Here is a 288,358-nt window from a genome sequence, read left to right as displayed (position 1 = left end):
GGGCCTCATATCAGCTAGTTCACGCTGTCTAGTTGGTGGCTCAGTGTCTTAGAGATATCAGGGAGAGGGTGGTTGGTTGAGACTGCTGGTCTTCCTAGGGGGTCACCGTCCTCAACTTCTTCCAGACTTTCCCTAATTCAACCACAGAGGTCCCTGACTTCAGCCTGTTGATTAGGTGCAAGTATTTTTGGGCTTCTTGGGGGACAGCCATGCTAGACTCCTATCTGTAAGTACATTATAGCATCAGAAATAGTGTCAGGACTTGGAGCCCCTCCCTCCCCCCAAGATAGAGTTTAAGTTGGGATGTTCATTGGACCTCCTTTCCCTCAGTCTTTTCTCCATTTTTGTCTCTGCAGGTCTTTTAGACAGGAACAATTTTGGGTCAGAGTTTTTGACTGTGGAATGGCAACCCCATCCCTCCTCTTGATGCCCTGTCTTTCTGCTAGAGGTGAACTCTCCAAGCTCCTTCGGCCCACTGATGTGCATTTCATCTAAGGTTCCTCTCCTTGAGTCCTGAGAGTCTCTCACCTCACAGGTCTCTGGAACATTCTAGAGGGTCCCCCTACCTCCTACCCACCAAAGTTGCATATTTCCATTCATTCTGCTGGTTACTTTTTTATGTTTTCTTTATGTCTATGTATATATGCCTCTCTATATGAATATGTCTCTGAATGAATATGCATTCAGGTGCATATAGATAGAGTCAGATAGTTGTGAGACACCGAATGTATGTGCTGATATTTGAACTTAGATCTTCTGCAAGAGTGGCAAGTGCTCCTAACCACTGAGCCATCTCTACAGCACCTATCTCTCAGGTCTTTAGTGGACAGTATAATAAACTTTCTTGAAGAAAGTTCAGTAGTTTAGTGCTTCCTAAAGTATGATTGCCTTCTTTCAACTCCAGAGAAGATTTTAAGTTAAGAAAGTGCATCATGTATGTACACATCCAGAGACTGATAATAGCTACACCCTCTTTCAGAAGTCAAAACTAAAAGAACCATTCAAAACAAGAGCCAGGCAAAATCATGCAAAGGGGTTTTCTTCAAACCTCATTCTACTGTGCTCTGGGGTGAAGGTGGAGATTAGTGGTCCCTCCAGATTGCTCACCTTTGTGTTAATTATCCCTAGCAGAGTGAAAATCCAGAGGGCGGTGCTTACTCAGTATTCCCCTTCAGAATCCAGCACTGAAGGTTGCTACGTAAAGCATGAGTGGCTGTTGTTGCCCTAGGCTCACTATTCCTAATTGTATTGTTTCCTTTCTCCGCTTGGTTTGGTAAGCTGATGCATTAATTGTGTAGCAGTATAGAAAATAAAATATAAAAAGATGTTGGCTTAAGCACTGGCTTCTTGACTGATTTCTCTGAATATCTCCAAGGCTTTTAGCAGTAAGAGGAAATAAGTAGCAAACAGTGCCGATACCTAGCAAGGAATGAGAAACCTTTCCCGTGGTTTCATTTATTTTGCTTTCATTACTGCAGAGCAAACTCCAGGGTGTTATCATTTGGGGGCTTGTGGACCTTATTGGTTTTACTTTATAACACAAGGTTTATGTGAGAGCAATATTCACATGTTTCAAAGGGATTAAATCATCTATTTACCGAGAAGCCTTAGAACAAATGGAACCCCATTATTTTCAGGGTGAAACAAACTTTAAAAGAAAGCAGCCACATAAAGACTCCTGATAATATGGCCACTGCCTAGATGCCCTGCTTTTAACCATGCTCTTATCCCTACACTCAAAGTAAGCCCCAAAGAAATATATACTCATTATACAACAGGAATCCCTGATTCCCCAGGCCTTCTATATCAGCACATGCTATTTGTATTAGCTATGGTAGGCTAGCTGATGCAACTCCGTCACTTCACAATTTCCTTCTCAATCCTGTCACAGTCTTGTTTAAATCATTAACAGTTCTTTGTTCCTCTCAGGTACTAGGAATCCCAAACTTCTTATACCCAGTAGCTCCGATAGTATCTTAGACAGCTCTTCTCCATCAGGCCTCCACAAGAGACTGAAGCCTTAACTGCCACAGCCATTCAGCATATATAAGGAGTCAACCTTATTTTCCTTTGTATCTAGAACATTGTAATGCTAGCTAACTAGTAGCTTTACAGAAATGATTTTGAGAACAATGGCAAAAATCAGTCTTGTAGGACTTCTTCATTCTATGAATCCCTTGAGAGATGCCACCCCAATCACACCAACCTTAGTATTGACTGCATGCTATGAGTTTTCCTGTTAGGAATGCTTTCATTGTGTCCCATAAGTTTGGGTATGTTGTGGCTTCATCTTCATTAAACTCTAAACAGTCTTTAATCTCTTTATTACTTTCTTGACCAACTTATTGAGTAGAGTGTTGTTCAGCTTCCATGTTAATGTTAGCCTTTATTATTTATGTTGTTATTGAAGATCAACCTTAGTCCATTGTGATATGATGGGGCGCTTGGGAAATTTTCAATATGTTTGTATCTGTAGAGTTCTCTTTTATGACCAATTATATGGGCAATTTTGGAGAAGGTACCATGAGGTGCTTAGAAGAAGGTATATCCTTTTGTTTTAGGAAAAACTGTTCGGTAGATATCTGTTAAAACCATTTGTTTCATAACTTTGGTTAGTTTCAATGTGTTTCTTTAATTTCTGTTTCCAGGATCTGTCCAATGCTGAGAGTAGGGTTTTGACTTCTCCAACTATTATTGTGTGAGGTGCAATGTGTGCTTTGGGCTTTACTAAAGTTTCCTAAATGAGTGTGGATGTCCATGCTTGAATTTGGAGTATAGATATTCAGAATTGAGTGTTCATCTTGGAATATTTTACCTTTGATGAGTATGAAGTGTCCCTCCTTGTCTTTTTTGATAAATTTATGTTGGAAGTCAATTTTATTCGATATTAGAATGGCTTCTCCAGCTTGTTTCTTTGGTCAGTTTGCTTGGAAAATTATTTTCCAGCCTTTTACTCTGAGGTAGTATCTATCTTTTACCCTGAGGTGGGTTTCCTGTGTGCAGAAAAATGTTGAGTCCTGTTTACGTAGCCAGTCTTTTAGTCTATATCTTTTTATTGGGGAATTGAATCCATTGATATTAAGAGATATTGAGGAAAAGTAATTGTTTCTTCCTGTTATTTTTGTTGTTAGAGTTGGGGTTCTGTTCTTGTGGCTGTCTTCTTTTTGATTTGTTGAAGAATTACTGTCTTGCTTTTTCTAGGGTGTAGTTTCGATCATTGTGTTGGAGTTTTCCCTTTATTGTCCTTTGAAGGGCTGGGTTCATGGGACGATATTGTGTGAATTTGGTTTTCTCATGGAATACTTTGGTTCTCCGCCTATGGTAATTGAGAGTTTTACTGGGTGAAGTAACCTGGGCTGGCATTTCTGTTCTCTTAGAGTCTGTATAACATCTGTCCAGGATCTTCTGGCTTTCATATTCTCTAGTGAGAACTCTGGTGTAATTCTAATAGGTCTGCCTTTATATGTTGCTTGACCTTTTTCCCTTACTGCTTTTAATATTCTATCTTTATTTAGTGCATTTGTTGTTCTGATTATTATGTGATGGGAGGAATTTCTTTTCTGGTGCAGTCTATTTGGAGAAGTGCAGAAGAAGTTCTGTAGGCTTCTTGTATGATCATGGGCATCTCTTTCTTTAGGTTTGGGAAGTTTTCCTCTATAATTTTTTGAAGATATTTACTGGCCCTATAATTTGAAAATCTTCAGTCTCATCTATTCCTATTTTCCTTAGGTTTGGTCTTCTCAATGTGTCCTGGATTTCCTGGATATTTTGATTTAGGATCCTATTTCATTTTGCATTTTCTTTGATTGTTGTGTCCATGTTTTCTATGGAATCTTCTGCACCTGAGATTCTCTCTTCCATCTCTTGTATTATCTTGCATCTATGGTTTATGATTTCTTTCCTAGGGTTTCTAACTCCAAAGTTGTCTCCCTTTGAGTTTTCTTCATTGTTTCTACTTCCATTTTTAGATCTTGCAAGGTTTTGTTTAATTCCACACCTGTTTGGTTGTGTTTTCCTGTAATTTTTAAAGGGATTTTTGTGTTTCATCTTTAAAGACTTCTACCTGTTTAGGAGTGTTTTTCTGTAATTCTTTAAGGACTTCTACGTGTTTAGCAGTGTTCTCCTGTATTTCTTTAAGAGAGTTATTAATGCTCTTTTTAAAATCCTCTACCAGTGTCATGAGATATTATTGTAAATCTGAGTCTTTCTTTTCAAGTGTGTTTGGTTATTCAGGACATGCTGTGGTGAACATACTGGGTTCTGATGATGCCGAATGGTCCTGGTTTCTGTTAGTAAGAGCCTAACATTTGCCTTTCACCATTTGGTAATCTCTTGTGTTAGATGTTCTATCTGTCTCTGACTGGAGCTTATTCCTCCTGTGATTCTTTGGCCTCTGTCAGCACTCCTGGGATTCCAACTCTCTCCTGAGTTCAAGTGGTCAGAGTGCTCTCTGCAGGCTAGCTCTCCTCTTGGAGAAAAGATGCCCAGAAATCTCGTGCTCAGATCCACCTCCTAAGTCCCGGGGTCAGAACCCTCCCTGGATACCAACTCTCCTCTGGTGGAGAGACAGGGTTCTGGTTCTCAGCTCTGCCTCCTGGCTGAGGATGAAGGCCCGAAGGGACCCTGTCCAAGAAGCTTTGTTGCTTCTGTGGTCCTAGTGCTCTCCTTTGTAGACTGGTCTCAGTGATCCCAAGATTTTGTGTGTGCTAGGGCCTGCTGAGTTCATGCCCAAGATGGCACGGGTCTGGAGCCACCAGAAGGGATCCCAGGCGCTAGTTGGGTGGGTTTCCTTTGTCTCTGTTCTTGCAGTAATCCCAAGAACCTGGGTATGCGAGGGCCCACCAAGTTCTTGCCCAAGATGGTGCAGGGACTGGAGCCACCTTAAGGAATCCCAGCTGATAGTTGGGTTTCCTTTGCCTCTCTCTGTTCCTGCTGGCACAAGACCCTATGGGTTGTTTTGGAACAGATGTTGCCTTCCATTCACCAGTGTTCTTAAGATCCTGAGCGTGCTAGGTCACCTGTGTTGTGGAGAGTCCTCTGGGGACCTTGGGACCCTCCTCAGATTTTTTGTCCAAGATGGCACAGGGCTAGCGCTGACCAGAACAAACCCCAGCCATTGGTCGGGCTGGTTTCCTTCATGCCTGTTCCTGCTGGCACAAGGCCCTCTGGGATTCTTTTGAACAGATGTTCCATTCAACTCACCAGTGATCCCAAGATCCTGGGTGTGCTAGGGCTCACTGAGTTCATGTCCAGATCAATGGGAGGATTTTTTAAGCCCAGTAATTTGAGACTAGCTTAGACAACAGAGTAAAATCCTATCTCAGAAAAATAATTTTAGAAAAGTATTAGGAGGGAAGAAGTAAGCCAATCTATATTGACAAATGAATCATTGTCCACATACAAAATCCTCAGAAGTCCATCAAGATATATATTACAACTGATAAACATCATAGAATACAAACTACCTTAAACATTACAGAACTAATTATATAATCACAAATCATGTTAATATGCTTGAATAATGTCCATAAATTATGATTAATCAAAAATTAATTGAAAACAATTACACTTATAATAATATCAAAGAAGAACAAAATATTTAGGAATAATTTTAAGAAAGCAGTACAATAATTGTATACTGAAAACTAGAAAAGTTCATTGAGAGAATTTTGATAATTACATTAATGGAGAGAAACCTCAAACTCAACCATTGAATAATTAAATATTAAGAAGGTTACTTGTAAATTGATCAACTGATTCAGTACAATCTCTACTAAACCCCAATTATGCTTTTTGCACTCATTGAAAATCTTATTATAAAATTCAAATAGAACAGTAAGCTTAAAAATCTCACATTTTTCAGTTCCAAAACTCACTACTCAGTTTTTCTAATCAATAGTATTATAGACTAACAACAAATATAAAGAGTTGAGAAATAATACTAATATTTACATTCAATTAACTTTTAATAAAGGTTGTGAAGCCAATTCACTGTAGAAAGGAACTGACTTTTTAAACAACTGGTGTTTGAATACTAGATCTATATGCAGAAGAAAATTTTTGTATTTCCTTTTCCCATAAAATTACACAAAAATTCATGTAATAATTTAATCTTTCAGATCAATATAAACCTTTATGGCTGTTGTAATATTGTTAAAAATTTAGTGCTTTACAAAGTCCCCAATGAATGAGCTAGAGAAATACCCAGGGAGCTGAAGGAGACTGAAGCCCCATAGAAAGAACATCAATATGAACTAACCAGTACTCTCAAAGCTCCTTGGAACTATATCATCAATCAAAGAAAACAAATGGTGGAACTCGTGGCTCTAGCTATATTTGTAGCAGAGGATGGCCTAGTCGGCCATCAATGGGAGGAGAGGCCCTTGGTCTTTCGAAGATTGCATGCCCCAGTATAGGGGAATACCAGGACCAGGAATGAGAGTGGGTGGGTTGGGAAGCATGGGGAGGGGGGAGAGGATATGGGATTTTCGGAGGGGAAACTAGGAAAGGGAATAACATTTGAAATGTAAATAAAGAAAACATCTAATAAAAAAGAAATATATATCAAGTATTGCATATCTGTAGCAATTCACTAGTATTTGTATAAATCACTTAATAAATCAGTGATCAGCACTGAAATGAAGGTTGAGACAAGAAGGAAGTGTGTAGAAGTGTATGGAGTCTTCCCTACTGGAGGAGATCTACATTTATTCCCCTGAAATGCTTTCTTTAATGCTTACATGAACATGCTATGGTAATAATTTTATCAACTTTTTCAAAAAAGTCTTTTTATGCAAGCAAAATATCAATAAATAAATGTCTTGCTAGAACTGAGGTTTTACCAGAACAACTTTACAGTCATTTATATAAAGCAATTTTAACTCAGTATTTTGAGTCAAAAATAGTTTTTTTAAAAGTAGATCATATCTCTGCCAATCTCCAAATCTTAGCATCTTGATTGCATTCAGATGTTTGATTTAGAATTAACTACCCCAGATTATTTTCTTCATTTTCTTGATGCCTTCCTTCTTGCTTCTATGTATCTATATACCAGACTTAACTTTGTTTTTGTTCTTTTGTTTGTTTGATTATTTTATTGTAATTCTTGAAAATAAATATGCAAAAGACAAAAAAAATTAGTGCTTTATACCACCACCAACAAAATTATGCTCACAGGTAAGCCCGATTCTGCAGGACATTAGTCTTTGGTTGAATGCTGATCTATCTATCAAGATTTCTTAATTTTTTCTGCATAGAGTTATTGCCCTGGGAGATTCTGACTTATATTATTGGCTTAACCATGAACATGCACACAAGCCTACAGTTCAATTTCATGTTAACATTGTTTTGCTAACTATATCTTGGGCATGGCTTTGTTTCAGGATAGATTCCTCATAGTTGTGCAGAGTGTAAGAAACCAGGAGGGAAATCACTAGAAATTAGAATGCTTGACCAATGATTGATACCTATTTAGGGCTGAGGAATGTATCTCTTTTCACTAGAGAATAGAAATACCATGAGTTATTGATTAGCGTCTTCAGAGGGCTACTGTCTTAGTTAATGTTATGGTAGTAATTGTTCTTCTGGAATGTCCCTCATAAGTCTCAGAAGCCAACCTCAAACAAATCAAGCCATATCCAGGTACCTTAGCCATTTGCTAGAAAACTTAAGAAGTAAAACAATTAATCCCAGCACTCGGGAGGCAGAGGCAGGCAGATTCCTGAGTTCGAGGCCAGCCTGGTCTACAAAGTGAGTTCCAGGACAGCTAGGGCTATACAGAGAAACACTGTCTCAAAATAAAAAAGAAAGAAAGAAAAAGAAAAAAGAAGTAAAACAAATTATGTTACCCACCCGCCTAAAACATAGAATGAAGAATGTCAGACAGCCAATCAAAATTGTCCAGGTAAAGATAGAAACTGAAAAAAAGGGGGCCACAAATCAGAGGATTATTAATTAAAGACATACATATTATAGAGTTAATAGAATTATCAGAAAAGACTTTACACCATCATATATATATATGTATGTATATATATGTATATATCTATACACACACACACACACATATATATATATGTATATATATATATATATATATATATATATATATATAATTAGATACATACTCTATATGTTCTGAAAGGTATAAAATAATTAATGTGTACAAAAGAGTAGTACAAAGTGTTTTTAAAGACACAGCTGTCTTTTCTAGGTCTGAAAAATTGAGGGTCTGGAAGGAAAACGCAGTGGAATAAATTATCATCTGCAGAATTATGAGTCAATAAGCATGAAACCACAGAGGTGGAAAATGTCCAAAACAAGAAAAACTGAGTGTAAATAAATATGAGAAAAATAGGAAAAATATATATGTCTATATATATTTGAAAAATAGTCAAGCACAAGCAAAACATCAGCAAGTCTGAAATAACAAGAGATGATCAAACACCCAACTGCAGAAGAAGAGAGAATGGGCAAATGGAGACCAGTAAAAATGTCTAAGAATTTTAATGATACCTAACAAACAAACACAAGGGAAACTTTACCAAGTCCAGGAACTATAGAAATTAACATTGAGGTTTCACAAGATGATGATGGTGGATGGATGAATGAATGAATAAAATGGAACTACCAGGTGATCCTGCTATGACATTACTGGGAATACATCCCAAGGACTCTATACCCTATCACAGAGAAATTTATACATTTGTATGTCTTTTGTGCTATGGTGACAGTAAGGGATAGGGTCAGCCTAGATGCCCATCAGAAGATGAGTGGATAGCGATAATGTAGTATATATGTACAATCAAATCCTACTAGGCCACAAAAAGAAGTTACAGTTATACAGTTATGGAATTTTCCGGAAAGTGGATATATCTGGAAATTACTATGTTAAGTAAAGGTAACATCGCATGGGAAGAACAAATAGTGCCTGTTTCATCTCACATGCAGAGCTTAGCATATAAATATAGATAGATAGATAGATAGATAGATAGATAGATAGATAGATAGATAGATAGATAGAGAATGTGAGAATGACTATGAGTGGAAGTCAGGTTACTAGAAAGGGGTCCATGTGAGAGAGGAAAAGTGTCTTTAGGGTGAGTAGTGAATGGACACAGAATATGTGACTTGTAAGTAGAAAGAAGAATGTTGAGGATAGAAGGGTAGAAAGGGGGAGTAGGAGCAGTGAAACAATAGGGAGCGTTGGTGGAAGAAGTGGACCAATAAAAACTAAGTACATCACAAGGAAAAGCTAAGTATGTCATAAGGAACGTACATCATAAGGAAAGTATGTCATAAGGAAAGTGACATTTTGTCTGCTAATAAGAAGTTAATTATGTAAAATTCAAAACCTTACCAAGGAGCTTCATAATGAAAATAATGAACCGAAGTGAAAATCAAAATATTTTAAAGTAGGGTCTTGGACAAATGGCTGAGTTGTTAAAGTGCCTCTCATGAGAGCTTAAGGACTTGAGTTTAGATTCTCAGGATCCATGTAAAATTCACAGCATGGTGCCATACACCTGAACTCTTCCAGCTGGAATGGCTGAGACAGGAGAAACAGATACAGATCCAAAAAACTGGAAGCGAGACTGAAGAAAAGCCTATCCAGAGACCATCCTACCTAGGGATCCATCTCATCTGCAGACACCAAACCATGACACTACTGCTGATGCCAAGAAGTGCTTGCCTGATAACTTTTCCCTGATAGATATTACCAGCACCTGACCAATACAGATGCAGATACAGCCAACCATCAGACTGAGCCTGAGAACCCCAATGGAAAAGCTAGGAGAAGGACTGAAGGAGATGAAGGGGATTGCAACCCCATAGGAAGAACAACATCAACTAACCAGACCACAAAGAGCTCCCAGGAACTAAACCACTAACCAAAGAATGCACATGGAGGGACCCATGGCTCCAGATACATATGTAGCAGAAGATGTCCTTATCTGGCATCAGTGGGAGGGGAGGCCCTTGGTTCTGTGGAGGCTTGATGTCCCAGTGTAGGGGGATGTTAGAGCAATAAGGATAGGTGGGTTGGGGAGCACCCTCATAGAGGCAAAGGTGAAGTGGAGGAGGGAGGATGAGATGGAAGAGTTGTATAGGGGTAACCAGGAAGGGGGATATTATTTGAAATGTAAATGAATAAAATTATTAATTTATAAAAAAAGTAGAAAACCTAAGTTGTAAAGTGAGAAAGGAAGAAACCAGACATTTACCTCTGGCCTCCTCCAATGCACACACATGCACATGTTGGGGGTGGGGAGCACAGAGGGAAGGAGAGGGATACAGGTGTATACCCCCACACATAAAAAAATGTTTTTAGGCAAATTTTTAAAAAGCCATCAACTGAAGTCATTAGTGTGCAGCTATTGCAGAGCCTGAAGGGGAAAATAGCCTTGAAGTACCATTAGAATTTTTTCTCAAATTAATGATTCAAGTTGATTATCAAAATTAATATCCCCAAGAGATTTTTTAAAAGATAAATTTAAATGAAAAAGTAGTTGAGGGAAACAACAATAGTAACATGAAAGGGAAAAAATGGATAGAATTAATGTAATAGAAAATAAGATTACTTGCCCCAAATCTGTTTCACTCAAAACAATCAACAAGCCTTATCAGTTGCCAACTGGATATTTAGTATTTTCTGGAAGAAAGGAGTAAAATCCCAAGCGATGGTTCCACTGAGTGTTCTGAAGGACCTAGAAGAATTTTAAACTCTAGTATTGTGAACCTTGTTTTGCCAAATGAGAAATTCAAATGGAAACAATCTATGAAAATTCAAAAGTTGTGGAGGGTAACTGGGAAGGGGGACAACATTTGAAATGCAAATAAATAAAATAATTATTTCAAAAGTCCCAAAATCTCACTTGAGAACAAATCAATAATGAGAACAGATGTATTTATTACAGAGTAAAAGATTTAGTGAGTAGAGCCTTGACTCTGACCCTATATCACTATTTAGATTTCAAGTTGGCACTAACTCTGATTGTTGATTAAAAAGCTAATAGGAGTTGAACTGGAAGCAAGCATTATTTAAATAATCCAGACTAAGTTATCCACTCAACCAGAGTTTGGAAATCCCTCAAATGGAAAAAAAATTCTCCCAAATCCTCAGACCCTCCAACTTCTTTATCCAGCAGGGTTAGGTTGGTCATAAGCCAAGGCTGTATATATAGAAGCTGTGCTAATGTAAATTTGGGTGTCTGTACACTAGGGTCCTCTACTATCATGTAAAACACTATCATGACAACTAGGCTTAGAGTCAAAAGGCTTGGAAGGACAATGTCTGGTTTACCAGTGCCCAGTAAAACTCTGATGACCATTTCCAAAGGGAGGTTTTGTACAAATGTGAGTGTGAGACTCCAAAGCTAGAAGAGAAAGAAAGAAAGAAAGAAAGAAAGAAAGAAAGAAAGAAAGAAAGAAAGAAAGAAGAAAGAAGGGAGGGAGGGAGGGAGGGAAGGAGGGAAGGAAGGAAGGAAGGAAGGAAGGGAGGGAGGGAGGGAGGGAGGGAGGGAGGGAGGGAGGGAGGGAGAGAGAGAGGGAGAGAGAGGGAGAGAGAGGGAGGGAGAGAGAGAGATTTCCAATGCTTGAAGTGCTATATATACTTAAGTACTTACAAGCTTAAATGAGCCTTTTTCATTCCTGTGTCAAAAACTTGCTCTTTCTATTCCTTTTAAATTTAAATAAAAATGAATATATCCAAACTAAGATGATCATTTTAGTTGTTTTTACTTTTCTGGCTTAAGCAGAGTATGTTTTGAAGAAAACTAAAAGTTTTGTATTCTTATCCCTTGTAGCAATGAAAGAATAAGAGATCTATTTTATAACCACAATACATCTGCCTGTAAGTGTATAGGTATTAAATTCATCTTAATAGCCTACAGAATTAATTTTGACAGTTTATGGGGAGTCAAAGACATATCTGACAGTTTCCAAGTTTATAACAGTGTATACAAAATGCTACCAATCATTAAAACTATTTAATTAAGATGTGATGTAAATCACCCTTATGTAATTTGCCTAGGTCCTTTAGAATAGGCGCCATTATCCTTTTGGAACGCAGAGATTTACAGGTACGCCTTCCATTAACAGTAACAGGGAGCCATGTAAATCACTAGTCGCTGAGGTGACTCCCCCCATCTTTTCCGTAATTACCTATTTCAGTTAAAAATAATTTGGGGAGAAAAAATATAATATGCTTAATGTAATTTTCATAGGTAAAGATGACATTAAGATGACACGCCGAGGACTAATGGGTGACCTGACACTTCATTTGGCTTTTATTTCCACCCTTAATCATAAGCCCAATGATAAGGAAGCAAGCATAAAGGTGGATTTAGAATGGGTGCTTTTAGAAGGACAGGAAAGTGCATTACTTGATATGTAAGCACGTTGACATGGATCATTAAATTAACAGAACAGTCACAGTAAAAACATACTGTCTCCTTCATATGGCAAATGTTTGCTACTCTTGTACCTTAGACTAACACAGGATTTGCTTAACATTTTAATTGCATTATTTTAAGAAGCACAATGTCTTCCAAATGTTCTATTACTCTGTGTATTTTTTTTTAATTCCTGTATGGCTGTTCATACATATGGGCTTCTCAAGGTCCCTGGCATTGTTTTTTATGTACCTCGAAATATCATGTGCAGATGGTTACATTTTAGTTTTTCATTCCACACATAGACAAACTTTTATGTGCTTAATGTAAAGCCAGGCTTAGCATGTCAAGTTGTCTTGTGTGACAAATAGTTGTATATAAATAAATTCACCGGATACACTTTAAAACAAAACATAAGTGTTTAACTTCGCAGAAAGGGAATATCAGAAACCCGGGAGTCTTTCCATATTTGGCAGTTCGTTTTGTAAAATTTGGGTTTACACAAGCAAATACCACAGTATATGCCTGGATAGTACACATTGCAGATCTGCTCTAGGAATGTTCTGCTATGGATCAGATGTCTTGTTATTGAGAAATCAAACAGTTCTTTAAATAGAGGCTGGATATGCAGTAGAAGCTAATTTTTGCAGCACAAAACTAATTGTGTGTTTTATTTTCATTTAACAGATTAAATATAGCTCTCCTCTTTAGCTTGATTCTAGTTTTGTCTCTTACAAATTGACAGTGTCAGAGTATAGACAGAGATTCAATTTAATTTTAAAAAAAGCCTAGTCACAAGAAGAAAAAGAACAATAAAATAAAATAAAACAATTTACAGGCTTTTTCTAATTAGAAAATAAAAGGCATTTCTAGGATACTTTTAAGAAGCTACTTCATGGTTCTCCCAGTAGCTGCTACATAGTCTCTGATTTATTTTTTACACTGTATTTATCATAAAATACATACAGAAAAGAACCCATAAAGAAAAGGGTTGGAGGAGAAGAGAAATGGATGGCTGCCTTTTTGTGACATATTTTCTCCCTCAGCCTTGCATATTTGCATTAAAGTGATTGTGAATAATGTACATTTGACCAGTGCCGTCTGCAGAACTAATGCCTATTAAAGGAATGGGAAGCAGCATATGTTGTGCCTAGGGCAGAGAAAGTCCAATCGCCCCCACTGCGAGAGTCTCCACCTAAAACGCAGGACAGCCTGGGATTTATCCTAAATGAACCCAGCAGGGAGAGAAAGGACACAGTCCTTCAATCCACATTTAAGCTTCTAAACTCAGACTCCTTTTTTCAGACTTTGTTTTAAAAGAGAACCCAGAATCTCTACCTATTTTATTTGCAAAGAGAATTGAAATGTTTTTCCTCCTTTGTTGTATCTGCCAATCTTACAAAATTTCATCTATTACAATTTAAGCAACTCTCCTCTGGGTGAGCTATCCCCTAGTATTACCTGACAAAGTACTATGTTGTCAGTAGTTGCAAAATGTTTGGGGCTTGAGATTTCACATTTATGTCCTTGTGCTGTGGTAGAAATGCCCAGCTACATAAACACCTTGCACCCTTCCCCATCCTGTTCCATAATCTGCCTGTGACCACTAGATTCAAGTTCTGGTTCCAGCTAGAATTCCCCCGACTTGTACTCACTGGAGAGGTGAAAATGGTAATTATAAGAATGGAAAACTTGGCTGAACTAGGGAAGCAAGCATTGCCATACTTCCATGTGAGTGGCCTCATTACATGTAGTATGGAAAGAGGTAAAACAGTAGTGTGTGTGTGTCTGTGAGTGTGTGTGTCTGTGTCTGTGTGTGTCTGTGTGTGTCTGTGTGTGTCTGTGTGTCTGTGTGTCTGTGTGTCTGTGTGTATATATATATATAATCCTCTGAGCATTTGAGTAACCCAAAGGGGAAGGTAGTAAAAATAAAATACAGTAGGAAAGCCTGGAAGCTTCTTCACTGCATGCTACACAATGTTCTGTGTGATACTACAGCTAATAGAGTTTAAAATGACGTGGTGTAGCTTTCTGCTGTTATTTTAGTGTTTAACTCATATTCAAATTGCTCTTGTGGCACGTTTCAGAATGCAAGAAGCTCCAAACCATTGATTTTAGATGATTGACCTACTCCTTGAGGCAGGAGGGTAGTAAACAATGCTGTGTTTTGATTGTTTCTAAACATTTCATTCTTTGAATGGTCAGTTGTTATGGAGAGGTATACAAATTGAGGAAATTATCTTTTATTTCTTTACGTTTGGTAGAACAAAGTCCCCAACTCTAATCCACATTCCACCATCCTAGCCACTATACTATCTTGGTTTGCAGGAAACCATTTTCACTTTCACAATGGTTTCAATCCTTTCATCATTATCCAAAAACAGCTTCTCAAAGGTTGAGTTCTTGAGATTAATAAAATTGTCTTGCAGGTATAGAGATCTGACTCAGCAGATAAGAGCCCTGGCTGTTCATCCAGGGGACCAGAGTTCAGTTCTCAGAACCCATGTCAAGCTGCTCACAGCCACCTCTGACTCTTGCTCCAGGAGATCCGACACCCTCTTCTGGCTTCCATGGGTACTGCATTCACATACACATACATACGAATCAATTTTTGTTCCAGATTCATGCTGTTTTATTGGTTATTTTATTTATTTACATTTCAAATGTTATCCCCCTTCCCAGTTTCCCCCTCACACACCCTCTATCGCCTCCTCACTCCTCTTGCCTCTATGAGGAGGCTCTTCCACCTATCCACCCACTCAGCGGCCTAGCATTACCCTATCCTGGGTCGTCAAGCCTCCACTGGACCAATAGGTTCTCCTCCCAGTGATTCCAGATAATGCAATCATCTGCTATATATCTATCTGGAGCCATGGGTACCTTCTGTGTACTCTGGTTGGTAGTTTAGTCCCTGGGAGCTTCGAGGGGTTCTGGTTGGTTGGTATTGTTGTTCTTCTCATGAGGTTGCAAAACCTTTCAGCTCCTACAGTCCTTGCCCTAACTTCCCCATGGGGACCCCGTGCCCAGTCCAATGTTTGGCTGTATACATCCGCATCTGTATTGGTCAGGATCTGGCAGAGCCTCTCAGGAAACAGCTGTATCAGGCTCCTGTCAGTAAGCACTTCTTGGCATCCACAAGAGTATCTGGGTTTGGTGTCTGCATGTGGGATGGATCTCCAAGTGGGGTAGTCTCTGGATGGCCTTTCCTTCAGTCTGCCATGAATCAATTTTTTTTTAAAAAAACTGCCTTGGAAACAATTTTTGTTCAAGGCCATGATTCATAGTCTTATATTCATAAACCATCAACTCCCTGTTAAAATTGTACAGAAGATAAAAAGACGATAAAATCATAGTACAACTGCTTTTTTCTCTAGCCCTGTAGACAACTAACATATTTCAGAGGAATTAAAGGAGGGAAAACTCCCACTTCTCAGCTGGAAAAATTACTTAGGATTAGTCTATTAAGCAGAGTTTCAAGAACATTGTATGTCTGATTAGGTGGAGTACATCAGTGTTGTACATATTATCATGTCAGAGTTTTCTGTATAAACCTTACCATGGGTGTTACTAATATACCAGGGCCTAGAGCAGAGGAAGGGTTCCCTCATTAATTATTTCAACAAATATTAATCTAGCAGCTGTTATGTGTACACCAGATGTATTTCAAGGCCTCATTTTCTGCTGAAGTTAGAATCTAGTGCCGTGGACAAACAAGCCATTCCTATACAGTGGGATGCAGGAATACCAATAGTGAGAAAGGTAGCATAAATTATTCTCCTTAAAGAGCTTTTTCAACTTGTTACAAATATGCATATTGCCTTCTTACCTCACACATATGCAGGTTGCCCTTAGAACTGCTGTAGTCATGCCAGTCCTGACATATTATGATCTTTCCTTACTTGGCAAGTCTGGATTAACACTGCAATAAATAATAAATAAGTAAATAATAAACAAACAAACAAACAAACGATTGGAAGCTAGATCACTCTTCTCTCCAGGAAACTCCTTAGTGGATATTCCTCATCTGTTTAGTTTCTGGGGTTCATCTTGTGACACATTTTGCTGCTGCGGCTAGTTGAAGTTAGTGTTGTAATGTATTATAGTTGTGGACATGCACCCCCTAAAGTCCCTTCCATTTCCTGCATTGCTTTATTGAAGCATGATATCTAAAACCCATGAATCTTTCTGTCTCCCAATAGCCTCTTCCATAACACTGTGACCTGTGCAGAATTAGAGCTAATAATTCAAACCTAAGAGGATACAAATCATAAAGCAGTTGGCTCGCTTCCAGATTTTTCATGACATTTTTAAAGCTCAGATCAAATATTTTAAGCAGTGCCCTTTGTGAGCTGGAAATAAAGTTGCCTATGGCAATGGCAGGAGCCTGCCCAGGTACTAGTTTTGCTTCTAAAAGCAAAGATCCAAGGCAAATAATGAGTCCCTTCTGATATACTGTTCCCTTATCTCTAAGAGGGAAAAGCATGGCTTCTAAAATCCATAACTTTAATGTCAACTCCAATGTTCCATAAAGAATTTTTTTAACAGGGCTGGCTTTTTGTTCTTCCAGTGCTTAAATCCTGCATATCTTCCAAATGCTTAAGGAGCGCCTTTGGATGCTCTTCGCTACCTCTATATCACTCTGTGTGTGTGTGTGTGTGTGTGTGTATCTGTGTGTGTGTGTGTGTGTGTGTGTGTGTGTGTGTGTGTGTATGTGTGTGTGTGTGTAATTGAAACATGAAAACAATCGGGAAGTGGCATACTTTCCATTTTTCTAAAATAGAAACATTCTGAATTCCAGAGAAATGTGACTTTTTCAAGGATTTATAGTGGCCCTTCATATCATTATCTTCTCAATTTTTCAATAGGAAACCAAAATATCCCATAAAGAAAGGCATTTTAGATTTTTTTTCTCACTACCTCCTCTCCAGTTAATAATATGATCTTCAGTTTATTTGGCAAAACATGAACTGTATTTGGCTTTTAAACAGATAAAGTACTCTATTGGCCAAAATCCCTACTTAAAGAAATTAACACTAATGGATCTCCTAGGAGGCACAGCTTGATGCTCCAGTGTCTCTATATTTGATAGTGACAGTCACCGCTGATGAACAGCAAAGCTGGGACAGAAGGATCTCAATATTAACTCTTTGCTCTTCCCTGCTGAAAGCTAAACATCCAAACAGACTTTTCTGTAAATACTTTCAAGGTTCGCAGAGAAGGCTAACAAGTTACAATTACATGTGTTTCAAAAGGTGAATAGACGTATCCCTAAGTTGGAAGCTTTTGGTAGTACACTGATGATGTACTGATGAAAGATCTGATCATCACAGACTCCAGGTTCATAGGTTCCACAGACGGAGCATTGGCTGTTAGGCAAAATTTTCACGTCCCTTGCTTCCACTCTGTCATTTGCACATTGTTTAAAGTGAGGACAATGGAGTAAACAAATAAACAAAAACAGATTCTGGTTTTTGCTACATGGCCGGGCATCAATCATAGTGATGCTTGACTTCAGGAAGACATTCAAACAAGAAATACATTCAAAATAAAGGTTTCCATTGCAGTGTCCCCCAGCCATGTTAATCGATGGGCCATACAGATAGCCAAATATTTTAAATTTTTTATGTTGAAAGCATATGAGTCCATTGAAGTCTTCATCTATTCTTATACCAATGACAGAAGATATTTTGAAAGTCAGAGGTTAACTTGAACTTCGAAAGATTTGTTGTAGAAAATATTTGATTGTCAAGTGCTGGTAAAATGTTTCAATGGCCATGAGAACTTAGTGCTCTTCCACAACACTGGGGTTCTGTTCCTAACACTCACATAACAGCTCATAACCATCTGTAACTCATTCCCAGGGATCCAAAAATGCCATCTTTTGGCCTTTGCAAGCTCTGCAGGCAAAGACATGGTGCATGTTCACATTTATAAACATCAAATAAAAATAAATCTATTCTTTTTATTTTCAGAGAAAAAACCACATACAATAATTTAATACTTTATAGGATTTGCAACACTCAGATATTTAAGATGCTCCATCCATACATGTCACATGTTTTATTGTCCTAATAATCACATGTGGCTTCATGGTAGATGATAAGAAGACTGAGATACAGCATAAGTGACTTTCAAGTCACTTGCCAATAGTGGACAAGTTAACATTCTTAAATTTCATTAGAGCCCAAATAAAATCATGTGGAAAGTGGGAGTATTTCATTTCCAATGGAAACTGGAAGGTGCCCACAGTTTACTCATCCTTCAAATTCATGCTCCCTCTTGACTTGTTTTCAAATGTCTGAGAGAATATTCTGGAACATGGAGTATTGTTTCTCAGAAGTAGTTATACAGTCTTTCTTTAAATATATGAATAGTACCTTTACAATCATAACTAGATGGATGGCTAGAAACTAGAAAACAATGAGCAAACATAATTTCATAAGTAGAGAAAGAGCTAATATTTCTGTAGTGTTATAGATAAAACTCAGGACCTTAACACGCTAAGTGAGTGTTCTGCCAATGAATTACATATCTTTATGGATGGCTGTTGCGCGCGCTCAACTGGCCAGGAAGAACGACGCTGCTACAGGATCCTTCTGCACACATTTATTCAGTCCTGTTTCTTCTTGTTTATATCTCCCTTGTTTATATCTCCCTTGTTTTTATATCTCCCCTGTTTTTATATCTCCCTTGTTTTTATATCTCCCTTGTTTATATCTCCCCCACTAATAGTAATCCTCTCTCGAATAATAATCCTCCCTCTAACCCGGGCCTCTCACTCTTATATACTCTCAGTTCCCATCCACGCACAGCAGGCCACGCCACTTCACCAGGCACGCAGCTTCAGCTAATCAGGGCAGCAGGGGCAAATCTCCACCAAATTGGATTCACCTGTATCCTGGTACACCTGCGCAGCACTCAAGATGTTTGTGTCTTATATGAGGAAGTCAGGTGCAAGTCATATGACTTAGCTGCAGTCCCTGGCGCCTTTGGGACTGCCGCCACACCCGCTCCCCACAATTCCCCCTTTTTTCTTTTTTGGCAGAGAGAATGTCTGTAGATAGCCCCCTGCAGCCATGCCCCTTACCCGTCCTTGGGTGACAAACAGCATTGGTTTGATCCCTGTCTTAGGTTGGTGACATGCCCAGGGAGTCTTATCACTGACTACCTCTCAGTCATGCCAAGCCACACCTGGGGAGATTGTGTTTTGCTTGCGGCAGGTGCATCAAAAGGCCAGGATGTTGATTAATCTATGGCCAGATCTTAATTGCTGCAAGCAAGCCTCATGGGTGAAGGTAGAGGTCTGATCCCCAGTGTGCAAGCATAGGGGCCCTACACAAAACCATCCCTTAGGCTCATCACCCAGAGAGGTCTTGGCCAGCTCCCGTGTCGTTTTTCCTGGGGGAAGGGAACTAGGACACTGAACCTTCATGCAATCAGACATGCCTTCCACAGGATGCCAACAGCAGCTATCCTCTGTGCAGTGCTTAGCCTCGCACCCCACGGCATAACGCAGCATAATTTCTTTTAGAGCGGCAAACCGAATCTGAGGAGATTGTCCCGCCTCCACTGCAGCAAAAGCCTATGCTACCATGGCGAAAGTGCGGGCCGCACACTCTGCACCTAACACATGTGCCAAACACACAACACACACACACACTATAACAAGCATACATCCCAGGGCTCTCATCCCCGCTCATCTTCCCTGAAGCAAGGGATAGATAGCCAGCGGGGCTATTTCTTTAAGGGAAATTCAGGGATCAAAAAGCATGGAAAAATTTGAATGTCATGTCGAGCTGGTATCGGCTTCTGGAATACCGAAAGGATCTCTCATCTCGGCTCCATCCTTTGTGCTTGTGGGATCATCCACCACATCCACAGGGGCAACTGGATCAGGAGCCTCATTCTTGCAGCGTCTCACCAATCTCTCCAGCACCCAAAGAGGTTCCGTCTGGTCCTGTGGAAACACACAAACAGACCCTCTCGCCCACGTCAACACCTGATCTGGTCGATCCCAGGGGGGATGGACACAATACCTCGTGGTGATGAGACCATAACCTCAATCACCTGTGTGTCCATCTGGGGAGTCAATATGAGAGTCAAGTTTTCACTAGCTTTCCCTCTGTTAGGCAATGATTTCCACGCCCTTATAACAATCTGATTCACCTGTTCAAACACCTGCAGTGGATATCCTGTTTGTTGTTGTGCAAAGCGACCTTGATCAAGCAGCATATCTCTATCCCATGCAAATTCAGCTTGATCAGTGAAAATAGGACATCCCAGCAAGGAGAATCTATCCTCTTTCCAGACCTCCGGACAGAAGGTCTGCCCATAGATGGCTGACGAGGAGGCATAGGGAGGGGGAGCAGAAGCTAATTCGCCTTCCTCCTCCGCCTCAGCTCTTTTATTTTGTCCTTTCTGTCCACCTGATAACACTGTGTCTCCTTTCTTTTTCCTTTTTCTTTTTAAGCCCTTCTCCTCTTCCGACATATTTTCTTGTTGCTCTATAAGGATTTTCTGACCTGTCTTGACTGCCTCTCGATTCAAACAGTAACAGAGTCCATATATCAGAACAAACAAGACCAAAACTATCAGACCTACCCACAAAGGGCCAATGGGAGAAAAAAGCATAACTACACAGCGAGGATCTATTGATCACTACACTGAGGTTATCATAGTTCCTTAACTTGTCCCCAAACCGGGAACCTTAACTTGTCCCAAAGCCTGCTTCCTGGCAACTTTATATTCGCCTCTATTTTATCCGAGGTCCTTCCCAAACTCCTGGGGTCACAAGTTTCACTCACCATGAACTTACCCTGCCGGCAACCACTGACTGCTGAAAGTTCTGAACTCGGTGGGGGAGTCGGTTCCCCGTACGGGCCACCAATTGTCGCGCCCGCTCTCGACCAGCAAGAACGACGCGACCACCAGTCCTTCTAACAGCAGTTTATTCAGTCTTCATCTTTCTTCTTTCTCTTCATCAGTACCGTTCCCCAGCTGAAGAGTTCTGAATCCACGCCGGATCCTTCTCAACAGTCTGTTTTATGAGAACCTTTATTAACCCCTTCTTCCCCGTTATGCAGTTCTGAATCCTCCCTGTAGCAGGGGGTCTTCGCTTGTGCCTGAAGATGTTTCTTTTCCCGGGTTTCGGCACCAATTGTTGCGCGCGCTCAACTGGCCAGGAAGAACGACGCTGCTACAGGATCCTTCTGCACACATTTATTCAGTCCTGTTTCTTCTTGTTTATATCTCCCTTGTTTATATCTCCCTTGTTTTTATATCTCCCCTGTTTTTATATCTCCCTTGTTTTTATATCTCCCTTGTTTATATCTCCCCCACTAATAGTAATCCTCTCTCGAATAATAATCCTCCCTCTAACCCGGGCCTCTCACTCTTATATACTCTCAGTTCCCATCCACGCACAGCAGGCCACGCCACTTCACCAGGCACGCAGCTTCAGCTAATCAGGGCAGCAGGGGCAAATCTCCACCAAATTGGATTCACCTGTATCCTGGTACACCTGCGCAGCACTCAAGATGTTTGTGTCTTATATGAGGAAGTCAGGTGCAAGTCATATGACTTAGCTGCAGTCCCTGGCGCCTTTGGGACTGCCGCCACACCCGCTCCCCACAGATGGCATCATAATCCACAAAGTTACAAGAATAAAATTTACAATATGTGTTCAATTAGCTTTCCTAATATAAAAAGGAAAGGCAAAATAAATAGACTTCATACTACCCAATTATGCTATAGTTTAATTTTTCTTTTATAAAATGTGTCTAGAATGCCTACTTCACTGTGCATAAGTCATATGAACTGACTTAAGTAATATAAAGCACCCACCATGGCTACACAAACACTTTCCAGTTTGTAAATAAGAGCTTTCCAGTTTGTAAATAGTAGAAGAGAACTACTAAACATTTAAAAATTCAATCAGACAGAATTCATTCAATCATTCAAAAATATTTTCCAATACTTGACTATGTCCTAATTGCTATGGGTATTTCAAATAATAAACTAGAGTTTCATAAGAGTACATAATAAGTGCCCCCAGGTACTTATTTCAATACTGCCAACCTCAATGTTCAAACACCTTTCTATCTAAAAGTCATACCGAATTTGATCATGGGCATTAAGATATGTCTTTAAAGCTTTCTCTATTTAACTAGAAATCAAATAACATTTAGCTTCTTTGTTAAAGTTACCAAATCATTTTGCTTGAGTCTCTAACAAAGCTATCAATGATGTTTCAACACTGCGAAGTAGAATGAAGCAAATTATCTTTTGTTTTTTAGCTCACTGGCTTTCTTTTAGGGTCAGAGGCATCTACCACTTGTCTCTGCTACTCAATAAAGAATGCACTTTGCTTCTTATCAGGTGGGTGGACTAAGTGTTCAGTTCATAGCCACTGTGTGCATTTTCAGACACTAACTCTAATAGCTCAACCTTCGTCTTCTCCATATTTCTTCCTCTTATTTCTAACTCCCAAAGTTCAGAATATAGGATTCTCTTGATTGATTCCCAATAGCCTATCACACACCATCACTCCAGTTACAGCTATTAGGAAGCTCCTGTGTGCTCAGTCCAGAACACTATGGAGAGAACCAACCACAGTGCCTCAAGTGAAAATCTTTTTATAGCTGCAAGAGAAGACTTCACCTATTTAAGTGTCTCCTAACAATGCAAAGGTGTTCATGATTAGAGGCTAACACACATCTGAGCTGCCTGATTCCTTGTTCTACACTCACATCTCCAAGGTCGTTCCCAGTAATAACAGAGCATGTTCCTAGGTGACAATGCTAAAAATACTCCTCTCTAGAACACCAGGGACAGTCCTCTGCAAAGGAAGATGCTGCTTCACTATCCTTCATATTCTATCTAATTCCCTTTAATAATATAATCTCTCTGAGTTGCCCCGGGGCTTCCAATGTCTTCATTTAAACTCCAAGGTGAACCCCCTCAAATTTGTTCCTGATTTTAAATCTGTTGGTGTTTTCACAGACTCCTTGGAGGATTATACAACCTCTCTTCAGGGTAAGATTTTAACAGGAAGACAACATACACAGACCTGTCAAAGAGATAATAATGAAAATATGTTTGATTATGTCTCCAATACAGAAAACATACAAAAATCAGAACTCTAAATCATAGAACCAAATTAAGCCCAAAAAATTACCTAGAAAAAAATTTTAACTCTTAGTCATGTTATTTAAAACTTGGTTGTAGTAGGAATTTATTGCCCTAACAAGCCTGTATTTAAAAAAAAAAATCCAGGTGTTTTATTTACAAGCTATGATCCAAGATTGGGCAGGTCTAGAACTATAATAACTTATTCCCTAGCTATAAGTCCCTTGCTACTTGCTGTTTCTTCTGGCCATGCAGTTCTAGTTCATGGTGGCTTTCTCCTTTTCCACCCTCTTCTCCTCCCTCTTCTCTACCTGCAATGCCATCACTCGAACCTCCAGTTCCACTTCCCAGTCAAAGATTCTAGCCTTTATTGACCAGCTAAATTGGGAAGAAAGTTCACATGACATCACTGTGAATGTGTGAGGATCTGCACGTGAGGAGCAACCACATTTTGTGGAACCAGTATTTAGCATTTGAATAATAGCAGCATCAGACCAATCTACTACACTTGATGAAAGCTCTTCTAGATTCAAATGATCTCTAAATTACTGACAATTCAAAAAAAGAGCACATAGGCTATGTAAACAGTCAAATAAAGAGCAATAACACAAAGGCCTCATATATTCAGCACAGGTGCAATTTTCCCCCACAACTTTCCATCCAAGGTTGCCTATCTACAAGGATACAGGATATATATACAAAGGACTTATTGTATAAGGCTCCTACAAATCCTCTGGTTGAATCTTGACTATTACACATAGAACAGGAAAAGAAAAATCTCTTGTTTTCAAAATTCTCACCACGCATGGCATCAAATTCCTATACACACACACACACACAAAACTGGCACCTAGCTAACTTTACTCAATAACCTTAAGACATCAAAATTTTTGAAAAATTATTTTGTGTATAGAAAATATCATAAGTAAAAAAGATGGAGTGGAAGAATGGAAATCCTGGGTGGACAAAAATATAATTGTGAGAATAAATTACTATACATCATAGAAGCCATCTATAAAATCTTGAATCTTTTGTTGAGATTGGTAATGAAAACAGCAGTGGAAAAGAGAGAGAACATGATCAAAGCAATGACTTAAATTTACAGGACACGCTATAGAAGAGGTTTTCTCAACATGTAGATTTCTAAACAATTAAAATGTAAGAAAATAGCGTTCTTAACCATCCACATTGCCATTTTTAGCTTATTCTACCAAGCTGTCATAGTGATCACCATAATTGATGTTTGCCATTTTAATATTAAAGTTTTCTCACTAATGACATTAGATATAAATGACTTTGATTTGTGATTTTCCCCCAACACTGCTTTTAGAATTCATGGCATGATTATGTATGAAATGGGAATTGAAAATTCCCCTAATAACCATGAGCATGTATTTATGCAGTCTTTAAAATTTAGAATTGTGTAGGTTGCCTAAGCACTGGATTCACACATTCAAATATAAATGATTACATATATATGCTAATCTCCCATAGATGAAGACATTGCAAAGACCAAGAACTGGAATTAGAGTATAGAAGTTCAAGGTTTTGGTCTTTTATGTATCCCATGGTTCACATAAAATGATTATTTTTTAGAGACTCTGAAGCCTTTAAAAGCGTCTAGATCACTCTCCAGTGGTTCATACTTAGCATGCATGTCACTAAACCAAAAGATGGGCTTTGGGTAGGAAAATCGGTTTCTTGTGTCAGTTAAAACTCAGAAAGACATTTTCTACTTCATGGCAACCTCCCTCCCCCTTGCAACAAGTGTATGAAAATCTTTTTTAAAAAAAATGGAATTACGTAGATCAAGCCCAACTCTTCACAAAATTATAAGCCTTAGATGTAAGATGTTATGGAATGGAAATACTGGTATTCCACTAGGGCAAGTAGACATGACAGCCTTATCATACATTATATTAGAAGCTAGAGAAAGAACTCTTGCCCCTGAAAACACTAAATTTAGTTCAGATTAAATATAGCAGACATATGCCAAGTGCCTACTACAATTTTTTAGGTGCTGATGACAAATGTAAGTAAAACATGGTTGTTGCCCTCAAGATGATCACCGTAATGGAAACAACAGCTATGAAGCAAAGTGTTGAGTATAACAGAACTGAACAGAGCATTATGGGACTAGAAAGGAAGGCCTCCTATAGACCAGATGAGGCAGGAATGCCCGTGTTTCTTCTTGATGTAGATACCCTTGAACCATGCCTCATAAAATTAGAGGGGAAAAATAGGAGAGAGGCAAGCCTTACAGACAAAAAGGAAGACACATGACGAGAGCAAAGCTCAGGGCCATGGCCAGTGCAGGCTACTGGGCACATAAAAGTACATAAGGGGGTTGGCAGCATAAGGGGTAAATGACATAAGGAATTATAAGCACAAATGCCTTGATGTGAATCCACTTAAGTGGTGAATATGGGGGATGAAGAACTATTTCTCAATAGAAAATACCTACATGGCATCTGGCAGTGTGAGAAGAAAAAAACCAAAGCCAAACAGAAACTAAAGAAAAACATGTGCAATAGTGTCCGGGTTTGGTGGTTGTTTATGGGATGGGTGGGGCAGTCTCTGGATGGTTCCCAATACAGGGGAATGCCAGGGCCAGGAAGCAGGAGTGGATGGGTTGGGAAGCAGAGCAGAGGGAAGGTATAGGGGACTTTCAGGATAGCATTTGAAATGTAAATGAAGAAAATATCTAATAAAAAAAATTAAAATAAGTCTTTATGGACTAATAACATTCTTTGAGAAAAATTTAACACTTATATGACATACCTGAGAGATAAAACAAGTAGGATATGAACATAGAATTTCCCCTTTTAACTTAATTCTTTAAAAGCTACAATTTTGATACTGCTTCATCATTGAATATTTCATTTTAAGTTGTCTTGGAATAATGATTATTCCTACAGCTACGGACATTTTGGATTCTTGTAAAGATGCAATGCTTATATGTGACATAATTTACAAATGAGCCTTCAATAAAAGTTAAGTGCTTTTTCTTTGTAATATACCTGAACTGAATTGGTAAATTTTGTGTTTGAAACTTATTAAATGAATTAATATACAGTAAAAAGAAAAAAAGAAAAAGAGAAAAAGAAAAACATTGCGCCTTTGTAATTTTGGTCAAGCCAACCCTAACCAGTTGTAAAGACAGATAAACAACTTTCCCACTAACATCAAAACACAGCATCCACAGGTAATTAAGCCTGCTTCCAACATAAGCAAAGAAACCACAAACACACTCCTAGAAAATTTCAAAAACTCTTTGATATTATGATTAAGCCAAATAACAGTGGTTAAATGTACGTGTTGGTCTAGCAGAGGACTCAGGTTTAGTTCCCAGTACATACATGGTGGCTCCCAGACATGTATAATTCCAGTTTTGGGGGATCAAACACCCTCTTCCAGCTTCTCTAAGAACACAAGGTACACTTACATATATGCAAGCAAAATAATCACTACGTAAAATAAAGTAAATCCAGTGTGTAATAATAACAGCAATAATAATAATAATAATAATAATAATAATAATAGCAAAAACAATAATAATAATTTAATAGCCCTATTCATTCTCACTATCGAAAAGAATTACACACAGTGTACAGTACCTCATAGAGTCTTAAAATTTTGTAATAGCACTTACATCCTAAGGCATTTGAATCACTAAAATGTTTCCAGGTCAACTGTTTAAACACATCAACTGTGCATACAGTACATAAATCTTTCCTTCATGAAATGTGAGCCTCTGTATTTGATGTCTGCTAGTCTGAGAATTACCTGTAGTGGGCAAGTCATTTGTTGCTTCGAGTTCTGGTAAAACTCTTTTGTTTTGTTTTGTTTTTTTTTCATAGCAGCCTTAATTGTTGATTGATTGATTGATTGAATCATTGATTTTTTTCTTTTTTCAATTTTTTATTAGATATTTTCTTCATTTACATTTCAAATGCTATCCTGAAAGTCCCCTATACATTCCCCCCACCCTGCTCCCCAAACCACCCACAACCGCTTCTTGGCTCTGGGTTTCCCTTGTATTGGGGCATATTAAGTGTGCAACACCAAACAGCCTCTCTTTCCAATGATGACCAACTAGGCCATCTTCTGCTACATATGCAGCTAGAAACATGAGCTCTGGGGGTACTGGTTAGTTCATACTGTTGTTCCTCCTATAGGGTTGCAGACCCCTTCAGCTCTTTGGGTACTTTCTCTAGCTCCTCCATTGGGGGCCCTGTGTTCCATCCAATAGATGACTGTGAGCATCCACTTCTGTATTTTCCAGGCACTGGCATAGCTTCACAAGAGACAACTATATCAGGGTTCTTTCAGCAAAATCTTGCTGGCATATGCAATAGTGTCTACGTTTGGTGACTGAATTGGGTGAGACTTTCTCTGGATGGTCCTACCTTCTATCTCAGCTACAAACTTTATCTCTGTAACACCTTCTATGGGTATTTTGTTCCCAATTCTAAGGAGGAAAAAAGTATCCACACTTTGGTCTTCCTTCATATTGAGTTTCATGCGTTTTGCCAATTGGATCTTGGGTATTCTAAGTTTCCGGGCTAATATCTTCTTATCAGTGAGTGCATATCATGTGAGTTCTTTTGTGATTGGGTTACCTCAATCAGGATGATATCCTACAGATTCATCCATTTGCTTAAGAATTTCATAAATTCATTGGTTTTTTTTAAAATATTTTTTATTATTACGTATTTTCCTCAATTACATTTAGAATGCTATCCCAAAAGTCTCCCCCATACCCCCCCCCACTTCCCTACCCACCCATTCCCATTTGTTGGCCCTGGCATTCCCCTGTACTGGGGCATATAAAGTTTGCAAGTCCAATGGGCCTCTCTTTCCAGTGATGGCCGACTAGGCCATCTTTTGATACATATGCAGCTAGAGACAAGAGTTCCGGGGTACTGGTTAGTTCATAATGTTGTTGCACCTACAGGGTTGCAGATCTCTTTAGCTCCTTGGATACTTTCTCTAGCTCCTCCATTGGGGGTCCTGTGCTCCATCCAATAGCTGACTGTGTTTTTAATAGCTGAGTAGTACTCCATTGTGTAGATGTACCACATTTTCTACATACATTCCTCTGTTTAGGGACATCTGGGTTCTTTCCAGCTTCTAGCTAATAAAAATAAGGCTGCTATAAACATAGTGAAGCATGTGTCCTTATTACAAGTTGGAGCATCTTCTGGGTATATGCCCAGGAGAGATACTGCTGAATCCTGCAGTAATGCTATGTCCAATTTTCTGAGGAACCGCCAGACTGATTTCCAGAGTGGTTGTACAAATCCCACCAACAATGGAGGAGTGTTCCTCTTTCTCCACATCCTTACCAGCATCTACTGTCACCTGAATTTTTGATCTTAGCCATTCTGACTTGTCTGAGGTAGAATCTTGGGGTTGTTTTGATTTGCATTTCCCTGCTGATTAAGGATGTTGAACATTTTTTTTCAGGTTCTTCTCAGCTATTCAGTATTCCACAGTTGAGAATTCTTTGTTTAGCTCTGTACCCAATTTTTTAATGGGGTTATTTGATTTTCTGGAGAACAGCTTCTTGAGTTCTTTGTATATATTGGATATTAGTCCCCTGTCTGAATTAGAATTGGTAAAGATCCTTTCCCAATCTGTTGGTGGCCTTTTTCTCTTATTGACAGTGTCTTTTGCCTCACAGAAGCTTTGCAGTTTTATGAGGACCCACCCATTTGTTGATTCTTGATCTTACAGCACAAGTCATTGCTGCTCTGTTCAGGATTTTTTTCCCCTGTGCCCATATCTTCAAGGCTTTTTTTCCTCTATAAATATCAGTGCAACTGGTTTTATGTGAAGTTCTTTGATCCACTTAGACTTGAGCATTGTACAAAGAGATAAGAATTTGAATTCTTCTACATGATAACTGCCAGTTGATCCAGCACCATTTGTTGAAAATGCTGTTGTTTTTTCCACTGGATGGTTTTAGCTCCCTTGAAAAAGATCAAGTGACCATAGGTGTGTGAGTCCATTTCTGAGTCTTCAGTTCTATTCCATTGTTCTACATGTCTGTCTCTGTACCACTACCATGCCGTTTTTATCACAATTGATCTGTAGTACAGCTTGAGGTCAGGCATGGTAATTCCTCCAGAGGTTCTTTAATTGTTGAGAATAGTTTTTGCTATCCTAGGGTTGGTTTTTGGTTTTTGTTTTGTTTTGTTTTATTCCAGATGAATTTGCAAATTGCCCTTTCTAACTCGGTGAAGAAATGAGTTGAAATTTTTAGGGGGATTGCATTCAATTGGTAGATTGCTTTCGGCATGATACCCATTTTTACTCTATTAATCCTGCCAATCCATGAGCATGGAAGATCTTTCCATCTTCTGAGATCTTCTTCAATTTCTTTCTTCAGAGATTTGATGTTGTAATCATACAGATCTTTCACTTCCTTAGTTAGAGTCACACCAAGTTATTTTATACTATTTGTGACTATTGTGAAGGGTGTTGTTTTCCTAATTTCTTTCTCAGTCCGTTTATCCTTTGTGTAGAGAAAGCCCACTGATTTGCTTGAGTTAATTTTATATGTAGATCCTGCACTGAAGCTCTTTACCAGGATTAGGAGTTCTCTGGTGGAATTTTAGGGTCACTTATATATACTATCATATCATCTGCAAATAGTAATCTTTTGACTTCTTCCTTTCCAGTTTGTATCCCCTGATCTCCTTTTGTTGTCTGATTGCTCTGGCTAGGACTTCAAGTAATATATTGAATAGTTAGGGAGAAAGTGGACAGCCTTGTCTAGTCCCTGATTTAGTGGGATTGCTTCAAGTTTCTCTCCATTTAGTTTGATGTTGGCTACTGGTTTTCTGCATATTGCTTTTATTATGTTTATGTATGGGCCTTGAATTCCTGATCTTCCTGAGACTTTTATCATGAATGGGTGTTGGATTTTGTCAAATGCTTTCTCAGCATCTGACGAAATGATCATGTGGATTTTGTCTTTGAGTTAGTTTATATACTGGATTAAATTGATGGATTTCCATATATTAAATCATCCCTACATCCCTGGAATGAAGCCTACTTTGTCATGATGGATGATCCTTTTGATGTGTTCTTGGATTTGGTTTGCAAGGATTTTATTGAGTATTTTTGCATCGATATGGGTAAGGGAAATTGCTTTGAAGTTCTCTTTCTTTGTTGGATATTTGTGTGGTTTTGGTGTGATAGTAATTGTGGCTTCATTGAATGAATTGGGTATAGTACATTCTGTTTCTCTTTTGTGGAAAAGTTTGAGGAGAATTGGAATTATGTCTTCTTTGAAGGTCTGATAGAACTCTACACTAAACCCCTTTTGGTCCTGGGCTTTTTTTTTTTTTTTTTTTTTTTTTTTTTTTTTTTTTTGGTTGAGAGACTATTAATGATTGCTTCTATTTCTTTAGGGAAAATTGTACTGTTTAGATCGTTAATCTGATCCTGATTTAACTTTGGTACCTGGTATCTGTCTAGATCCATTTCATCCAGGTTTTCCAGTTTTGTTGAGTATAACCTTTTGTAGTAGGATCTGATGAAGTTTTGGATTTCCTCAGATTCTGTTGTTAATGTCTCCTTTTTCATTTCTTATTTTGTTAATTAGAACACTGTCCCTGTGCCCTCTAGTTAGTCTGGCTAAGGGTTTATCTAACTTGTTGATTTTCTCAAAGAACCAGCTCCTTGTTTGATTAATTCTTTGTATAGTCTTTTTTCTTTCCACTTGGATGATTTTAGCCCAAGTTAGATTATTTCCTGCTGTCTACTTCTCTTGGGTAAATTTGCTTCCTTTTATTCTAGAGCTTCTAGGTGTGCTGTCAGGGTGCTAGCATATGCTCTCTCTGGTTTCTTTTTGGAGGCACTAAGAGCTATGAGTTTTCCTCTTAGGACTTCCTTCTTTGAGTCCCATAAGTTTGGGTATGTTGTGGCTTCATTTTCATTAAACTCTAAAAAGTCATCAATTTCTTTCTTTATTTCAGCTTCCACGTGAATGCTGGCTTTCTATTATTTATGTTGTTATTGAAGATCAGCCTCAGTCCATGGTGATCTGATAGGATACATGGGATAGTTTCAATATATTTGAATCTGTTGAGGCCTGTGTTGTGACCAATTATATGGTTAATTTTGGACAAGGTGCGATGAGGTGCTGAGAAGAAGGTATATCGGGTTTTTTTTTTTTGATAAAATGTTTTTTAGATATCTGTTAAATCCATTTGTTTCATAACTTCAGTTAGTTTCCTTGTGTCTCTGTTTAGTTTCTGTTTCCAGGATCTGTCAATTGATGAGAGTGGGGTGTTGAAGTCTCCCACTATTAATGTGAGGTGCAATGTGTGCTTTAAGATTTACTAAGGTTTCCTTAATGAATGTGGATGCCCTTGCCTTTGGAGCATGGATATTCAGAATTGAGAGTTCATCTTGGTAGAGTTTACCTTTGATGAGTATGAAGTGCCCGTCCTTGTCCTTTTTTTTTTTTAATAACTTTGGTTTGGAAGTCAATTTTATTCGATATTAGAATGGCTACTCCAGCTTGTTTCTTCAGACCATTTGCTTAGAAAATTGTTTTCCAGCCTTTCACTCTGAGGTAGTGTCTGTCTTTTTCCCTGAGGTGGGTTTCCTGTAAGAAGCAAAATGTTGGGTTTTGTTTATATAGCCAGTCTGTTAGTCTATGTCTTTTTATTGGGGAATTGAGTCCATTAATATTAAGAGATATTTAAGAAGAGTAATTGTTTCTTCCTGTTACCTTTGTTGTTAGAGGTGTTATTATGTTTGTATGGCTATCTTCTTTTAGGTTTGTTGAAGGATTACTTTCTTCCTTTTTCTAGAATGTAATTTCTATCTTTGTGTTGGTGTTTTCCCTTTATTATCCTTTGAAAGGCTGCATTCTTGGAAAGATATTGTGTGAATTTGGTTTTGTCATGGAATACTTTGGTTTCTCCATCTATGGTAATTGAGAGTTTTGCTGGGTATAGTAGCCTGGCCTGGCATTTTTGTTCTTAGGGTCTGTATAACATTTTTCCAGGATCTTCTTGCTTTCATAGTCTCTGGTGAGAAGTCTGGTGTAATTCTAAAAGGCCTGCCTTTATATGTTACTTGACATTTTTCCCTTACTGCTTTTAATATTCTATCTTTATTTAGTGCATTTGTTGTTCTGATTATTATGTGTTGGGAGGAATTTCTTTTCTGGTCCAGTCTATTTGGAGTTTTGTAGGCTTCTTGTATGTTCATGGGCATCTCTTTCTTTAGGTTGGGGAAGTTTTCTTCTATAATTTTGTTGAAGATATTTGCTGGCCCTTTAAGTTTAAAATCTTCATTCTCATCTACTCCTATTATTCATGTTTGGTCTTCTCATTGTGTCCTGGATTTCGTGGATGTTTTGAGTTAGGTTCTTTTCCCATTTTTCATTTTCTTTGATTGTTGTGTCCTTTTCTCTATGGAATCTTGTGCATGTGAGATTCTCTCCTCCATCTCTTGTATTCTGTTGCTAATGCTCGGATCTATAATTCCTGATTTCTTTCCTAGGGTTTCTATCTCCCGAGTTGTCTCCCTTTCGTCTTTCTTTATTGTTTCTACTTCCTTTTTTTATATCTCAGATGGTTTTGTCCAATTCCATCACCTGTTTGGTTGTGTTTTCCTGTAATTCTTTAAGGGATTTTTGTGTTTTTTCTTTAAGGACTTCTACCTGTTTAGCAGTGTTTTCTAATAATTCTTTAAGGGATTTTTTTTGTTTCCTCTTTAAGGACTTCAACGTATTTAGTCGTGTTCTCCTGTATTTCTTTAAGTGAGTTATTAATTTCCTTCTTAAAATCCTCTACCAGCATTATGAGATATGATCTTAAATCTGAATCTTGCTTTTCGGGTGTGTTGGGGTATCCAGGACTCATTGTGGTGGAAGTGCTGGGTTCTGATTATGGTGAGTGGTCTTGGTTTCTGTTAGTAATATTCTCATGTCTGCCTTTTGCCATCTGGTAATCTTGGTGTTAGTTGTTATAGCTGTCTCTGGCTGGAGCTTGTTCCTCCTGTGATTCTGTTAGCCTCTGTCAGCACTCTTGGGAGTCCAACGCTCCTGAGTCTCAGTGGTCAGAGTACTCTCTGCAGGCAAGCTCTCCTCTTGCAGGGAAGGTGCGCAGAGGTCTGGAGCTCTTGCTCCTGGCTGAAGATGAAGGCTGGAAAGGGGTCCTGTCTCAGAAGCTATGTTGCCTCTGCAGCCCTCGCGCTCCCCTGCACAGACTGGTCTCTGCAGGACCCAGAATACAAGATCGAGTTCTGGTAAAAATCTAATGGTGCACACACACAGGAATGACAGAACAATATGATGTTTTTATGAAAGAGTTCATTGGACAAGTTATGCTTCACATGGAAGAAAGTGTGGTGCCGAACTAGGAAATGCTGCAGTTAGAAAAATACTTGCTGCTAATACTAAATAAATAAATGTAAAAATAACAGGAATTGAAGAAAAAGAAAGTGTCTAATCTTGCTTTTAATTGCTTTCTTGCCTCTTGACGCCTGGCTTTTTCATAGGCATAGGAATACTGTAAAGCTGTTCTTCTTACGCTTCCTAATGATGCAAACTTTTAAGACAGCTCCTCATGTTGTGCTGACCCCCAACCATAAAATAATTTCTTGCTACTTCATTACTGTAATTTTGCTACTGTGAATAGTAATGTAAATATGTGATATGTGACACCTATAAAAGGATCATTAACCCACAAAGCATCAAGGCCCACAGGTTGAGAACCATTGCTGTAAAGACAGCACTAATCACACAGTTGAGTCTTAGAGTTTTAAGAAACAGAAAGTGTTGGAAGTTACACAGACCAGGAGTAAAAATCTGTCTCCTAACAGTATTTTGCTCTGCTACCTAAAGAAATGTATCTAACTTCTTAAAGTACAAAATGAAAGAATGAGAGAAAGAAAGAAAGAAAGAAAGAAAGAAAGAAAGAAAGAAAGAAAGAAAGGAAAGAAGAAAGGAAGAAAGGAAGGAAGAAAGAAAGAAAGGAAGAAAGGAAGGAAGAAGAGAGAGAGAAAAGAAAGAGAGAAAGAAAGAGGGAAAGGGAAGGAAAGGAAAAAGAGTCCCAACATGATCAAACCTCAGCCACCCCAGCGTCAATAAATCAATGATGTATCTCTGCTTTATCCTTTTTTCCCCTCTGTTCTCATTTTGAGTCTCTCTCCTGAACTCAAACTCCCTAAGACAGAAGCATCCACAATAACCTTCATCTAGACTTCTTCACAAGCTCTGCCATTTACTTAGCCTACCTCAGACAGCACAACAGGTTGAAGGAGTTGAGGTCTGGGTACCCTAACCACAGAACAGAATTGAAAAGGTTTAGATTTTCCCTGCATCTCACAGGTCTGAAAAACAAAACAAGACAAAACAAAAAACAGTTACTTCAACTGGCTATTTCAGCGTTCGATACTTCTTGAGCTTTGTGGGGCACATTTTGTTTCATCCAGATGTTCCCCAGCTGTAAGAACCATGATTCCTTCCACTTGCTTCCCACACCTTGCCCTCAAGAAGGGTGCCAAAAAGGCACGTAGCCAGCTCCAGCAGGACATAACAAGGTATAAGAGAATTCCTCAGAATCAACTCTTGACAAATGTGGTCAGAAGCTCAAGGATAGAGCCATCATTTTTTTTGTTCTAGACTACACTGTGCATAAGCTCTGTGATATGTGCACTAAATTTCTTTCCCTTCCGGTTTTTACACTTCCCAGTCTTTCCCTCCTGTACCTTGGCCTCATTTCCCAAGTTTAACATGCTACATGAATCCCTTGAGTCTGTGTTTTCTTTCAGGAGAGCACATACCAAGAAAACATCTGCTGGATGTTTTCATCCAGATCACAGAGTACAACAAACTCACCCCAGGAGCATGTTGTGGATAGCTATCCTCAAGTTTCTGCCTGTTAGTCTGTTGGCTAAAGTCATAATCCTCTTCACAAGAGTCCAAACCTCCTGGGCAGGACTTGGCCAAGCTCACAAAATGTCATCATCCCTTTAAAACTCATCGTCCAAAGCCAAAATGCTTACACTTCCAACACCACATTGATGCCAATTTAAAAATGCTACATTACCACACAATAGACTCAAAGCCCCAGTCTGCATGTATTTTAGGGGCAGTCTTTTTGCTACTGTTTAAAAAATGCTTATATTACATTAGTTAGGAGGCACCTGAATGTCCATGAGGTGGTTTCCTCCCACCTATTACCAAAGCAAATCCCTATCAGGGAGCCTATGTTTAAACAAAGAAAGCAAGGGGCATAACTATAAAGAAAATTGACATCAATGAAATTCTACAGATACTGCATACAGTGTGTATTTTCATGTATTATCGTTGTAACTATTTCCAGTGTGTAAAACACTAATAATATTTCTAATTATGGGGAATTAAATTGCAAAGTATAGGGTAGAAATGATGGAATCAGAAAGGAAATTCTTAGCAGGATTAGGGGTTCCAAGTTGCCCCCCTGAGTGCCTGGTTGATGGACACCTGGAAAGAATAGTCCATGGTTATTTATAAGCAAAAACCAAATGGGATGGAACTGTTTTACCTCTACTCAGGGAGAGGTCCATGGTCCTGAGGCAAGAAAACTAGAAGAACCAGGTGCTGATAAGAAACAAAACGGGTGGTTAGAGGCTGTGCACCCCAAGATGAGAGTAACAGTTTAGGGATCAATTCATCTGATTTGCTAGCGCACTATTTGACTCAACAAATGCTCATGGAAATAACTCATAAAATGTATATCCTTTATTATGAGGACATTACTTACATGGGGAAGGGCCAGTTACAGCATTTCAGGATTGTTAAGATAATGCCGACTTGAGTTCTGTAACTGTTGAGGCTTTGTAAGTGACCTAGACACACTCCCTTGACCATATCCAACAGGTCCATAAAACACACACTATAAACCCATCTTTCAGATGAAAAACTTGAAGCCTCTCTTCTATACTGTATTTTGGGGGACTTTCCTATATGCATTGCCATGTATCTTGATCCACACTTCCTCGTCTAATTTCTCCCAGGACGACCTACTTCCCTCTCTATACTTCATATTCCCAGTTTTAGTAACACAGAGAGACCAGTTAATACTGCTTATGTTTATATTGGAATCCTGAAGCTAGGATTTTAAACAAATTTCAAAGTCCCAATAATGAGAAAATAATAGAAACAGGTGGTTTTCTCTCTAAAGTTGCTGCTCCTCCTCTCCATAGCAAACTATCGTCTTCATGCTTAGGATAGATTATAATTCCATAAACAATTAGTTAATAACACATCTTTGACCTACAGAAAAGTGTTTTCTGTATTAGGGGGCAAAAAGTATGACAGGCATCTAACTAGCATAATAGGACCCATTTGCACACATTTCAATATTGACAACCTGAACGGAGAGGTGTAGATTTTGATACTGAATGAAATTTATTATGTAAAAATCACAGAAGTAATCTTACCAAGTTTTAAAGTAATTAATTGGTACAAATATAAGGAGACTCTAAACAGGGATAAATACTAAGCGTTGATATTGGAGGTGGGGAGAGAACACAGACACTGAGGGGAGAAGAGAATTTAAGTGTAAGGTCTTCAAGGATTCTTTCTGACTTTAAGACCATTCTCCAGAGAGATCTGTAGGGCTTTCTGCTGTGAGCAAGTATCTTTGGAGACAGCTCTGCATCTTCTTTCCGACTCTTTTCTGAAAAAGGTATCAGCTTCTCTTTGAAATATCTGGGACATTAAAATGCAGTTCTCCCTTTTCCTTTTCTTTCTCTCTGAACAACAGTCCATAATTGCTCCCTTCACCATCTCCCATAAACTCTTACAATGTCTGCATGTATAATATATCGTGCATGTGTTCAGCAGACTTTTTTTTCTGCATAGTGATAGTCTTGGAAATCTGACAACGTCTTTGGGTTTCTATAACAGAATTTTAAGCAGAGTGGTTTTTTTTTTTTTCCTCTCTGCCTTTAATATTGACCTCAGGCAACTGCTCTGGCTTTAAAGTCTACAAAATTATTATTCAATTTATATTTTTAGGTAAGATAAATGCTAGCTTCTCAGAGGCATTCTGGTTGGGTTTCTTGAGTTTCCTTATCCCCACTTCTCTAGGACTGTTACTTGAGAGTTGTAAAGTTTATTTGTATTAGGATTTTATTTTTTATTTTGGCAGTCTTGTCTCATGAAGTGACTCATTTGAGAGAGTGGGGTGAGGAGCTGTGTGTTCACTCATGGCCACCTACAGCAGGAACTTCTCTCAGGTGTCACGCCACGCAGAAAAGCTGTGAATAAAGGAGAACTGATCACCCCGATAGTACAGGATGAAGTCATTTGCAAAGAAATATATTACCAGATAGATACCTGGCACGGGTATAAGAAAGGATTAGCCCTGCATGTCATTTACAGAAAGAAAACTCCTTTGTAATAGGAAAATTATTTTTATATCTCTGATCTTACCTGCTGCATTGCCCTTCCATTCTACTGATAATTTCATACACTTTTATGAAGAGCAATTCCAGACTCCATTATTGCTCCAAGCTTTGACATTCTCATAGAAAATGAAAAGCGGCCATAACCTTCCCTCCTGCTCATAAAGACCCAGAGGTAGATCAGACCAGAGACTCTTCCACCTGAAGGTTCATTTTTTAAATTCCTTTATGTAAATCCCCCAGGCAGAAATAAGGAAGAAGTATGTCAAACCCAATTCCAAATATTTCTTGTGGAATTGCTTCCTCAGAAGAATAAAACAGCTTGCCAATTAGCAAGTCTGTAAATTCAGAACAAACCTTATTCACTCTCAAGCTGACTGAGGAAAAGCCACTGGCTTTTTCTACAAACAAGAAAAATTTAATTACTTAATTAATAATAAAGAAGCTGGATTGTTATTCATTAGAAGGCTTTCATACAGCAGAAAGATCCACTAAAAGTCAACCTGGTCTACCCAACTCCTTCATTTCACAGGTGAAGAGACTAACCCTAAAGTCATGTGACTGCTTACTAGAAGAGCTACCAAGACTCTGAACTGCTGATAGAGGATTTTTTTTTTCTATGAATATGCTATTTCATTATTTTCATGGTGTAGAAGGTTAAACATTCTGAGTGGTTTGCTTTTCTTGACAGTTTAGTTGTACTTTGTAATCAGCCACCCTGAAAACAATGTCAGTGAAATTTAAGTATCTAGTGGCCCAATTTCTTGATAAATAAATGATGGCATCACTATCATAATGCCTACTTTATTTTCTCTTTTAAAATTCTCACACTGATCCTGTAGTAGACTATATGCACAAGAGCTCCGGTTTCAATTCTTCAGCATGGGGGGAAAAAAAAAGTCTCACATTAAGGAAGTGAAACTACAAATGAGAATTTAACAATTCTCAATTTTCCTTAGCTGCTCTAGCTCTCTGTGCCATTCTCTAGCGTCTCGAAGCCTCACTGTCTTTTTTATTATTTATTATTTTTAGTTGCTTTATTCATATGTCTCTCTCGTTGCATGTGAGTGTGCGAGCATGCGTGCGTGTGCGTGCTCGTGTGTGTATACATGTGCATGCGAGTGCGCGGGCGCACACCGGCTGCACGCATCTGGAAACCAGATCTATCAAATATCACATGAATAGGTGACTGAAAGACATCAGATAGGGATTCTGGGAACCAAATCTCTCCCCTGCGAGAGTAGCACATGCTCTATAGCCGCTAAGCCATCACACCCTTTCTTTCCTGTGCAATCTTTGAACAGTAACAGGTATTCTTCTTTTATAGAAACTGACTTCTTACTAGGACTTCGCTGGTCGTAAATTAACAGTAAAACCTTAGATTCAAGAAAGTTTGAAATGATGATTCAGCGCTGGTTTCTCTTCCAGATGACATGAGTTCGCTTCTCAGAGCCCACGCAGTGACCCACAGTGATCTTTAACTTCAGTCCAGGGGGATCGGATCCCCTCATCTTGTATCCATGGGCACCAGGCACACGTGGAGCTCACAGAAGTACACACACAGGCAGGATATCCACACACGTGAAATTAAAAGATATGAGAAAAGGAGCAGGAGGCAAGCCCAAGCCTGTGAAAGTCTTTTCAATAGCAGGGAGACCAGACATCAAGCTCGGAGCAGCACCATCTGGGGAGCTCGTGCCAGATGGAGCACGGATGAAACCAAAATGAATGGTGCAGCAAAAGAAAACCTTTGAAATAAGAAAAGCCATGGCATTCAGTACAGCCAGCAGAGGTTGAGAAGGTAAAATTAAAGGGTTGTCAGCTATATCAAGTGTAAGACAAACACAAACTTCAGCACCAAACAAGCCCTTTAATCTAGAGAGCTATATAATGGCTCTCCATCCAGAGCTGTACTGAGAATACTGAGTGCCCACTGCTACCCAGTCCAGGAATTTCTACCAGGGAAGGCAGTCAGCCCACTGGCTCTCCCAGCTCAGCATGGTTCTATTCCTAAATTCTAGTATTCTTAATCCATCAAGAAGTAGCAATGAATTACTCCTGTCTAAAAGAAATACAGGGACAAAGAGTGGATCAGAGACTGAAGGAAAGGCCATCCAGAGACTGCCCCACCGAAGGATCTATCCCAAACGTAGCCACCAAACCCAGACACTATTGCTGATGTCAAGAAGTGCTTGCTTACTGGAGCCTGGTATAGCTGTCTCCTAAGAGGCTTTGCCAGAGCCTGACAAATACAGATGCAGAAGCTTGCAGCCAACCATCGGACTGAGCATGGGGATCCCGATGGAGGAGTCAGGGAAAGGACTGAAGAAGCTACATGGGCTTGTAACCACATAGGCAGAACAACAATATCAACCAACCAGATCCCCCAGACCTCCCAGGGAGTAAACCACCAACCAAAGAATACACATGGAGGGACCCATGGCTTCAGCTGCGTATGTAGCAGAGGATGGCCTTATCTGGCATCAACGAGAGGGGAAGCCCTTGGTCCTGTGAAGGCTTGATGCCCCAGCATAGGGGAATGCTAGGAAGGTGGGTGGAGGAACACCCTCGTGGAGGCAGGGGGATGGGTGGTGGGATGGGCGGTTTTTGGAGGGGAAACTGGGAAAGAGGATAACATTTGAAATGTAAATAAATAAAGTAAAACCAATAAAAATTTTTAAGAAGAAAAGAAGTAGCCTTGAGCTAAAACAGACATAGCTGTTCTGAGTCCGTAAAGGAATGGGGGAGTTAGGGTCACCTGAGATATTACCTCCAAGAACACATCTGCGAATTCTAAAATAGATGTTCTGTGTGGGCTCCAGATTCAAATTGCTACCTGCGGGATCTTTCATTTGATTGTTCCATAACAAGGAAGTAGACAAACAGTTCACAAAAAAATATAGCCGTACAAGTTCCTTGAGGGATTGTTTGCTGAACTTAAACGATCGCCCTTCAGAGAAAGAATGGACTAGTTAACATGTCTTGGAGCATATTAACTTCCTGTGTGTCTTGAGCACTGCGTTTGCACAAACCAGTCCAAACTTCTGGTGCTTCAGACAGGCCACCATGGGCCCCTAGTTGACACACTGTTATTCATACATATCATTATAGACAGAACTCATTATTGGTAGGAAGCCTTTTTTTTTTTTTCTTTTAAATTCACTTATACCTCTAGGATGAGAATGCAAAAGTATTTTATGGCCACCAGAGGGGGGAAAAATTAAATTGAAACATGGTAGAAATTGTATTGCCAAAAAAAACCTAGAGAAAATAATAAATAATGTCCCCAATTTCAACCATTTTGTTCAGTTATATATTTTTAGAAAAAGAAAATCTGTCTGCACATTCAAATGGTTCCTGCATTAATCTTTGATGACAGACTTCAGAGGTGGAACCAGTTGACTTTTAGTAGAGTAGGTATTGAGATGCTGTATTAATAAGAACAATAAAGCAGTCCCCCCTTTTTAACAACATCCTCTTCTTTTAACTTAGTGCCAAATAAATGCAGCTCCAGGGATAATGATTTAACAGGATGGGGGAAAAAGAAAGAAACTTTTCTCAACAAATAGCAGAGACACATAAGGACCTGACAGGCGGTAGATACATCTCTCCCAGTTCAGTAATGAATGAACAGATTTTTTTTTAATGTGTTACAGTAAAATGGGCCACACCGGCCTTCTCTCCTGGACTCTGCAAGTGGTCTGCTTTGAAATCTGCATGTGTCTTTAGCACCTATAATAGCTTTAGGATGCTCAGGGGTGTCTAGAGTACATGGCTCTCAGGATTTTCTTACACACAGTGTTGAAAATAATTTCCAGGCTGCTAGCTACCATGACCCAGAGGACTGCTCCAGGGCCAAGCACCAAGGGTAGTATTCTCCCCTCATCTATTATCTGCATTTGGCTTTTCTTTTTAATGTGTCTCATCAATTACCCCTATATAAATTCATCCTCTAGCTTTAATGATTGATATAAATGTTCCCCATCCATGATAACATAATGTACAGCAATGACTTCATTTCATCTACAATTCTGCATAGGTTTTGACTTGCATTAAGACCCCCACATCACCTTAATTTTTCATATCGAATTCATTTCAAGAGCTGCACCCCAGGATCCCTGTCACTTGGCATCTCATTTTCAGAACAATCTGTAAGCAGTATGAGCAATTTGTAAACTGGCCTGGTAAAAAGCTGTGGTGTGACACGCCTTTAATTCCAGAACTCTGTGGACAGCCACTGGGTGGATAGAAACCCCAAAGAACTTCTTGTGGTGCAGGTAGGAGAATCTCCTTCACTCTGCTCTTGTCCCCATGTTTGTGAAAGCTCGTGTTCCCACTGCTACTAGTTCAGAGCAAACTGCCATGTAGCAGAACTCACTGCTTCAAGGAGGCAAGGACAATTGTACAACCTTTAGCAGTCAGATACAGAGGCGGGACCAGGATTTGCAAGTAGAGGCAGAAAAGCTCCATGTTCCTTTTGAAGTGCAAATCTCCTCCACCACTGTGCTATCCAGCTATGTGGATACTATGATGGAATTTCAAAAGTGGCTTCTGCACCTTCACCATTATTAACCCACAGCCCAATTCTAAACTTTTGAATTTTCACAACAAATTATACCTGTAATGATTGTAAGTTGAATCCATATTTGTCATGGTTACTCCCAAAAAAACCACTATGAGGTTTTTTTTATTATGTATTTTCTTCATTTACATTTCAAATGCTATCCCAAAAGTCCCCCATACGCTCCCCCACTCTCCTACCCACCCACTCCCACTTCTTGGCCCTGGCATTCCCCTTTACTGAGGCATATAAAGTTTGCAATACCAAGGGGCTTCTCTTCCCAAAGATGGTCGACTAGGCCATCTTCTGCTACATATGCAGCTAGAGACACGAGCTCTGGGGGGTACTGGTTAGTTCATATTGTTGTTCCACCTATAGGGCTGCAGAACCCTTTAGCTCCTTGGGTACTTTCTCTAGCTCCTCCATTGGGGGCCCTGTGATCCATCCAATAGATGACTGTGAGCATCCACTTCTGTGTTTGCCAGGCACTGGCATAGCCTCACAGAGACAGCTATATCAGGGTCCTTTCAGCAAAATCTTGCTGGCGTATGCAATGGTGTCAGCGTTTGGAGACTGACTATGGGATGGATCCCTGGGTGTGGCAGTCTCTAGATGGTCCATCCTTTCGTCTCAGCTCCAAACTTTGTCTCTGTAACTCCTTCCATGGGTGAGTTTTTTAAGTGGCCATGAAGAAGGTAAGCATGGAAAAGCTCTCCGACACCCAGTGAAGAGCTTTTAACCAAAGGTTCCTTATGTCATGAGGGTAGTTACTAGCATAGCACAGGGAACAACAATAAAGCAAATTAATTTTGGTAGTGGAAAAGATGTTTTGTAACTAGACTCAGCCTGAAATTGTGTTGTTTCTCATGCCCATCCCTCCACTACTCACACCCCAATGCTTGAACTCTCTCCTTTGCTACAGTAAAATAAATGCATCTATTTCTAGGCAACTATTCAGTAAGCAAGTAGAAAATGGTGTCCAAACTCCACTGCCAGCTTTATGGTAAGAAGTAGAAAAGGCCATGGAGACCAGCAGAGATGGGCTGCTGCAAATGGAGACTCTGATGAGGAGTCTTGAGGTGCAAAGAATCGTGTGACAAGGTCTGTGTGGGACAATGTCAGATGGATGATATCAGCAGGGGCATGGCCTGATGTAGACACCAGAGAGTAACAGAACAAAGTGCCCGACCTGGGTCCTGAGAGAAGCAGCCTCCTAGTCAAATCAGCTGCTTCCACTAGATGTGGTACGACTAAACGACAAAGTAGCCCAGGCCAATAATGTCACTGTGCCCAAATATCTCTTAAAGTTTATTTTATCTACAGCTGTAATTTTGCAAGCACGTTGTTCTTGGTTTTGCACCTTTACTTTATTTTTTTTATTTTTTTTTCAAAGTCATCTTTTTTTTTTGTATTTGTTTCAGCCTTGCTTTTTTTTTTCTTTTTTAATATTTTATTAGGTATTTTTCTCATTTACATTTCAATGCTATCCCTAAAGTCCCCCATACCCCCCCCTCACTCCCCTACCCACCCACTCCCCCTTTTTGGCCCTGGCGTTCCCCTGTACTGGGGCATATAAAGTTTGCATGACCAATGGGCCTCTCTTTCCAGTGATGGCCGACTAGACCATCCTCTTGTCTCTAGCTGCATATGTATTTTATTTGTTTTTATGGTTTTTTGTTTGTTTGTTTGTTTGTTTTGGTCAGGTTTGGTTTGGATGTTTGTTTGTTTGTTTGTTCGTTTGTGAGAAGGTTTCTCTGTGTAGCCTTGGCTGCCCTGGAAATCACACTATAAATAAGGCTGGCTTCCTACCCAGAGATTCTGCCTCTGCCTCTGCCTCTGCCTCTGCCTCTGCCTCTGCCTCTGCCTCTGCCTCTCTGCCTCTCTGCCTCTCTGCCTCTCTGCCTCTCTGCCTCTCTGCCTCTCTGCCTCTCTGCCTCTCTGCCTCTCTGCCTCTCTCTCTGCCTCTCTGCCTCTCTGCCTCTCTGCCTCTCTGCCTCTCTGCCTCTCTGCCTCTCCTCTGCCTCTGCCTCTCTGCCTCTCTGCCTCTGCCTCTGCCTCTGCCTCTGCCTCTGCCTCTGCCTCCTCTCCCTCTTGAGTGCTGGGATTAAAGGCATATACCACTAGCACCCAACTTGCACTTTTATTTTATATAACTTCCATACATTTGCTGCTTTGTATGTAGTGGTATAGAAGACTGAACCCAGAACCTTGAAAACATTAGGTAAGCACTCTTTCCCTGAGCTTCGTTGCCAGCCCAGATGCTGATTTTCAAGCCGATCTGTCTGTTTAACATGTAATAGACAAGTTATTACAGAGCAAATGTTGTATGTTTGGTTCCCTTTAAGTTTCAGTTTTATAGATGCAAATTTCCATCGCAGAAACCAGATCTATTTCCTTTATGTGATCAGATTGAATGGGTTTAGATAGTATATCAGGGACAATTTAATTATAGTACCATATAAAGAACTTTAAATGAGAAAGGGATGTTGAACATTGTTGTTTAATCTTATAAAATGGTGAATTTTAAGCAAATTGACATTCTTCCCTGGTAATAATATTTCCTATATTCTTGAATCATATAGCTTAATTAGTCATATAGGACTTGATAGCATTTTTAATTAAATCCTAATCAAATTTTCATTTGTTAATCAATGCATATGTACCTTTGAAATTATCACGTGTCCTATCTCAGAATTAGTTTTCCTAGAAAAAATAACCACCCCGCCATGGAAAGAAACAGAATTAATACAGAACTTAATTCTTCTGTGAAGATTTAAAATACAAGAAAAACAAAATTCAATAATGAAAGCAATACAAAAATTCCATGTTGTATATTGCTTTGCAAATTATGGAATAATAGTAGTATCAAGAAAAGCTACAAATGCCCCCCTTAGGCCTCCTCTGCTTAACAAAAAATTATAGTAAGAGATAACACAGGTGTGCTCATGAGCAGTTTTCCTGCTTCCTAAAGTATAAGGCACAACTATGGTTCCAAAATGGGGGGGGGGGAGGGGGAATGAATCATTACCACCAATAGAACTCAGAGGATAGAACGGAAGCCCTGATTGTGACTTCTAAGAACATCATGTTGACACTGAACAGCCACATGAACAACCAAGACTACAGCAGTAACCTGCTACCTCACCTCCCATATAAATGCTGAAGTAGGCAATAGTTTAATTCCCATATCCCACTCAATATCTTACATTTTGTTATTGCTGGATGTTGGTTTTACTCTGTGTAGCTACGATACTTGCAGGCCTGCCTTCTGCATGAGTAGATCATGGGTGATCTCAATCTTTGCCGCAGTCCCAAATACATAACTTCACAAATATATACTTCCCACGTGTCTTCAAGGGCCTAAATGAGGATGCCTCAATCCCACTTGGGAGGGAGAAGACAGGAACAGAGGGAGGGAGAGATCTGGGTGGGAGAGAGGACAAGGAGGGGGAAGGGAGAACATGATCAGGTATTGGGGGTGGGGGGGCAATGATAGGACTGAAGCCCTAAGGGCCAGCAGAAAGAATGGAAACAGGCAACCTCGCGAGGTAGGAGGTAGGGGGACTCTCTAGAATGTACCATAGACCGGGGAGGTGAGAGACTTTCGAAATTCAAATAGAGGAACCTTGGATGAAATGCTCTACAGTGAGGGGGGAGAACTTGTAGAATCTACTTCCGGTGGCGGTACAGGACATCATGTAGAGAGATGGGGCTGCCATCCCATGGTCAAAAATTCTTACCTAGAATTGTTCCTGTCTGAAGGAACTACAGGGACAAAAATGGAGAAGAGCATGAGTGAAAGGAGATCCAGTGTCAGGTCCAAATTGGGATCCAGCCCAAGGGGAGGTCAGGGGCCCTGACACTGTTACTGATGCTGTGGTGTGCTTGCTGGGAGGAGCCTAGCATGGCTGCTCTGAGAGGCCCAACAAGCAGCTGAAAGAGTTGGATGCAGATACTAGCATCCAACCAATGGACAGAAGTAGAGGATCCTTTCTGGGGAAAAGCTGGAAGAAGCTGAAGAGGAGGGCAGCCCCATGGGAAGACCAGCAGTCTCAACTGACCTGGACCTCCAGATCTCTCAGACACTGAGCCACCAAGCAGGTAGCGTACACCAGCTGATATGAGGCCCCTAACAAATATACAGCAGAGGACTCTCTGGTCTGGCCCCAGGAAGTGGAGAGGTCTGGTGAGTTGGGGGTCAGAGATGGGGACATCCTCTTGTAGATGGGGTAAGGGTGGTATGGAATGGGGAACGAATGACCAGAGAACAGACCAGAGGGGGTTGAAGACTTGACTGTTAAAAAGGATTTCATTCATAGATAGATAGATAGATAGATAGATAGATAGATAGATAGATAGATAAATAAAATAGCCCTCTTGGACTAAAACTGCTTTAAAATTAGAAGCATTTATCCTTTCCGTTCACAAAATTCTGTTCTTCACAAAAATCACAAAATTCTGTTCTTCTCCAATTTCAACCATCCAACACGTCTATGTGGTGAAGGCAAGAATCCTTGAATAGGGACTTGGCATCAAAATATGCTGCACAGCCATTTTTTCTTCTTAACCATCATAGGAAAGGCCTAAACATGACCATAAGAACGTATAATTACAACTCCCATTTAATAATTTCTAAAGAAAGAATGTTACTCCAAAAATGTTCAAATTATGTTTTTTGTTTGTTTGTTTGTTTTATTGGTTGTTTTGGTTGGTTGGTTGGTTAGTTGGTGGATTAGTTGAGTGGTTAGTGGATTGGTTGGTTGGGTGGGTGGTTGGTTCTCTGTATAGCCCTGGCAGTCCTGGAAATTCACCCTGTAGACAAAACTGGCCTCAGACTTGTAGAAATTTGCTTGCCTCTGCCTCCAGAGTGCTGAGATTCAATTCAGTTGCCATAACACCCAGATATTATTTTCTAATACATTCACCATTGTCCTAAAGAGTTTTTTTAAATAAAATAAAAATAAAAAATAATGAAGGCAACTTTTAAAAAAAAATTGGATATGTCAACTTGACACAAGCTCTTGTCATCTAAGAGGAAGAAACGTCAATTGAGAAAATGACTTTAAGCTGTAGGCAAGCATGGAGAGTATTAGTGACTAATTTGGACATCATGTAGAGAGATGGGGCTGCCATCCCAGATATTATTTTCTAATACATTCACCATTGTCCTAAAGAGTTTTTTTAAATAAAATAAAAATAAAAAATAATGAAGGCAACTTTAAAAAAAAAATTGGATATGTCAACTTGACACAAGCTCTTGTCATCTAAGAGGAAGAAACGTCAATTGAGAAAATGACTTTAAGCTGTAGGCAAGCATGGAGAGTATTAGTGACTAATTTGGGAGGGTCCAGCCCTTTGTGGGTTTCTTGGAGTGGAGGGTCATAACTTGTACTGAGTCCTGTGTCTGGTTGGTCATTAACCTGAAATGGTTCCTTGGCTAATCTTTATTTTTCATGCCATTGATTTTTTTTAAAAAAATGTAAACAAGTTCTCTGTAATGTTTCTAAATTTGAGTTCATACACTATTTCTTTGTGATTACATTTAGCAGGTATTGTGGTTTATGCACTGACAGGATTTTTCTTTTGAAATTCAGCAATCAGTGGAGCCATGCCTTGAGCTGCTACAAATCTTTCATCAACTTGTGCTCAGTAGTTTTGGATTCCATTGATGACTCCTGTTCAAATCAATTATTACAACAATGTTTTATTTTCCAGACTGATTCCTCCTGCATATATTACTTGGCATCCTGAAACTAAAGGAGTTTCATTCTCTTACATTTACTTATTAATTGGTTGATGATTTTTAGTTCAGAAGTATTTATTTTTCTATTTATTACTAGTTATAACCTATTAATGCACTCCTAATTCATTTAGATTAAAAAATTGTGTTAGACTTGGTTGGTGTAGTAAGCCTTAAGTTGTATCTTTTAATCAAGTCTTTTCTAACTGTGTGTGAGGATGCACACATTTGATCTCTGATCCCAGCATTCAGAAGACTGGGGCAAACTGGTCACTGTGAATGAAAAGCCAGCCTGGTCTACATAGCAGTTCCAGGCCAGTCAGAGAGAGAGAGAGAGAGAGAGAGAGAGAGAGAGAGAGAGAGAGAGAGAGAGAGAGAACCTTGATTAAAGAGAAATTGTTAGTCTTTCTTATGGTAGTATTTTCTCAGAGCATATAAGTGATCTTGATTTATGCCTTTTGGTTTTCCAAGAGAACATCTTACTAATGGTTGCAAGTCACAATTTTCTTTCTGACTAAGCCTTTGGTGGAACCAGTTTTTTTTTCCCAAGTAATTTTTTATTAATGGTAAATTCATTGACTCTGAAAGAATATCTGATTTTGAGCCCAAGCCAAGTTCTGAGTTAGAGAACGAAGGAAAAATAAGAAATCTTGACGTAAACCAAACACACATTCTTAGGTAGTTATTTTTAAAATAACTGCAAAACAAAAGCAAAACAAACAAAAACAAAAAAACAAAAGATCTTCTAAACTTCCTCATTACACTTAAATAAAGTTATCTGATTTCCAGTGATAATATCTCTGAAAAGATGTTGTCATAAAACTTTCCTTGCCATTATCTGGAGCTGAGTTGTTATCAATTATGTCTACAGATAAGACTGTTTTAATCAAATAACTAAGCAGATGTTAAGGAGGTACAATGAGTTCTGGTTGATGAATTCCTTTTCCTGTGTATTTGAACAGTGAGTCTGGAACTTCACCTTGAAGTCAACACCCTTGGGCTAAGTCTGACTCATCTATTCTACCTCAAGAGGTTTTAGCCATGTCTGCTTAGAATGGGGCTCAGTGATTGGCAGCAATCTCTGACATATATCTCACTGAAGATGCATCATGTTCAATCCCTGCCTATTTCTGATTTTTAAAATTTGCACTTTATCATTCTTGGCCATTTTTTTCTCTCTTTTTTCCTAATGTGTATGTGTGTTCTGCCTGCATGTGTGTAGTGTGCCATGTGCATGTGTTGTGCCCACAGAGCTCAGAAGAGAGCATTGACTCTGTACAACTAGAGTTATTAATGGTGCTGGGAACCAAATCCAGGCCCTCTGTAAGAGTAAAAAGTGACGGCTAAACACTTAGTCCTTGTTCCAGCCCCTTCCCACCTCTGTCTTATATGCCTTCTCCATATTTTTGTATGGTGTCAAATTTTCTCCTCAGAACCATGCACACTTCTGTGACTTGGGGAGCAGGAGTTTCTGGGGGTTGATCCTGAGTGAATGCTTGATTCACCCCAGACCCATAAGTCCAAGCTCCCACCATTGAAGTCCAGAGCTCACTCTCATTCAGTATGATCTCATCCTACATCAGATGCACCTTCAACAATTTTTATATCAAATTAGAACTTATTTAAGGGTACCAATTAACATACATCTTTTGACCCACTCCCACAATAACAGTAGACCTTCAGAGATTATCTTTTTTATATTTCCCTTCGCACATAAACTTAACCAAATTAATTTATCTACCTCTTCTTTCACAAACATATACAAAACTAAGCTCTTGATTATTTCCTTTTCTTTTCAAACTGGGTCTCACTATGCAGTCCTGGCTAGCATAAAACTCTCTATACAGACCAAGCTGGCCTTGAATTCACAGAGCTACACCAGCCTCTACTACCAAAATGCAGGGATTAAAGATGCGAGCTATCTTATCTGGCTATTTATTTGTTTTAATTTCACTACAAGAAGTGCTATTCTGGACAAATCCAGGTTCCTAGAAAATTAACATTTATAGCAGTAAAACCAAATCTTTTTACATATATTAATTATATTTATCATCAGTGCAACCCTAGAAGGCAAGTACAAAATGATATTACCATTTCATAAATGAATAAATGGGGATATAGTCCCTAGATGTCAAAACTCACTCATAATTAGATTTAAACTCAATTAACTTGTTTCAGATTGCCTGGTGAATGATTCCTTCTTGACGATTTATGACTTTGCTTTCTTCTACTTTGACACATGTGAGAAATGTATGACCCAAGCATGCAATGCCTTTGTTTTCATGGTGTGAATGCAGCAACCAGACTACTGTTTCTGAAACAGCCATTACTGCTGAGCTGGCCTTACCAGACTAGACTGGTCGACTTGTTCTAAAGAAAAGTAAACAAATAAAATAAAAGCCTGTATCTGTGGAAATACATTTGCATCAAAAAAAAAGTAGAAGATGGAAGAAGGAACTGGTATAGGAGAAGATTGAAAAGGAGGAAAGGAGAAGGAATGGAAATGATGTTTTATTTTTAAATGTCTCACTAACCTCTCAACCTAAGGAATAGCATAAAATTCCTTGGACTGACTCTGGAGATAGGAACTGGCTGTCTCTTTACATGCGTGCTCATGTGTGTGTGTGTGTGTGTGTGTGTGTGTGTGTCTGTGTTCCACATATGTGAAAATGACTGTAGAGACCAGAAGTAAGCCATCAGATCACCTAAAATTGAAATTACCAGATGGTTGTGGGATGCCCAGATGGGAATTACAGGTTGTAATCTGCCCAACATGGGTTTGGGGAATTAGACTGAGGTCCTCTGGAGGACTTAAAAGTCCTCTTAACCACTGAGCCATCTCCCTCGCCCCAACAAAGTTTATTTAGTCTGAGTACTTTCCCTGTATTCAAATGAACACTAACTTTACATCACCCTTCTCTGTTTGTTATTTGGCTAGATTTTTTGTTGCTTTGTTTTTGTTTTTGTTTTGTTTTCTTTTGTTTTGTTTTGTTTTCTTTTGTTTTGTTTTCTTTTGTTTTGTTTTGTTTTCTTTTGTTTTGTTTTGTTTTGTTTTGAGTCGGGGCTCCTATTCCTGGACTGGCTGCTAAACTCACTGTCTATGAACAACCTGGAACTGGTGATTCTTCGACCTCAACTTCTGGAGTCCTGAGATTACACACATAGGCCACGTGTGTGGTTTTGTGCAATGCTGGAGATAGAAACTGAAGAAGGTCTCAAGCACAGTAGATGAAACAACTAACTTATATTCCAGACCTTGGCCACTTCTGAAAACCATTCACACTGTACTGTTTTACCTCTGGAGTTATGCTTTGAAGCATTTCATTTGTGGCAGAGAACTGGAAACATTAGCCTCACCCAGAGGCCAAGTTTGGCACTCAAACCCTGATGCCATGAAGTAAAATGAATACTTAGAAAGAACAAAAGAAACTTCTCCTGTCTCAAGATCTTATTAAATACGTTTCATTTAATCTAAACATGATGAATTTTAGTTTCAAATATTAATTATTCTTCCAATCAAAGAGAGGAACAGTTTTGCTTAAATGTTCACGCTTGTGAACATAGATTCACACTTGTGAAGAAGCCATAGATTCTTTCATTTCTTCTTTCTTCTTCCTCTCTCTTCCTTTCATTTCTTCCTTATATTCTCTTCATTCATATTTTCTTTGAAAACTCATCTGGACTATTCTCTGTCTTCCCAGGCTAGATGATCTAATGAAAAGGAGCAGAGTTACATGGCAAAGTGGCACATTCTTTTAACTCCAGGACTTGCCAGGACTTCTGTGAATTCAGTTAGTCTGATCTACGTAGAGATCCTGAGGTCAACCAGAAATAAGAGGGATGTCTGGAGAAGCAGGAGGAGGAGGAGGAAGAGAGAGAGAGAGAGAGAGAGAGAGAGAGAGACAGAGACAGAGACAGAGACAGAGAGACAGAGAGACAGAGAGAGCAAGGAAGGAAGGAAGAAAGAAAGGAAGGAAGGAAGGAAGGAAGGAAGGAAGGAAGGAAGGAAGGAAGGAAAAAAGAGAAAAAAGAGAAAAGAAAAAGTATAAGAGAAGGAAGAAGAAATAGGAGGATGAAAAAGAAGAGAAAGAGGAAAAGAGGAGATGAGAAAGAAAAAGAAGAGAAGGTAGGAGGAGTAAAAAAGAAAAAATCAGAGTTGTTTGTTACAACTAAACTCCTTTGTCCTGTGCCACCTCCTTTGACCTGGATTCCCACACAGGTGCACACCACACCTTTAAAAAAACACTTTAATTCATTTTTGTTGTTCATTTTTGCTTCCAACCTAGGTCATTGTAGTCAAACCTGTGAGTTCGTTCTCTACTACATTTTAAAGGGTTTTGGTCTGGTAAAATGTCCTTTCACAACTAAAATACCTTCATAGAAAGAACCAGTTTAATTGTTTGTCTTTGGATTTTCCTTAATTTTCTTTTGTTCAGTTGATCCTGTGCACTTCATAATATTCCAAAGAATTTCTTAGGAGGCATTGAGTGATGGAAAATATGTGAAGAAGGACCAGCAAGATGGCTCAGCAGGTAATTGCCACCACCAAGCCTGAGGACCTGAGTTCCATCACCAGGATACACATGCTGAATAGAGTCCACTTTGGCAAGGTGTCCTCTGACCACACAAACATGTCCACATCTCACACACACACACACACAATTAGTTAAGTAAAAATAAGAGATAACACATCAAGACACTCTCCTCCTAAGCTGTTGAAAGTTAAGATAAATACAAACACTTTTTCATGTTTTCCCATGAAACATTTTCCACTAAGCACACTTAAGGCCAACCAAATGTGTGTGCTCAAGCACTGGCCATGAAAATTCCAATTAGAAGAAAAGGTTAGGGGCTGGACAAACGGCTCAGCGGTTAAGAGCACTGACTGTTCTTCAAGAGGTCCTGAGTTCAAATCCCAGCAACTACATGTTGGTTCACAACCATCTGTAATGGGATTGGATACCATCTTCTGGTGTGTCTGAAAACAGTGACAGTGTATTCATACATAAAATAAATAAAATCCTTAAAAAGTGTTTATTATAAAAAAGAAGAAGAAAAGGATAGTTTCACCAATAGAGTAACAAAGTTTCAAATTACTGAAGGATTCTGTATTTTATCCCCTGGTGTATGTTCTGGGAGTCTGAAAATTGAAGTCTTGGTTGACTCAGGGACACATTTAAAAACAAAGAAAGGAACATGGATAACGAATAACATGTATGCATGTATATATGGACACACACAGTTTTTATTTCAATTATCAAGAATGTGCCTAAAAGTGTGTAAAACAGAATATTTTGAGGTCTGGTAGTTCTGACTAGATGCTTTGAACATTATTCACACACAGGACTCTTCGAATGCTACTTCTGCAGTGTTCGAAGAGCTCTCTGTCTTCCAAGGACTAGTAAGTGTTAAGTTGCTTGTTTTTCTTCCCTAAACAAAGAGCTCAAACATATTTGCTTTCTCTGGTGCACTATTGTGAGGGGGATCAGATCGGCTGGTCAAGCTGTGGGAAAGGCATGTGAGTGTTGAATACAAAGAGGCAGCGGGTCCATGTGCTCTTAGTAAAAGATTGGCTCTCTCCACACTCTGCATGGGATGGAACGAAACTGTGTTTTGTCCAAAATTAAAAAGCCTGACCTGTGGGTTCTTCAAGGAGAAAAGGATTTCCGTCCTTCAAAGGAGACATCTGGATCCTCTGCTCCTGCTACCACTGTTTTTAGCCACCCTTTTCTATATTCCCATTTCTTTACCGTGACTGGCAAACAATTACGTGTGGAAGAATTTTATCCTGCCTTTTTGTGAGGGATAGTTTAAGGAAGAGGAAAGTTTATGATTTCCCAAGCTGATATTGTTATCTTATTTTCATAGGGTTTAAAGGTCCCTCTATTTCTTCAAATATTTTTAATAGGCATACAGAAATAGCCAGCTGGCTAATCCTGAGAATATCCCTTCTCCCTGTGCATTTCACAGAAAGATCCTGTGGTCAGGAAGTATAAAGCTTTCTGTGCACTGACCAGTTAGGATTATAGCTTCATATGGCAGCGTCCCCCCACCTTCCCACTGACTTTCTCTAGGTTTTGTCAGTATCCACTCATTCCTCTTAGGAATGTGAAAGTCACCTTCACCCTGCTCGCCAGGGAGAACTCCAGGAGTGGCTAAACTAATGAGGGAATCTGGAATTGAGACATTACATGCAAATCCATCAGTGTGATTAAACTGAACACCCATACTATGTGTGCTCAGTAGTTTCATAGAGCCTGGCTGCTAAAATGGCTTCATATCTTTATACCTTTTGACACCCTCATAAAAAAAAAAAAAAAGATGGAAAGAAACAGAATTCTTTGACTACTCCAGATGGACAAAGGCAAATCGATGTTAAGCAGCTATACAGTAATTTAAAGCATCTTAGGTCCTCTGACAGGTCAACAATTCTACAGAATATTTGTAAACATACAAAAATATAGATAAATGAGGTTGTGTACTTATATCAAGGCAAATACATGGAACAAACCCTATTAAGTTGCAAATAAAGTAAAACCTCCTTAATTCAGGCTTATTCAGACTAGAATTTCTGATCTTCCGAAGGTGTGGCAAAGCACAGGTTTGCTTTTACCATATCAATGGAGAAGACTTGCAGAACAAGTGAGTAGGGGTACATGAAAATTATAAGGGAAGAGTTTAAACTTTGAGAAAGCACATCACTTCTCATGTCCTCATACTTGACTAACACCCTACTGTACACAGATATCTAAGGGGATACTTTAAAAGCATTTTCATATGTTGATCAAAGTAGACACTCAAAGAAACTCAAGTAGGGGACTTTTATTATTTAAATGTATTTTATTTTTTATACTTTAAAAAGAGAAGATGCATCTTTTCACAGTGTTCTACGATTTAATTTTCTCACAAATAAATTCATGTCATTGTGTAGATGATACAGATTAATAAACTATTAACATGTTAATATGTTCATCCTGTTTTTTATTTTTAAGTACTCTGAAAAATGTGCATATTTGTGTCCTATATACACATGTATTTACATCCAAAATATAAGTACAGCAGCTTTGGCTGGGTAGGTGGTCGTGGCACATACCTGTTATCCAGGCACTCTGAAGGCCGAGCCAGGCAAATCTCTGAATTGAAGTCCAGCCTTGTCTACAGATTGAGTTCTAGGACAGCCAGGACTACAGAGAGAAATCCTGACTCAAAACAACAACAGCAGCTTAGCTTACAATTAAAAAAAAAAAATCAGCTCTGCCACAATCTCACAAGTTGAAACTTGAGGCTCTTAGATATTCCTGTCTATAAAATCAAGAGAGATACTTTTATACTCATCAGGCATGTCATATTTGTTACAAAAGAAAAAAAAAACAGATTTTTTTCTTCAGATTCCAAATTCAAATTCCATGTCTCTTTGATTGATAACTATACTTGTTAGAAATGTCAATGTAACATATCCAAGTATGCATTTCAAGTTCATTCCTAACTGAAGAATCTACTGTGTCCTAGAAAACTTGGGTAAGTGAAATTGGAGAAACATATAAATACCTTCTTATTCTACTAACCTAGAGAGTTAGAAATTAAAACCATAACATATGCTAGAAATGCATACAAAAATTTTAGATTTCAGTGTTTTTTTGAGAATTTAAGTCACTAAGTAAAGTTTCAATACAATTTCCTTATCAGCTATGGTGACACTTTCCTTTAATCTTAGCACTTTGGAGGCAGAGACAGGCAGATTTCTTCAAATGTGAGTCCATTATGGTCTATACAAAGAGTTCCTGGACAGTCAACATAGTAGTGAGGCCCTATATATCGACAGCAATAAAATTCAAGGGGACAGGAAAAATTGAATGCCCAAACTTCACCTAAAAACCCAGGATGGCATCAAAGCCTAACACAGGGCAGAAAAGTTCTATTTTGATGCCTTACAGTGAACTATCAGATCACCCTGATTATAAGTGCAAACACCAAGCCTGGTGGTGGCAGCACGCCCCTTTAATCACATCACCAGAGACACAGTGGCAGGGGGATCACTAGAGGACACAGAGCTAGTTCCAAGATAGCCAGGACTACACAAAGAAACCTTGTGTCAAAAATATAAAGAAAGATATATGGAAAAGAATAACAGAAGGAAATGAAGGAAGGAAGAGAGAGGGAGGGTATAAGAGTGGGTGCAAGGGTGGAAGAAAAGAGAGAGAGGGAGAGAGGAAGAAAATAACTGCAAAAACCAGAACATGATTCTTCCCCTCATGAGTAAATTACTTGTTTCCTAGTATATGTCTGTATTCCAGACTTTAGTGACTTCAAGTATTTGAGGCAGAGCAACTTTATTAAATAAACAAGCCGTTCATCTATGTAATATTTTATGTGAATTAAGACATAATCTCTGTCATTCAAGTTTAAATGTGAAATGCTCATAGAGATAAAGGTGTATAGAATTACAGAAATCATAGGGAGCCTGAGTGTTATGGAATAACATACTCTCAGAACAGAAAGTGGTCCTGTTGCTATCTTCATTAAGAGGATCACCTGAGAATTTTTGGAAGCAATACTTGGTTCTCAGATCAAATAAATCACAGAACAGGACTTGAACAGTAGTATTTTTTCAAAACTCTCTCACGGAGGTAGAAAATATTCACATACTATGAATAGGAAAGTTAAGTAAATAATTACACCAAAAGGTAAAGAAACTAAAAAAAAGAAAAATTTCTCAAATGAGGTGATACTACTATCATTTTGAAGTCACTGAGATCTAAAAATGTGCTTGCTTTTTGTTTGGTTTGTTTGTTGGTTTGTTTTATGTATTGGTTTGGTTGTTTAGTTGTTGTTTGATTGGTTGTTTGGTTGGTTGTTGGGTGGGTTTTTTTGTTTTTTTTTTTTTTTCATACTGAAAACTTTTCTGAAGAGTGACTCTTCCAGAGACTGAGAACCAACTCTTTCCAATCTTTGAAGTTCTAAATTCCAAGAACGTAAGTGGCATTAGAGAGTCTTAAGAACCTAGATCACACTACACTTGAGGAAAAGATTTGATATCTCCATGTGAATCAAAGCTGAAGTTGAAGGCAGGAAGGTTCTGTGGCTCCCAAGTGGATGGGCTTTATTTATGATGTTCCACTTTGGGAATTCTCACAACCATACCCAGGAGCGTGGAGTTTTGGAATGGCTCATATGACCTGAGAACTCAAGGCCTTATCTTTACTTAAGGCCATCGTATCTTTACTTTTATTTCTTTCTTCTTAAGATTTATTTACTTGTTTTGTGTATATGAGTGTTCTATCTGCATGTATACCTTCCAGAAGAGGGCATCAGACACCATTATAGATGGTTGTGATCTGTGAGTGCTGGGAGTTGATCTCGGGACCTCTGGAAGAGCAATCAGTACTCTTAACCACTAAGTCATGTTTTATTTCTAATAATAACTAAACAACACAACTAAATAGCCTATAACATTAGGGAGGGCAACAACAGTGCTTTCATTTTATTACCCTGCCTCTTCTAATCCCACGATTCTCATCATCTTCTGCATCACACCCCAAACTATGGTACTGCTACACTTGCTTTTTATTCTGATGTCCTGATCTCTGAGATCAGAATTAAAGTTTCATCCCTTTAAAAGACGGAAATGTATGTTTTGTTTTGTTTTTTAAATGGCCCCTATGGCACTGGAGAGATGACTCAGCAGTTAAGAGAACAGGCTACTCTTCCAAAAAGACCTAGATTCATTTACCAGCACCCACATAGCACCCACATAGCACCCACATAGCAGCTCACAACTCTGTAATTCCAGTTATAGAGTATCTGACACCGTCTCATAGACATGCAGAGAGACCATCAATGTAAATAAAAATAAGTCAACCTTTTAAAAAAAATGACACCTCTATCTCAAATATTATCTACTATAGAGGAATACTTAAGAATCAGTGATAGTTAACATGGAATGTCAACTTGACGGGATGTAGAATCAGCTACAAAAGAAGCTTCTGGGTAAATCTCTAGGGGATTAGGTAGGTTAATTGCTGTGGGAAGATCACGTTAGATTTGGACTGAGGTCCTGACTTGATAATAGAAGAAAGCAAAATAAGTATTGGCCTTCACTGCAATGCAATGTGACCAGCTGCCCCAAGTTCCTGCCATCATGGTGTCTGTCCCTATCCTCTCTTAGGTTGTTTTTGCCAGGATTTTGACACATCAGGTATACAAGTAACTAACACAGAGCCAAACTCTAATTGCAGTTCTGCCAGGAGTAATGTGCATGAGATTAGACATGCTTTTCCCCACTTATATGTAAAATTAAGAGGTCAGGCTGGATAGTATTAAATAAATGCTTTCCGTGGGAATGTTCAAGTCAATGCATGAGCATTAGTTCCAGATGCACTCAAGACAAACAAGAGAATGTACTAGGCTAAGAAGGAGATGAGCATCTCTGCAGCACTTCCAGACTTTGTTTACAGATGCCAACATTTATCTTCACTACAAAGGAAGTTGAGAATGGAGCTAGATGCTGAAGCTCATGGGTGGGTCCTGGGTTTGATCATCACCACAAAAGTTAATAATAAACTAAAGTCATTTGAAGTTTGATCTGACCACCCTTCCCCTTTGGATAGGGCCTTTTATGTGTCAATATAACTTATCTTACAGGTGACACCACTCAACCTGGATACTTTATGCAGAACCCTGTCACATTATAGATATTTGACTTTGGATTTACTAGTTCCCAGAAACTTTCCCCTACACTACACTACTGTGGCTAATCTGGAAAAAAAATAGTTGCAGTTCATGTGTATTATTCCTCTTCCTGAATATGCAATATGTATATTAAAGAACATGTTGCTAGGCAGAAGAAGGCACAATAAAAGATATTGTTTACAATGATGTATTAGATTTTGTTCTATATTCAACTTGAAATGGTAGATTTCAAAAGACACCCAGACGAACATCAAGGAAATTTCATTCTTAAAGGTCACATAATTTCAAGCTCCCCAAGAAAGTGCCTAGCAAAGATATTCAACCACACTTTACAGGTTAACCAAAGTCCAAGGGGATCCCCAACCAGACAGACATAAATAAACTCAGAATGTACTGTAAGACTGTACACTGCTTTCTCTTTCATGGGCTAAGATCAGTGAGATGTTAAGCATCATCTATATCTTCATAAATCCTTGCTATATTCTTGGTATGCTCAGGTACCTTTGGACCCAAAGAGTTTTCAGGAAATTGATATGCAACACATAGCATTTGATTGGCATCATGAATTATTTTATTAAACCAACCCAGGATATGGAGAATGGCAGGTCCAAAAGAGACTTAAAAAATCATCCTCATCTCCCCCATAGCTGAAAAGGGCCACAAAGGACCAAACTGATTATAAGCTTAGAAATTCTGTTTTCAAGTTCCCATCTGGAGGCATGTTTGTTTATTGCTGTGTAAGTTTGCTCCTGAGTTCTTCAATGGCCTGTTTTGAAAGGGTGCCATTGAAACAAATGCCTCTGTCTTAAAGACTTAAAAAATAATAATAATTGAAAACAATGGAGGGCTATAAATGTCTGTGCCCACAGCCAAGATAAAAAATGCAAAGTCTGGGCCACCTTGCCTTTAATTTTCTAACTGCTGTTTTGTAAGGCTGTGTCATGCTTCTCAGTTCAAACACGCTTTGGCTCTTTATTATTCATGGACCTTTTTCTCAGTCAGTGGTGTTGAATAATAAAACAGCCTAGGATCAAATGGGCCAATTCTCCACGCCTGACACCAACTGCTACTGTTCACTGGGCTCTGCCAAGCGTTGCCTCTGATAATGAGTGGGATTTGGTTAAACAGTAAATTAATGAATAATGAAATATCCAGGTTGATCAGTTAGAGAGCACGCTTGCTTTGCCCTGGGCTAAATGCTTGGGGCAGAAATTACTCTCAAATGGCACTTGCCTGGCTGCTGGTCTGGATAACTATTTTACAGCCTATTGCTTGACAGAATGTTGGGGGGGGGCAGTCAATGGGGGAGAGGAAAGGAAGGACAGAGTTATTAACAGAGTGGGGGGAGAGAGGAAGAATAACCTAGTTATCACCTTGTAGGTTTCTAATCTCCATGTGTAAGAACAAAGTCACAAATATGATCTGGAGAAGTCAGAAGTCCAAAATTCCCAACACATGTTTAACATCAAGAGGAAATGATGAGTGAAAACAGTTCCCTTAGTGTGCTTATGCGCATATGTGATTAGAAATAGAACCATTCAACTATTCAACTGCAAATGCTTGTTTTTGTGTACACAATAGAACGGCAACATGCAGGGCAACCATCCAGGATCCAGGTGATAGGAAAACTTGGTGCTCATTTCCAGGCTCCAGGCTCTGGTTCTGGAGCACGCCCACTTCTACAAATTAAGGTGACTTTTTCAAATCTCCTTCGTTAAGAAAGACATCTTCCTGCAACTGAGATTCTAGAGATTTATAACTACAGCCACTGATATTTTCTCATGTTTCAGCTGACTTTTTAAACTGTTAAGTAGTGCCATCCTTTCGTAAGAGTAGCTTGGCTCCGTGAAGATCAGGCGTGTGCCCTTTACAAGAAGCAAGCTTTGGATCATCAAAAGAGCACAGCTGAACGCCGTAAGGACAAAATGTACTGAGAAAATGTGGGGCTTTTTCAGTCTCAACATTTGTTTTGGACATAAATTTCTCTAATTGGTTATCTCTGGAATATCTCATTCTTTCAGATCTTTGACCCTATGAAATTGGCTCAAGATTAGTGAACTTTTCAGTTTTATATACTGAAGAGTTAAATCTATTTCAATAAATTGATTAGCATGTGGTAGGTGAATATATATTGTCTAGGTAGTTAACATTGCTTTGGTTTGGGGTTGTGTTGAGAGAGAAGAAAGAGATGTGTACCTCACAAAGTTGTAAAAGTAAGAAGGTCTTTAGGGGCTTGGGAAGTAAACTCAAAACTGGCCAGGAGAAGGCTAGACGCTCTCTTCTCTTATCTCCCTGATATAGAAATAACAAATGAATGTTTCTTAAAACAGATAAATAAGTCCACCAACTAATAAAAACATGGGAAGGAGCAACATAACCTGCTTGTGGTTTTGCACATAACCAACCCCCTTCTTTCTACTCCTGGGGCCCGTAAAGGGGAAGGCTCAGCAGATAGTACTTCTCTAGATTCAGCCTGCAAAGCTGTGTCATCCACAGATATTTAACCTCTGCACTAGCACCCTTACCAAGAAAAAAAAAAAAGAAATGCTCTAAGCTCTAATTGTCTTTATTACTTTCAGGCATTGACCAAGAAACACAGATGTTCAGTATTGAGAATTAAAGGAAGGGTAAAAGGTCACAAGGACTGTGATCAGTTTGATCCTTCTTTGGATGATGTAGCTCTATTGTCTTGACTGGCCCCTATCATTCAAAAAGAAAAGAATATTTAAGTAAAATATAAAGACAAGTGACTCACCAGTGAGCCCATTTTGTTAGCTGGGCTTATGCCTGTGACTCTTTATCCTGTATCCCTAAAAACATAGGAAAAAGGTATGAGCCAGCAAAGTCAGCCTTGAATCTGCTTCATCCTTGAAAGTATCCTATCTTTAGGAATCCATAACTTCAAAAATTCTACAAAGGAAAAGAGTTAAAGTATAAAAAAATGTAAATATGGAGTGGGCAGAGACAGGCAGATCCCTGGGTTCAAGGCCACCTTGGTTCACAGAGAGAGTTCCAGGACAGCCAGGGATACCTTATCCCAAACAAAATATAGATAGATAGATAGATAGATAGATAGATAGATAGATAGATGATAGATAGATAGATAGTTGATAGATAGATAGATAGATAGATAAAAACAAAAAAGAAGAAATGATAAAAGAACAAAACAAAAACAAAAACAAAAACAAAACAAAAGAGGAGCTTTACATGGCTCTGTCAGGACAAAGAAAATTCACTTGGGTAAACAGTGCTTTGTTGTACCTGCTCCATCCATGTTTACTGGAGATCTACCCTTTCAAGACTGAGCTCATGTGAGCATGCAGCTGCAGGGGAAAACAACCTGAACTGCAATCTCCAAGGTATGTCTCTCATCTGGCCACCTGGCAAAACTACCTATCATGATACTAATTATACCCAGTTCATCCTAGTCAAAGCCTGATACTTTAGTGTCCAAGTTAACACAGTCACAAAAATGTTTCTTTTGGATTTGTTTGATGGGAACAGCCCAAGGAGGACTGAAATTTGGTTTGTTTTTATGCTTGCCTTTTCCCCCCATTTGCAATGGCTTGGGTCCCCTCACTCCCACACCAGGTCCTCAGATGTTATAATTCCACCTGCAAGGAAAAAGCAATTTACAAGTGTTATTTTTTTCTTTTTTAAGTATGTCCTGTGTATTTCATTTCTTTAGACATTCGATTACAGGTTACATTCTGCCCTCCTAAATAGCCATCAGCCCTTTTGTGCTCTGAGGTGCTAATTGGAGATTGGGATGTCAGATTCCAGGGCTCTGAATCTCCAGCTTAGCAGGACTTGATCACACAAGCCAGTCTCTGTAGTGGACCAGTTTGGGGGAGTTTCCATACTAAAAGTATGATTCTCTCTACAGTCCCAGAAAACATCCTGTCACCAACCCTCTGTAGCCCACTGCTCACATGCTAGTTTGTTTTCACTCAGATCACTTGGGACATTTGTCTGCTCAAGTGGAAAAATTCTAACATCCCACCGTTGCCACCACCACATATTCTACTTATATGCCATGACTATTTCCTCCTCCTTCTTAATCAAACAGCTGCTGAGCACGACTCGACTAATGACATCTGACAACCACATCCTTGAAGTGTTTGCTAATATCCGAAAGCAGGCACGCCTGGGACGTTAATTGGTGGGTCTGGGCAGGTCACGCTTTGGTAAGGCCATCAGCCATTATGTGGCTTTTCTAAAATTTACAGAGTGTTTTTATGCAGAGGCCTCTCTGGGCAGCAGGTGTGACTGTTCCCTCCCACGACCTCCTCACTCCTCTTCCTTGAGTCAGCTCCAGTATGCCCTTCGGAGAAGAAACAGGAACCGATAGGCTCAGAACAAGTAGGTGGTGATCACTTGGGACCAGAGTCAAATGCGTTAAAGTTCTGTGACAAAACTGCTTCCTCAATACCTGCATAAGAAGCTCTGGGAGGGGGAGTGTAGAAAAAGAAAGGAAAGAAGAAAGGAAAGGAAAGGAAAGGAAAGGAAAGGAAAGGAAAGGAAAGGAAAGGAAAGGAAAGGAAAGGAAAGGAAAGGAAAGGAAAGGAAAGGAAAGGAAAGGAAAGGAAAGGAAAAAGGAAAGGAATCCTGTAGGGGTGCTGCCCACGCCGCAGCAATTTGCAACGCTAGAACCTATTGATTCCCAAGTAGCACAGGAGAAAGCCTGGCAGAGGCACCACTCAGCCAACCAGGCTCTAGCTAATGGGGATCCGCCCTAGAACTCTGCGGCGTCTGTGCGCGTGTGAGTGCAAAGACAGGCGGGCGGGCGCGCCTGCGACTCCGAATCAAACAACCAGGAGAGTGCTCACAGATGTGGGCTGAGGGAGTCCAGTGCGCTGGCTCCTGCAGCCGCTTCTGAGGAGGCCTTACTTCTTTGGTACCCAGTCTCTAAATTTTGCAGTTCTGGTTGGGGTAGCACGTAGGCAGCCGGGGGCGGGGAGGGGGGGGGGGGGTGGCGGGAAAGCTGCACCAACCAGTGGCCTTGGGGACAGCCATGGAGAGACCCAAACTAGAAAAGTGGATGGCGAAAGACATTTGACGGATCTCATCTTGAACAAGCCCTTAAGGTTATTTATGAGGCCCGATTTTAAAGTAGTGGCTGCCAGGGATGTTAAAAAGGCGCTCACCCCAAGCTATGAGACGAAATACAGTTGCAAGAATGCTGTTTATGACGATATAAATCAACATGAGGCTTGTGACGGGGAGTATGGAGAGAGGGTTTCGGATAGAAACTAAGAAACAAAGTCAGAGTAAAAATGAATCTCACCCTCTTGATTCTGCCTTATCCTCTTCCTGGTCTGCATCAAACTCCTTGAAGGCTCAGGGAGAAGGGAGAGGAGAGAGCGCACACGCCATCCTGGGTGGGGTCCGCTAGAGTCTTCCCCGAGTTTACAGGAGGACCATTAAAGGGCCAGGAAATACATGTAAATAAACAACTTGCAAGATTTATGGGAAAGACTTCAATTTTATAGGACCGTATTTATAGAGCTCCACTGGCTCCGTTATAAATAGATTAATGGGAAGTTAAAATTAATGGACTTGTGTGCTGCACGTTTAATATTTGAGTCTTCAAAAAGGCAGACAACCATGGTCTGAACCCAAAAGGAAGCCAGGGTGTCTGGAAGCTGTAACGGGCCTTCTTGCAAAGGAGAAGACCCACAGGGCCATCAACAGCCGTATCCCCAGGGATGAACACGGGACCAGTTGTTTTCAAATAAGGAAAAGAAAAAGCATTTTAAATTTCTAAACCGTTAAACTTCTTCCTTAATGAAGATCTTAAGCCAGTGATCAGTTAGGGGAGGGAAGGTAAGTTTTGTGGATGCCGTAGAGAGCTCCAGGCTCAGAGAGAGGGCAAGGATTCCACCTCCAGTACCACTTAAGATTCCCTTGCAGGCAAGGTTAAAGACCTGTGAGCTCTGCTTGAAGTCTTCCCTAATGTCCTCTATGGCCTTGTACTGTAGTGATGGTTGCAGCTTCCAAACATTCCTCCCATCCCCCACCCTCCATTTCTTTCCCCACAGTTATAGCCTTTCTAGAGCTGGAGTTTTGCTTACACAGGTCATTGACTTCTTACCAAAAGCTGGTGGGAGAGTCATGCTGGTACAGAGTTTGCCTGCAGGATAATAAATTACTTGTCTCTTTATCCAAGGCTTGTGTTCCCTTGCTGGAGGAACCTTGTCATAGAGTATAAAAATTACCCACAACACAACTCTCTATCTGCCCAGTGATAACCAGCCCCACACTCTGTCAAGCAAATGAAAGGGTACGCCAATGTTAACACAACTGAGTAAGAGACTAAAGCACTTCCGTAAGTTTCCTTTTAAGCTATATAGATCACATACCCTCATAAAGGCACTTCCTTTGGGTATCTGTTTTATTTTGCTTTGTTTGGGTCCTTTCTTTTTTCCCAGTCCCTTCTCCTTTTATTTTTTGAGTCCATTGTTTACAGTTCTACCCATAAAAAACTGTGTTCCCTTTAAATTCATAAATAATACTAGAACTAGAAAATCTCTAATAAAACTCATTGCTCTAGCTCTTCTGTTTTTTCTATTGGAAAATCTAAATGGACAAGGTTTCTTTGAAAAATGGAAATTTTATGAGAAACATACTATCAATCACTCTAGTACCAACTGTATGTTACACACTCTGGTGTAATCTGAGCTCAGGATGTACCATTTCTGTATTATGTACTGATTGCTATTTCTGCTTTTTATGATTATGTTAGGCAATGATAGTGTAGGAAAAGACAGATCAAGCCTGTGATGCCCCAAGAGAGGCAGTGGCTCATACAAACTGTAGAATATCTTAAATGACTTTGCTTTCCTAGTCTCCAGGAAGATATTCCCACCTTGGGACAAAATACAGATTAAGACATTCAGTCACTGGAGCGTATGGGGCTAAACCAGAGTCCATTAACCCAAGTGAGAAAAGCTGGCTGCCTCAGAACCCAAGATAAGAAACAGCATCTTTTTTGGGGGGGTGGGGGGTGAGACAGGGTTTCTCTGTATAGCCCTGGCTGTCCTGGAACTCACTCTGTAGACCAGGCTGGCCTCGAACTCCAGAAATCCGCCTGCCTCTGCCTCCCCAGTGCTGGAATTAAAGGCATGTGCCACCATACCAGGCTGAAACAGCATCTTAAGCTATAAACAACTCTATCCTCTTCTTGGCCTAGGGAGTTTTTTCATCATTTATTTTCAGAGACCCTTACTGATGAAGAGAGCAAGAGATTCCATCCTAAAATGGATCACTTAACCCTTCCCACCCCCCAAGAACCAATGTCTCCAGGGGCAAGAGCCAACACCCAGTTTTGCAATATGTACCAACACCACTTGGGAACACCTAGCCCATTGGCCACCCACTTGTAGCATCTTTGACTTGTATTCAGGATCTCTTAGTCACCCAGGAAGTAAATATAACACTCCTTTTTACTTTTAAGGGTAAAACAAACAATAAGTTGCAGTTAACATGAACTTTTATTACAAATATGATTGGGACTAGTATCCATTTGAAGTTTTAAGAGTTTTTTAAAAAGCACCTCCTACTGGAAATAAAAGTGTTCATTTTTCTGATATGCAAAATTTATTATATTTCTGTTGTAACAAAAACACTGTATGTACGTCTGTGGCGGGGGTGCAAAAGGAAGAAATCTTTTTTGCTATATCTTTGTTTCTGTCTGTAGAATGGAACAATCTTTATGTTTAAGGAACTGAAGAGGAGAACACAACAAAAACACAACAATCTTTTTTATTTATGTAAATCAGATTAACACTGGACAATAAACCAATTTCTACCCAATACCATAACAGCTTGTCTATAAAGAACAGAAGAATTCAAATAGGATTCTAGCTAGGGTCAAGCGGTTCTTTTTTTCTTTTAAACCACCCATTCACAGAGGTATAGAGTCACAGATAAATAATCCCAAACTACTTGCTCATCATATTTACACATTCCCATTAAATTAAGCATAAATAAATATATACAAACTTAACACAGATACCCTCCAGAGTGCCCTCGAGAAGAGGCAGTTGTTACCTCTTGACTGGGTGGTCAAAACAAATGGTACTGAATTAAAGGCCAACTCAAAAGGAGAAACGGTTTTGGCATTAAAGAAGAAATGGTGTTCACCCCGTTGTTTTTGTTGTTTTTTTGTGTTTTTTGGGTTTTTGTTTTGTTTTGTTTTAAGAAAACAATCCAATACTTCTGGTTTTTTTTTCTTTTACCAATAATTTAATGTATATCAGCAAAGGAGGGAAGCTCTTGTTTCTCTGAGCACTTGAGGCAGAGTCTGATGGTTTGAGGTCATCAGTTCCTTCCCACAGAATGTATTACAAGTACAGGATATCAGGTATGGCGATGAATTTTCTATCAATACTCTAAATAGGGAGGGGTCTTGTAACCATGAACGAAGTGTGTAGAAAAGTTGGAAGGTTGGGGTTTCCCATTCGACCAGTTTTCAAAGGTTATGAAATAATTGCTTAAGAGAAAGTTCCTGGCCAAGGCCAACAAAGGTCGGATCTTCAAAAGCCCGTTGAGCTCTTTATATGGGGGTGGAGAAAGCTATGGAAGAAGGAGTAGGTTTTGGGCAGGTAAGTGGGGAAGTGAGGAAGTGGGGGGGGGCAAGATAAGTTGGTGAAAAGAAGAAAAGAAAGTTACTTCGTAGTTGGGATGAAAATTAAAGGTCTCTGGAGAGGGAATCCTCACCTAGGAACAAACTCCATGAGACTCAGAATAAAAGTAGGAGGATGCTTGATTCAAAAAGAAGGGGCTCCAAGGACCTTGGGGGAACTCCAGCAGTCACCGGCCTACGCTTCAGTCTTTAGCTATTTGGTTTTGGACCCCCGGCATTTGGTAGGGCTTGGGGGTGGTGGGAGCGGGCCTAGATAAGATAAGCCATCTACAGAGTGCAGGGGAGAGTATAGGACTGTAACTCACCTGTTTGGTTTGAAAACAAAACTCAAAGGGCCTGGCCTTAAACGTTTTTCCTTGACTTAAAAGGCAAACTCTTGCGTTAATCCTACTGTTTATTGATTTATAAATCCAAGGAAACCAAATCTTTTAATAACTCAATTATCAGATAAATGTAGCCGGCTTGGCTAAGGAAAGCATGGGGGCGAAAGGTCCGACGTGAAGAGAGAGAAAAAGAACAGAAACAGAAGACAACCCCGGAGATGGGGGAGGGAAGCCTCAAGCCAGGTCTATCTAGCTGCCCCTTCGCTGATGCTCACAGGAACATCAGGGCATCTAAGGGAGCCTACCTACCCAAGAATGACAGTTCTTATTTCATGTCCACACTTCAGGCAATTAAAAAAAATGTCCACACTTCCTGGCAATAAAGAACACATGGAAGTTTCAAATTCCATGGACTTTTCCAAGCTACAAGGTCTCTGAGAGTAGAGCCCCTAGTGACCGCTTGCGGCAAAATGGCTTTACAGAGCTCTGGCATCCCTCCCCCGCAGCAGCCAGTGGGGCGCCGCCCCTTTACCTACTCGGGAACCGGCCCTTCGCGGCTGCCTTAGCCCTTAGGGTGAGGCCGAGAGCAAGAAGGGCCTGTACGGCTCGCGCCCTCAGCAGCTGCTGATTCTATGTCCTCAACACCACTGGGCTTCAGTGGCCCACATGTTCCCAGGACCTGCACAGTAAGAGCAAGGCGCATCCATCGCGTCTCTCGATGTCACACGCGTGGGGCGCGTTGCCCTGCAAGGAAAGGAGACGATGTTTTTCAATGTGTTTTCTGCTGGCTTCGTGCAATCAGAATTCAACTAATGCAAGCGTCCAGGTTCTTGGACAAATGGGGTGGGCTTCTAAACTGAGGAAAGATGAGAATCTATAGTTCACACATGTATTTTTTCCTGCCCTTTCTACTCCTTTCAGCCTCGTCTAGGGCTGTGTCCTGGAAACCTATGGGGCTCAGAAGCAGCTAGAGATAGGAGCAGAGATGTTGCCTGACCTCAATTTTTGTTTACAACCTTCATCCTTTGAGCGATTCCCTCAGAGGGTCCCTAAAACTTCAACCCCTTCCCTTGCTTCAAAGTGGATTGAAAAAGATAGGAATACTGAGAGTCCAGACTACTGGGGGAAGGGACTGTGTAAATCACAGAAAACATCTGAACATATATCCTAATGGATTTTATAAAGTTCCCGTCTAGGTAGGTGAAAAAAAATAAGTGTACCCAAACTAAATGTGTGCACCAATCAAATACTCTACTCCTTGAACTTGCTAAAGGTGCCGGTTTTACTTCGTGGTAATATTAAGATGGGGTACAGTAAAAAGTTGGACTAAGAGAAGAGAGATACATTAAATTCATGGAACTTCATCCATTAGGAATATTCCCAATAAATCAAGACAGGAATTCAAAGTTGAAATACAATCTCGTTCCCTTTGCCTTGTGTTTCTGGTGTGTGTGTGTGTGTGTGTGTGTGTGTGTGTGTGTGTGTGTGTACCATTTTATGCCAAAATACCTGTGTGTCTGAGAAGGAAAACTGTTTCATTCATAAAGCAGAGTCATGGTAGTTTATAGACTGTCTTCCCCAATCACTCAGCAAAACTACTTCTTTCCCCCATTAAAACATCCAGTCCCCAAAGAGCCCAAGGAAATGGAATCCATTTTTCCAGTAAAGACAATACCATTACAATATAGGTCCCAAAGCCAAGATACCTTACTCGACTCCCTTAAAATGCATTCTGCAGTGTCCCGCCCCTGCTGGAATTCCTGCGTTGAGGTGTGTTAGCAAGAAATCCAAAGCCGCTCCCCCCAACACTGGCCACTTCCTAAATGATTCTCTTTGAGCTTCTTTAAAGAAGTAAAACCTGCCGAATCTGACAGGCAGGCTTTAACTTTAAAAAGGATCAGGTTGTTGCTGTTGTTTCTCAGTACCTTATAGATTGTGTAGGAAGCCCAAATCTTCCTTGAAGAAGCTCATAAACCATGCGGGTAAAGCTTGGGGAAACAGAAGAGAGTCAGTGGTACATACCCCTCCGAAGGAATTACATACTAATCAAAGTTTTCATGTTTTGGTTTTTGTTTTTTCCTTTCTTTTCCTTTCTTTTTAAACTATACCGCTAGATGACACAAGTATAACAAATGTAATATTCTCTGTGAACAGGTGCTGTCACGTCTGGGAGACTAGTAACATTTTCTAAAAGGAACCAAGATGAATCAACTTATCGGTTTCCTCTCTGCCGCGGGAGCCTGGGCTCTCAAGCCTGGATCAAAAGCTAGAGCCTCCGCCTGTCCCCCACCCCCACCCTTGGCCTCCCTAATTAAACACACCGGGGCGGGGTGAGGGTGAGGGTGGGGGTGGAGGGGAGGTAGGGGAGTTGGGCTCAGGGGAGTTAGGAACGCAAGGCGCGGTCTGGACACCAAAGGGGCTAACACCAGAGAGCTAATCACACTCGTGATCACCCAGCAGATTTCCGGGATCGCTGTGAGGAAGGGAGAAAGGGAAGCAGCGGTGAGGAGAATGAGGAGAAATGGAGGGCGCGAAGTGCGAGAGTTTCCTTAAAAAAAAAAAAAATTAAATTAAAGATTTAAAAGTTCGTGCGTCTCAGTCAACCAGCTCTCAAAAGCATTGACACCAACGTTTCTCCAATTTTCTTCCAATAAGTTAGCGTGTTCTCATGTTTAGTCTCACGTTTTATTTTCCAAAAGGGGGATTCATAGTTTTCCTTTTTTATCTGTATTACTAAATTCGAAAGAACCGAAGTGGAAAATCCGGACGGTTGTCTCCACGTGTATCTTGAAATAGACACCGAGAGCCGGTTTGTTGCTCCGTTGTATGCCTCAGTTTATTTTTTTTTAACGTTATTTAGCTTTCTTTTTAAATTTTGATTGTATGTGTATTCTACCTAATATAATTCCTCCAAAGCCAATCCAATATGTTAAAGCTAAATTTATTTTTTTTCTGTTTTCCTTTTGTATTTAAAACATTTTCCTTCTCTTTAATTTTTTTTTTTTCATTTCCTGTGTTTCTCCTCCTTGTCGCCAGTTTTACTACCTGGGCCTTCCCCAGACGTGTGCCTGTTAGTGGTGTTGTTCAAGAACATCTTGTCCATGCCTTTGAGCGCCTCGGTGAGATAGTTCTGCAGGGCCGTGAGCGCAGCGCAAATGGCCGGGGCACCGAAGCCGTGCGTGATGAGACTGAAGTGCGTGAGACAGCTTTGGATGCCCGGCTCCAGGATGGGGCTGGGCCTGCTGTTTCCGATCGGTGTCCGGTCCTGAGCCAGCAGATCCGTAAATTCTTTACAAAGTTGCCTGAGAAGGGGTGAGGGAAGAAGACAAAAGCACCCTCAGAGTTCTGGTCGCTCGCCTAGAAAACCAGACACTCACACAAGCCCTGAGGCTTTGGGTCTGAGGACAGCAAAGCTATCTTTCGGGATTCCTCTCCATTTCTTTCCCCCGGGGCACTCCCTCACCCAAGCAGCTGGGACTAGAAAGAACTCAGGGAGAGGAGGGATGCACCCCTCCCACAACCCTACACCCACCCCTACCCTTTCTTTCTCTTTCTGTTCCGGGACCACCTGTATTCTGCTTTAGGAAATTCGTTAGGCATTTTAGCTTTTGATTTTGAATAGACAATAAATTTTAGCTGTTACCTGGCAATTTTGAAAAATTATTACCCCTTCTTCCCACCTGCCTTTCCAAACTCTCTCTCTCTCTCTCTCTCTCTCTCTCTCTCTCTCACTCCCTCTCTCTCTCTCTCTCTCTCTCACACACACACACACACACACACACACACACAGACACACACACACACACACACACACACACACACACACACACACACACACACACACAAGGGAAAGATTTAAGCCCCTCAGCCACAAGCCTGTCCTTGGCATAGAAGCAGATTGCTGTAGCCTTGCATGGCCCAGGGCAAAAACCTGTTTATCCTAAAAGAGAATGCTGATTCCATTCAAAGCAAAACCCATCTACCTGCAGCATTTTGGAAGAAATATCTCTTCCCTTCTTAAAAAAAAAAATGACCCCCTTTTTTGCATATGTGAGCTAATAAAAATCTTTGTGTAACAGGATGGTTGTCAATAGAAAAGGATTTCCTCATAGTTTAAATAAAACTTAGAGGTAGATGGTTGCCACACTAGAGATGATGGATTTTTATTTGTTGAAGGTTTTAATTTCCTCAAGGCACCTACAATTTAGAGTACTCTTCTAGCCTTAGGAAGCCCTTGTGTATGGATTGGGCTTATTTGAGAAATTTTTAATATAGGGAATGAATGGGAGGGGTATAGCCCTGAAGGTCAAATGGCTTGGCTCTGCTGGCAGGCTGAGGTATGACATCCTCTGAGGCCACAGCCTTTTCTCAGATTGGCAGGCTTCTGACCACCGTCCTTTACCCAGCCTCTGGTTCAATGGGATGTCAAGAAAAGCAAACATATCTAGCCAACTGGACCTATACAGTCAAGGAATGGCTGAAAGGGCACTTAGCAACTAACAGTCAGACCCTTGGGGTACTCTTCCCTGGGGTGGTGCTACATTGCCCAGGGCTAGTAATAAACCAAATAGGGGCTCTTTCTCCACCCACTGACAGCAACCAAGAAAGATTGATATTTCCAAGCCCTGTGGATAAAGATCAAGTCTTTTTACCTTCTCAGGGCTCCATTCCCATACATCCCTAAAAGTGACTGTGATTACCCAATAGAGCCTTTGCCAGTGAGATTTACATACACTCTCCCAGGCTCTGACTCACCTCCCTTCTATCATTCCAATGTGAAGGGTTTGGAGATTGGGTTCAGAAATGAAGGGGTGTAGCAGGGGTCTGGGAATGTGTAGTGGGAAATCTTCCAAGGTGATTCTGATAACCTAGGCTAAAGAATAGTGGCCTTAAAAGTCATAAGGTTTCCAAATGAGTGTGTGTGTGTGTGTGTGTGTGAGAGAGAGAGAGAGAGAGAGAGAGAGAGAGAGAGAGAGAGAGAGAGGTTTTGAGGATCTTGTTATCTAATTTAGACAAGGTTAGTTTGGTTTTTAAATTATTTTATTCGTCCTTAAATTTCCCTGCTTCATTTATAAAGTACAACTAACTGGTCCTTACTACCATATACCAGAGGAGAGGTAAGAGCAAAACCCACCACACCACCAACAAAAAAGATCTATTGTACTGCAAGATGGTAGTAGGTTGGTGGAAAACCTTCTAAAACTAGGGTGGAGCCAGGTTTTGATCATTGGTTGAAGTCTTAACTTTGTACTCGTTTCTAACAGTGCCAAAAAAAAAAAAAAAAAAAAAAGAACAAATGCTTAAGACTCAAGCATTTAAAAATTTGCACAGCCCAAACCAGGCTCTGTAAGCAATTAAAGTTCTGGGACATTAATATTTTTTGACCCTGCGGAAAGGGGCAATCAAATTCCAATCACGTCTCAAAAACATCTGGACAAATTTGAGCAAATGATTTTTCAGCCTTCCATATATTTCTTTAAATTACGCTGTCAACGGAACAAACCGCGTCCTGGAACGCTAAATAAATGAACGCTGCTGTTTAGGTGGTGGCGCCTGTGACAGAGAAACGTGCTAGTGCACGCAGCGCCGCCCACTGCAGGCCTGAGCTGGTCATAAAACACCAACAATATGACACCGAAGCCAAAGACAGGAGTAAATCAAATAAATAGAAAACCCACTGTAAATGTTCAAATGAGCTCTAGACCTAAATTTAGCCGGAGATTTACTGTTTTCCCCTCTGGAGTTGTAGTAAATTTTACAAGTCCGTGGAAGATGACAAACAGCAACCTTGGAAATGTGGGTAGAGATGGGCACGCGTGGGTGACATATAGACACCCTGAGCCAACACATATTGCTGTCCCCCTAATGGCAAGGGAGACCAATGCAAAGCTCAGGCTAAAATATTCACCTAGGGATCTGGGAAGACACGTTGAGAAAATCTGCCTGACACCCCAGAACTGTGTGTTGGGGGAACTGTTAAAACCCTACGTTCTCTTTGTAAACGGAGAAGAGTGAGATAGTCCCGTAGCTCCTCAAGTCTACTAGCCCCCACATACCCCGCCCCTGAGAAGCTGATAGCTTCCTGCCTGCCCTGTTGTTTCTGGCAAGGCTCTTTCGGGGCACTCACAGCAGTTTCTTAAGTGGACCTGGGTCTGTGAGGGAGTTCTGGACCATCGCCCAGAGACTTGGAAACTCACTTGGTGGCCAGCAGCATATTCTTTCTGGAGTGCAGGTCACTGGGGTCCGTGTGCTGTCTGTTCAAATACTCGGACACGGCTTTAGCAGGAAACTCTGTTTCACAAATATACCCGAAATCCCGAGCTAAGTGAACAGCTTCCCCTGTAAGGAGAGCAACAAAGAATCAATGACTAGGCTAATAGCAACCTAGCCTAACACCTGAGGCCAGGTACCGCGCCACAAGGTCAAACCTGAGACAGAGACTCAAAGTAAAGATGAACTTCACAACTTAAATGAACAGGACAAATCTTATTCTACCAGCCTCTGGCTGAGCCAGGTTCTAAACAGACACCGCCCCCTCCCAAGAGACGTGGGGCTTCCTGCAGATAACTCACATTGGCTTAGAGGGACGTGGCCTTAGATTCAAGAACCACATTACAATTTAATTTAGACATGTGGTGGGAATATGCTGCCCAGACTCCTCTCCTCTATTTAAAGCACTAGTTACACTTGCTTGAAATAAAATTTAAAAGGCACCACCGTCTTCCTACAATCTTATTGGCAAACAGTCTTATCTTTACAACTAATATGCATAAAAAATCTACATATGTAAATGTTGCTGAAGAGGAATGTATGTAACATGTGGGTGTGAAAAGAGTATTTATATTCTGCATCAAAATAATTATTTACCCTGCAGTTTCCTTGCTGTTTTCAGGGAATCTGCCTTTCAGAGATTTCTGTCATCTTTCTCCTACTTAAAGACTTTCTACTGTACAAATATGGAACTGCAGACACAGGTCATGCTAACATTCCATAGTTTACCCTTCTGCATATAGTATCATTACCTTTTCAAAAACACAGCCTTGGGGACTTGAGGAAAGATAACAAACAGGATAAAAAAATAGTTGTGTTGAATTATCTCATGAATACATTATTTTGAGAGAAAACAACTTACTTTTAAAGATATAAAAACAAAAGACTTCAAGCACAGTGTTTGCTAGGATTCATTATACCAAAAAACACACAGCAAATACTGTCCTTTCAGTGTGATTTCCGATTTCTTTTTCTTCTCCATCAAAATCTTGTCTCATGCTAAAATTACCTTTCCTGTTTTCAAAATGAGTTATATATATATATATATATATATACATACATACATACATACATACATATATATATATATATATATATATATATATATATATATATATATATATAAATGGTTCCCTAGAAGGCAAAATGAAGGACTGGAGAGACAGCTCAGTGGTTAAGAGCACTGACTACTCTTCCAGAGGTCCTGAGTTCAATTTCCAGCAACCACATGATAGCTTACAACCATCTGTAATGGGATCCAATGCCCTCATCTGGTGTGTCTGAAGACTGCTACAGCATACTCATATACATAAAAATAAATAATTTTTATTTTTAAAAAAAAGGCAAAACGGAACACCCACATGCTAAGAATGCTTAACTGCTATCAAGCAGGGTTTCAAAATGTGATGACCTGAGGCCTCTGTTGGGAGAGTTCAAGCCCAAAACAAATACTTTGCCTTAAAGATGGTAAAAATGTAAGACCAATATATCTTTGATCTCTATGACCATCATTTAAATTATTAAGATGCTGTCCTGCCAAAACCAACTTCCTACAAGAGTCATAATACTATGTCTACTAAAAAACAGGACACACAAGGAAGATTCCAGAGAAAATCCTCCACTCTCTTCCATGTGTACCAACTGGCCATGCTTTCTTGTCTATCTCCTCTACACATTCAACTGCAGACATTCTTCTTCTAGACTACATAGTTATTAATTATCACAGGCCATAGATTTCATCTCAAAACCCAAGCTGACAGGCAAATTAGAAGTTCCTCAGTGACATTATGGCCATTTAATTCACAAGTAATGAATTTGCCTTGAAGTTTCAACTCATCTCTTGTCTCTCTATGCGTTTTCAGAATCCCCTGCACGATTTTCTCTTAAGAGTGATGGCCTTCCTAAGGTGTCCATAGCCCATCAAGTCCAAACAGGTAGGACACTCACGAGTTTTTAAATAACCATTAAAACCCATGAACACTATATGGTTTTTTACACTTTTCAAGTTTTATTCTATTTATTGGGGGTTGAGTGTATAGAGTAGAGAGGAAACCCAGGAAGGCTCTCTCCTTGCACCTTGCAAGACTTGGAGATGGAGTTCTGGTGGTTAGTCAGGCTTCGAAGCAAGTGCCTTTATCCTCACCAGTCCCCTGCTTTTTGCTAGTAACACTTAGTGGTGAATTAAGAGGAGGGCAAAGAGCTTTGATTGTAGCTTGCAGGAGTTCAAGCAGAGAGCTTATTAGCCACTGGTGCAAGGGAAGTGACCCTGCTCTGACTTGGCAACTGTGCCTGAGCCTTGTTCAGAGGATAGAAATATATATTAGTGTTTACTTCCTTGCAACTACTGGTCCCTCTAAGTAAAACGATCGTTGAACTTCTTTCCTGCAGCCCCTTGCCATCTCACTCATAAGGGCACAGCAATCACAGTGATTTCCAGTTAATCATGAAATGTGTAAAAGGTCAGACTCCAGTGGACACTTAAGCTTCACCCCTTGGTGAAATGGCCACAAGTCTTGCTTACCTTCTACCAGTGAGGTGAGTAACGTGACATTTGCTGCTTTGCGCCTGCCCGCGGGTAAATTCAAACCGATTTTTTCTAGCCTTTCTCTCAAGGATCTCCCCCCATTTTTCGATTTGGCTCTGCAGTGGTGAGAATTAACATTCTGATTAACCTTACAGTATTCCTGAAACAAAGTTTAGACTTAGCAATCTAGAGCCCAGTGGAGCCTGAAGAGGCTTTAGCTTGAGGTTTGTGCCTCCCCCCCCCCTTCAGTTATTTGCTGGTAGTTTGCTGAGGTTTGCTTAATTTTTGCAATACAGGACATTGGAAAGTAAGTCTTGTATTTTTATATATTGTGAGGGAGCAAATGATACCAGATGGGAATAATTAGATTGTTAGGGCAGTGGATCCAGAAAAGGTAAATATTGCTCAATTCATGGACATACACAGGTTCACTCCCTGCCATGAAGCCTGTGAGTAAAACAGAATCCAGTCAAACTTTTGAAAGAAGGGAAAAGAGGAAGGCTAGATTCCAAAAACCATCAGGCTTCTAAAGGAGGAACAGAACCAAAAATTTTTAAATTTTAGACTTTTGTAATCAAATGATGTTTGTTGTCATGGTAACAACAATTCCGAGACTTTTGAGCTTGTTAATATGATAAGTGATTTGTAGATGCTATCTCAATACACTTTATACACTCATGTTCAGGAACTAAACTAAAACATGCCCACTCTGGACACCAAGGTGGGGTGATGTGCACCTTTAAATCCCAGTACTTGGGAAGTGAAGACTGGCAGATCTCTGAGTTGCAGACCAGCCTGATCTACAAAGTGAGTTTCAGAACTGCCAGGGCTACACAGAGAAACTTTTGTCTTAAAAAATTAATGACAATCATAATCACAATTAAAAAAAATAGCCTGACTATGAAACTCAAGAGACTCACTTGAAAATCAAACCAAACAAGAACAGTAGAAGAGGATTCAGATAAAGAATATTCCTGGATCACACCAATACTTAGCACTCCGGAAGGCTCTCCATGTCCTCTAAGGGCTGGGCAAAAATAATGGGAAACTGGTTATCCTGTATGAACCCGGTTGCTGTTCTCTTTAACCAGCCACTTTTAGGAAAGAAAGAGATCGTGAACATCTAAAATGGGTTTTAACTTTAGAAAGTTTTGTCTCACGCAAAGTCCCTGACCTAGTAAGGACAACACTAAGGGTCCAGATGTTGGCAAGAACTGTTGGGGGAGAGGGGAGCCATTTCTTCCTCCATTTTCACCAGGAGTCTGCCCATGGGTTGCAATATTGGGGAGCAGTTACATAGCCCCAGGAAATGACTACTAATAGTTATAAAGCACTATTAATGTTGTAAGGTGTGATACTATTAAGGTCATAGATCTAGAAAAAAAAAAGATCTTTTCAAAACGGGGGAGGGAGCACAATATGCTAGTGAATTAATCTTTTAAAATCAGTGAAGTGGAAAGGACATAGACAGCATGCTGCTTTTGTCTGTTTCAAATGAGCGTGCTTGGTGGGGAGACTAGGTTCTGGCTTGAACTCTGGCTAATGCCACCGCAGAGAGTTTATATGGTTGGGAGCCTTGCACTGACAAGAGAGTGAAAGGATTCCAATCCCGAATTTTTTTAGGAGGGTTGCGCATGCGCAGTGTAGCCTGGCACGAGTAGGGCTTTGGTTGCAGACTTAACACAGCACTAGAACCCCAGACTCCCAGCCTCAACCTTCCTGCCACTTGGTACTGGGGATTCACTTAAACTCCGGGTTGCTAAGCAACTGCGTCAAACCTTCTTCCTCAATTTCCACCACCCTCCTCCACTAATAGAATCCTGTGTGTATGTGTGTGTGTGTGTGTGTGTGTGTGTGTGTGTGTGTGTGTGTAGTTTTTGTTGTTTGTTTTATTTTGTTTACCTTCTGAGGACGCCGCCCAGGAGAGATGCATTGAGGCATTCAGGGGGCGAGAGCCTTCTCTGAACTTCGCCCACAGTGACTTTGTACTTTGAAGTTGAACTGAGTAGAGATAAACGGCCCGGGACTGAGCAAAATACCTCGCCGGTGTTGACTGACATTCCTCCCAAGAAGCCATCTTTATTCATCATTAGAGAAGTCACAGATTTGGGAGGGACAGGAACTAGGGAGAGATGGAGAAAGGGAAAAAAAGTTTCCATAAAGGTGACCAGGCTTCATTAACACTACCGAGGGTTGATAGGACAGCACAAGTCATCTGGGAAAACCAACCCCCCCCCACCCCACCCCCACCCCACCCCACCCCCGGCAGCCACCAAGTGGAAAGAGTAGAGCGAGCAGCTAATCCAGTACTTCCCAAACTGTATTGCGTTCATTGCTGTGAACTGACCCAAATGTCAGCATTCCTATGGAAACTTACCCCAGACCAGAGGACATGTGAGAGTCGCTTGCCATAGCCCAGTTAGACCTTGACTATTGGCTCACGCTGTGAACCTAGGCAAAGCCTAATTTGTCACGTGCGTGCTTCTTGTGCTACCATGGACACCTAGCAGAGATCCTGATTGCAGTTTCCTCCAAGGTCCTCCCCAGGATAACACTATCTCATCTGGTACTTGAGGGTGAAGTTTTCTGAGATAAACGTTGAATCCAATGATCTTTATGGAAATTCCTCCTCTCTGACTGGACCCAAACTTGTCTAAAGTAAAGAACATCACTGAAGATGGGGTGCACGTGGGGGTTGGCGGAGGAGGGAGGAATAAGAGCTGCTTCTTGCTATTTAGTGAGCCCCACCCACCCCACCTCCCAATCCCCCCCACACAAAACAAGAGCAGGATCCGTTTAGAGATGTACCCAAATGCTCATCTCCAGTAAGAGCAAAGCAGTGACATGAATTTTGTTTACAAATTAAGGCACCGGCTGCTGATTGTTTAGAACGGTTATGATTTACAACAGGTGCCCCGATCAATCAGCCAATCACTGTAATTCAGATGAGCGGTGGCGGTCTTGCCTTGCCCTAGTTCTTTCGTTTCAGCAAGTAATTGATAACAAACCACACTCAAGGTATGTTTTATGCAGAAGTTAATAAGAGCTGACAGCTAGTTGCCACTGCGCCCCTGGTGCAGTCAGCCTCTGCAGTTTGTGTTTCTGTTTAATTGTGTTTCCGTGTCATCCGTATGTCAGGACTAGGCTGAGCTAGGTGGAAGGCTGCGGGAATGAGAACCGGGAGAACAGCGTCCTGAAAGTCTCCCCCTTTGAACTTCTCCCTATTTCCCATACAAGTTAACTTCTTCCGTGGAGAACACATTGAAGTATATATTTAGAATAGGAGAAAAAAATCAACTTCGACTTGTACTTTTCTCATAATGGCTAATCTCACCCTATCAATATGGCTGGGAAAGACACACTCTCTACCACATGGGCACCAGAATTTTAGGGGAAAAGAGTAAAACTTCTGTTCTACAGGACAAATAACACAGTGCGACATCTCTTTGGGTTGGCTCTTTACAGCACAGATTTCAGCATTCAGACTCCATGGTTGTTGAGAGATTTCCAAAAGTTAGGTGTTTATTAATGTACTTGGGTGTTTTACAAAACCTTTCCAAAACAGCTTTCTTTAAGGGAGTTGATTTAGACACTAAAGCATTCCCTTTGACCACTTCTTGATATAGATGTAGAATTTCAGGACCTATTGTTGATGTCCAGGACCTGTTTGTTCTGGTTGGAGGAATTGTATTAGAAAACTGGGGACATCTTTTGCACTGCCATGAGTAAGGACAAGGTACAAAGGGGATTTTGATTTTTCTGGACACTTATATTTTCATTAGGGACTGCTTCACATTTGAGACCAAAGCAGCAAAATGTCAAAGTATTTTCACCAGACATGAGTGATAACGGTGATTGTAAGTCTCTTTGAAAATGGTTGATTGGGATGGAGACATTTAATACTTGTACACAGTATCCACATGCACTCTTGTCTTCTTCCAGAACATTCTTGATATTTATATTTCCTATTTATATTAAACTCTTTACATATAATTTATACTAATAGCAAGTGTCGTGACATCAGCTTGGGAAAGAGTTCCCCTAAATAAGATAGCTCTTTGCAGTTTCCATAGAAGAGCTAAAGAAATAAATTATGTAAAAGATCTCATCAATGATACTTTGTTTAGCATTGCTTAGAATATTTTAATAACAGAACAAACCCAACAAACTGACAGTTGTATTATGCTTACAGTAGGGTTTTTTTTCTGGCTTTCTGATTCCCAGATGCCAAATTTCTTGAAAACTTAGGCTTTCAGAGAGACTTTATACCCTGTTCTTGAACTGTACTATTGCTGACAGCCTGATTCAGCTGGTAGGAGCCAATTCCTTTAAGGAGAGTATGTTAGTCCCTCCACTGGGCTGTGTCTCTCTGCATGTACATATAAAAATGCATGTGTCTACACTTCCATCTTAGCAAGCTCACCCCCACTATACTCCTCCCCAAACCTCACAAGGTGAACAGAAATGTTTTAAATTATATTTCCATTTTGTATCAAAATCACCTTCTTGCATTCTATCCTGTATCTGCAGGTTCTAACATCAGCTCACGCTCCTTACCCTTGGCCCAGCTTGGAGCCCCAAGACCAGACCCTACATATTTCTCTTTCCAGCTTTCCTTCTGGTCCATAGCTTGCTAATCATCTTACCTTCCTCTCACCCTCACACCTGCTTAGCTCAGCTGATTAACCTAGTATTTTATTCCCTTCTGCTTTTTTCCAGCTTATCAATAAACTCAGAGAGCAACAGGGCCCAGTTGATCTGTTAGTAATTATGAGCACACTGTTCCTGCTCATGGAACCTGAGATGACTGAGATAGGTTTAAAGCGACAGCAGGAAAATGCTGAGGAGACAGAGCATAGCAAGACTCAGCATGAAGCCTTTGGTTCTTTATGTGTTTACAATTTTCTGTGCATACATTAAAAAGTGAGCTCTCAGTTGGATGGGAAAGCTAGCTTCTTGATGTGCGCGTGCACACGTGTGCATACACACACACACACACACACACACACACACACACACACACACACACAGGAAAACTCATTCCTTTCCTTTTCCCATAAATTATTCCAAAAGAGAAAAAAAATACATAAATAGATTAGGATTTTCTGGCAGTGAGTGAAGTTTTAAGAAAAGGAGGGAAAATTAGAGGAAATATTACTCAGTAGTAGGCTATATAGAGATCAATGGGCTAGGGTTTCATTCTCTTTTAAACAATTAACTTCAGGGTGAAACAGCAAATTTGGGGAACCATATTTGACAATCCCTGTGTGGGAAAGAGGGGGAGAGAGTAGACCTGCCTCACATAGTAAAGGGTTAAGTCTCACTGAAAGAAACTGACAAATGTGGGTGCTGCACAGGGAAGCAACCCAGAAAGTTAATGCTTTGAAAAGAGAAATCAGGGACGCTATTCCTCAGATTTGCATCTGTTCATGTCTACCTCTTATATAAACTTTATTCCACATGTTCAGCAGGTGTATATACATTTGGACACTGAAATTCTGGTAAGAACACATACATACACACACCAGAATATGTGTAGCATACCCCCCCCCCATGAAAAGTGTTGGCATTCTTTAATGACAGAATCTGGGAACCTGAAACTTGACTAGGGTCTCATCATGTTTTTAACTTGTCATCTGACCTTGAGAAAGTCATTTATCTTCTCCAGTCTGTGCAGTTGCAGGTTCCCACACTTGGGCCAGTGAAAAGGACTGTCTAACCTTTAGAGTTTTGAATTCTATGGCTTCTGACTATTCCTGGTATAAATTTATATGTCTGTCTCTCTGTCTCTGTCTCTCTGTCTCTCTGTCTCTCTATCTCTCTGTCTCTGTCTCTGTCTCTGTCTCTGTCTCTCTCTCTCTGGAAAGGCAAAGTTATTGAGAGGAAACACACACCTTATAGGTCTGACTGACTCAGACTCCTGGGGCAAAATTCCTTCTAGGCAAGAAGGAAGAATCTCAAAAGAAGCCACTAGAATTGAGATTAGGCATTTTTTTTTTTTTTTACTCCTCCTCCTCTTCTCTAAGAAAACCCACACCAAAGTATTTGTGTGGGGAAGGGGCCAGAACTAACGGGGAAAACATGAAAAACATGGAGGTTGAACTGAAACTAACCAAACAGGATATTCCTAAGACCAATAATAATAATTAATAATAATAATAATAATGATAATAATAATAATACCCCAGAGTCACATCATCTGAACTCCGGCCTCAATAACCTTCCTGACATACTTTCTTCTGTCTAATGTGTCAAGCATAGTGGTTTCTGTTCCAAATCCCTTTTCTTCAGAACAAGGTAAACCTTTTAAGTTAAGCTGTAGGAAAATGGCAGTGATCATTTATGTTTGCTGGGCACTCCCCCACCCCACTCCACCCAGATTCCTAATCTTAATGGAACTGAGAGTTACGAATGATTTTTTAATGTCTCGTTGGATTTTTAGACTGTTAATGTACCGAATCCTTCTCATTATTACTTTATTGATTGCTCATTGACCAGCCCCCTTCAAATCGTATTAACCACCCTCTGCCGGTTTAGATTAGGAGAGTTTAAAAAGCACCTTTCATTACTCCCCCCTCCCCAACTCCTGCCATAGAGTTGAGACGAGGCAGCTTAATGGGAGCTCTAATGGGGCAGCTAAGAAGAGAGGGGCCACGGTCCCTGCCGATTGCATTAATAGCTCAAAGGGGGCCAATACAGAAAATTAGCCGTAAACGAGCTCTGGAGATCTTCAAATGAAAGAGCCATTTATCACGCTGGCTACCTTCACTCCACTCGTTTGCTCTCTCTACTGGGAACAACTCATTTCCTCTTAACTAAATTACTTCAGAAATGTCAGCTAAGCCCACATAGCAAACATAACAAGAGAGGGAGTCTATAATGTATTGGGTGATATCAACAGGGAAGAAAAATGACAGGGGTTAAGTTTTAGGAGTGACTATGATACAACCTGACAGATAAATACATCTTTTTTACCTAGGTAATTAAGTTTCATAAACATAGGAGAGATGTGTAAATGTGGGCTAGTTGCTGGCTTTTTACTAATGAAGTATAATTTTCTAAAAACTGTCTAAATGCCCATTAGAAAACAAATTAGGCAACCAAGTCCCCTGCTAGTTGCTAAAATTTAGAATATTCAGTTCAGGAAACTTTCTCACCTCTCTACAGAATTAATCTCACAGACGCATCCCTCATGGGGATAAGAATATGTAAAGATGGGAGAAGAGAGGCGGGGAAGGAGCTAATGAACCCATAATTTTATTTTAAGTGGTTCCTGGTGAGTTAGAAAAATAAATCAAACATTTTTTTTTTTTTGCCTGTGGCTTCTAAAGGTAAAAATATGATGTTAGGATCTTTTCTTTACATAATAAAGCAAACATTTCAAGTATCAAATAATGGAACCGACCTAACATTCATATTTTACTACTCACCCCAAATCTATTAACATGAGCAGGGGACTACTTTACTGTTTTAAGCCATGCATGCTTTTAAAAAGCTTTGGTGGAAAACATGTGGCAGTTTGAGAAAACAGAGCAGGCAATTCTAGTCAACACTCTTCTTTATCCCTGGAAGTTACCTTCTGCATAGTCATGTTTCTCTGGCAAACATATTCAAAAATGGCAACCAAATGCTTCCCACATCTAAGGAAACCATGAACCTCATTTTTTCTAGGCAAGCTTAAGTTCCAGATATTTTTATTGGCCTGACTATTAATAACATTTCTGATTGGTCATCTGCTGGGCATGTCCCTCTGCCAGCCAATTGATGTTGCTAGGATACGAACCCTGAGCTAAGCTGTTCTAGCTTGCCACAAAGAGGGAGGGGGGAATTAAACAAAAATGACAATGGGAGACAGGAAAGCTCCTCCCTCACCCCACCCCAATCAACCAGCAATTACCCAGAGAAGACTCTAGAGAAGCCAGTGAAAGTAAGTAGTCAACACATTTGCCAGCTTAAGCACACACCAAATAAGCATACCAGCCAAAGATGGTATTACCTAAAGAATACTGGGCAACATTATAAAAAAAAAATCAAAATCAAAAGGCACCATTCAGCTGCTGTTTCTCCTGCCTGTCCTATCTCTCCAAGCATATAATCACGACTTTTGAAATGCAGAAACTTTAGCATGCTTTTAACCCCTTCGTCATTCTTAGTCCACAAACTGCTACCTACTTCCCCAATTTGAGTCTGGATGGATTACTTTCTAAATCATTCTTTTCTTTAATTATTCTTCATGACTGTTAAGCAGCTCGAGTGAATCGTCAAAGGCTGAGGCTGGGGATTGTTGACTACCAACATAAGGACTGTTTTCCTCTAGCTTCAATAAGAAAGGGCTGCAGTCGTTAAAGCTGTGTTTTCCAATACCAGTCTGTAAGATAATTAAAGATTGCAAATGTGTACCCATTCGCTCTCTTAAATCTGTGGCATGTGACTGACATTCAGGCCTTGAAGCAGCTACTCTAAACGTTACACATTCTCTTAGTGACTGTCAGAGAAGAGGAGAAAAAAAAAATTAAGCAGCTGCAATATGCCCAAAATGAGTTATTGTAATTACATTTAATTAGTTTAATTAGTTAATTATTTTGCTTACAGCTGTACAAGAGACTGCAAACATTTGTTAATATCACATGCCCTTTAACAGTATGGGGTGATTCCACAGTCAGAGTAAATCATGAGTGCATATGCAGGGAGACTGAGATGCGTGCGTGCGTAGTCTGCCTCAGCCTCTCACGATGAGCATCTTTAGCAAAGCATTTGGCACAATTAAAAAAATAATAATAATAAAGAAACAACTCATAACACAGAGAACTGGCAACACAATTACCACCACCCCCCCAAAAAAAATCAAACCAAACACTAGGAGTGTGTGTGTGTGTGTGTGTGGGTGGGTGGTGAAGCTATTTCCATGACACAGACTTTAACCCAGCCAAATCCAGGTATGAACAAAGTCATAATAGCACAAATTTTACACCAGTGTTTTGCAGCCATTTACCCTTTCATGATGGCTTGGTCATGTAAGACACATTTAGACACATTGGCTACCTTATATATTATGAGAAAAATGGCAATTGCCAGTGTTGCTCTGATCTCATTCCTGGTTTCTGACTGAGTTTCCATTCTGCTTGGTCTATTTCCTTTTTCCCAGCATGCCCTTTTAGAGTAATCTGAAACCACTGACTGATACAACAAACGTTTTAGGGTTTGTTTGTTTGTTTGTCATATAAAATAAATAACTTCCCCAAAGTGAACGCTTATCATAAAGACATTGAAATCTTTGCTTACTTTTGGAAGAAACAATCCATACCTTTTTTAATGACTGACTGGTCCAATAGGTTCATGCCGCTGTTATTGGCATCTTCAACTGACTGTGAATATAAAAACATTGTCATTCAAATTGACTGGATATTAAAGAATTCCATACATAAATCATGTCATGGGAGTTTCTATTATTTCCATTTATATTAACCCACAAATGGAGGTTTTATTATTATCCTTATTATCTCCAACTCGACATAGAAATGAAATTCACTGAAATGGTAAATTCTCAAAATAGAAGAAAAAGAAAGCAGAGCCTTTGAAAACATCTGGGGCATAGTATTGGCTTTGTTATTATCAGAAACACAGATAAAATACAGACACATAAACTTTTATTCCATTTGTCCAAATGAATTGTGAAAAGTTGGCATTTCTCACCAATATTAGTTAAAGCAATTTCATTCTTTTCTTTTTCCTTTTATCCTAGTACATTCAAACCCAGAGTCATTTTTTACAAATACATAATAGTTTATATTATGGGATTTTAATTAAAGTCTGAGCAATTTGGAATGGAATGCAAACAGCAATACAACAGCCTCCAGGACCTCACACCCACTGTAATCCACACCCGTTGCTGTGAGCTAAGAGCTTCTTGCTGCTCGCTGCTGCGGAATGACAGTCCCCGCAGGAGGAGAGGAGCCTGGAGAGTGTTTCACACATTCCCTCCTCCATGCAGGTGATGCTGCCTAGCAAGAAGCGCACCTGTTAGGAAGGGAGGAACTATCGGTACACATGCGCGAGCACACACACACACACACACACACACACACACACACACCACTAACACACACAAAGGATTCTCCCAGTCAGCACCTTGCTAATCACAAGGAACATCCATCTTCAGTTTCACCCCAGAGAGGGGAAGTTTCAACTCAGATTTGGCTGCACTTCTGAGGGAATAGTTGTTGGAGCTAGTTCCTTGCTGTCAGGATGCTTGGGAACCAGGCCTCCTAGCTGTGCATTGTAGGATGTCAAAAAAGCCGATTCCCTCGCACCCTTCCCACTCCCAAGGAAAATACCCACTGTCTTTTTGTATCTCACAATTGTTTCCCTTGATCCTTTGACACTTAGGTTTGGACCAATTTGTCACTCACTCTATAAAGAAGTTTCAAAAGGGCTTTGAGAGTGAGGTGTCTCCCCAGTACTTCCTATCCATTCAGGATGCTTCCTTAGACAGTGTGTGAGTCCATCACAAGGGAAAAAGGACTATCACAAACAAGCAATTGTGGCTTGAGAAATGAGACATTCTAAGCATCAGGGGGTATGCTCTTGCTTATGTTTCTTCTCATTCTTACTAGTCACTCTTCTGCTCTTAGAAGGCTGAGGGAGGGGTGTTTCTCCATTCGAACTGTTGCCTATGTTGTAGACTGCAATACACATCTTAATAGTGAGGAGGCACATTAAAAATATTTCATGAAACTTGTTCTTAAGTTTCCAGGGGACCCTGTATCATACATAGGCATGCTTACACTCACTTCACCCCTTTCTAAACTCCGTGTGTGTGTGTGTGTGTGTGTGTGTGTGTGTGTGTGTGTACACGTGTGCACGCGCGTCTTGGCAAGGGCCATGGGTCAGAGCTATTTGCTTGTTTCCTGGGAGTGAAACCCATCACATACAGGGCTAGACCCATGAGCCCCCACACCTCACAACCATGTTGGTGCGCAGATATGTATCCACGGCTCATCAGCAACGTTGGGGTAGTTGTGGTAGTTAATGAGAAGGCTCTTGTCTGTTTTCTATCTAATTACGGCCGCCTGCTGGGTTTTTGTACAGGATATTCACGCAGCATGCTGGCGCTTAATCGTCACAGGGAGGATCGTAAAGATTTAATTAGGACTGCATGCGGAAGCGCAGAAAAACAACTCAGACTCATAATTACTAGACTTCTTTAGTTAAAAGTGATACCAGGGGTTGCTTTAAGACACAAGGGTGTGTTTTCAGTGGTGTGTGTGTGTGTGTGTGTGTGTGTGTGTGTGTGTGTGTGTGTGTGTGTATGTCTGTGTGTGTAGGGTTCACGTACTAGCTTTATACATTGATACACTTGAGTTGTGGGTGGAAGAGGTGATGAGAGGTTAGAGAGCCAAGCTGTGAAGAACAAGATGCCTACGCCACAAGTAAACAAACCCACAACTAGGTATCCCCTCGTTTTCTTTTTCTGTAACCATTTCCCTCTGAGTTTTTAACACTGCCCCCTCCCCAATGGGTGAAATGTAGCATGCCCGGAACCCAGACAGCGATCTGCTAGTAGTTTAATAGCCCCTGTGAGTAAATTGAAATAGAAATTGACAGGGTTTTATAGTTTCATTTAAAAAAATATTAGGAGCATTTGGTTAATTAGCTCTTCTTTTCTCTCACAGGGCGGCAACCTCATGAGAGTGCCTCTAGGTCTCATGGAATCCCCCCAGTCCTGGGCGCGGAGGGCCTTGATCAGCACCCTCTGGCTATCTGGTCCCTGGCTTCCAGTGTCCTGAATGCACACGACCAGACCCTTGAGATAGAACAAGTGAAAGTGACTCTGAGGTCCAGGCCAAACCAATCTGTTGTCACTTCTAGAGAATAGAAGGGTGCAGACACTCCTCTTGGGTTTGTTATTGCTTGGTGTTTGGAGAGCTGACAGCTTCCATAACTGCACCTAGATCCAGAACTTGGCAGTGGCCTCTTATGGGGGAGCTGATCAGTGAGACTTCTGGACCCTAGGGACTTCCTATGCCTTATCAGTGCCCCCCCCCCCAGTCCTATCACAGGGCCCATGCTGAGATCAGCCTCACACCTTTGTTTGACTTTTGAGGCTGGCAGGGCTGCATTCCTAGTACTTCTCGAACTTAGGGCCCATTGAAGAAGGTCCCACAGGACTCCCCACATTGCCAGGCTACCAGCTAAGGGAAGTCAGGAGCTTTCTCTAACCCCACAGTCTCTGAGCAAACTCTATCAGCTCAGCTCAGACTAGATGCTGGGTTCACTTAAATACTCTAAACCCATCCAGTTTCTTTATTATTTCTCCCAGCAACAATTGCCTGGCCTTGTTCTGTCTCCCTTCCTTTGCATGTTGCTAAACACTCAAAAACCCCTCAGAGTTCTGACTTAAAGAAAATTGTTCTAAAACCAAAGATATTTGCTCATTTTGGAGAAACATTCCAGGGTTCAATTGCCTGAGTCCCTTGGCCTTCAGGGTGAAGGTAGAGGTAGTGGGTGATGTTAACATCCCCAGTGGTGATGAGGCTGTGTAATGGTAGTGGGTGATGTTATCATCCCCAGGGTAATGGGGATGTGTTGTTGATCCACCTTCATTATTCAGTACTTTGAACCATACTCAGAAAGGTTAATTTAAAAACTTTCCCCCCAGATGCATATTATGCCAATGCATTTAAAAAAAAAGGCTCAGTATTTCTTTTCTTATATGGTATTTTGAAATGAGCAATACCTCTAGACTGACACAACTCAGTAAAATCAACAAAAGCATCACTCTTGGTACTGTGGATGAATCCAGCTACAGATCAGAACATTTCCTCCTTTTTAATAACAAGGTTCCTCTAAAACAATGAAGCATCATAGGCCACATGGAGATGGTGTTTGACAATCACCACGTTTTGCCTGTTCTTGAAAATACACACACACACACACACACACACACACATACACACACACACACACACACACACACACACACGCACACACACACACTTCTTTAAGGGCTTGGCTACCTTCTCTTTTCCATTTCATTTTCCTTTGCTCCAGAAGTAAGTCTACAATGATGCATAACAAACTCAACTATGGCAATGAGATCCAAGTGTCAATTAAATGCTTTATAACAATATTTATCTTTTCTGGAGACTCGGTTAAATTTGGGAGGGTAGGTGAAGCGGAACTGTTCAGAATCACCCTGACAGTATTTAGGAATCGTTTCTTTGATGTTTCTTTGTTTAATTTAACCAACTATCCTCATCCAAGAGAGCCTCCTGTTGTGTAGGTTGCAGATGAGACACTGGGTGGGTAGAGATGGTGTTTTGAACCTTTTGTTTTAAAAAATAAACCCATGATGCCTCTTGAGGAGGCATTGTAACCTCAGGGAGGGGCGACAACTGTCAGAGGAGGGGGATGAGGGGGAAGATGGGGAACATTGCTTTATAATCAATTAATTGGCCCTCAAAGAGACGAAATTTCCAAAATGCTATCGTCCTCATAGACTCCAGAATCCAATGTCAGCTTTCTGTGTCGGTCCCCTGAGCAAAGATCCCCATGGTCAGATGATGGCCCTAGAATTCTGCTTGGGAAAGGGGCTCTGTAGCTTTAGGAAATTCAGAGCAAAGGGACCATAAGCACACTGTTTTGCAGAGTGCAGTTTTATTCCTTGCCTTCTACACCAGAGAAAACACCTGGAGCCTTCGGTGACCCTTGTGTCTTCTTGCTTAGAACTCTGTTCTGCAGATAGCCAGCACTTTGCCCACCAAGCCAGCGGGGCAGGCTCACTCTGGGTTACTCCTGGTGCCAACTTCTCCACAAAAAGCAACCGAGAATGCACAAGTCCAGTAGTTGAGTCAAGATGAAAACATTAGCCTTTGATGGCAATGACTGTAAACTATCACGAACATATTTCCTCCTTCAAGAATTAATTTCCTGTCATTCACACACGGATCTCTAGAAACCGCCACCACCTTGTAGCCACACACTCAAACACACACTTTTGTCCTGTCCGGTTGGTCCGGTTCTAAAGATGACAACTCCCCCCCCCCCCCAACCAGAGAAGACCAGGCCGCCCCTCCTCCTTTCCTTCCCGCGCCCCCAGCATTCTTCTTTTATTATCGGTTATGTTTATTTTTGTTTGTTTGGAATTACCTGCACGTCTTCCATGCCGGGATGCCCAAGGCCGTGCAACGAGAGGCTGTCGCCCATGCCGGCGTCCAGGCCGTGATGTGCGGAATGCAGCAGCACGTCCGGCCGGCGGACAGAGTGGTAGTCCCTTCGGGGATCAAGGCCGGAGAGCTGGGGCAAGGCTGCCCGGGGCTGGGGCAGGAGAGAGCCGGCTTCTGAGCCCACTTCTTGGCGTTGCCGTTGCCCCCACGGGTGCTGCTGGGGCTGATGCAGAGGGTTCAGGGAGTAGGGATCGTTGACGTGGGAGTACGGGTCTTGACTCTGGTGGTAGGGTAGCGGCTGGTAGGGGGGCGGAAAGTAGGGTGGCTGGAAGTCCGATGATGGCGTGTGGGACAGCGGCGGGGCGCTTGAGTAGGGTCCTTGGGACACAGAGCCCAGTTGAGAGAGTCTCGAGCTATGGCTTGGGACGCCATCGTGCCGGTCCTGGGAGGCGAGAGAGGAGCGAAGGAGAAGAGAAGGGGGAGAAGGGAGAAAGAAGGGAAGGGAGGAGGAGAGTACGGAGGAGGGAGAGAGAGAGGGAGAGAGAGAGAGAGAGAGAGAGAGAGAGAGAGAGAGAGAGAGAAGAGAGAGAGAGAAGAGAAGAGAAGAGAAGAGAAGAGAAGAGAAGAGAAGAGAAGAGAAGAGAAGAGAAGAGAAGAGAAGAGGAGGAAAGAGGAGGAAAGAGGAGGAAAGAGGAGGAAAGAGGAGGAAAGAGGAGAAAAGAGGAGAAAAGAGGAGGAAAGAGGAGGAAAGAGGAGGAAAGAGGAGGAAAGAGGAGAAAAGAGGAGAGAGGAGAGAAGTTGGGTTTCTGTACAACTTTTCTAGGATAAGGGAAGCAGCAAGAAGCTACATCTTAGTTAGACCCCAAGCTGACTCAGGGCCACATGGTAAAATGTCAATAGCTCCACACCGGGAAGCTTCAGGAGACTTAACAATAACAGAAATAGGAAGCTCACCCACTACCCAGCCTAGAGGCATCTTTTGATAGTGCAAAGCAGGCAAAAGGGAAAAGAGAAGAAAGTGTTTGTGGACAGAGATAACTTAAAGCCTTGATTTTTAAAAATGGAGGACTTAAGGGTGGTGTTTGCTTTTCTAAGTGTTTCTTGCCCCTACTTATTTTGGAGATCCAAATCACACCAGATGAAACTCGCTAATAGCTGTGATGCTGGACTGGTTGAAAAACTAACTTCTGCCATCCCTGGCAGGTAGCTGGCTCGCCCCGGGGCTCACACAAGCAGGAGATTCCCAGAGCGGGGAGGAATCTGCATGATATGAGCTTCCAGCTACCCTCCCTCCCCAAGAGGAATTAAATAACTTGGTGTTTGATTGAAACAGATCTCCTCTGAAATCACACCCTAAGCCCACGTTAAATTGAGTTGTGGTTTGCAGGAGTTATTTTTAAGCTTGCTTTCCATCTCTCATGCTATTCTACTCGGGGTGTTAAAATAAGGAGCAGAAGTTGTGGGAGGAAGAAATAACTCCCACACCATACTTTCAGCCCTCTCTGGTCTAAGCCAAGTGAGAGAAGTGGGGAAGAGCAGGACCCTCTCTCCCCCAATTCTCCATGAAAATGGCACACAGTAAAGTCCCCCTGGTTCTTTCTGTAGAAACAGCCATCTACATTTCCAAACTTCAGTGACAAAAAAAGTTTTCCCGGTTCAGCCTCACGCCCTCCCAGCTTACTCCAGGAGCTCAGACAGGGAACACACAAAGCAGAGAGAAGCAGCTGCGGCCTCTACCAATTATGGTGCTAAATTACCAAGCCAAAGGCACTCAAAGGAAGACAGGGAAATGGAGGGACACATACACACACACACACACACACACACACACACACACACACACACACACAGAGAGAGAGAGAGAGAGAGAGAGAGAGAGAGAGAGAGAGAGAGAGAGAGAGAGATGCAGGGACAGAGACGGTGAGAGGAGAAGGCATGCACTGCTGGTACAACGGGAATCCGAACTCACCATGGATGAATAGGTGTGGACTAACATCTGGAAAAAAAAGCCTGGTTACTGCTCAAAATAACAATGAATTAAAAAAAAATAATCAAGGAGTCCAGCAGAGAAGCAAGCTGGACACAGGAGCTAGGCTTGAGATGTTTCCAGGACAAGCCATCAAAAAAAAAAAAAAAAAAATCCCCCCCTCCAAGAAGATTGGAGGTGCCTGTCACAGACAGGCAGACCTGCTCATCCGTCTCTTACTGTCTTTTTGGCCTCTTTTCTTCTGCAGGGTTCTTTGGGGCTCCAGAAACAGTCCTCTTCCACCCGAAGCTGGGCTCAGACTGCTCAGGCGCCCCTTCCTCCCTCCGCTTGCCTACACCGCCTCATAATAATTGATATTCATGACTATTAATATTACACGAGTACTTTAAAGGGAGAATGGAGGACAAATGGAGCGTGAAGCAGCAGCGAGCTCAGAGCTCCTCCACTATTGTAAATGACGTTCATTCAGTGGAGAATTACTAGATGTAATCACACAAGGGGGCTGGCAGAGGCAGACTTGGGGGAAAGTTGTGCAGGAAAGAGGCAGAACTTCAATTAACTGAGCGGGGACACTCTCTCTGGCTCTTGTAAGGCAGTCTCTGCTCTTTGGATTCGGCGGTGTGCTGGGGTCTCCCAGAGAATGTAGGTGTTCTTGGATAGAGAGGAAAACTTTCCCAACGGGGAGGAGGTGGTAGTCTTGGGTGCTTGGTGTGTAGATTTAAAAAGCAAACTAGAAAGGCACTGCCTGATTATCTGGTGGGGCGGAGGGGGGGGGGAGAGTAAAATGGGTGGGCCTGTTTGTTTACGTGTGTTTACTGCGGTCTACCCCTACTTTTTCTGAATGTAGAAGACCAAGTTGTGGGGTTTTTTGTTTTTGTTTTTTTGTTTTGTTTTAGTTTTTTTGTTTGTTTGTTTTTGTTTTCGAAGAACGTAGGAGAGATGGGGACTTTTGGAACACAATGCAGCCTTTTTCTCTTTAGTGCTTACAGACTGAAAATTTTAAAACCCAGATTTAAAAATCTATGTGATTGGTCTTCAAGCACACTAAACGTATCCTTTCCAGGCAAAGCCAGGGGCAACAGAAAAATCTTTTGGGATGTATCAGGAACCCGTCCAACTGGCCTGACTGCCATTTCTGTTAAACTTCAACCGTAGTCCAGACTGAAATAGGCTCCTTCTACCACGTTGGGTGCCGGTTCGCGGGGCTTTCCAGATGAAAATTTGGGCAGCCAGGAGCAAGTCACTCTCTCTCCTCTCCACCCCCCACCCCAAGCCTACTCTCCTCTCCTCTTTCTCCTACCCCCCTTCCGGCCCTTCTCTCACCTTCCCTCCTATTTTTTCCCTCTCCCCCTTTCCTTTTTTCCTCTCCCTCCCCATTTCTCTTCTCCCTTCCCACTTTTACTCTTCTCCACTCCCTTCCCCGCCTAGCCCTCCCTCATTTTCCACTTAGCCCTTTATGTTATTCATAACCAAAGAACTAGCACCACACTGATTAGGATAATTCCTCTATGTATATACCCAGAGCTATTTCCACCGCGGCTCTAGCTCCGCCAGTGCTATGTTTACTATGGGCGACGTTCTCTTTAGGATAGTTCAACGCCCTGGAGTTGAACATAATCCCGCCTGTTAGGAATAAAAGGACGCTGAATCCCACCAGGCGGGGAGGCGCGGTTCCTCAGTACACTACCACAAAGAGGAAGGCGAAACCTGAGGTCACCCGAGAAAGAAGAACTCTCTCTCTCTCTCTCTCTCTCTCTCTCTCTCTCTCTCTCTCTCTCTCTCTCTCTCTCCCTCCTCTTTCCTGTCTCTCATTTTCTTCTTGACTTCCTTTTCTTCTACCTTTCTCACTTTCTCATTTACCTCTAAATGAGGTCGTAAGAATGGCAGATCTGGGGGACCCTGGCCACTGGCTCTAGCCGCTCTACCCAGAAAACCTGAGGAGTCGCGGCCACACACCGGACCCAGTTAAGAGCGGTAGGGACAGAGCTAGCGCCTGCCTCCGGACTCTTCTTAGCTGAGCAAGGCTAACACCGCGGTGCTGTCCCAACACCTACAAGGCTCACGGTTCAGATTTCTTTCAGAACCGGTTACTGAGTCTGGGTTGTCCACCTCTGCCCGGTGGCCCAGCCTCGTGCTGCTGTGCTGCTGCGGGTAGCTTTCCAACTTTTCTTCCCCCGCCTCTGCTTCCCTCTTCGCTAAACCCCTTTCGCTTTTTTTTTTTTTTTTTTTTTTTAATCCCGATCCTCAGATATCTTGGAGCTTCGGAGTCTGCCTTCCCTCTCTCGACGTCCCCTTGAGCCTTACTTTCCTTTCCTCTTGAGCTCAGCTCCCCAGCTCCCGGGTTGTGGCGCGGGATCCCTCATCTGTCCCCAGCCGGGCCGCTTCCCCTCGCCCGCCAGCTGGAAGGGCAGCCGGACAGCCTCGCTCGACGCGGACTCCGGAAGCTCTCGGTGGCGTCCGACAAGGCGGAGGGAAAAGCACGGGAGGGATGCGCTTGCCTGGGGACCGGTAGCGGGTAGCACGAAGTGTGGGCAGGCTTCGTTAAAAATGCCCACACGCTGGCGGCTGCCATCTCTGCTTGGAACCACTGACCCGCAAAGAATCAAAATACGACAAAACAAAAATAACAAACCGCGCTCTCTCCCATACGGTACTGGATTTGTTCATACATCCCTCCTTTCCCCTCGCTCTCCCTAGATATCTACCCTCTACCTGCGTACGTTGGTTACCGATTTAAAAAAAAATATTAAAAGTTTAAAAAGCAAAAATTAAAGTCCCAGTCGGCGTGAGGCTTAAAAACCCGATTCTGTCCCGTACTCAAAATGAGGAGAGACTGTTTTTCCCTCACTGTTTGCCTGAATTCCTGGCTCCACGTTACCTACCAGAGTCTACAAGGGGAAGGAGAGAGCCGGAGAGAAAGAAAAACAAAAAGGAAAAGAAAATAGCTCCTAAATTAAACTTCTCACATTCCAACCTTAAAAGTTCCCTTTCTGGAGAGCAAAGTCTCCCAGAGCCAGCCTTAGAAAACTTAAAGAAACCTCAGAAACCCGATCAGAAATCTACGAGTAAATAGCTTAAAATATATCAGCTGGGGTGTCAAAGAAGCTCCAGTTTTCTATCTCCAAAGCTCTAAAATGCATCTGGGGTGTCCGCTCACCTCATAGATGTCTTCGTACTTGACATTCTCCACGAGTTTCCAGAGCATGATCGCAGCCTGGTCTCTAGGAGGTGAGTGCATTCATGTGAGGAGCAGATGTCTGGTTTCTCAGGACTCCGCTGTCTGTAATGATCCATCTATAATTGGAAATGGGGGATACACACCAAATCCGACGCTCCTCTCCCATCGCAACTTATATCTGTTGTCTCAAACAATAGGCTGGAGAAGTAAGCCTCAGCAGACAGAAAAACATTATTGCACACAGGACTTAGATACAACGCGCACGCATACACACACACACACACACACACACACACACACACACACACATGCGCGCGCGCGCGCGCACACACACACACACGCACATGCACACATATATATTATAAAAAATCATAAACATGAATTTACACGCAGATAGTCACATTAGTTACATAAACACCTCTGGGTCACAGAATCCACAGACTAACCGTGCATTTAAAGGGAATATAGTGGTTCAAAACGAGAAATATAAATAGATACATTAAAAATCTGTTTTGAAAATGGCGAATCAATGCAGCCACTAACTAAAGTGTTTTAATAATTGACAATGAGAAACCACGCACATCAGTCCCCAAATTTTCTACATAGTTTTTTTTTTTTTTCTTTTAGGAGAACCATTACTGAGATTTTAAAGACAGTTTTCCTATTCTTGTATATTTAGGGGAGCATTAAAAAAACACCACTAGATTTTTGACTTTGAGTTATATTTCTCTATTGATGCAACCTTATAAAAGTATCATTGTGGAACAAGAATAACACCACTATTTACCACAATGGTTTCTGATATTTTGCTCATTGTGTCTAACACATTTGGAAACTTGAATATCTTGTGGACCCTACAATCTATATTGCTTGTTGCTTTAGGGATTGTTCTATATTTTTAGTGGTTCCTTGGTGTCTTTCTGTTTGCCTGGAGTCTCCATTTTATTAAGTTTTTTCTCTTCCTTTACATGTTGGAAACAACAAAGCACACAATGTTAATCTTGAGACCTTTAACAGGGGTATAGAACATTTTGTATTTGGGTTTATTGCCTGTAATTTGTGATTTTAATCTGATAGACTTGAGACAAGAACACCCAAATCTTTGAGAAGGTTTAAGCTTTGTACTGTTTAAGGAAACAGTGGGAAATGTTTTAAGATGTACAAGAGCAAATATTGTTTGGCCATTTTGCATTGGGGTAGATTTTCTTTTGAATATGTGCTTTTTGAAGTTTAGTTTTTTAAAAAATATTTTCAAAGCATAAATAACAACAAGTACAAAGTTTAACCACTAACCTACCCTCAAGTGGGCACCCTGTAAGGCACAGGATTTTCTTTTTTTTAATTTCATGAGGAATTCTATATTCACTAGCTCCCTCTCCTCCCCATCTTTCCACCCTTTCTGGGTTCTCGGAGGGTTCCCTGGAGTCAGTAGGGAGGCACTGAAGAAGATCTTGGCCCCTGGGGCAGAAAATAAATGACAGGAGGGAATGAGGAGGGTTGGGGTAATTTGGGGTGGAAGTTATTAAACCTGATGAGGGTGAATCTGTAAAGGGAGATTGTCTTTAAACTCCAGTGCATTCTAGAGCTCCGGCAGGGTCGGAGGCTCCGTGAGTAGGAGAAGGCTTCAGATAGACTAGGAGGAAGACAGCGGTTCCTAACAGCCAAGCTGAGGACTCCTACCTCGCAATGAACAGTCCTGTAGATCTATTATTGTTACTGTTATTATTATTAATTTACTGTAAGTCAAATGAAGGAAATGCAGGGTGCTTCAGGCAGAACTTGAGAAACACATCTTTTTCTCTATTCCCTGTTGGATTTCTTTTCTTCCTTTTCTTTTCCTCCTTCTTCTAACCCCTCCTTCCCTTCTCCCTCCCTCCCTCCCTTCTTTCCTTCTTTCTCTTTAGATCTTCTCCTTCTAGTCTTTCCTTCCTTCCCCCTTCCTTCTTCTTTCCTTCCCCTCTTCCCTCTACTAAAAAGAAAATATTCTTAAACTACACAGAACAAGGCTAGTCTTCCAGCGTCAGCAGATATGTCTCCCTTTCGCCACCAGAGATGGTTGGGAGACAGGAAATCGTTCCTCTTAATGTCGTTGTGTGGAAGGACTTAAAGTGGATTCCACACTCTTTCACTAAGTCATCCTCTACTTGATAATTTGAAAGATAGACGTTATAGATTTGGAAATTAAAATTCCCCAGGCACAAACTTATTAACAAGATAATTTACATCCCTCTTTTTTAAATCTTTAACTGCTAGGTTTTAATTGTCTAAAGATAACCTTAACCCAAACCAAACAGCATCTGGAAAAAGCTTTCATTATTCTCTAAGTTCGTGTATTCATGTTTTAAAATCACGTTGGAGCATAGCATTGGTTAATCTGAGATAAACTTTAACATTTACTAAAACCGAATCAAACTGATGATATAATTTTACTCATAAAACTATTTAAATAGGTAATATAGTGTGCCACCATGACTGTTTTGAAGCCTCATTTATGTAGAATTTCAAAATTTCACTTGTGTTTTTAAAAATCTTAATATTATATATACATATATATATAATGTAGAAACGTACTTAGTATTTGTTAAAATTATCTAAGCACTTTACAAAACATTAAAAATAAGTCCGACTTCATTTAAAACAAAACAAACCTAAAATATGTGCATACATACATACATACAAACATACATACATACATACATGGGTAACTATCCGAAGAAATGCATACTGATAATAGAAATCCTTGTTAATTCTTCGATGTGGCATTTTGTGAAAAATCCCAGCTATTTCGCCACAAATCTTTCCCAGGGACCGTTCCCTCCTTCATTGAACAGGCAACACCGCCCTCTGTAGGAATTTTGAAGATTCAAACGACAACTAGCAGCTCAATTTCTTTTTCTTTCTTTTCTTTCTTTCTTTTTTAAACGCATCCCTCCCCTCTCTTGGTTCTTGAAAACCATGTTATGACTAAGAGTATTTTGACCATCTACCTCTTACCACACCCATTAACTTTAGAAATACTCTAAAAAGTTTTAGCACTTCAAAAATGTACAAATTAACGGAACCCCTGAAGAAAAGATTCCTAAATGGAGAACTTTCTCTTGTTCACATTCTATTTAATTTCACATTATCTCCTATTCATATCTATTAAAAAATTCTCTTACAAATTCAGATAAACACAGATGCGAAGGTGAGACAGGGTTTTGAATTTCTAAGGGAAACTGTAAAACCGGCTTTCTCATCTATATCTTTATTTTTCTGGGCACATGCGCTTTGGGTAAGAGCGCTCTGGGGTATAGTCTGGATCGGCACACCCACACGTTTCCCGTTACGCATACTTACTGCAGTTTATTACTACAAAGAGGTGAGTTATTAACCCCACCTCCTTTTCAGACACATATAAAGGTAATGTCCAATAAACGCAAAGAATCGGGGCTTCAAAGCAAACTCACCTAGCATGGCGACCTCTGGTGGCAGGTTTTGGAATAGGTTTGTGACTTTTTAAAATGTCTGTTAAATCTCATCAACGTTTAGTCCTCTTGCTCCTTTCTTCCTTCTAACAATCTAATTCCAACTTACCTACTCTCTTTCATTACAACCATTCCTCACATTGGCTCTCTTGTAGGAAATCCTCTCTACCCTTTAATGCCCCCATTACATTATCTTATCCTTGGCTTTCTCTTTTTTATCTTCTTTAAATACAACAACAATAAAAGATGAAAATGTAACACCTTAAAACTTGTATAATTGTCCTTGAGATTAATCAATCCCTGACATCTCTCATTCCAGAATGAAACATATTTAACAATGTGAAGTCCCATGTACTAAGTTATAATTTGGGGATTGTTGCAGTTCAATTAATGCTTATTGATGAATAAATTACCTGCAAACAACTTTGCACACCATTTAAACTTTGGTCACCGTCTCAAAATACTTATCTGAGTCTCAGGAAAGCACTGTTCCTGCCAGCTCAGTGAAGTGGACATGAATATTTTTAACTTTAGTTTTTCCATCATGTACTTAACACACTCCTCACAGCCTGGTGGTGCTTAGTTCCTTTGGAAGCCAGAAAGAGAACAATTTTGAATTATTTATGTTTTTCAGAATTATTTTTATCCTGTATTTACAAATAGACAAAGGAGAAAGAAGAGAATAAAAAAAGAAAGACGGAAGGGAGGAAAAAGAAAGAAAGAAGACAGACAGACAAGCAAGGAAGACAGACAGGAAGAAAGAAAGAAAGAAAGAAAGAAAGAAAGAAAGAAAGAAAGAAAGAAAGAAAGAAAGAAAGAAAGATGAAAGAAAAAAGGAAGAAAGAAAGAAAAAGAAAGAAAAAAGAGAGGAAGAAAGGAAGGGAGAAAGGAAGGAAGGAAGGAAGGAAGGAAGGAAGGAAGGAAGGAAGGAAGGAAGGAAGGAAGGAAGGAAAAGCCAGGCGTGGTAGCAGACACCTTTAATTCCAGAATTCAGGAGACAGAGTCAGCAGACTATAAATTTGAGTCCAGTCTGGTCTACATAGTGAGTTAAAGGACAATTGGGGTGACAGTGAAAGATTCTTTCTCTCAGGGTGATGGAAAAAGAGAGACTCTATCTGGAGGAGAAAACCTTTGCATGGTGGACATTATCCATTCCCAATGGACCATTTACCCATCACAAGGTTTATTGCTCATGGAACCTTAAATAAGACAGGATGACACCTTTTGTTACTATGAGAGCATGACTCTACTGCTCTACTATAATTTCATCATAAAATCTTTAATGATCATATCTTTTGGACAGTCTTTAGTGAATATTTTTAAAAATCAGTTTTGAAAAATTACTTCTGAGTGAGAGAAAATTTCACCCAAGCCCTTGCTTCTCAGATCTACATTGCTTTGATATCACAGAAGGCAGATCACATGTGCTTTCTGTAATTTGGGTTTGAGGAAGCAAAATGGGAGGAAGGTGTTAGTATGAGATTGTTTCTAAATATTAATTTTGTTCAAAAAGAGATCAACCAGGGTTATACGATGAGACGAGACTCTTTCTCACTAGAATAAAATATAAAATGAAAATCAGGTGGAGTTATCACTAGATTGGTATTTTATGGTTATACAGACAGAGGCAAATATTGTAAAGAAAGTATTTCTTACTTGACCCATAATACTTAATCAATAATTTCTTTATTAGTTTTTTTAAAGAAATGTTCTAGTTATATATAGTCTATTCTTGCCAAGAAGTTGAAATCCTTGGCCTTCTGAGATCCAGCAGGACTAGCAAATTTGTAAATTTTTAAATAAATATTTGCTAAAAAATCATTTGTAACTTTAAAAATAAGTGTAGCTAACTTTCCTTGGATCTTTGAGGAGCAATGGTAACTTTATTAAACACTTTAGATGCTTTGAAATGCTTAGAATTTTCTGGTTAACTGTGCGGGTGGCAAACTAGTCAATGGAATCATTTTCAAGTATCTACTGCTAGAGGTCTGGAGCTTAACTATAAATTGGAAGCTGGGAGAAGTGGTGCAAATAGGCACTGAGCTGTAGTCCACAGTGCCAGTGACATTTCATGTAGAATGTGAGTGGGGGTCCCCTGCTATCACTGATAGAGGGACAGGCACTTCTGCTGTCATGGATATTTCCCATACTATTGCTTTAAAAAGGAAAGGTCTTGAAGGGTAAGATCACCAAATAATTTTGTTTCAAAATGCAACCAGTAGACCAACACATTAAGGGGAAAGCATTTGCAAATTGAGACTGGGAGAGATATAGAGCAGAATATAACCTTTAAAGCATGAATAAACACATACAGGCTGAAGTATCTCATAAGTGCCAGAGACATTTCAGAGAAATTAATGTCATATGGGAAGCATTTCTAATATTCACATTTGTGAATTTTGGTAAAAAATAGAGAAGGATTCTTATGTTAGGACTTTTATTTTGTAATTGAAAATAGTTTTATACAATATATCTTATCTGTGCTCTCTTCCCACCTTGTCCCACCTTGTCACCCTTCCAACTCCACATCTTCTTTCTCTATGTTTAGAAAACAAACAGACACGCAAACAAACAAACTAGAATAAAAAAGAAACAAGCAAGCAGACAAAATCAAATACATGAAGAGACACCAACGAAACCTATAAAAACACAACTGTGAGAGAGATGTAAAAGACCATAAGGGTTAAAAAAAATCCCAAACAAAGCAATATGAAACAAACAAGAAACAACTTTAGCAATATCTTTGAATTTATTTTGTCTTGGTCATCTACTGCTGGGTATGGAGTCTATTTTTTTTTTTTAAGTTTTTCGAGACTGTAAAAGGAGGATTTACTCGGTAGTTTCCAAGCTTCTTCCTTAGAAAATAAACTTTAATGGGTGTTCTATAAACAACACTTAAGAAAGTTTCACATAGCTATCAATAAAAATTATAAATGTGTTTCTTCTTAGGCACCTGGTAGTAAAATCTCAGTTCTTTGAGAACCTGTCATGGAGGAGAAATTTAAAAGATCCAGCCCCAAGATCAGTTAAACAAGTGGCAGCTTATGTTGGCTAAGAGGCAGAGTAAAAGGAAGACTCATTCATTCCTGGTGGGAGAATAAACTTTTATTACCACGGTGGAAATCATCAATCATGTTCATTAATTCTCTACTCATAATAATAGCCAGAAATTGGGGGAAAGAACCTATGTATCACCCAACAGAAGAATGGATAATGCAAATTTGGTACATTTACACAATTGAGTATTATGCTACTGTTAAAACCGACACCATGAAATTTGTGAATAAATGGATGGAACTAGAAAAATCATCCTCAATGAGGTAAGCCAGACTCAGAAAGACAAATAGGGTCTGTATTCACTTATATGAGAATATTAGCTGTTGAGCCTATGATAACCCAACCCATAGAACCACAGAGGTTAGGCATACAGGATTGGGGAGTCACTTAGACCTCCCTACTTATGGGAAATAGTTATGGGTAGTGTGTGTGAGAGGGACTATGATGAGAGGATTCAGTGGGGTTTGGAAGGTAGAAGTGGGATGAGGAAGAGAATATGAAGAGAGATAAGTATGCTAAAATTAATGACCACTTGAGGGAGAGTGTGGAAGCCTAATATAGTAGAAGCTTTGTAAAATATATTCATACATGAAGTTCATAATGAAATTGACAAATAAATTGGGGAGATTGTATCCCATCTGGCCATCTCTTATTACTAAATGATGCTTCCAAACGACACAGAGACACAGAAACCAGGCTAAGGGACAAAAAAATGGACAACTATACACTTAGGGGTGTGAATACTGTCTTCTAAATGCTTCTAATTGTTAATCTTGCAACAGGAAGATAGATGGGAAATATTGGTACTGGTCTTGCTTACTGCTATATTGCCAACATACAGTGACGTGGACTGCATGAATATATTAAAATTATTTTCAGACAAAACAATCATCTTTTTACTTAAAGTCTCAAAGGCTAACATCAAGACAGAGATGTTTCCAGGCAAATTAAACTCATGGTTAAAATTAATGTAAATTTTTAAATATTCATGTAAATAAAATAAATACATCTTTAAAAATCTGGAGAAACTCGGGGAGACTGAAGAAAAAAGAAAAAGAAAAAACTAGTCACAATAATAGAAGAAAAACAACAGACCAACAGAGCGGTGAGAAAAATAGTGTAAAAATCTGAAATACTAGAAAAGCATACTTGGTTATAACAAGCTTTGAGTCCTTACAGGATGCAAGCAGGGCATGCATGGCCTGCCAGTGAGAGAGGGGGAAGTACTGGGCAGGATGCTTGCCTACTGAACACCCAGCTGCAGTCCTTTGTCACAATGGGACCTAGGAAGCTCAGTGTACTTTTGCATATGAATTTATACCATTGAGAGACACACATGTAGGACTCACTCATGACTGTATCTGTAGGTGTATCTGCTTCAGGAATGATATACACTCAGTACATTCATTTTATTATATAATGTTTATGTTATCTGATTTTTATTAGTGACAATATTACAGCAACTACCCAGCAGGTCTGTTGTTCTGTTATTTTCTGATTGTTTTTTCTTCTATAATTCTTAATTTTTTATACTTAATATAATTTCCCTGAGACCTTTTAACTTATAAAAATAAAAACAAAGGAGACATTTATTTGCTTGGACTTCAGATTAGACTTCAAGGTTTTCACATGCAGACATTCTTGTGGGAAATTTGTTTGATCTCTGGGAGAAACCAGGAATCTTTTACAGAAGATGTATTCAATGATTTATTCAGTGACCACATGTAGAATTGGACTTCTTTTGAGAGTTTCAATAATCTTTATGTGACTACAGTAAGGACACACTTAACAGAGAAGCAGTCTGTGGTGGTTTAAATGGAAATGACTCCCATAGGCTTATAGGGAATAGCATTAGGAGGCCCTCTTAGAGTGGATGCAACCTTCTTAGGGGAAATTTGTCACTGGCTTGGGCTTTGAGGATCCAGAATCTTAAACCTGATCTGATAGTTCATACCCACACTCTCTCCTTTAGGTTTAGATATTTTACATATGTGAATACACTGTTGATGTCTTCAGACACACCGGAAGAGGGCATCAGATACCATTACAGATGGCTGTGAGCTATCATGTACTTGCTGGGAATTGAACTCAGGTCCTCTGTAAGAGCAGTCAGTGCTGTTAACCATTGAGCCATCTCTCCAGCTCCTTCCAACTCTCTTTCTGCTGCCTGCCGATTGGAAGGCAGAACTGTGCTCCTCTCCAGTATCATGCCTGCCTTCATGCTGCTATGTTTCACACCACGTTGAAAACAGACTAAATATCTGGACCTCTAACCCAGTCCTGATGGATTGGTTTTTTGTTTGTTTGTTTGTTTTGTTTTTGGTAAGAGTTGGCACGTCCACAGTGTGTCTTCAGAGCAAAAGAAACCTTAACTAAGATATAATCCTTCTGGGTGTTGTTTCACTGTAGAGGAACACAGACATTTCTTACACTTTTTTTTTTTTTTTTTTAGTATTTATAAAAACATATGAAAGATGTTACCTTCCTCCTGTGTTGAAACATTTTGCTAATCTTATCACCATGGCATACAAAAAGTATAGCTACTATAGTACCCAATCAAGAACAGATAGTACCCAGATCATCCCCTGTTCACGCCCTGTTCATGCCCTTTTCAAGCCCTGGTCACCCCCTGTTCACACCCTGTTCACATCCTGTTCACCCCCTGTTCATGCCCTGGTCAAGTCCTGTTCACACCCTGTTCACACACTGTTCATGCCCTGTTCATGCCCTGTTCACACTCTATTCACACCCTGTTCACACCCTGTTCAAGTCCTGTTCATCCCCTGTTCACCCCCTGTTTGCGTCCTGTTCACCCCCTGTTCATACCCTGTTCAAGTCCTGTTCACGCCCTGTTCACGTCCTGTTCACACACTGTTCATGCCCTGTTCACACCTTGTTCACACACTGTTCACGCCCTGTTCATGCCTTTTTCACGTCCTGTTCACCCCCTGTTCACCTCCTTTTCACACCCTGTTCACGCCATTTTCACACCCTGTTCACGTCCTTTTCATGTCCTTTCTGGCATTCTTGAGACCCTTTGAGCCTGTAAATGAAATATGAAGCTTTCAAAAGGTAAGCTATCTGGGAGCCAAATGATGAAATCACAGTGTGAGTTCTGTCAAACTTCCAGCATCAGATGCCCACTCGAGATCCTCTCTTCGAATAGTATTTCTCAAGTGCCCATTTTTCCTTTTTCAACAAATAATCCATCATGTAAACATAAATCAGAGACATACTGCTCAAACTCTCCCCAGGTATATACACAGCATTCGTATATTCATATTCATGATATTCATATCTGTGAGCTTACATTCTACTTTTCTATATAATCTTTCTTGGCATAGCTCTTAGCTGTGTGTGATTGTGTGTGTGTGTGTGTGTGTGTGTGTGTGTTTTGAAGAAGTGATTGTGGTAGTGTGCAGGAGTGTGCTTGCCAGAAAAGACACTATTGCTTTCAGCCATATTCCCTCAAGGCTGGATCTCCCACAGAACCTGCTAGGCTGGTGCCTAGCAAGCTGCATCAGGCTTTCTGTCAGTGGCACGTACAGTGCTGGAGTTACAGAATCAAGCAGCCATTCCAGACTTTTATGTAGATGCTGAAGATCTCAAGGCAGCTCCTGCATGCTCAGCACACACTGTTACACAGTGAGCCGTCACACCAATGCTGAGACTTTCTTTCAGTTGATCATTTCCTTTTAGGATCTTTGCTTTTTTCCCAACATATACTTCAATTAAGGTACTCTGAGGGATTAAAAAAATATTGTGAGTTGTAAGTGAAATGAAGCATCACACACAGTGGAAAGAGTGCTTACTTTAGGTGACATTGTGGTATTTCTGGTAATGAGCTTAGCCTTTAAATTCAAAGTCTTCTCTCTAGCCCTTTGAGTGACATTCTGTATGGGGCTTAGGTGTTCTAATTCTGTAAAAATTAATGTTTTTCTCTTTGCTTATGAGTTGATATTTTTTAAATAAAAATAAAAATTCACATCACTAATTAGTAAGTTACTAATTTACTAGGTATTTATGAGTGCAACAATATTATTAGCTTATTATGTTACTAGCAAATTATCAAGAACTATGCATTTGTCTGTGCAACAGTTTATGTGCATCTTTGTAAGTACTTGTATAACTCTCTTATATATATCTTGCATCAAGTCTTAGCTTGATTGTGTTTAAGTCTTGATTTATGCACATACCACTCATGGTTTGACTATGAAAATCTGTTGTGGCACATGTACTCGAACACTTGGTCACCAACTGATGGCATTGTTTTTAGAGGTTGGGGGACAACATTTAGCCCATGGAGTTTTGCTGGAAGAAATGGTTTCCTGGGTGTTGACTGACACCACAGTTCTAATTTTTACTTATTTCTGCTGCATGACTTGCAGACAGATGACCTTGATCAGCTACCTCATCCTCCTGTCCACATGCTTCTCTTGTTACAAGGTGCTGAATTCCCTTGAACTGTTTGTTTATAAAATTTCTCCTTAAAATTCTCCTTTAAGTTGCATCTTTCAAGGTATTTGGTCTTGGCAACAGTAAAGTAACTTAATGGATTGGTGAATGTACAGCTTCAAGACCACATCCCTTGTCACCTTCTTACCTTTCTCCAGTTTCACCAACTTACATTTGAAAATGCATACATTTGCTCACATGTGAGATGGTTATTTTGTAGCATTTTAGTTCAATCAGGAGTGTGTGGATTTAAATGGCAGAACAATGTGAAGAAATTGTATCATCAGCTCTATATTTTATTCAATATAAATGCTTTCTTTTAAAAACATTGTATTAATGCTTTTGAGAGTTTTGTACACTCTTCTATATTTGCACCATACCCTCCTCCTCCCTTACCTCCTTTATCCCATCTCATGCTCCCCAACTCCTCATCAACTTTATGTCAGCTTTATTCCCTCTCCCTCCCTCTCACACACACACACTCCTCTCTCTCTCTCTCTCTCTCTCTCTCTCTCTCTCTCTCTCTCTCTCTCTCTCTCTCACTCTCACTCACACACACACACACACACACACACACACACACACATGTGAATCCAACCTGACCAGTCCATTTTTCTGTTCATATGAATATACATATTTATCACTGACCACTTGGGAATGGTGAAGACATCTGTCCCTGGAGAAGACTGATTCACAGTTTCCTAGAAGCCATTAATTGTCTACACCTCTTCAAGTAGGGGTGGGGCGTTGTGATATTTCTTCCATTCACATTAGCATGCTAACTGGTGTTGTCATATTTACTTTTTTGACAAGAAATTAGACCACCTGCTTTATGTAGCAGAGGGTGGCTTTGAACCCCTGGTTTGTCTGTCTTTGCCTCAGGTATACTGGGATTCTAGTCACGCTTCACCACTTCCAGCTCATGTAGTGCTAGTGATCAACCTCAACTTAACTATATCCCCAGTTCACCCACCAGTTTATGACTAATGACTATGCTTTCAAGAGAGGGCATTTACTTCTTTGTGAAACAGAAGTCCATAGATCAGCACTGCATGGAGATTCTGTTCCAGGAGGAGGCATCACAATGCTAGGCTTTGCCAGTCATTACTCTGGTCCTAAATTGTCCAAAATTGAAGCTGCATCTCCAGCTATCACAGCCACATACAGGCAGCAAGAAAGGAAGGATGGATGATAGAACAGGAGCAATACAGTGTGTGCCCATTTGCTTTAAGGAAGATTTTATTTTTAAAATATTTAATGCTTCCTTTTTATTTTTTTATGTATATTGGTGTTTTGCCTCCACACACGTCTGGGTGAGGGTGTGGCATTCCCTGGAACTGGAGTTACAGACAGTTGTGAGCTGCCATGAGAATGTTCGGAATTCGACTCAGGTCCTCTGGGAGATCAGCCAGTGTTCTTTTTTTTTTTTTTTTTTTAATGTTTTTTTATTAGGTATTTTCCTCATTTACATTTCCAATGCTATCCCAAAAGTCCCCCATACCCTCCCCCCTACTCCCCTACCCACCCACTCCCACGTTTTGGCCCTGACGTTCCCCTGTACTGGGGCATATAAAGTTTGCAAGTCCAATGGGCCTCTCTTTCCAGTGTTCTTAACCTTTGTGCCATCTTCCCATCCCCTTAAGGAATATTTCTCAAAGTCATGTAATAAACTCTTTTACTTCTAACTTCTGATGTGAAGAAACTGTATCACACACTTTGGACAACATGGCTTTCAGTTTCATTAGTATTTTGGTTTTTAACATGCACTCAACTGTTTTTAAAGTCTCTTTACTGAGATTACAACACAGTGTCTTTATTTCTAGTAACCCAACAGTATCAACTAATTACCTATTGATACTTTATTCTGGAGGTAAGGTTAACTTTAAATATTTTAACTCATTTAATACTGTCTTCATTAATTCTTTCTGCATTTTGGTGTGTGTGTGTGTGTGTGTGTGTGTGGTGTCAGAGTCTGGAATCAAAATTGAAACTTGTTATGTGTGAAGTGTGTAGTCTCTCAACAAGCTACATCTTGCTTCTAATCCTTTTTATTGGCTATTTTGTTTATTTACATTTCAAATGTTATCCTCCTTTCCCTGTTTCCTCTCTGAGAACCCCCATCCCACCCTACCCACCTGCCTCCATGAGGGTGGTCACTTACCCACCCGCCCACTCTTGCCCCACTGCCCTAGCATTCCCCTACGCTGGGGGATCAAGCCTTCACAGGATCAAGGGCCTCCCCTCCCTTTGATGCAAGACAAGGCTATTCTCTGCTTCATATGCAGGTAGAGCCATGGGTCCCTCATGTGTATTCTTTGGTTGGTTTAGTTCCTGGGTGCTCTGGGGGGGGGGTCTGGTTTGTTTATATTGTTGTTCCTCCTGTAGGTTTGCAAACCCCCTCAGCTCTTTCAGTCCCCTAACTCCTCCATTGGGGTCCCTGAGCTCAGTCAGATGGTTGGCTGCAAGCATCTGCCTCTGTACTTTTCAGGCTCTGGCAGAGCTTCTCAGGAGACAGCCATATCATACTCCTGTCAGCAAGCATTTCTTGATATCAACAATAGTGTCTGAGTTTGATGTGCGCATATGGAATAAATCCCCAGGTGGGGCAGTCTCTGGATGGCCTTTCCTTAAGTCTCTGCTCAACTCTTTGTTCCTGTATTTTCTTTAGACAGGAGCAATTCTGGGTTAAAATTTTAAGAAGGGTGGATGACCTCATCCCTCAACCAGGGGTCATGCCTAACCTCTGAATATGGTCTCTACAGGTTCTCTCTCTTCTCTTTGTTGGGTATTTTAGCTAATGTCATCCCTATTGGGTCCTGGGAGTCTCTTGGTTTTATGACATTTGGGACTTTCTGTTGGCCACCCCCAGTTAGCGCCTCTCTCGAAACAAACAAACAGCATCCAACTTAATGACTTCAGATTTTCAGATCAGAAAATGAAGGTTCAAATAAATTAAACAACTTTTCCAAGTTTTTCAAGAACTTATAATGACAGAAATATGATTTTGGCCATTCTATAGCCAAAGGCCCCACATTTGTTTCTCTAATTCCCACAGGTGAGTGGTTTAGACAATGTCAACTAATGTAGAGATACTGCCAATAGTAGAGATAAGAGGAAAACATAGACTAATAAAAAAGGGAATCAAGGGGACTGGAGAGATAGCTCAGTGGTTAAAAGCACTGGCTGTTCTTCTAGAGGACCAATGTTTAATTCCCAGGACCTACATGGCAGCTCTCAACTGTCTGTAACTCAGGTTCCAGAGGATCTCGTACACTCAAGCAGACATACATGAGGAAAAATATCAAATGCACATTAAAAAAAAACAAATCAAAAGATTAAAAAACAGATGGAATAAGAACAAATGGAAATGGAAAGAGAGATGAATAAGAAGAAGATATGTAAAGATAAAAAGATGATTGTAGATTGAACATGCACTAATCTGTTGACCTCAGTGGTCTTCAATATGGGGGAGTCTTTGATTCCAAGGGGGACCTTATGAAATGTCTGAAGCACGTGGCACTGGAAATACAGAATCTCGTTCCTGTGAAGTGAGCATTAATACTGAGCAGCATCCCTAGCCCCTACTGAATATATTTTCAGCAGTCACAATGAGGAAGAGGTTGTGGGGTATAGGCAAGCAGAAGCCTAGAGTGTTGATAAGCTTCAAGAAATTTATAAAAATGCCATCCAGACAAAGACTCATCAACATATGAACAGTGTAGAGTTTGGGAAACTTTTGTCCAGCCTTCCCTAGCCATCACCAATTACTAAGAGGAGGCTTTCAGAGTAATTCCCTAACCATCTAAGTCAGTGGTTCTCACCCTTCCTAGTGCTGCGATCCTTCAGTACAGTTCCTCACATTGTGATGACCTGCACTATAAAATTATTTTCATTGATACTTCATAACTTTTATAAACCATAACATGTTTTCCAATAGTCTTAGGTACCTTCTGTGAAAGGGTCATTTGTTTCTCCAAACAGAGTCTTGACCCACATATTGAGAACCTTTGATACAGGATCTTATTTAATTGTAATCCTCAAATCCTGAGTACACAAGACCAGGTAAGAAGGCTTAGTGGTATTAATGTCATTTTTTTATTCTAAAACTCTATAATACCTGAAAAACTGAAAAGTTATAGTTATTGAAAACAAATCATGACTCAACTAACTTCAGCCAACTCTTATGAAGCAGAAGAGGGACGATAACCAAGCATGTCTAACCTTTCTGTGTGAGGCTTTCGGATACCTAATACCAAAAGGCAGGTCTAGGGCTTCAGAGTTGGCTCAATGGTTCCGACTATTGAGGAGAACCTAGGTTCAATTTCCAGCACCCTTATCGTGGCTCACAGCTGTCTGTAACATCAGTCTCAGGGTATCTGGAGCCCTTCTCTGATTTTCTAGGGCACAAGTAGAATACATATACACATTCACTTATATACATTAAAAATCAGTAAATAAATTACTCTAAACACTGCAGGCACATAAAGAAGCATCATACCAGGACCATGGATTTATAGAGAAGGTAGTTAGGTCATGAATGGAATGACCAAGGTTACTTAGTGGCTGGGATTGAACAAAACCCCAGTTCTTCAGTCTTCTAACTTTTAGATTTGTCTCCATCAAATTTACTGACTCCTGAAAATTTTTATCAACTGTCACCACCAGGAACGATTTGGATATGTTTCTTTTTAACTTCTGATGCCTATCAGTTAGAATCACGAGGACCCAAATACATATCCTGATATACAGCTATTAAATTTATTGGACCAAGATGGCCATAATAACGGCCCCTGTCTTCAGGTCCGGTGCTCAGAGGGCTGAAGTAAGAGGATAGCGTAAGCTCAGCTGTTGGACACCAGCTTGGGAAATGTAGTGTGACTTCCTTTTGAGTTTTTAAAAAGTCTCTTTAAAAGTTTTGTAATTGAGGCTGGAGATGTGGCTCAATGGCAGAGTGCTTATATAGAATGTATTGGATGTATATGGGACTTCAGGGCAAAATAAAATTTTGTGATGATTGACAAGATATCCCCTTTCTTTGAAGAAAAAAAAAAAGCCATGATATCAAATAGTACCAAGGAGTATGTTTTGTCGAACTGTCTTGAAATTTTGCATGATGTTTGTTTGTGAGGTCTTAAAAAAATGATTTAGGCGTGATCTCCGTGGAGGGCCCCAAGGTCCCCAGAGGACTTTCCATGCTGCAGGCACCCTAGCACACCTGGGACCTTGAGATCACTGGTGAGGGGACCACAACATCAGTTCCAAAAAAATCCAGAGGGTCTTGTGCTAGCAGGAACAGGGACAAAGGACAAAGGCAGGCCCTAGTATACCAAGAATCTTGGGTTCACTGAGACCAGTCTACGAAGGAGAGCACGTAAGAGGCAGAAGCAACAGAGCTTCTTGGACAGGGCCCCTTCAGGCCTTCATCCTCAGACAGGAGAGAGAGCTGAGACCCAGACCCCTGGACACCGTCCCTGCCTCTAGGGAGAGCTCTGACCCGGGGAATCAGGAGGTGGATCTGAGCTCCAGACTTCTGTGCACCTTCCCTGTAAGAGGAGAGATTGCTTACAGAGACTGCTCTGACCACTGGGAGGCAGGAGAGAGTTGGTCTCCCAGGAGTGCTGACAGAGGCTAACAGAATCACAGGAGGAACAAGCTCCAGTCAGAGACAGCTAGGATATATAACACCAGAGATTACCAGATGGCAAAAGGCAAATGAAAGAATCTTACTAACAGAAATCAAGACCACTGGGCATCATCAGAACCCAGTATTTCCACCACAGTGAGTCCTAGGTGCTCCAACAATCCAAAAAGCATGATGTGGATCTAAAATCATAACTCATGATGCTGGTAGAGGATTTTAAGAAGGGCATTAATAACCCACTTAAAGAAATACAGGAGAACACTACTAAATAGGTAGAAGCCCTTAAAGAGGAAGCAGAAAAATCCCTCAAGGAGTTACAAGAAAACACTGATAAACAGGTAGAAGACCTTAAAGAGGAAACACAAAAATCCCTAAAGAATTACAGGAAAACACATCCAAACTGGTGATGGACTTGAACAAAACCATCCAAGACCTAAAAAGGAAAGTAGAAACAATAAAGAAAACCCAAAGGGAGACAACTCTGGAGATAGAAACCCTAGGAAAGAAATCAGGAACCATAGATGTGAGCATCAGCAACAGAATACAAGAGATGAAAGAGAGAATCTCAAATGCAGAAAATTCCATAGAAAATAGGCCCACAACAATCACAGAAAATGCAAAAAGATCCTAACTCAAAACATCCAGGAAATCCAGGACACAATGAGAAGACCAAACCTAAGGATAATAAGAACAGATGAGAATGAAGATTTTCAACTTAAAGGGCCAGTAAATATCTTCAACATAATTATAGAAGAAAACTTCCCTAACCTAAAGAAAGAGATGCCCATGAACATACAAGAAACCTAGAGAACTCCAAATAGACTGGACCAGAAAAGAAATTCCTTCTGCCACATAATAATCAGAACAACAAATGCAGTAAATAAAGATAGAATATTAAAAGCAGTAAGGGAAAAAGGTAAAGTAACATATACAGGCAGGCCTATTAGAATTACACCAGACTTCTCACCAGAAAATATGAAAGCCAGAAGATCCTGCACAGAAGTTATACAGACCCTAAGAGAACACAAATGCCAGCCCAGGCTACTATACAGAGCAAAACTCTCAATTACCATAGATGGAGAAACCAAAGTATTGCATGACAAAACCAAATTCACACAATATCTTTCCATGAATCCAGCCCTTCAGAGGATAATAATGGGAAAACACCAACAGAAGGATGAAAACTATGCCCTAGAAAAAGCAGGAAAGTAATCCTTCAACAAACCTAAAAGAATACAGCCTCAAGAACAGAATCCCAACTCTAACAACAAAAATAACAGGAAGTAACAATTATTTTTCCTTATTATCTCTTAATATCAATAGACTCAATTCCCTAAGACATAGACTAACAGACTGGCTACACAAACAGGACCCAACTTTTTGCTGCTTACAGGAAACCCACCTCAAGGAAAAAGACAGACACTACCTCAGAGTAAAAGGCTAGAAAACAATTTTCCAAGCAAATAGTCCAAAGAAACAAGCTGGAGTAGCCATTCTAATATCTAACAAAATCGACTTCGAACCCAAATTTATCAAAAAACACAAGGAGGGGCACTTCATACTCATCAAAGGTAAAATCTTCCAAGATGAAATCCCAATTCTTAATATCTATGATCCAAATGCAAGAGCATCCACATCCATTAAAGAACCTATAGTAAAGCTCAAAGCAAACATTGCACCTCACACAATAATAGTGAGACTTCAACATCCCACTCTCATCAGTGGACAGATACTGGAAACATAAATTAAACAGAGATACATGGAAACTAACAGAAGTTATGAAACAAATGGACTTAACAGATATCTACAGAACATTTTATCCTAAAACAAAAGGATATACCTTCTTCTCAGCACCTCATGGCACCTTCTCCAAAATCGACCATATAATTGGTCACAAAAAAGGCCTCAACAGATACAAAATTACTGAAATTATCCCATGCATCCTATCAGATCACGAAGAATTAAGGCTGATCTTCAATAACAACATAAATAATAGAAAGACAACATTCATGTGGAAGCTGAAGAACAGTCTACTCAATGATACCTCAGTCAAGGAAGAAATAAAGAAAGAAATTAAAGACTTTTTAGAGTTTAATGAAAATGAAGCCACAACATACCCAAACTTATGGGACACAATAAAAGCATTTCTAAGAGGAAAACTCATAGCTCTGAGTGCCTCCAAAGAGAGCACACACTAGCAGCTTGACAGCACACCTAAAAGCTCTAGACCAAAAGGAAGCAAATTCACCCAAGAGGAGTAGACGGCAGGAAATAATCAAACTCAGGGATGAAATCAACCAAGTAGAAATGAAAAGAACTATTCAAAGAATCAACCAAACCTGGAGCTGGTTCTTTGAGGCAATCAACAAGATAGATAAACATGTAGCCATACCATACTCACCAGAGGGCACAGGGATAGTATCCTAATTACCAAAATCAGAAATGAAAAGAGAGGCATAACAAGAGAATATGAGGAAATCCAAAACACCTTCAGATCGTACTACAAAAGGCTATACTCAACAAAATTGGAAAACCTGGATGAAATGGACAAATTACCAGACAGATACGAGGTACCAAAGTTAAATCAGGATCAGGTTAATGATCTAAACAGCCCGATATCCCCCAAAGAAATAGAAGCAGTCATTAATAGTCTCCCAACCAAAAAAAGCCCAGGACCAGATGGGTTTAGTGCAGAGTTCTATCAGACCTTCAAAGAAGATCTAATTCCAGTTCTCCTCAAACTATTCCACAAAATAGAAACAGAAGGTACTCTACCCAATTCATTCTATGAAGCCACAATTACTCTGATACCTAAACCACATAAAGACCCAACAAATACAGAGAACTTCAGACCAATTTCTCTTATGAATACCGATGCAAAAAATACTCAATTAAATTCTAGCAAACTGAATCCAAGAACACATCAAAACGATCAACCATCATGACCAAGTAGGCTTCATTCCAGGGATGCAGAAGTGGTTTACTATATGGAAATCCATCAACATAATACACTACATAAACTAACTCAAAGACAAAAACCACATGATCATCTCTTTAGATGCTGAGAAAGCATTTGAAAAATTCCAACACCCATTTATAATAAAATTCTTGTAAAGATCAGGAATTCAGGGCCCATACCTAAACACAATAAAAGCAATATACAGCAAACCTGTAGCCAACATCAAAGTAAATGGAGAGAAGCTGGAAGCAATCCCACTAAAATCAGGGACAAGACAAGGCTCCCCCACTTTCTCCCTACCTATTCAATATAGTACTGGAAGTCCTAGCCAGAGCAACTAGACAACAAAAGGAGGTCAAGGGGATACAAATTGGAAAGGAAGAAGTCAAAATATCACTATTTGGAGATGATATGATAATATATATATAATTCCACCAGTAGGTGGAACAACAATATGAACTAACCAGTACTCCCTGGAGCTCGTGTCTCTAGCTGCATATGTATCAGAAGATGGCCTAGTTGGCCATCACCGGGAAGAGAGGCCATTGGTTTTGAAAACTTTATATGCCTCAGTACAGGGGAATGCCAGGGCCAAGAAGTGGGAGTGGGTGGGTAGTGGAGTGGGTAGGGGAGGGTATGGGGAACTTTCGGGATAGCATTTGAAATTTAAAATGTATATAAAGAAAATATCTAATAAAAATAATAAAATAAAATAAAATAAATTAACTCAAACAAATCAGTGGCCTTTCTCTACACAAAGGATAAACAGGCTGAGAAAGAAATTAGGGAAACAACACCCTTCTCAATAGTCACAAACAATATAAAATACCTTGGTGTGACTCTAACTCATGATATGAAAGATCTGTATGATAAGATCTTCAAGTCTCTGAAGAAAGAAGTCAAAGAAGATCTCAGAAGATGGAAAGATCTCCCATCAGGATTAAAACAGACAAAATAGCTATCTTGTCAAAAGCAATCTACAGATTCAATGCAATCCCCATCAAAATTCCAACTCAATTCTTCAACGAATTAGAAAGGGCAATTTGCAAATTCATCTGGAATAACAAAAAACCCAGGATAGCAAAAACTCTTCTCAGTCATCAAAGAACCTATGGTGGAATCACCATCCCTGATCCCAAGCTGTAATAGAGAGCAATTGTGATTAAAAAAACAACAACAACAAAAAAAAAAAAAACTGCATGGTATTGGTACAGAGACAGACAGGTAGATCAATGGAATAGATTTGAAGACCCAGAAATGAACCCACACACCTATGGTCACTGGATCTTTGACAAGGGAGATAAAACTATCCAGTGGGGGAAAAAAAAAGACAGCATTTTTAACAATTGATCCATTCTTATCTCCTTGTACTAAGGTCAAGTCTAAGTGGATCAAGGAACTCCACATAAAACCAGAGACACTGAATCTTATAAAGGAGAAAGTGGGGAAAAGCATCGAAGATATGGGCATAGGGGAAAAAAATCTGAACAGAACAGCAGTGATTTGTGCTGTAAGATCAAGAATTGACAAATGGGACCTCATAAAATTGCAAAGCTTCCATAAGGCAAAAGACACTTTCGATAAGAGAAAAAGGCCACCAACAGATTGGGAAAGGATCTTTACCAATCCTAAATCAGATAGGGGACTAATATCCAATATATAATAAGAACTCAAGAAGGTGGACTCCAGAAAATTAAATAACCCCATTAAAAATGGGTACAGAGCTAAACAAAGAATTCTCAACTGAGGAATACCAAATGTCTGAGAAGCACCTGAAAAAAATGTTCAACATCCTTCATCATTAGGGAAATGCAAATTGAAACAACTCTGAAATTCCACCTCACGCCAGTCAGAATGGCTAAGATCAAAATTCCGGTGACAGCAGATGCTGGTGAGGATGTGGAGAAAGAGGAACACTCATCCATTGTTGGTAGGATTACAAGCTGGTACAGCCACTCTGGAAGTCAGTCTGGTAGTTCCTCAGAAAATTGGACATAGTACTACCGGAGGATCCAGCAACTCCTCTCCTGCGCATATACACAGAAGATGTTTCAACTTGTAATAAGGACACATGCTCCACTATGTTCATAGCAGCCTTATTTATAATAGCCAGAATCTGGAAAAAACACAGATGACCCTCAACAGAGAAATGGATACAGAAAATGTGATACATTTACACAACGGAGTACTACTCAGCAATCTAAAACAATGAGTTCATGAAATTCATAAGCAAAATGATGTATCTGGAGGATATCATCCCGAGTGAGGTAGCCCAATCACAAAAGAACACACATGACATGCACTCACTATTAAGCAGATATTAGCCCAGAAACTTAGAATATCCAAGATACTATTTGCAAATCAAAAGGCGAAGAGAGAGGTGATAAGAGAGTATCTTAGACTTACAAAGTAAGTGAAGGACATTCGCAGCTGGATCACCAGGGGTAGCCTACTTGTTTGACCTACATGGTGAGAGTACGCATAAAAAGACAGTAAAGGACTATACACAATTACTCTTGCCTTTCCCAATTTCAGATGGTCATAGAGGTCTACAACCAACAAACTATAGATCTGAGACTTCGGGAAGTATGTTCAATGGGGGTGTACTCAGCTGAATGCATCTCAGCCAAAGGAGGCATGCCTCTTTCCTTATTTTCTGTTCTCTGCATGGTATGTATCATGCAGCCATCTTTGACCCTGTACTAACCCTTAAACCCTGTACTAATCCTCAAATCTCGGAAGTGAAGCTGAAGGGCAGAGTGATCCTACACCACGGATGACTGGTGTATCAACTCTGAAATATCCTTGGAATTCTCTTACTTAATGGAAATATTTTTTTCTCATGTGAAACATTGATATTTTGAGTTTTCAGTTAAATCTCCCCCTAAGTGAGGGTCATTACCTTGAGAGATGTAATAACATAGTTTCTGCAGACACTTAATATGAATAGTCTTTCAACTTTGGCTCTCCTGATGCCAAAAATTACATAATAGACATAGGTTTCCTCAGAGGGGAAAGTTAAATTAAGGGTGTTGCTTCCTTTGTGTGTTCTCAAAGACAGGAACTGACAGAGGGTCCAGAGGGCTAATGGTAAAACATTTATTCAGGTACATAGGGGCATATGGAGTTCTCCTATTTCTTTAAAGACATTATTAATTAAGTAGGCCTGGCAAGGAGAGGCTGCTAAGTTTTTAAAGGGATGAACTATGACAGCACATGTTTGTTCTGAAATATACAGAAAATTGGCATTCCGTGTTGGCTACATTTTAACCCTGTCAACAGCTCTGCTCCCAGCTGGAGACCTCTGCTGACAGGTGTTACATCAAACCTGTCTGGAAGTCTGTTTTTCCATGTCCTTTACTTATCTGATTATTGCTCCCATCCCTAATTAATCTGCTTTCATCACTGTATCACTGCTCTTGAGTCCTATCTCTAGGCTTTTCTTACTTAGTCATGGTTTTTCTCCTGCAGTACTACAGAGCAATCTGAACACATTCCACAACTGAGCTACACTCCAATCTTATTTACTTATATATTTATTTAAAAATTTATTCCATATGTATGCATGCATGCCTGGGTGTCAGTGGGTGCACCGTGTGCATCAGTACCCATGGACAACAGAACAGGGTGTTGGGTATCCTAGAACTGGAGTTGCAAGTAGTTGTGAGTCACCTGATGTAGGTGAGTGGAACAAAACAAAGATCTTTTGCCAAAACAGTATATTCTTCACTACAGAGCCATTTCTTTAGTGTCTGTCTGTCTGTCTGTCTGTCTGTCTGTCTATCTATCTATCTATCTATCTATCTATCTATCTATCTATCTATCTATCCATCCATCCATCCATCCACCCTCCCTCCCACCCAAACTGTGTCTTGATTTTGGGTATATCATCTTCTATGTCCATGATATTTTATTACATTTCAAAACACTTGAATTAGGTAGATAAAGGCACACAGAAATTGTAAATGGGAAGCTGAGCTACAAAGATGACACTGATGGAATAGGTCACAGGGAATAAGTTGGAAATTGAGGACTAGAATCTAAGTCTTGTTTTCTCTTTCTTCCTCCTGTTTAGTAGTATAGGTTGCAGTGGATGCTTGGTGTGTATAGGGACATTCAAAATATTATATAAAAAATATAAAAACTGTGTCCAAGTTGGCACATGACGTATCTGTCTTTGTGAGTTACCTTACTTAGTGTACTGGCTAGCTTTGTGTCAACTTGACACAGCTAGAGTTATCACAGAGAAAGGAGCTTCAGTTGAGGAAATGCCTCCATGAGATCCAGCTGTAAGGCATTTTCTCAATTAGTGATCAAGGGGGAAAGGCCCCTTGTGGGTGGGACCATCTCTGGGCTGGTAGTCTTGGTTATATAAGAGAGCAGGCTGAGCAAGCCAAGGGAAGCAAGCCAGTAAAGAACATCCCTCCATGGCCTCTGCATCAGCTCCTGCTCCCTGACCTGCTTGAGTTCCAGTCCTGACTTCCTTGGTGATGAACAGCAGTATGGAAGTGTAAGCTGAATAAACCCTTTCCTCCCTAACTTGCTTCTTGGTCATGATGTTTGTGCAGGAATAGAAACCCTGACTAAGACAAATTGATACCAGAAGAGTGGGGTATTCCTGTGACAATCAGACCATGTTTTGGGGAGGACTGTGGAAGGACTTTAGAACTTCGGGCTAGAAGATCCATTTGGTGTTAAGAGCTCTGTCAGATGTTGTGTAGAAGCTTGGAAGATAACGTTGAGAACAGGGCAGAAGATGGAGGCTTGGCTTGTGAAATTTCAGAGGGAAAATTAAAGACTCTTTTCAGGGTCATTGCTATTTTGGAGTTTGATTATTCTGTGGTTCTGGTTAGCTGGGGCTGAAGAATCAGCTGTGATTAACAGGATACCAGAACTACTAAAGCAAAACCTTTGCATTACTGGAACTATTGATGCTGGCTAGTTGGAGCTAAGAAATTAGCGGTGATTAAAAAGATACCAGCATCGTTGAGGTGACATCTGGAAAGTGTTTTCTGAAAGCACAAAGAGGACGTGTTCCAGAGATAGCCAAGGTTGTACTGCTGCAGCGGGGCTTGGTAATGTGTAAGGGTCACCCAGGTGGTACTGGTTTTGAAGGCATGAAGGGGTCACGCAGAGCAGCTGAGGCTCGGCTCTGTGAGAGGCCATGGAAGGCCATTGGTGAAGGTGCAGCCGCAGTTGCAATTGACGGCCCAGGACTGAAGGGGTCATGCAGTGTTTTGGAGATGCCAGTACCATGAGATGACCACCAAGAGCAGCAGCAGCAGTGGAGTACAGGCATCTGGAGCCTAGAGGATGACGAATGTGCTACAAAGAACATGGCTGGAGAAGTGACCCAAGCCCTTGGAGGAGCCCAGAAGATCGTGAGTTGGATCCCAGACATTGGAGAGTTGGAGTTTAATTTTGCTTTTGATTGTGACTGTGTCCTGATATTTTTCCCTCTTGAAGGAAGAAAATATTTTAGTGGAGCCCACAGTTAAGAGACTTTTAATTATAAAAAGACTTTGGATTTTAAAAGACATTTTATATTTTTAAAGGATTGAACTTTTAATATGTAAAGACTGTGGGACTTTTAAAATTATTTAAGATCTTAGGGATGAATAAGAATGTAAGGGTTGAGGCTTACTAGTGATGTGTTTGTGTGTCAGGTTGACAAGGGGTCAATTGTACTGGCTAGCTTTGTGTCAACTTGACACAGCTGGAGTTATCACAGAGAAAGGAGCTTCAGTTGAGGAAATGCCTCCATGAGATACAACTGTAAGGCATTTTCTCAATTAGTGATCAAGAGGGAAAGGCCCCTTGTGGGTGGGACCATCTCTGGGCTGGTAGTCTTGGTTCTATAAGAGAGCAGGCTGAGCAAGCCAGGGGAAGCAAGCCAGTAAAGAACATCCCTCCATGGCCTCTGCATCAGCTCCTGCTCCCTGACCTGCTTGAGTTCCAGTCCTGACTTCCTTGGTGATGAACAGCAGTATGGAAGTGTAAGCCAAATAAACCCTTTCCTCCCCAACTTGCTTCTTGGTCATGATGTTTGTGCAGGAATAGAAACCCTGACTAAGACACTTAGTAAAATACTTTGTAGATCCATTCATTTTTCTGCAGATTTATGATTGAATAAGATTGCTGTATGTATGTATGTATGTACGTATCTATCTATCTATCTATCTATCTATCTATCTATCTATCTATACTGTGATGGTTTGTGTATGCTTGGGCCAGCGAGTGGTACTATTAGGAGGTGCATCCCTATTGGAATAGGTGTGTCAATGTGGGCATGGACTTAAGACCCCTATCCTAGCTCCTTGGAAATCAATACTCTGCTAGCAGCCTTTAGATGAAGATGTAGATCTCTCAGCTTCTCCTGCACCATGCCTGCCTAGACACTGTCATGCCTAGACACTTGATGATACTGGACTGAATCTTTGAACTTGTAAGCCAGCCCCAACTAAATGTTGTCTTGGGGCCGGGCAGTGGTGATGCACACCTTTAATCCCAGCACTTGGGAGGCAGAGGCAGGAGGATTTCTGAGTCCGGGGCTGGTCTGGTCTACAGAGTGAGTTCCAGGATAGCCATAGCTACACACAGAGAAACCCTGTCTTGAAAACCAAACAAACAAAAACAGAGTTGCCTTGGTCATGGTGTTTTTTCATAACAGTAAAACCCTAACTAAGACACAGATACACACAGATACACACACAGATATACACACAGATACACATACACACACACACACACACACGCACACACATTTTCATTACCCATTGATATGCTGATGGATAAGTAGGTTTGTTCCATTTCCTTGTTAATTTAAATTCTGCTGTAAAAAAAATGTGGATATGCAGGCATCTCCATACTAGGACACAGATTTTTTTTTGGGGGGGGGGGATATGTCCAGTAGTGGTGTAGCTGGGTCATATGTAGTTCAGTTTTTGGTTTTCCAGAGAAACTCCCATGTTGATTCTGACAGTGGTTATACCAGCGTGCAGTCCCACCATTAATGAAAGGAAGTCTTCTTTTCCAAGTCCTCACCAGCTCTGTGATCATTTGGTTTTGTGATAGTAGCCATTCTGAATGGATGATTTCTTCATGTTCTCAGTTAGTAGGCAGAGTGATCCTTCAAGAAACTAGTTAATAAAGTTGCAATTTTCCTTGCATAGCATAGAATTCATTTTAACACACTAAAACACTTCATTTTAAAAAGGAAGGCTAATAATCTTGAAAAAAAAAAGTTCTATAATGTAACTTTACCCTCACCTGAATTTAGACCTGGTTGATTTAGAGTTTGAGGGTCAGATTCTTTGACCTTTGAACTTTCTGCAATCAATTTCCCCCATATTAATAATTCACCATGATTGACAAGTTGTGAATCTCCTCTCTGGAGATATTTATAGGGATAAAAATTCAATATTCTTTGAAAAACAAATTAAGATATCCAATGTAGGTTTATGAGCATCATGGGATGTGATCCAAACTGGTAATCCCCTCAAAGTTTCCAAGTTAGAGTCACAAAACCCTATTGCATCAGAGTTTACAAATGAAGCATATAATTATATGCCTAACAGCTGATGTACACCATACACATGGTGAAGCACTGGACTTATAAGAACTGACTGGAGGCCAGCCTGATGTATAGAGGGAATTTAGAACAGCCAAAGCAACACAGAGAAACCTTGCCTCAAAATAAAATAAAATGGACAGAAAAAAAGAATAGAAGGAAGGAAGGAAGGAAGGAAGGAAGGAGGAGAAATTGGCAGGAGAATAACATGTTTCTTTGGAAGGGCTGTGTCAAGTGCTTAAGACAGACAGGAGGTGTGAAAGCTCAAAACAGGAGGGCACTGGACAGGCCAGTCCGATGGAGGCAGGTCCAAATTTCTTAACTGAAATCCCCTCTTCCCATTAATGTTTACATTTGAGTCAATCTGACAAAATGTACCCAGCATAGAGAGGGGTGGAGAAGGAGAGAGACAGACTGAGAGGGAAAAGGGGAGGGGGAGAGGGAGGGGAAGAGACAGAGGGAGAGAGAGACAGACACAGAGAGTGACAGACACAGAGACACAGATAAAGATAGATATGTAGATAGATAGATAACTAGGTGAGGAGCAGGAGCAGAAAATAGGAGTTAGAATAGACAACAAAATAATAAAATCAAGGAATCAACACATAAAAGTGCAGATCTGGGGGTACAGGCACCCAAACGTGAAAATATCTCAGTCATGGATATGAGTTTAGTACAAATTCTCGACTTTACCTCTATAAATGCTGATTCAGTTAATATGGTAAGTGGGGAGTCAGGCCAGGTGTTTCGTATTTAACAAAGCTTTCAGCAAGAGGCCGTGAAGCAGTTTAGTGCCCATGCTTGAACTTCTCTTGCCATGAATATGATCCTCCTGGGGTTCAGGGAGTGGGAAACACGATGTATAGAGAAAGAATGAGTATATACACAACGGAGTACTATTCAGCAGAAGGAAGGGTGAATGAACTATTTCTAGGGAAATGAATGTTAAATAGAGATGATTTTCTTAAATATAATAAGCCAACCCAGAAAGGCAGATATTAGATTTTCTTTCATATGTGGAATATAGATTTCACAAAAGAGACACATTAAGTCAAAGGGAGGCTGATGGGAGAGGGACAAATGAGACTAAGAGATGAATATGAGCCAAGCATTTTCTGTGAATATATAAAAATGTCAAAATGAAATCCACTATTTTTGTACAATTAGGATATGCTAATAAAAAGTTCAGCAATGAAAAGGCAACCTGGGATTCCTCACATTTTTAAGGAGGCTATAATGGCCAAACAGCTGGCTGTGTCCATAGACAACACAGTGTGTTGGAATAACAGGCATCTGGTGATAAGTTCTGGGTCTAGCCTTTATGAGTCTTGGGGCAAGCCTCGGGCTCTTTGGCATCACTATTATTACGTCTAAAATAAGGGAAGAGAGGGGAGAGATAGTTTTTAGTTTCTCCTCTGGAGAGGGTTTCTATTGTGAAGAGACAACACGACCGTGGCAACTCTAACAAAGGAAAACATTTCATTCATGTTGCTTTTACAGATTCAGGGGTTTCGTCCATTATCGGGTGGGAAGCATGGTCTGAAGCAGGCAGACAAGGTGCTGGACATGTAGCTGAGAGTTCTACGTCTGGATTGAGAGGCAGCAGGCAGAGGGAGTGAGACTGAGCCTGGCTTGAGCTTCTGAAACCTCAAAGCCCACCCTCAGTTCCTCCAACAAGGCCACACCTACACTAACAAGACCACACTGCCTAATAGTGCTACTCCCTGTGGGCCTATGGGTCCTATTTTCATTGAAACTATCACAGGATCTATGCAGGAAGATTTCCTGGTAGCTCTATGAAGCCAGTTCCTGCTTCTAGAAACTCAATAAATATGAAATGTCTACAAACACCAGTTGTTCATAACACAATACCAGTACCAATGGTATTTTTTGCAGCACCTCTCAGGTCTCATAATTTATCTTCCCACTCTTGATGTGCTAATCCAGACCCAGTCAGATAGGCTTCTTTACTATGACTTCACAATGAGCAAAATTAGATTTAGAGAAGACAGGAGACAGTTCACAGGGTTTAGGGGAAAGAGGTAAAGCTCATAGCTCTAGCCTTGAATCATGACTTCATGTTTATTTACAACCTCTGAAATGTGCCTTACTCTCTGGGTGTTAAGGTCCTCGTTTCTGTGATGAGGTCACCCACAGAGCTTCTCTTGGGCATCTCAGTGCACCATGCATAGTGTGAAAGCACTTGCTCTAACAGCATAGTCCTTGTTAAAGCTGGGGTATGGGTAGGAAACTAATTAAAATAGGAAATGCATCGTAGTTTCTAGCCCACTGTCTGAGAGGACAATGCTGAGTCAGAGTTAGAACACTCTTCGCCTCCCCTCCCATCTCTTCTTTTCTCCTCTTCCTTGCCTCAACTTCCCCATTCTTCACTATTTTATTTATGGTCTATTATACAAGGATCAACAACTACATTTGGAGGATTCAGAGATGGCTCACTGGTTAAGAGCACTTACTGTTCTGGCCGAGGACATAAGTTAAGTTCCCTCCAGATCGAATGGTTTATAGTCACCTATAATTTCAGTTCCAGGAATTTTGGCATCTTTGGACACCTATATGCACAGGACTCACACAAACTCTCTCTGTGTCTCTGTCTCTCTCTGTCTCTTAGTCTCTCTCTCTCTGTCTTTCTGTCTCTGTCTCTCATTTCTCTCTCTCTCATACACACACACACACACACACACACACACACACACACACACACACACACACACGCCAATTTAAAACTGTTTTATTTATTTACTTTTCTGTCTGTCTGTCTGCCACCCAACCTATTTTTCCACATCAGGATAAATCTTAGGTGAGACATGCGTGAAAAGTGAGCATTCACCTCATTCTCCAGCAGAGGGCAGTATAATACACTCTGTAGTGTAAACAGACACGGGGAACTGATAAAGCTGCTGAGAAGCAAATCATTATTTCCATTTCTGTTTGTACACAAAAACTTGAGAGTTTCTTGTGGGGAAAAAAAATTTAAGGAAAAACAGTAAGTTACATTTATTGTTGTTATGAATCAGGGCAGAATTTTTTCATATTTGCTTTTATTTTTAAATGTCCATTGGTGTTTGGCTTGCATGCCTGCCTGTGTGAAGGTGTCAGATGCCCTGAAACAGGAGTTAGAGACAGCTGTGATCTGCTATGTGGGTGACGTAAATTGAGCTCAGATCCTCTGGAAGAGCATCCAGTGCTCTTAACTCCTAAGTCATCTTTGCACCTCAGAAATTATTTTTAATTATCACCTTATTTCCCCTTTCAAAAAAATTGATACTTTTAATTACTTCCTGCATTTAAATGCTATATGAGCTGCAGTCCTTTGTGGAACCTGTTTCAGGCAATATAAATATTCTCCTAAATTTATAAACTTATTTAGTAAAGTAAACTTATACCTTCTCGTTACTAAAAAACTCCCCAAAACCTTCATCTTACTAGTTCATTTTATTTGGGATTGAGGAAGCATTTAAAATGAAAACCAAAAGACTATCTCTATGGTTGGAATTCTTTCTCCAAACTCTAATACCTGGATAATATGTTTCCAATGTGTTTGCTGCTCATGCAAACCTAAAAGCATACAAGACCTACAGAATTCTCTCTTAGCCCCCATCTTTGACCCTATCTCCTGTTTGGTCATGGTTGTTCTCAGTCCATCCCACGTACACCTCTCTACCAATAAAGACTCCAGCTGATTCAGCTTCTCTTTATAAAGTTTTAACAAACTCCGAGAGAGTGCCAGCTCTGGAGCAGGTGGATTATATCAAGTTGTGACTCAGTTGCTTCTCAGCCGAGGTGAGACTAATGCTGGAAGTGGAGGAAGCAGTGAATGGAAGAACAAGGGTCCAGAGGGAATTTAGGAACGGTTTCCCAGGGCAAAGAAGCCCTTTAGGTAACTGCTGAGTGAGCCCTTGAGCTGACATCACTTCTGTTACTTTTGTCTGACTGAGAGGTGAGCTCGTGTGGCATCCAGGACTCTCTCTAACCACAATGACTTTGAAGAACCTGAGTTGCTAGAGTGTCTGGCTGAGTAGCTCACTGTAACAAATGCTGTAATTATGCCACTGAAAATTTGGGCTGTTCCAAGAGTTGTAAAAATGGAAAAGACTGTTCTTAGGACTCTTTACTCTGCTAGGTCTCCAAAGTAATGGGAAAATATTATGAAGAATTACATTTTTAGGGGCTTGGTGGCACACACCTTTAATCTTAACACTCAGAAGGTAGAGGCAAGCAGATCTCTGTGAGTTCCGGGCCAGCCAAGTCTACATAGTGAGACTCTATCTAAAAAAAAAAAATGCCGAAAATTTTATAATATAACATTTATAATCCAACAACTTTATTATTTAGCCAATATGTATTAATATTTTAATCCATGTTCCACCATTACAGAAATAAAGAGTCACTAAAATGTAAAAAGTAATATTTTTAAAGAAAGGTGCAGGGGAAAGTGGCTATTGCAGGGTTGAAGATCAGCAGGAAGGAGGTTCAGGGATTTGAGGAAGGGCCAATAAGGGCAAAGTGTATATGAAAATGCCATAATGAAACCCATTGCATTGGGCACTATCTTTAGAAAGAAAAGAAGACAATTTCAGGGAGTGAGTTTTACTATGGAAAATGTCAACAGAGCAGTAGAATTTACCAGAAGTAGAAGACTGTGTTCAGTTTAAGGCCAATTTTGGTTTAAGTTGTACTTGTGATGTGATAGGAATATCAAGGGACCTCTTATTGAAGGATACTAACTAATAAGATGGGCTGAAACTTTCCAGAAATTTCTACCCTGTGTCATTCATGTGACAGTGTTATGCTTTACTAAGCTCCATTTTCATAGTTAAAAAAATAAAAAAAGCAACAGAGAAGTCTTCCTTCCCTTGTGCCTGGCTGGAATGACTTGCATCGGATGCTGATACCCTTCCCAAGGCAACAGGCACACCTTCCATCCCCTACCCCTGTTTCAGAGACGATTACGACATGTTTCCACACACAGGCTGCTCTGAATAAGAACCTTTATTTCACCACATTTCTGCCGGGACCTGGATTTGGAGCCATTCTCATCCTGAGTCAAGAGCCCTCCTCTCCCATTGCAGGGGGCCTGCATCCCTTATGACATTGTTGTAGGTCAATTAATTCACTCAGCAACTCAACTCGGGTTTGTTTTTATTAACACGTTTGATGCCTTATACAATTCTTCTTTTTCCCACTTTGAAGACACATTATGAAGTTCATATATATGGTAAATTTAACGGTTTAGGTGCATTCAGTACTCTTTTTGTTTTTTTAAAGATTTATTTATTTATTATATGTAAGTTCACTGCAGCTGTCTTCAGACACTCCAGAAGAGGGCATCAGATCTTGTTACAGATGGTTGTGAGCCACCATGTGATTGCTGGGATTTGAACTCCGGACCTTCAGAAGAGCAGTCGGGTGCTCTTACCCACTGAGCCATCTCACCAGCCCCCACATTCAGTACTCTTGACTTATATTTCTTTCAAATATAATCAAAAGAACTATGTTTAATTTCTAAAGAATCCACAGAAGAAACAAGAAGCAGATGCCTGCAAATATATTAGTCTTTATTTTTTAAAAAAATCTATAATAAATAAGTGGCCTTCCAGTGAGTGTAGAAACTGTGGTTTTGTGGCACTATGCTGCTCTTTGGCTGATTATCTTTCTTGAGGCCACAGCAACTCAGCTTTTTAAATAAGAGGATCATCTTTCCCATGGTCCAGTGTCTAGGGTTAGGGTTAGGGTTAGGGTTAGGGTTAGGGTTAGGGTTAGGGTTAGGGTTAGGGTTAGGGTCCACTTACTCTCTCTGTAATAACATCTTTTTAATAACATCTTAAGATGTTTATTTCCTAGCTCCCCAGATAGCTCACCATTTTTTCAAATATAAATGAGGGTAGAAGAAAAAAATGGCACAATTGTTAGAAACCACAAGTGTTAGAATGTTAGGAGACTTCTAGGTATGGTAAACAAGTTGGATTTCATCACTTTTGGATTCTAATGGCTTCCCGAGTCCCTTCTGTGGTTATACACAGGATCCTCAATTAAGGCTTTAGAGCTTCGACCCCTTCTGCATCTCCATACCCCCACTTCCATTCATACTAACTTTCTCCTGGCTCAGTAGCCTCTGAGAGTTCTATACACACAAAGCTATTTCCAGCTTCTGTGAAGATCTCATGATGTTCCTCCAATAGCAATGCTTTTTCACCCAGGGCTGCATGTCCTCTATTCACCCTTCGGTTCTTCATTCAATCCAGTATAAAGGTTTGTGCTTCCCCTCCAACATGGTGTTTCTCATGATTCAGTTGTCATCTCACTGGATGGCCGGACCCACTGAGGTGAGAAGAGTACATCTGATCCTCTGGAACTGGAGTTACAGACTGCTGTGAGCTATTATATGGATGCTGGACATTGATACCATGTGTATTATGTCTTACCACATCGTCTCAGGCAAATCAGGAATTGAACTCAGAACCTCTGGAAGAGCTCTGCAGCCACATGTGATCCTGTTAAAGGCAGAGATATTTTTTTAAAAATTTTTTTATTAGGTATTTTCCTCGTTTACATTTTCAATGCTATCCCAAAGGTCCCCCATATCCACCCCCCAATCCCCTACCCACCCACTCCCCCTTTTTGGCCCTGGCGTTCCCCTGTACTGGGGCATCTAAAGTTGGCAAGTCCAATGGGCCTCTCTTTGCAGTGATGGCCGACTAGGCCATCTTTTGATGCATAAGGCAGAGATATTTTGTGCACTGATTTTGAGTTTGAGGATGAAATTGCTCAAGGATACCAAGACCAGAGTTAGAATGTGGGAGCTTCTGCTGATGTTTCCTGGCAGCACCAAGAACACCTTATTCCTATAGCCACAAAGTTATACATTTTGCCATGAATTGAAAGTACACTTTTCTGGGAGCCTCCAGAAAGCAGCAAGACTGTCCAACAATCATTAGCCTTACAAACAAATAAGCAGAAAGTAGAGAACCCAGTCCATTTTTTTAAACACCATGTATTTCTGGCTAACAAGAAACTCGCCCTGTAGACCAGGCTTGACTCAAACCCACAAAGCTCTGCCTGCTTAAGCCTCCTGAGTGCCAGGATTAAAAGTATGCACTACCATACCTGGTCCTCCAGTCAACATTTGGCTGGATGTGGGACATATGAAAATGTGTAATTCTAACTTGATACTGATTGAGTTTTTTTTTTTTTTTTTTTTTAGCCATCAAGTTTCTAACACAGCATGAAGCAATACAAGATTAAGGTGGGAAGATAGCTGTAGTGGAGTAATGATTTCTAACTTGACTAAGTGTAAATACAAGGCTAGAAGGTGAGGGGGTCTATGACTAAAACAAATTGGTACCAGCATAGTGGGATTATTCCTGTGACAACCTGACCATGTTTTGGGGAGGACTGTGGAAGAACTTTGGAACTTTGGGCTAGAAGATCCATTTGGTGTTAAGATCTCTGTGGGATGTTTTGGATTTTAAAAGAGATGGATATTTTAAAGAGATTGAAATTTTAAGAATATGTAAAGACTGTGGGACGTTTCAAGTTATTTAGACCTTGGGGATGAATAAGAATGTAAGGGTTGACACTTACTAGTGATGTGTTTGTGTGTCAAGTTGACAAGGGGTCAATTGTACTGGCTAGTTTTGTGTCAACTTGACACAGCTGGAGTTATCACAGAGAAAGGAGCTTCAGTTGAGGAAATGCCTCCATGAGATAAAACTGTAAGGCATTTTCTCAATTAGTGATCAAGAGCGAAAAGCTCCTTGTGGGTGGGACCATCTGTGGGCTGGTAGTCTTGGTTCTATAAGAGAGCAGGCTGAGCAAGCCAGGGGAAGCAAGTCAGTAAGGAACATCTCTCCATGGTCTCTGCATCAGCTCCTGCTTTCTGACCTGCTTGAGTTCCAGTCCTGACTTCCTTTGGTGATGAACAGCAGTACGGAAGTGTAAGCTGAATAAACCCCTTCCTCCCCAACTTGTTTCTTGGTCATGATGTTTGTGCAGGAATAGAAACCCTGACTAAGACACCAGGGCACTGTCCTAAATGAAGGAGAGGGACACATTAGTCTAACGAATGCAGGTCTGAGAGTGATGACTTAGGAAATCCTCTTTTTGTGTGTGTGTGTTAAAATTACTTTTATTCAGGGTGAAAAATACAGTATGTAACAGATTAGATGACAGTCTGTGATTAACCACATATTTCAAAAGAGCAGTACACTTATTTCTCATCATGGTTACTGTAATATATTTCCTCACTCGGAAGCAAAAGAGGGCCCTGAAACTATGTTATAGGGCAATGCAGTTCATTCCTCAGCAGAACAGTCCTTTCAGAATCTTTTCTGAGCCAATCAGGCAGCACAGGAGTTGACCTCAGTCCCTCCACCTACACAGTATTAACTCCTGAAATGAGGATGCAGTCTCTTCCTACTGGAATATGTGGTCCGTTGTTGTCAGGGACTGTAGGATTGTTACTGGGAAGAAGCAGTGCCACTATGGCAGGATTGATGACTGCTCTAGAAGTTGTAGATGCAGATTATACTGGGGAAATTAACATTATAACTTCATTACGTACCTGTATTTCTGTCATTCAACCAGGACAGAGAATTGCTCAATTACTCCTTATACCATTGGTTATGACAAACAATAAAGTTAAAACAAATATTTGAGGAGCAAAAGGTTTTGGTTTGTCCAATGCTTACTGGGTACAAGCCATAAAAACTGAAAGTCCTGAGCTTGCTTTCAGAATAAGTGGGGGAAAAATTACAAGTTGCGGAGGTGTTTTCTTCAGCTGTGTGGCCTTGCTGTCAGTTTGTGGAGAGCAACTTATTATCTTGGCAACAGCCTTGTTTGTGTAGGGATTTCCATGGGACCCCTTTGGCCAACAATTTAATTATATATAACCCAAAAGATTTGTCATTTGGTGACAAGAGATAGCCATTTGGGACTCTGACTCCCCTCTTATTTGATGATTTCATTTAGATTACCTTCATATGTGTGTATACTTTAGGAAGTTACTACTGTATTAGGTTTTCATACTACCACTCAAATGGCTCTTAATTTTAGTTGTTTCTCCTTACCATGTTCACTCTCTTGTCCCTCTCTTTTGTCCCATTGCCCAATGGATCTTTGAATTCTATTCCCATACGTATTTATTCTATTTCCCTTTTCTAGGGAGATCTATCTGTAGCACCTAGTCCCTCATTCTATACCTAACCTCTATGGTTCTATGGCTTGTTACCTGGTTATCATTGACTTCCATACATAAGTGAATACATCTCATATTAGTCATTCTGAGACAGTGTTACCTAACTCAGGATGACTTTTTTTCTTTCTTTATTTTAAATTAGATATTCTCTTTATATACATTTCAAATGCTATCACGAAAGTTCCCTATACCCTCCCTCTGCCCTGCTCCCCTACCCACCCACTCCTGCTTCTTGGCCCAGGCATTCCCCTGTACTGGGGCATATAAAGTTTGCAATACCAAGGGGCCCAATGATGGCCGACTAGGCCATCTTCTGCTACATATGCAGCTAGAGACATGAGCTTTAGGGGATACTGTTTAGTTCATGTTGTTGTTCCACCTATAGGGTTGCAGACCCCTTCAGCTCCTTGGGTGTTTTCTCTAGCTCCTCCATTGGGGGCCCTGTGTTCCATCTTATAGATGACTGTGAGCATTCACTTCTGTATTTGCCAGGTGCTGGCATAGCTTCATATGAGACAGCTATAACAGGGACCCTTCAGCAAAATCTTTCTGGCATATGCAATAGTGTCTGGGTTTGGTGACTGATTATGGGATGGATCCGGGTGGGGTATGCTCTGGATAGTTCATCCTTTCGTCTTAGCTCCAAACTCTGTCTCTGTAACTCCTTTCATGGGTATTTTGTTCCCTATTCTAAGAAGGAATGAAGTATCCACCCATTGGTCTTCCTTCTTCTTGATTTTCTTGTGTTTTGCAAATTGTATCTTGGGTGTTCTATGTTTCTGGGCTAATATCCACTTATCAGTGAGTGCATATCTAATGACTTCTTTTGTGATTGGGTTACCTCACTCAGGATGATATCCTCCAGATACATCCATTTGTCCAAGAATTTCATAAATCCATTGTTTTTAATAGCTGAGTAGTACTCAATTGTATAAATGTACCACATTTTCTGTATCCATTCTTCTGTTGAGGGACATCTGGGTTCTTTCCAGCTTCTGGCTATTATAAATAAGGCTGCTATGAACATAGTGGAGTATGTGTTCTTATAACCAGTTGGAACTTCTTCTGGGTATATGCCCAGGAGAGGTATTGCTGGATCTTCCGGTAGTACTATGTCCAATTTTCTGAGGAACCTCCAGACTGACTTCCAGAGTGGTTGTACAAGCTTGCAATCCCACCAGCAGTGGAGGAGTGTTCCTCTGACTTTTTTTTCTAGTTGCATTCATTTACATGTAAATTTCATAATTTCATTTGTTAACAGCTGAGTAATAATCCATTGTGTAAACATACCACATTTTTTCCATCTATTCATCTGTTGACAGACCCTAGATTGTTTATTTATGGCTATTATGAATAGAACAGTGTGATAGTTTGTATATGCTTAGTCCAGGGAGTGGCACTATTAGAAGATGTGACCCAGTTGGAGTAGGTGCAGCCTTGTTGGAGTAGGTGTGTCACTGTGGGTGTGGGCTTTAAGATCCTTATCCTAGATGCCTGGAAGCCAGTATTTTGCTAGCAGTCTTCAGATGAAGATGCAGAACTCTCAGCTCCTGAACCATGCCTACCTGGATGCTGCCATGCTCCTGCCTTAATGGTAATGGACTGAACCTCTGAACCTATAAGTCAGCCCCAATTAAATGTCATCCTTTAAAAAAGTTGACTTGGTCATGGCGTCTGTTCAAAGCAATAGAATACTAACTAATACAGAAATTGGCACTAGGGACTGGGGTATTGCTGTGATCGGCCTGATGGTGTTTTTATATGAAAGAATGTGGATTTGGGGGGCTTTGGATTTGGAAAGCATTGGAATACTTTAAATGGAACTTACTGGGATACCCTAGAAAAAATATGGATCTTTGTTGCTGTGAGAGGTTTGAACTGTGCTGACCTGGCCCAAGCGGTTTCAATGAAGAAGAATTTCAATATGTGGCCTAAAGCCTGTTTTTGTGGTATTTTGGGGAAAAATGTGGCTGCTTTTGCCATTGTATAAAAATTCTGCCTGAAGCTAAGGGAAGGATATTTAGATTGATTGCTTTGAAAAAGGAAGTCTCAAAATAGCCTGGTGTAAATTCTGTTGTGTGGCTACTAAAGTTCACTGTTATAAAGAGCATTTTAATGAAAAGGAGAAAGTTGAGAAAGGAAAAATACAAAATATATGGTTTGAGTATTATAGGGGCACCAGAAAGTGAAATGGAGCTGAATCCTGTGTTCAAAAATATTAAATTGAATTAAAGGAGTAGTGATCTTGGGGCAAGATCCCACCCAGCTAAGTTTAGGTTCAGGCATGGTAGTACAAGACTTTAATCCCAGGAGGCAAAGCCAAGCAGATCTCTGAGATCAAGGCCAGCCTAGAAAAGAGCAAGTTCTAGGTGAAGAAAACCTTAAATCCGGGCTTGGTGGATAACACCTTTAATCCCAGTGCTTAGGAAACACATGTGTAGATCTTTGAGTTCAAAGTCAGTCTACCCAACAAGTTCCAGGACAGCCAAGCTTAGGCAGTGAAAGAGTTGGAAAACAAAAAGCTGGTGATAATGTGATAGATAAAACAAGGGGGCATCGTGTTCCAGCCCCAGCAAGCAGCAAAACTCAACAGCTTTGGCTATGTGGCTCTGGCTTTAGAGACTAGAATAAAAGGGATTACTGAGATAACTGATGCTGGTTATCTGGAGTTAAGAAATTAGTGGTGATGAAGAAGAGACCAGCATCACTGAGGTGAAATCTGGCAAGTGTTCTCAGAGAGCACAAAAGAAGCAGTTCTGATAGTAGTTCTTTGAGTAGATAACTAGTATTATTTTCCTTTCACAGAGGGGAAGAGTCAAAGGCATAGGGAAGTCCAATGATTTGTTTAAGATCACACCATACTAAACAAAGACTCCTCATTTGATCCCAGGTATCTTGGTCTCAGAGTGGTACTATCAGCCATTAGGCCTTGCTGCTTCTCATGCATTGCCTTTGGTAAGAAGAAAACACACTCATTCTTTGATCCAGTTTACAAAATTTCAGTCATCTAACATGCTTAAAACGAAGCACAAAAGGAAGCAAATAGAAAATGGTTTCTTTCTCTAGCTCTTCCATTGGGGGACCTGGGATCCATCCAATAGCTGACTGTGAGCATCCACTTCTGTGTTTGCATAGTCTCACAAGAGACAGCTATATCTGGGTCCTTTCAGCAAAATCTTGCTAGTGTATGCAATGGTGTCTGCAGCCCTATGGGTGGAACAACAATATGAACTAACCAGTACCCCCGGAGCTTGTGTCTCTAGCTGCATATGTATCAGAGGATGGCCTAGTCGGCCATCAGTGGAAAGAGAGACCCATTGGTCGTGCAAACTTTATATGCCTCAGTATAGGAGAAAATCAGGGCTGAGAAGTGGGAGTGGGTGGGGAGGGAGGGTGGGGGGGATTTTTGGGATAGCATTGGAAATGTAAATAAAATAAATACCTAATAAAAAGTATATTAAAAAAAGAAAATTGTTTCTAATTTCAGTCATTATTAGTAAGGATGATTTATTGACATATTTCTCCTCAGAGAACCAGGTGGCAAAAGGTCAAGTGCCACCTTTGGATTATGAGGCTTGCAGCTTCTCCCTGCCAAGCTCAGCCTTACTTGTTACATACCCATCAATAAAGGATAAGCAGAGAACCTGGAAGTCCAAGGAGGGATTATGCCCCATGGTAAGGAATCCACAAAGAAGACAGACGGGAGAAAGATCAGTGTCTTTCCATGGCCCTATCTTTCCAGAGAAGAGAGTAATTCAGAGTTTTTGTTTATCTTTCTAGAGCCACCAAACATGTCTAATTGTAAATCTAATGAAAGCTATGACTACAGCATCTAAACACCTGTAAAGCAAGTATCTTTTGGTATAGACACTTAGCTTCACCAAGTTTAAATATTCTCATTTGCCTTAGTAATGTATTAGCTTGTACAATATTTTTTGTCTGAGTAACTGGTAATCTGATCAGTCTCATATGTTACTTATAACATGGAAAACCATATTCTTGTTAACTGTCTTTCTTCATTATAAACTGATAATATTCTAGCTTTGTTTTTATTAAAATGTTGATATCAAAGAAGATTTCCATATAGTCCCATATTAAATGTATCTATATGCCACTAATGTACTATGATGAAATTTTTTTATCAAAATAAAATTTAACTGTAAATTACCATGGAGGGAAAGAAGCAAGCTCAACTGAAACATTGAGCAGAGAAAGAAAACATAAAATATTTGAAGGTCCTTTGGCCCACTTTGGACAAAGAACAAACACACATTCATTTACTCATTTATTTAAAAAGTGTTGAGTACCTATTATATACAAGGCAAAAGGTGGTATTAACAATGTATATTAGAATATGATAATAAATGATGATTTTAAACTGGACCAGTCCTTCAACTTGATTATGTTCTAATGACTGGTAGAGTGAAATGGTGGGCGCTGTTCATGAAGGCTCTTAAAACACCCACAATCCTGGTAAATAATATGCACTGTAGTTATAGTTACATTTTGTTTCAAGGCTAATAAATAACACCACCTCTGAGGTGTTTTGAATCCAAGCCAGTTACAACTAAGGGTGAAGAAGTTGACTTGTAACATAAGCCAGATCTAGAGTTCCATTTGAATATTTGTGAACATTTGCCATGGTTATAGCATCAAGTACCTAGCAGTATGCATCTTAAAATGCCACATTAAATACAAATGTATTGTTAATAATAAATGCGATAAAGAACAATTAATGTGGAAATTTCATTGCAGATATAGTAGTCCACATTATCTAGATGTAACTTTCCTACCACTTACTAAACTCAAATATTATTTTTGTTTTGTGTGCATATTTTACAATGTGGGAGACTTGTAACATAGTATCACTCATTTTCTGATGAAATTTGGAATTGTGGAAGAATGTTGGTTTTGCTTTATTTTACTTAAGAAATTAAAGCCATCAATAATGATAAAATTGAAAAATGGAACTAAACACATGAAATCATAATTCTTTTATTTTTATTTCAAGCTCTTCTACTGTATTACTATAATATCCTATTGTTATGGAATTCTTCAAACATGTCTCCTGTTGAATAAATTTAATCTAAAAACTTTAGGTTTTCAGTGGTTATGGTTCATTTCTGTACAAGACTCAAGATAATGGTTTTAAGAATTAATGTCAGGTAAAAATAGCTTCTTTGATTCATACATGAAAATTCCAGATACTTCCTCTCATTAGCTATAATGCTAATATTCTTGAAAAAGTTATAATATGGCAGAGCTCTTTAAAATAATTGAAGTATGTTAATGAGAGGGTAATATTTTCATGCTAAACTAAGTGTTGAATATCCACACATGAAAATAATTACTTTATTACATAATGATCTATGTTTTTATTTGCCTATATTGAAGTTTAATTGTTAACAGTAGAAAAGCTAGAACAATGTAGTGGCAACCAACTTTCTTGACATATACAGGTTTATGTGGACCAAACATTCTTTCAATTATCCCTGGCTTTTGCAGTCAGGAACTTCTTGTTTGTAGTGTCTTAAATGAAAGGTAAAAAAGCTATAACAAGCTATGGGAAAAAAGAGAAAACATCTGAAAAGCAAAAGTCTTCTCTAATTATTCTGTTTGCTTTCTTTATTGAACACAGCCAGGGTGCTTTTGTGCCTCTAAAAGTTTAGAACATGTGGAACAGGTAGAAATAGCATAGAAGCGCAAAAACATGGCTCTCACTTCAACCACACAATCATTGCCACCAGCACTTTGAAGGGGGTCCCATGTCTTAAAGGCAGGACTGATCAGAAATACCCTCCTCCTATTCTCATAATTTTTAGGCAAAATAATGTCATTGCATTTGACAGAGAGCCCAATAATGGCAAAGCTCCCCTCCTCTGCATCTGTATACCCCATTGACCAAATTCAGTGTTTCTTTGAACTGTGCAGTTGGCATGGAAGAGTTCATCTCTTATCCCTACAGTGTTGTATAAGTCTTTTGATTATGTTCTTAGAAATGGGAAAGGGGAGCTAAGAGGAAAGGAAGGGAGACAGTTTCTGGAATTTTTAAACACCACCAAGGCACGGATAATTCAGTAATCTGGGGTGATCAAATATTTAGAACTGCTGTCAGCTCAAAAAGTTTGTGACTGTCCTTTTCAGTTCCTCAAACATGTATTAGTGGTTAATTTCAGATTGGCCTATTTAATAGAAAGAGGCACTCTTCAGTGATGGGGAGTTAAGTCAGGGAAGACTGGAGCAGCAGTCATTGGTGACAGACTCCAGTTTGGTCATGCTCTCTGACTGACCCCTAACTATATAGCTGGATAAGAAAGTGCATCAATTATATGTGAAAAAGCATGTGCTGCCTCTCCGAAGTCCAGAAGTGCTTGAAAACTGTGGTGTATATAATTCAGAGCAATCAAGTACGTGCACAGAAGTTTTATCATAACAACAACAAAAAAAAAAGTGACAATTCCATCACATAGTTACACTGCCGTTTTCCTCTTTCTCATTGTTTTGGATCTGTCATTTTTTTGTTTACTTTTTTTTGTTTTCATTTCCACTTTTGATTTCATTTTATGGAGGGCTCAGGGAGGGTAAAGATTTGGTCCGCTGAAGATTAGTCACCCTCAATGATGTATATATTAGAAAAAAAAATATGAGCAGCAAGACTCTCTGGAAATAGATTCTGTTTGATGCAGCTAGTCTGTCTTTTCTGTTTTGCCCTCTTTCACAGCAGCCTCTGAAGCTTTCCGCAGCGGGGCTTTCTCCGAGTTGGCATGTCCTTGGCCAGAGTCTGCCGCACCACCGTTTTTGTGAGTAGTGTGTTTTTCCAAGTAGTTAAGCATCTCACTGAGGACTGTTTGGAAAGTGCTTAGAGCTGCACATATTGCTGGTGTCCCAAAACCATGAGTGATCAAACTGGAAATGAGAAGAAGTTGGAAAAATAGGTGAATACTTAGGAACAGAAAAATTCCTTTATTTAATCTAGAACATTCCACCAAACACTGTGTTCCGTGACATTGTTTATTATGGAAAACAATACAATTCAATTCTCACCCTTGACCATAAGAAGCTTAGGATCTATTGAGACAAAGGGTTGTTGCTGACAGAATGTATGCGTACAAAGTATTAGCAAGTCTGAATAACATGTGGTTTTTCATCTCATTAGGAAGTAGGAAGAAAATGCATCTCTCTTGAAGCAAGGATCATCTTGCTTCCCAGAGAATGTCATGCATGTATGTGTGGGCATAAATTACACTTGAGGAAGTCACTCTTGGAGACAAGCAAGAGGACTGAAAGAAGGTCACATCCAAGGAGTGGTCATGGTGAGCACATGTCCTATGTATCTAGGATATTGTTTCACTAAACTATGTGCCATTTTATATAACTAAAATGACTCATAAGAGAATCAACGTTGGCTGAATGTGCCTGATAACTGGTTTTTCTGACTTCTTAATTTATTCCTCCCTTCCCTTCCCTTTCCTTCCCTTCCCTTCCCTTCCCTTCCCTTCCCTTCCCTTCCCTTCCCTTCCCTTCCCTTCCCTTCCCTTCCCTTCCCTTCCCTCCTCCCTTCCTTCCTCCCTTCCCTCCTCCCTTCCTTCTTCCCTTCCCTCCTCCCTTCCCTCCTCCCTTCCTTCTTCCCTTCCCTCCTCCCTTCCCTCCTCCCTTCCTTCTTTCCTTCCCTCTTCCCTCTTCCCTTCCCTCTTCCCTTCCTTCTTCCCTTCCCCTTCCTTCTTTCCTTCCTTCCTTCCTTCCTTCCTTCCTTCCTTCCTTCCTTCCTTCCTTCCTTCCTCCCTCCCTCCCTCCCTCCCTCCCTCCCTCCCTTCCTTCCTTCTTTCCTTCCTCTCTCTCTCCCTCTTTTCTTTTCTTATTTTCTTCCCTTCCCTTCACTTCTCTTTCTTTCTTTTCTTTTCTTCCTTCCTTTTTTCTTTCTTTAATAGCAACAGTGTTTTCCTAGGCATAAAACCATCCACTTATGGACTGCCTTGCAAGCTTCTTTTTCTTTCCTGTTCTATACAGGACACTAACCTGTCAACAGTAGAATAAATATTAGATATAGGTAATTCTCATTGCTCATATAGAAAATGGTTGGCCTCTCTTTCTTCTCAAGGGATCTGTGCATCACACAAGTGAAGAGACTACCTTAATGACAGAGATGAATGGAGGCAGAAAGAATCTAGACTACTAGATAGACATAAAGTTCTATTGTATGTAAGCTGTTTTCTCTGTCTTGAAGATAAGTAGTTGAAACTAGTAAGTGTATGTGGAAAATGTGTTTTCAAACTCAGCATCAGTAGGACTTCCAATTATGAGACATTTCTCATTGAACAAGTATAACTGTAGAGTAACCCTATTATTAATAAAACCATCCACACTGTTCAGTTTTGTTAAATTGTCTTGAAGTGATAGTCATTTTTCATTACAATATAATACTGTATCTTATAATAAAGAAGAAATATGTGGCAAAGGTTATACATATATTATAACACCGAACAAAACATTCCGTGTATATATATATTCTACATCCAATAAGTAAAGCTACTAACTGCAAAAATAAGGCTTGTTAAGCGTACAATGACAATAGTAGTTTTCCATTAACTGCTACCATCTTAGTATGTTACCTGATGCCAGATACTACTCTTAATATATGAAATCTTCATCATCAAACGTAGTGGGATTTTAAAACAATGCACAGAGATTTACCTGTTTCTTCTTGTATGCTTAGCATGCTCAGTAGAAATTCCTTGCCACCATGCTCAGCAGAAATCTGTATAATACTATATTTATTAGTTTTATTTTTGTTTTATGTGTGTCAGTGTTTACCTACATATCTGCCTGAGCACTACTTCATGTCTGGTGCCCGCAGAGGTCAGAGTAGAGTGTCAGGTCCCCTGGGACTGGAGTTACAGATAGTTGTGAACTGCCATGTGGGAATTTAATCCAAGTCCTCTGGAAGAACAGTCAGAGCTCTTAACCACTAAGCCATCCTCTTTGACCCCATTACTCTAATAATGATTTCTTTAAGTGGATGAGCCTATCTAGTCAGATTTTATATAAAGTATGCTGATAAGGAATTGAATTTCTCATATCTTAATTTTTGTGTATTTTTATGTGTTTTTTTTTTTAAAGATAAAATGGTGATGAAAAAGTGAGTTGAGTAGAATGCAGTGGAAATGTTGCAATCCCACACAATGGAATATTTTTCAATCTTACAAAATAGTCTACTGGGAAATCTAACAACATAGACGAGAGTCTTAGAGAGATTAGACTGGTGACCTCAGGCCAGTCTCGAGGGTCCACAGATGTTATGATTCAGTTTATATGGCCTGCAAAGGAGAAGCAAAACCTGTAGCTACAGGAGTTAGAGCATCAGTTTTCCAGGAGTGGATGGTCGGGATTGAAAAAATTGGTATGAGAAAACTTTGTGAATGATGGAAATAGTTACAAAAGTGTTTGTCAAAACATACCCAGAATGAACATAATTAACCCCACTCTGCTCAGCTTATTAATTAGTAATGTGATTGAAAGCATTCTGGAATGTTTATTTGGCAGTTGGGAACTAAAATAGAGAAGAGAATTCATGTACAGGATAATAAAATTAAAGTTCTGAAATGTCTTAATGTGGTAGAAAGCCTAATTGGTGGGCAACATTTGACCTTAAAATTTATGAGAGATTAAAGAAAACATGTCCACTTAAGTCAGAAAGAAAATTAGTGGTGTAGGTTACCGAGAGAGGTCTCATTCTAGAGTAGGTTATACAAGAAAAGGCTTAAAATATCCAGAACTTTAAATGCCAGATCAAGATTAAAATTAGAGGATTGAACAATTCTGATGTAGCAAACTTGCAGGTATATACCAGGTTCTGAGTTCAACCCCATTAAGACAAGAAAATAGAAAGAATTGTCATCTGATGGGATTGGCAGCTCCATCTACCTGAAACCACAATTTCTTTCATTTTCTCTCCAATCCTTTGGTTTCATTTTCTTAATACTAATTTGACAGTGAGGAGAAGAAAGGGTCTGACAGCAGGCTGTGAATGCTGTAGTCCTCTGCTGAGAAAACACACACAGTGGCAGTTTATGGCACTGGGGGGGGGGGGAAGGGGGGGATGTAATAGATAACAGTCATCTTAATTTTCTTCATGGTTTAAAAAAGTTCTATTTTGCTAGACTTTCCAACTAACATTCTCTAGAGTTCCATTCTGCAGCCAGACACACCTCTCCCTGTCCACTCAACTAAAGAAAGTGGGAATCCATTTGCTGGATTCAAAGGTAAAACTCCATTTCCACTTTCCCTTAAGGATTAAGTTACCCCTCACCCCCAACCCCAGTTTCACACTTCAGAGATTAGAAGGACACTGTAGAATAAAGTGGTATTGTCTAGAAACAGTGTGATATTGTGTGTGAGTATGGAGCAGATGGCCTATGGATATGTCATATTTCTGTCGTTTATGAATTTTCACCTGGAGCTGGTGGTTAGATTACTGGTGGAATTTTTATGCATGGCCCTGGGTTTGATGCCCAGCATAGCATCAATAAATCAATTAGTCAGCCAATCAACCATTCATTCATTCATTACTCAGGCAATTCATTACATGCCGTCATCCTCTTGGTAAATGGGATTGACCTGATTAACTTCTAATAATAGAACCTGTAATTTATTTATTTATTTATAATTTAATTTTGAGACACTTTACTATTTATCCGTGGCTGGCCTAGAACTCACAAAAACTCTTCCTGCTTCTGCCTCCTAAGTATAAGGATTAAAAGCTTGCACTGCCTCTAGTGTCTTTAACATTTTGAAGAAAGGTGTATTGAAAAATTGTAATCGGGGCTGGAGAGATGGTTCAGCGGTTAAGTGTACTGACTGGTCTGCTGAAGGTCCTGAGTTCCAATCCCAGCAACCACATGGTGGCTCATAACCATCCGTAATGAGATCTGCCCCCTCCTCTTCTGAGATGCCTAAAGACAGCTACAGTGTATAAATAAACCTTTAAACAAATAAAATTAATTTTAAAAAAAGAAAAGAAATACTGTAATCATTATCAATGTTTTGTTTAGTTTTTGCTACTGGGGCTCAAATAGCCCAGGGTGGCTTCAGATTCACTCTATTAGCTTTGGTTAAAGCCAGCCTTGAACTCTAGATTTTCCTGTCCTCATCTCCCAAGTACTGGAATTACAGGCATGTGCCATCATGCTTGGCTCAGTAGTTTCTAACAGCAAAACAACAACAAAATCAAAACAATAACAACAACAACAACAACAACAAAACAGTACCAAAGACTCAGAAACAAAAGAAAAAACAGACCTCTGTGTAGAGACAATAAGATATGGTTTTAGTAATAGGATAGTAGTTACAATCAATGTTATGGCAGGCACTGTTTACATTTAAAATGTATTTGAAATTACTTCTGAAAATCTAGCAAGTAACAACTATATATAATAACTTTTTCAGATGTTCTTCCTACTTTGTGTATTGATTAGTTCTTTTTTTGTTGTTGTTGTTTTTTGTTTTTGTCAAATTGACACAAGCTAGGGTTGTTTGGGAAGAAGAAAAACTTCAATTGAGAAAATGCCTCCATCAGATTGCCTGGAGAGAAGCATGTAGGGCATTTTCTTGATTATTTATTGCTGTGGGAGGACCCAACGTACCATGGGTGGTGCTACTCCTGGACAGCTTGTCCTGGATACTATGGGAAAGTAGACTGAACAAGCCATGGAGAGTGAGCTGACAAACAGCATTGCTTTACCATCCTGCCTAATCATGCTTCAGTTCATGTCTTTGGGTCTTTGCTTTGAGTTCTTGCCTTGGCTTCTCTTCATGACGGACTATAACCTATAAGCCAAATAAACCCTTTCAAACACAAGTTGCTTCCGCTCATGGTGTTCTATCATAGCCACAGAAAAGTGACTATAATTCTTGGTTAAGCACTATTTTTTTACTTGTGTTCAAAGCCTTGCCCATGTTTGTTTTTGAATTATCGAAAGTATAATTGCTTAGTCAGAATGTGCTCAAATCCCAGAAACATAGTGGACATCTATCAGAAGAACCAAAACTAATTTATTTTCCTTAATCTAAGTAAGTATGGATCACATTCTGCCTCTCTATGCTAGATCACTGTTACCAAGCTGGCTCCACATTTGCCAAATTGTTTTTCAAAAATGTTGTATCTATGCCTGGATTTGTCTAAGCATCTCTGGGATCTCCTCTGATCCCTTTCTGCCTTGAAAAGCATTAGGTTGAACCTAGAACTTCACATGTACCAAGCAAACACTGATTCAATATGTATTAAAAATAAAGCAAAGTGACCTTACTATTTCCTGCTGGACACTGGGCCACAAAGTTGTGGCTGTCAACCACAGACGGGTTTTCCCATTTCTTTCAGGCTACAAAAATTGCTGAAAACAATCTGTATCATTAGACTACACACCAGAAATCTGAACCAAGAGGAAAAAAAGCAATCATCCTTTAGATAGGTTAAAGCTAATTTCATTCTGTAAAAAATTTAACTTTCTTTTTGGCTACACTGGGCATTGAATCTGAGATACTACGAATGTCAACCAAGCAAGTAGCCAACCAGGAGTTATACCCTCACCTCCAGATTTCTATATGGACAATGTTTGGATGCAGAGATCTCTTTCTGGCCCTTCTTTTGGTGCATGAGAAGGTTGGAGTAACTTGGGAGTTGTTATTATTACTGTACTGTTACATTATCTTACATTGCTCTTGAGTGGTTGCTCTCATGGATCTTTTGATTCCTAGTACTGTACATAGGGGCTTCTTGTGCTCACTTCAGTTCTGCTTTTTTGCTTCTGGGAGACATACAAGCTTCAAGACTCCAAGGGAGGATCACCTTCCCATTTTGTTCCTCCCCACACCACACACTTACTCATTGAAGAAGAAGATTGACCTGTCATTTGAGGCTCTGTGAGTGTCCTTACCATTAGCATTAGGTGATGTCTGCCACAAAACATGGGATGTTCTTGCAAACATGGGAACAACAACAAGGGCAAATGACTTGGGAATAGACCCCGAAGACACCTGCAAAGGGTACTGGGTCTTCCCTGACAAACTTTACTTTTGTTTAGCACCATGTAGATGAGGTATTTTAGTTCCTGGAAGTAGTATAATTTTTAAATACAGGCTAGCTCAAGAGATCCTACGCTAGGGGAAAAATTGGAAGCTTATTTTTGCTATAATTTGAGAGTTATCTATGATTCATAGCCTAAACAAGGAAACAGAATAAAGCAGAAACCAGCTGGTGATGCTTACTCCCTCCATGAACAATGGGCACATTGGGGAAATATATATGGCCCCAAGTGCTTTGTAAATAGAATTTAATTAAGGTACATAATGAAAGTGTTTGGTTCTCTGGTGGTGGGTGATGGGGAGCCACCCAAATCTGCTCATCGGAGTGGCCTTGACAGCACTCAAATATTCCATGATTTCTTAAGCTCTTTTTTCCCCTCAACCACAAACATACATTAAAAATTTACCTCTCCAGCTTATTTCATTTTGTAGATCTTACCCTGGAGATCCTGATATAATGGGTTTGGGATGAGATCCACAGGATCAGCATTTAAAAAACTATTCCCACGCAGCTTAAATGTATCCAGGGAATTGAATTTTCTCCCTATGGCCAAAGAACACTGCTATACTGCTTGAATGTCTCCATCATGATCACAACAGCAACTATAGTGCTTCAGTTCCAGAGGAAGTTGGTAGAATGAGATATAAAGTGTTTCAGTGACTTGGTTTAATAAACATGGAGCTAAGCAACATTTCAGCTCCAGAAAGGTCCAGGGAGCCAACTGTACAATAGTTAAATGTCCTTCATTGAAAACACTCAGTCACAAAAAATGTTCAAGGGCCTTCCTATGAGACTGACACTCTGGAATCTCAGTTTGGAGAGGCAAGGCTATAATGTACCTGGTGGTCTACCATGTTGGGAGATGAAGGACTCTCTATCACTTTGAGTCCACACTTCTTCCATCCACTCAGCCTCATTGAGATCCCAGAGAGACATGGTTTTGTGACCCCAGGTTATTTTAAACTAATTTATTAGCAAAGTTGACTAAGAATGAACAAAATATTGTGAGCATGAAGGGAGACCCAAGCCAGTCACAGCCTCATCACACTTTGACATCTGCACTGAACTTCCTTTATCGGGGAACAGGGTGTCAGAGGCTAAAAACAATTAGCTATTTCCTTAGATTTATCAACCCGAGGACATCACATTTTCATTTTGGAAATGAAAATTTCTTTGGAGAAGAGGTAGGGTAGCTTTAAAGTTAAGATAGGAGCCTTTACTGAACTTCCAATTCTTTTTTTTTTTTTTCCATTTTTTATTAGGTATTTAACTCATTTACATTTCCAATGCTATACCAAAAGTCCCCCATATCCACCCACCCCCACTCCCCTGCCCACCCACTCCCCCTTTTTGGCCCTGGTATTCCCCTGTACTGGGGCATATAAAGTTTGCAAGTCCAATGGGCCTCTCTTTCCAGTGATGGCCGACTAGGCCATCTTTTGATATATATGCAGCTAGAGTCAAGAGCTCCGGGGTACTGGTTAGCTCATAATGTTGTTCCACCTATAGGGTTGCAGATCCCTTTAGCTCCTTGGCTACTTTCTCTAGCTCCTCCATTGGGAGCCCTATGATCCATCCATTAGCTGACTGTGAGCATCCACTTCTGTGTTTGCTGGGCCCCGGCATAGTCTCACAAGAGATAGCTACATCTGCGTCCTTTCAATAAAATCTTGCTAGTGTATGCAATGGTGTCAAAAATTGATTGTAGTGGTGAACTGGAAAGAGAAGAAGTAAGATCTTATGGAAGCAAAGTATGAGGGGTGATTGTAAGTGGGATAATAACTCAGGAGTGGGGCAAAGTATATCATTATCTGGAGGGAGTATAACTAAGACAACACACAGCTTCACTGCATCAACTTCCAAAGGAACACACAGAGAAAGATTAGACAATTGTAGTGTGTTCTAAATACTAGCATCTGGCTAGGGACCCCGACTTACAACCCTAGTAAACTTCCCCTTGCTTTTGGTTATACATTCCATCCCCTTCTATAGAAACCCCAGAAACATAAAAATTCACTATATAAAGCTTATATATTTCCTCAATGTACCCATTGTTCAAGTCTTTTATTTGCACTGGTTGTTATCATATGGCCACATCAACAGATTCTTTTCATTATAAACAGCTATCTCTAATTTCAGCTATTCACATTATTCAATTTCCTATGTGACAAAGGCAAAAATCCATTAAAAAAATGTTAGCAAGAGACTGTAGAATTTTTGTTTTAGGTTTTGGCAAGGGATAGTGTCTGAGTGTGCATGAGTGTGAACATGTGGTGTGTATTGAACCCGCATATACACTATGTGGAGGCCAGAGGAAGGCTTGCAATGTCTTCCTGTATCCCTTGTTGCCTTACTCACAGAACTAGAAGGCCTTCGTTTCAGGTAAGCTGTCTGAGCATTGAGTTCTGAGGATCCATCGGTTCTCATACCCCAAGCCTGTGGTTACAGTCACAGAGATTGTGCCCAGCTTTTAATGCGGCTGCTAAGGATTTGAATACAGATCCTCATGCTTGCACTCCCGTTCATTGAGCCATTTCTCCACTTCCATAATCCTTTAATAAATCTGTCTCCTGGCAAAGATTTTTTTTTCTCCATCAAAATGCAGTCTCTTGAATTTTCTATAGCCATGAGCTTTCTCAAAAAAAACAAAAAAACAAAAAAACAAAAAAAAAAAAACAAAACCAAGTTTTAACAATATTGTGTTACTATGTCACACCAGGAAAGCTCCACACCTGATATCCAACCATTGTTGGTACCTGATTAAACTGTGCCTCATTCACTGTCTTTACTGTGATTTCTGATCACCCTGCCTGCCTTTAACAAGAATCCTGTTAGGTAGGCTTAGCTAGAGTCTCTTTACTCTGATGTTTCCTTCTAGTAACCTTATGCCTACTGATTCTGATGCTGTATTTGCAGTAAGTTACCATTGGTCTGTGCCATGTTTCCATGTGAGCCACCCCCCTCACCTATTGTCTGACCCTACTGCAATAATCTCATTATCCACAACAGGGACATCGTGGCTATTTTGTGCCATCTAATGCTTTACCTGTAAGATCTGGGCAGTGTTTGGTTAGATGCCACACAGCTTATACAGAGCAATAAATACCAACAATAAATGAACTTTTCTTGATTTTGTACTTGATTTTAAGGAAATGTAAATAATTTAACAAGATTAATTAAAGAGAGACATCATGACTCCTCTTATATGCTAAATAAATGGAAGCCTTTGCCTGGTTTATGTTTATAATTTTATTTTTGCTAGTAAATATTTTACAAGAAAGGCTTCTTTTAACTGTAACAATCCTTACAGGCCTCCTTCTCTTTGCATTTGGATGTGGCCCTCGTTTGGCTGTTAATTTAGAAGTTCCAAAAGAATGTGCCAACCCCTCATCTTTATACACTGTCCACTGGCACAGTGGAACAAAGAGAGACCTAAGATTTCAACCCCTCATCTTTATACACTGTCCATTGGCACAGTGGAACAAAGAGAGACCTAAGATTTCAGTCTTCTGAGGTTTGCGCTAAAAAAAGAATTCTGGTTTTACTGGGAGGCCAGCCTCTCTGAATTGATCAGGAACAGTACTCTAACTTCTTATTTATATGGACCCATGTGCTCCTGTGACCCCATACTCAAGGAGATTATGATAACATAAGACACAAGGAATGGACACATTTTTACAATCTCTTCAAATCTCAAAAAGTCTACTTTTAAGAGTTCAGACAAACATGGCTGTGGTTTGAATTGGGTTGTCTGTCCTCTCCTCTCCTCCTGCCTCATGCCATCATGTATTAATGCCTTATACCATCATGTACATCAGGTCCAGAAACAGTGAGTCCATGGGAGCAGCCTACAGATTTCAATTGTATCTGTTCCCCACTCCTGGTAGGTGTTGTGGTGTCTGTTGTGTTTGCCATGACAATTCCTACTGCTGATGGTACTCAGTAAGTGACAAATAATAAATAAACTTGCCCCCTGTCATTTTGATGGAAACAAGTGTCTCCGAAGGCTGTGCGTGACTCCTTAGAGCGGTCACTACTATTGTCACAGCTTTCCAGAGCACAGTGCTATGTCATCTGCAGTAAAAACTAGAGATACTTATCTTTGCGTTACAGGGCCAGATCACCTGCTCATCATTGTCTAAACACAATTAGTCTGCTGAAGGTAAGCCACAACTCTCAAGATACTGAGTCCACAATCCTGTAAGGTATAACGTTGAGCACTCTGCACTCTGAAGACTTTGATTAAACAAAATAGTAACACAGATGGATGTTACTAATTACAGAATCTTCTTTGCCTATCCAATCATGTTCCTTCTGCACTCTTTGCCTAGCCGGTACTTAGCAAAAATTGCAGAACATGACCCTGCAAATTGCCTGTGTTAACTGCAAGGCAGGCTAACATGTTTCTCTGTCCTCTTTCCACTACAATCAGTTACCACTGGCAGCAAAAAGCAACAGCAACAGAAACACAGAAAGAGACACACTCTTGTCTAATGCATTTTTACCCAGATTACTAGAAAAATCATATATGAAGAACCTTCTCAATATTATTATTATATAAGTCGCAAATTCGCTTTTCTAAAAAATGAATTTGTAGTCCAGAAAGATGATTTGGCAGGTCAGTGTTCTTGTTGCCAAGCCTGATTTCCATTCTGAGGAGCTAAATGGTAGAAGGAGAGAACTGACTACAGCAAGCTGTCCTCTGACCTCCATGCATGTGATAGCATGTGCACACACTCATGTTTTAAAAGACGCAAATGAATCATTTCTTTCAAAGGATGAGATAAAATGCTAAAAGCTAGGAAAGTCTTAGGCCTATGGTTCTCAAACTTGGAAACTAACATAAATCCCAGAGCCCCATTTTTGATATATTGGCTTTAATCGTTTAGGTTTGCAAAAGTGCTTCATCAGTAAGTTTGCTCTGAGGCCAAATTTAATGACCACACTTATAAACTATATATAGTCTTTTCAAGGTTGACCAATAAGACATCATTTACTAACCTCTTGTTAAAGGAGTTATTGTTAAAATTGTGAATTTGTTCAATTGTTACATTGGTAAAAATGTTACTGTTGCCTTTAAAAATGCATGCAAAGTGAAATGATGTATCCATTTTAATCCTCTGCGGCTGCTTCAGGAGCTTTCAATCGGGTTGTAGCTGATAATGACAGCCAGCTGTGGTTAAATGATGTAATTTTGACATGGGAAAGAGTGATGCTGAATACTTTAAATTACTTATAGAAATGAATGCAAAATGGATCAAAGACATAAATGTAAGATCTAAAACTGTAAAACTTTTAGAAGACAACATAGGAGAAAGCCTCAACACATTGGATTTAGCAAGTATTCTCTAATGTAAAGCAGAGAGTATAGACAATCACTGTAACAATATACAAATTAGTCTACAGCAAAAATTTAAAAATTTGCTTCAAAGACACACATTCAATGGAATGAAACGGCAAGAAGGTAGAAAAGCATTTGCAAGTTGTGAATCTAATATTTAATATAAAGGTTAATTAAAAAAAAAAAACAAGGATTGCTTCAGCACAGCACAGAAACAGTAACCCAAAAACTTGAGACTATTGAATTTATGTCCATGACAAATGGCTAAGAAACCTACAACATGTTCAAAATCATTGGTTCTTAGGAAGCTGCAAATTAAATGTGCAGAGAAAAGTGAGCTACTATTATCTTTAAAAAAATCAACAGTGGCTCTCACAGCCATTGCAGTACATTGAGCTCCATAGAGACAGCGCCGGGGCAAGCGCGAGCCGGACGGGCACTGGGCGACTCTGTGCCTCGCGGAGGAAAATCAATTAAACATGGGCAAAGGAGATCCTAAGAAGCCGAGAGGCAAAATGTCCTCATATGCATTCTTTGTGCAAACTTGCCGGGAGGAGCACAAGAAGAAGCACCCGGATGCTTCTGTCAACTTCTCAGAGTTCTCCAAGAAGTGCTCAGAGAGGTGGAAGACCATGTCTGCTAAAGAAAAGGGGAAATTTGAAGATATGGCAAAGGCTGACAAGGCTCGTTATGAAAGAGAAATGAAAACCTACATCCCCCCCCCCCCAAAGGGGAGACCAAAAAGAAGTTCAAGGACCCCAATGCACCCAAGAGGCCTCCTTCCGCCTTCTTCTTGTTCTGTTCTGAGTACCGCCCCAAAATCAAAGGCGAGCATCCTGGCTTATCCATTGGTGATGTTGCAAAGAAACTAGGAGAGATGTGGAACAACACTGCAGCAGATGACAAGCAGCCCTATGAGAAGAAAGCTGCCAAGCTGAAGGAGAAGTATGAGAAGGATATTGCTGCCTACAGAGCTAAAGGAAAACCTGATGCAGCGAAAAAGGGGGTGGGTGGTCAAGGCTGAAAAGAGCAAGAAAAAGAAGGAAGAGGAAGATGATGAGGAGGATGAAGAGGATGAGGAAGAGGAGGAAGAAGAGGAAGACGAAGATGAAGAAGAAGATGATGATCATGAATAAGTTGGTTCTAGCGCAGTTTTTTTTTCTTGTCTATAAAGCATTTAACCCCCCTGTACACAACTCACTCCTTTTAAAGAAAAAAATTGAAATGTAAGGCTGTGTAAGATTTGTTTTTAAACTGTACAGTGTCTTTTTTTGTATAGTTAACACACTACCGAATGTGTCTTTAGATAGCCCTGTCCTGGTGGTATTTTCAATAGCCACTAACCTTGCCTGGTACAGTCTGGGGGTTGTAAATTGGCATGGAAATTTAAAGCAGGTTCTTGTTGGTGCACAGCACAAATTAGTTATATATGGGGACAGTAGTTTGGTTTTTTTTTTTCTTTTGGTTTTCTTTTTGGGTTTTATTTTTTTCATCTTCAGTTGTCTCTGATGCAGCTTATACGAAGATAATTGTTGTTCTGTTAACTGAATACCACTCTGTAATTGCAAAAAAAAAAAAAAAATTGCGGCTGTTTTGTTGACATTCTGAATGCTTCTAAGTAAATACAATTTTTTTATTAAAAAAAAATCAACAGTAAGTGTTGGAGAGGATGGTCAAAAATGTAAATATTTGTGTAAGCTAACAAATATAATAGATGTGAGTACATTCATAGTGGAATATTATATGGTCTTAAAGGGAAGAGAATTGTGACATATGTGGCAACAGTTATGCACCTTCAGTAAATTATGCCTGATTAAGTTGTCATAAAAGATATCTATTATATAATTTGCAATCAGAGCCACAGAAATGGAAAGTAGGAGCATATATTCCAGGGCCACAGAGCCAGGGAAATGTGGAGTTGTCATTAGTGGATATAATCTATAAATTTTGTAAAACACAAATTCTAGGAGCTTGTTCTCACAACAATGTAAATATGCTTAACTATAAAGCTGAATTCTACTGAGAAAGGAGGAGTACATTTTATGTTTTTAGTACAATGTACAAAATATAGACTTTTAGAAATTTTCTACAAAATGTATTTTAATCTCAGAATCTTAAGAAACTAGAGGCTTTTATACAAATAAACAGTCTGGAATGTGATAAAAAGTAAATGAAAATTCTGGTAAGTGTTTAAAAGTAAAATAAACAAAAAATCATAATTAAGATATTTAAAGTCCTCAAATATAATTACTAAAATTTAGAGATACTATTATTCTAAAGTCACTATTAACTGCTATACTTATTAATTACTCTTAAAACTGTTATATATTTAGTGTAATTAAATGTAGAGATTAGAGCATTTAAACATATAGTTTTGTGCTTCACATTGTGATTGAGAATCTATAGCCACATATTTTAAGAGCTTTGAATCTCAGCCATAATCTCATTTTTCCTGAGAGTAGAAGCAGCCAGTTACCTATTTAGTTCTTTTGAGACAGGATTTTTCTGTGTAACCCTGACTGTCCTGGAACTCTATAGACCAGGCTGGCCTTGAACTCAGAGATATGCCTACCTCTGGAGAGCTGGGGTTAAAGGTGTGTTCCACCACTATCTGGCTATTTAGTTCTTTAGTTTCGGAGTAAACACCACCTTGTTGCCATATTCTAAGTAGGGAGGTAAATAAGAGAATGAAAGCCTGTAAAAATGTTGCTCACTTTTTATTTTAGACATCAGAGTTTTCTCTAAGAGTTCTGTGGACTGGGGAGATAGATGGCTTACAGGCAGAGTGTTTGCTTGCTCTAGAAGAATGAGAATCAAAGTTTGATGCCCAGAAAATACATAAAAAGATAGATGAGTCTGGGCTAGGTTCAGTGAAAGACCCAATCTTAGGAGGTAGAGTTTGATAAAACAGGAGTCTAGACATCCTCCTCTGCACCCCCCCCATGCACATCTGCACATAGAACACACACACACACACACACACACACACTTTTTGTAGCGTTAAGTTTATAGCTTGCAAAAGTATCAACAATCTAGCAAGCCTTTGCTGAATATACAAGACTTCTACCTTTATTTCTTGTGCTCTGAAATGTCTAGACATTCTTTCCTCCTAGCTATATTGTAGTTGCCCCTAATGCTTCCATTAAGAGGCAGAAAAATCTTCTGAGAAATGTATACTATGTCATGCGTAATTTTGAAAAATATATTCTAAGTAGAGTCTGAAAACATCGTGATTATGGAATCTTCAGTAGAACTGTAGCATACTAAGAAAAGATACAGTGTTTACAATGCTCTGTTAGTGCAAACAAAAGCCCCCAATGGAGGAGCTAGAGAAAGTACCCAAGGAGCTAAAGGGATCTGCAATCCTATAGGTGGAACAACAATATGAACTAACCAATAACCCCCTGGAGCTCGTGTTTCTAGCTGCATATGAATCAGAAAATGGCCTAGTCGGCCATCAGTGGAAAGAGAGGCCCATTATTCATATGAATATAAAATGTCACTGCCCCAAAGTGCACCAGTGACTTATGTTCAAAAGAAAAAAATTACTTAAGCATTTATAAAGTAGATAATTATGCATCATCTTCAACAGCCTTATAATCCTAAGCAGTTTTTTGTTTGTTTTATTCTAGTCTATTTTGTTTTTATTTGTTATTATTATTCATTACTATTATATGCCTATTTGTATTCTAATGAGAAAGAAAAAAGTGAATTTGGATTGTTGGGACATGGGGAGGATCTAGGACGAGTTGGAGGAAGCAAAACAATAATCAGAATATGTTGTAAGAAAAAATGTATTTTCCAACAAAAAAGTAAAAGGAATTTTAAAAAAATTAAAAGATTTATGGATTGATTGTTTTGTGCTTTTCCTTTCAAATGCTAATAAATAGTTCTTAACCTTCAAAAAAAAAAAAAGAACTCAAGCAGGTATTGGAAAATTTTAATTCTAATGTATATTACTTTTTGTTTGCTTTCTTTTTGAGACAGTGGCTGTCTGTGTAGTCTGTGAACTGTCCCTGAACTCTCTCTCTCTCAATGCTTGCTGACTCGGCCTCCCAAGAATTGATATTACATGTGTGCCCACCACCCCAGCTTATGAATTAATCTCTCATTAACATTGTTATATTTTCTAGCAAATGATAACTAAGAGAAAATAAAATGTTTTATTTTTGATATGAATGAGAAATATTGTATAACACTATAGTTTTAGAGTTTCTAAATAGAAAAATATTGAAACAGTGACTATTTTCTTTCTCTTAATAAATCTAGAGAGTAAATTAACCAGAAAGTTATTCTATTTATTTCTAAAGTAACTCAAAAATGGAAACGTAAAGTATTCTTTTAATAGTTCATTTTAGTATCCTATGTTTAATAACAACTTATACAGGGCTAGAGAGATGGCATGGTGGTTAAGAGCACTGGCTGCTCTTCCAGAGGTCCTGAGTTCAATTTTCAGCAAGCACATGGTGGCTTACAACCATATGTAATGGAATCTGCTGCCCTCTTCTGGAGTGTCTGAAGATAGTGACAGTGTACTCATATACATCAAATAAATATGGAGGAGCTAAAGAAAGTAACCAAGGAGCTAAAGGGATCTGCAACCCTATAGGTGGAACAACCATATGAACTAACCAGTACCCCCCGGAGCTCGTGTCTCTAGCTACATATATATCAGAAGATGGCCTAGTTGGCCATCAGTGGAAAGAGAGGCCCATTGGTCATGCAAAGTTTATATGCTTCAGTACAGGGGAACGCCAGGGCCAAGAAGTGGGAATGGGATGGTGGGAGAGTGGGTGGGGGAGCATGTGGGGGACTTTTGGGATAGCATTGGAAATGTAACTGAAATAAATACCTAATAAAAAATAAAAATAAATAAATAAATCTAAGAAAAAAAAACATTTATACTTTCTAAGTTTATAGAAATCATTAGTGTACTACTAAAGATTTAGTCATTGATATTTAATTAACTTCAATCGGATCTGTTCAGTTAACAATTTACCCTAACAACATAAGTAACTGTTTAAAAGATTTCAGAATCCTGGACAAAATTTCTTAGTATTCTTTGATTTCATAATATACATTCTCATGAAGCCATAGTTTCTTGATAAACATAAAAGGATATTCCATTTTCTGATCTTATATTTTCTGATCTAAAATGCTTTAATCACTATGTTTTCTTAAATTGATAGTCTCAAAAAATCAGGCTGTCACTCCTGTAGTCTGAATATTTGTATCTTCCTCTCCTCAAATCCATACACTAAACTAAACCTCAATACAATACAATACAATACAATACAATACAATACAATACAATACAATGCAATACAATGAGCTGCCTCCAGAGATGATTAAGTCTTGGTAGGTTGGATTCATGCTCTTTTCTTTTTCTTTTTTTAATTAGATATTTCTTCATTTACATTTCAAATGCTATCCTGAAAGTCCCCTATACCCTCCCCACACCCTGCTCTCCAACCCACCCACTCCCGATTCCTGGCCCTGGCATTCCCCTATACTGGGGCATATAATCTTCTCAAGACCAAGGGCCTCTCTTCCCAATGATGGCCAACTAGGCCATCTTCTGATACATATGCAGCTAGAGACACGAGCTCCGAGGGGTACTGGTTAGTTCATATCGTTTTTCCTCCTATAGGGTTGCAGACCCCTTCAGCACTTGGGCGCTTTCTCTAGCTCTTAAGAAGAGTCTCTCGAAAGTTGGCTGCTCCCTTTCATCACACAGTACTGAATTAAAGGATCTGAAGACAGAGACAGAGCCCTCAGCAGACACTGATTCTGCCAGCACCTTGATCTCAGGCGTCCCAGTGCCGGAATCTAAACTATACACTTACATCTTCTATACGTTACCCAGTCTAGAGTATCTTGTCATAGCATTTGGAACAAAGTAGACCAGTCATTATTTTATTAACATAAGTATATCTCTAACTGGAACTACAATGGCAGTACAGAATCCTGGAGGGCTGGGTGTGGCTTAGTTGCCGAGACTCTAAGCAGATGGGAAAAGCTGTCTTACCTGAAATGTGTTAAGTGCCTCTGGATGTCAAGGTCTAGAATGGGAGTGGGTCTGGAGGATCCCAGTGGTGATCTATCCTGGCTCAGGAGGTCTTGAAATTCTTTACAAATTTGCCTGCAACAAAGAGTACAAAGCTGAAATTGCACTCTTGATATGAACTTTTCATGTCATGAGATATTATCTGTCAAGAGATATTATCTGTCAAAGTCTGTTTCCCTTTTAAAGGAGACCAGGAGGACTATTCAGTCAGCAGTCTCCAATTCCACTGTATTGACTTTGCAGGACAAGAAGATGATAGTAAAGTGCTCGCCAAGACACTGACCAAAACCATGCTCGTTGTTAAACTGCATCTTTACATGTTAATCACAGGATAAAAGAAAATGCATATGAGAGAACTGTAATTAGCAATTGTGTGTGTGTTTAGAACATCACATCTATAGAAAATTTTAACTGAAGTTATAGGCTTACGTCATTCAAAGTCATAATACAAGCTAACCTTGGAAATTTTTTTCGCCCAATATGCCAATATAATTTACTTTTTAACTATTTTCATGCCTCAGTGTTTGAAGTTGATGATCTCTCTCTCTCTCTCTCTCTCTCTCTCTCTCTCTCTCTCTCTCTCTCCCTCTCTCTCTCTCTCTCGCTTTCTTCTGCTTCCTGACTTTCTTTCTTTCTTTCTTTCTTTCTTTCTTTCTTTCTTTCTTTCTTTCTTTCTTTCTTTCCTTTCCTTTCTTTCTTTCTTTCTTTCTTTCTTTCTTTCTTTCTTTCTTTCTTTCTTTCTTCCTTTCCTTTCCTTTCCTTTCCTTTCTTTCTTTCTTTCTTTCTTTCTTTCTTTCTTTCTTTCTTTCCTTTCCTTTCCTTTCCTTTCCTTTCCTTTCTTTCTTTCTTTCTTTCTTTCTTTCTTTCTTTCTTTCTTTCTTTCTTTCTTTCAATTCTTTTTTTATTAGATATTTTCTTTATGTACATTACAAATGCTATCCTGAAAGTTCCCTATACCCTCCCGGCTCCCTGCTCCCCTACCCACCCACTCCCACTTCTTGGCCCTAGCATTCCCCTGTACTGGGACATAGAAAGTTTGCAAGGCCAAGGATGATCTCTTATTCCCAAGTAATTCCACCAGTCCTAAAAAATATAATTGCTGGGCACTTTTCTATTTCAGCTGCTACTTTGCAGACCTTTCCCACTGTTCTTCTTTTCTTATATGGTTATGAATTCTAGCCTATATGTAGTAATAAAAACATTGCTGTGTTCATGACTATCAGTTAATCCCTTGAAGTGTATAATTGTAACGAAACAGAATTTAAGAAAATACTATTTTAAAGTCTCTCTCTCTCTCTCTCTCTCTCTCTCTCTCTCTCTCTCTCTCTGTGTGTGTGTGTGTGTGTGTGTGTGTGTGTGGTGTGCATGAGAATGTGTGCGTGCACACATGAGGGTGTTTTGTTTGTGAGTGTGAGCATGTAAATGCCATGGTATCCCTGTGGAGGTCAGTGGACAGCCTCAACATCAAATTTCACTTTCTACTTTTCTAAGAAACTGCCTTTGTCATTTTGCCTCTTCACACACCAGGGTAGCTGACTCATGATCTCTTGGGACTATCCTGTCTCTGCCTCCTATCTCACTGAAGGAGCAATGGGTTAACAAAACCAGTACTTAGTTTTATGTAACTTTTGGAAATTCAAATTTAGTTCTTTATGATTGCAGTGCAAGTAATTTTTATCCATTGAATCATCTTCCCAGGCCAGAAAATATGTTTTTAAAATATACATATAATAAAATGAATGAACGTAGCAGCTATAGAATGAAATCAATAAACATGAAAAAAATTTCCTAAATGCATGTTTCATATATAGAAGAGAATAGCTGATATTCAAGGGATAATACAGTTATCGTGTATGTTTATCTGTTGTTGTGTGGAGGTTATTGTAAAATACAGCAGTTTGGTTTTGCTTGTCATTATGAGCAAATGCAGATAGGTCAAATCACTCCAAATGACCATTAGAGTACTAATAGTTCGGCTTCAAATCACCTGACAATTATTTATTTTAAGAGTGCCAAGAGGGCTGCATAGGAGGCTCAGTAAAGCCTCTTGCCAGTGAGGCTGAGACATCAGTTTCATCTCCTAGATCCACATGGAGGAGGATGAGAACCAACTTCCTGAAGGTTGTCTTCTGACCTCTACTTGCATGCCTGGCATATACACACACATGTATGCATGTATGTGCTCATGTGCACATACAAGCAAGCACCTATATGCCAACTCTGCTCATTGTGGCTTTATTCCTAATAGCCAGAAACTGGACATAACCTAGATGTCTCTCAACCAAATACTGGATAACGAACATGTAGTACATTTACACAATGGAGAATTACTCAACTGTTAAATTTGCAGGCAAATGGATAGAACTAGAAAAATAAATCAACTTAAGTTAGGTAACTCAGACCCTGAAAGACAAACGTGGTATGTACTCCCTTATAAGTTGATGCTAGTGGTTAAGTAAATGATAACTAAGCTGCAATCCACTGAGGCTTAATAACACGGAGGGCTTTAGCAGGGAGTATAAAACTCCCTGCGAAGGGGAATTGAACAGATTGCGTGGGTGGTCAGGAGGTGTGTAGGGATGGGTACAGGGTGGTGGTACTGGTGTGCAAAGGTGCAGGGAGAGACAGATCAAAGCAGGGAGTCTGGGAGGTGATGTTTGGGAACCTAATGTAGTGTAAACTTCCTGGAATCTATGAGAGTGACCCTAGTGAGGACTCCGAGTTACGGATGATAAGGAGATTTAACTGGTCATCTTTTGTATCTAGGCAAGATAGTGATGGGCCAGAGTTGCATTAGATTGAGTTGCTGGCCGAGGGATTTTGTGCAGATCCTGAAACAACTCACGTTGATGCTAGGACAGACAACGATAGATAGAAAACTGACAAGAAGGCCCCATTGTTGAGGACAACATCCAAACAGCTCACTAAACATGGAGAAGCAGAGCAGATGCCTTCCTGGAGCCTTCGAGTTTATGTTCTAGTTTCTTTGGCATGGGCAAGAATTCTGCAGACTAGGGAAAGCGAAACCTGGATATCAACCCAGCAACAAAACCTTTCACATACAGTCGGGCCTGTCTGCAAGATATGCTGGGGAAAGGATGATGCAGAACTTGCGGGAGCCTCCAACCAATGTCAGGTTTAATGAGGCTGATACCACAAGGGGGACCTCATGCTTGACACTGCCTGGATTGCCAGGAACTAGAGACTTGGATAGCCCAAAGACCTAGGATAGCTCCATTGTGTAATCCTCATCAGATAGGCTTCCTCTGACAGTAGATTGGAGTGAGTGCAGAGACCCTCAGCCAGACAGTATTTGGAGAGTCTAAACTGCAGATCTCTATTGAGTCCATCCCTTTGGAGCTGGAGCACCCAGTGGAAAAAGGGGAGGAAAGATGGTAGGGATCAGTGGCAATGGAGGACACAAAGGAAAACATGGTCTTCTGAATCAAGTATGCAGGCTCCCATGGGCTCACAAAGACTGAAGCAGCAACCACAGTGTCTGCATGGGTCTGCACCATATCCTCTGTGTGTGCTCTGACTGTTAGCTTGGTGTTTTGTGGGACTCCTGACAGTGGAAGCAGGTGTGTTTCTGACTCTTTTGTCTACTCTTGGGATCTTTTTCTATGGATATTGATAGTGAGACTCAAATATATATATATTGCCAAGAGTGTTGTTAAGAATTTACTTTATGCATTTTTATGGAACTTTTCTCTCTGAAGTGAAACTGGATAGCTTTCAGCATAGTAATTGAGTTATAATAGTTGAGTGCAACTTCATTTATATACTTAGTAGCATTTTGTAGTGCCACCATTCCATGATACATAGGAGCGATTCCTTGTTACATTTGTTTTCTATTTCTAACTAAAAACATAAATATAGCCCTATGCTCCAGACTTTTGGACAAATTATATGAACTCTGATGATGCAATAGTCCATGATTATAAGCTTTTTGTCCCCCCCCCCCCAAAGATTAGACTGGTTTCAAGTCAAGTCTTCATTTTTCTCTCAGATTGGAAAACATTTTAAGCGACTAAACACCAATGATTATTTAGATCATTGAATAAATCAACTTACATTTTTACAGACTGTCCTCATCCTTGTCGAAACAACATAGCAAATTGTAGTCAAATTGGAGAGTGAATAATGAAAAGCCACGTTTGGTAAGCTTGACCTCTTGCTAGGTAACTCAGCATAGGACATTGCTCTCTAGCTATCAATTGGACTTTATAATCTTGTCACTTATTTAGAGGACACAGGACAATGTATGTCTTAAATACAGATGACAATCCTGTAGGATTCAGCAGCAATTACCACCCTCTCCACAGGACAGTTAGGGAATTAGTATTCGGACTACTTTCCTTCTTATTTAAGTTCTTCTTTCTGAAGCTGAGATATGAAAAGACTCTTTTGTCTCAAGACAAAATGTCATATGATGAATTATGTAACAAAGATGATCTTCAGTGACTCACAACCTCCTAACTTCATCACTTACGTCATTGTCCTTAAGGAGGTTAAAAATTTTAGCAGATTTATGGATGTAAAGTTTGGTGTTTCTACTGACGATCGATATTAAAGTAACAAAATTCAATTAAGGTCGCTGGTTGTTCTGACCTACCTTAACATGGATCAACTGTTAAACATATTTATTTCTAATACAGTGAGGAGGCTTTTCTGTGCTTTCTATCAACCAAATAATAACTATCGTGTCTGGTTCAGGATGCATCTAGTTTCTATCTTTCTTTCTAAACAATTATCCTAATTATACCAAAATATTTGGTTAATTACCAAACACTGGAAACAAAGATACTTTTGGAGGGTCACTGCATGTAACCAAATTTATCTGTAACTGTGCATTTTTACAAAATATCCTGGGAATATTGTGAAATATATTATTTATCAAAGATGGAAATCAGTGATTGGTTATGTCGCTGAAAGAATTTTGTATTTCATGTGTATTTGGAAATTTTATTATATTTTACTCTCTCTCTCTCTCTCTCTCTCATGTGTGTGTGTGTGTGTGTGTGTGTGTGTGTGTTTGCAGGTACATGTGATAACACACAAGTGGAAGGTGGATGGTAACTTGCAGGATTTCTTTCCATCACATGAGATCTTGGTATTGAATTCAGGTTTGTGTGCATTTGGGGGTAAGTTCCTTTAGCTGTTGAACCCTCTATTTGGACTAATTTCTACAGATTCTAATAAGAATTGTCTTGGTAGTCCAGTTTCTACTCAAGTAAACCCTGATTCCTTCGTGCAGATGGTAGAATTCTGAGAGAATTCTTCATTGCTAGAATGTAAGCCCCCTTGTTTTTAGAGAACTCTTATTTTCTAGACTGTCATTTAAAAGAGATCAGGAAAACTGGGCATGAAGGTGCATGAAGGCATCTCCACATCACTTACTTGGTGGCTAGGATCATCTTTTTTCTTGCAGTCTGTTCTTTCTGTTCCATATGTTGTCTGGCGAGATGCTCTCCCACTGCCTTGGCTGGAAACTCGGTTTCACACGTGTAGCCAAAATCCCGAGCCAAGTGCAAAGCCTCACCTATTGGTGGAAAACACAAGTCACTGGCTTATCCACATTTGACCTTACAAGGGTAATGCTGTGAGTTTTCTCCAACTCTCATATGAGGGTGTGTTCACATGCAACACGTTGTTTCTATCTAATTTAAACAGTGTTTCTATTTAATTTAAACAAAGCTGCAGGAGAGATGGAGAGATGGCATTTGTGAGGAATGGCATTGAAAAATAAGGAACTGGAACTTTCCAAGTAAAATGGAGATCAAATCCGTGACTCAGGAGTTTTGCTGCTTTTCTTTGATTGTCTCACTTCACCGCAGTTCTAGTCATGATCACCAATGGAAACGCTCCTTGGAAATATATATATATATATATATGCAAATATATAAATCAATGTGTATATATATTTGTTGCTGCTCAGATAGATGTCTATAATCTATAGACAAGCCATTCTGATGACTTTTCCATGAGACTGATCAAAATATACAGCAATGAGCTCAAAAGACTTTGAAAGCTGTTATTGCTTTATAAAATGAAACACTTTCATGAATTTCACACTGCAGTGTTAGAGACGGTTTATTATATGACTATAATACTATCAACATCAGGCCTTCCAGAAGGCTCTGAAGTACTGTACAGCTTTGGAAAATTCAAAACAGAGCAGAATCATAAACAACTTCTACTTGTCCATAAAATATTGAGTGCAAGTAAAATTTTAATAAGTGGGATAAAATATCTTACCAAACAAATAATATTTGCTGAAGAAAATTATTCTATAGTATAATGGTCAATGTTTTAAAAATTCTTATTCAAAAGTCTTACCTGACAGGTAAAATTTATTTAAAAATCCAAATTTCTGAATGAGAATACAGTTTAGTTGTAAGCTGCTTGCCTGGAACGCATGAGGTTTAAACTCTAGAAACACGCATGCCATTGTGAGCAAGTGTTTGTATACACACAAATATATAATTATTCCAATATATATTCAAATATATCAATCAAACCTTGCTACATATGTACTAAGAGATGACTTTATTCAAGGAAATCTTTTTTTAACTTTTTGTTTCATTGTTATATTGCATTGGTGTTTTGCCTGATTATTTGTCTGTGTGAGCTTGCCAGTTGCCCTAGACAGTTGTGAGCTGCCACATGGGTGCTGGGAGTTGAACCTAGGTCCTCTGGAAGAGCAGCTATTACTCTTAACTGTTGAGTCGTTTTCAGGGCATGTTTAATCAGATGTAATAGGAAGACAAAATAGGACTGGTTTCTCTGGCCTGGGGATGTAGTTCAAGAGCTTGCCTAGCTTGTATGGACACAAAATAAGAAAGCTGCAGAGCAAGTTTGAGGCCAGGTGGACCACATGAGACCCTGTCGAAAAATAAAAGGTGGGGCGGCTGGATGACTGCATGGTAAAATTCACATAAACTTGAACACTGAAATCAATCCCTGAACCAATGTCAAGGGAGAAGGAGGAACAGATTTCCATATTTGTCCTCTGACCTCTATCTAGCATGTATTTACACATGTGCATGCACATATACAAAGGCACACACACACATACAAATTGGGATAGCCATAGCATCATTAGCAGCCATAACAATAAGAAGAAATTAAGTACTATAATAGCAATTTGTGGTTTTCATTGTATTTTTATAAGAACTGTACATAATACCTACCCTTGTGTATTGGTGTTGTAGAGATAGGAGATGTGGTATTACAAATATCAAATGATTGTTAACGTGTTTTACAGAAGTAAGAGAAGGTGGGAATCATGGGGTAGGGGTGACTCAACAGTCACATAATTAATCAGACTTTTCCTTTTCCATGTAGAAGTGAAAAAGAATCAGGATTGATGACAATTTCTTGTGGTCTTTGTTTAAAAACTGGCCAAGATAATACTCTAAGAAGTTTCTGGACTTGAACTGGCTGTGTGCTCATAGAACAGAAAACTTGTTGATTGGTAAGCCCCAGGAGTGCATGAAAGTTGATAATAGGAGAGATTAAGTGGAAGAGACAGTCATAGACATGAAGAAGTATATACATACAGATTAAGAGACATCAATAAAATATTCTAAGTAAAATATTGTTTTTCAAAATCAGAATTGCTCCTGTTTTTCTATTAAAAATAAGGCTTTTAGTTTTAAAAAAACTAACAAAGTTAGCAGCTGTAAAGAGCAGGAAGGCCATTTAAGATTTCAGAAAGCTGAGGAACTAGTGTTCAGGACATAGTTCTTCCTCTTCCAAAGTTCTCTCTTTAAAGAAAAAATAGATATTTTATTTAAATTTCCTGGTTTCACATCTGACAACCCCCTATCCCATCTCTCCTCCCTCTGCTTCTATGAGGGTGTTCCCCTACCCACCTGCCCACTCCAGCTTCCCCAGTCTGGCATTCCCCTACACTGGGCATCGAGCCGTCACAGGACCAAGGGCCACTCCTCCCACTGGTGTCTGACAAGGCCATCCTCTTGCTACATATGCTGCTGGAGCCATGGTTCCCTCCATGTGTACTCTTTGGTTGGTGGTTTAGTACTGGGAGCTCTGGGTTTCCTGGTTGGCTGATATTGTTGTTTGTCCTATGGGGATGCAAACCTCTTTAGCAGCTCCTTGGGGATCCATCCCATATACTGTCACCAAACCCACACACTATTGTGGATAACAAGAAGTACCTGCTGACAGGAGCCTGGAATGGCTGTCTCCTGAGAGGCTCTGCCAGAGCCTGACAAATACAGAGGAAGATGCTCATAGCCAACCACTGAAAAGCACTGGGCCCCCAAAGTTCTCTTAAGCGTTCTTTCTTTCTTTCTTTCTTTTTTTAAAATTTGCTTATTATGCATACAGCATTCTGCCTGCATGTTTGCCTGCAGGCCAGAAGAAGGCACCAGATCTCATTATAGAAGGTTGTGAGCCACCATGTGGTTGCTAGGAATTGAACTCAGGACCTCTGGAAGAGCAGACAGTGCTCCTAACCTCTGAGCCATCTCTCCAGTCCATCTCTTAAGCTTACAACTGAAAATTCTAGTCAATTTTTTTCCTCAAGCACATTTTTAAAAAGTGTACAGAAAAGTTGAAAGAATTTTACAATAAAAAAGCCCATATATCTATTTTTCATAATCTCTGTCATGTGTCAGTTTTTTATACTACAACTCTCCATGTTATTTTCAGAGGAAATTCTAAATTTCTTGTGTCTCTGAAAAGTATCCGTATGTATATAACTAACTGGGGTTCTATATTTAGTCTCATGAGCTTTCCCTCCAAAATGTGCTAAATAAGAGATAGAGACTAGAGACGCTTTAATCATGACTTGTTGGTATGATGTGTATATATGTTGGGTGTCCGACAAGGAAAGAGAGAGAGAGAATATCAAGTCAGGTTTGGGCACACGCTAGGAAAGCATTCGTCCCGCTTCACTTTTATTTACATACTTCATATCTACTGGCTAGACATGAACGGGCTGACCTCTCGGGGAGAGGCTGAGGAGTTGCGCATGCGCATTACTCTCACAAAGGCTGGAAGTCTCTTTGCCAGCACCCATTTGGGGTGATTCATAACTGCCTGTAACTCCAGCTCTTGGACATCCCACACCCTGTTCCAGACTCCTCAGACACCAGTGCTCATGTGCATGCCCCTACACACAGACACACACAATTCAGGCTGAAAATACATATTTTATAAAAGTTTGGGGTTTTTTTTTTTTTTGTTTTTGGCGGGAATTGCTTTTGCCTAATTCAGGAAAGAGCATTTGAACAACCAAGTAACCCGCTGTATTTGATTCACAGATGTAGTTGGGAACCTGCACGGAATTTTCAATGTGAATGAGTATCAATCAATGGTAGAAAAAAAAAGTAGACAGTTTCAATGGTGTAAATATGTTTAAAATTTATTTATCAATAAATGCCAATATTACTAGTGATTTTCTTCTCTAATGTTGCATTTTTATATACATTTCTCTCCTTCCAATATAAGACTTTGCAAAAGACCCTAAATCAATACGAAAAAAGCTCAATGAAGTAAGCTTATCATTGAAGTAACAGCATTGTGTGAATTAGCTGACTAAGGCATGCTCCATACTCTACAAATGAGGAATGCTGAGACTTGTATGTATATTTTTATCTGTACTTTAGAAAATATCATTTACTCCATTTAAAACAGAGATGTGATGACTAAATATAAAGGGTTTCTTTATTGTCAATATTTAATATTTTGAGTATTTAATTTATATTTATATTTAATTAACATTTAATCATTTAATTTAATTAATAATAAATTAATTTATTTAATATTTAATTGTTTTGATAGTGCTATAATGAACAAGCAGCATTTAAAAACGTTGATTCCCAACAGTTTATCACTCTAACTGATTCAGGAAGAAGATGTATGCATATTTGCAATAATTGAAATAAAGATTTTTAAAAGGACATAGCCATGCCATGTAGAGTGCTTACTTTTACTAGAAAAATGATAAAATGGATTACTTGTGAAATTGCACACTTGGAGATAGAAATGTTAAAGTTGGAGCCAAGGTTATTGCACCTGACCAGAAGATAAACTTGCAGATCTTCATCTTCTTTTAAAAAACTATTCAATATTTATCTAGTATTCTTTTTTGTTTTATTTCTTAGCCCCCCCCCTTTATTATATATTTTCTTTACTTACATTTCAAGGGGGAAACTTTCAGTTCTTAAGAAAAATGCAAAGGTCATTTCAAAACAGCACAATGACAGTGTGGGCATGCTGCCTTCCAGCTCTATATAGCAAGCAAAGTTGCATATGTCAGATTAGATGCACAGTCCATCATTCACACAGAAGCAGGTACTTAAGGAATGTTTTAATACACTATTACATACTCAATGACCCCCCCAACCTCTCTAACGCTACGACCCTTGTGTTTGTGGTGACCCCCAACCATAAGATTATTTTCGTTGCTACTTCATAACAGCAATTTTGCTACTGTTTTGAATTATAATGTATAATCTGTGTTTTCTGCTGATCTTAAGCAAATCCTGTGGAAAGGGGTTAAAAAGGGTCACGACCTACAGGTTGAGAACCCTTTACATAGCTAACTAGTACAAATAGGAAGACTGCAATATGCCCCTTGAGTTTTGTGCTGAGACCCAATTCTTTGATGATTTCTCCCATTTTATGCAACGCTCTACTCTGTGGTAGTTTTAAAAGCAGTATGAGGTGAACAGCTGCTATTTACATTTACACTGACAGCCAGATCTTCCCTTCCCCTACTTCTGTTTACTGCTTTCCATTGCTCGCAGTGTAACATTGTCACAGGATGTATAGTGATGCTACATCAAAGAAGTGGCAAGTGCAGACATTCTGATATGTAGTTAAAATGTGTATATCACTGCACGAAAGCTTTGTGTGTGACAATCCGAGAATCAACAAATAACGGATCCGTCGATTAAAACACACAGTCTTCAAAAACAAGAAAATCCATAAAGTACAATTCTTTCTAGCAGATGCTTTTGTGTCAACGGGCTCAACAAAAACAAACCTTTGGGTAGGAAAAGTATATGGATAAGCTCTGAGCTTTGATTGATTTCTGCAAATAACAATACATGTGTTTCTCTGACTCTAAGATCATCCTAAGAAGGACCAAAAACATTTCCCGTCCTGCTCACATAAGTGGCTACAGACACCTGCCTTCTCCAAAGGATGGAATAAGGTGCTGGGGTTCTGAGAGGGTTTAAACTTTCTGTTTATTTCAATATATTGTGTTACTCGGACATCAGCCTTTTAAGTGTAAGCAGCAACATGCTAACTTAAAAACTAGATTAATTTTATTTTGTCTCAAGAGCTTCTCAGTTTGGAAGTCTACGCTAATGAGATTGATGCTTGCAAAGCAGGCTTTAGGATGTATGCACCAACCGGTAACCCATGTCCATCTTTTAAATGTGAAATTACAGAGTGCCAATTCAATGTTTTAGGTAGCAAAGTCTGAAATGATCGTGTTAAAAGGCAGGTACAGATGCCTTCCAAAGCATGGCAAGTACATCAGCTCTTGCTCACCATGTCTCTCAGATTCAGTTTTGCATACATGACAGCAAAAGTAAAATTTTGGGAGAAAACATTAGAAAAAAATTAAGTGGGAAGCTAATGGCAAAGTGTTTTCTGATGAAAAGTTAATTGGCTGTTGCACTGAAATTTGGAATTTTAAAAAGAAATGCGTCTAAATTTATTAGTTTCGAAGATTTATTTTTGTTCTCTTATATGCATGTGTGTTTTTGTAAGTATATGCCATGTTTTTTTGGGAGACAGGAGGCCAGAAGAAGGCATGGGATTTCCTGCCCCTGGAGTTATAGGCAGCCTTATGATGTTTGATGTGAGTGAGGGAAACAGCTCTTGTCTTCTAGAAAAGGTGTACATGCTTTTAATTGCATATCCATCTCGCCAGCTCCTGGAGTTACTTTTAAGTTAGAAGTAAATACAACTGATTTTTCAAATGTGTGTAGTTGTGTAGAATTTTTCTCTAAAATAATTGTATCCTCGGGAAAATGTACATTTTAGAACTAAATCTTGAACGATGGTCTGAGTGGAATGGTGCTTTTGTTTGGAATTCTTTAGAAAATCTTTACCACTTGTCTTTGTAATATTATTACCAAATTATTAGATCTAATTTACTACTGCAACATCTAATGGCATTAAATAAGGGTAGAACTCATATATTTTAAATATTGGTCACATATCTATGATTTCAATCTAATTTTTCTGTGTGGTGAAAGAGCAGATTATTTCAAGGAGTATCTTTTTGTAAATTTAACAAGATCCAAATGTTAGCATTATACATTCCTCTTTCTCTTCCGCAGTACTGGGGGTTCAACCTAAGACCGTCTGCATTCTACGGACCTACTCTAGCACTGAGTGCTATCCTCAGCCCTCTTCACCTTTCCTTTTTGAGATGGGCTCTCACTGAATTGTCAAATCTGGCCTTGAATTCTTTCTGTAGCTAAGGCAGGCCCTGAACTTTGTCACTCTTCTGCCTCAGACTCATAAGTGGCCACAATCACAGGCAGATCTGCACTGCAGGGGCTCTTCAAATAAGTTTTCTTATAATTTGAAATTTCAATTGAATCCTCCAGCTGAAGCACCAAGCAGACATTTCTACTCTGTGTTCAAGATTTGAATGAAAGGAATGCAGTCTATAACACGACCTCACTGCCATAGCTACGTGTCTCATAATCTGACAATTTCCCTAGGTAAATGATGAATGTTTTCAAATGTCTACATTGTATTTCCTAAAGTAATAGTTCTGCACCTTCTTCAATGCCCTGTAATTATCAGAATACCTGATCTATGACAACCAGTTGCTCAAATATTTTATCAGTTAATCATAGCAGTCTTGTGAGGCATTCCAACAAATAGAACACAAAAGAAAAACAAGAGAAACTTGCTAGAAACATTGACTACATACTACAAACTAATGTAAATAAGAGTCTATCATTATGTCAGTGGGGCCATTTAATAAAACAAGCACACTTGAAGACATAGATTCTGAACCCTTGCTATACTTCTAACTCACATTTTGGCTTTTTAAAAAAAAGGAAGGAAAAAAATCCAAAAACACTACATTTCACAAATATTAGTTAAACTCTGGTATTATGGCTTGAGTATTTTGCAAAAACTCCTAAAGTAGTTCTTTTCAGCTGTGGTTGAAAATCTCTGTCCTTGGGCTGGAGAGATGACTCAGCCATTAAGAGCACTTCTTCCAGAGGTCCCCCTACAACCACATGGTGGCCCACAACTATTTGTAATGGGATCTGATGTCTTCTTCTGGTTTGTCTGAAGACAGCTACAGTGTACTTAAATACATAAATAAACAAATATAAACAAACAAACAAACAAACAAAAAACCAAAAAAAAAAAAAACCCACAAAAATCTTTCCCCTAAGAGGATGAGAAAGCATTATGCAGATGGACTACACATATTCTCCTGTATAACTGGTCTGTGGGTTGCATCAGAAGAGTTACTAATAAATTATGAGTTCTATCTAGCTATATGTTCACAAAGGACTGGCATATGTGGCTAATATATCAGCTCTGGAAAGAAGCAAGAAAACGCAGTAGTAAGAACAAAAATAGCATAAGGGAAACAAAGACATCGTTCTACTTATAAAATATTAAGAAATGTAATTGGAAGATGTAGCTTGTTTTTCAAATTAGTAGGGAAATAATGAATTATCAATAAAAGGTGTTGGGACAACTGGGTGGCCATCTGGAAAGAATTAAAGTTGGATCTATACCATAGATCCAACAACAAAGCAAATCCCAGATGGATCAAAGGTTTAAGTATAAAAAGTAAAACCACAAAGTAATTTTTAAAAACATAGGATGATGCTTTTGTGATTTTTGAAACTAGAGGGCCCTTTTAAATGTACTAAAGTCAAAACTGAAATTTCAAAAATTACATGAGAAATACGATCATGTCATCGCATGACAAATGCCTGAACATGGTTAGAAAAAAAAGAGGATAATGGGATAGGGATTATAATTAAAGAATGATATATATATTTCAGGCATATATATATGCCTGAAATTAGCAGACAATAATTAATTTTAATGAAGGGTATAAACAAGCGATAAAAGCCCTGTAACAGAGAATAAATGAAATCTGGAGGGAGGGTGATAAGGAAGTTTGCAACAATCAACTGTGCTATATTTTAAAAATATGGAAAGTTACCCTATATACTGACAGTGAAAAGTTGGTGTATAGAAAGCACAGTTCATACGTCTAAGTCTGTATTGAGCCTAAATGTTAAGAGAGAGATTTTTTTTCAATCCATCAGATTAGCAAACACTAAAAAGTTGAGCTCACATCTTTTCTGTAAAAGCACAGGGAGGCACTACCATGCAAATGTTTTACCTGTGTTTATAACAGTGGCTGAGAATAAACTGCTTATAGTTTATCAAAGCTGCAGGTACATTATCCTTTGACTCTGAAACATTGTTCCTAGGAATGTATCATAAATGTTCTTTGGTGTCTGTATAAGCATACAAACAGGAGCCTATTCATTGTAGCACTATTTAATGGTCAAAACTAAAAATGCTTTAGACATATTATGTAGAAGACTCATTAAACTGTAGTGTGTGTGTGTTCCTAAATATGTCAGTACGACAAGCTTAATTCATATAATGTTACTTGTCTGTAAAAAACAATTAGTGAAAAATAATGCCATGGATTTGAAAGGCAGCAAGGAAAAGAATATGGGAGGGTTTGGAAGGCATAAAGGGAAGAGGGGAATAGTGCAAAAATAAAAGAAATAATTAAAAAATAAAAATAAGTTGTAATGTGTTTACTCAATGTAATGTCATCAATGGTTGAAAGAACCAACAACTCATATCTACTAGGAAAAAGAATAACCATTAAGACTAAGTACTAAAACATAAGGCACAACTTCATGTCATAGAATACTGTAATTTTGTTTAAAAATAAAGTATATTCTTGGAATGAAGCAGAAGAACAAATTGTGCTTGTTTTCTTCTGTGAAAGGAAGTGACTGTCTTGAAACAGAGCATATACCCTCTTGTAATATTTGGATTTTATATCATGTGCATGCGTTGTCTATTTTAAAATATAATAATTAAGAAGCAAATCCTGTTCTTAGAAAGATTTCATTCTGAACTCAATGATTTTCCTTATTGTTAAATTTAGACAGTTATAAGATTCTGATATTTCAATAAAATCTATGATTTGATTAAAGACCTATGCCTTTTGATAAATGTAAGAAATAGAAAATAATCAGAAATTAAGTGTTTGAACAGTCCATTATCAGAGATACAGCCTTTGAAAAGCAGAAGTTTTAAAATGAAGAAAGAAAAACAAAACCTAGAAAACATTGTGATGGTTTGTATATGCTCGGCCCAGGGAGGGGCATTATTAGAAGGTGTGGCCCTATTGGAGTAGGTCCCTGTGGGTGTGGGCTATAAGACCCTCACCCTAGCTGCCTAGAAGTCAGTCTTCCACTTGCAGACTTCAGATGAAGATGTAGAACTCTCAGCTCCTCCTGCACCATGCCTGCTCAGACACTGCCATGTTTCTACATTGATGATAATGGACTGAAACTCTGAACCTGTAAGCAAACCCTAATTAACTGTTGTCCTTATAAGAGTTGCCTTGGAAGCCAAGTGTGGTGGCTCATGCCTTTAATCCCAACATTCGGGAGGTAGAGGCAGGCAGATTTCTGAGTTTAAGGCCAGCCTGGTTTACAAAGTGAGTTCCAGGACAGCCAGGGCTATACAGAGAAACTCTGTCTCGGAAAAAAAAAAAAAAAAAAAAAGAGTTGCCTTGGTCATGGTGTCTGTTCACAGCAGTAAAACCCTAACTAAGACAATTGTAAAGATGTGAGTTTTTCATATGCTTCCCTATTGCAAGAGTGAAAATAAGCAATGGATCAAAGACTGAGACCAAGAGCTTCACATATACATTAACATTCTCTGTGAGTAGGAAGTTGCTTGCACAAGTTTCAAGCACAGATGAAATTGTGTAGCATTCTGTTTCTCCTCATCTATACACACATACCTTCCCTCACCACAAAACTGATTAAAATATTGAAATGAAGAGGAGTAAAAAGAGAAAACAAGACCTTGCCAGCAGAGTCTTGCCCAACACCCGCAAGGGTCCACACGGGACTCCCCACGGGACCCTAAGACCTCTGGTGAGTGGATCACAGTGCCTGCCCCAATCCAATCGCGCGGAACTCGAGACTGCGGTACATAGGGAAGCAGGCTACCCGGGCCTGATCTGGGGCACAAGTCCCTTCCGCTCGACTCGTGACTCGAGCCCCGGGCTACCTTGCCAGCAGAGTCTTGCCCAACACCCGCAAGGGTCCACACAGGACTCCCCACGGGACCCTAAGACCTCTGGTGAGTGGATCACAGTGCCTGCCCCAATCCAATCGCGCGGAACTCGAGACTGCGGTACATAGGGAAGCAGGCTACCCGGGCCTGATCTGGGGCACAAGTCCCTTCCGCTCGACTCGAGACTCGAGCCCCGGGCTACCTTGCCAGCAGAGTCTTGCCCAACACCCGCAAGGGCCCACACGGGACTCCCCACGGGACCCTAAGACCTCTGGTGAGTGGAACACAGCGCCTACCCCAATCCAATCGCGTGGAACTTGAGACTGCGGTACATAGGGAAGCAGGCTACCCGGGCTTGATCTGGGGCACAAACCCCTTCCACTCCACTCGAGCCCCGGCTACCTTGCCAGCTGAGTCGCCTGACACCCGCAAGGGCCCACACAGGATTCCACACGTGATCCTAAGACCTCTAGTGAGTGGAACACAACTTCTGCCAGGAGTCTGGTTCGAACACCAGATATCTGGGTACCTGCCTTGCAAGAAGAGAGCTTGCCTGCAGAGAATACTCTGCCCACTGAAACTAAGGAGAGTGCTACCCTCCAGGTCTGCTCATAGAGGCTAACAGAGTCACCTGAAGAACAAGCTCTTAACAGTGACAACTAAAACAGCTAGCTTCAGAGATTACCAGATGGCGAAAGGCAAACGTAAGAATCCTACTAACAGAAATCAAGACCACTCACCATCATCAGAACGCAGCACTCCCACCCCACCTAGTCCTGGGCACCCCAACACAACCGAAAATCTAGACCCAGATTTAAAAACATTTCTCATGATGATGATAGAGGACATCAAGAAGGACTTTCATAAGTCACTTAAAGATTTACAGGAGAGCACTGCTAAAGAGTTACAGGCTCTTAAAGAAAAGCAGGAAAACACAGCCAAACAGGTGATGGAAATGAACAAAACCATACTAGAACTAAAAGGGGAAGTAGACACAATAAAGAAAACCCAAAGCGAGGCAACGCTGGAGATAGAAACCCTAGGAAAGAGATCTGGAACCATAGATGCGAGCATCAGCAACAGAATACAAGAAATGGAAGAGAGAATCTCAGGTGCAGAAGATTCCATAGAGAACATCGACACAACAGTCAAAGAAAATACAAAATGCAAAAGGATCCTAACTCAAAACATCCAGGTAATCCAGGACACAATGAGAAGACCAAACCTACGGATAATAGGAATTGATGAGAATGAAGATTTTCAACTTAAAGGGCCAGCTAATATCTTCAACAAAATAATAGAAGAAAACTTCCCAAACATAAAAAAAGAGATGCCCATGATCATACAAGAAGCATACAGAACTCCAAATAGACTGGACCAGAAAAGAAATTCCTCCCGACACATAATAATCAGAACAACAAATGCACTAAATAAAGATAGAATATTAAAAGCAGTAAGGGAGAAAGGTCAAGTAACATATAAAGGAAGGCCTATCAGAATTACACCAGACTTTTCACCAGAGACTATGAAAGCCAGAAGAGCCTGGACAGATGTTATACAGACACTAAGAGAACACAAATGCCAGCCCAGGCTACTATACCCGGCCAAACTCTCAATTACCATAGATGGAGAAACCAAAGTATTCCACGACAAAACCAAGTTCACACAATACCTTTCCACGAATCCAGCCCTTCAAAGGATAATAACAGAAAAGAAGCAATACAAGGACGGAAATCACGCCCTAGAACAACCAAGAAAGTAATCATTCAACAAACCAAAAAGAAGACAGCCACAAGAACAGAATGCCAACTCTAACAACAAAAATAAAAGGGAGCAACAATTACTTTTCCTTAATATCTCTTAATATCAATGGACTCAATTCCCCAATAAAAAGACATAGACTAACAGACTGGCTACACAAACAGGACCCAACATTCTGCTGCTTACAGGAAACCCATCTCAGGGAAAAAGACAGACACTACCTCAGAGTGAAAGGCTGGAAAACAATTTTCCAAGCAAATGGACTGAAGAAACAAGCTGGAGTAGCCATTTTAATATCGGATAAAATCGACTTCCAACCCAAAGTTATCAAAAAAGACAAGGAGGGACACTTCATACTCATCAAAGGTAAAATCCTCCAAGAGGAACTCTCAATTCTGAATATCTACGCTCCAAATGCAAGGGCAGCCACATTCATTAGAGACACTTTAGTAAAGCTCAAAGCATACATTGCACCTCACACAATAATAGTGGGAGACTTCAACACACCACTTTCTTCAAAGGACAGATCGTGGAAACAGAAACTAAACAGGGACACAGTGAAACTAACAGAAGTTATGAAACAAATGGACCTGACAGATATCTACAGAACATTTTATCCTAAAACAAAAGGATATACCTTCTTCTCAGCACCTCATGGGACCTTCTCCAAAATTGACCATATAATTGGTCACAAAACAGGCCTCAATAGATACAAAAATATTGAAATTGTCCCATGTATCCTATCAGACCACCATGGCCTAAGACTGATCTTCAATAACAACATAAATAATGGAAAGCCAACATTCACGTGGAAACTGAATAACACTCTTCTCAATGATACCTTGGTCAAGGAAGGAATAAAGAAAGAAATTAAAGACTTTTTAGAGTTTAATGAAAATGAAGCCACAACGTACCCAAACCTATGGGACACAATGAAAGCATTTCTAAGAGGGAAAATCATAGCGCTGAGTGACTCCAAGAAGAAACGGGAGACAGCACATACTAGCAGCTTGACAGCACATCTAAAAGCCCTAGAAAAAAAGGAAGCAAATTCACCCAAGAGGAGTAGACGGCAGGAAATAATCAAACTCAGGGGTGAAATCAACCAAGTGGAAACAAGAAGAACTATTCAAAGAATTAACCAAACGAGGAGTTGGTTCTTTGAGAAAATCAACAAGATAGATAAACCCTTAGCTAGACTCACTAAAGGGCACAGGGACAAAATCCTAATTAACAAAATCAGAAATGAAAAGGGAGACATAACAACAGATCCTGAAGAAATCCAAAACACCATCAGATCCTTCTACAAAAGGCTATACTCAACAAAACTGGAAAACCTGGACGAAATGGACAAATTTCTGGACAGATACCAGGTACCAAAGTTGAATCAGGATCAAGTTGACCATCTAAACAGTCCCATATCACCTAAAGAAATAGAAGCAGTTATTAATAGTCTCCCAACCAAAAAAAGCCCAGGACCAGATGGGTTTAGTGCAGAGTTCTATCAGACCTTCAAAGAAGATCTAATTCCAGTTCTGCACAAACTATTTCACAAAATAGAAGTAGAAGGTACTCTACCCAACTCATTTTATGAAGCCACTATTACTCTGATACCTAAACCACAGAAAGATCCAACAAAGATAGAGAACTTCAGACCAATTTCTCTTATGAATATCGATGCAAAAATCCTCAATAAAATTCTCGCTAACCGAATCCAAGAACACATTAAAGCAATCATCCATCCTGACCAAGTAGGTTTTATTCCAGGGATGCAGGGATGGTTTAATATACGAAAATCCATCAATGTAATCCATTATATAAACAAACTCAAAGACAAAAACCACATGATCATCTCGTTAGATGCAGAAAAAGCATTTGACAAGATCCAACACCCATTCATGATAAAAGTTTTGGAAAGATCAGGAATTCAAGGCCCGTACCTAAACATGATAAAAGCAATCTACAGCAAACCAGTAGCCAACATCAAAGTAAATGGAGAGAAGCTGGAAGCAATCCCACTAAAATCAGGGACTAGACAAGGCTGCCCACTTTCTCCCTACCTTTTCAACATAGTACTTGAAGTATTAGCCAGAGCAATTCGACAACAAAAGGAGATCAAGGGGATACAAATTGGAAAAGAGGAAGTCAAAATATCACTTTTTGCAGATGATATGATAGTATATATAAGTGACCCTAAAAATTCTACCAGAGAACTCCTAAACCTGATAAACAGCTTCGGTGAAGTAGCTGGATATAAAATAAACTCAAACAAGTCAATGGCCTTTCTCTATACAAAGAATAAACAGGCTGAGAAAGAAATTAGGGAAACAACACCCTTCTCAATAGTCACAAATAATATAAAATATCTTGGCGTGACTCTAACTAAGGAGGTGAAAGATCTGTATGATAAAAACTTCAAATCTCTGAAGAAAGAAATTAAAGAAGATCTCAGAAGATGGAAAGATCTCCCATGCTCATGGATTGGCAGGATCAACATTGTAAAAATGGCTATCTTGCCAAAAGCAATCTACAGATTCAATGCAATCCCCATCAAAATTCCAACTCAATTCTTCAACGAATTGGAAGGAGCAATTTGCAAATTTGTCTGGAATAACAAAAAACCTAGGATAGCAAAAAGTCATCTCAAGGATAAAAGAACTTCTGGCGGAATCACCATGCCAGACCTAAAGCTTTACTACAGAGCAATTGTGATAAAAACTGCATGGTACTGGTATAGAGACAGACAAGTAGACCAATGGAATAGAATTGAAGACCCAGAAATGAACCCACACACCTATGGTCACTTGATCTTCGACAAGGGAGCTAAAGCCATCCAGTGGAAGAAAGACAGCATTTTCAACAATTGGTGCTGGCACAACTGGTTGTTATCGTGTAGAAGAATGCGAATCGATCCATACTTATCTCCTTGTACTAAGGTCAAATCTAAGTGGATCAAGGAACTTCACATAAAACCAGAGACACTGAAACTTATAGAGGAGAAAGTGGGGAAAAGCCTTGAAGATATGGGCACAGGGGAAAAATTCCTGAACAGAACAGCAATGGCTTGTGCTGTAAGATCGAGAATCGACAAATGGGACCTAATGAAACTCCAAAGTTTCTGCAAGGCAAAAGACACCGTCAATAAGACAAAAAGACCACCAACAGATTGGGAAAGGATCTTTACCTATCCTAAATCAGATAGGGGACTAATATCCAACATATATAAAGAACTCAAGAAGGTGGACTTCAGAAAATCAAATAACCCCATTAAAAAATGGGGCTCAGAACTGAACAAAGAATTCTCACCTGAGGAATACCGAATGGCAGAGAAGCACTTGAAAAAATGTTCAACATCCTTAATCATCAGGGAAATGCAAATCAAAACAACCCTGAGATTCCACCTCACACCAGTCAGAATGGCTAAGATCAAAAATTCAGGTGACAGCAGATGCTGGCGTGGATGTGGAGAAAGAGGAACACTCCTCCATTGTTGGTGGGAGTGCAGGCTTGTACAACCACTCTGGAAATCAGTCTGGCGGTTCCTCAGAAAACTGGACATAGTACTACCGGAGGATCCAGCAATACCTCTCCTGGGCATATATCCAGAAGATGCCCCAACAGGTAAGAAGGACACATGCTCCACTATGTTCATAGCAGCCTTATTTATAATAGCCAGAAGCTGGAAAGAACCTAGATGCCCCTCAACAGAGGAATGGATACAGAAAATGTGGTACATCTACACAATGGAGTACTACTCAGCTATTAAAAAGAATGAATTTATGAAATTCCTAGCCAAATGGATGGACCTGGAGGGCATCATCCTGAGTGAGGTAACACATTCACAAAGAAACTCACACAATATGTATTCACTGATAAGTGGATATTAGCCCCAAACCTAGGATACCCAAGATATAAGATATAATTTGCTAAACACATGAAATTCAAGGAGAATGAAGACTGAAGTGTGGACACTATGCCCCTCCTTAGATTTGGGAACAAAACACCCATGGAAGGAGTTACAGAGACAAAGTTTGGAGCTGAGATGAAAGGATGGACCATGTAGAGACTGCCATAGCCAGGGATCCACCACATAATCAGCATCCAAACGCTGACACCATTGCATACACTAGCAAGATTTTATTGAAAGGACGCAGATGTAGCTGTCTCTTGTGAGACTATGCCGGGGCCCAGCAAACACAGAAGTGGATGCTCACAGTCAGCTAATGGATGGATCATAGGGCTCCCAATTGAGGAGCTAGAGAAAGTAGCCAAGGAGCTAAAGGGATCTGCAACCCTATAGGTGGAACAACATTATGAGCTAACCAGTACCCCGGAGCTCTTGACTCTAGCTGCATATATATCAAAAGATGGCCTAGTCGGCCATCACTGGAAAGAGAGGCCCATTGGACTTGCAAACTTTATATGCCCCAGTACAGGGGAATACCAGGGCCAAAAAGGGGGAGTGGGTGGGCAGGGGAGTGGGGGTGGGTGGATATGGGGGACTTTTGGTATAGCATTGGAAATGTAAATGAGTTAAATACCTAATAAAAAATGGAAAAAAAAAAAAAAAGAGAGAAAACAAGAGAGTAGCAAGTAAGGAGACATTTAAGGATATAATATCCAAGTGATATCGATGTACCTGTCATATCCTACAGATGAATAAGTTACTGAGACCAATTAATGAATCTGGAAAAAAAAGTCCTGAGATATTACATAATGATAGTTAATTATTACCTAATTACCAGTTATTAAAGCAGAGTGTCCTTTTTAGGATTGCTCTTGTGCTAAGAAGAAATTTATCTTTAATTCTCATTGCTCTAAAAAAAAAGTCAAAAGAGGCCTTACAATGAGTGACTAACCTAAGTTGTGTTATAATTAAATATATTGAGGTCAATTCCACTGTTAGCTTTGAAATGCAAAATTATGCCCTCAAAGACATGGCAGTGCCAGATTCTCTATGTGCAAAAGAGAAAACTAGGGTCCCTTACTTACTGCTCTTCCTGGTGTTTTTGTAACTAAAGTGACCATCAACCAGAGCTGTAACAGCCTCACTTTCTACATCACATGCAGCTTTGGAATGAAGGTGACCACAGGTATCACAGGGTGGGACTAATGGGGAAGAGTGAAAGGCCTGTGAAGGAGCTGTCTGGTGGATGTCTACCCTTTTAGATATACACATATGCAGTGGTCATTCAAGGCTAATATTTTAGCCTTGTTTACTAAAATAAGCCCATATTGTCCATGCCTATGTGACCATCGCTCATAAACTCCTTAGGTATATGATCAGTGTTGAACGTAGATTGAAAAAATGTTATCCACTAATACACAGGCACAATGATTCTAGAGGGTTTTTTTTTCTTTAAATCACAAGGATTTCTTTCTAAAGTAAAACATCGTAGACACCTAGAGACTTCCCTGGCCAGCTGTCCTGCCTACAGGAAAGAAATTTCTGTTGTGTAGGTTATGTTATGTTTACTGGAAATGCAGCCACATAGTCTCAGGATCAAAGACAGAGGAGACAAGATATTGATGATGAGTCGCTTCTACTAAGCTGGGGCAATGCCTCAGGTGGTATAGGGACCACGGTGGAAGAGAACAGATAGCACTTTGGATGACTAGAATGGAAATAAAGGCAGATAGTACAGCACATGTCTTCAATCCCAACATTCCCATGGCAGGAAGGGAGGTGGAAACAGGAGAATATCTGGAAGTTCATTGACTAGGTTGCAAACAAGCTAGAGCATAAGTACCATCATGGGGTTATTCTCTGAATTCTGCATATGTGCTCACACACACACACACACACACATGCATACACAGGCACATACAAGCACCATACATACAATCACACACACAACATACACACACAAACATGCATTTTCCCATGTATTTTAAAGATACAGTTTTATAACATTTTCAGTGGAAGAGTTTTGTAAACTTCATCGGTAACTCTAAATAATGCTACTGATTACTTCAAATTAGAAGGACAAATCACCATCAATGCTATTCTTACTTGAGGAAATTAAGTGGCAGAAGATTTATCAAGATTTTTACAAGCTTATAATTAGTGATGGGTAAGAGAGAGGCAGACATGTCTGCTTACAGTTCACAGGAACAATGGGGCACTGTGCAAGGCAATCATGGACTGGAGCCTCTATCTTGTTCTTTCTTTCAAATTAAGAATCAAGTGTATGGCAGTTCACCATAATGGAAGTCAAAATGGAAAACAGACTTTGGGTTTGCAAAGCTGAAGAACTGGACCCATATCCCTGTGGTCTACAACTCTATGATCCTATACAGAACAGTTAATCTCTTAGCTTTCGTTTTCTTGATTGGGCTGCTCATCAAGCTCATGGGTTTGAAGGTATTGTGGTGGATCTTCACCAAGACCTTATGAGTATGATGTTGCCACTGCTGCTGCTTCATACCTAAGAACACTTATGATAACTGATGTGCCTCCCTGTAGTAGGTGATAGGTCGATGTGAGTTTGCACTGGCTTAGTCATCCCTAGAAGCCACACTCTTAACACTTTCTGAGGTGTAGGTGAAGGAAAACTAGAGTATGATATTTAATCTTCCTTAGGTACTCTTGTGCCATTCTGGTTCCAATTGTCTAACTGATGCTAACATCATTAATTATACAAAAGCCATACAATGTGGTGTTGGATAAATATGCTCATTGACTTTCAAAACCTTGTCTTCTGATAAAATATTTTTAGTAAAGACATTTATCACATTTAAAGTTTTTATTTTGTGTGGATGGGCGGGGGCATGTTTGCTGTGGCATACTTATGCAAGCTATGATATCAGGTCATGAGTCTCAATGACAGGCAACTCTACCTGCCATGTTAAAACCCTTGGTTACTAAGCTCTTTTCTTCATATTTTTGTGAGTTATTGTGGAGATGTCTCTTGAGAGAGAGAGAGAGAGAGAGAGAGAGAGAGAGAGAGAGAGAGAGAGAGAAAGAGGGATTTACAACTACAGCCCAAGTTTACCCCTACACTCAGGTATGATCAAGTGATAGATTTTCACAAATTTAGCAGTAATAAATAGAAGAGGGGGTAAGATGGTAGATTCCATTTCTTTCCTCTTTTAAGGATATATTAAAAGACTCTTAGGACCCAGAGAGGTGTGCAATTATAGACAAAAGAACTCTGGGTTCTTAGTCCCTGTTGAGACTCAGATAGACAGGGGGATTACTAATGAGGAATGTGTCAAACTATAGCCAGGACAAAACAAATGCCACTGCGTTAAGTTGCTAACCACCAAGGAGTAATATCAGGTGTAACAACTAGAATTCCCCTAGTTATCTTAGACACTGTGTTTATTAATGACGAAAATGGAGCCCAGCCAGGTAAACTAACCATCCCAACTTTAATACCAGTTTTAATAATAAGATTATTCTTAGAAGGTCAAGGAGATAGTGGGGGGCTTATTTGTTTGTTTTGGTCTTGTTTGTTTTCTTTTCTTTAAACTTCATTTTTTTAATTAAGTATTTTCTTCATTTACATTTCCAGTGCTATCCCAAAAGTCCCCCATACCCTCCCACCCCACTCCCCTACCCACCCACTCCCACTTCTTGGCCCTGGCGTTCTCCTATACTGAGGCATATAAAGTTTGCAAGACCAATGGGCCTCTCTTTCCAGTGATGGCTGACTAAGCCATCCTCTGCTACATATGCAGATAGAGACACGAGCTCCGGGGGGTACTGGTTAGTTCATATTGTTGTTGAACTCCATTTTAAAATTAGCCATTCATTGATAAGAACAGGTACTCTAGTCAGCCAACTGAATGGTCTCAGGATTATCAATGAAATATTTGCCACAGAGTGAAAATTTTTGCTGTTTTACTTCATAATACTTCAAAGAAAAACACCGGGTTTTACAGTTTTAGGTTGGAAACAGGGCAGGTCTGGAAATTTACAGATTTGAAGCTAAAGAAGTCAGCAACAATTACACGGGTTCCATCTAACAGAGACTGAAGGGAAATGATGTACAGTCTTTGGAAATAAAGTATTTCTTTTGCCGAGACTCCACACTGTTGAGAGAAGTGGGCGGGCAGAAAGATGAGGAGCAAGAAAAGAAGAGGGGAAAAGGAGATTTTAACCACTGCTCTTCTAGGCGTTTCTATCAAACAACTTAAATCAGAGGTGTTTCACAACCCCAGAGGTTGCCCGACAATGCTATGTGAGGCTTTGCAGACGCAGCCAGACTGATCCATAAAGCCTTCCACTCCGAACAGAACTTCCCTCCTATGCTAAATGCTGATGAGGGCAGGAGTGTAGGTAAGAAAAAAGCGATGGGCAGCTGTGACTACATCACCACTTCCTTCAATACTCTTAAAAAACTAGCTCTGCAACAGTGGGTACTTAGCTCCTGATCATGATGATGCATGCCTGAATAATGCAGAAAATCCGGAGGATAAAGGGCAGATGTGAATGAACAATAGTGGAGAAATATTGTGATCTTTTCCACCAAATTATAGGTTGAAAAGAAAACTGATAGAGGAGCTGATGAGATGGGTCAACAGTTGAGAGAAATGGCTCCTCTTCCAGAGAGCCAAGGTGTGACTCTTAGCACTCTTGGCAATTATTCATGACCTTCTGGAACTCCCATTCCAGGGGACCCAACGCCCTTTTGTAATCTCACCAGGTACCAAACCACACACACAGTACATACATATATATTCAGGAAAGACACTCATATGCATTAAATTAAAAAAATAAATCTTAAAATTAAAAAGAGAAAATGAATAGACAATTTTAAGATAAGAAAATACCTTCAGAATATCTGGGAAGGGAATGAATTACTCATAGTCTATCATTTATGTGATTCTCAAACCTGTGGTATTACATCTAATTGTTTTCTCCATTAAGAACAACCCCCAAGCCAGGTGGGGGTGATGTATGCCTTTAATCCCAGAACTCTGGAGATAGAGGCAGGCAGATCTCTGAGTTTGAGGCTAGCTTGGCCTACAGAGTGAGTTCTAGGACAGCTAGGACTACACAGAGAAACACTGTCTTGATAAACAAAAACAAAAATGAAACTACCAGGCAAAAACAATAAATAGATAAATAAATAAATAAATAAATAAACAAACAAACAAACAAGTATAAAAGTTTTTCTTAAAATGATCAGGAAGCTGCATCCATTTTAGTTCATAATTAGTCCGTTTCTTTCTGCTTTATTTTTGTTTCATTTATCCTCACTCTATTCTTGCCAGCACATATATGTGGATAATAAGTATGATGTCTCTATCACAGATCAGGTTTCATCAGCAGTAAACACAAAGCAAGAATCAGGTTAAGGCACAGGCCAACTCGCCTTTACCCACAATGCTCAAGCTCACTTGCATGAAATTACTAATTGAACATCGCTAACATGAAAATTAAAATACAAAATAATTCAGAACCCCAAACTTTTAAGTATCATGTTAAAATTCAAAAGGTCTAGATTTTGGACCACTTCATAGCTTAGATTTATGGTCAGCGATGACCACTCTTTAAGAGTAACTTGGATTAAATTGAAATGTTAGCTGCCAAAGTCTTATTGCTGTGGTTGCTGTTGCTATTACTTTTAAGGCGGGATGCAAAGATAACAGCTACGAAGCTGAACTGGCTGATGGATACCTATAATCTAATCATTCAGGAGGTCGAGGCAGGAGGATTGATGTTTCAGGCTAATGTTTCCTATACCATGAGACCTTACCTTAAAAACACTGAACTAAACAAAACCAAAACCAGCTAATGAAAACAGAAGCAAAGACAATTTTGATTACATTATTGATTACAGAATTAATAAAGCTATTTTTGCCAAGACAAATGTTAAGAATACAGTCAATATATTTTCCTTTAAGTTTTGTTTTGTTTGTTTGTTATGTTAAAAATATTTTGCTTAGTAACCAAAGGTATACTGGAAATAACTATGTAGTCCAGGCTGGCCTCCTACCAGTCTCTCCTATATGCTAGATTACTATTGTGCGCTCAGTGTCTGGCTACAATCATAGAAATTCCTAATGTTAAACAAATAGATGTTTCACACTTAGACTGTGGGAAAAGTCAGTGTGATAACTTATGCTTCTCACTCCCCATGCCCCATAGCATCGTAGACAGAAGCTAACTGGTGCACCTAAAGTCTCACAGATGTGTTCTTAGAACACTTGTCAAGAAAAAGATGCCATCCACCACTTGTCTTTAAAACAATAGTATTCTAGATTTTGTTTTGAAGAGTTTTCCTCTGGCATTCAAAACCCCATGAAAATGCTCCTTAGCAGAAGAGTTTATGAAAATGTACAGTTTAGTCCATTCAGAAGAAACAAAGGAGAAAATAGGAGAGAAACAGCAACTCTTGGCAGGATGTTTCCATCTCCTTGTGTGTAGCACTTCCTAATCCCAAGCTCTGCCTGACTCAGTTTACCCTCTCTGAGACACGGATTTAATGTGCTTTAATTATATCTACAAGCTTCAAGGGATGGTGGTTCCCACCTTTAATGGCAGTATTTGGGAGTCAGAAGCAGGCAGTTCTCTACTGAGTGCCAAATCTGCTAGAGCCCCTCAGTAAAGCCCTGTCAAGGTTGTCTATAATGTTTAATGAAGTCTGCTTTCAGGCCCAATAACATTATCAGCCTCCTAAGGTTGTTTATCCAATGGATCTTGTACCGAGTTGCAATGGATTAAACTAGATTCATTCAGACCCTAAGCTAATAATGAGAGAAGACTGTGGCCAGGTTTTTGCTGCTGTTATCCGAGAAACACTTGGAGAAGTATCACACATCTTCCACTGCTTTATTCCGTCTTCCCTATGATTGCCAAGATCAGTATGGTGATTGACTGATCCCACGAATTAGCTATGTTTTCAACTGAGGCAAAGTTAATTATTGTCAAATTTAATCAGGAAACTCTCCTACAATTGTTAACTATTACCCTTAACAAGCCTGCTGTAAAACAGTCAAATTAACCAAGGCTTGCAGCAGTGTAACCAGTGTTTTAGTAGTTCCTCGAGGAACATGAAAGTCATACCTTCAACTAAAGAAGTGAGCAAGGTAACGTTGGCTGCTTTCCGTCTTCCAGCTGGCAAGTTTAGGCCAAGCCTATCCAGTTTTTCTCTCAGGCAACGACCACCATTCTTGGATTTTGCTCTGTCCAAATTCAAATAAAAGTCGTTTGGTTAGACAACAACACTTTGAAGAAATTGTGAGACAGCTTGACCTCGCAGGGAATACTACATTCAATAGAATATAAAAAGATGGAGTGATATCAGCTCGGTTACCAGAGACAGGACAGCAGGGCACAGCTCCAGCTTACCTCCTCAGAATGCCTCCCAGAAGTGAAGCATTGAGGCACTCGGGTGGTGAGAGGCGCCTCTTTACCTCAGCGATAGTCACCTTGTATTTGGAAGTAGAACTGAGAAGAGACAAACGACCGGGAACTGAGCAAAACAAGTCTGTGGGGTTGACTACACAGGTGCCACCTTGGGAGAGAAAAATGTATATGTTAATAATAGTGAAAGAGTACAGCTCTGTGAGAAGCAGGCCGTATCAAGAGATGTGTGGCAACACTTGTTTAACCACCAATATTTCAATCTACTCAGAAGATATCTCTTCACGTACTAATTAGGATTTTGTGTATCACACATAAAATGAATCTATGTGTACCACTGTCATTCCAGACAAAATCAGCACCTTCTAGAACATAGGTCTCCTCTATATTATTAATTTTAACATTCATACATCAAGAAATGCATCCGTACATTAATGCCCCCAAATCAAGACTTAGCCTCAGAAAAGTAGTTATTGGTTTACAGTTACATGTGCTTGTGCACATACCCAGAAGAGACAGAAACCTGTGATGTGTGCTTTTCTTTCCCCAAAATGTTTATAAATTGCTTTCTTCCTTCACCTGTCCATGAGCTAAAGTCTCCAGCCTTTATGTACACTATCAAAATCACGTGCTCATCATCAAAAATGCAGATGACAAACCCAGGCACTATTGCATATGCCAGCAAGTTTTTGATGAAGGGACCCTGGTATAGCTGTCTCGTATGAGGCTACGCCAGTGCCTGGCAAATACAGAAGTGGATGCTTACAGTCATCTATAGGATGGATCACAGGGCCCCCAATGAAGAAGCTAGAGAAATACCCAAGGAGCTAAAGGGGTCTGCAACCCTATAGGAGGAACAACAATATGAACTAACCACTACCCTCAGAGCTCGTGTCTCTAGATGCATATGTAGCAGAGGATGGCCTAGTTGGCCATCATTGGGAAGAGAGGCCCCTTGGTCCTGCGAAGATTATATGCCCCAGTACAGGGGAATGCCAGGGTCAAGAAGCAGGAGTGGGTGGGTAGGGGAGCATGGCGGGGGGGGGGTGTTTAGGGAACTCTCGGGATAGCATTTGAAATTTGAAATGTATATAAAGAAAATATCTAATAAAATGCGCAAAAAAAAGAAAAAGGGAAAATGCAAAGGAGATGTTGAAGTTAAAATTTAAAAAAAAATTAGAAAGTATAAATTAAAAAAAAATGCAGGTGACAATCCCATCAAATCTGGGCAGCGTACTTCAATCTGCACTGTCAGCACAAGTATCGAACACAGTATAAAGTTCCGTGTCAGCCCGTCAACTGTGTTAAATATGACTACTATGCGTATGATAGCTGCTTCATCACTGCCACTAGGCTGCACTGCATCAGTAACCAGTAAGAGCAGCATCACCAGAGGGAGCATTTTGCCATGATAGAATTACTGGAGCAGGAGATCTCTAACTCCAAGTTTGTCAGAGCCTCTTGAGCCTTACATTCCCATAGAAATAGCACACTCCATTCCCTAACCTAAGGCAGCTCCCACTGACTAAAACACACTTGGAGACTCAAAGTGGAACATCACTGGTCACAGTTTCTTAATGTCCAATTCCTAACTTGCTGCAAAAACCCTCCACTAAAGCCTACCTTGCAAAGATGATGGGATCTTGGGATGTAAGGATACTTTCATATGCTCCAAGACCTCTGAGGGCATAGTTTTCAAGGTTCATTGCCAAATTCACATTCAAAACTGTTTTTCCCCGTTTCTTTTTCTTTGTTTGTTTGTTTGTCTTATTGTCTTGATTTGGTGTGGTTTTCTTCTAGAAAGGGTTTCTCTGTGTAACCTTGATTGTCCTGGGATTCTCTCTCTAGACCAGGCTGGCCTTGATCTGCCTGCCTCTGCCTCCCAAGTGCTCGGATTAAAGGTATACACCACCACCTCCTGGGTCTTTTCTTAAGGAAAAAAAAAAAAAAGATTTTCTGAGGAGGCAAAAAGAGGGTGTCAGATGCTGTGGAACTGGAGTCACGGGCAATTGTGAGTTGCTTGCTGTAGTTGTTGGAAAGGAATCCAGGTTCTGTTTGAGAGCTACCTCTTTAGTCCTTCACAACTGTCTTTTTTGAGCATGCATTTTTTTTTAATTCTCTCGAATTAGTTGTAGGTAAGCTTAAGTTATTTGTCCAAAAACAAGACAGTGAGGGAAAGAAAGTGAGAAATACGAAATTAGAAAAGGAGAAATGCAGATGAGTGTTGTCTAAAATCCATTTCCTAAGAGTAAGATCTATATCGGGTTTCTAGGAAGAAACTTGTACCAAGGGTGAGACCTTAGATCCCATCTTGGCTCCTGATCTGCAATATTTCAAAGAAAGTCAGATACTGCTCAGACCCATTAAAGTCTGAGAAGTATTGGGCTAGAATATGCCCCTATTATCTTCAACCAATAAATACAGAGAAGCAGTTACAGCAAGGACACTCTCTCTGATTGTCAGTCTCAGGGGTGTCCCCTGGACACATCACCTAAGAAAACCTGGAAGGACACTAAAATATGTAAAAGGATCTCTTCCCTACCTGGAAGAAATAATATTAAAATATTTACATCCCTGTGGTGTTTAAAATTCTTCTGAGCAGCTTTAAAAGGACCCATGTTTCTTTCTTTCTCTTATATATTTTTCTTTGACAGTTGCATTCACATTCCTAATGAATTGTAGTCATTTTTGCCCCTATTACCTTCCCTGATCAGCATTCTCTCTTTCTCCCTGCTTTTACTCTCTCTGTGTTATCCATTGAATTTAGTATTTAATTATAGTGAACATAGGTAGGGTACTATTTATCAGAGTACGGGCAAGGGAGCCATTCATGAGGCCTCCCTGTCTCCAAGGAACTATTGTCAACTAATGGGTCCTGGGGAATGGATTTTAGTCCTTTCAGTAGCATAGCCACTGAGAAGTTGCCTGTGCTCCATTAAATAACCTCCTACCTAAGTTCCATTTGAAATTTCCAATAGTCAAAGGCCTTCCTCCCTTAATGATTTTGAACTAGTTTATAAGCCCTAGTGTTTCACTGATATAAAAGAGGGAAGGATACAATGCCAAGGCATCCTTGGCTAAATCTTCTGTCCATTGCAACAAATTCCTCATGCCATTTTCTGGAAACAAGTCCTAGGTTTTAATGACTAAGAGGTCAGAAGTTCTGTCAATTGTAAAACTAAAGTCCCCGTCTTAAAGTAAAAACAAGCAAACAAACAAACAAACAAAAAACTGCAAATTACCTTCTTGAACAGGTAGAAAATGCACATTTACTAATCCTTTCCCACTTTGAATTTTTTCAGGTTTTCAAAAGTAATAGTTATAGCAAAAATGCTAGTAAGATTTCACAGATTCTTATCTAGCCACTTAGTCACTTTAATTAATTATTGTACTTTGTACTTATAGATAAAAAAATGTCTTTAAGAAGAAATGAGAGTCACCTCTCAAAAGTTGAATGATCCAAAGGCTCATGAAATTAACTCAAGGTAATTTCAATAAAAGATAAATGTGAATATACAATATCCATCTACTCTTCTCCTAAAAGAAGGCCTCTACCTCCCCCAGTCACTATGAATCAGAAGCAGACATAACATTGAGCATCTCTCCTTGTACAATAGCCAGTATTTTGGAAAGAGGAATCCTAAAGAATTAGTCTTAAGTGTCTGAGCATTTCCCTCCGGCTAGGAAAGAGTGGGACAGTACAATTTAGACGTTTCTTATACTTGGTAATCCATTGGCTAGAAACCCAGTTTAGAGAGAAAAAACATCTTTATAAATTTTGAAAGATGAATTAAACCTAGTTTGCCTGCATTGAGAATCTATCACCCTTTGGCTTGGTTGAGAACAACTATTCATTCCCAGTACATTCTCTGGGTAAACTACCTAGCCATCTGTGAACTCTACAGGCCCTGAGTATTTTTGCTCCTCCATCCATCTTGGGCTTCTGGTTTATGCTAAAATAGTATGTACTAGGTAAGTTACATGGGCTGCATATTAAGAATGTACTTTATGCACACACAAATTGCCTCAAGGATTTATTTTGTATTCAGGATTATCCATCAACTCTACACTCTTTTATTTTTTATGTCACGGAATCTTTAAAGGGAATTTCTGTTGCTTTGATACGTGGCATCGTTGCAGCCTTGGGGAACTCTCTTATTCTAGCTAAAGATTGGGCAACTTGTAGAGTTTACATCAACTTGGGGAACCTGATATCTTTCTTCCCAGTGGGTTACTTTCCAGGAGGGCAGACAAAAAAAAAAATAAAGTCATGTAACCTGGGTGTTGTATTTGTAAGGGAAATAGTGACATGGTAGAACCTAGCCAAGGGAACTGAGACCAACAGTGTTGATGAGAAAACAGAGGACAATCAGAAGTGGATCGCACCAAGCCATCAACAGTAGTTATTCTGTGTTCCCCCTCAAGGTCATCCTGGTACCTCTGATGCCCCCCCCCCCAGCTCTTATAGATATTGGGAAATACTGATTTTCTCTTCAGCAATCCACCTGGGAATGCCTTTGTTGACAGAGCCAGATAGGGCGTACAGAACTTCTCAGGAGTTCTCATCCTCCCGATAGAGAAGCAATATACATAGAGAAGCAGTATTTCTAAGGAGGTCAGTGTTAGAAAGTTTGGAGAGAACTGTTTCTTAGGGATCTGTAGATTCTAGTGAGTAACTACATAGGCAGTCAAGAATCATCTCCAGAATATTTGTCTAGGTCCTTCTTTTAAATGAATGAATGAATGAATGAATGAATGAATGAATAAATAAATAAATAAATAAATAAATAAATAAATAACACAGTTCTGTCTAAGTAACAGAAAGAAGTTAGCCAAATCCTGTAGCTATGAGCACCCCTGGCACAGAAGAACACAGGTTTAAACTGTCCTTCATACTAGGGATGATCTATAGCCTGAAGAAGGCTGGAGTTTCATTTCTCCTGGTGAGTCTGGGGGATCTATCCTTCTGTATTAAGACCATAGGTTGGTGGGAAAAAAAACCCACTGGTGATAAAAAGGAACTTGCTGTATTAGCAAGAACACCCCTTTTTTTCCTCAATTCATCTCTTCAACAATGGAAGGTGTTCACACCTGTTCTACTTCCCTCTCTAGCTGATGAGGTGTCACAGGAAGTGGACAGATGCATACTCAGCAGCCTGAGTAATGGTACCCAACATCAACTCTGTGGTGAACAGTTGCCACATCACAGGATCAGTGCAGTGTAGTTGTATATTCATTTACCCATAGTTTGTACCATATACCTAATGGAAAGCTAAGCGCTATAAACCTATCCTCACCCCAGACTTGTAGAGCAGAGCAAAAACAAACAAACAAGCAAACAAACAAAAACACACAAAAAACAAACAAACAACCACAACAAAAACTAAAAACAAAAACAGTGATTATCGCTAAGGACTTTCCATGTCACAACAACCCCTAAGAACACACCCAGTTGTGCCAAGAGGCTCCCTGGAGCCTCTGCAGGTGTGATCAATACTTTCTACCTTGCTTCAGCTCCCTAGGCCTCAGAGCGCAGCTAAGTCGTAGCACCTCAGCACCGCCCCATTCTGCCAAACATTGGTGTTGACATAATTAGACTAAATTTTAGGAGCTGAAATAAATGTTCCGTTCGCCTTACAGCCAAACAGATGTTTACAATTCAAATGAAAAAAAAAATACAAATGGTAGGGATTTTTTTTCCTCCCCTTTTTCATCTCCAGTGATCGCTCTTTTTATTTTTCCTTGACACATTAAAATGTGTAAGCGGTAGTAAGAGTTTCCTGTCCCTGTTTGTTTTTCGGTTTCATTTCCTTGAGGTACTCTTGTCTAATAGGTGGAGTAGGATCTTTTTGGTCTGTTTTCCCCCTCTAGACTTTTTCCCTCTACCAAGTCTCTACCCTTGCCTGTGTGAAGCCCCTCCCTCTATGGCAGCAGATATTAATTGTATTCAAACAGCAAAGAGGTGGGGACTTAGCTCCCATCACGCAGGCCTTTGAGGTGTGCCAGCAGCATAATATGTGGTTCCGAAGGAAGACTGTGCTTTTACAGGTGTTAGTACATCAAATAGCTGTCGTTTATTTTCAAGGCCAGAGCTACATTCAGCAAACAAAAGAAAGGGAACTGGGTACCAGATAGATTGCTGTTGTCTCATTGTGTGTCCTGGTATGTCTTTAGGGATTCAGGGATTCATTTTGGGTCCTGGTGATTTTCCTGAGCAGGAAAGAATGGGGTGGGGGGAGAAGGAGGGAGAGGAGGAGGGGGAAGTAGCAAAGCACCTTCTTTTCTCAGAAAAAAATAACTATCCAACAAACCAACCATGCTTTGGAGCATGTGTTTTTTTGGAGGTCACAGAAAAGAGATTGAATTCAAGTCTTATGTATGTGCATTTTAGAATTAAGGAGGCCCATAAAGTCTCCAGTGTGTCATCTGCTCTATTTTCATTCGAAAGGGTGGAAGAACCAAAGAGATGGATGAGTTTGAGCCAGCATAACTACAAGAGACTCAGGAAGCCACTCACTGATGGAACGTTGACAAAGGGAAGGAGAGAGTAAGATACCTTCTATTTTGCTCCTTCCGATGGCTGCAAGAAGGAGTGATCCCAAGGTCCAACCAAAGGCCCAGGAGAGTACTAAAAAAACCAAAGCAAGGAGCTTGTCCTTTCGAGGAAGGAGGAAGAGCAAGCCAGTCGCCTTGCCTTGAGGTCCACAAAAAAATACAGGAAGTGTCAGTTCTGTCCTATCCATTATTGGTAGAAAGAGCGACTGCATTTTGTAAAAAGAATTAAATCAGATCGGACAATGTTTGCATCAGTATAAATGCCTAAGTCTTGGCTAGTGACTCACCTCAGCGATCTGATACACTCCTGCTCCCTTAAAGCATGCAGAGTTCAAATTATATTAATTCCTCCCCCCCCCTACAATGTTTTGATTCAAAGTAGTTTGTATTTTGTGTAGCCAAGGGCAATTGGGAAAGTGCTTGTGACTGCAAGTGGCCAGTGGGTTCTCACTCAGCGTGGCCCAGAGGCTATAGTGGTATTTAAGCTTTGGAAATTAGCCTGGGGCTGCAAGAGGAGATGATCACAAAGTGAAACAAGGGCGCTGCCCCTTCTACACTTTTTTCATCCTCCAACCCCCCCCCACACACACCTTTTTTTTTTTTTTTTTTTTTTTTTTTTTCCAGTTTGCCATCCCGACTTCACAAAAGAGATCAGGGCCAAAATGTCACTTTCCACCCACATACAGGAATTCTGAGTGTTTTTATCTTCCTTCCTCAAGTATGTGAAGACTAGAGCCCTTTATTCAAGTGAACCCCATATCGCGATTCCACCATGAACCCATTCATGATTAGCTTAGTCACCGTCTAGGTCCTCATCATTATTTTATTATTAAATACTCTGTGAGAAATAAAAGGGCTTGGGTGTCTGACAAACGGGAGGGGCCCCCCAGGTCGCCTCAGAAGAGTCACCAGGAAAAAAAGAAGTGGGTCTTTCTTTCTTTTTTCCTTTTTTCTCTCTTTCTTTTTTCTTTCTTTTTTTAATGATTAAAAACATAGGCGACTCCTGTAAATAGAAGCCCCGTTTCTTCGAGAGATGCCTTTTGAAACCCACTGTCTGAATATTCAACGAAGGCAAAGCTCCACTCTGTACGAACAACATTAATATGATCTCTGCAGAATTTGTTACTCAGAAATATTAACATATCAAAGCCAACGCCGGAGGCGAAAGAAGCTATCGATACGCGAGTGCAGGGTAAAGTAAAGATTATTGGTTCTGATGGTCTGAGTGGCTGAGCTGCGGGCAAAATCGAGCACACCATTAACCGGGAGTGAGCGCGCGGGGAGCGGGCCTCTGAGGCGGCCGCAAATATTTTATCTAGGTGGTAATTACCTCGCTGCTGCCTCCCTGGTCTGTCTACATTATCTTTCGGTTATCAAGCCTTCGTTTACAGGGGGAAAAATGTAATTGACACCAAAGTGAGTCTGAGAAATAACATTTATTTTTTACTACAAATTTAGGGACCAATGACTCCCCATCTCTCCACCCATCTCCAAGTCAGACCAGCTTCTTTCTACACTCTCTCATGTTGCACACCTAGGTGGTATCTTAACTCAAGTCACACCCTGAGAGGGAGTGTCTTGAGAAGTAAATATGTTTTTCCTAATATTGTAAATGCTGGATACCATCAGGAATATAGACGTATCCAAGAACTTAATAAAAGAAAGAAAATGATGGAACAAAAGGACTACTTTAAGAGAGGATGGCCTGTAACGTGTAGATTGGAAAAGGAACGGGTATTGTCACCATAGGAGGGGATGGGAAGGGAATAGCTTAACACTTACATGTTCTATTTCTGATGAACCTGAGAGAAGCTGAGTTATTGATTTAAGAGTTCGCTGTGTGCAACCATGCCAATAAAGAGAAGGTGTTTTCTGGGTCTTTTGACATGAGGGGACTTGCAGCACTGATATAATATAAAAGTCCTTGTTATCCATTTGGATATTGTGCACGTTGATAGCTACAGAGTCAGGAAACACTCTCCCTGCCCCCTATCTCTCTAGAGTCCAGATTGCTCCCATCCTTCCTGTAAGACATGCGAAAATGGACAAACGTACTCTGATGCTTGGATCTGAGTTACTCAGAGGTGGGGGGCTACAGATCTTGATGGTGCTTAACTCCAAATTTCCAGGTCCTTTCCCTTGGGAATTGCACTTTTCCCCTAAACAATCAACGCTTGGTTTAAAATACCAGGCTAAGAAAAGGATTTTTAAATGTGAAACAAATATGTACTGAATTGCACAAGAACAAGAAAACATCACCCGAGGAACTCCACTTCCGTACTTCTGATGCGTTATGAAAAGCGCACTTGCATCTTTTAGACACCTCGAAGCTTAGCTCCTTTTGGATGGCCAGATGAAAGGCCGTCCCCGGAAACTTTATTGACTCCAGAGCACCTACAGTTCCAGCGTCCAACCTGGAATTCATCCTTTTAGCTGTCTACAATCGTTTGGATGTGGTAGTCAAGCGTTGAGAGAGGCATTTTAGCAAGTACGAAATAGAATATACTAAGTGCGCCGGAAAGCTCTCTCTGCTAGCAGCCGGTTTCGCTCCCTAATTAGTGGCGCTGTCCTTCAGCACCACTGTGCCTGTGCGCCCTGAGCGCTTGGCCACACCTTTACTGTTTTTCCTTCCCAACAAACCCCAATCAGCAAGACTTACCGAGAGCCCCCCTCCCCCCCACCTTTTCACGGTGTATGCTTTATTTGTCCAAAACTTATTAGTGGTTAAATTTAACATTTATAAACTTGTCTCTGTTTTATATAATTTCAATATGGCTGAATTCAGGCCTGACTGGAAAGCTTAATAGTATCTCTTTTAAATATCTATAAGAAGTGATATCTATATGCTAAAAACTAGCTTTGAAGCCTCAAAAGTGTGAAACAACAGATTCGAGTAATTCTTTTAAACTCAAAATACAGTGCAGGCACACACTTTTGGAGCAGCCAAGTTCCAACAGATAAACTTCCTTTCTTTTCTCTCTTAATGTTTATAGTGGATCCTGGGTCATGAAATCTGTGTTTTCACACAAAATATTCCACTGTTTTCAAAGAGTGAATTTCTCAACCCCCCACCCCCAAAAGCAAATCATTCATCTAGCTTTGAAATAATGGAGATGGTCTAAGGGAGCTATTTGGTACCATCAGAAGTTTAGCAGTTTGGTTACTAGAGACAACTGTGGCCCTGAAGCAGGAATTAGTTTTGGTGAATAGGCTGTCTTATTAATTCGTATGAAGTTGGGATAACAGCTGGTCCCTCTTGCCTCATGCGCTCCTCGGGTTACTGGGCATGCTAGAAAAATAAACTTCAGAGGCTCTGGGTACAGTTAAGCAGCAAAGCCAGTAAAAATCTGTACTGCCTTGAGGCCCTGTGAATGTCATAGTTCAAAACCTTTTGTCAAAATGGAACATCTGAGATACAGCTCCCTTCAGTGCCTCAGCTGAATGCAACAGCTCTCTTCTCTCCCCTCACCCCCCTTTCCAATGCTATGGGTAACTCTCTGGATTCAGATGTTTTCCTCAACAGATGGGAACAAGAAAGCTTTATCCAGTACACTTAACATTAACACTACCTCCTCCTCCCACCCTCCCTTGAAGAAAGAAATGTTCTGGACGTTTCAAAAATAATAATAAGGCAGTTACAATATTGGTGACTCATTAGCCTCCTGGAAAGCGTCAATGATACAGCCTTTCACAGAATCCCTTAAGGCCCATAGCTGACACCATCACCCCAAACACTCAGGCTGTGGCTGGCACATTAGGTCTAAAAGAAACCAGAAATCCTGCTCCAGGATGTGGTATGGGTGAAGGAAAAGAAGTGTGAAAACTTTTTTTTTTTAAATCCCAGTAATTTTCTCCCTAACTTTGATGCTGTCCCATGCTCTGAGGAGTATTGGAGAGTCCCCAGCAAAGGTGGGGCTCACCTAGCACTTAAGTGTCAATGGAAGAAAGGAGGCTTTTTAATGTAGATACGCCTGTATGGACCTAGAATAACTGACTAACATAATTCCTTTCTTAATAATCAGACAAAGAATCTGATGCTTCCAAGTCTCCCCAGATCTTCAAAACAAAGAAACAGTCTAGAAACTAATATTTGAGACCAAGATATTCCTACTCACCTCTTCTGATCACCCCCCCTTGGCCGTTGAGAACAATCCCACACTGGGCTTCCACGGAACCCTTTAGAAAAGAAGAAAGAAAGAGAAGCATTCAAATATCATAGGCATGACCATGTGGGTGAAGCATTTTAGACTAGCCTATCCCTGACCCCTTCTCAGGAGACCATTCAAAGCACCATAGAGCTGGAGCACGCTTAACAGCAAACAGAGTTTTAGTATATATATCCCCAAACCCTACAATCTAAAAGTTCTATTCATCTTAAGGTATGCATTTCACATCCCTCCCCAATATTACACTTTAGAAAGCTTAAGAGCTTTTCATTTGGGAGTAAGAGAATGAGAAGCACTTTGAGTCTCAGCGAGTGCATATACACAGGCGCATATTTACCACTTCCTGGGTGAAGAAAATTATAGCTTAAGTGTCAAGTCTGGGATTGGAAGCTAAGAGGAAGAATTTCACATGGAGGGATCAGAATATCTTAGAAGGATTCCATTTACCCCCAAAGCAGGAGCATCACATAATCCTATCCAAAATGGGCCTGGTAGAGGAAACACCTTCAGGTTCACTCCCTACCGATCCCTAGGTTCCCAAGGTTCTGTGTGATCATTTGAGCTGGAAAACTGGGAAGGGTTTACTAATTTTTTATTAAGAAAAATAAAATTTTCTCCCTGTGTCTGTCTCGTCCCCCCATCAGAATCAAAATGTGTTAAAAGCTCATTTTCCTTTACAAACAAACGAGGTATTGGACATGAAAGAGGCCTTGAAGGGTGTTAACCTATCCAACAGCCCGTGAAGAGTTAAGTAAATGCGGAGAGAGTCGGTGCATAATAAAAACCCACTTTACAAAACAACCTTTACAGCCCTGGCTCCCTTTTACCTCCCCATTTTCACCATATTGAGGCAAGCCTGTAAGACCCCCCTTTTCAACCTACTCACCAGTTCTTTCTTATTTTAAATGTTCTGCCTTAAAGTGATTATCAAATCAATATGAAAAAAAAAAAACTTGGAGCCTGAGCATAAATTAGAGCGGTGATGGGAAAAGGTGTGACAGTTTCCTTTGTTGGCCATAGCAAATCTTTTTAGGAGACTCAAAGATGGAACCGAAGCCACAGGACCGTTTGCATCTGTTAGGCAGACTTAGACCGCCCTCCAAACCATTGGACTTTCACTTAAAATTCTGTGCAGGGAAAAGTATATTTACATTTGTTGCATTTGAAATGAGGCATATGCTGATGAATGTTTTAAAAAGGAAGAAATGAAAGGGGAGAGACAGGTTTTCCCCACACACTCCCTCCTCTCTTTGCTTCTTGTTTTAAATATAGCGGTGGTTCTTTCTGTCTCATTCTGCCAAGTACATCCAGAGGACTAGAATAACTTTATCGATTTATAAGCTTGTCCTAGTATTCATACATATTATAATTCATGCACTGACATACACCTACAGAAGTCATTATGACCACACGTGCAGACATCATATGCCACACTGTTTCAGCTAGTATTTTAAAGTGATTTTTTTCCTCAGTATGAGTAATATTACTCTGAAAAGAGTAGTAAAAATAAAAGAAATAATAAATATATAAGAGATGGGCTGAAATAAAGATTTGTAAAAGAGATTTCAAGTGTAAAAGGTAAAGAAAACTGAGCTTTCCAAGGAAGCGGACTAATTCCCCTCTCTCTCTGGCGCACTGTTAGGATGCTGATTTTCTTAGAAGAAACAAACCTTGGTCTCATCACTTAACAAACCTTCCCCCCTCATAAGTAAAACATGTTGTTTGGTCAGATGACATTGCATAAATGACCAGTTGAATGGCACTAAGTCGAAAATTGGATAAACTACGGTGTCCTTTTACACAGGATTCTGCCTTTGTCTGGTGCTTGCAAATGTTCTAATCCTCTCTTTTGAAAAATACCCAGCTTTGTGCCTGGCACAGAAAAAAAAAATTTGTACAGATACAAAAAAATCAGCAACAGACGTGGCTATTAAAAGGAGTAAATAGGTTTTAGTGGAGCTAAGCATTGAATGGCAGATTTTTCCCCCTCCTGAGACATAAGGGGATCCTGTGGAAAATGTTAAAAAAAAAAAGTCCTAAGCGTATAAAATTATTTTGTGAATATAAGTGTATAAGGTCAACGTTTTAGGAGTAAAATATTTTTTCTTGTGCATGAATCTTGTAATTCTGGCTCTTTGTTGTAAGTGTAAGGGCTCCCACTTTAATTTAAAATTAATCTCTTGCTCAGGGGTAGAGGAGGGGGCAAGATATTCTGTGCGCAACAAGGGATCTCTTCTGTCTCCAAGTTGTGCTCCTGGAATATCTTCCCAGTCGTCAGGAGAAAGTGGAGGTGGCAGATTTTGTGCAGACAGAAAAAGGAAGGACTTGCCACGGGCAGAGGTGTACTTTCCACTATAAGAAAGTTCCAGTTTGACTCTTCTGGGTTCTTAGTCTAGATCTCAGGGCTTATTGATCTGAAATGTGTCTAAGACAATGGAACCACTTAATTAAAAACTCTGTTGTTGGCACCGAATGTGGAAGCGGTGTGAAGTAGGAGATTTGATGAAGTGGTGGCCTCTAAGGTGTCTGAATTTGTTTCTGCCCCCTCTCCTTCCTCTTCTTCCTTTCTTCTCAGCCTGCTGTCTTTCCTTTCCTCCTTTCCGCTTTCTCTCTCTTTGTCTTACTTCCTTTGTTTACTCATTTTTGACAGTACAATGAGTTGCATCTTACATAAGACCCGAAGGGAAAGAATAAAGAGTGCTGCCGGGCTCCTGTATGCTCAGGCACAGAGAAGCACGGCCGTACCTTGGCAAGTGCATTGTGCAGATTATGTTATTAGGGCTGTTTTGAGGCTGTCATTTGGGGTTACTTGCTTGGCACAGCAATCTGATATGCTTGTGAAACTTTGGTTCAAGCTTATGATTCCAACAATTTCCTGAAAACAAACAACCTCTCTCCTCCCGGAGAGAGACTTTCATCAGGAGACTCCCCTAAAGGTTCTGTCTAGGCCAACGCTGGAGACCCTGCAAATTATGGAAACTGAAAATACAATTGAGTGGACCTCAGCTTTTAGGAATCTTATTCTGAGACCTCTAGATTCAAAGCCAGCTCCATTGATCTCACACACCTATCCTCTCAGTGTCAGAAACGTAGATTCACAAAAGACTTCTGGTGACTGGCTCCAGAAAGGGACCTCAGCTATTGATCCAATGAGAGGAACCCAGTGGGCAGAGTCCTCCTGTAATCTCATGACTTTTTCTAATTCGTGTGCGAGTGTGAGTGAGTGTGTGTGTGTGTGTGTGTGTGTGTGTGTGTGTGTGTGTGTGTGTGAGAGAGAGAGAGAGAGAGAGAGAGAGAGAGAGAGAGAGAGAGAGAGACTTAAAGCTAGAGTATTAACGGAGAGCGGGAGGGGGAGGGCAGGGGGAGGGCGCAGACAAACCCGCTGCACGCTTATTTACCTGCAAGTCGTCGGCTCCCGCGGCGGCCAGCCCCAGGCTGGGCCCTGGCAGGAGTCTTTGATCTGGGTGCATTCCATACTGAGAGCCATGGCTCATGAGGGACAGGTCGTGGCGGCGGTAGGCATCGAGGCAACCCAGCTCCCGCCTCTGCTCGTCCAGGCAGGAGGACTTGAGAGCCCGCGCATTGTGCAGGTTAATAAAGTCGGTGGGCTCCCCGTGGTGAATCTGCTGGTAGTACTGTTGTGAGTGGTGGAGCGAGTTCAGAGAGTAGGCGTCGGGAGTGACCGCCGGGTGGCTGTGCTGGAACTCGTAATGGAAGGACTGGTGGTGGAGCGGGGTGTACTGGTGGTTAGTGGAGAAGTAGGGGGACGCAAACTCGGTGCCGGTGGTAGAGTAAGTTAAAGGAGAGGAGGAGGAATAGGCAACCGTGGAATTGGCTACGGACTCCAGACAGCCAAGCTGCATCAAACGGTAGCTGTTTGATCCGTCGTGACGTATCTGGAAGGAAGAGGGGGAAAGGGGAGAGCAGAAAAACTTGAGGTTTGTCATTTTGCAACCAAGGCGCCACTCTCCCAGAGTCGGGAGCTTTCCCTGTCTCTCCCTAGGAGGAGAGAGCGCGCTGGGCTTCCGGAGAGCAGCCGGACTCAGTGAGTGCCTTCACCAAGCAGACTTCGCTAACAGTTGAACTGGGGGTGGGCGGCCTCGTCTTCACAGTGGAGAGAGCGGGGTGGGGTGGGGGGAATCCCCCACCCTATATAGGTGCGGGCGACATTACACATGCACACACAGTCAGACAGACAGACGGACAGACACACACACACACTCAAATACACTCACACCCTTCAATTCTCAACTTGTGCCTGGAGCTAGGCGTTGGGAGTCAGGTTTGCAGGTGACTGGGGGCTTAGGGGAGCAAGAGAGTCCACATGCAGAAAACGCTAGGATGCACATCGCTACTCCAGCCAGACCCTAGCACCGAAATGCCTCCTGGCCATGCGGAGGTGTTCAGCCTGAGCTGCTAAAAAAAAAATAAATAAATAAAAGGATCACCGTCCACAAATATAAAGGTATATATACATGTACATTAAAAATCCCAGTCCGTGCAAATTGTTCAACTTGCTCGCCCCCATAGCCACTTGTGTGCCATTTCTTGAATAAACCCCTTCTGAAAGGGATGCGCTGCGTTCTTCCCCCCCACCCCCCAACCCCCACGTCCACCTACTGTCCCTCATCAGTCCCCTTTCTTTGCTTTTCGGAGAATCCTTTCTGTGTCTCTAGCTTTCTCCTCGTCCCCACTTATTGTTAGGATTATGCTTCTCCCTCATTACTGCAAATGGTGCTTAACTTGGAGGAGAGTTGCCCTCCCTGCGACAGATGTCATAACGAACTTTCTCCCGTTCCCTTCCGTAACTTCTCCCGAAAGCCAGATTATAATTAAACGTAACGGTCCAATATAGATTAGAGGCAGGGGAAGCTGCCACCACCACCGCCACCACCACCGCCGCCGCCACACACTCACACACTCACGCGCGCGCGCTCACACACACACACAAAAAAGTAATAATACCTCCGCATCGTGGACTAGTCCGGGAAAGGTAGTTGACATGATGGGTTTCTCCAAAAGCTTACGATGCAATTTCCCCCTCCAAAAAAAGAATCAGGAAAAAAAAATCCAAAACTTCTTGTATTTTCCAATTTTTTTTAAAGGAAGAAAAAAAATGTTCCGTAGATAGAGATCTAAACTGTAATGGTTTTGCCCGGATCAGATAGCTCCTTGCCTCGTACCCACTTAAAAAACCTGTAGGAACAAAATTTTCCCTCTGCACAAAAGCAGCTCCCTGGAACAGATTTTGTACTTGCTGAGAATTTCTTTGGCTGATGTCGTAGGTCCCTTGGTAATATAGAAGTTTTGAAAATTAAGCATCAGCAGTGAGAACGGGGAGGACAATAGGCAGAAGAGATTTATCCCATGAGACAAGGAATAAATATTGTATCTTCGCCTAATAAGGAACTGGGGGTTCTTTCAACATTTTTTATCCATTTTCCACAACCTTTATCATGCTTTTCTATACCGACTGAGGTGAGGACGCATCTCTGCAGAGAGCATTTACACATTTTTATTGCGAAGATAGAAATCTATCCCCAATACATGCAGCTTACAGACAGAAACATATATTAATTAAACCTTTCTTTTACATGACTGGGCATTTGTTCCTATTGGTTCCACTCCCTGGATGTTGAAAGCTGATCTTTTTTTCCAACAGGCATTGCAATCAGTCTTGCCCAGTTGGGATGTCTGCCTTCTTCCAAGTGAAAACAATACCCCTTTTCTCATATTTACATTGAATTTCTGTTCTTCGTCCTTGAAAGGCAACACCAGGTGGTGGCTAACATTTTTTTAAGCAGTTTTTAAGATAGATAATCATGATGGACAGTCCTAAGTTTCTGTTACAAAGAAGTAGGACAACTGGAAAAATGTATGAGAATAAAGATGTGTGAGGATATTGCACACTTAAGTAAATGTCTTTCACTCCCCAACCCAGCCTGTTTTCCCCCCTTTACTATTTTTCTTTTCCCTTTTCTTTTAAACAGTGTGATTTTTGTTTGTTTGTTTGTTTGGTTTTTTTATTTGTTCTCCTCTCTGTGTCCCTCTCTGTATCTGTCTGTCTGTCTGCCTGTCTCTCCTTATTTCTATTTTGGAAGGTGGGAGTGTGGACCATTCAACAACAGGAAGCAGTTATATTACCCCTAAAGGACCCCCAAATACTTGCATTACATTTACAAAGAGGGTGCTGGAAAGGGACAGGGAACAACAGCGCACACTGACACACACACACACACACACACACACACCTATTTCCATTTCTTCTAGGTTTCTCAACTTTCAAACAGTTTTAGAGTTATACTTCATCCAAAATTTAGGCTGATCCACTGAGTTATCTAGTGTCTTGAAGGTCTCTCTCTCTCTCTCTCTCTCTCTCTCTCTCTCTCTCTCTCTCTCTCTCTGTGTGTGTGTGTGTGTGTGTGTGTGTGTGTGATAGCAACAAGCTCAAGATATAGAGGCTATGCTAGGTTTTATCAGCAAACTTGCCTACTCAAGGGGGAAAAAAATAAAACACCCAAAACCTGGAGGGTTAGTTGGCCCCACCAGCTCATCTCAGAGATAGACAGGGTAATTCAGTCTTAATTGCTATTTCATTTGGTTCCCTTTTAAGTGTTTAAGCTGAGAAGGTGTCTTAATAATAAGCCGCAGGCAAACAGACATGTGGCTTTTTTTTTTTTTTTTTTTTTTTTTTGGTTGAGGGTATGGGAGGTTTTATTAGGGCATGCTCACACAAGGTACACAAGGTAGCCGGGCCTGTCACTCAGAGCTATTGGCTCTATACATAAGGACACATGACAAGAATTAAAATGCATTGTCTGCAATAGACATCCAAGATGCCTCACTTCCACACAGGATCAGCAGCCTATATTTGCTCCCCTTGTTAAGATGGACTTATCTCCACTCCCCACCCTGAAATTCCACATCATTAACTGTTGAAATCAGAAGGCTTTTCAAGCAAGTCCAGTGAGGATGAAAATGAAGAATATAGGACTTGGTCTTTAAGTAGGAGGGGAAGAGGAACATTGTTGGTGCTTAGAGCCTGTGCCCCCAAATGCTTACATTAGAGTCTTTGTTTGCTAGGTCTGAGCCCAGTTCTCATAGCTTATCCACAGTGAACATAGATAATAGGATCATACACAGTAGTCCACAGGATCTGGAGCCTGATTCTGTGACCTTCTCTCAGAATGCTTGTCCCTGAGAAAGCTTGGCTTCATGCCCACTAGAAGAATATGGAGAACCTCCTACCTACTTTTGTGAATGATAAGACAGTTTTGCTGGTGCATAATGTTAATTTCATAAGAAGTCTGCACTCAAATAAGAAAGGATATTATCTTCTCAATCAAATGAAACCCATCTGTCCCCAACACTTCCAACTGTCAGGAGCATCTGTCTTCAGTTAAGGTGAAGGGCTTTTTACTTTCAGCTTAGGTCCAAGGAGGGGATGGACGCACAGCCTTGTCTTCTAGGACAACCGGAAGGCTTAGGAAAGCATGACTGCCTCAGCTTGCTCTGGAGCAACATTGATCAATATACTTATTCCTACTTCCAGAGACAGCAATGAGTCTCATGATGCTTTTGATAATTAAGTTCATTATATCCTGTGTATCACAGGGTTCCTTCTAGCTGCTTCTTTTGTCTGAATACTTCATGACATTACTGAATTGCTGGCAGTTGTACTTTTCTGTTGCTTTCCCAATACCTACACCACTTCCCCGAGTGACTTTTAATTACCCAAATTAAGGAAATTCAGGGTTTCTTTATGTTAGTTGCTGAACACTCTTGGGCTTAGGAAGAAACTAAAGGCTACAGAGTGAGAGAAATATTTAAATACATCCAAGGGAGATGGAACAGGAAGGACATCTGTACCTTTTTTGCTAAAGGTTCTACTTTTTCAGGCTCTGTTGGAGCTGGTTCATCTTCCCCCTCTTTATATCATCTTCCCACTCTTTATATCAGCATCTTAGACAAAGGGGGAACTTCAGTTTGTCTATTGCTTCCTCCCAACTATAACAACTTTAAATACAAAAGGCCTTTTCACCCCGAAAGGATAGTTGGGGGAATCATCTCTGCCATATGCACTAACTGGTCAGCATTCCCTCCTGTCTGCTTAGGGGTTGCTTGCTGTGCCCCTTTTATGATTAACTTCATTGAGGCAGGTGTGTTTGATGTGTGTGATGTGAAGCTACTGGGTTTGTTTCTCTCAGTCATCTCCCCCTCCCGTTCTCCTTTCATCCAATTAATAGTCTTGAGAAATTAATACGTGACATCTTGCTTGACTTGGGTCAAGACTGGGCTTTTGAGCAAAGTTAATTCCTCTTTTTTCTGTTTTGCTCCTTTCTTGGAGAGTGATTGGCTACACATTCTCCAGGGGGGTGTTATAATTGAATTAACTGGCCACAGCATGTTGAATTCATGGTGACAGGCTGCCTGGGGGCTCCTTCTAAAGGCAAACTGGTGGTGTACATCCTGGTCTCAGCTAGAGTCCAGGCTAGTGCATACCTACTCTAAGTAGGACACAAGAAGGTGAGACAATCTTGCCAGTTGACACCTCCTGAGAAGGAGAGGTCTATGTTAACAGTCATGATTTTCTTCCCCTCTCTGGTTCTCCTGTCCCATATCACAGAAGGGCTTCCCCTTAAAATGTCTTATATATTATTATATTTATTTATAACCATCATTATTTATATTTATTATTTATAATAATAATTATTATTACCTTGGTTAGGATTCAGAGCTGAAAGAATAGTTTAAGAAATTGATGTTCCCTCTCCTGAGATTGTAGGTGGCTACCATGCAGTTTGTTTCAGTTTGGATCTATTCTAAAGCATTCTCACTAAAGGTATATGTACCTCCTCTAAGTTTGAGATTGGCAAACAATTAGCAGACAGATATCTCAGCTCTTATCCCTAATTTTAATAATTTTTTTTAGCTTTCTTTATCTTCTTCCTCCTCATCCTCCTTTCCTCCCTCTCCTACTTGGGGCTTCCTCTAAGCAATTTGTTTATGTCATATTAAATAAAGTAGAGTAATGATTGCAATTATTTAACATGATTTATGGTGTGTGTGTGTGTTGGATTCAAACTCAGGCTTTGTATATTGTCTACTACTGAGCCAGTACTAGCTTCTATTTGAGCAATTTCTACCACTCCCTCACACTTAGATACATTTAACCAAAGGAATTAACAAATGTATCTTCTTTTCTTTCCCAGTCTGTCCCCTTTTATCCACATTTGCCTGCTCTCCCTCCCTTCCTCTTTCTCCTTTCCTTTCCTTTCTTTTCCTTTTATTTTTTTCTTTTAAAGAGGAAAGTAGAGGGAAGATTGATCCGTTAATGTTAAGCCTTAAACAACTATCTGTGTACATTGTCTAAGAATGGAGTTCAGTGTATTCTATTCCACTGGTGCATATAGCCACACAACCCAGGCATGAATGTGCAAAAGAAGAGACATTTTCCATTGTCACAGAGCCCCTGGCTTCTAAATTGTTCTTGTTGGGGTCAATAGAACATTGCACAACCTAAAGGTAGATGAGATGCTTAGCCTACAGAGCAGCAGAGCACTCAGTAGCTGAAATGCCCATTACACAACTATTAGCAAGAAGTATTCGTTTGAAATCTGTGGATCCCTTTTTGCCCCTCACCTCTGTGATAACTTATTTGAGATGAATATAAAAAAATTGGCAATTTTAGAGCAAAGAGCAGCTGAAAGACCTAAATGCCCTGTCTTGGACTTGCTCTGACTCTATTTCCCCATAGGTATCCCTCTTTGGTGATTCCCAGTCCTTTGAGGAATTCTTCCTGAGTAGGTTTCTAACCAGAGCTTTGAAACTCTAAGAGATTGTCTTTAGTACTCTCCCGCTCAGGGGCTTTAACTTTCAATTACTCAGGATTTTCATGACCTGGAACTTCCCTTGGTCCATGGGCTTACAATGATGCTTTTCTTCTCCACTTCCCTCATTGCAGTTGCAGTGGGCTAGTGAACAGACTATTTTCTTCAAGAGCTGAACAGACAACTACATTGGACTTCCCATCCAGAGTCTGAAACCTCTGCTGGATCCCCCTTTTATCCACTGGAAAGTTGGGAGAAAAGTGCTCCAAACAGTTCAAAGGGTGTTTTAAAATGACTTCTTTCTATGGACCCCATCTCTTCATTTATTTAAATACACCCCCATCTCCTGTCTCATTTACATGACCCCCATCTCTTTGGGTCCCTCCACTCTATACCCCCCCTTCTAGTGAGCTGCATGCTTCTCTTTCTGGTTCTTTCTTTCTTTCTTTCTTTCTTTCTTTCTTTCTTTCTTTCTTTCTTTCTTTCTTCCCTTCCTTCCTTCCTTCCTTCCTTCCTTCCTTCCTTCCTTCCTTCCTTCCTTCCTCCCTCCCTCCCTCCCTCCCTCCCTCCCTCCCTCCCTCCCTCCCTCCCTCCTTTCTTTCTTTCTTTCTTTCTTTCTTTCTTTCTTTCTTTTTCTTTTTCCTTTTTCCTTTTTTAAGTGTCTAGCTACAGTTTCTTCTCCCTGTGCCTCACCACTTCACCTTCAGCAAACCAATGGCCACTTTACATAAAAATGTTTCCCAATTGCAGAGGAGAAAAGGTAGGACCTTTCTTTCTTCCTTCCTTCCTTCCTTCCTCCCTCCCTCCCTCCCTCCCTCCCTCCCTCCCTCCCTCTCTCTCTCTCTCTCTCTCTCTCTCTCTCTCTTTCTTTCTTTCTTTCTTTCTTTCTTTCTTAAGATGACTTTACAAAACGTAGGGAAAATTGACATTTCTGTCAGGCTCTCGAGTCATTTCGGTTTAAGGGCTGTCACTGATTTTTAAAATTTCCCTTTCCTTCTCTTTTCTCCCTCCTCCAGCCTGACCCTCCCCCTACCCCCCTCCCTCTGCGAGCTGTTTGTCAAAAGCCTAACACCGAGATCTGTATTCTGCCTCAGCCTTACAGCCGACAGGCAACACGGATTCCATAATCATACAGAGAAAATGCATTTGCAAGCAATTAAAAAACCTTGCGAACGTATTAGTCGAAAATTAAATAGGGAGACTCTTCGTCTGAAGTCTTCTCTTTGATAACAGTGAAACTAGAAGTCCAGGCTCTTGTCTGAGCGTCTCCTTGCTCTTCTCAAACAGCTGTCTAGCCAAGACTAGAGCTCAGACTCAGCCAAACTCGGTAACCCTCTGAATGTCTCTCCGGAGCTGTCTGGCCTGCTCGTCTTGTCCTGAGTGCGCACCCGCAGGCAGCAGGGCGCGGTCCCCTAGGGCGCGATGCCCCGCAGGCCTCCCGGTTGGCTGCCCTCATTTAGGCAGGAAGCCAGTTCTCTCCGCTCAAAGCCTTTTTTTTTTTTTTTTTTTTTTTCCAGGAAAAAATTTACTCCTTTTGGGCCAAGAAATGCCTGCGATCCAAAAGACCTTGCACTTTATCTACTCCATTCGCTTAGGAGGTTTTGAAAGTCCGTTCGACAGCCTCATGGTTGACTAAATCACCTCTGTTTACCAAGCGCTTTAAAAAGTTTTATGCTAGCCTGAAAAACAAATGTATTGGCTCATTTGATACCAAGGACAAGTTGCCACCTGAGTAGAGAAGTTGCTGTAATTTTTATCACATTTTTGTAGATGAAAGAATAACACAAACTGACAGTATTGCTTATTTTTATTGAGATCTAGCCAGGTGACCAGCCTTTTACAAGCCTTATATTCTTTTATCCTCACAACAAACATAGGTGGGGTCAGAACAACTAGAGATTGATAAAGAAACTGAGACTCCACCTTCCACCCCACCGCAACTTCACAAAAGTGAGGCAAGCTCACAAAAGTGAGAGCCAAGATTTGTAAAATCACCCAGGTCATGCAGGACTTTGAACTTAATGGTTGTGACGTAGTCTCCAGAGACTGACCCCTCCTTGCAATAAACGTTTCCAAAATTAAATTTTTTCTTTCTCTCTTGTTTTTCTTCTGCATTCTTTTCCACACGTTTATGACAAAACGGAGTGCTTGCTCTTTGAGGTTTCTTTACAGCAAAGGACAAGTCACTGTGGAGACTTCCGTTGGAAGTCCTGTGAATTTTGAGGAAAACTCGGGCCCCCTCAGATTTCCAGTTGGTTCTTACCTTTTGCTTTTGAGTGTAGGGGCTTCCAGTGTGGTCCCTCACCCAGGTTAGTTCACTACCATGTTGTCAGAGGCTTCAGCAGGTCTTCCAGGCCTTCCTGGGTTGCTGTTGGAACCCAGGGAGAGCCGGGTCTCAGGTGAGCAGCCTCTGGGAGTGCCCTCTAGTACCTGTTTTTCACCCTAGGGAGGTTGAAGCTTTGGAACCCCACAATGGCCTCTGGAAGCACCTAGAAACTTGGATTTCAAATGGGAAGGCCACAGGAGAACTCCTGGACACACAGAGGCCAGAGACCAGCTGCCAAAATCGATTCTAAGTGAAAGAGCTAATTTTACTTGCAAAATGGAAGAAAAAAAAAAACCTACCAAAAACCTAAAAACCAAAGTAAACTTCCTTCTAGTTGTTGAAAAACTTAAGGTGGCTATTCTTATTGGTAGCAGCAGGATTCAATAGTGAGAAGTTGGAGGCCCTATTTTCAATACCAGTGTGTGGGAGAAAGCATACTTATATGTGTGCATCTGTGTATGTGTGTGTGGGGTCTATGTGTGTGTCAGCATGCTTCTGTGTATGTGTCTGTGTCTGTTTCTGAGCCAGTGTGTGTGCCTGTATGCCTCTGTGTGTGCATACATGTGTGTGTGTGTGTGCCTATCTGTGTTTGTGTGTGTGCCTGTGTGTGCATGTGTGTGTCTGTGTGCACCTCTGTGTGTGTCTGTGTATGTGTCTGTGTGTGTACCTGTGTATGTCTGTGCCTATGTGTGTTTGTGTGTGCCTGCATGTGTGTTCATGAGTGTGTCCTTTTGTGTGTATGTATGACTGTGTTTGTGTCTGTATGTGTGCATCTCTGTGAGTATGCCTGTGTTTACACTTGTGTGTCTGTGTGTGCCTTTGTGTGAATGTGTGACTGTATGTGTGTTCAGGTGATGCATTTGATGAGTATGGATGATGAAGATAACTTAGGGCTTGGATGAAAGTTGGTTGTTATTATAGTAGAAACAGTATAAAGGAAGTTACTGAAGAAGAAACCTAGAAGCAGGAACTTTGCATTGTTAGTCACTCCTGTACAGGCTTTCAGATAAATGGCACTAAAACATCCTATTCTGTTTCCCTAGGTATCCTGGGCACTGTCCCAGAGACAATGGTGTGTGTGTGTGTGTGTCTGTGTGTGCGCGCGCTCGCGCACGCACTTCTCTGACTTCAGTACTTCATGCTGTGGTCATCTATTTCATGCATAGATTCTTTTCTACCTTGCATCAACCCCCCCCACCCCACCCCCCCACAGTCTAGCCACAGATTGTGAGTCCTTGCCTCTTCTCCCTTCTAGTAGCCTTGGGGAGCTTTGAAGCAGCCACAGCCTCCAGTTACTTCTTTTTCCTTGAAGAGCTTTGTCTGCCTCTTCTGTCAATTACTCCAGTAGCCTCTCAGAGGCCCCGTTTATTTTTCCATTGACCTTTCCTTCCTTATGTACTGGAACAATGCCTTATTATTTTATTTATCTTAATCTCTGGTGCAATCTCCCTTTTATACTTCAACTTGACTGTGTTAGTGTTTGCCTTTACACTCTCTTGACTTCATTATGTAATCTTGCCGGATCTCTGCGCTCTGTGCACGCTGTTTAGACCTCGCGTCTGTCTTTTATTTACCCTTCAATAGTTTCTGTTTTGAAACTCCTGGCCCATCCATGTTTACCTTATTTCTTTGTTTCTTGCTATCTTTTTTTCTGACTTTTGTACTCAAGGATACATATGGTCCAGAAATCTGCACAGATTCTCCTTTCCTACATATCTTGTCCAGTAGGACAGTTCATTTAAAAGTATTTTCTTGTTCGGCTGGGCTGTATTTCATAATGTCCCTTTCTCTAAAGTCAGTTCTGGTAGTCTCTGTTATAATTATGCAGTCCGAGGGATTGATTCTTCTCTCTTGATTTCTGTCTGGGTAAGTGAAAGAAGGTGATACTAGTCACCCATGGGCTTTGTGATTTTAGACACATTGTTTAATCATTATGTTTTTGCCTGATAGCCAGGCTGTATTAAGTGGAGATGGGGACGGCATTCTGTAGGAAACACATCCTCCCATTTGTAATGTGCTTTAATTGATTTGGAAGCTGGAGGATTAGGTGTAGCATGGTTACAGAGCTTTTGCTTAGCATGGGCAAGGACCTGTACCAGGTTCCCATCCATACAATTGCTCATATGCTGTGTTTCTGTGACTCATCTTCAGTTTTAGAGATGCAGTCACTCCAGTGGGTTGACTTCATTGGGTTGGGTCACTTTTTGGTCATAATCCACCTTTGACAACACTCAGTTGTGGTCTGTTTGCCTTTAGATATTTCCATGTCAGAGGATTTTGTGCCAAGAGTCTAAATTCAGTTATGTCAGGATGTCTTTATCCTAAGACCTTTCTACATTCTTATACTATATATGGCTTGAAGGGACCAAAGGTGCTCTTCCACATGCCTTGTCTGTTGATGTTCTCGTACAGTGATTGGAATTACAAACCTGGAAGCAGTTGATTGTTACTCTTTCCATTGTGCGATCCTCTCTGAATGTGTTCTCCTTTTCACTCAACCACCCATGCATTTTTCTTTCCTTGTTTTCAGATATCAAGCAATTGCAAGAAATTACTGGGGGAGAAAAAGCAGAGGATGATGCTATACTGTAGAGATTGCTGAAATATTGACACTCAGCACATCCTAGATACCTGGCTCAAATGGACCTCCACGGAAGGTCCACTTTAAGAAGTTTAGCAAATGGACAGTTCAGGCTGGTATTTTCTTGCCTTCACAAGAAAAAAAAATCACTTCTTGAGACCTGAGAAATTAGAAACTAAGTATACCTTTGGAACTTTTTTCTAGTGCAAGATACTGGCAACACATATAGACTGTGATGAATTAAATATGCACAATATATTAGAAACACCTCTAATGAATGCTGACATTCTGATAAATAATACAGTGTAAGATCCTTTATATGACTGGACACTATCTAATTCACATATATTCATATGCAAGGAGTTAGAGGGAACAGGTTCTTTCCCTAGTTAAATAGGTGGAATGAATCTGAATGCTAAGAATTCTATGGTGACAAAGCTAAGCAAATATATGTGTGCTGCCCTGACACTTGCAAATGCAGCTTAGAGGAGAGGTCTTCTATTGCTTACTGGACTTTTGTGGAATCAACAGGAAGCCATTGTGAGATGTTTGAAATACATTGCTGCCATGCACTTTTAGATGACAATGTCAAGTGAAACTCAGATCCAGTTGACAGCAAATTTGAAAACATTGAGATGTAGAAATTATTTATCTTGGGATATATTCTTTGACTTCAAGACTCAAAAAGCAATGGCCTCAAATTACTCAGTCTCTGAAATGAGTATTCAAATATTTTACTCCATTTTCCATGACTTTCAAAAGTCAGGAAAGGAAAGATAACTTTAAAGACTCTTTTTCTGAGTACATTGTATCTACTTACAGCTCTACAGATAAAAAAAAAAAAAGGCTATTGTCTTATTCCCATATCAGCACAGAAAACTGATTTTATTCCTTCAACTATGGAATCATGGTGGTTTGAATAGAATGACTCTCCCCGCCCCTTCCTGCTCCCTGTTTACTCATATGTTTGAATGCTTGGCCTAAAGGGAGTGACACTATCGAGAGGCAAAGCTTTGTTGGAGGAGGTATGGCCTTGTTGGAGGAGGTATGTCCCTGTGGGATGGGCTGAGAGGTCTCATATGCTCCAGTTACTCCCAGTTTAGCTCCCAGTTGCTTCTACTGCCTTCAGATCCAGATGTAGCACTCTCAGCTCCTTCCCCAGCACCTGCAAGCCACCATGCTTCCCACCATGATGACAGTGGATCAAACCCGTGAACTGTAAGTTAGTCCCAGTTAAATGTTTTCCTTTATAGGAGTTGTGGGGGTCATGGTGCCTTTTCATAATAGAAACCCAAACTAAGTGAAGACTATTTAACATAGACGTAGCGGCTGTTATGTTGGGATGATGCAACCTTATGACTTTGAGCAACAGTTAAGTGTCTTAAACCCCCCACCCCCATCTCTTCTTAGATGGGTGTGGTATAATCTCTGTTTTCAGAATGTGGAGGCAGGAAGAGTTTGAGGAGTTTAATGCTAGCCAGGGTTACAAAAAACGTTTCAAGAAAACAACAAGGAAATCTATTATTTTCATTTATTTATTTTACCTTAAAATTACTTATTTTACTATTTTTTGTTTATGGGTGTTTTTGCATGCATGCATGTCTGTGCTTCATGTGCATGCCTGGTGCATGTGGAGGCCAAATAAGGGTATCAGATGCCCTGGGATTCACACACTATTCTATCTCTTTAAAGTTTCTTGAGATCATCAGACATAGTTCTCTTGTTTCGTGTGACCACTCAACACAACGTGAACCATTTCTTTCTAGATTCTTCCCCCAGATCCAATGGAATTCTAAATTATAGAAACACCTTTTTATTGTTTTGTTTTGTTTTTGTTTTTGCTTTGTTTTAAGACAAAGTCTCACTGGCTATCCTGGAACTATCCATGAAGACCAAACTGGCCTCAAACTCACATAAGACTACTTGCCTCTACTTCCTGAGTGCTAGTATTAAAGACTTGTACCACTTTATCCAGAACAGTTCTTACTAATGCTTTCACTGTGCTGGTTCCTGATTTCCAAGAGTGTTTAACATCCCTTAAGAAAACAAAAAAGCAAATCTGAAAATTTCAACTCTAGGCATATGTCTGGTGTTTTTGTGGCTAGAATGTACTGACAATTTGAAATAAAATTACTTGAAAACACCGTGTATTGTAACTGCACAATATCTACTTGATTTCTATATTTTTGTATAAAAGAATATGGAAAACATTTCAAAATTTCTATTGTGATAATGGTGATAATATTTGGAGGTGTTGATAATGAAATATACAGTGAGAAATATCATGGTTTTGTATTCTTCGTTTTTAGGTATGAGCATTAACAAATGTTTAATTTAAATTCTGTTTGTCATTTGCTTTTAATTTCTATTGAATGACATTGGTATATAAATCTCTTCTAACAACCAATTCTACATAGTTCACATTTCATTGATTTTTCTGTTAAGAGTCTTTTTAAGTCATATTAGAGGCCACACCATTGTGGATTACAAATAAGTCTCAAATATCTGTGACTTGAACCATTGAGGGTTTAGACCTTGGCAGGTCGTGATCCTCTACCTGGTAAAGTAGAATACTAGAGAAAACTTTATGGCTTCTAGTTTCAAGATGAAGGAAGGGGGTGGGGCTTCCCTAAGCACATTGGCCCAGAGCTAGTTATGTGGCTCTGTTTCCCTGGAGAGTAGATTATTCCCTTGTTCTTAGGAGAGGGAACTGAAAAGAAAGAACAAGAGTGACACCTGACTTAAGACAGAAATGCACACAGGTGCTAGAGAGGTAGCTTGGCAATGACAATAACTGGATACTTTCCCACAAGACCAGCACCTACTTGGCAGCTAAAAACCACTTGTAACTTCAGCTGTGGGAGCATAATGCTTTTGACCTTCAAGAATTCTTGCATCAACATGCACAAACCTCACCCCCTCCACACCTGTGCATGCAAACATGTATGTAGACACACCCACACATTCAGTCCCCCCCTCACACAATTAACAAATAATGCAATGCTAGATTTGAATAGTTGTCTTAGTGCTTAAGATCACTGGCTGATCTTTCATAGAATCCAGTTTCAATTTCCAATATCTACATGTCAGTTCACAATTATTTACAGTTTGAGCCCAGAAGATCTGATGCTCTCTTTAGTCTCCACAAGCACTAGATACACTAGTGGAAAACAGATATACATGCAGGCAAAATTTAAATGAGAAACTTAAAAGTAATAAATAAGAAATGCCCAGCTAGGTCTATTTAACACAAATGTGGGGACACATTTGATATATGTGTAAGGAATTCCATTGAGAAGGAGTGAATTCAGAGGACAAAAGTAACTTTGCATCATTAAAAAGATTCTCATAACTTCTCATAACCAATCCAGCCTCAAAACTGTTGACCTACAACTTGTCCTGCCTACAAGTTGTGCTCTGTGGTAAGGTGGCAGAAAAACTGGGGAAGAGATGAATCGCTGACTGATCCAACTTGAGACCCAAGCAAAGAGCAGAAGCCCACTCCCCATATTGCCTGGAGGGCCAGGAACCAGAGGCTGGATAGCTCAGAAACCTATGAAACCACCAAATACAACCAGAAAAAGTCAATAAAATGATTCCTAATATTTTGCTAACTTGTAGACAAGAGTCTATCACAGTTGTCAGAAGAGAGGCTTCATCCAGCAATGGATGGAAACAGATGCAAAGACAGATAGCCAAACATTAGGTAGAGCTTGTGGAATCTGCCGGAAGGTGGGTAATGTAGGAGACAAAGAGGCCAAGGACTTCACAAGAAAATCCACAGAATCAACCTGCCTGGGCTGAAAGGAGACCATAGAGACTAAACTGACAATCAGGGAGGTAGAGGTCTGATCTAGGCCCTCTACATAAAATTATGTTTATGTAGCTTGGTGTTCTTGTGGAACTCCTAACAGTGGAGACTGGGCTGTCTTTCACTCTTTTGCCTGCTTTGGGGACCTGTTTCCTTCCACTGTGTTGCTTCTTCCAGCCTGAATATGAGGGGAGGTGCCTTGTCTGATAACAACTTGATATGCTATGTTTGGTTGATATCCTTGGGAGGCTTGCCCTTTTCAGAAGAGATGTGAAGGAGGAGTAGATGGGGAAGGAATTTTGGGGAGAGGAGAAAGGGAGGAGGAACAGCAGTCTAGATGTAATATATGGGAGGAAAATAAATTAAAAATAGATACTTATATATTTTAGTCAGTATTTATGTGATAGAATGTAACAGATCATCCATTGTTTTTAAAATTGTGTGTGTGTGTGTATGTGTGTGTGTGTTTATGTGCTCCCATGAATGTGCTATGTTAGCAAGTGTCAGTTCTGGCTGAAAGAAAGCATTAGGTGCCCTGGAGCTAGAATTACTGATGGTTGGGAGCTACCCAGGTTCTGAAATGGTGGACTCTGGACTAAGACTCTCTTCTATGTGCTTTTAACTGCTGAGCCATCTCTCTAGCCCTCTATGATAACAACTCAGTGTATCCAGCAACTTAAAGGAAATATATAGCTATTCATAACTCATAACTCTTTAAACCTTCTCCAACATTTTAAAAAGCAACTTTGAAACAAAGTTCCCAACATGCATTGAAAACAGTATCATATCAAGAAAGATATTAAGAATGTCTGATATTTTAGAATATTTAATGAGGTCACATACTTTATATGTGATATCATATATAAATATGTGAATATCTGTATCTCTATCTTTCTATATATCCTTTTCAATCTTCGTCTCTCTTTACCCTGCTGCCCCATCCCCACCCCATGGGTGTTGGTATGGTGGCATTTCTGAATTCACCAAGGTTTCATGATGCTAAAAAACAAGTCGTGATCCTGGAGATTTAACTAGTTAAAACCTTCCGATTAGCAGGCAAGCCTAAAATGCAGGCAAACTTGCCTCTCTCATCTTCAAAGGTCTCCTCCTAGCATCAGAAAAGTTGTTTGTAGTAAGCCCAAGGGAGGAAGGAGGGCCTGACAAGCTTTCTCCTCCCTTTCTGTGGCTGAACTGAGAAGCTGCTAGTATGACTAATTCTACCAATATCGATCAGTAGGTTAATTTCTAGAGGAGGAGAGGAAGTAAGCCTATGGCTGTGTGCGGTAGAAGAAAGAGGGGGAGGTGCAACACCTGATCTCACTCTCCCACCCCCCTCCTTCCCTTGTCTCCAGGGTCGGCCAGTGCCCTCAGAGTCTGAGAGCCTTCAGTGTTCAGCCTAAGAGAAAGGAGCTGTCCGTTCAGTACTAGGGCCACGTGTAACCTGCCCGCCAAAACACAAAGAACTGAAATATTAATTAAAAAAAAAAAAAAAAAAAAAGCCAATCTGTTCAATCCTCCGCCCGCAGGCAGGCTCTAACGGAAAACCACATATGCTTTCCTTTTCTCCTCAATAAATCTTCATGTGGGCATTAAAATACCTAAAAGGATTAGTCATTAAATGCTTGTACATTTGGCTTAATGCACAAGAAACTGTATGTCACAGGGTTACATCAGAACTGCAGCTTAATCTAATTTGCAGTATTTGCGTAAATGCTTCATTTCGTCTGCTGATTGTTACAGAGGATAATTTTAATATCCCAAGTATCCAGAGGAAGAAGGTTAACATGCTAGCACGGAAATAAGCCGGATGCCGACTGAAGTATCAAACTATCAAAGCTTCTTTTAAGGTGAAACACACAAAAAAAAGGAGAATAAATGTGAGTGTGGCTTTTTCCTCCTCAAACTGCATTTATTATTATTATTTATTATTTGATCCTAAGGTAATAAGGAAAAAATTTCTTTTTGAAAAGGGAGCTTTGCACTTCAGATAGATATGGCGTCCTACATGTTACATTCAAAAGCTGTCGATACAGCAACAGTGAGACCATCCTTCAAAGGACTTAATTGCAGACTCATTCTTATTTTCTTCTGAAGAGGTTCCTTTGCAGAAGTGAGGCTCAGCCTCGTTAGGAGTCACATCTTGCATACCCCAACCCCCAGTACAACCATTTCTCCCTTTAGTGAGTTACTAGAGCATGTTGTATGTATTATCCATCTGCATCTGGCCTAGATAATTAACTTTTTGGTTCACTTATTTAATTTTGTGTATAATGTTTATATCTGAGGATGATTTTCATGCAAAAAGGGAACAAGGTCTCAATCTTAAAAAAATGAGTGTATTCATGAAAATTATGTTTAATGATTATTTATCTTGTGAAAGTTGTCTGCTGGATTTCCTTGTAGGATATTTTCCCAACTTATTTATTGATTACACGCTTTAGATGTATGGCAGATCAATGAAGGATTCTGGCATCAATTCTTACCTCCTTTGGTCAGAACATCAGGAAATTCAAGCCAACAAATTCATTACAAGTACATTTTTATAACAAAAAGTCCCGTCCCTTCTATAAGATTGGTATTTAAAGGAAATAGAGACTTGGTTGTCTACACTTTGTTCTATGATGAAAAATAGCATTATGCAAATAAGGAGTTCCTTCCTCTCCGGGCATCGCCATGACATGACTCATGGTATCACACCTGAATATTGATTTCCTCCACCAACCAGGTTGGATAACAACAACCACTACTGTACTAACATGTTCTGCAGGTGGTGGAAAAACTAATAGACTATATCAAGCACTCATTGTAATATGTGTGTGAATGTATGTGCATATGTGTGTGGTACATATTTGGTTCATGTGTATGAAGTATGTATGTCAGCACCTGCACCTATATGTAGAAGACAGAGGACACTGGATATCTTGACCTATTGTTTTCCTAATTTCTTTAACATGAGGTATCTCACTGAGTCTAAAGCTGGCTTTACAGCCAGCAAGTCTTCATATTGCTTCCCCACCCCCATCCAGTGCTGGGGCTTTAGGGGTGCCTGGCCACACCCAACCTTTTGTATGAATGATGGGTACTCGAACTTAGGTCCTCATGGTTGAGAAGCCAGTGCTCTTACACAGTAGCCACGTTCACATCTCCTCATAATTCCTTGAAAGTTAAAAAGAGTTCCACGGAAATTCAAGATAACAATGTTTCCAAATGAACAAATCTATATTATTACTTCTTGCAGGTGGGTGGATACTTTTACACTGTGAGGAGAAGGGCAATGGGAAATATCCTTGCAATTTTTAAGTCCATTTATGGTTTAGTCACTAATGTTCATATCCATAGTCACTCCCAGGAGCTCTCCTTTTTGTGGCCACCTAGCATCATATTGAATTGCTCCACTGGGCCTTGTTACTTATTTGTCAAAACACAAACATTATTATTTCCTTAATATTCAATCAGCTGATGAATTGATTTATCACAAATGATCTGCTATTTTACCTCAAAGAAACTGTTTATACAAGATTAAACTCATTCTAATACTCAGTACTAGTGAATTCTATTCTTTAGATGTTAGTAAAACACATTACTTCTCTATAATTTAAGCTAAGTGGAATCAAAACAATTAAGTGATCACTGAACTTATATCAAATACTGTTTTGGAGAGTGATGAAGACATTTTATATTTAGTGTATAGAATGACATTGGATGGGGGCTGGGGACATTGCTTAGTGGTTAGTGCTTTTCATTCTTCTCGAGGATCAGCTTCTATGTTAGGTGGCCCACAACTTCTGTAACTCTAGTCTTATGTGCTCCAATAGCTTCTTGTGGCTTCCAGTGGCACCTATATAGAAGTGGCAAACACACACACACACACACACACACACACACACACACACACACACACACGCACACACACGCAGAAATGTTAAAAAAATATTGAAGTATTATTGGTAATTTTTAAAGGGAACTGAATATTTTTAGGTGAGGGCAGAGCTCATATATGAAATACAAGTTAAAAGTTCAAAATCAAAAAAAATTCAAAATCAAACTATGATGAAATGCAAAATATGGTAACAAAATATGACTTCCTGGAGTGAAACAGACAATGGCATAGGTTATGTTTCCTAGGACATGGTTGAAAGGAAGAACCTAAAACAGAACAATCATAGCCCTAGGGACTACTATGTGACATTAAAAATCAAAGTTATGGAATCATAATAATTCATTCACATTTTCAACATCTAACTGTTCTTCCATAGATAATTTTTCTTTCCTCTTACTTTTCTACCAGGACATGCTACACACTTTGTTCTTTATAAAACACCCCACTCCCCGCCCCTTGAACCTCTCATGTTTTCTCTGTTCTAAAGAAGGAAATGACACACTCAAAGCATAAAGCTGAACTTCCCACGGGACGACTTGGATGGAACCAGATGAGAGAGATACATTAGGCCAGAAGTGTGGGTCAGAGCATATCAAACCGAAAGCATGAAGCTAGAGTAAAGTTTGGGGGGTATTGTATGTATCAGATCATTTAAGGCTAGCCCTACAAGTTAAAGGTGTCCCTATAAAAGGATAAATTTCTAGACAGTGAGCAGTAAATTGAGTATATTTTAAAGTAATCTAGCATAGATGCTGACTGACAAATTAGATATGATCAGAAATAAATTGGGTAGAATAACTCTTAATTTAAGTAACTGTAATTAAAATATGTGATCCATGAAACAGTAAAGTGAAAATACAGTTTGCTCACAATAGTGCTGTTTCTAATGCTGTAGTAATTGCAAGCCAGGAAGCTTAGGGCAAATAAATCTAAAAGCTCATTTAATATCATCTGCACTCTACAAAAATAACATGGTATTTACATCTGATTTGTATTTTTAACAATTGTTTTGAGAAAGCTACTGATACCAAACACATTTTTCTAATATATTGTGTTAGATTTTAAGCATATTTGCAAACTTTAAAAGGAAAATTTATGTTAAGAATGTAATATATGTGTGTGTGTGTGTGTGTGTGTGTGTGTATTATAGACTATATTCTATGTAATAGCTTTGCTTAATAATGTTTGAATTTCAATCTTACCTATTCAAATAGGTGGCGCTCACTCTCTGTTTATCTCTCTCCCCACTCATCCTTCTGCCTGAATTAAAATAATACATCAGATAAGGCTTGTCTTCAAACTCCTTTAGTCAATTTCAAATGTGTAGGTGAGTGCCCTTTGTCTTAATTTGAGAATTATCTTGATTCTTTTTAAGTATGCAATTGCATAAACAGGATATTGAATGGCTTCTGAGAATTTAATAGCTTTCTTTTAAATGGGAGGATATTAATATTCGACACAGTTTGTGTGTGCATGTGTGTGTGTGTGTGTGTGTGTGTGTGTGTGTGTATTTTGTAGTTCTCTTAATTGTGACATCTTCATGAAAACTCATCTTCCAGGGCTCAGGGAACTATGTGGAAGAGAAGGTGGGAAAATTGTAACAGTCAAAGGTGATGGATGACTCCAAAGAAACTCTGTTTTCCAGAGTGAACAGGATTGAAGCACGTATGAAATCACAGAGTCTGTGGCCACAGGCACAGGTTTAAGGCAGACAGGGTCCCAGGACCAAGAGTGGGAAAGATGCTATCATTAATTGCTATCCCTCAGCAAAGGAAAAATTAGTTATCTCTAGTGGAGTCTCACTGTGTGTGCTGGTTCGTCTTATGTCAACTTGAAACAAAGTAGAGTTGTTTTTTTTTCTTTTTTTTTCCATTTTTTATTAGGTATTTAGCTCATTTACATTTCCAATGCTATACCAAAAGTCCCCCATACCCACCCAACCCCACTCCCCTACCCACCCACTCCCCCTTTTTGGCCCTGGCGTTCCCCTGTACTGGGGCATACAAAGTTTGCGTGTCCAATGGGCCTCTCTTTCCAGTGATGGCCGACTAGGCCATCTTTTGATACATATGCAGCTAGAGTCAAGAGCTCCGGGGTACTGGTTAGTTCATAATGTTGTTCCACCTATAGGATTGCAGATCCCTTTAGCTCCTTGGGTTCTTTCTCTAGCTCCTCCATTGGAAGCCCTGTGATCCATCCATTAGCTGACTGTGAGCATCCACTTCTGTGTTTGCTATGCCCCAAGGAGAAAACCTTAACTGAGAGTTGGCTCTAAGGTGATTGCTTGATTAGTTATGGACGAGAGACAGTTCCATCCATTGTGGCATGTTCCATTCCTGGGATGGTGGTCCTAGGTTCTATAAGAAAGCAGTCTTGGAAAGCTAATGGAAGCAAACCAGTAAGCTGCAACTCCTCCAACCCCTGTGACTTCTGCATCAGCTCCTGATTCCAGGTTCCTGCCCTGCTTGACTTTCTTCTGTGATTAACAGTAGTGGAAGTATAAGGCAGATACACTCTTTCTGCACTGACTTGCATTTTGGCCATGGTATTTCATCACAGCAATGGTAACTGTAACTCAGATACTGGGGATATTAAGCACAAATTCAAGGCTAGGTCTGGTGCCCAGGAATAGTTGGCTAACACAAAATGAACTAAACATTATTATTGTGGTTTTTGTCTCATTTTTCTTTGTTTGGGAATTTTTGTTTTATTTGTCTTTTGAGTGTATATTTTTGGTAGAGAGAGAAAGGGTGTGGGATTGACTGGGTGGGCAGATGGTGAGGACCTGGGAGGAACTGGGGAAGGGGGATAAGTGTGATTAGAATGTATTGTGTTAGATGTTTTTTTTTTTTCAAGAGTTCATATGTAGCCACACACTTTCCGAAGTTCCCCTCCATAAAATTGTGGATTTGAATTACTTGGTAGGAAATTTTATTTTATTTTTTGTTTTTTATGGTGCCCTTGGTCCCCAAGCTGCTGTTCAACTGTATTTTTTTTCTGATTGCTGTTAGTTTGTTGAAAAGGATGTTCTAAAATGAAGCATAAATAAGATGCCTACCATTTTCTTAATAAATGAATAAAAGTTAGTGTCAATACGTAGCCCTAGTTAACATGGAATTCACTATGTAGACCTGTCTTTGTCTCCTTGATGCTGAGATTGAACATACATACCAACATGCCTGATTTGGAGCATTTATAAATAGAGTTATTTAGTTATCATTAATTATAAATATGTGTATGTGTCTATTCATAGGCATTAGGTACCCATGGAACTAAAGTAACAGGCAGTTGTGAGCTGCAGGATATTGCTTCAGGGAATAGAACTCTGGTCCCCTTCAATAGCAATATCTGGTCTTGACTTCCTAGTCATCTCTCCAGTTTACATTTTTTTATTACATATTTTCCTCAATTACATTTCCAATGCTATCCCAAAAGTCCCCCACACCCTCCCCCCCACTCCCCTACCCACCCTTTCCCATTTTTTGGCCCTGGTGTTTCCCTGTACTGGGGCACATAAAGTTTGCCTGTCCAATGGGCCTCTCTTTCTAGTGATGGCCGACTAGGCCATCTTCTGATACATATGCAGCTAGAGACAAGAGCTCTGGGGTACTGGTTAGTTCATAATGTTTCTAAGAGGGAAACTCATAGCTCTGCGTGCCTCCAAGAAGAAACTGGAGAGAGCACACACTAGCAGCTTGACAACACATCTAAAAGCTCTAGAAAAAAAGGAAGCAAATTCACCCAAGAGGAGTAGACAGCAGGAAATAATTAAACTCAGGGGTGAAATCAACCAAGTGGAAACAAGAACTATTCAAAGAATTAACCAAATGAGGAGTTGGTTCTTGGAGAAAATCAACAAGATAGATAAACCCTTAGCTAGACTCACTAGAGGGCACAGGGACAACATCCTAATTAACAAAATCAGAAATGAAAAGGGAGACCTAACAACAGATCCTGAAGAAATCCAAAACACCATCAGATCCTTCTACAAAAGGCTATACTCAACAAAACTGGAAAGCCTGGATGAAATGGACAAATTTCTAGACAGATACCAGGTACCAAAGTTAAATCAGGATCAAGTTAACGATCTAAACAGTCCCATATCCCCTAAAGAAATAGAAGCAGTCATTAATAGTCTCCCAGCCAAAGAAAGCCCAGGACCAGATGGGTTTAGTGCAGATTTCTTCCAGACCTTCAAAGAAGATCTAATTCCAGTTCTGCACAAACTATTCCAGTTTACATTTTAAAATAAAATATTTTATTAATTCCTAGAGAATTTCATACATGCATATTTTGATCATATTCACCCCTTATTCCTGTACCTGACTCTTCCTAGATTCATCCTCTAGCCCGTTCTCCTTTTTATAATGCAGTTTGTTCATCTTGTGCTGCCCATATATTCATGAATACGAGGCCATCCACATCCAATTAAGAGCATACTTGACCTACTAGAGCCACATCCTTAACGAAGACAAATTCTTCCTCTTCTAGCAGCTATCAGCTGTCAGCAGCTCCACAACTAGCTATGGGCTGCAATATTTAAGCACTCAAGCAAGCAAGCAAGCAAGCAAGCAAGCAAGCAAGCAAGCAAGCAAGCAAGCAAACAAACAAAAATCCAAAGAAATCCCAGAGTTCTCTAACATCTTTGTAGTTGATGGAAATACTGTGTGATTGGTATATGGTTAGATAGTATTGTCCAGGTGGAAGTTTAAAGTTGAACAAGGTGGTTGTTACATTTATTCCTCCTTTGTATATATTTTTAAAATTTTTTATTAGATATTTTCTTCATTTACATTTCAAATGTTATCCCCTTTCCTAGTTTCCTCCCCAAAAGTCCCCTATACCCTTCCCCCACCCTGCTCCTCAACCCACCCACTCCTGCTTCCTGGCCCTGGCATTCCCCTCTATTGGGCATATAATCTTCGCAAGTCTAAGGGCCTCTCCTCTCATTGATGGCTGTCTAGGCCATCCTCTGCTACATATGCAGCTAGAGACACAAGCTCTGGGGGTACTGGTTAGTTCATGTTGTTGTTCCACCTATAGGACTGCAGACCCCTTCAGCTTCTTGGGTACTTTCTCTAGCTTCGCCATTGGGAGCCCTGTGATCCATCCAATAGCTGACTGTTAGCATCCATTTCTGTATCTGCCAGGCACTGGCATAGACTTTTTATATTTTGTATCCCTGTCTTTCTTTTGATCTCTTCCCCAGAATTTCATCAAGTTCCTATTTAATCTTAAGTGTAAGTGACTGTGCACCAAACAATGTGTACCTTCATAAAGTTTAATACTTTTTTGCTATTGATACAGCAGCTGGTGAGGTAGTACTCATCGCACTCTGTCACTTTCCTTTCTGGAGATATCAATAAACTAGCTTTGCTTCATTTAGGCCTCACAGATATGCAGTTGTTATTATCTGTTCATTTGGCATATACTATATATCAGACACTATGCTGATTATTTTAGTGTGAAGAGTTTATTTTTAATCATACAATGCAGACTTCAAAATAATCCAATCTTAAATGGACAATGAAAATCCTTTAAATTTGTGTATCTACTTATGGAAAAGAGAAAGAAATGATGCTATTGTATTTCTTAAGCTGTCTAGGAAAGTGTATAATGTATTCTGTTCACACGTCATTCGCCAAAACACAGAAAATGAAGATATCCAGCTTCAAGGGAGAATGAAAAATGTACTTTCAGTTGGTAAAACCATGAAACCAATTAAATTTTTATTTCTATAATGTAGAAGAGAATGTGTATTAGAAAGGTAGCTAACATAGGACACTTGGCTATAAAAACATTAACTTTTTCTGTGCTTTCCAAAACACAATTATAAAAATAACACAGGTTTGTAGATTAGTCTAAAATGAAGGTGTGGGACTTTTTGTTGAGCTCTAATGAAGACTTCCTAGAGAAGGTAATACTTAATTAGATATTCAAGAACTGTAAGTTTATGCATTAAAAAGGGGTGAATACACTCTAAGAAAAACATGAGAGAAATTTCACAAGTGATAGATATTGCAGAGCATTTGGTAAAAGCAAGTTATTTTAGCAAGGCTGTCATGCAGACTTGCCTCCATACAAATGAAATACAGATGAATAAAGGTACTGGAGCTAGGCTTTGAGTATGTTGCTTTAGAGTTTTTCTGGGACACCATGGCATTGATGAAGTGTCTTCAGCAAAGGATTGGTGTGGCAGACTTGTTACCAAAAATAATTCAATATCTATAAGTCAGCTTTTCTGAAATTTCAGAGTTTTAAAGATATTTTTTCCAAACTTTGCTATATTCACTGAAAACATCAGGTTCAGGCCAAAACACAATGAATGGCTTTCAAGTTGCAGCAGAGGCAATTATGGTAGTTTATCAGGGCAGGTCTGTCCCTCTCTTTTCCCTATTTCTTCTTCATTCAATTCTCATGCTGGATCTTATTCAGAGCCCATGCCTGGAGATTTCGGAAAGGCAATACTGTTCGAGAATCATACTCTTTTTTTTCCATTTTTTATTAAGTATTTAGCTTATTTACATTTCCAATGCTATACCAAAAGTTCCCCATACCCACCCACCCCCACTCCCCTACCCACCCACTCCCCCTTTTTTGGCCCTGGCTAACCCTGTACTGGGGCATATAAAGTTTGCGTGTCCAATGGGCCTCTTTTTCCAGTGATGGCCGACTAGGCCATCTTTTGATACATATGCAGCTAGAGTCAAGAGCTCCGGGGTACTGGTTAGTTCATAATGTTGTTCCACCTATAGGGTTGCAGATCCCTTTAGCTCCTTGGCTACTTTCTCTAGCTCCTCCATTGGGAGCTCTGTGATCCATCCATTAGCTGACTGTGAGCATCCACTTCTGTGTTTGCTAGGCCCCGGCATAGTCTCACAAGAGACAGCTACATCTGGGTCCTTTCGATAAAATCTTGCTAGTACATGCAATGGTGTCAGCGTTTGGATGCTGATTATGGGGTGGATCCCTGGATATGGCAGTCTCTACATGGTCCATCCTTTCATCTCAGCTCCAAACTTTGTCTTTGTAACTCCTTCCATGGGTGTTTTGTTCCCAATTCTAAGGAGGGGCATAGTGTCCACACTTCAGTCTTCATTCTTCTTGAGTTTCATGTGTTTAGCAAATTGTATCTTATATCTTGGGTATCCTAGGTTTGGGGCTAATATCCACTTATCAGTGAGTACATATTGTGTGAGTTCCTTTGTGAATGTGTTACCTCACTCAGGATGATGCCCTCCAGGTCCATCCATTTGGCTAGGAATTTCATAAATTCATTCTTTTTAATAGCTGAGTAGTACTCCATTGTGTAGATGTACCACATTTTCTGTATCCATTCCTCTGTTGAGGGGCATCTGGGTTCTTTCCAGCTTCTGGCTATTATAAATAAGGCTGCTATGAACATAGTGGAGCATGTGTCCTTCTTACCAGTTGGGGCATCTTCTGGATATATGCCCAGGAGAGGTATTGCTGGATCCTCCAGTAGTACTATGTCCAATTTTCTGAGGAACCGCCAGACTGATTTCCAGAGTGGTTGTACAAGCCTGCACTCCCACCAACAATGGAGGAGTGTTCCTCTTTCTCCACATCCACGCCAGCATCTGCTGTCACCTGAATTTTGAGAATCATACTCTTTTCTGCTTGGGGCACTTTGTATGTAAGATGATTCGTCTCCTGTTTGCTGCACATTATTCCATGAGAAAAGATGGGGAATTTTGATTCTTGTTTATTTACTCTGTCACAATACAAGGAGAGCAGACGATAACTTTTAGGTTTAGCTCAATTAAATTAAATTACATTAAATTAAATCAGGTGTCTTAATTATGGTTTCTGTTACTGTGATAAAGATCATGACCAGCAGCAACTTGTTGAGGAAGAAATTTATTTTAGTTTACAACTTTCAGGTCATATTCTATCACTTAGGGAGGTCAGAGCAAAAACTAACCACAGGAAAATTTGTAACCTATTGAACACCTTGACACTTAGTATCTTAACCACATTCATTACCTTTCATTTGCATTGACTGCTTTAATTAAATTAAAAAAATTTAAATTTAGCTAAGAAGAAAATTGTAGGTAACTGGATTAGTAATAAAGATAAAGTGTTGCATGTTTTTCTCATTTGAAGAATCTGGGTTGAAACACACACATCCTGAAAGCAGAAGGGAGACTATTTATGGGACAGCAGGAGAATGGTTAAAATGTTTACGTGTGAGGAATAGTGTTTAAGTATTTTCAGCCTGACTGTAAAATCAATAATTTTATTTTTTTGTAGATTAGTCCTTGCATATGCTATCCATGTTCTGTGTCATTGAGCTATATCCCTAGCCAAGTCTTAGCATTTTACTTTGACACAGGGTCTTAAGTTAACCAAGTTTCCCTTCAACCTGTGACATTACTACCATGTGAATAGCTAGATTACAGACTTACAACACGAGGCCTGGTCAGATTGAAATCTTATTCATTTTATAGTGTACATAGTTTCTATCTGTCTATCTGCCCATCTATCTATTTCTATGTATATATGTATGTATAGACATATGTATGTATGTATGTATGTATGTATCCTATTTATCATCTATCTATCTATCTATCTATCTATCTATCTATCTATCTATCTATCATCTACCTAATGTTTTGGTGAAGCAGACTTTCACTTTATCCCTTCTGTCTCGAATTATCAAGTGCTGAGATTACAGACATTAGCCACTTTGCAAAGCCATATGAGCTTACATTCACAAAAGGAATCATACTTAGAAAATAACTCACTGACTTATGAAAACACTCAAAAATTTGTTTGTACATTCACATGATAATAATTTCACAACAAAACCATAAAAACCTCACAGAACACAAAAGCAAGAGAACAAATAACCCAATTAAAAATGGCAAAGGACTTGGATACATTTTTATCATAAGAAAGTATACAAATGTCCAAAAAATTTATGAAAACATTACCAGGCGTCAGGAGATGGATCATCAGATAGAGTAGCTTCCTGCCAAGTCTGACAACCTGATGGAGCACTGCAACCCACATGATAGAAGTAAAGAACTGACATGCAAGGTGTCATATGACCTCCACCTGAACACCATGGCATTGGTACACACACACACACACACACACACACACACACACACACACACTCATATGCACATACACAAAATAATAAATAAAACACAATAAAGAGTAAAATATATGTCTATTTTATCATGCTGGGCAGCATAAATACAAATAATTTGTATTCACAAGTCAATAACTAATATGGGCCGAGAACATAGCTTAGTTAATATAGTGCTTTTTTGGCATGTGTGTACAATTATTAGCACCCCAAGAAACCCAATATGGTGGCACACACCTGCAAGCTCAGCACTTAGGAGAAAGAGACAAGAAGATTTATCTGCTTAGCTGCAGAGTAGGTTTGAAGGTAGTCTAGGACACAAGAGCCCCTGATTGAAAGAAAGAAAAACACAATATCAAACAACAGGAACTTAGAATATTTGGATATGAAAAAATATACATCTAAGTGAAAAAAAATTGAAAGGCTATATACTGCAACATTCTAACAATGTGCCATTCCAGAAAATAATCCAAAACTGGGGGTAAGGCTTTAAGGTTTATAAAAAAATGTCAGTGGTTGCTATGTATTATTCTAGGAGGAGAAGATATAATGAATAAGAAGAGTACTGGTCATTCTTAGGACAAATGAACTATTCTGTATAATATACTGAATGTTCTCTGTGTTTATCAAAATCTACAATACTATATTTTAGTTACTTCTAATCTACCCATTGTAACAAATACTCCACTCTATTACAAAATCAGAGTAAGAGGAGAAACTTGGTTTAGGGGATATGTGGAAAGGTGCACATATCAACTTTATCATTCATAGTAGCGTTTTTTGTTTTGTTTTCTACTTCTTTTTTTAGCTTAAATTTAACCCAGAACATGAAATATCTTTTAGAATGCTTGTTTTTGCTATCAATCTCAGGATAGGGCTAGGATGGTAGATTTTATAATTTCAACGTGAAGCTCTGTTTCTAGTAGTTTTAAATACAATGGAAGTGTGACATAAACCATAGTCACAAAGTTCTTGGTCCTTACACATGGCAGCGGGCAATTTTGAAAGGCAGAGAGGAGCAGATGGTTCTCTCTCATTAAGTGGCATACATTAGACTCAGGAAATAATATACACGTTTTCTGTCATGTAGGGAGAACTGTGTGTAATAATATTTTAATGGCAGGGATTCTCTAGAATTATGAGAAAACACACATGGAGAGGCAGGAAACCAATATTTATTTGCTACTTAGTATAAGTATTGTCTTTTAATCATGATGTTCCTTCACATGCATTATCCATTATCTTATAGATATGTATTGATGCTGCACATGGCTATCCAGCTGGAGCCCTCATTTCCATCCAGCCTTACTGGCAACTAGCTGTGGCCACATGATTTTTTTGCAAGTGAATGTGAGTGGAATTGACGTGGGAAATTCTATGTCTTCATGTAAAGACATTCATGTGCTCTCAGATAACTTCCTTTCCCTTCATATAAGTGATAAGTAACCAGCTTTGACAAAGAAGAGGATAAGAACAATCATGGCATATTCAATATTGCAAGGTTACTGACATCACATTGCTCTTTTATACCCTGCTGAACTATACATATTTACCAGGAGCTGTGGTCAAGGTGAAGACATCAAAGAAATTGTGACAACACTGTCATCCATTGGTGAGTCAAGGGGACAATTGCCAAGGAATCCAAATGGTTATATCTATAGGTAATTCTTCTGAGACATTAAAGCACAAAAATGTGGAAAATGTTTTCTTTTCTCACAGGAAGATGATGATAAAATTTGCACATTTATATCTTATATCCAATCCCTATTAAGGTAGATAGAGTATATGTAGAAGATGGGAGTGATAGAAAAATTGTATGTGTAAGTAGATGCATGTTATTTCTAATTTGAGAAATATATTTTGAATCTGTTAATTTTATATAAAATCTAAACTTACTACTGAAGAAGATGAGAAGTTAGGGTTGCCAGTAAATTTTCACAATGAAAGAAATTTGCTCCATATTTAATTTTTATGTGACCAACTATCAATATTATATCAGAGTAATTCTGACTAGGAGGTAACTTGTTACAGTTGTGTTAAAGATGATCACATCTTACATCTTGTAGATGCCGCAGGACATCTTGCAAGCCCCCAATTTTCCATTATTCAGAATGATGTGCTTAGTCAAAATTACAAGCAGCCCAGGCTGATTTGGACTTATTACTAAGAGAGTAGATCTGATAAAATATTTTGAGTGGCTTATTGAATAGTCACAAGATGAGACACTCTCTTAGATGACTAATCTGCTAAAAAGGCCAAGAGAAAAAAAAAAGAAGAAGAAAAGCATAAATGTCAGGCACAGAATCACTTTTCAGAAAAGTTCTGCTGACTACAAGCTACTTTCTGCTCAGTCAGTCCTGGCTGCTACCCAGAGCCTGCAGGCTCAGGTCCTCCAACATGTCTGCTTTCTCCATAATGGAAGATAAGTTATCCTTTCTACTATGACCTACAAAAAGTAAGGCATTCCTTTTTGTTTTTACAAATGATTCTTTTCACTTTTAATTATGTGTGTCTCAGTGTGTTGGTATATAGATTTGCATGTGTATGGGGAAGCCAGATGAGGGAATCAGATGCCTTGTAGTTGTAATTATGAGATATGTCGCATCTGACCTAGGTGTGAGGAATCTAGGGGCTTCAAAAGAGCAGTATGCACTTCCAATTGCTAAGCTACCTCGTAGAGTGAGGGATTCCCCCCAAAACACTACTCTGATTAAAACTCAGAGTCTCACACATTAATTTCCCCATGTACATTAATATCTCAGGTATATTTCTACCCATAAAGGTTGGTGCTAAAAGACCAGATCTTATGTATAGGAGTCAGTGACAGCTACTGAACCCCTACAGTTTGAAATGTAATATTGATTTGACAGTGATCAGATAACTTATTCAGAAACTCAAAAAAGGTAATGCAAATGCAATAATTTAATATTTACATGAAGAAAAGGGAAAAATAGGAACCAGACTTAGAGCCCAAGGGCCATACTTAGTTTAAAAAACAGTCAAATCTTATTTCAGATCTCCAAATCATGGATTCAACCAACAATTATAAGCACTGGGTTTTAGATCATATGGATTATATATTTCATACTGCTGAAAGACACATTTTAAAATCAGTTTCATCTCTCAGGAGGGCCCAATTATCAGCATGAAAACACAATTTCATTTATTTTCAACTAGAAATTATTCAGGTATAGTTCTTATATCGTCCCACAAATTTTAGAAGCCCATGATTCTGATTCAAGTCTTTATTTTTGGTTCGTGTTAAGGGGAAGCAAAGATTCTGTGCTTTTCCCATAATGTGAAAAGTTTTTCCCCCTTTTATTGAAAGTTAGTTCTTTTTTCATAATATATAATTATTACAGTTTATCCTCCCTCTTCTCCTCTCAGTTCTTTCATCCTTTCCTCCAATCCAGATTCACTCCCTTTCTGTCTCTCACTAGAAAAGAACAGAATTCTCAGAGATAACAACAAAACACAATAAAATAGATGTCATAAGATAATACAAAAGGCATCACATCAAAGTTGGGGCGGACAAACCAACAGGAGGAAAACAGCCCAAGAGAAGGCTCAAGAATCAGAGACCCATTCATTCACACACTCAGCAGTCCCTTAAAAACATTACACTGAAATCCATAATAAATGCATAGAAGACCTGGTGCAGACCCATGCAGGCCCCACACTTGCTGCTTCAGTCTCTGTGAGTCATATGAACTCTACTTACTTTATTTGGAGAGTTTTGTTCTCCTGGTGTCCTCCATCCTCTCTAGCTTTTACAACTTGTGTGAAACTTTAATTATATTCTCCAGCTCTTTGAATCACAGACTGTGATTGGATAATCAGAGAAGTTTTGTTTTTATTAGCCCAGACAAGGCTTAAAATTTAAAATTCCATTTAAGGCAACATTGTAATACATGAAGAACAGCACAGATATGGACACCGCATGACAGCTATTTTTTCATGTTTAGTTTTCATATGGAGTAACAAGAAACTCTACCTTTGAGTTATGATTCACAAGGTGCTTCAAATGTATGCTATTCAAGGTGAGAATCATTCTCAGAATCTGGTCTTAAACTATTTCTGAGAAATTCCCGTGAAAGGAAAGTAAATTAGTAGAGGATGTGATGAGAAAAATGCATTTGCTCCCCATATACTGGGAAAGAACCTGTTGAGTAACATTTAAAAGAGGATTAGAGCTGATTTCTTACAAGCCTTGGGATTATCAGATTTGTAAACTGAAGCAGAATTAAAAATTGCAATTCATTTACAAAGTAGCCAATATCATTGGTCTTGGGCCTCACAGTGCATTTGATTCTGGACACATGAGCCCTGCATATTTTTATATGCATCAAAGCCTTGCCTTCCTTCCTGACATATTTCAATAAGAAGGAACTAAGAATATGCTGCTGTTCAGTTTGTTGATATACGAACTCAAGAATGGTATGTTGCAGCAAAACAAAAATCAGACACGGGCATGCTCCTAGAGGCCTCATTACATTTATTGAACAGCACAGACATTTGCTTTAATGAATGTTAGTACAATTTTAGAATGTAAACAGTGTCAAATGAGGGTGTTCCTTGAATGAGTAATAACAGGACTGTTAAGGAAAAAAAAAACCGCATAATGATGCGTGCCTGCAATTCCATCACCCAGGAGATGGAAGCAGGATTACCAGAAGTTCAAGGTCATCTTCAGCTACACAAAGAGTTACAGTTAGGCTGAGCTATGTAGGCACCCTAATCCCCCCAAACAGTGCATATTAATTATACAAACTAAAAGGTTACACTGTGACACTGTCACAAATGCATATTAAATAATTTGGTCATTTTTTCTCCTGTTATGTCATCACATCCACTCTTCTGCCTTTTCTCTCCTTTCTAGTCTCCCCTCCACTTTTTGCATCTTTTCGAAAATCTAGATCCTGAATCTGAAGGAAACCATTCACTATGAATCTGGCTTATCTCACTTAACATAATGATTTTCAGCTCCATACACTTTCCTACAAATTGCATGAAGATGATTCAAACACTCTTGCCCTGACATCACAACGTGCACTTGGAGACCATGTCATTATTTCTTTGTGATCTCTGAGTGGTGGACTGTTTTGGATCTCCTTACACATCACCTGGCATTGGTATCTGATTTTGCCCCTGTATTTGCCAAAGATGACTGTTTATTGGAAAGTTAAAAAGGTGGTGTTTTGAGACAGAAACTTGATTTATAGCTCAGATTGACTTCAAACTCATTGATCTTCTGGTCTCAGTTTCTAAACTACTAGAATTGAGGACTAATTTGTATTTCAAGATTTCTTTCTATCTTCTTCTCACTGGAAATCATCTCCATATCCCCTCCGTCTTTGAAAATTCTACTTGACTATTTCCAATTGCTAACCACTTGCAAAAGAAAGATTACTTTTGGCCAAATGGAGTTTCAGTGGGTATACTAATCACACTTAAGAGAAAGCCCCATGCCCAGAACAGGCCAACACAAAACAAACTTTTTTTTTTTTTTTTTTTTTTTTTTTTTTTTTTTTAGTATTTTGCTTACAAGAAGCAATAAAGCTTGCCGCAGAAGAATCCGGTTGTCAGAGTGTGTTCTTGCTGGCGAGAACGATAGCTCAGGACAATTACTGTTATAGTCAAGACTTTATATTTTATTTTATTTTTAATTAATTAATTTTGTAACCAGACCACTGTTTTCTGTCTTATCTCTTCTCCAATTCCTCTCTCATCTCTGATCTTCCACCCTTATGTACAAGAAGACCAAGCTACATACACAACTGTACCATATGTGCATAGTGCCTAGGTCAGTCCCATGCAAGCTCCCTGGTTGTGGGCTAGTCTCTGTGAGGCCCTATGAGGTTAGCTAATTCTTTGGGTTTTCTTGTTGGATCTTTGGCCCTTATGGCTTTCACGAATCCTTCCCCCCTCTTCCACAGGACTCCCCAAACGTTGCCTAGTGTTTCCCTGTGCATACGCTTCCATCAGTGGGTGAGTAAATCCTCGCTCATGACAATTGGGCTAGACACCAGTCTATGAGGAAAGCAGGAGAAATCATCTCACTGACATTTTTTTTTCTTTTTTCTTTTGTTTGTCAGTCATGTCTGGTTCTGATCTAGGTCTCTGGGCCATCAGGCCTCTGGGTCCTAACCCTCATGCTAAAAACTACAACACCATGAAATTTTCTAGAAAATGAAAGGAACTAGAAAAGATCGTGCTGAGTCACTCTTCATCTTTTAAATATTAGGCTTGTACAATCGTAATATAATACATAATTATATAATACGATTCATGAAAGCACTAATTAGCAACTCTTCCTTAAGAACTGATAATTTAATCTAAAAAGTTGTTTTTATATACTTAGTAACTTGAATTCTTTTGAGAGAAGAGGGCATATAATCAGGAAGACATTTATAAAAAACTTAGAAGAATACAGTAGCTGTGATGACATCAGTTGTTTGGATGGTATGTATCCCTGTTGTAACTCTACTCAATGTTTTCTGAACCCTAGTGTTCTTCTTCTCTGTCATATCCATGCATGCTTATGCTGGCATAAGAGGATGGGATGCCTTGAAAGTGGATGGGTTGACTTCCCTGAAAGCATAACCAGTTCATCTGAATACAAGGAGAACCATGTATCATATCCTGATAGAAAAGAGTGTAGAAGATGGTATAGAAAACATGAAGGAGGGATTGATGGGAGAATGAATGATTGATGACAAAATCTGAAATATACATCTAGGCTTGAGCACTGAGTAGGAAAAAATAGCACAGGGAGACAGAATATGATTATCTGCAGTACCAAGGATTTTCTCCAGGTTAATATTATAGGCAATACAAACAAAATGGAGATGAGAACATAGTGTCAGGTAAACAAACATAAGAATAACCTGGGTATACTTTCTCGCCTCTGGTGAGTTTTAGGTCAACCAAAGTGACTTCACTTTTCTATATTTTTGTTATTGTTTTTGAATCTCTATGATGTCTTGAGTGGCCTCAAACTCACAATCCTATTTCAGCTGTCCCTTTCCTGAAATTATAGGAAAGTGGCACAATGCACCCTCAAAGAAGCAGGGGGACGGAGGATGGGATAGGTGGTTTCTGGAGGAAAAGAATAAAGGACCAAAAATAAGACCTTTAGTTTGACAAATGACTAATTGGGTCTCATAGGTGGGAGGCAAGTTGTTTAAAGGGTCATGGTTGGCTACTTTCAATTTCTGAATTTTTAAAAAATTCTTTAAGGGCTTGCAGAAGAAGGTGTCATTCAGCCCAAGACTGCACAGTCATTTCTTATTTGTTTCTCTAGCCTTACCTGCCATCGAGATGTTCTGTTTCGCTTAAGTCCTTATCCCCTTTGAGTTTGAGAACTGAAATTTCCTAGGGTTACTTCAGAGGTTAAGACAGCAAACAAATAAAGCAGACCAGCAACAAGAACATAGCCAGAAAAGGAAAACTTTCACACAAAAGGGTTCTAGTTTTCTTGGATTTCAGCCTCGTTATGCTATAACACAGTGGCTAGAGAAGGTTTTCTTCATCTCTAAGCATGACGCAAAACACAGGAGAAAGCAGAAAGAAGAGTTCCTAAACCTTGGAAGCATTAAAGTAGTCAGGCTAAGGGAAGGAACCTGCTCACCTGCCAATCTTGTTACCTCTTTGGTAAACTCTCCCATTTACATTCAGACCTACAGAACTTACTGAGTGACAACAAGCCTTATAATGTACAGAGGCTTTCTGTTTGAATGTCAAAATCCATTAACATTCATTACATTTGGGCGAAGGGAAACAGGGAAAGGGTTTGCTTAAAAGATGTAATCGAAAGGTATGATTCAACTACCCCAATTACACAATAAATGAGCGAATCAGCCTATGAGAGCCTGTTACACATTTCAGACATTGGATTGGAAGCTAAAATATATAAAACCCAACATCGGTGGTGGTTGATAATGAGTTTAAGTTGACAAAGAACAGTTTGTAAGCTTCCCTGTGCCTTGGGGGCTGGGGAAGTGGCTTAACAGACAAGTGCACTTGCATGCATTCGTGATACCTGACTTGGATCCTTGGAATCCACGTGAAGTTGAAAGTAGACAACTGAGTCCACAAAGTTGTTCTCTGACCTCCTGTGACCTCCACGTGTATGCCATGACATGCACATCCCCTCCCTCGGGAAAGATTTAAAAATATGTCTCTTTCTTGTAGGGAGAGGATCTCATGGGGCCCCACCCACCTGAGAATGTATGGATACTTAATGGTGGCTGGGAGGAGACTAATGAGATATTTTCTTTGGTGATGTAGAAATTTTTCTGTGATCTCATAAATAACTTCATACTCATGCTCTTATAAATCTCTACCTAAACTCATTGGATTACAATCAAGCCCCATAAAAATAAAAGGAGACATGGAGACATGGATCTAGAGAGATTAGTGGGGAAAATGAAAAGAAACAGGTTGAGTGGGAATAAGACAAAAGAGGAAATGAGGGGGTCGCTAATTGAAGAAAATAATATATAGGTATGAAAATGGCACAATAAACCCATTATCGTGCATAATTAATATGTAATAGTAAGAATAAATGAGCAATTCTAAACAGAAAAAGGAAGAATTTTCTGTTTGTATTTTCAAAGAGAAGTCTCTGATTTCTTTTTCATATAGTACTTGTTAATGACATGATCATCAGTTATAAATATGGATATGTGTGCATGCACACACACACACACACACACACACACACACACACACTCACACACACGCAACCCCCGCCCCCCATGGCTGTAGAGCAATGCAATCAATGACTTGGTTTAGTGTTTGGGGTTGGAGGGCAACTAGGTTTTGGAGAATACATGACCAGAATTGACTGCAGGAAATCACCTTCTTAATGACTGTAAACAAGTAACCACACAAGATGACAATGACACTTATTTGCATTGGGCTTCTGTTTTTCTATTTATGGACGAAATAAGAAAATTGGGAAACCACATCCACCCTGAGCCATTCTTCCTGCTTTTTCTTTGTGGAGAACAATCTTTCCTGGTTCTCCCTTTCTTTAATTGGTCCTTAGAGAGTCCTCTCAAACCTTTACAATGACATTTCTTGAACATTCCTGAGTGGTGCCAAGCCAGAAAGTCTGTGATAGCTCACAAATTACGGATTGAACTAAAGCTGTATTACTTTTGCAATGTTTTATGTATGAGTTTTCTTATTTGGTATGGCTAAGCTGATGACACACACTCTTTTTTCCCCCTTCTTAAAGCTTTGTGAATTTTTGTGGATATGGCTTAAAATATGTTCTTTAAAAATGATTACAGGGCAAAACTTTCCTTCTATTGTTCCTTTGCACACAGTTTAAAGCCAAATGACTACAAATGAATGGTGTGTGTCTGTAAATGTAGAAATAGTGTGAACAGGTAAATTTAAGACCCTTAAAGCACTGATTTCTGCTTTGACAGCTCCACACAAAGAAAGGTGAGAGCTAGAATATTCACAGATCTCTTCAGTATCTTATGGCAATAAAAGGCATTGTGGTGGTATATCAAGTCAGGGTCACCACCAGTATTATAACAGAGCTTTTTGACAAAGGGCACTTCATCAAAAAGAAGGAAATAAATTCTCAAAAATTACTCCGAGAGATGATTATGGTGTTGTGTCTTTGTGTTTCAAAATCTTTTTTGTTTTTTGGTTTTTGTTTGTTTGTTTGTTTTTTAGTAGTGTGTGTGCCAATACATAGGTACACAAAGTATAAATATGTATGCATGCAAACACATAGGTGTGCACAGTATGTTTGTGTGTGTCTCTGTGTGTCAATCTGTGTGTGTTTGTTTTTGTGTGTCTGTGTGTGTGTGTGTGTGTATGTGTGTATGTGTGTGTGTGTGTGTGTGTGTGTGTGTGTATGTGTGTGTGTGTGTGTGTGTGTGTGTACACATGCACACTTGAACACAGAGGCCAGAGCTGGTTAGGCATCTTCTTTTATAACTTTCTACCCTTTTTGTGGTTTTTTGTTTGTTTGAAACAAATTATCATTATGTACTCTGTCTGGCCTAAAACTGTTTGCACTGAGGAAGCTGGCCACAAACTCACCAAGATCTATCTGCCTCTGCCTCTCAAGTACTGGAATTAAAGACGAGAACCATCACACCTTATGCTTTCCCATTAATTTTTGTAGTTTGCATAGTAATCACAGCCCCCTCTCTCCTCCTGGCCTTTCACATAGTTCCTCTCCCCATACCTCACTCCTCTTTTCCTCTGATAAGGGGGAGGTTCCCCTTGGTACCAACTCACCATGCACAGCAAATCACTGTAGAACTAGGTACATCCTCTCTCACTGAGGGGAGTCAAGACAGTCCAGTTAGAGGAACAGGATCAATAGGCAGGCAACAGAGTCAGGAACAGTATGCACTCCAGTTGTTGGGGGACCTACATGAAGACCAAGCTGCACATCTGTCACCCATGTGCAGAGGGCCTTGGTCCAGCCCATTTATTTATTTATTTATTTGGTTTTAGTTTTTGTTGTTGTTGTTGTTTTGTCCTTTTTATTTTATTTATTTATATTTTTGGATATTTTATGTATTCACATTTCAAATGTTATCTCCTTTCCCAGTTTCCCCTCCAGAAAACCCCTCTCCCATCCTCCCTCCCCCTGCTTCTATGACGATGTCTCTCCCTACCCCCCTCACTCTCAACTCACTACCCTGGCATTCCCCTACAATGGAAAATAGAGCCTTCACAGGAGCAAGGGCTTCTCCTCCTATTGATGCCAGACAATGTCATTCTCTTCTACATATGCGGCTGGAGCCATGGGTCCCTTTATGTATAGGTTTTTAGGTTTTTCAAGACAGGGTGTTTCTGTGTAGCTTTGGCTGTCCTGGAACTCACTCTGTAGACCAGACTGACTTTGAATTCACAGAGATCTACCTGCCTCTGCCTTCCAAGTGCTGAGAGTAAACATATGTACTAACATCACTAGTCCTCAATCACACATTATTATTATTATTAATTGTTATTATTAATAATAATTATTATTGGAGACAAGTTCTCCACTGAACCTGATGGTAGCTATTTTGGTTGGGCCCATTGGCCAATGAACCCCATGATATATCTGTTTCCACTTCCCTAACACTAGGATAGTAGTCATGTATGGCCATATCCAGCTTAGATGTGGATGATGGGAGTTTAAACTCATGTCATCTTGCTTTCACAGCAAGTTCTGTCAGATACTGAGTCATTTCCCAAGCTTTGTATTGAAAACTTGTATGTCTATAGCATATAGAGATATACTTATTTAACATTTTTAAAATGTATATGTATATTACTGGGAGGGTATTGGAGTATGTGTGTACAAGGAGGGCAGAGAGCAGTTTCAGGTGTTAGAAATATCATCTAGTACTTCTAGATAAAGATGTGGAGTTCATCATCTAGGATGGACTGGCTAAGTAAGCCCCAGGGATCCTCCTTTCTTTGTGCAACTGTGCTAAGAGTATCATTGTGTGCTATTGTGCCTAACATTTTTTTTGAATGTGTTGGAGATTGAAAAGAGGATCCCCTGGTTATCTCCTTATGGACTGGATTGTTGTCCTAGCCCTAATAGCTACTTATGCATTTTATAAATGTTTGCACCATCAACTTTAAACTTTGAAATAGTAATTATGTTTGTGTTACAGTACTGGTTTCTAATTGTGTTACAGAACAATGTTTCTTTAATGGACAAGAAAATGTGGTTCATTTACACAATGGAATACTACTCAACTATTAAGAATGAGGACATCCTGAGTTTTGCAGCAAATGGATGGAACTAGAAAATATTGCCCTGAGTGAGGTAACTCAGACCCAAAAAGACATTCATGGTATGTACTCACTAATAAGTAGATATTAGCCCAAAAAAAAAGTACAGAATACCCAAGATACAGTTCATAGAACTCAAACAGGTCAATGGGATGAAGGGCCCAATTGAGGATACCGTAGTCCCACTTTCGAGGGAGAAGAAAGCAATCATAAGTGTGGAGGGAGGGAGGGGGTACCTGGGAGGGAAAGTGGATGCGGGGGCAGTGTGGGGGAGAGGGGAAACTGATCTGGTATTGGGTGAGGGAAAAGGACTGAAGACACAAGGCCCAGCAGAAAGAATGGAAACAGGCAACCTCTGAATGTAGAAGGTTCTGGGGTGGGGGGGGGGACCCTCCAGAATGTACCAGAGACCTGGGAGGCGAGAAACTCAGAACTTAAAGGGAAGGACCTTAGATGAAATGTGTGACAGAAGGGAGAGGGAACTTATAGAACCTACCTCCAGCAGGAAGACAGGGCATCAAATGAGGGAGGGGGTTGCCATTCCACTTTCAAAACTCTGACCCATAATTGGTCCTGTCTAAAAAACTGCAGGGATGGAAATGGCGAGGAGCCTGAAGAAAAGAAGGTGCAGCGACAGGCCCAAAGTAGGAGCGAGTTTAAGGGGAGGTCCCAAGGCTATGGAGTGCTCACATAAATGGACCTAGCATGACTGCACTTTAGAAGACCCAAGAACAGCTGAAAGAGTCAGATACAGATAGTTGCACTCAACCAATGGACAGAAGCTGCTAACCCCTGTGGTTGAATTAGGGAAGGGCTGAAAGAAGCTGAGAGAGGAGAAGGGAGATCCTGTAGGAGGACCAGTAGTCTCAACCTGCACTCCCAAGATTTCTCAGATACTGGACCACCAACCCGGCAGCATACACCAGCTAACATGAGGCCTCCAACACATATATAGCAGAGGACTACCAGGCCTGGGTTCAGTCAGATATGATACACCTAACCCTCAAGAGACTGGAGGTCCCAGGGAATTTAGAGGTCAGTGAGGTTGTGGCTGGGAGGTGGAGACATCTTTGTGGAGACAGGGGAGTAGGGAGGAGATATGAGATGGGAAACAGTCAGAGAGTGGACTGGGGGGTGTAAAATCTGGAGTGTAAATAAATAAATAAATAAAATAAAACCAATCAATCAATCAATCAATCAATAAAAGTGACCTAATAATAGATGAAGAAGTGAAGACTCTGTGTGAGTTCCTGGTTCCATGTTATTTGTAGGCTGAATATTCTGATAGGCAAGCTCTACTGTCGATTTAAATTCATAGATTTTTGGACTTGAAATTTTCATTTCAATTGTCTTTTACAAAACAAACTGTATGTTGACAATATACTCTGGACTGGCATCTAACTCATAGTTTCTCTCGCAGATGCACAAATGCTGGGATTATGTGGGTGTGTGCCTTGACATCTGGCTTTTAGAGCAGAGAGAGAGCAGAGCAAAACACAACATGGAAGTGACCAAAACCTTACCAAACTGTACTCTTGGGTATACTATACACAGCATGTCACAGTCTTTTGTTTTATGGCCAGCCTGGGTGGATAAAGGCAAATATCACTGATCAATGTCTAAACAATGGAAATAAACAAAAATTAAAAAGACCAATACTGATAATTCAAACTTTGTGTCCTGACCTGGCTTTGCTGAACATCATTATTTCTTATCCTAATTTCAGGTTCCAAACACCCTTTTATTATTATTTTTATGTTTTTTGAAAATGTTAGCATTTGATTAACTTTCTGGGTGAGAGGCTTCAAGCCACGAGGCTACAGACACCTCCAACAACCTTAATCTTCTTTTCAGCTCTTCTATTGAAGAATTTGGTCTTCACAATGACAGGCTGCTTAGGGAGCTTTCCCTTCTCCTGAACTTTGTAGTAGCTCGATCTAACAACATCACCTCCAGTTTTGCTTTTTTTCCAGCATTGACCCATGTCTGTTTGCTGGTCAGTGTCCACAATTTATCCAGGTTGACAGTTGGGCAGAAGCTCTGGTTCCTCTTTAAGTGGTAATGCCTCATACCAACTTTCCTGAAGTGAATTCTTGATCTTAGAGGATAAGCTATTGGTGTTCTGTTCAGGAAAATTTCCCCTGTGCCAATGTGCTCAAGGCTCTTCCCCATTTTCTTTTCTATTAGTTTTAGTGTATTTGGTTTTATGTGGAGGTCCTTGATCCACTTAGACTTGAGCTTTGTACAAGGAGATAAGAATGGATCGATTTGCATTCTTCTACATGCTGACCACCAGTTCAACCAGAACCATTTTTTGAAAATGCTGTCTTTTTCCCACTGGATGGTTATAGCTCCTTTGTCAAAGATCAAGTGACCATAGGAGTGTGGGTTTATTTCTGGGTCTTTAATTTTATTCCATTGATCTACCTCACACCAGTCAGAATGGCTAAGATGAAAAACTCAGGTGACAGCATATGCTGACAAGGATGTGGAAAAAGAAGAACACTCCTCCACTGCTGGTGGGTTTGCAAGCTGGTACAACTACTCTGGAAATCATTTTGGTGGTTCTTCAGAAAATTGGACATAGGACTACCTGAGGACCCAGCAATACAACTCCTGGGCATATATCCAGAAGATGCTCCAACATGTAATAAGGACACATGATCCACAATGTTCATAGCAGCCTTATTTATAATAGCCAGAAGTTGGAAACAACCCAGTTGTCCTTCAACAGAGGAATGGATACAGAAAATTTACATTTGCACAATGGAGTACTACTCAGCTATTAAAAAGAATGAATTTATGAAATTCCTAGGCAAATCGATGGAACTGGAAAAATATAATCCTGAATGAGGTAACCCAATCACAAAAGAACACACATGGCATGTACTCACTAATACATGGATATTAGCCTAGAGGCTCAGATTGCCCAAGATACAATTCACAGAGCACATGAGGCTCAAGATAAAGGAAGACCAAAGTGTGGTCCTTCTTAGAAGGTGGATCAAAGTACCCAGTGGAGGAGATACAGACACAAAGTCTGGAGCAGAGACTGAAGGAAAGTTCATCCAGAGACTGCCCTATCTGTGGCTCTGTCCCATATACAGTTACCAAACCCAGACACTATTGTGGATGTCAAAAAGTGCTTGCTGACAGGAGCCTGATATAGCTTTCTTCTGAGAGGCTCTGCCAGTGCTTGATAAATACAGAGGTGGATGCTAACAGTCAACCATTGGACAAAGCACAGGGTCCCCAATGGAGAAGCTAGAGAAAGTACCCAAGAAGCTGACGGGGTTTACAGCTCCATAGGAGGAACAACAATATGAACCAACCAGTACCCCAGAGCTCCCAGGGATTAAACCACAAACCCAAGAGTACACATGGTTCTAGCCCCATCCTCTAGCAGAGGATGGCCTTGTTGGACTTCAGTGGGAAGAGAGGCCCTTGATCTTGTGAAGGCTTGATGTCTCAGTATAGGAAAATGGCAGGACAAGGAAGAGGGAATAGGTAGGTTGGTGAGGTTTTCAGAGGGCAAACAGGAAAGGAGATAACATTTGAAACATAAAGAAATATGTAATAAAAAAGAATCTAAAAATCTTAAAAAAGCAAACACAACAACAACAATAACAACCAAAACCAAAAAAACAATTTCAGCCATGGCCATGGTTCACATAGCCCTGGAGTTTCTGGGTCCTCCTCTGTCAGGATGGCATGGCGGCAGCAGAAAGGACAGAGCCCCATAATCCTTTTAAAATTTCGTTGAAATGTCCCTATTTCTTAGGCTCTTGTAATATCTCAACTTCTTTTTCTCCTCCCATACTAATTTTTTTATGTTTTATTTGGGCTTGACGTTGCATATCAGGATCACAAAACTTCTGAAAATCATGAGTAGTTTGACCCTTGGAAGTCCTGCATTTCATGCTCTAGGCAAAAAGATCTTTCTTTCTAGTCCTTTTGTTTTTGTGATATCCTCTTTGTCCAAAGTATGGTTTTTGAATTAAATGAAGATATTCTATGTAAAGAGGAGATAAAATGGTTTTTGTTAATTCATAGTTTTACTGCATTTTGATAAGGAAATGTAGCTTGTATTTCTGTTTGTGGAAAATAGTTAACATGTTCCTTGTACCTTAATACGTGTTAAAATTTCATGAGGGCTTTATGAATGAAGATGGCAAATGGTGGTCAGGGGCAGCCTGATGTCCATGGTGTGTAGGTTCGTTTCCATACATTAGTGATTCTCAACCTTCCCAATGCTATGAACCTTTAATATAGCTTCTCATGTTGTTGTGACCCCCAATCCTAAAACTTTGTTGTTTCTTCACAGCTGTAATTTTGCTACACATTATGAATTGTAGATATCTGCTGGTGACACCCGGGGAAAGGCCCTTCAGCCTCCAAAGGGCTCAGTTGAGAACCATTGTCATATAGAGAGTGTAGTTATAGCTAAAAGAAAACATAAGTGAGAGAAGTAGGGTGATCTAGTTTAGGCTGTGCATCATGGGTCAAGAGAGGTGGTGGGCCACAGCCACGAAAATGTTAGAGAGGGTAGGAAAAGTGTGACTGAGAACAGGCTCGTTTAGTGGGCACAGAATTCTGGGGGCTTATTACAACAGAGTAATGATATCTAACAATACTATGCTGAATACTTCCTAATAACCAGGAGAGACTCCACTCAGAGTAGCAGGTAGGCTAACAGTAGATCTTTATCTATTCATTCTCTTGTCTAAATCCCATCCTCCAGTCTTATCCCTCACTCATACTGCAGCCTCTCCCACGCCAACTCCTGTGAATCACAGATATACCCCTCAAAACTTCCTTTCTCCACTTATTCCTTTATCACAGCCCCAAACTTTAATAGGAATTCCCTGGAAACCCACAGACCACTTCAGCCAGCAAAGCAGGTACGCTAACTGCACATCTTCACCTTTCCGTCCATTCCTCCAAGTTCAGTCTGCCAGTCTCATTTCCAGCTATGTCATATACCATCCTTGCTGCCTCTCCTCACTCTCAGCCCTGATTTCCAGAACACCAAGCAGAATTTGGTAGAGCATCCTGCTTCCCTCCCTCTTGTGGACCCCTTCAGCCCTCCATCCTAATCCATCTCCATTCCTAGGTGTCAGCTTCCAATATGTAGAAGTACATTTTATCTGGAACTCCCAGTGGCCTCAAATATCAGCATCCCAGAAGATTTTTCTACCAGAGAACACACAGAAAGCACACTCTCCTAAGACGTAGAGAGGAAACAGAAACCAAGAAACAATTCACACAACTAACAAAGACATGGCCAGATATCAGCACAGAGAACTATAAATTTCCCAAAACCAAGTGACTAGAGGTCAGTGTAAAAACCCATTCAGTAATAGGCAGGACACTATGTTTCCATCAGAGCCTAGCAACCCTACCACAGTAGGGTCTGAGTATTCCACCATAGCCAAAGTACAAGGAAGAGACCTTAAAATAGACTTTATGTATAAAATAGATATCCTTAAGGAGAAAGCGAAAAATCCCTTGAAGAATTTTATAAAAACAAATATGGTGGAGGGAAATGAATAAACCAGTTTAAGACCGGAACTGTGGAAATAGAGTCAATTAAAAAATTAAACTGAGGGAAATCTGCAAGTGAGAAATTTAGGAACTTAAATTGAAACCTCAGAGCCAAGTCTCACCAATAGACTATAGGAGATGGAAGAGAGAATCTCAGGGGTTGAAGATATGATAAAAAATGGATACATCAGTCAAAGAAAATGTTAAATCTAAACATTGCTAGACACAAAATATCTAGGAAATCTGAAACACCATGAAAAGACCAAATCTAAGAATAATAGAAATGGAGGAAGGAGGAGAAAACCTGCTCAAAGACCCAGAAAATATTTTCAACAACCACAGAAGAAAATTTTCCTATCATAAAGGAGATGTCTAAAATGGTACAAGAAGCATACAGAATACCAACTTGATTGGACCAGAAAAGAAAGGTCCTTCAGCACAAAAACAACCAAAACTCTAAAGAGAAAAAGTGATGACATAATATTAAAAGCTTCAAGGGAAAATCACCAAGTAACATATAAAAGCAGACCTATTAGTTTTACACCAGACTTCTCAGTGGAGATTTTCAAAGTCAGAAGGGCCTGAGCAAATGTGCTACAGACTCTAAGAAGCCATACAGGCCAATCATTCCAGATTAATACATCCAGCAAAGCTTTCAATCACCGTAAATGGATAAAATAAAATATTCTGTGATAAAACCAAATGTAAGCAATATTTATCTACACATCCAACCTTATAGAAGGTGATAGAAGAAAAACTACAACCTAAAGAGGTTGACCTCACACTAGAAATTACAAAGAATAAAAAAATTTCACAGACAAGGAAATTAAAAGAGAGGAAACATACACAGATACATACACAGACAGACAGACAGACATGTTCACACACACATACACACATGCATTCACCATGTACTATCACTAAAACAACAGCAACAATATAACAGGAATCAACAAAGACTAGTGATTGATATTCCTCAACTTTAATGGTCTCAGTTTTGCAATATTAAAAAGTCACAGACTAACAGAATAGATGCAGAAATAGGATATAGGATCCATCCTTCTGCTGCATCCAAGAAACATACCTCATTATCAACAAACTCATCAACAAGAATACCTATTTAAGGGTATTCATTGGAATAGTGTTCATAATAAAAATATTGGAAATAATTGGCATGTGCATTAAAAAGTAGTGTTTATCTATATAACATTTATGTATTCATAATCATCTATCTATCATCTATGTATATATCCTTTATCATGTATCTATCTTGCATGTATCATCTATTTATAAATAATCTATCAATCAATTTATCTATCATCTATTATCTATATCAATTTCTCTTTCTCTCTCTTTCTTTCTTTCTTTTCTTTCTTTCTTTCTTTCTTCCTTCCTTCCTTCCTTCCTTCCTTCCTTCCTTTCTTTCTTTCTTTCTTTCTTTCTTCCTTTCTTTCTTTCTTTGCTCCATTTCTTCCCTCTTCCCTCCCTCCCTTCTTTCCTTCTTTTTATCCAAGTTTTCACCTACCTATCATCTATCATCTGCTGTCTATCTATGACATTCCCATGTATCTCAAAATTCTAGTTATTTTGCATATGACATCACAGTTAGTCATATGTACTTGGCAGCTATTTATATACTAACATCCAAATGAATCACAGGTCAAGTATTAACTTTATTATATAACAGTTTACAATGTTTGCGCTCCTCTGAGTCTCCCCCCTTTTGTACCGGGGAGATAAAAGCCTGTACTTTTTGTGCCATTATTGTTTGAGTCACAGATTCCCCATGCGAAATCCCTATTCAAATGCGCCCTGTACTGATATTTATTCTTGCTGTCTTTCTTATTTACAACTTTCATGAGAGTAGAATTGATTTTTAAAGTCCACGGTTTTCATTCTCCACTGTCTGTAGTCAGACTTTTTACATGTACCCTCAGTCACAATAACTATTTGTTGACTTCAGTGTCAATGCAGTGCCTGTTTAAAAATGGATTAATACAGGAGTCTGTCCCCCTTTTCTCCGTGCCCCACATAGGCTTACAATTAATCAGTTATCATGCTGACCAGAAAGTTCTGTGGAGAACCCCTCAAGTTTTGTGTAGTCTTTTAGCTTTCTAATATATTATTACATTTTCTAAAATCTCCCTTGGAACTTTGAAATTAGACTGGTTTCTCAGTATGCACAGTTATATATTTCAATGGATTTTCCCAATGGAGGAAATATGTTCCCCCTTCCCTTTCCACTTATAAAACCCCACAAGCTGTTAAAATGTCCATCCCTTCTGCTCCATTTCCTCACCCAAATCCTATCACATACCATATGAATTTTTAACCCCGGCACCTGTCTACCCACATGGTTCCTCAAGGGTGGATTAAAAAAATCCGTTGAAGAACAATAAGGACTACCCACATCCCGATGCTGTTAGCCCTCAAAATCTACAAAGTGCAGTTTGTCGGTGTTTGTTGCTTGCTAATGACAATCCTAATGACAAGCAAAGCATGCACCAAGTCGATTAAGATGGCTCCCGTTCCACAATTCAGAGCTCCTGGATAATGATTTTCTTATTCTTTCATTTATAGAGCTTCAAGAACTGGTCATTGAATGTTGCTGTTTCATCGTGCAGATTTTCAGGCAAACCTCTATCATTCTGTGAAAGTCATTCTGTGCACTAGTCATTCTGAGATCTGCTTTCATCTCAGGGAGTGATTTGTGATAGAAAACAATAATAATTATTGTCTATGTAGATTCTTGATACTATACTTTTCTTATTTAGGAGTTGCTCAGGGAAACTTAAAGAAAGCTCCTGCCAAAAGATGAATGAGCTGAATGAGCATTTCAAGGCTTATGCACTGGGACTCACTTAGCGCCCTGTAGAGGGCGCCTGAAATTACAGGCAAGCTTCTTCTGCATAGAACCCCCTTACACTCCCATGTCTCTCACACTAATCTCTTTCTTTCATTTTGTGGCTTGTTAGGAACCAAGTGGAAGGGATGTGTGACGGCAGCTCATCTTAGTAGTGTGTGAAGTATTTAATCAGACCTTGTTTCATGTTGTTGGTAACTTGATGAAAGAAATAGCAGCTTACTCACTTATTGTACCTTTTAGTACTATACTTGCTTTAACATTTTTCAGTAGATGATGTGATTTCTTATTGCTGGCCCCCAAGACTCTAACTTTCACCCTGTCGATAAAATCTAAATTTTTTTCCTTTTAATTTGAGACAAGGTTTCTCCATGTATCCATGGCTGTGCTGGAACTCTCTGTATAGAAATATAGAGCATGCTGACGCTGGACTCCAACTTATAGATACTCTTGCCTCTGTCACTTGAGTGCTGGGTTAAAGGTGTGCACCACTACTGCCTGGACTCCACAGGTTTTTTTGGTTTTAGTGTGTATGTGTGTTCGTGTGTTTGTTGTGTGTACGTGGTGTGTTTTAAAGTTATTTTATGGGTTGTGTTTTATTTTCTTGGTTTTGGGGGATTTTATTGCTGTATTGAGTTTTTGTTTCTTGAGAAAAATTAGTGTTAGGTGGGAAGGGGAGGGGAAAATATGATCAAAATATACTTAAATTTAAAAATTATTTTAAATTATACACACACATAATAAGTTTCAAGAAAGGAAAATGCTAAGAACTTTTTAGAAATTAATACAAGAGAACATAGGAACAAAAGAAATATTAAAACAGAAAGCTTTTAAAAGTATCAATAAAATTGAGGGAAAAAAAAGTAGTGAGAATGATCATAAAGAAACAAAAATGGGATTGGTAGAAGGCCCAGTCAGCATTTTGGTTGGTGGTACCAAAAATTATGACTTGAGCTCAGCTCCTTGAACCTGCACATTGGAAAGAATCAATGGAAATTTGGGCTGTGTCTGTGACATGTGCATTGTGACACACATGAATGCATACAATAAATAAGTGTAATAAAAAACTAGTTACCAATGTTGACTCTAAACTAATAATATTTCTAAATTCCTAAGATATTCAAAGTACTATGTGGGAATAACACTACCAACATTTTTTCTTTGTTTTTTCTGTTTTTTAATTAGGTATTTTCTTCATTTACATTTCCAATGCTATCCCATAAGTCCCCCATTCCCTCCCCCTACTCCCTCCCCCCTACTTCCACTTCTTGGCCCTGGCATTCCCATGTACTGAGACATATAAAGTTTGCAAGACCAATGAGCCTCTCTTTCCACTGATGGCCAACTAGGCCATCTTCTGATATATATGCAGCTAGAGACATGAGCTCCAGGGGGTACTGGTTAGTTCATATTGTTGTTCCACCTATAGGGTTGCAGATCCCTTTAGCTCCTAGGGTACTTTCTCTAGCTCCTCCATTGGGGGCCCTGTGATCCATCCAATAGCTGACTGTGAGCATCCACTTCTGTGCTTGCTAGGCCCAAGAATAGCCTCACAAGAGACAGCTATATCAGGGTCCTTTCAGCAAAATCTTGCTAGTGTATGCAATGGTGTCAGCATTTGGAGGCTGATTATGGGATGGATCCCTGGATATGGCAGTCTCTAGATGGTCCATCCTTTTGTCTCAGCTCCAAACTTTGTCTTCCATGGGTGTTTTGTTCCCAATTCTAAGAAGGGGCAAAGTGTCCACAAAGTCGTTCTTCTTGACTTTCATGTGTTTTGCAGATTGGATCTTGTATCTTGGGTATTCTAAGTTTCTGGGCTAGTATCCACTTACCAGTGCATACATATCATGTGAGTTCTTTTGTGATTGGGTTACCTCACTCAGGATGATGCCCTCCGGGTCCATCCATTTGCCTAGGAATTTCATAAATTCATTCTTTTTAATAGCTAAATAGTACTCCATTGTGTAAATGTACCACATTTTCTGTATCCATTCCTCTGTTGAGGGGCATCTAGGTTCTTTCCAGCTTCTGGCTATTATAAATAAGGCTGCTATGAACATAGTGGAGCATGTGTCCTTCTACCAGTTGGGGCATCTTCTGGATATATGTGCGGGAGAGGTATTGCTGGATCCTCCAGTAGTATTGTGTCTAATTTTCTGAGGAACCACCAGACTGATTTTCAGAGTGGTTGTATAAACTTGCAATTCCACCAACAATGGAGGAGTGTTCCTCTTTCTCCATATCCTCGCCAGCATCTGCTGTCACCTGAATTTTTGAACTTAGGCATTCTCACTGGTGTGAGGTGGAATCTAAGGGTTGTTTTGATTTGTATTTCCCTGATGATTAAGGATGCTGAACATTTTTTCAGGTGCTTCCCAGCCATTCGGTATTCCTCAGGTGAGAATTCTTTGTTTAGGTCTGAGCCCCATTTTTTAATGAAATTATTTGATTTTCTGGAGTCCACCTTCTTGAGTTCTTTATATATTTTGGATATTAGTCCCCTATCTGATTTAGGATAGGTAAAGATCCTTTCCCAATCTGTTGGTGGCCTTTTTGTCTTATTGACAGTGTCTTTTGCCTTACAGAAGCTTTGCAGTTTTTTGAGGTCCCACTTGTTGATTCTCGATCTTACAGCACAAGTCATTGGTGTTCTATTCAGGAATTTTTCTCCTGTGCCCATATCTTCGAGACCTTTCCCCTCTTTCTCCTCTATAAGTTTCATTGTCTCTGGTTTTATGTGGAGTTCCTTGATCCATTTAGATTTGACCTTAGTACAAGGAGATAGGAATGGATCAATTCACATTCTTTTACATGATAACCGCCAGTTGTGCCAGCACCATTTGTTGAAAATGCTGTCTTTTTTCCACTGGACGGTTTTTGCTCCCTTGTCAAAGATCAAGTGACCATAGGTGTGTGGGTTCATTTCTGGGTCTTCAAGTCTACTCCATTGGTCTACTTGGCTGTCGCTATACCATACCATGCAGTTTTTTTTTTTTTGTTTTGTTTTTTTTTTTTTTATCACAATTGCTCTGTAGTACAGCTTTAGGTTAGGCATGGTGATTCCACCAGAGGTTCTTTTATCCTTGATAAGAGTTTTTGCTATCCTAGGTTTTTTTGTTATTCCAGATGAATTTTCAGATTGCTTTTTCTAATTTGTTGAAGAATTGAGTTAGAATTTTGATGGGGATTGCATTGATTCTGTAGATAGCTTTTGGCAAGATAGCCATTTTTACTATATTGATCCTGCCAATCCATGAGCATGGGAGATCTTTCCATCTTCTGAGATCTTCTTTATTTTCTTTCTTCAGAGACTTGAAGTTCTGATCCTACAGATCTTTCACTGCCTTAAAGTCATGCCAAGATGTTTTATATTATTTTTTACTATTGAGAAGGGTGTTGTTTCCCTAATTTCTTTCTGAGCCTGTTTATCCTTTGTGTAGCAAAAGACCATTGACTTGTTTGAGTTAATTTTATATCCAGCTACTACATTGAAGCTGTTTATCAGGTTTAGGAGTTCTCTGGTGGAATTTTTAGGGTCACTTATATATACTATCATATCACATGCACAAAGTGATATTTTGACTTCTTCCTTTCCAATTTGTATCCCCTTGATCTCCATTTGTTGTCGAATTGCTCTGGCTAGGACTTCAAGTACAATGTTGAATAGGTAGAGAGAAAGTGTAGTCCCTGATTTTAGTGGGATTGCTTCCAGCTTCTCACCATTTACTTTGATGTTGGCTACTGGTTTGCTGTATATTGCTTTTATCATGTTTAGGTATGGGCCTTGAATTCCTGATCTTTCCAAGACTTTTTATCATCAATGGGTGTTAGATTTTGTCCAGTGCTTTCTCAGCATCTAACGAGATGATCATGTGGGTTTTGTCTTTGAGTTTGTTTATATAATGGATTACGTTGATAGATTTCTGTATATTAAACCATCCCAGCATCCCTGAAATGAAACCTACTTGGTCAGGATGGATGATCGTTTTGATATGTTCTTGGATTCAGTTAGCGAGAATTATATTGAGTATTTTTGCATCGATTTTCATAAGGGAAATTGGTCTGAAAATCTTTATCTTTGTTGGGCCTCTCTGTGGTTCAGGTATCAGAGAAATTGTGGCTTCATAGAATGAATTGGGTAGAGTACCTTCTGTTTCTATTTTGTGGAATAGTTTGTGTAGAACTGGAATTAGATCTTCTTTGAAGGTCTGATAGAAATCTGCACTAAACCCATCTGGTCCTGGGTTTTGTTTTTGATTGGGAGACTATTAATGACTGCTTATATTTCTTTAGGGGATATAGGACTGTTTAGATCATTAATCTGATCCTGATTTAACTTTGGTACCTGGTATCTGTCTAGAAATTTGTCTATCTCATCCAGGTTTTCCAGTTTTATTGAGTATAGCCTTTTGTAGAAGGATCTGATGATGTTTTGTATTTCTTCAGGATCTGTTGTTATGTCTCCCTTTTCATTTCTGATTTTGTTAATTAGGATGCTGTCCTTGTGCCCTCTAGTGAATCTGGCTAAGGGTTTATCCATCTTGTTGATTTTCTCAAAGATCCAGCTCCTTGTTCGGTTGATTCATTGAATAGTTCTTCTTGTTTCCATTTGGTTGATTTCGGCCCTGAGTTTGATTATTTCCTGCTGTCTACTCCTCTTGGGTGAATTTGCTTCCTTTTGTTCTAGAGCTTTTAGGTGTGTTGTCAAGATGCTAGTGTGTGCACTCTCTAGTTTCTTTTTGGAGCTATGAGTTTTCCTCTTAGAAATGCTTTCATTGTGTCCCATAAGTTTGGGTATGTTGTGGCTTCATTTTCATTAAACTCTAAAATGTCTTTTATTTTTTTTTCTTTATTCCTTCCTTGACCAAGGTATCATTGAGAAGAGTGTTGTTCAGTTTCCAAGTGAATGTTGGCTTTCTATTATTTATGTTGTTATTGAAGATCAGTCTTAGTCCATGGTGATCTGATAGGATGCATGGGACAATTTCAATATTTTTGTATCTGTCGAGGTTTGTTTTGTGACCAATTATATGGTCAATTTTGGAGAAGGTTCCATGAGGTGCTGAGAAGAAGGTATATCCTTTTGTTTTGGGATAAAATATTCTGTAGATATCTGTTAGATCCATTTGTTTCATAACTTCTGTTAGTTTCACTGTGTCCCTGCTTAGTTTCTGTTTCCAGGATCTGTCCATTGATGAAAGTGGTGTGTTGAAGTCTCCCACTATTATTGTGTGAGGTGCAATGTGTGCTTTGAGCTTTACTAAAGTTTCTTTAATGAATGTGGCTGCCCTTGTATTTGGGGCATAGATATTCAGAATTGAGAGTTCCTCTTGGAAGATTTTATCTTTGATGTGTATGAAGTATCCCTCCTTGTCTTTTTTAATAACTTTTGGTTGGAAGTCGATTTTATTAGATATTAGAATGACTACGCCAGCTTGTTTCTTCAGACCATTTGCTTGGAAAATTGTTTTCCAGCCTTTCATTCTGAGGTAGTGTTTTTCTTTTTCCCTGAGATAGGTTTCCTGTAAGCAGCAAAATGTTGGGTCCTGTTTGTGTAGCCAGTCTGTTAGTCTATGTCTTTTTATTGGGGAATTGAGTCCGTTGATATTAAGAGATATTAAGGAAAAGTAATTCTTGCTTCCTATTATTTTTGTTGTTAGAGTTGGCATTCTGTTCTTGTGGCTGCCTTCTTTGAGGTTTGTTGAAGGATTACTTTATTGCTTTTTCTAGGACGTGGTTTCTGTCTTTGTATTTTTTTTTTCTGTTATTATCCTTTGAAGGGCTGGATTCGTGGAAAGATAATGTGTGAATTTGGTTTTGTCATGGAATACTTTTGTTTCTCCATCTATGGTAATTGAAAGTTTGGCTGGGTATAGTAGCCTGGGCTAGCATTTGTGTTCTCTTAGTGTCTGTATAACATCTGTCCAAGATCTGGCTTTCATAGTCTCTGGTGAAAAGTCTGGTGTAATTCTGATAGGACTCCCTTTATATGTTACTTGACCCTTTTCCCTTACTGCTTTTAATATTCTATCTTTATTTAGTGCATTTGTTGTTCTGATTATTATGTGTCGGGAGGAATTTCTTCTCTGGTCCAGTCTATTTGGAGTTCTGTAAGCTTCCTGTATGTGAATGGGCATCTCTTCCTTTAGGTTTGGGAAGTTTTGTTCTATAATTTTGTTTAAGATATTTGCTGGCCCTTTAAGTTGAAAATCTTCATTCTCATCTACTCCTATAGGTTTGGTCTTCTCATTGTGTGCTGGATTTCCTGGATGTTTTGAGTTAGGACCTTTTTGCATTTTGCATTTTCTTTGATTGTTTTGCTGATGTTCTCTATGGAATCTTCTGTACCTGAGATTCTCTCTTCCATCTCTTGTATTCTGTTGCTGATGCTCGCATCTGTGGTTCCAGATTTCTTTCCTAGGGTTTCTATCGCCAGTGTTTTCTTACTTTGGGTTTTCTTTATTGCATTTACTTCCCTTCTTAGTTCTAGTATGGTTTTGTTCATTTCCATCACCTGTTTGGGGTCTGCCTCAGAAGCTGTCCTCTAGGGACTTTGGGGGTATCCGCAGACTCCGCGCCCAGGTGACCGGTGCTGGTGCCGACTGGAATGGACTTGTGACCCTGGTCAGGCCTGGTTTTCTGCTCCCCTAATGCTGTCTCAGGTCCCATGAGATTGGATTGGAACAGTTGTGTTCCACTCACTGGTGGTCCTAAGATCGAGTGGAGAGTACTCAAGGGGACCTTGGGGTTGTCCACCGACTCTGCACCCAAGGTGACCCAGTGCTTCCGCCAACTGGAAGGGATTTGTGACCACTACCAACTTTTTGCTACCAATTTAATATTTTGATGGACTTTATAAATTCTTGGGCATGCATTCAATAAATTTTGCTCAAGAAGAGTTAGAGAACTAGTAGATTTTCATATCATCTATTAAATTAGATAGCTTTACAGCTAGTGACTTTGTATAAATAATTACAAACTCAAATGCTTTTGTCAGTAAACACTAAAACATTTAATACTAATTCTACATAAATTATTTTATAAATCTGAAGAGATGAGCATATATCCAGACTAGTCCTATACAACGACATCAGAAATAAAAATAATTAAGGGCAAATAGCCTTTAAAAATGTATCTAATAAAATTATAAACAGACTTTTTGATAAATTGAAGTTAGCACTATATAAAAGACAATATATCCAAATTCGTTAATCAGCAAAGGAGAAATATCTATGTAATAATAATAATAATAATAATAATAAACAAAAATTATGAAGACCAGCCTATGTTAACACTCTTGGCATAGTAGGTATAAGAACTTTCTCAACACTATGAAGTCATCTCTATAAATTGTAATGCTCACTTCAAGCCAGGAACAATGAATATCTGCTAGCTCCTGTCTTTTATTGAACATGATCCTAGGGGAATGTAACCAAAAAAGCCTTTTAAGAATTTCATAGGGGGGCTGGTCTGGTGGCACATACCTTTAATCCCAGTGCTTGAGGAAGGCAGAGGTGGTCAGATCTCTGAAAGTTTGAGGCAAGCCTGATCTACACAATGAGTTCCAGGTTATTCAGAACTCCACAGTAAAACAAAAGTTTGTTGTTGTTTTGGCTGAAAAAAAATAACATTTTATGTGTTTTAGGATAGTATCATTTACACATATTTGATGTTTAAGACACTGGTTAAAAATTGTTCCCCTCACCCCCAAATAGCTACTCTATTTATGGTCTTTTCATTGACAGTGTAGTATGAGCATGAGGCCTTTATAGTTTGCTTTGCTAATTTGCTTTGATTTTGGTATTAGAGTTTGGATCTAGGTTCTTGTATGATACAAAAATGCTGTATCCAACACCTTTTAAAATTTATTTTGTTTCAAATTTGTGCCTCACTCAGTTGCTTGAGCTATTGCTGAACTCACTGCTGACAGACTATCTGGGAACTTACTGTCCTCTTTCTTCAACCCTTTGAGGATCTGACATTACAAGTGTGTCACCATTTCTAGTTTGTCTTCATAATTCTCATGGAAACCCGATAAATTTTCCTTCTTTCTTTTTCCCCCAATCTAGACTGTCTCCCAAATAATTAAAAAAATGTAAATAAGAACAGTCCTCAGTAGATGTCACCACTACATTTAAATGCTTTTGAGTTTTTTAAAAAAAATACTTATTTATTCATTTCTTGTTTGTTTGTGCATTGTCTTAGTTAGGGTTTTACTGCTGTGAACAGACACTATGACCAAGGCAACTCTTATAAGGACAACATTTAATTGGATTGGCTTACAGGTTCTGAGGTTTAGTCCATTATCATCAAGGTGGGAACATAGCAGTGTCCAGTCAGGCATGGTGCTGGAGAAGCTGAAAGTCTACTGTCTTGTTCCAAAGGCAAACAGGAGAAGAATAGTTTCCAGGAAGCTAGAATGAGGGTCTTAAAGTCCACTTCCCCAGCAACACAATTCTTCCAACAAGGGCATACTCAGTCCAATAAGGCCACACCTCCAAATAGTGCCACTTCCTGGGCCCAGCATATTCCTGACATGATCAAGGCCTGAAAGAGAGGAACATTGTTTACATTTCACATCTCTTGACTAGAAATGATAATCATCCACTCTTCTCTCTCTCTCTCACCCCCAATTATTTCTATTTTATATGTATAGATGCTTTGCCAGAAATGTATGTCTGTGTACCACATGCCTCTTTGGTGCCCATGGAACCAGAAGAGGGCACTAAATCCTCTGAGATTGGAGGTCTGAATGATTGTGAGCAGCCCTATGGGTTCTGGGAGTTAAAACCATGCTCTCTGGAAGAACAGCCATTGATCATAAATATTGAGCTGTCTCTCCTACACTCACACTCATATATATTTTTGAAAAAGGGCTGGGAGATAGATGTTCAAGAAATCTATTTTGATCACAAAAGCAGTCTATTTTGAAATACATATCATCTGCTTACCTTTATGTATAAATATATGCATCCATGTTTGTGTGTGGAAGCACACATACATCTGCCCTATGAATGAGTGTTTTGTGCCCTCTAAAGATCAGTTCCCATGAATACTATTGACATTTTCTCATCTTTTTTACATAATCTTCTGATATCATTAAGGAAAAGTCTTACACAAAGATTCTTTTGAATGACTTAAATATTAAAGAAAATAAGGATGAATACAACTGAATTGGGGGCTCCTGAGGATACTGACTTTGGGAGATCATATGAATATTTATATTTGAGCATCTATTTGGAGATAGCTGTTGGGTGGGATGTGGCTATAAGTAGAGTCATTACAAATAAGGAGGAGAAAAACCCGTTGGGATACAATAGATACTGGAAGAATGTATTTTGAGGGTATGGACTGAAATGTGATTTAAAGACAAAACCTGATGCTGTGATGATATAGTAGGGCCAGGGAAAACTTTAAATGAATGAAGCCTCAGAGAAAGTATTGATGATACATCGAGATCAAGTCCAGCTTATTTAAAATGTATTAGGAAAATAAAAGATGGTAAAGACATTGCATTCCTCCCCCATTGCCACCTCTCTTAAAATTTTGGTTGCTCCTCCTTTTTAAGCAAAGACATTAACAATTTTTTTTTTTTTAGCGGTGGCATACTGCAGACTTCTGTTTGTTTATCTTCACATGCAAATTATCTCTTGTTTTCCAGCCAGTCTGCTCTTTTCAAAGTCTCACTATATAGGTGGGATGGTTATGGCGTTATAGCCCCAAATATCAAGGAAACGCTAAATTCTCTTCATTTTTAGAAAAAACTCCATGTGGTGTTCTGTGAAATCAAGCTGCGATGCTTGGTGTCAGTCTCTTTATATCATACCAGTTGTTTCACAGAGCTTTATCATTTGGGGACAGCATTGCAATTTCATACACCTCAAAAAAGGAGCTAACTTGAGGACTTGCAATTCACATGGTGGGCAGAAGGGACTTGCTCTTAACTCATCAGCATTGTCTTTAAAGGAAAATGACATCTTGTGCTTTTTGATAGCACTTGAAGTGTTGATGGTGGAGAAACTATCACTAATGTAGCTGTTGTATACATGCGTGGGAGTTGGAACATATTTATATGTAATGTGTGTCCATTAATGAAAGATAGAATTCTGGTAAAGCTTTGTTAATAGGACACACACTAGAGACACGCAGGAAGATGAAACTTGGAATGAGAAGAAGCCCCATGTGATTGACCTGTGTGTCCATCTGTAGACCATTTTCTTGATTATTGACTCAGGTTGGAGGGCTCAAATTGATCATAGGTGGTGCTATTGCTATGCAAATAGATCTGAGATGTATACAGAAAGTAACTGAGCAATTCAGTAAACAGCATTCCTCCACAGTCTTTGCTTCAGTTCCTGCCTCTAGGATCCTAGCTGCCCGCAGTAATGGGGTTTGGTGTGGAAATGCAGGTCAGATAAGCCCTTTCACCTCTCAAGTTGCTGTGGCCAGTGTTGTTGTCAGAATAGCAACAGAGAGCAAACAGTGGTTGTGATTAAGAACTGAGTGTATGAAGGAGTTATAGTTGTGTCTTGAAGCACTATCTTCTATTAAAGAGTTTACAGTATGATTTTTATGTCTTCATCATAAAAATACACATTTTAACACTCATTTTCTAGGAAGAACTCACTTTTTAATGGACACACTAAATTTTTTTCATTTTACATGCATAAATGTTTTGTCTGCATGTATGCCTGTGTGTCACATGCATGCTCAGTGCCCACAGAGGCCAGAAGAGGGTCTGATACCCTAGAACTAGAATCACAGACTGATGTGCATTACCATGTGGGTGATGGGATTTGAACCTGCGTTCTCTGGAGGAGTAGCTAGTGCTCATAACTGCTGAGCCACCTACCCAGGATTCTAATGAATAAGCTACATATGCATTTGATTTTAACATGGAAATATGATCACATCCCTTCTCCCCTTCTCTCTCTTTCTTCTAATCCCTCTCATGTTACAACCTTCCAATGTAACCAGTTAGAGGGCTCATCCTTGGGAGAGGTAATGCCCCTTCTTCGAAGCTATCACTTATCTCTCTATTTTTTCTAGAAGTGGGATCCTTTGTGGCTTTTCTTTTTTTTTTTTTTTTTTTTTGTAGCATGTCAGTTGATACTGTCACTATATAGGTCTTGTATATGCAGCCATGTTGTCGAGGTATTATATGCACAGCTTTTCTGTCATTCCTATGAGACACAATCTTAGAGCAGACTTCCTGGCCCTCTGGCTCTTGCAATCTTTCCACCCTCTTCCATGTTGTTTCTTGAGCCTCGGGTACAGGCATTGTGTTTTGTATGTATCTGTTGGGGATGGATTCCCTAGGACCTGCTGATCTCTGCATCGTGACCAGTTGTAGTTTTCTGTAATGACCTCTTCTGTAAAGAGAAGGTTCTTTGGTGATGGGTGTTTTAGTTAGGATTTCTGTTGTTGTGATGAAACACCAGAACCAAAAATTACTTGAGGAATTGAGGGTTTATTTTATCTTACAGCTTTCAGGCTATATTCCATTGCTGAGAAAAATCAGGGCAAGGTCTCTAATAGGGCAAGTACCTGAAAGCAGAAGTTGATGCAGAGGCCATGGAAGAGTGCTATTTACTGGCTTGCTCAGCTTGCTTTTTTATAACATCCTAGCCCATATGCCAATGAATGATGCCATACACAATAAGTGGAATCTTCCCATATTAATCAGTAAACACACTACAAATTTGTCTACAGGCGAATATTATGGAGGTGTTTTCTTAAGTGAGAGTCCCTCTTGACTCTCGATTGTGTCAAGCTGACATAAAATTAGGTAGGGCAATGCATAAAATCTATATCTCTGTGTATAAAAATAAGTATTTAGAATGCAGTTACATATTATGCTGTTCTAGTAAAGAGATGGTAGTAGGTTCCTTTCTAAGATCTCTGACCTCACTAACCCTCAATAGTTGTCTAGATTTCCAGTTCCAGGCTGATTGTACTCCTAATTGGTTTGTGTTAAGTCCAATTAGGCAATTGTTGGTTACTGCTAAAAAAGGCACGCCATTATTGTCCTTTTAGGGCTATCTTGCCATGTTGCTCATTGTCGTAGTTCCTAGGTATCACAGCTAGATATGTCATTGAATGTTTCCCCCCCTTGGACGATTACATAATGATTCCTGATACCATGAAAGCCACACCACAGAAAGGAAGCTTTCAGTTTAGGTCCAGTTGAATGTTTTTGTGTCCGAAGTGTGTGGTGTCTCCAGCAACAGGTACTCTTTAATATCTGAGAGAAAACTTAACCATATATTTGTTATTAGACTACCCTGACCAAGCAGAGGTCCAAAGGTTTCTCATGTTTGATACTAAACTTTTGTGGAATAATCTGTTACTATTGTGGTGACTATTATAATTCCAAGCAGTAAACATCCTCAGTATTATTTGTTCTTACTCTATCCCCCTCTTTCTGTATATTTAAAGATTTTTATTGGCATCTATTAGTTATGTATCATCATGAGTTTCATTATGCATTTCATAAACTTACATAATAACTTTTGATTACATTTTCCTGTGTGACCAGTCAGCTTCTGCTAATCTCCTTCCTTTTTACATCTGGTTTCCTTTCTACTTTTTCTTTTAATTAAAATATAATTACAGCATTTTCTGCTTCCCCTTTCCTCACTCCAAATCCTCCCATGTATCCATCTTTGCTCTCTTTCAAATTCACAGCCTCTGACCTTTTATATGCATGCATTCATGCACACATGCACACACAAATGTGCACGCACACACACACACACACACACACACACACACACACACACACACACACACGTTCATGAATGACCCCCCAAATAAAGCACACAAATACAATAATCTCACTCCATAAATATATAATGTTACTTATATGTGATTTCAGGGATAATCATTTTGTACTGGGTAACCAATTGAAAGGCTTTTCCATGGGAAAGACCATTTCTCCCACTCTCAGCATTCTTTAGCTGCCTGTAGTATTTGTCTAGTCTTGGAGTACCCTAAGGTTTTCCCATTCTATGTCAGCATGTCTGCTGATGCTGTTAGGGGTCTTGTTTAGGAAACCATGCTGTTGAAATTTCATGGAGGTAGCTTCTCTGACATTTTTAGAAGATGCATGCCCACAGCAGGCATTTTGTTCCTCTGGTTCTTTCAATCTTTTTGTCCCATCTCCCTCCATATTTCCCAAACGTTGAATACAGGCTTGGGTTGTAGATGGGTGAGTTGGTACTGGGCACCACACAGTCACCCATTTTATGCAGTTTGATAGTTTTTAGTTTTCTGAAATGGTCCCCATTGGTTGCAAAGTGAAATTTTCTTTTTGATAGATGATAGCTGTCTTTATCTGTGGATATAAGTAAGCATAAACACTCAATTATAGTTAGGAATCATGCTTGTTTTATGACAAGCATGGTAGCTATAGGATCTCTACAATCCATGTTATCAGTAGACATGAGTAGCTGACTAGATTTCCAGTGCCAGGCATGATATCCATTTTTTTTCCCAGTGGACTTTGGGTTCAACTAAAGAGTTGTTTGTTATCACTAATATGTGAGTATCGCTGTTGAATCATTGTACTTAAAAATAATACCTCTTATTTATAGTAAATGTGGCAATAATATTTTGTAATTTAATGTCTTTATTAACCATTTACATATGAATGATCAAATGCTAAAGAAACAAAAATCCAAGCAGGAAAATGAGTTGTTCTGGTGGTTACAGTGTAGTCATTGTTAGAGGGGTAGAGGCTCAAACCAGTCAGAAGAGAGAATCGTGAAGCCTTAATGTGATCCACTTAATTGAGATGTAGACAACTTACTTAGATTCTCCTCAAGATGCTTGTTAAAAATTCATATGTTAAAAATTCCATATATTTAAGATGAAAAAACCACACCCAAACCAAACAGAAAACAAAAAACAAATACAACACAAAAAAGTCCAGTATGTCATAGTTCCCAAAAGTAGTGTCTGGAGTTGGCCTTTGGAGTTGGCATGCGAGGTACTTTGATGCATATTTTCAGGCTGGAAAATGAAAATTCATTAGGTTCTAGAGCTTAAGCCCTTAGTATGAATGCAGATATTAGGAAGTATGTGCTGATGGGTCTCACTTTCTTTTAGGTTATATACAAATAATGGGCTACTTAATATATGAGTAAAAACTCAGGGGGCACATGATTGCTAAAAAATGTAAGCGTAGCTTCATGCCAGTGTGATTGGGCCTATTAAGGGATAGGGGCAGATTCAAACCCTACTTCTGTTGCTCACATGGGGATAAATAAAGACATAGAAAAGAAGAAGAATGTCTAAAGCTATGTTTTAAAAGAAAAGAAGCCTGGCAAAATGTTATGCAAATTTATTTGACTAACTTAAAAACCTTCCTGATAAACATTGGTTCCAAGCATAGTCAGAAACATAAAACTTCAGACCTTCAGAGTGTAGGTTGTTTCTCGAAAACTACACACACTATAACCCTGGATGCTTGGTTAATATTTTTCTTAAAAATTCAATTCCCCTGGCAATTCTAAGAGCGGTACATGAATAACTTTCAAAAGAAATGAAAAATCTTTGTTGTTTGCATAGCACAGCTTCTCATTCAGTTGAAAAAAATTACTAAAATTTCCCTTGAAAAGCAGTGATTGAAAACTTCTGAAAAATTCAAAGAACTTAAAAAAATATCAGCTTCAAAACAAAATTCCTCAAGGTTTTTATTAAACCAAAATATCCAAACCCAGATGGGTGCTCTTGTCTCTGTCCTATATGTTGCCAATTTTCTGAAGCTCTGAGTATTTTGGAGGGAAAAAGTACAGGAACAATGGAACAAAAACATTCAGGGTCATGGTATCAAGCTCAGATTGAGTCGAACCATATAGGATTTTTTCTTATCTTTATCAGGCAAAGGAGTCAAAGAGTGTGAGAAACCTTTCTTTATTTAGCACCCATTTTCACACCCACTGCTAAGCATTAAAACAATAGAGATAAACAATAACATATATATATATAAAATCATGCTTATATATTTATATGTTTATATATTAGCAATCTATAATCATCAGCAGTTTCATGTTTATAAACTCTGGAAAATGATTTTGATGATAGGCACTATCAGCAGCTGTCAATTTGATGGGAAACTTGTGGGATGGAAACTTTCCAATAACATTTACTATTCAGAGATGTTGAGTGGGTGGCTTACATCTAGTCATGTGCACTGGGAAGTTTCTCTGTCCCTGTTTTTTAGAGTCTGAAGACCTACACAAGCAAGCCTTGCCATATATCCAACTTTTGGCATTTCATCCAACTTAGGAATTTAGTGGGAAAAACTTTAAATCAGTTTGGATCTGTTTTTGATGAGCATGTATCTATCTAAACGTTTAAGGGTTGGTCCAAGGAGAGGAGTTGATATTTATGGTTGATGAAAAAGTTGATATAAAGAACATATTAAAGTTGAAAAAAATATTTTTTATATTTTTCTAGATGGTATATGATGTAGGAAAATTTGTAATCAAAGTTGCTAGGTTGATCACCGTACCATGGGTTCTGCTTGTCAATTTTTAAAATTATAAAACTTAATCAATCAACTATATATTTCAGGTCATGATTAATCTATGGAATCAGAGAAATCCAATTCAGAGAAACAGTTTATTAAACCTAAAATTTTGCTTTCCTCAACACTTTGTTCACTATTATATGCTGTGAATTTTTTCAATCATTTAAAAGGAAGTTTAAGAAAGACATTTATTTTATGGTGTGTGTGTGTTTACTCACACAGAGGTCAGAGAAAAACTTTCAGAAGTAAATTCTCTCTTTCTATGAAGTGGAGCTGAGGACTGAATTTAGGTCACAGGACTAGCAGAAAGTCTGCTTACCCGCTGAGCCGCATTAGCTTAGCCCTCTCCTTCAATAAATCAAAAATGTCCTGTAAAAAGGCTTTTGAATAATTGTAATCCATTCTAGAGCAAAATTAATGCTTTTAATAATTCTCCATATGCAAATTTTCTTAGTTTAATTTCCTAAGACATGTAAGATTGCATTTATAAATTCAGCATATTTGACATCCATTTATAAGGACTTTAAATATTTGGCAGAGTTGCTAAAGAATTCCAAGTAACTGAACTCTGATATAGAAAACAACTACAACTTAAAAACACAGTAGACAACATTTTATTCATTTCAAGAATGTTTACAATTCTTCATCTTGAAATTAGAAAGGTGAAACTAATTACTATTAGATTTGCAGAAATATCTATCTGACTTTATATATTTGTTTAATTGAATTTCATGAATATATTAAATAATTAGAATTTTGCATACCTAATTACATATCTACATTTACACATTTCATCACATGGGTGACTCTTAAAGGTATTTATTCATTTTTACAAATAGCTTAAATACTGTCTGCTTTTCACAGGATTATTAATATAACATTGATTTACTTAGTAAATCTACTTAATTAAAAAAAATGATTTCTCTATTGCCAAGGGTAAGCTTCATGCTCAGCTATAGATTGCCATCAGAAAGTTAACTCAACAATATCTTAGGAGATTCATTGTCTCATGATGTCAAATCAGGGCTAATTTTTGCCCTTTAAGAAACTTTGTATGTACATATATATGCACACACATGCATTCATGCACATGAACATGACATAAAACACACACAAATATATATTATATATATGTATATATATGTCCTATCTATCTATCTATCTATCTTTCTATCTATCTATCTATCTATCTATCTATCTATCTATCTATCTATCTATCTATCTATCTATCTCTCTATCTCTCTCTCTATCTATCTACCAGTGTTTTTTATAGTATAGATCCAGGTTTGGTTTTTCTTTTTGTGCATTTGTGTGATCCTGAATGTGTGAACAAATGCATCTCTGTTTCTTGTGCCATTTTTTAGTTTCTTTTTATTCATTTGTTTTGACTTATTCTAATATGTTAGTTTTTTATATATTAGGCTGTTATATTGTATTATAATATTACATTATATTTGTATAAGTTTTTTGTGCCTTTTCTTGGTATCTTTTCCTTCTGTTTGCTTTATCCTATTCTGATGTGTTGGTTTTTGTTTATTCTTATCATATTATATAATATTATATTATATTAATTATATTATATTATTACCCCTTAGATGCAAATTTGTTTTCTAACGTGAGACAGAAAGTGGTCAATCGATGTGGGAGGGGAGATGGGTAGGAGCTGCTAGGAGTATGGGAGGAAAAATCATAATCAGAATATATTGTATGTAAAAACATTGTCAATTAGAAAAATATTTTTAGGGTTAAGTACAACTATTCTACAGATAAACAATATCATTTTCCTGAAAATGTCACTCTTTCCAATCCTAGGAAAGGTGAAGAATGCACATCAGATATAAAACACAGGATTGAGTTTACATAGAGCAAACATCTCTACATTACTGCCTGAAGCCTGGGTTTAGCCATACTCTATACAAGGTTAGACTCTTCATGTGTTATCAAGGGGTTAGCAATACAGTCTATAATCATTGGTTTAAATCACAGTATTCAGTTTTCTTTCTGCCTGAATCCAGAAATTACACACACACACACACACACACACGCACACACACACACACACACACACACACACACGTTTGTGTATATATATATATATAAAATATCAATTGTAGCAAAATACTTGTGACATAAAATCTACCATGCTAACTTTTTAAAAATGTACTATTTAGCACTGGAGGGATACTCAACTACTGAGAGCACTTACTGCTCTTGCAAATAACCAAGGTTTGATTGCCAACATACTCATCACATGACTTACAAACTCCAGTAATTCCAACTCCTGGAGACCACTGGATTCTTCTATCTATGGGTAATACATTCATGTGGAGTATATAAACTCATTCTGAAATGGGTAAATAATTAAGCAAGTAAATAAATAAATACATAAATAAAACTATAGTTTAGTGGCACTGGGTACTTTTACACTATTGTGGTTCCATCACCATGATAATTTACAAAACTTTTTGTGTTGAGAAACAGAAAGTTTGTATCTCCTCCTCCTCCTCCTCCTCCTCCTCCTCCTCCTCCTCCTCCTCCTCCTCCTCCTCCTCCTCCTCCTCCTCCTCCTCCTCCTCCTCTTCTTCTTCTTCTTCTTCTTCTTCTTCTTCTTCTTCTTCTTCTTCTTCTTCTTCTTCTTCTTCAGAGTGTAGGAGTATTCACTGAAAGAAAGCTCCAGACAATTGCTATCTTCTTAGTTCTGTTTTGAGCTCAGAAGACTGGCCTCAGCCAGAAACAGGAGTGAATCATACCTGGATTACAGTGCTATTTTATATGCTGAGTAAGATTAAGACTGGATCTTCTTATGGGTTATGTCACCCCAAATTAATATGTTGATGTTTTAAGCCCAGAATCTCAGACCATGACTTCATTTGGAGTAACTATCATATGTAATCGGTTGAGACTGTCCAGAGGTGAGGTAGCCCCAGGCAATGTGACTGGTGTTCTCATAAGTAGGGGATATTTTGAGGTTGACATACACATGATACACACGACTCATAAGGAAAACGGCAAGGACTGGGATAATGTGTCCTCAATCTAAGGTTCACTAAGGACTGCCAATAACCTCCCAGAGCCAAGGGTTACTGAAGATTGCCCACAGCCTCAAATGGAACCCAGAACCTAGCTGCCTCAGGCTCACACCTCGAGAATTGTCCAGCTGAAATGTCTTTGCTTAAACCACCCAGTCTGTGGTAGTTTGCTTGACAGATCTGGCAACCACTCGAAGATGCAAAACCTGACAGTGTCGTGGGACAAACACTCGGATTTCACTCCGAGAGTGAAGACATTTACACTCAGTAAACCACAGCAGATTCCTACTGCTCCTTCTCCATGTTTATTTGCTTCAGCTAGCTAAGGCTCTGTAACCCTCATCTCAAGGATCCTCCAGCTCTATAGCAATGTTGGGCTGCAGGGTTTTTCCAGAGGCTATGAGAGCAGAGTATTTCTATGTGGAAGAGGCTCTCAGTGTCCTTTGCACAGCCTGAGGGCAGTGCTCAGTATCTGTACTTGGTAGAATAGTCTTTGAGAGACACCAGCATGTCCCGGCCTTTGCGGGCGCCAAGGTACACAGAGTCTATCATGTCAACCACTTCTTCCTTATCTTCCATGGCCCGGTTGATGTTGTTGCCAGTACCCAAATCAATCATGATACGTTTGTTTTTGAAGAAGATCATGACAGTGCAGGGGCCATACAGCTCGTACATCTTTTTGAAATCAGGCACTTCTATAATATCTAGCTTCCCCACCAGGTTCCCTGAGCTCAGTCTGATGGTTGGCTCCAAGCATCCATATCTGCATTGGTCAGTTGCTGGCTGGACCTCCCCAGTAATGGTCATACTAGGTTCCTATTATCAAGCGCCTCTTAACCACAGCAACAGTGTTGGGTTTGGTATCTGCAGACTTGATGGATCTCCAGGTGGGGCAGTCCCTGGTTCTCCCTTCCTTCAGCCTCTGTTCCTTTTTTAAATTGATGCAAAAAGCAAGAGGAATTTATTGTTCCAACATGTTGGCATCGCACTAAACATGGAGAGAGAACGACCAGGCATAGCCCTACCGGCCAGCATTTATACAGTTTTCCAGGCAGCAGCCATTAGGCACAATGTGATTGGCAGAACAGTGTGACTTTTAAACTGATTGGTCTGTAGGGAATGAGGTGGGTGGCTCTGCTTTTGTCTTACGAGGAGAAATATATGACAGTCTGAGGGCAGCCATTCACTTAGATGTAGAGAGAAAACAGAGTCAGGGCTGGTTAGAGTCTTGGTTTAACTCCTCCCCTTGGTTAACCACCCTCATATCTACCTGTTAGGACCCCTAATTGTTCTCCTGCTGTTGTTGACTTTTGGTCCCTACATTTGGTGGCTGTATTTAAGAAACACATAGGTACAGTATAGCTAATGATCTTAAAGCAGATATACAAAAAACTAGATACAGAAGACCCAAAGTATGAGCTAACAATACCAGCAATAGCTTCAGGATTGAAGCATGCACAAAGGAAACAGGGGCATGAAAATGCCAGCTCAGCAAATATAGAAAATTCTACCAGAACCCTCCCTTCCTGGATGCAAGTGGCCATAAAGAACATAGGCACCTCTGGAAGGGAGGGGTTAATCACATTCCTCAGAACACAGGGACCAACCACGGAAGCTCATATACACATTCAATGACCATTGGCTACCCACCTCATTCCCTAGAGACCCATCAGTTTAAAAGTCACTCTTCTATTTTTTTCCCCATTCTTTCTTTGGATAGGACTATTTCTGGGTTAAAATATATGAGATGAGTGAGTGGCCTCATCTCTCGACCAGGGGACTATCTACTGGAGGTGGTCTCAAAAGGTCTTAGCTCCCCTTCTCTGTGCATTTCTGCTAAAGTCATCCCCATTGGGTTCTGGACCCTTACATTTCCCTGGTGACTGGGACCCTCCAGTGACTATCCTGAGTTCCTCATCCCCCAGCTACATATTTTTGCTCAATTTCCTGACCCTCTTTACCTCTCTTATATCTCTTCCAGTTCCTGATAGTGCCAACTCAGAATATGGAAAGACCGCCCATGCTCATGGTTTGGCAGGATTAATATAGTAGAAATGGCCATCTTATCAAAAGCAATCTACAGATTCAATGGAATACCCATCAAAATTCCAACTCAATTTTTCATAGATTTTGAAAGAACAATTTGGGAACTGATTTGGAATAAAAATAAAAAAAAAACAAAAAACAAACAAACAAACAAAAAAAAAACCCAAAAAAACAACCCAGGATAGCGAAACTATTCTCAACAATAAAGCACTTCTGGGAAAATCACCATCTATGACATCAAGCTATACTACAGAGCAATAGTGGTCAAAACTGCATGTTATTGGTATAGAGACAGGAAAGTAGATCAGTGGAATAGAACTGAAGACACAACCATGATCCCACATACCCATGGCCACTTGATATTTGACAAAGAAGATGAAACCATCCAATGGAAAGAAGACAGCATTTCCAACAAATGATTCTGGTTCAATTGGCAGTCAACTTGTAGAAGAATGCATATTGATCCATTCTTAACTCCTTGTAGAAAGCTGGAGTCCAAGTTAATCGAGGACCTCCACATAAAACCAGACACACTGAATCTAATAGACAAGAAAGTGGGGAAGAGCCTTGAATACTTGGGCACAGGGGAACCTTCCTGAACAAAACCCCAGTGGCTTATTCTTTAAGAGCAACAGTCTACAAATGGGACCTCATAAAATTGCAAAGCTACTTCAAGGCAAAGGACACTGTCAATAGGACAAAATGACAACCAACAGATTAGGAAAAGATATTTACCAACCCTACATCTGATAGAGGGCTAATATCCAAAATATACAACCAACTCAAAAAGGTAGATCCCAGGGAATATAATATCCTTTTTAAAAAGTGGATTACAGAGCTAAATAGAGAATTCTCAATTGAGAAATCTTGAATGGCTGAGAAGCACTTAAAGAAATGTTCAAAATCCTTAGGTATGAGGGAAATTGAAATAAAAATGACCTTGAGATTCCACCTCACACCAGTCAGAATGGCTAAGTTCAAAAACACAGGTGACAGCAGATGTTGTAGGGGATATGGAGAAAGAGGGACACTCCTCTATTGCTGGTGGGAGTGCAAGCTGGAAAACCACTTTGAAAATCAGTCTGGCTGTTCCTGAGAAAACTGGAAATAGTCCTACCTGAGTAACCAGCTATACTACTCTTGGGCATAGACCCAAAAGATGATCCAGCATATTACAAGGACACATGCTCCACTATGTTCATATCAGCCTTATTTATAATACAGAAAAGCTGGAAAGAACCCAGATGTCCCTCAACAGAGGAATGGATACAGAAAATGTGATACATTTACACAATGGAATTCTATGCAGTGAATCAAAACAATGATTACATGAAATTCACAGTCAAATGGATAAAACTTGAAATATCATCCTGAGTGAGGTAACAAAGACACAAAAGAACACACATGGTGAGTACTTATTAATAAGTGGATATTAGCCCTGAAACTCACAATGCCCAAGATACAACCCACAGACCATATAGAGAGTAGAAGGAAAGGAAGACCAGGATGTGGCTGCTTCAGTACTGCCTTGAGGGATGAATAGGACCATTGTGGGAGGTGGAAGGCGATGGAGGCAGGGAAGGGAGCATAAGGGTGTAAGTTTTTCAAGATGCTGATTTAATTTTTTCAGGTTGTAAACTCCACAAATAGAATCATTTTTGCAAACTTTTATATACTTTAAACCTCTTAATTTAAAAAATATTCTTTCTTTTTTTCTTTCTTTCTTTCTTTCTTTCTTTCTTTCTTTCTTTCTTTCTTTCTTTCTTTCTTTTCTATTGGATATTCTCTTTATTGACTAAAAATATTCCTTTAATCATCGAAAAATTCCATACATTTTGAAGTAGAGGCTGTTCTCCACTCTGTTGCCTGCCTGCCTGTGAATCCCGTTTCCCTAACTGGACTACCTTGTCTGGTCTCAGTAGGAGAGGATGTGCCTAGTTCTGAAGTGACTTGATATGCTGGGGGTGATGGTGGTGGTTGTAGTGGTGGGAGGAGTTAGTCAGGGTAAGAGTAATGAGGGAGGAATGGGGGAAGGACCTTTGTGAGGGAGTACTGGGAGGAGAGGGGATGATATTGGGACCTAAAATGAATAAATAAATAAACTTTAAAAATAAAAAGAAAATTCCATATATTTCTTAGTAATTATATCTAAATTGATGACACCACCACCTACCTCCATCTCCTGCAGTGTCTCCCTTACCCACTTTACCTCTCTCTTAGCTTCATGTGCTCTTTTTATTTATTTATTTTTTAAATAACCCCATGAGTCCAATTAGTGACATCCATATACATGTGGATCTGTGGCCATCCACTGGGCACGAGCAACCTACCAACAGGCATGTTCTCAAAAGATAGTGACTCTTCCTTTCTTAGCAGACAACAACTCCCAACAGTTCCAGTAGGGATGGTAAGGGTGGAGCCCTGAGGGTCCCACCCAATCTGTCTTCATCAAAGCTACTATTGCTTTTGTTTTGTTTTTTCAAAATAAGCTGTCTTATTCTTGTGCTGAATGTTTAAATTCATTTAATAAAATTGCTTGACTATAGGTTCACATCAAATGGAGTCCTCCACACTACAGTTTACAAATAGGGAGAAGAATAGTACCTTGACTCTTAACGTCCCTGGTTCAGTAGCATTAATCTTAATAGAGCATGGAAAGAAAGGCAGAGCCTCAGGGAGCCATGCTATCTCCATTGAGTCAGAATCTGAATTTTATAAAGGTCCTATGGTGATCCTAAAATGTTTCAGAATCATGTCAGATGCTTCCTCGTAGCCAATTTTATCCTGGAATACTTGTAAGCACTGCAGTGAGCTCAAATATAATTACTCAATATATTTGGTCAGCATTTTTATCCCCTTTGCTGGATATTAGATGCCAGGTTTCAGTGAATTGAAACTAAAGAAAATCTTAGGTCACAGATCATGGTGACTATTAGAACATGACAGGGCACAAGATGTCTGGGTAGTAACTTACATAAATGGAATTCTGCCAGTAGGGGTCAGGGACTGAGCACAACACAGAAACAAAGGGTAGTAAAGAAGAGACCAGTACACATAAACAACTCAGGGATGGAAATCACTTCTGAGTTAACTTAGTATCTCTGGAACTCTATGCTGATCATGGCATGCATTAGCTGTTGAGTAATTTTTGACCTGATTGAGCATTTTTAGCGGTAATAAAAGCCAAGTATGGAGGCTAAAACTGTAGTTGCTACACAGAGCACTCAGAGCATGTGACCTCACTGAAGACATTGTCAGATACTAGGTAGTTAAACCTGGTTGTGCTTTGACCTGAGGCTGCTCAGCCAGGGCAGTGTGAAGAATGTTAATTCTGTTTGTGTGAAGCAACCTTAGCAAATCACTTTTTAAACAGGCCAAATGATTGTAGACAGAGGTGACCCAGCTTTGAGAAAACCCAATACATAAATATCAGAACTGCCAAAAGAGATGAATGTTACTGTCATGAAACTGCTTTACATTTCCACCCCCAATCCACATCTTAAAATAGTCTTATTTTAAAATGTTCTCTTCTTTAGGAAGAGCACAGGCACTTTCAGGAAACTGCTCTGGGAACTCTGCATTGAGACAGGCTGAGAAGTCAATTTATTGCTAGAGTCTTTCTGAAGACATATTGGACTTAGAGTTCAAGGTCACCTAGCTACTAATTCCAACAAAAGAAGAAAAACATAGCAAGTGCTTGTAATGTTTCCTTTAAATAAGGAAAAAAAAAGACTAATGTTTTTCTGTAGGTTCTAGTGTTAGATGTTAAAAGTGAGTATAGAAAGGCAGGAGGTCATTATGATCGGAAGAGGGACCCACCAATGGGAAAGCAGGCTCTTTAATCGAGTCAGGTAGTAACTGGGTCAGTAGAGACTCTATCCTTTGATAAATCTGGAAAGTGAATGAAGAGTAGCCAGAGGACAAAATGTTTCCTCCTCCAGGAATGTTTATAGTGGACCCTTATATAATAAACACTTGGAAACCCAGTAACTTTTAACTTTCATTGTGTGAATTTGACTTAGCAATCAAATTCAAGATAAAAATGAGCAACATATAGTTAAGGGTAGTAAAAAAAAAGATTAGGCTGTAGGTATCTCCCTTTTTATTTTTTATTTTTAAAGTGTAGTATTGAAAAATGTTCATGCAGATAAGAGTTAGTAAATGTCAAAAAATTGGGCCCAAGGATTGGAGATGCCATGGAACTGCAGTTTGAGGTAATATAGATGAATTATAGTTTCTGTTAGGCATATAATAGCTCTTGTTTATAGATGGGAAGATGGATATTATTTCATGGTGAGATATGGATACAGGGGGTGGGAAGCAAGTTCATATCAAAGGGTTTTATCTTATGAGAGGTGACAATAAAGAATTTAGATAAGAGAAACAAATAAGCAATAAGAATTTATCTCCATAATGTATCAGTTGCTATGCCTTGACATCAGGTTAAAAATAAAGAGGCTGCAGAGATGTCTTAGCTTAAGGGTGTTTGTTGCTCTTTTAGAGGATGTGAGTTTCATTTTAGCCATCCATCTCAGGTGGCTTGTAATCACTTCTGGTAACCCCAGTTCCAGGGATCTGACTCCCTTTACTTTTGCAGCCTTTGTGAGCACCTGGATATTTATAGCACATACCACACAAGAACACACACACACACACACACACACACACACACACACACACACACACACACTAACATAAAAGTGTAAAGAAAAATGTGAGAAACCATACTAGATCCAGAGATTTTTTTTCCTCCACATTGATGATCAAGATCTTCGAAAGATTAAATAAAACAATTATTAGAATGGGCTAACTGCAAGCATCATAGAAATTACAGTCCACTGAGTTAAATAGAAAACCACTTCTGGTTTTAATTTAGATCTTAAAGCACAAGTTTTTTCCTTTTATTCAGATATAAAAAGAGCAAACTAGATAATCAGCAATATTAATATCCCACTTTTAGTACTATACATATCATTTTGGGTGTTACAAATGACAAGTGAGTAATCTTGGATTATCTTTAGTTAGTCAATAGATACAATATTTTATATGTACTAAATTGTGGATCAGCTTAACTAGGGGTAAGAAACAGCAAGCACCTTATTGACATTTCTACAGAGTTTTTATAATTTATACTGCTTTATTTTAAGGTGCCATCTCATGTAGTCCAACCTGCTTTCCCACTCCCCGAGTAAACATAAACTCTTGATCCTCTTAGGTACCATCACTCCTGGCTCCCACTTTTAATTAAGTTAATTTTATCTATTTTCCTTGCCTTGGATTTCAGCATTTACTAAAAAGTCACATAGGAATGTCTTGAGATAACGTATCAAATAAATTCTTCATCATTTGTTATTTATTTGTTTGTTATTTGTTATTTAAAACATAAAAAAGTCTGTGCTTGTCTGAAATGGAAGTCTTATTGTCTTCGGTGGTCTAAAATTTAAACAGGTGAAAATTAATTGATTTTCATTGATTCCAGCTATGTCTTGGAAACAGGAAGTACCTTCTCCGTGTCTCGGCTACACATGAGGATAGCTGCCAGTCAGAGCGATCGAACAGTTTCAGAGGCAGCTCTGCCTCAGTGAGCAAAGTCATCATAAGAATCCAGCAGAGACTACTTCGTTTTCTGTGGGGCTGGGAAAACAAAGGGCAAAGCATTAAACACACACAACAAACACTCCAAGAAAAGAAACTACAAAAAAGAAAAAGAGCAATCAATCTCTGAAAAAAAGAAGTGCTTCTTTTTAAGGTGAACTTCCTCACCTATTTGAAGATCCAATTTGCCAAATTATAACATGTGAAAATTACCATGATCTGATATCATAACAAGGCATTGATGTGTGCAGGCACTGGTGTGTTTTTCTGATGCCTCTGTCTTTGTCCATTGTTCTTCATGTGACTGCCTGATAATCCACACTCTTTATCTCCTCAAAGATCTCTTAAGGTCTAAAGAAATGAAATCCTTGGAGGTGCCACTGAGCAAAATAAGATATGCAAGAGTGAACTTCTAATGTGAATAACTGTAACACATGCATCTTTTCCACTTGAGTAGGGGGAAAAGAGCATCCTTCCTTTAGTGGTCCATCTGGCAAAGCTGGATCTTTGACTTGAATCTGACAGTGTGATCACAGCAAGGAAGGGTCTAGCTGTGGGAAGGGGCACCCCCTAACTAATTCTGCAATGCATCATTCCACCACTGAAACAGGATGCAATTTGGGCAGTACTTTTTCTCAGAACAAAACTAGGAAGAAGACAATGCTACTGTCTGTTAACTCTCTTGGTAATATAATGACTTGAAACTCTGCACACACACACACACACACACACACACACACACACATACACACACATGCACAAACACACACACTCATTCATTCAAGCATGTATGCACACACATGCACATACATACATACATACATACACAAATACACATGCATACAAACCCATATGTACATACACACTCACTTATTCACAAACACATATACATATACACACACAAAACCATACATACCCACATATACACATTCATGTGTACATGCATACACACATACACATTCACAAACAAACACATATGCACACACACACACACACACACACACACACACACACCCCTTCAGGACAATTGCTTTCCACTATGTCCCTAGCCAGAATAAAAAACTAATCATTCTTAGTTGGATTCCTTTGCTTACAAATAATCTCTCAACAATGTTTCCAAGGTAATTTCATTGTTTTAGAGGCTTCTCAGCTGTCCCCAAAGGCACTTATAAGGACTGCAAAGGTTAATAATTTATGTACTTAACTGAACACATATTTCAGAAAAGGTGAAAAGAGTCAGTATCTTTGTCATTTTATACAGATGACACTGAGTGCTGTGGATAACAGAGAAGCATTTCCAGTCAGTAAATTCCATCATATAAGTGGTAACATGTTCTCAAATATATGGAAACATGCCTCTTTTCTGCTCCATATTTCTCTCCCCAAATTCCAGACCATAAGCTCATTTTGTTTCCAAAATTGAAGAGTTGGTTTTGACAGTAAGCAGTTGGGGCACAGACACTGTCATGGCTGTTCTGGGTACCAGCAATCAGCCAGCATTCATAGAAGAGGGCCAAGGGAACATCCCCTGATGTAGTTACAGTTATGCAGTTTTTAAAATGTGACTATTAACCATCACATTTGTAAAAATATAATTTGAATAATGTTTCTCTTTCAGTATGTCAGGACTTGTAGGTGAAATCCATTTAAAGACCCTCAATAAGTTCTAAAGGAATGTAGTGGAAAAGATCTCTGTACAATGTATGTGCACGTGTGTGTGTGTGTGTGTGTGTGTGTGTGTGTGTGTGTTAAAGAAGAGAAAGAGAGAGAGGCCTCAAACTCACAATGTAGTCAAAGATAGCCCCGAAAACACCCTCTCTCTCTCTCTCTCTCTCTCTCTCTCTCTCTCTCTCTCTCTCTCTCTCTCTGTGTGTGTGTGTGTGTGTGTGTGTGTGTGTGTGTGAAATAGAGGGAGAGAGCTTCTAAACTCACCTTGTAGCTAAAATAGCCCTAAATTCTTTGTGTGGACATGTATATATTTGTTCCTGTGTACGTGCATGTGTGGGTGGGTTCAGATACATACACATGTGTGGGAATATACATGTGGAAGTCAGAAGTTTACACTGAATGACATCCTCAACTTCCTGACACTTGAGCTTTTGGGATAGGGCCCTTTGCTGAACTTTGACTCAGCTGTACTGACTGGCCAGCAGCTTGGAGGGGTCCTCCTGGCTCTGCCTTCCCAGTGCTGAATTTCAGGAGTATATGTTATGTCTAGGTTTTGAGGTCAGCTCTGGGGATTCGACTCAGGTCCTCATCTTGTATGGCAAGTACTTTAACCACCAAGCCATCTCTCAAGCCCTAGGAACATTTTAAAAAGCCATCTCATTTGCTGTCTAGGGTGCTCCACTTCTCAAGTTCATTTGTTGAAAACATATTACTGAAATTAAGTCTTATTCATAAATCTCTTTTTTTTGCAGCTATCTCTCATAAAGGGTCCTGCTACCACCCTGAAGAGACAGTGTTTTGTGAGTTTCTTCTCAGTTCCACAATTCTACCTGTCTAGTGATCTTGAAATCCTTGCAATGTTGCACAGAGACAATTTCACAAAAGTTTCCCCTTCTCTCTCTCTCTCTCTCTCTCTCTCTCTCTCTCTCTCTCTCTCTCTCTCTCTCTCTCTCTCCCTCTCCCTCTCCCTCTCCCCCCTCTCTCTCCCTCTCCCTCTCCCTCTTTCTCTCTCTCTCTCTCTCTCTCTCTCTCTCTCTCTCTCTCTCTCTCTCTCTCTCTCTCTCTCTCTCCTTTCAATTTTGTGGTACCAGAGATCCAATGTTACACTAGCCCTCTACCACTGGAATATATCCCCAGCTCACATAGTGTTGTTTTTTTATTTTAAACTGTGTGTATAGCTGAAGAGATAACTTAGCAACTAAGAGTATAAATTGCTCTTACAGAGCACCCAGGTTTGATTCCCCTCACACACACTGAGCAACTTGCAAGACTCTGCAACTCCACTTTCCAGGCATAGCTGCTACCTCGGTCCCATTGGCACCTGCACTCATGTACACACAAATAAATAAAATAAAAATAAAGTTTTAAAGTTTAAAGCTATTTTATTTATTATAATTGTTTTATTTTATGGTATGTGTGTGCAGACAGGTATACACCATGGTACATTTGTGGAGGTCAGAGGACAACTTGTAAAAATTGGACTGGGAGGGGGAGGCTATGGGGGACTTTTGGGATAGCATTGGAAATGTAAGTGAGGAAAATACCTAATAAAATATATTAAAAATTAGTTCTCTATTTCTTCCATCAAAATTATCAGAATTAAATTTAGGACATTGGCTTGTCAGCAAGTGCCTTTATCTAGAGAACCATCTCTTAAGTTTCATTGTCTCTTTTCTAGTGATCCTAGTCACGCAAGACACAATTTTAAAAAGCAACCATATGTGATTTCCTACTTTAAAACCAACTAGAAAATCATGATCTTAGCAATACAAAGAATTAGAAATAATAAATTGTCTAGGATAGCAAAATGTATTCTTAACAATAAAGAAAACTCTGATGGAATCACAATCCCTAACCTCAAGCTGTACTACAGAGAAATTGTAATAAAAATTGCATGGCACTGGTACAGGGACAGACAGGTAGATCAATGGAACAGAATTAAAAACTCAAAAATGAACTCACACAACTATGGTCACTATATCTTTGACAAAGGAGCTAAAACCGTCCAGTGGAAAGAAGATAGCATCTTCAACAAATGGTGCAGGCTCAACTGGCAGTTATCATGTAGAAGAATGCAAATTGATCCATTCTTATCTCCTTGTACAAAGCTCAAGTCTAAGTGGATCAAAGAACTCCACATAAAACCAGAGACTCTGAAACTTATAGAGGAGAAAGTGGGGAAGAGCCTCAAAGATATGGGCACAGGGGAAAAATTCCTGAACAGAAGAGCAATGGCTGGCAAACACAGAAGTTGATGCTTACAGTCATTTATTGGTTGGAACACAGGGCTGCCAATGGAGGAGCTAGAGAAAATACCCAAGGAGCTGAAGGTGTCTGCAACCCTATAGGTGGAACAACAAAATTAACTAACCAGTACTCCCCAGAGCTCGTGTCTCTAGCTGCATATGTAGCAGAAGATGGCCTAGTGGGCCCTCACTGGGAAGAGAGGCCCCTTGGTCTTGCAAACTTTATATGCCCCAGTTCAGGGGAATGCCAGGGTAAAGAAGTGGGAGTGGGTGGGTAGGGGAGCATGGCAGGGGGAGGGTATAGGGCACTTTCAGGATAGCATTTGCAACATCAATAAAGAAAATATTTAATGAAATAAAATTTAAAAAAGGAAAGAGAAAAAAATGGGGTACAGAGCTAAACAAAGAATTCTCAACTGAGGAATATGGCTGAGAAGCACCTTAAAAATGTTCAACATTCTTAATCATCAGCAAAATGCAAATCAAAACAACCCTGAGATTCCACCTCACACCAGTCAGAATGACTAAGATCAAAAACTCAGGTGACAGCAGATGCTGGCAAAGATGTGGAGAAAGAGGAACACTCCTCCATTGCTGGCGGGACTGCAAGCTGGTACAACCTCTCTGGGAATCAGTTTGTTGGTTCCTCAGAAAATTGGACAAAGTACCCAGGGAGGTGAAGGGGTCTGAAACACCAAAGGAGGAACATCATTATGAACTAACCAGTACCCCCAGAGCTCCTTGGAACTATACCACCAATCAAAGAAAGCACACGGTCGAACTTGTGGTTCTTGCTATATATTAGCAGAGGATGGCCTTGCATGTCATCAATGGTAGGAGAGGCCCTTGGTCTTGTGAAGGCTTTGTGCCTCAGTATTGGAGCACACCAGGAACAGGATTGGGAGTGGGTGGGTTGGGGAGCAGGAGTAGGAGTAGGAGCAGGGGAGAGGGGATAGGAAATTTTTGGAGGGGAAACTAAGAACATTTGAAATGTAAATAAAGAAAATATCTAATAAAAAATGAAAAAAAATAAAATTTGAGCCAACTTTATATTGTTTCATTAAATACATTTTATGTCAAAAATTTAACTATAATATCTCTTTTGTAAATTAGATATTTTTTCATTTACGTTTCAAACACTATCCCCAAAGCCCCCTATATCCTCCCCCCGCCCTGCTCCCCAACCCACCCACTTGAACTTCCTGGCCCTGTACTGCGGCATATGATCTTCGCAAAACCAAAGACCTCTCCAACCATTGATGATCAACCAGGCCATCCTCTGCTACAATGCAACTACAGACACAGCTCTGGGTGGTACTGGTTAGTTCATATCATTGTTCCTCCTATAGGGTTGCAGACCCCTCTACCTCCTTGGGTACTTTCTCTAGATCCTTCATTGGGGGCCCTGTGTACTATAATATCTCTTAATGACATTTGTGATTTTCCTATTATTTAGTATATTCATATTTTTTATTTGCCTGTCAACTCTTGTTTACAAAGGGAAGCTCATTCTATATGCATATGGGCATAAGATCTTGTTTTTCAGCCATGGCTATGTTGCTTGTTAAATCTTTTGAACAACATACTGAAATCCTCATATCTTGCAGAAACGTTTATATGGATATAAAATTATCACCTGCAGGGAAAATTCTATTTTAAATGACTATCTCTGAATGTCTTCATATAACTCTGTGTTTGTGTTTCAGTTGGAAATACAGCAATTCCTCCAATCTTGTTGGATTCCTGTGCCTGTCTGGAGGTATTGTTAGCACACCATTGTAAAAATATTTACAGAAAGTCATTCTGCAGTGAAGCTCAGCAGAATCCAAAATGTAGGTTCTTTTAGATACTCAGGTATCTTAGTCAGGGTTTCTATTCCTGCACAAACATCATGACCAAGAAGCAAGTTGGGGAGGAAAGGGTTTATTTGGCTTACACTTCCATACTGCTGTTCATCACCAAAGGAAGTCAGGTCTGGAACTCAAGCAGGTCAGGAAGCAGGAGCTGTTGCAGAGGCCGTGGAGGGATGTTCTTTAGTGGCTTGCTTCCCCTGGCTTGGTCAGCCTCCTCTCTTATAGAACCAAGATTTCCATCCCAGGGATGGTTCCACCCACAAGGGGCCTTTCCCCCTTGATCACTAATTGAGAAAATGCCTTACAGTTGGATCTCATGGAGGCATTTCCTCAACTGAAGCTCCTTTTTCTGTGATAACTCCAGCTGTGTCAAGTTGACACAAAACTAGCCAGTACATCAGGTATGCAGATTTCAACAGCTCTAGGAAGCTGAAGACAAACACTCAACAGCAGCCTAGTTTGTAATTATTGTTCTTACCATATGCAAACTCTGCAGGTTTTTATATTCAGGACTGACCTGCAGCACAGTCCTGTGGCTTCTGGGACACTCAGTACTCTCTATCCCGTTAAAGAGAATTATGATTCCAGGTAGGCTGGTTTATCCAATTCAAAACGACTTAGGTTCTTGAAAACAAAGCTATCTAGTACAGGTATAACTGGCTGGTGGAGCCAGTAGAGTTTCTTCCTATTGTGATTCTGGAGCTAGATGCTCAATAGTTTGTGAACCTGGGCCTTCAGAATCTTCTTCCTTCAATGAAAACAGGGAAGAAAGGGAACATACATTTGCTCTTAGCCATCTGGAAGAGGTATGCATCATTTTTTTATTTTTTTTAAATTTTTTTTTATTTATCACGTATTTTCCTCAATGACATTTCCAATGCTACCCCAAAAGTCCCCCATACCCTCTCCCCGACTTCCCTACCCACCCATTCTCATCTTTTTGGCCCTGGCGTTCCTCTTTACTGGGGCATATAAAGTTTGCAAGTCCAATGGGCCTCTCTTTCCAGTGATGGCCAACTAGGCCATCTTTTGATTCATATGTAGCTAGAGTCAAGAGCTCCGGGGTACTGGTTAGTTCATAATGTTGTTGCACCTACAGGGTTGCAGATCTCTTTAGCTCCTTGGATACTTTCTCTAGCTCCTCCATTGGGGGCCCTGTGATCCATCCAATAGCTGACTGTGAGCATCCACTTATGTGTTTGCTAGGCCCCTGCCTAGTCTCACAAGAGAGAGCTATATCTGGGTCCTTTCAGCAAAATCTTGCTAGTGTATGCAGAGGTGTCAGTGTTTGGAAGCTGATTATGGGGTGGATCCCTAGATAAGGCAGTCTCTAGATGGTCCATCCTTTTGTTGCAGCTCCAAACTTTGTCTCTGTAACTCCTTCCATGGGTGTTTTGTTCCCAATTCTAAGAAGGGTCACAGTGTCCACACTTTGGTCTTCATTCTTCTAGAGTTTCATGCATTTGGCAAATTGTATCTTATATCTTGGGTATACTAAGTTTTGGGCTAGTATCCACTTATCAGTGAGTACATATTGTGTGAGTTCCTTTGTGATTGGGTTACCTTGCTCAGGATGATGCCCTCCAGGTCCATCCATTTGCCTAGGAATTTCATAAATTCATTCTTTTTAATAGCTGAGTAGTACTCCATTGTGTAAATGTACCACATTTTCTGTATCCATTCCTCTGTTGAGGGGCATCTGGGTTCTTTCCAGCTTCTGGCTATTATAAATAAGGTATGCATCATTCTTGATAATACCACATTGCTAAGAACTAGTCACAAAAAGAAAATGAAGTAGGCACATGGCTCTTTTACATTCAAAGGGTATAAGACAAAACAAATCTCCTTACCCAGTCAACTGACTTTTCTGACTACTTTAAAGTATGGAAAGTTTAGTGCTCAAAATTTTGGCCAACCTGTTGTTATTCCTTTTTTGGTGTCAACCCAGAATGCTTCCTGAACCCAAATGTGGTATCTAAAAACGTGGCAATACATTTTCACATTCACCTCCACGATGAAGTCTCTTTTACCTCGTTCTGACAACTATACTAGTTTTCAACTTGAAGTTGCAGTGTCACACAGACTAGCCATTAGGGCACATCATTTCATTAAGTACCCTCCACTCTAGTTGGATTAGACACTACAGTCATGTTTTAAGGAACCCTGTTGTTCTTTGATGTTCCTCCGAATCCCTTTTTATGTTTTGAAGCCTGCTGATACGCTCATGGCTACTAAACCTGTAGGCTTTGGATTTGACTAGGGAGAAGCAGCATATAATTTATTTCTGTTAAAGTTCAGCTTTGGTCATCGATGTCATTACATCATCCCCCAGAAGCTCATCTCTATCTCTGTCTCCTCTAGGCTAGATTATTACAAATCCCCTTTTGCTGGCCACTGGATACATTGCTCTTTGAACTTGCTTTTTTTCTTCATATTCATCAGCTATTCCATCTCATAGGTCCACATCCTTATTACCTTTACTATTATAGACTAGTGTGTGCTAAACCCTCAAATAGGAAGCTTCTATTGCCATAATAAGATGCACACTCAATCAAAGAGGTAATCACAATACATTTTTAACTAAACCAGCATTACAATGCATTTCAGCCCTCATTATTCTACTTACTTTTTTCAACCTATAACCAATGAGGAGCTGTGTTTTTTGGGTTGAGTAATCAAGCTTGTTTGGAATATTCTAGAATGTCCTTACAAAGAACACAACCAGATGTGACAGACACATTCTTACCAATTTCTAAAAACAAAACAAAACAAAACAAAACAAAAGACAAACCTATAAACACAATGAATTTTGAGGTACGTTTTAATTTGTATGCAACATGGAATTATTGCATTCACTAAGTTATAACCTATATTCATTATTAAACTTTTATCATTAATGAAGTTACCTGATTTTCTGCTTTGAGGACTACTTTCTCACATCGTTTTCTCATCTCTGTGATGAAGAAACAGAATTTAAATTGGTCTGTGGATGACTCCACACTAAAACCTACAAGAAGAATGTTTAAACAGCATTAAGGGTGGGAGTGTTTGTAAGATTGTTGGAAAGGTGTTGGAAGGTCCTGTGTGTGGCTTCTTTAATCTTTCTGTCACTGTATGGGTAGAGAGGGGCTTTTGATTTGTCTTATATCTTATTATTTTCTTTTACTGTGAAATAGATATTTAAAATCAGGAACAGGCTAGGGAGCTAGTGTAGCAGGTAAAGAGATATCTGTCAAAGTCCTGAGTTTAGATCCCAGCAGGTACAGCAGTCCATCTTCAGTTCCAGTACATGGAGGAAGAAACAGCAACCAAGTTGGAACAAGCTGATCAGTTAAAGCAACTCAAATGGTGAGCACTCAATCAGCTAAAGACCTTATTTTAAAATATTGATGTAAGTTGGAAAGCAATTGAAGAAGACACCTAATGTCAACCCAGGCTTCCACCTACACTGCACACATGTGCACATGCAACTATGCTCATATGTGAATATGCATGCATACAACACACACACACACACACACACACACACACACACACACACACACCAACTACTCAACCAAACAGAAAACAAAAACAAATACACAACCCAAAAACAATAAAAAAAAATGGGAAATTGTGAGTCAGTATGGTATTGATTTCCCAATTTTCTGTTGGGGCTGGCTGTCTAGTCTTGTAATCTGTATACTACACTCAGAATTCAGGGCTTGATGTTGTAACTTGGGTCACACTTTTTTTTTTCCTGTGAGCTAGGACAAAACAAACCATGGGAGTCTAAATTTGTTTCCCTGATAGTTAAAGAACTAGTTGAAATAACTGCCATGTTGCACTTTGCATAAAGATTTGGCCAAGCATCATTCTGAATGTCCCAATGATGGTATTATTTAAATGAGATTATCAGTTAAACCTGTGGACTTTGCATGACGTAGATCCTCACTGATAATGGCATGAGGATTGTTCATTTAGTTAAAGCCTTCACAAGACAACGACTAAGCACTCTGAAGTAAGAAGGGACTCCCACCACAGAGTTGATGCTCTTTCCTGGGACCTCAGCTTTCCTCATGTCTTATCAAACAGGAACTGCAAGTCTTCCTGATCCTTTGAGTAATTTCTTAATGTAAATCTCTCTAGGTATGTAAATATACATCTTGTTTGTTTTGATACTCTGGAGAATGCAGACTATACTAAGACATTCCAGATGACACAACTAAACTCTAATTCCCATCTGTGCATTTACGTACTTGTGAGATGAAGATGATTTCTAAGGTTTTATATTTATATAAATATTCAAATGTTATACAATTCAAAAGGCTACCTCTCTGCCAGTAAACTTAATTCTGTGTGACAAGGTACTAATTCTCATGACATATCTGTAATTCAGTGACTTGCCTTCTCTAGGAGCAAACCCTCAAAGTTACAATTTACAACATTTACAAAAACTGCTATTATATAAAACACTGAAAATATGTTTTCACTTTGTAAGTATAGTACTTCCGTGAATGCATTCTTTCACACTTATGAAAGGAAATTCTCTCCTACCAATTTTCACCCAAATTGTCACTGCAGAATTGACCTATACTTGAAGTCAAGAGCAAGTACGTCTATTGGACTGAAAATAGTTCAGCAGTGATAGCTTGCACGCTAGAACTGAAGTTCTCTTTTTTTGACTTCAATTGAATAAGGCGAGGCTAGAGAAATATGATGATTTTAATTTTAATGAAATCTTTCTGTATGTGACTGTATGTATGCTGAGATAATTTTTATTTATGTGTAGGTGAATACTTGTGCATATGTGTGTGTGTGTGTGTGGGGGGGGTGACAAAGGAAAGCAGAGGCATCTGTCCTCTGTGTCATTCTTTGCCTAATTGTCCTGAGGCAGTGTCTACCACTGAACTTGAGATCAGTCATTTTCAAAGGTGGGTGTAAATGTAATTTGTGTTCGCCTGGATATTTGTCCTCTTGGAGGCTTACTGCCTCTATTATCTATCTTAGACCCAGTCTTGGAAGCTTCTAGTCTCTGCACAGTCTTATCCAGGTCTAGAATGTTTCACCCTCTGAGATTTACTGATGAATAAGTTCAACCTTCCTAGTTCTTTCTGGATAATCAGCTCAGCCATTCTGGCTCTAAACTCTCCAAGCTGATTGTTTCAATCTGGCTTCTCTCAGCCTCTGATTTTTTGCTCTACTTGGTCTCAAACTAACTCTGGCAATCTGTTCTAATCATCTAGATATTTCTCATTCTCTGGCTTATTCTGTCTTTACCTGTGGCTACCTAGTTCTCTCTCTGCAACCTGTCTTTATGCAGCTGTCCTGATAAAACTACCTCCTTTATCTGTACTGCTTTCTCTTGAGAAGCTTGCCTTTCATTTTTCTGATTCATTACTTTGTCCGCCACTCAATTAGAAATCACTTTCAAACATCGCTGCTTCCTTCTCCAAACTACCCTTACCTTGTTGGGATTAAAGGTGTATACTAAGGGAGTGTCTGCATTGCAGTCAGAAGGATTAAAGATGTGTGCTAAGGGCTGTGCCACACCGCAACAAAAAAAAAAGAGTTTTGTTTTTTTTCCCCCAGTAAATTACACAATGCCAGTTTTCACAGTGTGATTGAATATCCTATAACAGGTTGACAGTCAGCAGACTCTGCCTCCCCAGCCCAAGCACAGGACCACACCTGCCTTCTATGGGAATGTTGGGGAGCATGCTCTGGTCTTCATGCTTATGAAGTAAGTGCTCCTCAGAGGCAATGAACCTTATTTACTCTACTGTAGGACTTTAATATACTATCTCTTTAGTGGCTAATTCTACATTTTCGGGGGGCGGTCCGAGGCATCTCCACTTTTTAAATCCCAGGGTATGAAACGTCTAGTTCTGGAAGAGATGGAGGTGGCAGCGCTGGTTGTGGTTATGGACTGACAAGGAGAGTGGGCTGAGGTCTTGTGTTTTCCTGTGGCTGAAGTAGGCTTGTGTAATGATGTAGTTAACCAAGAAGTCATTGAGCACAGTAGGAGGAAAACTCCCTAATTCACTATGTTGGAGAAGATGCATTTCTTTTGAAAGTGGCCCAATTCTGCTGAGCACATGAATGGGGTCAGCTCTTGAATTTAGGTATTTTATCTCTTCTACTTAAATGTAAGCAGGTTCATCACTTGCTTCACTTTTTCTTATCTTTCTTTTTTTTCCCCTCACTATTTTCAGGTTGGAATAACAGATTGTGAGCTACCAACACTAGACCCTCAAGGCCCAGCCTGTTTCCCTGCACCTCACAAACAATACTGAATCAAAGAGAAGTTTTCAGAGAACCAGATACTGGAACAGGCTTTGTAATTGCTGAAAATCTGAAACAGAAAGTTTGATTTCCCCCAGCCCCTGCCCTACACACTCATAGCTTTTAAAGGTTAGTTTGTTATTTGAAACAATTAAGACAATGTCATTAGCCTCCTGACTTTATTACTGAAATTTGAAAGTTCATCTTCACAAAATTGGCATATGGAAGTTGTGCCATCAGCTGGAGATGCTGGCTCATGTCTGTAATTCTGGCAGGAGCTGTGAGGCAGGAAGATTGCCATTAGTTCAATGCAAGCATTGGCTTTAGAGTGAGTTCTAGGCCCATCTGATTTAGAGAGGTGGATCTGTTTCAAACAGAAACAAAGTCAAACAATATACAATAGAAGAAATGGAATTAATATTTCATAACTAAATGCATGAGTACTGGTTTGCATATGCTTGACCCAGAGAGTGGCACTATTAGGTATGGCCTTGTTGGAGTAGGCATGACACTGTGGGTGTGGGGTATCAGACCCTCATCCTAGCTGCCTGGACGTCAGTCTTCTACTAGCAGCCTTCGGATGAATATTTAGTACTCTCAGCTCCTCCTGTACCATGCCTGTCTGGATGCTACCATGCTCACATCTTGATGCTCATGGACTGAATCTCTGAACCTGTAAGCCTGCTCCAATTAAATTTCCTTTATAAGAATTGCCTTGGTCATGGTGTCTGTTCACAGCAGTAAAACCCTAAATAAGACAAGTAGGTATGTAAGTATTTTCCACGAGTAACTTAAGTTAATTTGGCTCTGAAGTATTCATTATTCCTAGTCTCTTTCTAATCTCTGCATGCACAATAGTTAGTAAAATAATTTATAACAGGAATTTTGCCTTTCTTTGTGCTGTTCAGGAAGGGGGAGCCTTAGGCTCCTTTCATAATTCTTTCTCTTTGAGATATGCTAATACTGAAGAAGTCTAGCTCCAATTGACACACATAGAAATGGTCTACATGAGCATGCTTCTCTTAGTCTTTTGCAACTGCTTCCAAAATGCATGAGTCTATGGAGAGAGCCACTGAGCTCTGGCACATAATACATGTGATAGAAATACTTTGTATTATAATTTTATTTATGTATTTATAGAAACATGTTATATTTAAATATATACTTAAATTGTTTTACATTATATATTTTTATATTTTAATTTTTTAATTGTTGTGGAAAATATTAAAAGATGCACCATCCCACACTAATGCCAGCTACTCTCTGGCCCTTGTGGTCTCTGTCTAGCCGCTTCCATGGCTAGCCCCAGGTGGCTGTCTTCCCAGCTCTGGTTCTCCTGCCTCAGAGCCACTTGTACCTTTCCAGCCATCTACCCCCTGTGGCTAGCTGTCACAAATCATCT

At 39.7% G+C, this 288,358-nt stretch overlaps 2 protein-coding genes, 1 long non-coding RNA gene and 2 pseudogenes across 13 annotated transcripts; 2 read left to right on the top strand and 3 right to left on the bottom strand.

The window, feature by feature from the left end:
• Nucleotides 1-66,409: 66,409 nt before the first annotated feature.
• Tfap2b (transcription factor AP-2 beta) lies at nt 66,410-96,347 on the bottom strand. 8 transcript variants are annotated; one of them, XM_006495491.4, is made up of 10 exons: nt 96,007-96,325; nt 92,832-92,858; nt 90,846-91,304; nt 86,002-86,062; nt 78,600-78,819; nt 76,695-76,813; nt 74,101-74,242; nt 70,949-71,205; nt 69,829-69,891; nt 66,678-68,647 (listed from the first exon to the last, which is right to left on the bottom strand). In XM_006495491.4, exons 1-9 carry the CDS (start codon nt 96,085-96,087, stop codon nt 69,830-69,832), a joined length of 1,428 nt encoding a protein of 475 aa, XP_006495554.1. In that variant the 5' UTR covers nt 96,088-96,325; the 3' UTR covers nt 66,678-68,647; nt 69,829. The 8 variants fall into 8 exon arrangements, with proteins under 8 accessions (NP_001273269.1, NP_033360.2, NP_001020476.1 ...); XM_030252835.1 differs by lacking the exon at nt 92,832-92,858 and having other exon boundaries at nt 96,007-96,347; XM_006495494.4 differs by lacking the exon at nt 69,829-69,891.
• A 34,959-nt stretch (nt 96,348-131,306) lies between these two features.
• On the bottom strand, nt 131,307-202,233 carry Tfap2d (transcription factor AP-2, delta). 4 transcript variants are annotated; one of them, NM_001379074.1, is made up of 8 exons: nt 201,616-202,219; nt 200,394-200,891; nt 196,945-197,005; nt 186,260-186,425; nt 185,975-186,093; nt 162,277-162,418; nt 156,838-156,951; nt 131,307-139,296 (listed from the first exon to the last, which is right to left on the bottom strand). In NM_001379074.1, the coding sequence occupies exons 2-8, from the start codon at nt 200,856-200,858 to the stop codon at nt 139,077-139,079; spliced, it is 1,287 nt and encodes a 428-aa protein (NP_001366003.1). In that variant the 5' UTR covers nt 200,859-200,891; nt 201,616-202,219; the 3' UTR covers nt 131,307-139,076. The 4 variants fall into 4 exon arrangements, with proteins under 4 accessions (NP_001366003.1, NP_001366002.1, NP_694794.1 ...); NM_153154.3 differs by having other exon boundaries at nt 136,668-139,296; nt 201,961-202,233; XM_006495498.3 differs by lacking the exon at nt 201,616-202,219 and adding an exon at nt 201,231-201,564 and having other exon boundaries at nt 137,370-139,296.
• Nucleotides 151,159-151,945, top strand: Gm10075 (annotated as a pseudogene).
• On the top strand, nt 200,415-241,955 carry Gm15825 (predicted gene 15825). Its single transcript, NR_151619.1, has 4 exons — nt 200,415-200,585; nt 229,791-230,153; nt 240,214-240,372; nt 241,731-241,955. It is a non-coding gene; the product is annotated as a predicted gene 15825 (long non-coding RNA).
• Nucleotides 241,956-267,749: 25,794 nt separating this feature from the next.
• Nucleotides 267,750-267,959, bottom strand: Gm28343 (annotated as a pseudogene).
• Nucleotides 267,960-288,358: the final 20,399 nt, after the last annotated feature.

The sequence above is a fragment of the Mus musculus genome, chromosome 1, assembly GCF_000001635.26.
Source record: "Mus musculus strain C57BL/6J chromosome 1, GRCm38.p6 C57BL/6J".
Lineage (NCBI taxonomy): Eukaryota > Metazoa > Chordata > Mammalia > Rodentia > Muridae > Mus > Mus musculus.
This window is presented reverse-complemented; position numbering and strand designations above follow the sequence as displayed.

What these genes read in the sequence shown, in the direction of transcription:
- Tfap2b (XM_006495491.4), bottom strand. Translation starts at nt 96,087, where the DNA reads ATGCACTCACCTCCTAGAGACCAGGCTGCGATCATGCTCTGGAAACTC. An exon ending in AGTACGAAGACATCTATGAG is followed by an intron (nt 92,859 to 96,006) that starts GTGAGCGGACAC and finishes TTTTTTTTCCAG; the next exon opens with ATGTTAGTCCACACCTATTC. An exon ending in CCGGCATGGAAGACGTGCAG is followed by an intron (nt 86,063 to 90,845) that starts GTAATTCCAAAC and finishes TTATATTCACAG; the next exon opens with TCAGTTGAAGATGCCAATAA.
- Tfap2d (NM_001379073.1), bottom strand. Translation starts at nt 200,942, where the DNA reads ATGACAAACCTCAAGTTTTTCTGCTCTCCCCTTTCCCCCTCTTCCTTC. An exon ending in AGGGGGGGTGATCAGAAGAG is followed by an intron (nt 186,426 to 196,944) that starts GTGAGTAGGAAT and finishes TTCTCTCCCAAG; the next exon opens with GTGGCACCTGTGTAGTCAAC. An exon ending in AGGCACTTAACACATTTCAG is followed by an intron (nt 139,297 to 156,837) that starts GTAAGACAGCTT and finishes TCTCATTTCCAG; the next exon opens with TTTGATCACTCATGGTTTTG.